The 216,309-nt window shown below is 37.5% G+C and overlaps 16 protein-coding genes, 3 long non-coding RNA genes and 1 other non-coding gene across 27 annotated transcripts; 9 read left to right on the top strand and 11 right to left on the bottom strand.

The window, feature by feature from the left end:
* Window positions 1–1,291: 1,291 nt before the first annotated feature.
* Window positions 1,292–16,682, bottom strand: LOC115632542 (centrosomal protein of 135 kDa). 3 transcript variants are annotated; one of them, XM_030529754.1, is made up of 13 exons: window positions 16,423–16,682; window positions 16,153–16,279; window positions 15,950–16,096; window positions 14,459–15,887; window positions 14,175–14,385; window positions 13,996–14,111; window positions 5,671–5,796; window positions 3,497–3,650; window positions 3,302–3,426; window positions 3,141–3,231; window positions 2,886–3,062; window positions 2,484–2,669; window positions 1,292–1,644 (listed from the first exon to the last, which is right to left on the bottom strand). In XM_030529754.1, exons 1-13 carry the CDS (start codon window positions 16,594–16,596, stop codon window positions 1,483–1,485), a joined length of 3,225 nt encoding a protein of 1,074 aa, XP_030385614.1. In that variant the 5' UTR covers window positions 16,597–16,682; the 3' UTR covers window positions 1,292–1,482. The 3 variants fall into 3 exon arrangements, with proteins under 3 accessions (XP_030385614.1, XP_030385616.1, XP_030385617.1); XM_030529756.1 differs by having other exon boundaries at window positions 3,302–3,408; XM_030529757.1 differs by lacking the exon at window positions 1,292–1,644 and having other exon boundaries at window positions 2,598–2,805.
* Window positions 10,583–13,625, top strand: LOC115632544. Its single transcript, XM_030529759.1, is given in 5 exon segments — window positions 10,583–11,013; window positions 11,850–12,181; window positions 12,576–12,647; window positions 12,687–13,317; window positions 13,601–13,625. Coding segments are annotated over 5 exon segments (1,491 nt in total).
* Window positions 16,683–16,815: 133 nt separating the features above from the next.
* Window positions 16,816–19,824, bottom strand: LOC115632543. The gene is made up of 7 exons (XM_030529758.1): window positions 19,411–19,824; window positions 19,177–19,337; window positions 18,977–19,121; window positions 17,700–18,107; window positions 17,361–17,637; window positions 17,194–17,300; window positions 16,816–17,131 (listed from the first exon to the last, which is right to left on the bottom strand). The coding sequence occupies exons 1-7, from the start codon at window positions 19,781–19,783 to the stop codon at window positions 16,836–16,838; spliced, it is 1,767 nt and encodes a 588-aa protein (XP_030385618.1). The 5' UTR covers window positions 19,784–19,824; the 3' UTR covers window positions 16,816–16,835.
* A 2,386-nt stretch (window positions 19,825–22,210) lies between these two features.
* Window positions 22,211–41,586, bottom strand: LOC115632585 (CTP synthase). 4 transcript variants are annotated; one of them, XM_030529805.1, is made up of 4 exons: window positions 41,205–41,586; window positions 25,116–25,286; window positions 24,000–24,501; window positions 22,211–23,527 (listed from the first exon to the last, which is right to left on the bottom strand). In XM_030529805.1, exons 1-4 carry the CDS (start codon window positions 41,419–41,421, stop codon window positions 22,471–22,473), a joined length of 1,947 nt encoding a protein of 648 aa, XP_030385665.1. In that variant the 5' UTR covers window positions 41,422–41,586; the 3' UTR covers window positions 22,211–22,470. The 4 variants fall into 4 exon arrangements, with proteins under 4 accessions (XP_030385665.1, XP_030385669.1, XP_030385666.1 ...); XM_030529809.1 differs by lacking the exon at window positions 41,205–41,586 and adding an exon at window positions 27,452–27,634; XM_030529806.1 differs by lacking the exons at window positions 22,211–23,527; window positions 24,000–24,501; window positions 25,116–25,286; window positions 41,205–41,586 and adding exons at window positions 25,433–26,697; window positions 27,210–27,359; window positions 27,452–27,672.
* An 802-nt stretch (window positions 41,587–42,388) lies between these two features.
* On the bottom strand, window positions 42,389–44,980 carry LOC115632176 (glycine--tRNA ligase). The gene is made up of 2 exons (XM_030529208.1): window positions 44,883–44,980; window positions 42,389–44,787 (listed from the first exon to the last, which is right to left on the bottom strand). Exon 2 carries the CDS (start codon window positions 44,596–44,598, stop codon window positions 42,559–42,561), a length of 2,040 nt encoding a protein of 679 aa, XP_030385068.1. The 5' UTR covers window positions 44,599–44,787; window positions 44,883–44,980; the 3' UTR covers window positions 42,389–42,558.
* Window positions 44,981–45,059: 79 nt separating this feature from the next.
* On the top strand, window positions 45,060–48,939 carry LOC115632902 (integrator complex subunit 3 homolog). 2 transcript variants are annotated; one of them, XM_030530192.1, is made up of 2 exons: window positions 45,060–45,539; window positions 46,344–48,939. In XM_030530192.1, exon 2 carries the CDS (start codon window positions 46,475–46,477, stop codon window positions 48,524–48,526), a length of 2,052 nt encoding a protein of 683 aa, XP_030386052.1. In that variant the 5' UTR covers window positions 45,060–45,539; window positions 46,344–46,474; the 3' UTR covers window positions 48,527–48,939. The 2 variants fall into 2 exon arrangements, with proteins under 2 accessions (XP_030386052.1, XP_030386053.1); XM_030530193.1 differs by lacking the exon at window positions 45,060–45,539 and adding an exon at window positions 45,957–46,095.
* A 2,219-nt stretch (window positions 48,940–51,158) lies between these two features.
* On the top strand, window positions 51,159–96,348 carry LOC115632904 (pericentrin). Its single transcript, XM_030530196.1, has 13 exons — window positions 51,159–51,249; window positions 65,157–67,322; window positions 67,390–68,349; window positions 68,411–68,551; window positions 69,771–70,085; window positions 79,202–79,327; window positions 79,404–80,573; window positions 80,766–80,933; window positions 83,911–84,606; window positions 87,789–88,496; window positions 89,325–91,669; window positions 93,224–93,334; window positions 95,213–96,348. The coding sequence occupies exons 1-13, from the start codon at window positions 51,223–51,225 to the stop codon at window positions 95,631–95,633; spliced, it is 9,354 nt and encodes a 3,117-aa protein (XP_030386056.1). The 5' UTR covers window positions 51,159–51,222; the 3' UTR covers window positions 95,634–96,348.
* On the bottom strand, window positions 58,897–59,202 carry LOC115632906. The gene is made up of 2 exons (XR_003996307.1): window positions 59,099–59,202; window positions 58,897–59,044 (listed from the first exon to the last, which is right to left on the bottom strand). It is a non-coding gene; the product is annotated as an uncharacterized LOC115632906 (long non-coding RNA).
* Window positions 61,929–62,471, bottom strand: LOC115632903 (turripeptide Gsg9.2-like). Its single transcript, XM_030530194.1, has 3 exons — window positions 62,410–62,471; window positions 62,193–62,351; window positions 61,929–62,138 (listed from the first exon to the last, which is right to left on the bottom strand). Exons 1-3 carry the CDS (start codon window positions 62,435–62,437, stop codon window positions 62,065–62,067), a joined length of 261 nt encoding a protein of 86 aa, XP_030386054.1. The 5' UTR covers window positions 62,438–62,471; the 3' UTR covers window positions 61,929–62,064.
* On the bottom strand, window positions 63,079–63,655 carry LOC115632905. The gene is made up of 3 exons (XR_003996306.1): window positions 63,622–63,655; window positions 63,409–63,567; window positions 63,079–63,351 (listed from the first exon to the last, which is right to left on the bottom strand). It is a non-coding gene; the product is annotated as an uncharacterized LOC115632905 (long non-coding RNA).
* On the top strand, window positions 64,787–64,868 carry Trnas-cga. Its single transcript has one exon. It is a non-coding gene; the product is annotated as a tRNA-Ser (tRNA).
* LOC115632597 (putative odorant receptor 71a) lies at window positions 74,653–76,047 on the top strand. Its single transcript, XM_030529822.1, has 4 exons — window positions 74,653–75,377; window positions 75,494–75,593; window positions 75,647–75,913; window positions 75,991–76,047. The coding sequence occupies exons 1-4, from the start codon at window positions 74,653–74,655 to the stop codon at window positions 76,045–76,047; spliced, it is 1,149 nt and encodes a 382-aa protein (XP_030385682.1).
* Window positions 96,349–107,921: 11,573 nt separating the features above from the next.
* LOC115632794 (eggshell protein 1-like) lies at window positions 107,922–111,904 on the bottom strand. The gene is made up of 2 exons (XM_030530046.1): window positions 111,601–111,904; window positions 107,922–108,028 (listed from the first exon to the last, which is right to left on the bottom strand). The coding sequence occupies exons 1-2, from the start codon at window positions 111,902–111,904 to the stop codon at window positions 107,922–107,924; spliced, it is 411 nt and encodes a 136-aa protein (XP_030385906.1).
* Window positions 111,905–123,151: 11,247 nt separating this feature from the next.
* Window positions 123,152–123,589, top strand: LOC115632793 (myosin heavy chain IB-like). Its single transcript, XM_030530045.1, has one exon. The coding sequence runs from the start codon at window positions 123,152–123,154 to the stop codon at window positions 123,587–123,589; it is 438 nt and encodes a 145-aa protein (XP_030385905.1).
* A 16,633-nt stretch (window positions 123,590–140,222) lies between these two features.
* Window positions 140,223–206,866, top strand: LOC115632145 (synaptotagmin-5). Of its 2 annotated transcripts, none has more exons than XM_030529164.1 (7): window positions 140,223–140,396; window positions 202,420–202,671; window positions 202,759–203,263; window positions 204,784–205,064; window positions 205,126–205,275; window positions 205,343–205,483; window positions 206,514–206,866. In XM_030529164.1, exons 1-7 carry the CDS (start codon window positions 140,223–140,225, stop codon window positions 206,658–206,660), a joined length of 1,650 nt encoding a protein of 549 aa, XP_030385024.1. In that variant the 3' UTR covers window positions 206,661–206,866. The 2 variants fall into 2 exon arrangements, with proteins under 2 accessions (XP_030385024.1, XP_030385023.1); XM_030529163.1 differs by lacking the exon at window positions 140,223–140,396 and adding an exon at window positions 201,879–202,337.
* Window positions 149,313–149,861, bottom strand: LOC115632148 (turripeptide Pal9.2-like). The gene is made up of 3 exons (XM_030529167.1): window positions 149,831–149,861; window positions 149,614–149,772; window positions 149,313–149,559 (listed from the first exon to the last, which is right to left on the bottom strand). Exons 1-3 carry the CDS (start codon window positions 149,856–149,858, stop codon window positions 149,486–149,488), a joined length of 261 nt encoding a protein of 86 aa, XP_030385027.1. The 5' UTR covers window positions 149,859–149,861; the 3' UTR covers window positions 149,313–149,485.
* LOC115632149 lies at window positions 151,022–151,603 on the bottom strand. The gene is made up of 4 exons (XR_003996271.1): window positions 151,569–151,603; window positions 151,347–151,505; window positions 151,205–151,287; window positions 151,022–151,141 (listed from the first exon to the last, which is right to left on the bottom strand). It is a non-coding gene; the product is annotated as an uncharacterized LOC115632149 (long non-coding RNA).
* LOC115632596 (GS homeobox 1) lies at window positions 153,000–153,959 on the top strand. Its single transcript, XM_030529821.1, has one exon. The coding sequence runs from the start codon at window positions 153,000–153,002 to the stop codon at window positions 153,957–153,959; it is 960 nt and encodes a 319-aa protein (XP_030385681.1).
* Window positions 155,608–156,517, top strand: LOC115632146 (26S proteasome non-ATPase regulatory subunit 8). The gene has a single exon (XM_030529165.1). The coding sequence runs from the start codon at window positions 155,670–155,672 to the stop codon at window positions 156,456–156,458; it is 789 nt and encodes a 262-aa protein (XP_030385025.1). The 5' UTR covers window positions 155,608–155,669; the 3' UTR covers window positions 156,459–156,517.
* Window positions 183,026–183,583, bottom strand: LOC115632147 (turripeptide Pal9.2-like). The gene is made up of 3 exons (XM_030529166.1): window positions 183,556–183,583; window positions 183,339–183,497; window positions 183,026–183,284 (listed from the first exon to the last, which is right to left on the bottom strand). Exons 1-3 carry the CDS (start codon window positions 183,581–183,583, stop codon window positions 183,211–183,213), a joined length of 261 nt encoding a protein of 86 aa, XP_030385026.1. The 3' UTR covers window positions 183,026–183,210.
* Window positions 206,867–216,309: the final 9,443 nt, after the last annotated feature.

Genomic DNA, 216,309 nt, shown 5'->3' with positions numbered 1-216,309 from the left:
ATGCTCTCACGGCCTGTCCAAAATTCCTGTGTTGGTGTCTGGGAACGGGAATGCGAGTTTATATTTATCGGCCTCCGCCCCCTTTTTCCCGCAGTCTAACAATGATATATAGAATCAGATAAAGCGTGAAGCCATCATATACATACATACGATTATGTACATATTTATGTTGTAACTGTGCTTTGGAATGGAATAACATGATTTGTAAATCGCATTTTCGCTTGTGTAGGCTAATTTATTCTCTGATTCCTAATCCAGAATAGTTGAGTTGGTGAGCTTGTGCTTTTATATTAGTTTATTGTTGTTGTATTTGACAAATAAGACTGTCGATTTATTGAAAAACATTTTTGAAAAGCGAGTTTAAAGTGAACATTAAATTAAATCATATTTGGATTAAAAACCAGCACACACCTGATATCTGATTAAGAATTCTATTAAGGACAATTAAAATAAGCTGGACATAAAGATCAAAAAACGCGGAAGGATATTTTGTTGACTGATTGGGTCATAATCGCTGAAAAGCGCTTGACGCTGCCTTAAACAAAGTATTAAGTTTGTGGATTTTTGTTGGGCAAACTTTTTGGGATTAAAAGCTGTGCCTATTTATCTTTTTTAAATCCTATATGCACTTTAGTTTTCCTTTCGATATGTAGGTGGATATACTTACATAGTATTAGGTCCTTAAACATATATTCAACCAATCAATTTGGTCTGATTTCATATTCAAAATTTTATTCGAGTTAGCCCGACAGTGAAAAAACTGTTTCGGATAAAATAGAGAATGTGGAGAATTCTTTGTTAATTGCGTGTGCAACGTAAAGTTCATGTAGCTTTCAATTGTGGATGACATTTAAGTTGAGAGACTGAGTCGAACTGACACTTGTTTCTAAGATTTAAGCTCCCTGAGTTTACTTTATTTTCTTCAATTCGATAAACCAATGTATTTGAGTATCATTTGTTTGACAATTTTACAAACTATAAAAAGTTTGTATGTGTGTAAATACTAATTGGAATAATTAAGGCGAATGAAGCCTGTAAAAACGTTTAAATTAAAGAACCTTTGAACTAAAATATAAATGCCATTTCAGTTAATTTTTAACAAGTTTTTTAAAATGATTTCATTGCCTTAATCTTGCAATAATATAGTAGTGGCTTTATAGATAGATATAGTCCTGTTTAATTTATGAAGTTTTGCTCTTAAAAAGCATTCACATAAAATCGCTTAAATTTCTTGAAAACTTTAGTAGTAGTTTAAAATGTACATTTAATTATGGTGATATATTGTTTTGTACAAATTAAATAGTTCCTAGACTTACATAAAATTTGCAGTAATTTATAAGAATAATAAAAACATAACTAGGTACAAAAAATATGCCACACAAAAACACTAAATACAAATATCGACGGGCACTTAATAGGCAATATAAGTACAAGACATTAAACTTAACAACTATGAACAAGCATCGGGCTGGATCGACGACTTCAAAGGGTTGTGGATGGCACTGTGGGACTTATTTGACGTGTACGCGCTTCCCGAAATCGATCCTCGGTCAGATTCTGGCGCAATTCTCGTGCCTGCAACTGCCACTGATTGGCCAAATCTCCCTGTTGGCAGCAGCGTTTGCGCTCCTCTTCCAGCTCTTTCTGTGGGTGAAATAGTTTTCAATGAGTTAGGGTAAAATCTGGGAAAGTTAAAGCTTTTTTCCCCAAAAATATTATTTCATAATTAAATTAATTCTTACATAATACTGACTAAATATGTCAAAAGTAAAACGAAAAGACTTGCCAGTTCGCTTTCCTTTCCAATTTGAATACCTATTTTAGTTCCACGGGTATATGAGAATAATCTCGATAAATATAAAATAAACTTCATAAGATTTTAAATAGTAATGTTTAATTGAATGCGAATCGGTTCTACAGTTGTCATCCAATTTTGATTAATTAAACTCTAATTAGGTGCTAGCTATGAAAGGATTAAGCCCATTTCGTTAAGAGGGGATAGAGATTGCTTTGCGATTCATAAGACCCATGCCCACTGGTTAAAAGAGTCGCAGCTGAGTGGTTTAAACCAATTAAACCGGGGTAACTTGTAGTTCTATCTTGTCTTGCCATGTGAAGGGGCTATGGCCTGGCCGACAAACACTTTTAAAGATAGTTTTCTTGATAATAATCTCGGTAATAAAAATATATGTTTTTTTAAAAACGTTTTAATGCGATCACCAAACGAATCATTAAATAAATTTACAGAGAGTCTAATATTTTGTAATTTAACCCGGTTTGAAAATTTAAAATAGCATTATTTATTACATTATTCCATTTAGCACGATTTAAAATAACATATGATCAATGCAGTTTTTACACGACTTTTTCTGGAACCAATCTACCGTGTAAAAACAGAATTAGGTGTATTTTCATTGGAACGAACGGATGATTTTTTACTGCAAATATAATAGTTCCTCTTGAACTAGTGTCGTTACACTCACCAGAGTCTTCTCGCATTGGCGCTGCAAGCGCTCCAGTTCGTGGTGGGCCTTAACATCGGCATCGTAGTGCCGCTGCAGTTCGCTGTGCATGCGCGCGAGCATCTCCTCCGTGGTCTCGGTGGTTAGCTGTTTGATGGAAGCCGATTCCTTCGCCTCGCTGCGCAGTCTCTCGCACTCGGCGACCAGCTGCAAAGTTTTAGTAATTCAATTTCAGCGAGAGCGCGGCAGAAGCGAACTATTTAACTATTTAGTTGGTTTGGTTAGTTTGGGGGGTGGGGGAAGGACTTTGGCTCGGAAAGTGTTAGTAATCGAAGCCCCAAGCCTACACCGAAAAGTGTGTTAGTAGACATATAGTAGTATAGAGAGTTGTAGAAGTTGAAGGAGCCCTCGACATGCGCTCACCTTCTCGCGTATCGTGTTGACTTCACCGAGCTCTGCATTAAGTTTATCCTTTTGCACATCGAGCTTATCACAGAGCTCTTTGCGCGCCTCTAGATCGATTTTTAGGAGGCGCAGCTCATCGTGCGAGTCCTCCAGCTGCCGTTCCAAGCAACGTATATTCGAGCGCGCTGCGCTTAACTACAATTATCAATTATTCAGAGAGAAAGAGAGAGACTATATAGACTATATTAAAGTTGAGAGTGCGAGCGGACTTGCCTTATCCTCCAGCTCCTCCACTGCACACTGTCTACAGCGCAGCTTCTCCTTATACGAGCGTATTTCGCATTCCATCTCATAGATTTGCCGCCTAAGAACAAGCACATTTTTAGCATCGATTGCAGGTTAAAGGACATATATTTATATATATATAAACTCACTTTGATTCGGCTGCTTCGATTTCAAGCGTTTGATTGTTTCCTTCTAGCAGTACCTGATCCTCAGTCAGATTGCGATAATGATCCAGCAGCTCCTCGCGCTCCTTATCCTTTAAGACAAAGTATACCTATCGGCATTAGAATTTCGTACGCCTTAGGTTGACTTCAACGTACGTCTGGTCAGTTTTAATTACATACCTTCTCCATTAGCAAATCCTCCGCCTTCTTCACCTCCTGCACATATTGCTGCAATTGTTGCTTCATGTTCGCCACCTTCTGCTCCGAGTCCTTCAAGCTCTTCTGCAGCGTCCTAACTTCCACTTGTGCATCGCTCAGTTTGTCCGCAAGTTTTCTGTGAATAAAACATGGCACATCTTGAGCAAAAACTTCCCATAATCAACACTAGATATACAAGTATAAAAACGTAGCGCTTATGTAATCGCCGCTACCTTCGCTGCTGCTGCTGCAGCTAATGATCAACGAGTCGCACTTTTTTCTTTTTTGCAGCATCACAACCTGCACGGAAGTTGTTCTACACATGATGTGTGAATGTGTTTCATCAACAGTCCATATTGCTTAAATGAACATTTTTTCAAAATATCGATTAAATTTGCAAAATATGTACTAATTGTTATATTATCTTATCTATTCTCCAATCATCTATGATCTCTTACTCTTCTCTAAAATTAAGTATAGACATTTAATTTCATTCTGCAAAAGAGACGTTGGCTAAAAAAACTGTTAACTGCTGTTTCTCCCATTTATTTTATTTTCTGCATGGTCTGTCTTTAATTTCTAAATGATCAATTCGGCCCCTTCCAGTGGTTTTCTAGTGTTAAGCCATTATTGAATTTGGCCCTTTAAATACTAAAGTTTCATCTTAAACGGTAAACTTTATTACTGTCGTAGGGTACTAACCAGCAGGCTGGCATGACTTTAACGTTCTACTGTTTAATTAAATTACATATTTGGGAACAAACTAGACGGATTGAAAAATTGATCAACAATTATTATTGTGATATCAGTATGATTGAAATAGCTTTTCTATATAGATACTATAATTATAACACAATTTCGTCAATTGATTAAGTAAGAAGTCGTTTAGGTTTTGCTTAAAAAATCGCCTCAGTTAAAGAACGTCTTTATTTTCCCATTTTTCAATTTGATTTATTTTAACTCAGAAATTTATGGCGTCTAATAAAATGATATGATTTGACAGCGAAAATTGCGGCATACAAAAAAAAAAAAGATTGCAACGTTCTCAGTTTTATTTATCAATGCCTGATATAATTTCGATTTTACATAAAAACGTTAAATATTTGTAGCTAACTCATATGTAAGTCTCTCAAAGGTTTTCGTATTACTGCATTTGGGATATATAATCTATTTCTCTGATTAAGGGTATGTTAAGAACAAAATACTTTAACATAAAGGATTGAACCGTAGGAAAATGGACATTTCTCTTAAACATAAAACTTAAATTTAATGTTAGCTTTTTCTCTACGTTCCTAATGCCACTTCTTTGTGGTTTTGTAAGGGTTATCTACTTAGATTAGAGGACTACAAGTATATACATCATATAGGTGCCGTCCGTGGTTGTATTATTTCTACTACAATATAATAGAGCATCTCCCCATGACGTTTAATATGTACGTAAATATATGCAGCACTTGGCGTAGATTTTAATGTTTCTATTAGACCTGGAATAAATTTCTCTATTTCCACACATATCATAAGCATATAGAAATAATCCTCAGTAGAAGCTGTCTTTTCTTCAACTAACATTTTAATTTTAATTTCTCTATTTCCTCTTTTATCATAAGCATATAGAAATAATCCTCAGTAGAAGCTGTCATTTCTTCAACTAACATTTTAATTTAATTTTTTAATTTTAAATTTCTCTATTTCCACACATATAAGCATATAGAAGTAGTCCTCAGTAGAAGCTGTCATTTCTTCAACTAGCATTTTAATTTTAATTTAAATTGCTCTATTTCCACACATATCATAAGCATATAGAAGTAGTCCTCAGTAAAATCTGTTATTTCTTCATCTAACATTTTAATTTAATTTTTTAATTTTAATTTTCTCTATTTCCACACATATCATAAGCACATAGAAATAATCCTCAGTAGAAGCTGTCATTTCTTCAACTAACAATTTAAAGCCGGTACAATCCTTTTTTAAAAAACTATATCACAAACCTATAGAAACCATTCATAGTGGTAAAAGGAGCTTGGCATGAAAAGTGTTTTCTATAACTTTGCATTAAATCTGAGGCCCTTCTCTGCGCTTCTCATACCATTCACTTCAGTTAACGTTCGTTGTTGCCCTTTCCTTTTAGACAATACTTACTGTACAAAGGTACCTACCCATTCTCTGAAATGGCCTCATCGCGGCTCGCTTTGAGTGCCATAACTTGCTGGCGCAATGTTTTGCTTTCGGTTGAGGTTTCATTCAGTTCTTTATCTCGTTGACGTGTCCTGGTCGTTAGTTTGCTGCAAGAAACAGGTAAAATTTGATTATAGTCTTGACACAAAACAAATGACTGAGGCAGCAAACTTGCTGGCAGCAATTCTGGCTAACCAATAAGAGAGTGTACGACGACGAATGCGGGTACCCTAGGCATTTCAAGGGCGCTGCGATGGCCGCTCTTCGATTGCCAGCCAAGCGAAGAGCGCCTCATTCTAAGCACAACAAAGAACTTGAACATGCGTCGCACGTCCACTAACCACATCCATATCCGCGATTTGACTTGAAGCTCAAGAACAATGCCAGCTCATGCCCGTACATACAAACAAATAGTTGGAAGTACGTAGTATGTGGAGACGTGCAGGCAGCTCCGTTGATATGAGAAGCTAACTGTGTGACAGCGCCATGGCCAGTCAGAGCCCCAAGCCCGACGCTTCGACAGTCAGTCAGTGAGTCAATCATTAATGCCAAGCAAGTGTCACGCTCGTGAGCACAAAGCAAAGTTCAAATACCCACCATTGTAGCTGCACTTGGAAAAGCGGAATTAAATGTTGCCCCCATATTGAGATATACTCTGTAAAAATGGGGTCAAGGTTGTCGACAGACAGAACTTCAGATTTTTCTAAAATTAAAGCCAATGTTTTACCTAAATTTGACCAAAATCTGTTATTATGTAAAGTTAGTGGTGGAACTAATCGTACTTTGTAAATGGAATGAATGCTTGATTTTGGTTTAATTGACGAACAGTTCTGATATGTGTGTGAGATTATTTAGGAACCCGACTCTTCTAAGTAATAAATAAAATAAAATTGTGATAATCGATAATGGTTCCACACTAGATGTTCTTTTAAATCGAAATGAATAAATGATTCCCAATCCGGAAAAAAGATTTATTTAAATGTACAAAGCACCTGATTTGTTCGAACTTTTATGAAATTGAGATTATGTGCTGAATAAATTTGGAATGGCTATCATAATTAGCATATCTTTCTGATATATTCTCCCCTTTCGACTCAAATCTTTTGCCAAACAGTCACTTGGCAATGTTTAGGAACAGAAAAGACTAGCTCGATGCGGTTACAAATTGAAGAGTAGATGCTTTTTCAAAAAAGAAGGAGGTTATCAATTCGTCTAGTTTTTTTTTTATATATATAAAAAAACTGTACTACCTATATTTGTTTGAGGCATAGTACTCTCTCTCTCCAGCTCACCAGCTACCTGTACTGCCTTTGCCTTCTTCAGAACCGGATCTAGAAATCAAAAATATTAATTAATTTTTGTTCATCGATTCATCAACCAATAATTTGTACAGTTCTAGACTGAAATGGAAGTGCCAAACGGCGACTCTAGAAGCGATGCAGATGGGCCATGAACTTAATATAACTTGGCATTTACCTCGACGGTGTCTTCCCTTTCAATTAAAGGTGTTTTGCCTAAAGTTGGTTGCCTTAAACGATTATGAAATTGAAAGCTCGCTGTGAATAACGAAATAATTTTGGCAGCAGTTTAATGAAAGATCGAATTCTTCGATTTTAAGAACTAATTGAACATCAATGTCACTTTAACGATTTCGCCGGTAAGTAATGCGTCTAATGTTATGGAAAACAATATGAGAATTGTGATATTTTTGTCAGTGTGCTGACAATCAGACAGAGAGACAGAAAGACGAGTGCAGAACCCCAAATGGCTGAATCGGCACAATGACTGACTGACATTTGGCTGCTGCTGTTGTTGATTGCTTCGCTGCTTCTTGCTTCTTTTGGCCATGCGGGCAACCAAATTTAAAAATAGCAGGCGGCTCCAGTTTGCGTATTCGCTTGAATCGAACTGAAGAGCGTCTCCGAGTCGCTTGCCAAGAGAGCGCGCCTAACCGCAGAGAGCGGACCCTAGCCACGATCCAGCGACCAACGTCGTCTCAGACGTCTGTTACCTGCGCAAGAAAACGGTCATTGCAGTTGGTTAATCGCACGCGTTGGCTTCAATTCGTTTTGAATCGAATCGGATCGGTTCGGATTGGTTATTTTATTTGATTTCCCGTCTTTTCCGTTCTGCTGCATTTTTGTTTCCAATTCGTTAAGTTATATCGTAAATACATATAGTATTTATATCGGGTTTTTAACAACTAATCGTGCACTTGGATTTACCCGCAGAGCATTTAAAGGTGTTTCTCACAGCCTTCAAATCTTGCCAAACCAGACACATTAAACAGCCAAGGACCAACATACAAATTATGGCTACTTATGAGCTGGCTTTTTAATTCATTTGGCAAAGCTAATGATTTGTAGTATATAGTATTTGAAACGGGTGTGTTTTTTCTGTTTTAATTTCATGCAAAAAATCGAATTACTTATGGATGTTCATACATCTTTAAACTTTAATACTCGTATATTGGAATATAATACTTCCTAAATAGTGTTATCTTGGGTTTACGACTAATTGTTTGAATAATCTCTAAATATTTATTAGATTTCTAAGGTAATAGGCTTTATGAGTGTATCAGTATTATTGCTGAATAAATAAAACTTGTAGTTTTTAGACAGATCGGCTGTATGCTGAGTCGATTTAATAAAGTCTGTTGGCACGGTCCTGCGCTGTAACGCCTTCCTTTAGGAGACCTTAAGAGCATGCAGTTGTTATTTATTTATTTAAATATTCGGTGCACTAAGTAGGGATTTATTCTAAAACAGACTTGTAAGTCAAATCCGAACCTTATTTGTCTAGTGCGGAAGTTTTATTTTACGCTTGAAGTGTACGAAGCTAGACCTCTGCGAGTTCACTATCCGCTCTGAATGCCAATTACTATATATGCTTAAACTATATTTGCTTGAAAGTATCAATGAAACTGTTTGAATATTCATTTATTGCGATAAAAAAGTGCCACTTTAGTTGATGTGTGACATACAGTTGAAAGCGTTTAAAGGGAATTTGGATGTTGTAGAAACTTAAAATCAGTTTTCTATAATTCTATATGTTTAGTGCAGTGAATAAAAAGTAATTTACTTTTAATAGAACAACTCTTATTTATGATTATATTTACTGTGACTATTTGATCTTGAATATTAATTTGTTTTAATCTGTTTGTTACTAAAGCAAATTATTTTAGTTCAATAGAAAAGGCTGAGCAATTCTTTCAAAAATAACAGACAGCACAAATTATTCCAAGAGCTTATATGAATGATCTCATTTGACTGAGAGAAACAAATGTGTGGGAATTTGTGGCTTAAAGAAATAAATGAATAAAACTTAAGTGAAATGTGTTATTAAAACTAATTTACAATAAACATTCCCCCTTTTTTTTAAAAAAAAACTGAAAAGCAAGTAAAAAATTAATCTGTCTTCAGTGACTTCTTGCGGCGATTGTTTCTAAAATATAACCAACGATTTCCGGTGTTTTGTGTATTGAAATAAAAGAGTTCATTAATCGCAGCATATGCTTAGAATACAGATAATAATAAAAAAAACAGCAGACGTAATAAAACTTGGCCTAGGGCGGTAAAGAGAGCAACAGAGTCGAGTGATATGAAACCTGTTGCTATTACAGCAACACAGCGGCGGGTGTCCATCAACAGCAACTACAACAACAGCAGCAGCAGCAGCAACATCAGCAACTACAACAACAACAATAACCAAAACAAACGAAGGCAGTCAGACTGCGGTTGGGTTAATGTATTATTTATGGTAAAGCTCAGTCGTTGCCGCCGATGTTGGCGATGCCGCTTTAGTAGCAACAACAGCTGTTGCTGTTAATGTTGCTGCTGTTTGGCGCTGTTGTTGTTGTTGTTGCTAGTGTCGGAAAAGTGGGCAACTGGTGCAAAGTGCTGGCGCGCTTTTCCAGCGATGCGGCAGCGTCAGCGTTTGCTTGACTGCCTCCACTACATACTTGTACATATATACACACGTACATACATATATAGTCGTATGTACATGTTTCGTCAGAGAGCGTCGATTACATAAACTGCCACTTCGATTAACTCGAATTATGAGCGAATTATGAGGTCTGATTCAGTTATCAACAGAAGATTTCTGATGCAGTGGCAGGGCTGGGGTGGGGGTGGGGGTGGGGGAGGGGTCTAGATGCCAGGCAGGGGGCAAAGGAGCAGGCGCTTGCAGAAGTCAAGATAAATGGGTATTTGGGTCATGGTTAACAGCACACAAATCGCTTACTGGTTTCGTTTTTTCTCTCTTTTTTTTTTTTTGCTTGTGATTGCTACTGATGTTATTGTTATTGTTGTTGGTATTACCGCAGAAATGAAAAATAAAGGCAACAACCGAAAAACCATAGCAGAAACAAAAACAATAACAACCATAACTAAAACAGACGATGACCGACGCAGCGCACGCGATTCCCACACGTTGCCCAATTTAAATTGTATTTCGGACTCGGACGCGCTTCATATTCAAATGGCTTTAAAGCATACAACAACAATAAATTAGACATAGGCATGCATTAAGCACTCAGTCGGTTCAGAGCGCACCGAATCGCTGCTTAGTGGAGTTCAGCAAATTGAATCATGAATGGCATCAAAACGATCGATCGATCGATCAGGTTTCCTTCAATTCGGCCACACAATAGAAAAATCATCAATCATGCAACATAATGAGCTACCACCGTCGATGGTTTAATGAGGCGCTAACGTTCAAATGGCCAATTCGGCGCCATTCAGTGAAAGCCATCGAAAATTGCTAGTCGCTTGTACAAAACAAATCAAAAATCAACAACTGTTGCCCAAAACGATTTAATTTAGTGCATCATAACCCTAACCCTCTGGCCTTCTCATTGCAGACGCTGAGTCTGCGCGCGCGCGAGGCTGAATGAGGCGCCGAAAGCTGCTCATCTGCTGGGCCGCTCTGCAGGCGGGCAGCGGCATCTTAACATGCCTGCTGCTGCTCTTGAGCCAGCATCCGGCTGCTGCCGGCATTGTGCCGCCACCCTGGAGCGATCCCGCCAAGAATCCATGCGCCAGCATGGCCGGAGGCTGGCAATTGCTTTACTGGACGCCGCTGAACAAATGCTTCAAGATCTTCACACTCGGCTTTCCCTGTCCGGAGACCATGGAACTGAGTCCCACAGCGGTTAGTGCCAAGCGCAAGGATGTGCCAGCGGCCGAGTGTCGTTGCCCACCGGGAACGGCACTCAGTGCCATCGACAATGTATGCCATAAGATCTACGAACGTGGACCCTGCCAGTTTGGAGAATACTTTCAGCCCGTAACGGAGCAGGCAAAGGCTAGGTAAGTTAAAGGGTGTTTTATCGGTTTAGAAGGAAAGAGCATAGAAAGAAGTTTGATTACAAGGGTTTTTGTTTATCAAAGGTGGTAACATGACCTCACATTTTAACCTTTTATTGGGTCGAATTTTTCAATATTCAATCTTTGTGTGTCAAAAGGCAATTAGGTGGCCTTATGGTTTGGGCCTTGGTGAATCAATAAAGGGGAGAAAAAAGGGTACTTACTATCGGGGTGTCTAACTTGTATATATGTGTTGAATAATGCTATCAAGAATTATTGGACTAAAGTGGAAATGTAGTATTTAAACATGAGGAGAAAAGCATACACTCGATAAAATGGAATGATACTAGCTTTTTGAACTAAAAGAATGCTGTTAAAAGATAAAATATTCATTCGGTTTTTGCTATTTTCTTAATATTTTAAGGCAGGAAACCCTAGCTAGTTAGCGGTTTAATGTATCGTTGTATTGAAGAATTAGTAAGAGGGATCTCTTTGTATAGATTTAGTTTGATTCCGTTTTTGTTAACATTAGAAACCCTTTCTAAGTAGTAAGTATTTCGGCATATATTACAATTAGATGCCAATTGTGATGTTCTAAAAGAAATATTTCTGTCGGCTCTCAGGCAGTTCTAAGAAATAGTTGTTCTAGTGTTCTACTAACGCAGTAAAATTAAATTTATAAATTCTGCATAATCAACACAGCCCAGTCATGAATCAAGCGGAAGAGTAGAGATCATATATATTCTCCACCTCACATTTTAGAAAATATGATCTCTTCTTAAAAGATCCTATCCACTGTCTTAATGGTTCTGTTTTCATACTTTCAGATCTGGAAACGGCAACGGTAACAGCAATCGTTGGGGCAGCTGTCGGCGCCCATTGCAGTGTTCGCCGGGCATGATCTTCTGGCCGCGCGACAATAAGTGCTACACGCAGCATTCAAAGGGACCCTGTCATAAAGGAAAACTTCTCGTGCGGAATAACGACGGTCTGGCCGAGTGTCAGTGTGAGGATGTGGGGGAGCTGAGTGCCTATTACTATCCGGCCGAGGAGTCCTGCTACGAGCATTATACCAAAGGACCCTGCTCTACGCCGGGTCACATTTTTTTGCCTGGCGGTCGTTGCGACTGCCAGCGACATTTGCCACATTATTATGCGCCACAGCAAATGTGCTTCGAGTTAGGTGGGATTTGTAAGGTTAAGTAGTGGAGTTGTGCGGCACCCAAAGGGATACTAGGGTATACTTTTGGTGAGAATCACCAAACTTGCTATTCACATGCCCCTGAATAAGATACAGTTTACAAATTGTTTAAAATAGCCATGTCTGCCTGTCCGTCTGTATGAACTAAAGAATCTCGGAAATTGTAAGAGCTAGAATCACCAAACTTGCTATTCAGATACAGTTTACAAATTGTTTAAAACATCCTATATACTTCACCCCTGCTATAAAAACCACTGACTAATGCTTAAGCCGCACAGCTCTACTACATTACTTGCCTAAACTTTTCTTCAGACTATATAATAATTCAAATTTGAATATTGTCAATAGTTCAGCTACACAGTTTAGTCTTTTATAGACACACCGGGACCCTGCCCTCCTGGTCATATATATCGCATACCCGACGATGATGGCGACGGCGAAGATAATGGTACAGCGGATGGGAAAGATGACAGTCAAAAGCCTCTAGAACTGCGTCTGCTGCCTCGTGCCAAGTGCATTTGCAAGGATGGCTATGTTCCTTGGAGCGATGGCATCTGTTATAGACTTTATACGAGGGGTCCTTGCGCCGCCAATGAGTTCCTGATCAATGCTACCACATGTGTGCCGAACTTTTGCGGCAAGAATCGCCTTTACTTCCCCGCTGAGGATTCCTGCTATCGCATTGGCTCGCAAGGACCCTGCGCTATACACCAGGTGGTAGTCTTTGATTTCACAGCACGACCCTCGCTTGATGGCATCTCGTATAATGGCATGTGTGGGTGTGCGGGCGTAATCACCAATCTAGACCAGCAGTGCTCTGGAACTAGAGATCACGAGCAGAATATCTGCGAAGCTACGCCGGGCATGGTGGAGCTGAATGGTCAATGCTACAAACTGTACACGCGTGGTCCCTGTGGGGCTGGCCAGTGGTTGGAGCCCTTGAAGGGGCAAACACTGGAGACGCAGACAAATGGCACCAGATTGTTTGCCCATGGCAACAAGGCCAAGTGTGTGTGCAGGCCGGGCTACACACCTTCCGAGGCGGGACAGAGCAGCAGCCCAGGCAGCAGCGGCACAGGCATGCATAATTGCAGTGCGCCGAGCGTCAGTCTGGCTAGGTATTTAACCAACGAGCGACATAATTCCAAGTTCCTCAATCTCAATGAACTGCAATACGGTTCCCTGTGACGGGTGATATTTCCAAGCTATCGCTATCTATGTTACTAAACTAGTTATCTTGCCACCTCGGCGCATGCCTCCTCGTTTCCCACTTCCACGCTATACATATAAAGAGATCTATAAATGGCAACCTATGGCCATCCAATATGCATGCCTCACGTAATTTTCGAGTGCAACTCGCTGATCTTCAAAATTAATTCAATTTCGTTTCTTTCGTTTTAGGTGGTTTTTAGAAATTTTTGGCTAACAGTCACGCGGCCTCTCTTTCTATTTAAGTTCATAAATATATACACAGACATATACATATATATTGGAAGCGGGGGAACGCGGGGTTTAGAGATTGTGCCATTAATGTATTACAACAAATAATAAAAAGAATTGTTAATAGTATTAACTGGTCGAGCATATTTTGAACAACAATCTATACTCGTTTGGAGCTGCTTATATTTAAAGATAGAATCATTATTTGTCTTTTCTCTTCTCGAATTTTTCACAATTCTTTAAATACTTTTCGTTCTATTTTAAAATAATGTTTCATTCTCTATTATTATACCCTCATTCCTCACATCTATCAAATCATTGTATATCTTTTAAAAAGGAAATACTTAGTTACTTACTGAATCTGCTCCTCCAGTTCTCTAGCTTTGAGTTCCAAATCATTGCGTTTTTCCTTGCAATCTTTAAGCTCGTACTCTAATTTGCAGGCACGCTCTGTTTTGTTATCCAATTGATTCTGCCAAAGAAATTGTTGTTCATCATTATTTGAGTAAAGCATTACATAAAACTAATTGTTTACCAGCAGCAAATCCTTTTCATGCTCCAGACTCATGTAAGTTTTCCTGAGGGCAGCCACTTCGCTGCGAAGCTGCGTCACTTCACTGCGACTGGTTTCCCGATTGGAGTCCAAAGTGTTGACACGCACATCGGCTTTGTGCAGCTTACTCTCGGCTACGATTAGCCTGCTCTGATAATCAGCTATGATGCGTTCGTTTTTGTCATTAAGCATGCTGCAAGAAGAGCAGGTATTGTGGTTTTTAAATGATAAATTTATATATTTGATATAATTGATTAGTCACTTACGTTATTTGAGAGTTTTCTGTATTCAGCTTCTCAACTTCTTTCTGTGCCGCTGCCAATCGCTGTTTTAATTGATCCACATCCTCCCTTAGCCGTTTCACGTTTATCTCTGCGGGCACTTTAGCCGTGTTGAGGTCCTGATTTTCGCGTTCAATAGAACGCAGACGATCCTGTAAACTTTCATTACGCATTCGGAGTGCCTGCAACTCCTCGGCATGCATTTGAATGGCGCACAGATGCTTCTCGCGCAGCGTATCCCGTTCACAACGGAAGCGTTCTAGTTCAGCACGCGCACAGTCTCGTTCCCTCTCCACTCGCGCAATGGCTGCTTGCACACAATCGCTGCGATTACTATTGTTGACGGTGGCAGTGCAAGTCAATGTTTCGTAAAGTGCGCTCTTAACTGGCGACACATGCCCCTTGCTAGCGCTCGTCATGCAGAGCTCCGTACGCAGCGTGCGTAACTCATCATCTTTAGACTTGATTTGCGCTTGAAGGAACTCGATTTCGCCCTCCGAGCCGGCTTTGCTCATCATTCGCAGATATTCCTTCTGGAAGAAGTCACGCTCCGAACGCAGACGTATTTTCTCCTCGTCCAGAGTCACAGTGTGTCGTTCCATTTGCTCGCGCAACTCTTTCTGCAGGGCAGTCATCTTATCGTGCATTTTGTGGAGCTTTTTCTTTTGCTTTTCATTGCACGTCTGCAGCTCCTCTTCACGTCGTGTCAACACATTAAGTCGCTCGTTCAGACTTCGCTTGTCATTGTGCATAGCTGCCGAGGTACCTGCGGTAAGACGTTGTGCCGTCATACGCTCCTTAGTTCGTTGCTCGTTTTGCAGATGCAATTTCTTCAGTTCGTCCTGTAGTTGACGCAGTTCGTGCTCGCGCGCATCTATTTCAGAGTTAGCCTGCTGCTCCACCTGCAGTGCTGCTTGCTTCAGCTCGTCTAGATGCGTTTGCAAAGAACGCTTATCTTCCTCGGTCCGTAAGGCGCGCTGCATGGCATCATGCATTTTATCTTGATACTCACGAACCTGCGACATCAGTTCGGTTTTTTCACGCTGCAGCAAATCGATGTCCTGCGACAAGGCGCCCACCTCTTTGTAACAGCAGTCCTTGGCCAACGCCACCGGTGGTCGACCACCGGTTAGCATATCGTTTAGCCGCCGAATTTCGCGATTACGCGACTCCACTTTGCGTTTGTAGAACTCTAGTTGGTCGTTTGCACTGCTTAAATCATTCTGTAACTTATCGAGCTCTTCCTGTCCACTGGTGTTGGTGATTGTTATGCCGTCCTTGGTTTTTGTTGTGGTCTTCTGATAAATGCCGGCATTGCATTTTGTGCATTTGAAGGCGGAGGTGCCTGCTAAGCCGCCGAGCACAGGGGGCAGTGACTGGCCAGCGCGAACTGTGCTTATAAAGGGCTTTTTTACTGCAGAAACAGCAGGAATTCAATCAATTTTTAGTGTTTTTTTCAATACCTATTCAACATACCTTGCCTGGGAGGAACAGCTTGCGTGCGTTTAGTCGCAGTGTTTATTTGTTTGGTTAGCACAGCGTCTAGCTGATGCTGTAATTGCTGATTGTGGCATTGCAAGTGCTCCTTGTCTGTTTGTAGGTTGCGTACCTCACGCTGCAACTCTGAAAAACAGCCACAGGTTCATTCAATCTGCTTCAGTGTTATTCTCTCGACTTACCGCAGAGTTGTAGCTCATAGTCCTCGCGCTCCTTCAGGAACTGTAGGTGCAGCTCATTGCATTCAGCCAGTAGGCGTGAGTTGTCACACTTGTACGGCTCCACTCCTAATTCCCAACAAGCTTTTTCCTACAAGATCGAACACAGGCACACAAAATTAAAATTCCATTATGAGCACTCCTATGACCAAAACAATAGGGCGCCTAGCAACGCTTGACCCATTTATCAGAATAGGGAGTACGTAAGCCCATATATAATTCTGTAAACCTTACCTCTAGCAGGTCCGCCACTTGCTTTTTGGTATCACGCAAACATTCCGTTGTTTTGATCAAGTCCCCGAAAATGGCGCTAACCAAGGGTATCGCCAGCACAGGCATTGTCTGATTGAAACCCATGACGTCGAGCTTCTTACGCAGATCCTTGAAGTCGCCATCGTTAATATTCATTGGCAGTGGGCTGAATGTGGCACGTCAGTGTAAAAATAAAACCTAAACAAAATACAACAAATTGAAACACAAGCAACTGTGACGCGCCGCAGCAATGTGTGTTGGAAAACGTTGAAGTCTGTGGGAAGGCAGCACGCTTTTCACCACTGCGCCAATATTCGATAAATTGAATAACAGAAGTCGGTACTGAGTGCGCGCCACGAAGCAAACGAAATGAAATTTGAATTGAGGCATTGAATTTATTCAACAACAAAGCAATTGAAGTTCTTAAACATAAATGGTGTGTCTTCGTCCGATATGAAATTACGTTCGGGTTTTTCAGATGCAAATGGGTTTGTGGTGGGTGGCAGCACAATATTGAAATGGCGATTTGATTCATTCACAAAACGACTCATGTCCAGAGGAGCTTCATAGTTTGTATAGGAAGTTACCACAATGGGGCATTTAAGGTCCAAGGCCGCACGTATTGTGTCAGGCCAAGTATCTTCAAGAGCGTAGCCAGTAGCGCGGTGAAGACCCGAGTTGAAAAAGCAAACTTTATAACAAGAGAACAATAAATACAAATATAATGGAAACTAAACTAATAGTCTGTCATACCTATATCAGGTTTTAGAAAATCCGGCTGTGCACAATAGTCGTGAAATAAGTGATTTTCAAAATGATATTGCACCGTTCGTTGTGCTTTGCGGCATAAGCGACAGCATCTGCAAATATAAAATGATTTTTTGAATACTGCATTTCTACTGATAACTAAATATACACACTTCATCTTTTTGAGTTGCTCAAAGGATATATTTCGCGGATTTAGCTCGGGTCCTACAAAGACCACATTCAAAGTCTTCACAGCTGGTGTTAAGTGCAACAAAAAGAGCTCCCACTTCTGCAGAACATCAACTTCAAACTCGATTTCTGCTCCTATCAGATGCACGGTTAACTGCTCGTAGTTACGTAAACGTTCGCAGAGCTTCAGGGCGTACCAAGCCGTCAAAGGTCCGGTCGACACTTGAGTCAGTGCAGCGTACTCGCACTGATCGGTAACATCTGAAAAATATTCTCTCTATATTGAGTACTTTATCTTTTTGTCTACTGAGACGTGCTCTTACTGAAATTTAATTTTTTCATCATTTGTCTGGTATTACAACAAGCCATGGGTAGATCCTTCAGCACTCTATTGGGCAACGATGGCTCCAGGCGTCCAAACTTATCTTGGAACACAACAAATGCCTTGAAGAGTTGATAAGCGGCACACCACAGGGCATGGTTCGAGCTTAGATGATTTGGTTTATCCTTGCAGAATGATACTTCGCCACAATTCCGGCACACATCGAGACGCTTAAAGCGATGCTCGCGGCATTTAATATCATTACAGATCCGAGGAAAGAGCAGCACTTCCTGCTCGGTAGCTGTGAGAGGCCGATTCATATTCTTTTCTAATTGCCGTATACAGACAATGCGGTATGAACGAAACTGTTCGTTGTTAAAGTCGCCACATTTGTAGAAGATGTCATGGCCTGGAAATGGATAATAGGATTTTCAATCGGAAAACAAACAAATTGCAGCCCTTTTTAAATGTGCATAGAAGACAAGCAACAGGTAATTTTTTAAACTTTTATACATACAATTTTAAGAAAAAATGAAATCGTTATTAAAGCGTTTTTCCGAAGTGTTGTTTTTCAGCTTATATGTATGTTACATTTTGCATAGGAAGTGTTAAGAGAAAAATTGATCCAAATTGCCAAAATTTCAAATAATTTTAAGCGTTGCACATTATTTGTGCTTGTTTTGTGCAATAATAAATGCAAATAAGTTGACCGATTTCTTGGATGAATCAAGCTTTGCTTATTATTCAAAATTGGAGGCTAGAGCAGTATTGAACGGATGGAAAAAAACTTCCAAAATATTGCTAAAAGGCGTCAAAAAACATCTAATGCACAATATAATGAATTAATGAGAAATAATAGATATGTTGTTAATATTTGAATTGTTTGTTAGTTTTCCAGTTTAAAACTTCCTCCGTAAATGCAGTTGATGAATTTCTGAACAAGAGAAGTATGTTCTTAACAAAATTAAAAATTTACATATGTAACTGTCGTTAAGAAAGACTAATTCATAGAAGATCTGATCTATACTCAGAGATGACAATTCGTGTCTGGAAATATAAAAAAGTCCTAATGTTCTGACTATTCCTTAAACAATCCTCTTTTTTCATCACCCCCGTGCACGGGCCTGTCTATACCACAATATTACTAAAAGTTATCAAATACCACTTAATGTATTTCTAAAAAACTCATTACTCATTCCTGCTCTTGCATTAACTGTCAATCTTTGGCTAAAACACATTCAAATTTTGCAATAAATGTCTAATTCCCGATCCACCTACCATTATGTTCCACCAATTGCCGCAGGCCGTAGCATAGTTGACGATGGGACTGATCATTCTGCATGTGGGCGGCACTGCAGTAATAACTGAGACCACAACGAGTGCAGGGGAGTGGCTGCAGTCCTCGAAGATCAGCTTTGCATAACTAAAAATTCGCATTATTTGCAGAAAGTCAATAACCTAATGGTGCGCCGACTTACATTGCACAGAGATACCATGAAATAGGATCTTGGTCTGTAGATGTATTCCACATACTCGGCTTCATCGTCTGAGGATTCAATATCGCTTACTGGCTCCTGGTTAAATAATCTGCCCAGATTGCTAAACAGCGTGGCAGTCGCTGTGGACGTGTCGACGGCTCCTGCTTGGAAAACTTCTTTAAGTATCACACTCCGGGATACATAGTAGTATATGGACAGAAAATAGGAACCTACCTTTCTGTAGCTTGCCGCCAATGCATTTTAAAAGCTCACTCATTTCATCGGTTTTCTTCACGGGCATGGCTGGTGGAGGGACCTCAACTGGTACGGAGGGCGATCTTCTACTATTTTTACCTGCTTCCTTGCTCTTGGCTAGCAATTTATTGCGCAGCAACTGCTGAATTAATCTAATTGCATCATTAGTTTTCCCAGTGGGAGCGGATGGCTCCTTCTCCACATTGCTGGAGCTGGAAATAGCAGCATCACTTTGATTGGGCGAGTCACCATTATCCTTCGTTTCATCAACGCGATTACATTTGTTTCTAGGACGATTGCGGACCCGTGATTTTTTCTTATTGGCCGCATGCATAACATCAAGTCTATTCATCTTAGTACGTTCTCGTATGTGTGGTTATATGATTTTAATTAGCCCGCTGTACGACGTCTGTACAAGCCGATCGTACACGACATAGTGCGCGCAAATACAAAAGTATGCAGAACAAGGCGCATTGTTCTTGGCCCTGCCTTCTCTCTCATGAACGACCAGACACAGCTCATAGCCAGCCGGTTATTTCGTAGGCTATTTGTAGACATAGCTGGCAACGACAGCGACAGCCGGCACGGGACCATACAGCATTATCAAGAGCGTGTTTGATTTGTTTTCTGCTATAATGACGACAATAAGAACAAAAAGCCAACAACAATTGAAAAACCAGCTTGTTTGATGAGTGGGTCAGGGTGTCGTCCATTGCAGAATATACTACATTTGCAGTAGCTTTAGAATTTGACAGCTAATTTGTCTTTTAGTATAAGTATTTGGTGTGCTTCCTTTGCCAACAAAAATATTCATTACGTATTGTACACGCTTAACGGCCAAATTTCCATCCATTCACAATGCTTTCGATTATACAACCAGTTCACAATTGGCAGCAAACCTGCAGAGCGGCCATACAGTAATAAATTCAAAAAACTTCCGTTATATCGTGAATATATTTCCTTTAACTAAATCAAAATTGAAATGCAAGCTACCTTAGCTTGTTGATTAATAATTTTTGTATTTATTATTTAAATTCAACACAAAAACTCAAACTTACTGGCAAACCTTCTTTATACATACATAAAATATATTTTGGAATAGACAACTTTCCTTAGTTGTTTTCAAAAATTGCTGACTTTTTATGGGGGAGCTGTGAACTGTTGATCGACAAAATCAAATTTCAAATAGAACTCAGGAAGATGAATAGGGAATGTAAATTGTAAGTAAATGAATTGGAATATGGAAAGCAGTTCAATATAATTAAAAGATATTCATAGATAAGGTATTGTGAAATTGCTGATACATTAAATGCAAATATTGTGTGCGCCCACTGCGATACTCATACCAAGCACCTAAGTGCTGGCAAATCGAGAACTAAATTGTGAAATTTCATAAAACTTAAATAATAATAAGGTGGATTTAAATTGTGAAATTTCTGATAAATTAAATTAAAATATTGTGGGCGCTCTCCTCTGCGATTCTCATACCAAGTACCTAAGCGCTGGCAAATCGAGAATTAAATTGTGGAATTTTTAATAAAAAAAAATAAATTAAATAATAAATTTGTGAATTTAAATTGTAAAATTTCTAATAAATTAAATGAAAATATTGTAAGCGCCCTCCTCTGCGGTTCTCATACCAAGTACCTAAGCGCTTGCAAATCGAGAATTAAATTGTGAATTTTCTGAAAACATGAATAATAATAATGTGGATTTAAATTGTGAAATTTCTGATCAAATTAAATGCAAATATTGTGGGCGCCCTCCTCTGCGATTCTTATACCAAGTACCTAAGCGCTGGTAAATCGAGAATTAGATTGTGAAATTTCAAAAAAATTTAATCAAAATATTGTGGAAATAAATTCTGAAATTTCTGAAAAATTAAATGAAAATATTGTATTGTGAAATTTCTAAAAAAAAATTAAATAAAAATATTGTGGAAATAAATTCTGAAATTTCTGATAAATTAAATGAAAATACTGTGTGCGCCCTCCTCTGCGATTCTCACACCAAGCACCTAAGCACTGGCAAATCGAGAATTAGATTGTAGAATTTTTAATAAAAAAAAATTAAATAATAAATTTGTGAATTTAAATTGTACAATTTCTAATAAATTAAATGAAACTACTGTGTGCGCCCTCCTCTGCGATTCTCAGACCAAGTACCTAAGCGTTGGCAAATCCAGAATTAAATTGTGGAATTTTTTATAAAAAAAAATTAAATAATAAATTTGTGGATTTAAATTGTAAAATGTCTGATAAATTAAATGAAAATATTGTGGGCGCTCTCCTTTGCGATTCTCATGCCAAGTACCTAAGCGCTGGCAAATCCAGAATTAAATTGTGAAATTTCTAAATACTTAAATACTTGTAATAATATTGTGGATTTAAATTGTGCAATTTCTGATAAATTAAATAAAAATATTGTGGGCGCCTTCCTCTGCGATTCTCATACTAAGTACCTAAGTGATGGCAAATCGAGATTTAAATAGTGAAATTTCTGATAAATTAAATCAAAATATTGTGGAAAATAATTCTGAAATTTCTGTTAAAATAAATAACAAAATAGAACGCTACCCTTTTGGGTACAGGGTATAAAAATGTACTTATTGTGCTCCTTCAAATTCAACACCCATCATTTTATCATTATATAAATGGGCTTATTTCTATATATATTTTGTTTCAATCTTTGTGTCAAAGTAGGTAGAAATGTTAGGGTCTAAGTGAAATACTTATTTTTCGGTATGCCTCTTCACAAATAAATGAAAGTACTTACTATATTTCAAATTTTTTTCTAAAAATATTTATATTGATACTTTAATAGATTCAAGACTTTATAACTTAACTACCCGTACGTAAATTTACATATGTATGTTTGAAGATTGAATAATAGATCCGAATTACATACACAAGATTATAAGAGTTAAACTTTTTTTTCCGAAGACACGCGAGGTTGGGGCCAACTTCTAACGATTTTGGCTAATAACAGTATTTAGGATACATAGGGGACTTCAAAAAATTTCGAGGAAATATATCAGAATTAATCTGCACCACAGGCAACCTCATTATCCGACGCACTGGTGCTGCCGCCATTCGCAGTACCATTCTTATGTCCGTTGATGGGCAATAACTGCTGGCTGCCCGAGCTACTGCTGTTCGATGAGGAGCATATTTTTTGTGCTCGAAATGAACGCGTCAAGCCGGCAACGTTGTCCTCTTCTTCGGACGATGCGTCCGATAATTGGCGCGGGGACAGACGACATCCACGCATAATGTATTGATCTAGTCGACACACCGAGGCGAGAATTAAGCCCAAAAATGGGGGTGACGGTTTCAATGGCCGCGATAAGTACTCGGGATGGTATTGTGTGGCGACAAAGTAGGGATGGCCACTCAACTCAATGATCTCCATGCGGTTCATCTCGACGTCCGTGCCAACAAACTTCAAACCATGCTCCTCTAATTGTGGCACATATTTTGGATTTACCTCGTAGCGATGGCGATGGCGCTCCTCCACTGATTTGGGATTTCCATATAACTGTCTTATGATGCTCGGCTTATCGCTAAAGATAGTGGTGCGCTTTCCTAATCGCATTGTCCCACCCATCTGACCCGTATGATGTTCGGGCATATCAATGACCAACGGATTGGCTGTCTGGGGCTCAATTTCTGTTGTGTTGGCATCCTTAAGGCCTAGTACGTTGCGCGCAAATTCTATCACGGCTGCCTGGAGTCCCAGACAAATGCCTAGCAATGGTTTACGATTCTCTCGCGCCCACTGACAGGCGCGTATCTTGCCCTCCATGCCGCGCGACCCAAACCCGCCGGGCACCAAAATGCCATCACTCTCGCACAACTTCTGCCACTCCTTGTGGTAATTGGAGGGCTCGCGTTGTAACGTCTCCTGCTCCAACAGGCACGACTCGATGAAAGTCATTACCAGCTTGCGATTAGCAGCGAGTGCCGCATGTTGCAGGGCCTTCATCAAAGACGCGTATGCATCCGTTAGTTTCGTATATTTGCCAACAATGGCGATGTTCACCTCTCGTCGCACGGTTTCGGTGCGTCTCGCCAAATCACGCCAATGTTGCAGACATCTGCAAAAGGAAAACAGAGACTAATCAGATCCAGCATATTATTCAAACAAATTTTGTTTGTCCTTAGCTAAACTGTCGTCTGTATCTAAAAATTAAAATAAAATTTTAACTAACAAATTTTTCATCCTAGCATTTCGCTTGACAGTTTCCACTAGAAACAAAAAAAGAACGCATGTAAAACAGACGTGAAAATTAGCTATAAGCTCCATCCAAAACAAATATGTTAAGTTTCAAGAACATATCTATAATAAATTTTAATGTATTGCTTACAAAAAGAGTTTCTCAGTTTTAGGTTTAAATTTCCTGGTTTCTAATTCAACTTGAACTTTTTACATTTTAAAATTCACAAAAATCACAGAACGGTTTAAGGCTATGCTAAACATATGTATCTTTTCTAAAGCATTCTTCCATTCGAGTAATAGACTTTGCCCCGGTCAGCCCATTCTAAATAATTAGCTCCTTAAACACTTACTTGGCTCGCAGACTTAAATCAATATTAAGCTGCAGTCGCTCGTTCAGATATTCGATGACACCATTCTGTTCCATCAGCAGCGGCACATGATATATGGAATTTAGATCGTGTATGCATATAACCTGATCGGGTCCGACATGACAGAAATTGCTAATCTTCTCTTTAACCTCCACGCCTATAGGTTTCTCAGAGCGACACACAATTAGGTCGGGACTCAAGCCAGCGCCGCGTAGCTCGCGAACTGAACTCTGTGTGGGTTTCGTTTTCGGTTCACCCGTTGCCTTCGGCAGCGGCACCAGCGACACGTGGGCGACGCAGAAATTCTCGCGTTTCACCCGAAATTGAAACTGACGAAAAGCCTCGACAAAGGGCATGCCCTCGATGTCGCCAATGGTGCCACCCAACTCAACGATGCACACCTGCGGCATCGAGGAGCCCTGCACCGGAGTCTGGGCAACGCGTTCCACCCATTCCTGTATAGCATCCGTAATATGTGGCACAACTGTAAATAGAGAATGGGAAATTAGGTAAACTCGAACTAAAAACTAAGATCTTGTGGTAAAATTAATTGCAAAAATTCGGTATGTATTCTACAGAAGAATAATAAATATTTACAATTCATAGTTTAGAACTTCTATCTTGGACTGTAGAGGAGTGTTATATTCGAGTTTTACATTCTTTATAACTAATAATAGCTCAAACATAATTATATAGCTTTATAGAGTTATACACAGGCCTATTTTCTTTCCGAATTGGATGAAATTGTTAAATTTGCGGTTTTCACAAAATGAGACAAATAATTTCACAAATTTAATTCACGCTTTTTTTGCGTGCAAAAAGGCAGATCTTTACCGACTTTATAATAAATATATCAGCATATATTTAAGGAAGCTTAATATACATATCTATATGTTCAAAATAAAATGTTTATCATTTAAAAATTGACGAAATTACATTGAATATTGTAAGAATTGATACAAATATTTAGAAAGTCTTAAATTATTTTATAAATCGTATTGGTGTTGGTTTTACTTTTTACTTTTTTGTACTTTTAAAATCCATCTTTATATGTCTTTTGCAAATAATTTTAGTTTTGTTCCATTATGTCATACGTACCCTGCACAGTCTTTCCCAGATATTCTCCAGTGCGCTCCTTCTCGATGACCAGCTTATAGATTTTCCCGGTGGTTATGTTGTTATCGCGATGCAGTGTGATATCCAAGAAGCGTTCATAATTGCCCAAATCTAGATCCACCTCTGCACCATCGTCCAGCACATAAACTTCACCTTTAAATAATAAAATGGTAAAATATATCGTTAGGTAATCTCAAGTACAAGCAACGTACTGTATACCCACAAAGTCAATAAAGTGCTGAAAGCGTCTAAGTATTATTTAATAATTGTTCTTTTATTGTTCATCTATCTGTCTTTGAGCTTAGGCATTAAACGGCGAGCGCCTAAGAGGCGGCAACGCTCAACTAGAAATCAATTAATCAATGACGTCGCATGGCAAATACAACTAAATATATATCTATATATATATATTGTACATATACGTATATGTACCTATACCTAAAATACAGTGTGCGCTTATGTACAGTCTTCAGCTTAACGCTACAAATTGCGGTGAGGTGCAACTACTTGGATTCCTCCAAGTCCTCCTTGTAGAGCTCCTTGAATATGAGTTTTTGTATTTTGGTGCGTATGCGCAGCTTTTGGGCCGCCGTCAATTGCTTCATGTATGGATGCAGGCTGAGCAAGTAATGGTAGTCATCGTCCTCCGGCACCAGCGGCACATCCATCGTGGAGGAACCATTAAAATTGCTATCCTCGGAGAGGCGAGGTCGCTTCAGTTTCAGCGCTGGTATCAAACCATTCGCATAGGAGTGTTGTGTGAAGTTCAAGTGTTCGCTGCCTGGGCCGCCACCAGCTGCTGCCGCCGCCGCTGCCGCCGAATACTCTTCGCCACGCTCTTTAGCGGCATGCAGACCGGCCGAGCCGTGCGTCGCCAGCGGATGATGTGCCTTATTGTAGAGCGGTGGTGGGGAGACGGAACGTTTGGCCACACCCAGCGTTGTTGTTGTTGTCGCTTGGCTCGAGGTGCAGGATGACGCAGAGGTTGTGGTACTGGCCGGTGCCAGCACCGTGCCAGGCAATAGCAGTTGTCCTTGCATGGTTGAGGCTGCCAGTGATGTTGTTGTTGTGGTCACCATCGGCGGCGGCGAACTGTGTGCCGGCGGTGTCTCCAGCGCTTGTCTGGCTGTCGCTGCATTAATGCACTGCGTGGATTTCTTGCTAAGATCCTGCGCCTCCCTCTCCAGCTCGAGCAGCTGTGCGCGCAACAGGCCTGCTTTGAGCAACGCCTGCTGGTGCGATGCAAATGCCTCCTCCTCTGCTTTGAGTGCCCCTGTGGCCAGGGGTGTGGTGCTCACTTGAGTCTGCTGATGCGCCGCCGGCGGCGTCGGTAGTCCGTCGCGGCTGCCATCAGTTCCATCGCCTCCATAGGCCTCGCCATCACCATCCGCCGCTGCGTCTGTATCATCCTCGTCGTAGTCCTCATCGCTGTCCTGCATGCGTCGTATGAGTCCATTCGTTAGATCCGGTTCTACCACAGTCTTTTCACAGTCCTCGCTCTGCTGATTGAAGTAGAACGACTGATCCTGTTCGTTTTTAGGCAGACGATGGCGCATATGATCGGCTGCAATAAAATATAATGAGATTAATAGGATTGTTTTAAAAGTCCATTTTAAAAACCATTCCTATATCGCCAATCGTTGTAGAGACTTGATATTTGAATTCTTTATTTAGTCAGTGGTTAGGTTCCAAGGATTTCAAATCATAAATCATATCGTGATTTTTTAGTGATATATACTGGATGTGCATATTCTTAGTTGGGTTTTCAAACTTACTTTTAAATACACTTTTCCAAAAACAATTTCACTTTAAATCGTAGGATATACGAGTTAATGAAGTACTTTATAATAGTGGCTAAGATGTTTTTCGACTCTAAAGTCGCTAAGTTAACTTTCTCAAACTAGTATGTACTTGTTTAAAAACTCCCCTTGACTCTTCCCTGCCTTAATTAATTCACTTCTCAGCTCAAAACCTATGAGATTTTTCAAAAACGAATAACTTTGTCCACCTAGATTGGCAATACAAATGTACATATGTACATACATATGTATATGTACGTGACCTGGCGGTACTTACTCAGAAACAATAGAGCGTAGTAGTGCAGCCATTTGGACTCAAATGTTGCCGGATCGAGCAGAAAGTCGCCGTTGTCGGCGCGTGGTATGCGTTTGTATTCCACACGAAAATTGTCGCGCAGTCCCTTCCACTTGGCCTTCAGCACGATTTCTGCATTCATGAATAACAACAACAACAACAATAAAAAAAAAAACAACTTTTATATTAATTGCACCATCCACCCTTACCACTTCCTCACTTACTTGGCAACTTGTGTGCGCTGCTCAACTCATCCCACATCTGCTCCAGAAACGCTTTGTTGCAATGGAAATTGCGATTCCATATCGCCGGTCGCTCCTCGATGTCGTGTATAAATTGTTCGACATTAAGCACAATTGTTGATTTCTTTGGCGCCATTTTAACGGCGTTCGCTTTCGTTTTTTAAATTTTTTATAATCCGTTTTTGTTTTCTCACTTCTCACGCCCGCGCCTGCTAACGGCGAATGAACAGAGTTTTAGTTAAGAACGCGACACGCGACATTCGACAGCCTGCATGCCAGCCTGCCTGCCTGCCTGCTCAATCGTAGCCGGCGAGGTAAAGAAACGAAGAAGGAAAGACGGCAAAGATAACGACAACGCTGAGCTTCACAAGCGTTCGCCCCCCAGTGTTGCCCATTTAGCTCTTTTCCCACCAGTTCAGTTAAAATGTCGGATTTGTAGCATTTTTACAAAATTGGAATACATACAACTCTAAATGGTTACTGATAAAGTTATGTGCGCAAATATGTATTATTAACTTGAATTTGACTCAAATGAATTAGCTGTAGTAAGTATCTGTCTTTCGTCTTGTCATTTAAGTTTGTTGGTAAATTTGGAAAAAGAATTTGCCATTATTCAGGGAAGAAAGTGTGTTAGAGCCCAACCGGATCGAGCCAAAATATAATATAGCAGTCATTGTCTTGTTTTGTATTTACGAAAATTTCTAGTTCTACGCTTCATCTTCATTAAAATTCTGCAATGATCATTGAATAAATGTGTTATAATTAGGTTCTTCAAGAATAAAAGCAAAAACATTAAGGAAAGGAAAAGTTCGCGAATTAGTTTATGGCAATAATTCCAATCTAGCTTTTTTTGACACTCAACAATTGGCAGCACTGTTCCGCTCTTTGTTTTCGCTCTCTTTCTGCATTGCTCCCGCAAATATAAACTTAAACAAAGTGACTGCATTTCAGATCAAAGCAAAGTTCGTGATGCGTGCTCCATCTCTGAAGCGATCTCTGGGCTTTTGCTGACGCGTAGGTGTGAGCGCACAGTGGCGCTAAAACTGCTGTGGGTGCGAGCGAATACTTCAGCATTATATTCTTCATTTTCAAAGCTCACGAAGATGGTCATTTGGAGTGATGAATAACATTTGAACAGAATTTGGTCAGCAAATAAAAATTTAGCGATTGATTCGAGCAAAACCTGAATATTGCAGTCGAGTTTTCGAAGATTAGGTGAAATGTATTAATTAATACATTTAATTAGATGTATTAATCTAAATGACAGATTTGGATTTTAACAAATAGCTGTTCGGCTGGTTGACGACACAGCCTTGAAAAAATATGATTACACAATTTATGAGAAAGGAATATAACTACTGGACTGATTATTTCCTCTCCTTTGTAGAAAAATGTCTTTGCTGTGATTACATTCGGGTATATTTGAATAAAAGTAATCTCAAGGGTATATAATTGAACACTTTCACTTTTTTTGTCAATTTATTAAAATGGATTTTGATCAACTAAACAAATTATACCGACATTGATTTCAAACATTCCGTAGCATATTTTAAAAGTATATAAAATGTCTTAGCATTGCTGTCGAGAATAAATATGTAATGGCCCTGGGTAGAAATTCAGAATCGGTATGAAGTATGTATAAGAATATATTTAAATAAAATTAAATATTAAAATTAGGTTAACTCGAGCCAGAGTAGTCGCCCCCACATAATGCAAATCGATGTTGAAACTTGAACATCAATAATCAAGCAGGAAAATCGAAATAGAAAACAATTTTTAATATGTTTTTAAACACTCACTGATGCTACGAATATTCAAGAAACTTTCTAACGATATTGAAACTCCAAAGAAGGTCAAAAATGTTAACCCGTAAAAGTTAAAGCAGCAAACAGAGATTTTAGAGTTCGCAGAATTGGCAAAACGATATAATTGCAAATTATTAAGAAGATGGTTTGAAAAAAGGCTCCATAAACTTGATTTGCAAATGAATTTGAAGAATCTACACTGCTAGTTCGATAACGTAAGCTCAAATGCATTTTGAAGTATCGGCGTTCATACAGACAAGCCGAACTAATGGACAAAGCGAGTCACTTGCCAGCTTTGGTCAACTGACTTAACTAAGTTGCAAGTGCAGCTACAGCCACTGCTATTTAAATGCCACAGCAGCAGCAGTAAAAGCAACAACAACAACAACAACTAGCCAAATGGGCAGACCAGTGCAATACAATAACTTCATTAAGATTCCGTGGCTTGCGACTATGGCGACGACGATGAGGACTACGATGGCGGCAATGGCAGTTGTTATACTGTTGCTGTTGCTGTGTTGTTGTTGCTGCTGTTGCTGTTGTTGTTGCAGTAGGCCTAGCCAATGCCAACAGCAGTCAGCCAAACGAGCCACAAGCGTGGAACGTTTTAGCGACAGGAAATGCTGCAGCACTGTCGGCAACTGCGTCGACAGCGACAGTGACGGCGACGGCGACGGCGACGGTAACGGCAACGACTGCGAAGCGTACGAAAGAAAGAAGCAAAATCAAATTATAAACACGCCAGGCCAGGCCAGAGAGGAGGCAGTCAGTCAGCCAAGCAGGCAGCAGGCAACAGCAGCAGCAGCAGTCCTCCCCGCCACCCCCCTCTCACACTTCTACCGTAACTCAAATTGCGCCCCCACACGAGCCTCTCGGTGAGTAGCAAGCGATTGCGATGGCGTCGTCGCCGTCTGGCGGCGGCTAGGCAGGCACATAATATGTGAGCATGTGCGTGTGCATGTGTGTCTGTATGTTGTTGTTGTTGTAGTATGTTGCTGTTGTAGGGTGTGAGTGACTCAGCCGGTGCATACCCTGCAGTTCAAATGATTAACTACTATTATGGCGCCTGTACGCGAGGTGGTATGGAGTGTCAGGTGAACTACTTATATTGGCAGAATCTAAGTATAATCTGGTTAATATGAAAATTAAACTCTTAAATAGAGGCATCTCTATCGCTTCAGGATAGACGAAAAGCACAAGCTAACGAATCTGTCACCTTCCGATTACAACATGAAAAATTAACGTAAAAGAGAAGAAAATATAATATACGAAGACGTCTGTCTTCTCCATATTATGTTATTAATAAAACACCGGTTCTGTTCTTTCACAAAATATTTTGTTATGCAATATACTAGGACGCGATTTAGAGACTTGGGAACTTCGTGCTAATTAGCTTAACTAAGACTATAATTGAATTAATTTGAAGATTGTAAAGTGCTTTCAGCATACTTAGTATAAATATCCCTTTATATCATAATGTTTTCTCTGTCTTCAGAGGTTGCATTATTATCATATTGGCGATTTTTCGCACCCGTTCTAGACAGGACAGTAAAGGATGTTTCCCCTATGTTTCCTCACAAAGCGTCTTCTGGATACTTTTTTTTCCCGCATTGTAAAGAACATTTTCTTGCATCTTCGAGGAAATATGCTAAGTGTCACTAAATTTTTGCTACATGAAAAATTGTGGGACCTCTCTTTTTAGCACACTAGCGATTCTGCTTGCTTTATTTAATAGTTTCCGACACAAAAATACGTTTAATTGATTCCTGGATGTGGTTTAAAATACATGTTGATTCAGATAAATGTACCGATGAAGTGGTTCTTGTTTTATCTCCTAGGAGTCTTTAATGTGGAATGGCTTAGATTTGAGAGCATGCACATGCTAGCCATTATATTAACAAGCCCTGGTCCAATCACTACCCCACCCCCAAATCCTCTTACAACGTTTTAAAGATGCTTGAAAAGTGGCGAGTTAGTCCCAACCACCAACGGGCATCGGAGATGTGATAGATTTGGGATTAGTGCACCAAACTGCAGGGTAACGACACAGTCTGACGTTTGGTTGCTCCGTCTGCCATTTAGCCAGCCATTCAGCCAGCCAGTCATGCAAAAATGTTTGCAGCCGCCGCCGCCGCCGCTGCCGCGTGCACAGAGTGCGAAATAATAAAACGGCAGCAGCGGCAAGCAACGGCGCTCGCTTGCAAAATGATGATGACGACTAGGTGGGGTAAGGAAGAGTAAAAGAGAGAGGGGGGAGGAGGGGACGGTAGAGGATGGGTGCAAAAGTTCCAGCAAAAGCAATTTCTGGCGGCAAGCTTGCTACAGGCAGGCAGGCAAGCAGGCAGGCAAGCAAGCCAAAGCAGTGTGGCGGACAAACGACCAAACGAACGACCGATGAAGCGACTGACGAACGGACAGAAGGACGGACCGACGGACAGACAGAGCGACCAGAGCTCGCAACCAGGCCGGCTGAAAACGGCGAGCAGACAAATAATGCGTCACGTTGCGCAGTCGTTAAATTTTCGTCGTTGTTGCCGACAATTTCATGTGCAGACTGCGAGTGACAGCGTGCCGTGTTGTTGTTGTTGTTGTTGTTGCTGCTGCTGCTGTTACTGGGGTGCTGCTGGCCAGACGCGGCGGGGTAGCCAACGGCAACGTCAACAACAACAACATCAACAAGAATAGCAATGGCAATGGCGGGAGCGTGTGCTGTGCCGTGCTAATGTCTTGGCAAGCCGAGCTAAGCTGAAACGAGCACTGAACTACTACTGAGGAGAGCCTTGAGTTGTGGCTGCGAATGCGAATACATGAGACTTAGTAGTAGCCAGGGAAGAATTTCGCAAGTTGGTGTTTGGCAAGCCGGCGAGCAACTTCTGCACCGACCAGAAGAACCCCAAACTTATCCGTTTGCCACATGGCAAATGTCATCTTTTCGAAGCGTTTTTGGTGCTTACTATTTTTTTAAAGGTTCGCAAATCTGTATCCGGAAAAAGCCGCAAAAGCCACACTTTAATATGAAATCAGGGTAGTCAGTTGTTGGTGTTTTCAACGATGGATCAGCAGTAAGGAATTCTTAACAAAGGGAAGTAACTTTATGAATTGGAAATAAGTAAAAATAAAATAAACCTCATTTCTAGCATTAAGCTGGTGAAGTATTTAAAAATTGTTTAAGCACAACTATTTTTGAAAATTCTACGTTTGTTACTAAAAGAAAATATAAAAATTAAGTGATACATTAATGTTATTATAAAAAAAAGTTATATTTATATATATATTTGTGAAGTTTTGGGTATTGGCTGAAAACTAGCTGCCCAGATTATCGTACTCTTTTCTTAAATGGAATTTGTTAAAAACAGTCGAAAAATTTGATCAAATTTATATAAAATCTTCGGTTTACTTCTCGAGATTGCTTTATCCTTGATCGGATGGACCCTCTGTCCAGTGCAAGCCATTAATTTCATTCAATAAATTCTTTGTATTGCTCAAGTGAAGAGGTTTTCAGAGAGATCAGTCCTTTTAGAAGCGCTCTGATATTTCCTTTCATAAAATCAGTTTAAAAAGCTGAACTCCTAAAATAATTTTGAAAAACACGCTGCCTTTACCATAATCACAAATTATTTGATTTGTTCCATTACCGTATAATGTTGTTCGTTTTGAATCGAATTTAGTTTTTGAAAGCTTTTTAGAAAAGAAACCGGAACCTACACAAATATTTAAGTACAACAAATCATATTCATTCAATAAGACAAAAGACATCATAAATATGGGTCATTAGGTCTTAATGACGGATTAATGACAGGCTTTGCCATTTCTGATAAGACTTTGTGTTGCTGATAGGAATGGCGCGCCGTTTACCACGCCAATTGGATTTCCACAATTGTGTGTATGGGTCAATGTATTATGAGTGTACATCATATTCATATTTTGTTTATGGTTGTGAATAGGGGGCCTTGAGATACCGACTTATTTAAACAAACTTGGACAACCTGGCCGTTTCTTATATGTATGTATATTTATTTTTATTTATCGCGAAGCAAACATTACATTCCCCTGAACTACTATTAAAAAGATCAATAAAGCTAGTGCTTGTGTTGATATGGTGGTAGTTTTCTAGAACTCAATATATAGCTTAACAGCAGTTAAAAGTCGATTCATAAAAGATAACATTAAAGATATGGTCCGATAAAACAGGCAAATTAAAGAGTTTGTTAAAGGTTTGCAGGAATATAATTGAAAGGTTGGAAGGTTCAATTAAAGCTAATACGATAGATTTGATAGTGCAACAAATTTGTTACGCATTTACTGTTCAAGGTCAACTTATAAAAAATCAAACTTTTATACATATATGTATGTATATTCAAATTTTTTGAAAATCTGACCGTAGCGTTAGGGAGACAAATATAAATTGGGATAAGTTAAAAATATGATCGTAAGGAAACAAACAATACAATACAGCAGGTCTTCTAGAAAATAAAGCAAAGGCTGCAGCTTTCCGAATTACATTTAGGGACAGTTCGAGTTTAGCAACAATTATCTATTTAGTAGCACTCGAACAAGGCTAACTCGTTAGGCAAAACTATGAACAGCTTCAATCAGTTATTTAACAAACTAATTAAGTCAAAAATCTCTTTAAAAATGAAAGAAGTACAGTCCCTCTTTATTACTCAAAGTCAAGAGCAGTCCTAAATATAACCAATATGATTTTGAAATACTTTAAATAGATTTTCTTGGAAACTGTTAAAAGCTTTTTAACAACATGAAAAATATTGTCAAGAAGAATCCTTGTTTTATTTTTCTGCAAGTTTTTTGCATACACATTTTTTAAGTAGGTTGTCCAAATTAAATCCCAAATCGATAGAAGTAGGAAATGTTATTTACATAAACCATTGATATTAGAGTTTGACTTGAATAACATAAGCTTGACGATATTTTGTAAAAATTAGACTGTTTTGGAGGGAAATATTTGCACTAAAACAAACGCTTTTTAAACACACAAATTTCTGTTTTTTTTTTTTTTTTGATGCAAATAAACATGAGTTTTCTGTAATTTGTGGGCTCAGAATCGGAAGATATACAATGTAACCGTTTACGAATTCAAAAACAACTCGAAAACTACTGGAATTTTTAACCATTTTGAAATTTGATTATTGGATATGGGAACATTTATTATCATTGATTCCACACAATTTAGCCGTAACAAGTTGTGATACAATTGCGTGATATGATATTGATTCTAATAAGAAATTGCCCATAAAAGCTATCCTATAGTCGGTAGTTAGTCGATTCTAGCATCAATCAGGAAACAAACAAGAAATTCTAAATTAATGAATTCTTGTTACAATAATTAAGTATGGTCTTGGGGGTCAAATCGTTCTATTTAAGGACTACACTTTGCTAGTTTAGAAGAAAGAATGCCATTGATGTGGCCACAAACCTAGCCACTTATCTAAGTGTGTACATGTGTTGTATATGTATGTATGTGTGTTGATACAGTTAGGCACATTCGAAAACAGCAGCAGCAGGACTGAAGAACACAGCGGGCAGGCACAGGCACAGAGCCATGGACAACAACAAAACTACACATTAGCGTTGGTTAGAGCGGGGCGGGGGGAGGGACAGCTGCCAACTAAAGCTTGAAAAGTTGCCATTGCCTATACACATTGTGTTTGTTGTTGTTCCTCCACAAAATCAATAAAACACGCACACTATGCACACATAAACACACACACACACACACATGCAAAAACGCTAACGACAAAAACGCGCGCGCGTCCTATGCAAAAAGCTAGGGGGCAGGCGGCAGTATGTGATGAATCGGGTGGCGCGCGGGAGGGGAGTTGGTGGAGTAGGCTTTAAATTGGTGTGCGGCTGGCTACTAGGCAGGTAAAGTTTTTAATATTTAGTACAAACAACAACTACAGCAGCAGCAACAACAACAATGGTGGCAACAGAAATAACAGTTTTATGCGAGGCAGGCAGGCGAGCGGGCGCACGTTGACAGGCCGCCGAATGTCCAACAGCGTGCAACAAAAATAAGAACAACAACGCACGACAAACAAACGAATGAACGAACGAAACCAACTTCGAACTGGAACTCGAAAACGCGCGACCACTGCTGATTGCAGTCAGCTTACAACTGAAATTGAAAATTCAGCAGAGCAAAGTGCGAAGCGGCGCCGCCGCCGCCGCCACTGCTGTTGCTGCCACGCCACCGTTGATGCGAGCGTGTCGGCTGCGGCAGGCGCGACAGGCTGCAGCCAAACAGCCAACCAGCCAGCCAGCCAGCCAGGCCCAAAAGCCATAGCTGCTGCTGCTTGCTATAGCCCAGTCAGCCAGTCAGCCAGCCAGCCAACAAAACGTGCCAACAAGCAGCTGAAAAGCGGCAGCGACGACGGTGGCGGCGGCGGCGGCAAAAAACAGAAACGCAAAAAACGCCAGCCAGGCACACAGCCGGGGGGAAACGTAGCGCGCAGCAGGAGGAAGAGGAGGTGGATGGATGGAGGTGAAGAGGCAGTAGCAGGCTGCCAGCCCCAGCAGAGTCAGAGCCAAAGCCAAAGCCACGCCACAAGCTTTTGCACATTACATACAAACATACATACATACATACTAACGCGTGCATGTGGTGTTGTATGTATGTATGTAAGTGTGTATATGTGTGTGTGTGCTGTTTTGGGGGGCGCGCACAAACGCTAAAAACTGCTCACCCCTCTGCCCAACAACAACAAAAACGATGATGGCGACGAGTGTCAGGCTGGCTGGCTGGTTGCCTGCTTTTGGGCATATTATTGCGAGCGCGGCGGCATTTTCGCATTTGCCGGCTATCCATGAGTGTGTGTATGGGTGTGTGTGTGTGTGTTGGTGTGTATATGTGTGTGTATGTGTGAGCAGCGGGTGTGAGGTTGCCATTGCCTGTGCTGCATGCAACAACAACAACGACGACGACAATCATGAGCGCGGAAGCGAGCAAACGAGCGAGCGAAAAGCATAAACCATAGCCTTGGCTACGGCTGGCAAGCAGGCAGGCAGGCAGGCAGGCCGGCGCGTTTTGGACAGAAGACGAATGGATGGATGGAACATTGGATGGATGGATGGATGGATGGATGTATAGATGGTTGGATGGCTGGATGGATGGTTGGATGGGAGGCTCGTTAAAATCACGCGACAGAAGGCAATGGCAGAGGCAGCGGCAGTGGCGAGCCGAAGCGAGTGCCAGACCAGACATTGGCAGCATGAGGTGTAATATTTTTTTTGGTGTTGCCAATTTTAGGGGCGTGGGTTGGGTGAAAACTTGCAGCCGCGTGGCGTTAATTGCAATGGCGATTTGTGGGGGCTCAAACAATAACAACAAAACCAGAGTGGGGGCTGAGGCGATATTTTGGCGCGTTAGCGTTGCCAGGCGTGAGCAAAACGGCCGCACCACACATAATACACATGCATACATAAATATAAAGACATAATTGAGCGAGCAAACACACACACATACACGTAGCTGGACCCTAAAAACGCCAACAGTCATCAGCAGCAGCGGGCAGCAACAATGTTGATAAGCAACAGCCAGGATGACAGGATGGGGGAAACAGCGGGTGAGCAGTGGAGAGTGGCGCAGCATTCGTAACATCCTGCTGATGCTGCTGCTTTCGACGACAACAACAACCACAGCAGCATGCCATTTTTCATTAAATTTTTTACACACAGACACGCATAAAGTCGGCAGGCAAGCAGCATTATTGTCGCAGTTGGCGTCGCAGTCAACGTTTCGCATACATAAACGTGAGCGTAACAAATGCGCGAGCAGCAAATAAATGCAGGCCCAAAAGCAGCAGCAGGAGCAGTGCCAACATTCTGCGAGAGAGGAGAGAACGGGCGCCTAGACGGAGTCCAGAAACAACAGCAAACATACATACATACAGCCACACACACACACACACATGGACGCACGCAACACGCAAAGAGCAACAGCTGCTAACGATGTTGACGCGTTGATGTTGCTGCTTTTGTTGTTGTTATTGCTGTGTTGATGGTGGCGGCCAAGTTGAAGTGGCAGCAACAACAACAACCGAGACTACAACGGCTTTGCCTCGCTTTTCTGGCTAAAAACGCTAATGTGGCCAAAGAGACGGCGCCGTTAACACACGTCGAGCACCAGCCGTCGCAGCGGCAGAAGTACAAAAGCGAAAACGCGCAAAATACACAGCCAAAAGCAAGGAGACAACAACTACAATAGTAGAAGCAAAAGTGGCATGTAAGAGAAGAAAAGACACGGGTAGAAGCAGCAGAGAAGATAACAGACGACATTGACAACAGTCACCAAAAGCTATAAGAACGGGTGGTGAAGGTAGGTGATACAGACATACATATATACAAACCTACTTACATATATACATATGTAGAGGCTCGACTGTTTGCTCGAACGCACGCTTCAATGAATGAAAATAAGAGAAAAGCGCAAATCAGCGTTGCCCAAAATGGCGACGCGTCCACCACACTTCTCCCTTCAAACCACCGACCTGCCCACATGTACACCAATTAACGCAAAACAAATGAAGCGAGCGCACACACGCATGTGCGTATCAGTCAGCTTCGACGTCGACGTCAACGCTGGCGTCGACTGCACTCTCGCAGCCAGAGGTAGCGGAGGCGATGTAAATGAGCAACAAAGCGTCAGAAAATGCAATGCGACCCCCAAAAACGAATTGCCGTGTCCGAACGAAAAATGCAAATGACAGCCAGACAGGCGACCAGCAAATCCGTTAGCTGCATGAATGTTGATTGTGTGTGTGTGCTAGTGTGGGTGGGTAATGTTGCGGGGCAACATGTGGCGTGCACACACACACACACACACAATGTTGAATAAGGTTGGTTGCTAATGAAAGAGATTGCATACGTAAGTGAAGCGAAGAATGTTTAGCAAACTACTTTAATATGCATTGGGATATGCGCTCAAATTATCTAATTGAGGTTACCTCTTCATAACCAAATTTAGGATTCCAGAGCAGTATATCCCATATAGAAGAGGCTAAATAATTCACATATGGTTAAACAAATATAATCATCAAATATATGATAGAAATGTGAGCAATTGATATTTTTCCTTAGAGGTAATAACAAAGAAAACTTTAGCTTAACATTTTTTTGGCTTTGTTACATTATGACTGAGCTAACAATTAATTATACATAAGTACATTTTTTAATATTTGCGGTGAATAATTTAATATTTGATAGGCGAATCTTAAGTCATACAGAAGGGCACTTTAGCTTTGGCTATAATATAACACACATTTTGAAATATTTATCAAAGAGCTTCTTATATGGATTTATTCTGTAAACCCGTATTTATACTCTTAAATTGGTTGTCTTTTACATCCAAAATCAAAAAGAAGCCTTTTACAATTAAAAATAAATAAATTTAAAAAACTGTAAATTATATTTGTGTTCTGGGGAAATTGTTAATTAACACGTTTGTGATTTATCATCAAATGCTAACCTTTTGGTGGAATGATAACTAAAATTTCATACAATATGCTAAATTTTAAGGCAGGTTACTGATAATAGCAGTGCAAACACCTCTTAATTATTGGTTGGGTCAGAACCTTACACATACACACACCCACATTAATACTTTTATGCAAATTCAATGCAGCCATACTGTCATCCGTACACACTAACATACTCGTCTGTATCTACGTATGTATTTGTGAGACTTTACAATAATTGCATTGCCACTGCATTGCATAAACAAATGTACATACATATGCGTCGCTCTGTTGCTGTATATGCATGTTGTTGTTGTTGTGCCCAGCAGCGTGGGTAGTTGGTCCGTGTACAGGAGAGCAGCAGAGATGAGTTTGTAGCGTCGGTAATGCAGCTCTTTCCCATATTATGCATTAATGGGTGTATGGAGTGTGTTCAGCGAGCGCATGAAATTCGAGATAGTGCTACAATAATTTTGTTTATAGGAGGTATTTAAACAATATGTTTAGAAATGGCTTAAAAAGGAATGCATCCGAACTATTTGCCCCGAAACATTATAAGAAACTGTAGGTGGAACTTATTGTTATTGCAAAACATTGTGCAAATAATATATTAACATACGTGTTTACATATGTGTATTTACAGTTGCGGTAAAAAAAATAGTGCTATAATAATAGATTTTTGATGAAGTTTTAATTTTCCAAATTCTTAACGCATAATTTGTTGTTTTGTTGAAGTTTTAATTTTCCAAATTCTTAACGCATAATTTGTTGTTTTGTTGAAGTTTTAATTTTCCAAATTCTTACCGCATCATTAAATGAGATTTTTTTATGTTTACTTAAACAAAAAGTTACCAAAAAGGGATTTTAACTGAATATACAAAGCCCGCGCATATTTTTTTGTGGACTCCTTATCTACAGCCCAAAGCCCATAGTAGTTCCTTGACTTTCGTAGAAAAACAGTGATTTTTTCGGTCATTAACCAACAGCAACGGTATTTCTTTTTCCACATAATGTTGGTTAATTATTTATTGAAAACAAACTCGGATGAAAAGGGTCAAAAATTATAAGAGAAGAATAAACATTTCAATGCTGTTAAACTTGACAGAATTCAAATACAAAGCTTTGCCGACCAACTCTCTCCCACAACATGCACATACGAGTATACACATACATATACATACATACATATAGTATGTACGTACATAAAAGGCAACATGAAAAGGGAAATCCACACACAAAAACCGGCAGTTGAAGAGAAGATGTGGCACCCACAAGGCAAAGCGCATAAGAAAAACGAGACTTTCGCTTTCAATGTCAAGCGAAAAAACCGGCGTTTTATTTGAGAGCACAATTCTGATGGAAGAATACAAAGCAATGGAGGATGAAGTAATTAGGTAAGAAAACCCTATTGCTCCTACTTGTCGACATTGCTATTCCACCTCAATAAATTGCTATTACATACACTTAAGTTTAAGTTTTAAATAAGGCCATTGATTTCCCCATAACATCATAAACACATACATTATTTAAATATTTTCTATAAATACGCGCGGAAAATAAATGATTCATTTACTATTACTTAATAGAATATAATCTCTTGTTTGCACGGAAACACAAATATTTTTCAACATCACACAAATACATAAATGCATTCCCGCCAATTTCAACAACAACAATATCAGCTGTTCATATAGGAGGCTTTAAATGGCTAAGAGTAGCAAATACATACCCAAACGCCACCCTCCCTAGCACATAAACAAACCTCTGATGAGTAATTGTTGTGCGCTTTCTAATTTAATTAATTTAGAACCAGACATAATAGTTGTGTAAACAACAGACAATATTAATTTTTAATCAATTACTTAGTTCTATTTTCAGTCGATAGAAAAAAATGTGGAATTTTATTTACCGTCTAATAATATTTTAATTAAAAAAGTAATAAGTTGCACTTTGTAGCTGAGTTGTTGTTATTGTTTATTATTGATTTGCCCCTTCCCATAACATTTCTTCCTCCCACGTGCTAGATTCACGAATGCGGAACAACAGCTGATAAGCATATGTATATGTATATACATGTGTATATATAGTTGTCCTGCTCAGGCACGCGAGGTTGCAACAAGCTGCAGCGACCTTTTCGAAACAAATCCCCGGCAGCAATTTCTTGTTTTTTCTCTGTGGCGGGCACAGACGGATAAATTGATTCTTTCGGCAAATAGCAACACCAGCACGGGCAAAGCGTATTGAACAAATGCCAAAAACAATATATGTATAGGTGTAGATATATTAAATACACAAGAAATGACGTCTTAGAATATTTTCGCGCTTTTAAAACATTTCTGTTGTTTTATAACATTTTAGGTACAGCCCAAAACGCAATATATATACATACATTTCAAATGTATGTATGTGCATTGTATAAATACATATAACCTTCAACTTGAATTTGAATGCACTTACCATGCTCGTAGGGTGAAAAGGTGCCAGCATCAATGTTGATGTAGGGGTCAATCTTAATGGAGGTGACATCCAGACCAGAGGCTTTAAGCAATGTGCCAAAAGAGGATGCAATGACGCCCTTGCCGACGCCACTTATAACGCCACCCGTTACCAAAATGTATTTCATGTTATTACCACGTGAACGATTGTCCATTAAATAGCATGTGTGTTTGTGCATAAATTATTTGCAAACCACGCGGCACTTTCGCTAATTCGATTTGCCGTTAAAATCACACTTCGGAGTTATCGGAGCGATAAAAGGTCTGGACAATAGCAACAGTGTATTGCAAGTTGCACCGCACTTAACTAATAACATACTTTGAACAAGGCATTATAACGTTTGCATTACATTACGACTAGTCAGTCAAATGTGTAGCGACTAAGAGAAGCAAAGAGTGACCATTTGGCGAAACAGAAATAGCGCAGGAAATGCGTCACATATTAGTGCTGAAAAACGCCACTAGGAATTTGAATTCAATGTGGCAGAATAAGCTAACGAATAATAACTAACTTTTTTATAGTTGCTAACAAAAGTTGCATTTAAAACGCCAATCATAATCTAAGACAACAATTGGTTTACAATATCTTTATAACCAAAAAGCTTACGTGTTAAAACAATTTTAAAATTCTTTCATTGCTGGTTTCGGATTTTGCGTTTCGATTATGATTATTATTACTTAGTCTGAACAGAACTCTCTCCGTACCGAAAAAAAAAATTCTTCAAAACCGCTTGACGAGTAAAGAAACTTTATTAATGGCTAAAGTAAGGCAGCAAAATTTCTGTTCCGAATTTGTGTCGAAAGATAAACAACACCGTATTTTTGATGAGTTACGTTTTTGCTTTTACATTGAATCCGTACGCCCAACAAATAATATGGAGATCAACAATTAGACCACAATTTAATATAGTCGCAATAAATAAACTATATGTCAAAAACTTGTTTATTTATAAAAATATTGGAAGCAAACTCCACATGAAAATTATACTATAGTCCTGAAAACACGGATGTCTAGAGCTGGTATTTAAATATTCGAACGATTTGAACTAGGATGTGCCAATAATGAATCAGTTGGATGATTTTGAAGTATGAATTGATAGAAGTGTCAATAAAAATGTTAATTGCAATTTTTCACAAAGTAATGGAGTTGAGACTTTCTTTACTTAAGCTTTTTTTTGAACTGATAATCATATAGTATATAAATAACGTTTTAAATGCGTCGCGAGGAGTAAAGCATAACAGGCAGATAGCGTAAAAAATGTATTAAAGTTTTCAATTCGTATAAAATATCTTCAATCTTTACGTGTAAGCGGGGCTCACTTCGTGGCCTCCTGTTGTTCAAAGACCGGGTATTTCTCAAGCACTTGCGTCCAGGTGACACGGCCAGTTGCCAAGACCTTGACCACGTCTACAACTTCCTCTAGATCCACACGCACTTGTTTCATGCTATTGCGTTCACGCAACGTCACGGTGTGTGGCGTTTTCAGAGTATCGAAGTCGACGGTAATGCCATAGGGTATGGCAATCTCATCTGTGCGCGCATAGCGTCGTCCGATCGAGCCGCTGGAGTCGTCCACCTTGTGCGACAGCTCCGCCTTGGTCAGAGCCGAGGACAGTTTCTGTGTGTACGGCTGAAACTCTGGATTGTTCGAGAGCGGCAGAATAGAGCATTTGAGTGGGGCTACCAGTGGGGGCAGCGTAAAGTAGCAGCGCTGTTCATCACCTTCGCGGCACTGGAAACTGTGCTCCAGTAGGGCGTACATGATGCGGCCAATGCCAAAGGATGGTTCCACAACACTCGGAATGAACTCCTCCACATGCACCGTTTTGCTGCCGTGCTTTACACCAATGGTGTCGGAGCTGAGCTCGTGGGTGGCACCATCGGGCAGCGTCAGTTTGTAGCTGGCACCAGCCGCCAACTGGGTCTCCACCTGCTTGATGTCGTCCAGCGAGAGCTTGGCCAATGCCTCAGTAATAGCCTTGGCATCCTTCTTAAACGTTTTTCCAATGGTTTGCTTGTTCGGTACCACTTCACTGACCTCCACCGTTTTGGGTGCAGGCAAACGTTTCTCGGCTACCAAACGCACGCCAGTGGCTGCCGTGTGCTGGCTCAGATCGTAGGCGGAACGATCCGCACAGCCGACACATTCCACCCAACCATACGAGGTGAGAATTTCAGCATCCCAGCAATCGCAGGCATAATGCGCCATCTCGTTGCTCATGTGCTGCCGAAAGCGCAGACACTCCGGCTTAATGCCGATGGCGAGCAGAAATTGCTGAATACGCGCCATGTAATAGCCAAGAGTTTCATTCGCAACTAGCTTGGCAGCCACAGCTTCACCAATTGTCGATTGTTGGGCTGATTTGCCGTCCATTTGATTGCACGCTGAATAGAGGGTTAGCTTTTCGTTCGCCACCTTGCTGAATTTCGGATGATCCTTTTGCGTGGGATCGCAAAAATGTTCGATCTCCGCCATGGTAAATTCACGTACGCGTATCAGGCCAGAACGAGGAGAGATTTCGTTGCGGAATGAGTTACCAATTTGGGCCACGGCAAAGGGCAACTTGCCCTGATTGAATTCCAATAAACGCTTAAAGTTCACAAAAATGCCCTGCGCCGTCTCGGGACGCAGATAGCCCTTCACCAGGCCAGTGGGCCCGATTTGGGTGGCAAACATTAAATTGAACTCAATGGGCTCTGTAAGCTCATTGCCAGTCAATGGCGACTTGATGTTGTATTTGGCTAGCACGTCGGCCAACTCCTGCTTGTTCAGACCATCAAGTTTTATGATGATGTCCTCGCACTCTGCCTGCAGCGCTGGCGTCGCATCCTTGGCTTTGCACAGCTTCTCCAGCGCCTGCTTGATCAGATGGTCCAGCCGAAAGCATTCACCAGTCTTCACATCCTTCACCATAAGATCTGCAAAACGTTCTACATGGCCTGATGCTTTCAGCACAGGCTCTGGCGTCAGCATGGAGCAATCCACCTCGAGCATTTGCTCCTCCAGACTGAAGTACTGACGCCATAGGGCTAGAATATTGGATTTCAGGGCACAGCCCATGGGTCCGAAATCATACTGTCCGGTTATACCACCATAAATGGCAAAACTTTGGTCATAGAAGAAGCGACGCTTTAGCAAATCTTCCATCTTGGCCCGATCGAAGCTCACTACACTAGGGGTGAGCGCCAACTCCTTCTCCTCCAGCACTTTTTTGCGCAACTTTAACTCGGCCACAGCCTTCTTTACATCCAACTCGGCTGCTCCCTGCGCCTTCAGCTCACGCACCAGATTGCCCTGCTCCTGCACACGAATGCGCAACGGGGCCAACTGCTCCTCGATTTCTGGATTCGTCATTATATAGTCGGCTGCGGCTCTCAATTTGACACTGCGTTTCGACTTCTTGCTGCCCCAAGTCTGTGAGACTGCTGTTTGTGTATTTGTGCAAAACGCTTTGTTGGCAACGTGTTCGCTCCAATTGTAAGATTTGTGTCGTTTAAATAGTATGCCACTGGCGCTTCGTAGGTTTGTGAATACTTTAATCAACTGCAATGACATAAATACGGTGGCTTTTAATACAACTATTACGCAAATTTATGTAATTTTCACGTTTAATTATATCGTACTGTCCGCTGCAATACCTTTACTTGGCCTGCAATTCTGATGGATGATTCACAATGGTGCTCTAACCGGCCGATTTCAGCATTGTGAATTGGAACAGCTGTTCAAGTAGGTTGACTGGCAACCTCTCTAATCTCTGTCGTTGATCAACACTGACACTGGCTTTGCGTGTGTGTTGTTTGTCGCTTGCATTATGTAGGCGCATCGTGCATTTAACTCTTAAATTGTTTCACATTTCATTTGCTCAGTTTTTTATTTATTTAAACAAGTGCTGTACATAACTTAAGTGTCGTATAACGTGTGTGTGCATAGATAAAGCATCGTTCGGCTGTTTAATTAACAACATAGTAACAACAACGACGCTGCGGCCAGTGACGCTTTTTTTTTGTGTTTGAGAGCCTCTCGAGTGTACAGTGACGACCGCATTTCAGAGCAGCGCCGCAGCGGCAGAGGCAGCGACAGCAGCAGAAGCAGCGGCAGTTAAAAACAAGACACAAGGTGTGTTTTGGCCGCTTTGCTAAGCATTTCTTATTGCTTTTCAAGCACGAGCAGTGCGTCATTTGGCAATTGTTTGGTAAACATTACGGAAATACCAGCCAAAGTGGCAGAGAGCAGAAGCAGCAGCGGCAGCCCTAGAATCAGCGGCTGTGTTGTCTCATCATCATTGAGAATTGTTGGTGAGTTTCCGCTATTGTATTTGTATTTCTTGTTGTGGGCATCAAAAACTGATCAATAATTTTAAATTATGCATTTTTTTTCTCACATTTGTTTGTTTTTTGGTTGTAAGCTTAAGCTATGGTCCGATGGGCAAATAATTTGTACACAAACTTTTCGATTTTCACAAATATGTCATGAAAACAAAGTTTTTTCAATTAAATTCAATAAGAAATTAACAATTGAATGAAGTTCTCTACAACAAACATATTTGGGAATTAGTTTACAAGCTTGTGTGCAAATTATTTGCATGTCTGACCATTAATTTAGAGCGTTTGTAGAGTGGTTCTTGTTTCGATCGTACATTCTGTGTCTGTTTCTATTTGGTATATCTCTTGTACTATCAAAAAAAAAAAAATGAAAATATCTTAGCAGGCCATGCTGTGGAATCTCTCTGTGGGGTGGTGTTGGTTGCCGGGCCTTTTTAGCCCTAATCTAAGCTGGGCATTACTTCTTGGTCGCATTGCTATTGGCCACTCTCATTCGTGCAACGTCGCATTAATTCTTTTGGTGGTTGTGGTGCGTGATAAAACAGTAAAGAACAAAAAAAGTAACTGTACATACACATATACAAATTTATTGAAAGAAACAACAACAGCAAAGTCTAATACAAATAGTGCACGTCTCATTAAAAACCAAATTACAAAATAAACCATCTAACTCTCAACTAAAACCAAAACAAAACACAAAACAATTGCATAAGTGAATGAATGAATGAATGAGAAAAGGCGGCGAGACTGATCAAAGACTGCCTTATGTCTTTTTAGGATCGAAACACACAAACATTAAAAAGCCAGAGTGCTAGAGACACTGAGACAGAGTGCGAGAGACAGATGTAAAGAGCGCACTCCTACGCCCACTCCTACCAACACCCACCAATCCAACCCCGGAGCTTGCCATGCAATTGAAAGCGCCCAGAAGCAGAAACATGGCCAGTCTTAAAGATGAGGAACAGCAACATCAACAGCAGGCGCAGCAGCAGCAACAATCAAGCAACCGACTGAATAACAATCCCAGCCATTCAAGCAGCAACAGTATTGCAACCATAAACAACAACCATAACAACAACAACAACAACAACAGCAGCAGCAATGAGGATGAATTGAAGGCGAAACGGGATTCCTTGGAGGCACGCAAGCTGGCGCTGGAGCAGCGTTTGAGTGAAAAGAGTTGGTTGTTGCAGCAAATCCAAAAACAGGAGACCTCCATAATGCAAGGCAACTACGAGCACATGACCATCAATGAGTTCTTCGCCCAGTTGGCCCAGCAGTACAAGCACGAGCAGCAGTTGCAGGCGCTGGCCAAGGAAAGTGGCGGCATATTGCGACGCAAACAGAGCACCACAAGTCGTGACAGTCAGCCGCTGAGCATTACCGGCAGCACCACATCCAATAGCAATAACAACAACAACAACAACAATCGTTACTCGGAAACCCATTCGAATCGCAGCTCCGAATACGACAACTATCAGCCAGCAGCGGGCGATATGCTGGTCATAGGCGTGGCCCAACAGCAGTCCCAGCAGCAGCCGCACGTGAAGAGCGCGCTGAAGAAACGACCCGCCCAAATGCAGTACATGCTGCAGCGGCAACAGCAGCAGTTGTCGGCAATGCCTCATCAAGGAGCGGAGCTGTATATGCCTCAGCTAGGGCCCAGCGGTTTTGCGCCACAGCCACAACAACAGCAACACCAGCAGCAGCAATCGTCGCCCGTGCAATCGAATCGTAAGCATCCGGATATAATCTCTCTAATATCGGCCAATTCGGCGAATGTGGCAACATTGCGACAGCAGCACGTGGCGCCGCAACAACAGCCGATTATTGTGCAGTGCGACAAGTATTATCTGTCGCCCACACATCAGAGCTACAGCGAGGGCGGCTTCATCAAGTCGAGTCAGAATATCAAGAAGTATGTCTCCCCACTGGGCTCCCCCAGCGCCATCAGCTATGAGCTGCAGCCCTCGTTGCAGCATCAACAGCATCAGCGTCAATTGGATGCGATCTCGTTGGCACCCAGCTACATGTCCATGGATGCGGACCAACAACAATTTCGTTGGCGTTCCCAATCGCATATACCACCGCTAACGCCCCCACAGCCAAATCTGTCGGGTCTGGGTGATACGAAGTCGCATTCCAGCGACATGCTGGCACCGCCACTGCCTCGTTATCCCAGCAAGGCCAAGCCATTGGACGAGATCTCGCTCTCCTCGCTCAATACGGCGCCCTCGACAAGCCTCAGCAGCATGGCCAACACCATAGAAAAGAAACCCAAGCCGAAGCAATGGCTAGAGTCCTCACTTGATGGACCCGTCGTCATACGCCAAATGGAGGCGACCACCAACAGCAATGTGGGGGGCGCCCCCGGCAGCAGTAAGCCGCGCGCTAAATTATCCTCGCAATCGATGTCCGTCTCAGGCCGCCATTATTCCATGTCGGCGCAACGCAGCACACACCAATATCCCCCCAGTACAGGCTATGCGGCCGTGAGCAGCTCCAAAACTCTACAGCACTCGGACGAGCGTTACGCAAAGCTCAGTCAGTCCACATCCTATTTGAATGCCATGGAGCAAACGGTGGGCATTTCGGCTTCGTATGCCCTGGAACCACTAGATATACCGCTTTTTCGAGTTCTGCCACCCAAACCAAATCAAACACAGCAGCCAACACCGCCGCCCAGACCACCCCCAGCCCAGCACCACAACAACAACAGCAATAACAACAATAGTAACAGTGCCTTACAAACCGCTCTGGTGTCGCCACCCTTGGTTGTTGCCAGTGCGAGCCTATCGCCCGATATACGCATCGAGTCCCCCAAAAATATGACCGTTGTCCAACAGGCCACATTTCAGCCCTACAAAGAGATTACCAAGCCCTTCGAAATGTCCGATTTCTACAAATACTCCACCAAGTTCAAGCAGAAGGAGGGCGGGGGCTCAAGTCGTGCTGACTAACACATTTCTATCAACGAGCATATAGTATATGAAATGTCCTTACTACACATCGATTTAAATCGCTAACCAATTGACTTTATGTTTGAAAACGAAACAAAATTCTCGAATGACCAGCGATATTCAATTTACCTTTTAAAAAAATGGTATTGTTTGTCGTGGGAATTATTATTTGTGATTAATACTTTTGTAGAAAATTACAAAACGAAAAACGCACAAATTATTGATCCGACTGCATTTTGAAACGAATCGGTTGTAAGCTAAAGACGATATTAGATCTGAATTGCCAAATTTACACATCGAGATGACAATACAAATGTTTCGAAAGAATTTTACAATGCATGTAAATAAAAAATTATACATATATATTTTTAGACATATTTTTGGACGAATCCCAATTTATTAAAAACCATAAACGAAACTAAAACTTATAGCAATTGTTAATTGTGTATAAATTGATATTTACACGAATATTATTACATTTTATACCGATTTGTTAGAAATTAAATGGCCACTAATAAATAAATATTTTACAGCTAATTTTTTACTAAAATTAAAAAACTGCTGCTTATTTGAAGTATACCCAAAGGTTGCTTTAGTAAAAAAATATTTCTGGCGCAGATTTTTAAAAATACATTTTCTAAGAAGTCCGCTACTTGGAGTTTTCAATTAAACTAGGAAGTCGAACGTTTCGTATATATCAACGTTTTCATTAGATCTTGACTTTGGTGATTAAAGTTCTACATTCAAAGACATCGCTTCATAATAGCAGCGTAGCTGCCTGATTTAATAACTAATTCAATTCAGAACCCAATTCCAAATAAATACATACTTGTAGGAAAAAATTAAAAAAAAAAAAATTACCAAAAAAAGTTCTTTAAGGTTATGTCAGGTTAGCTTTTGAAGACCCTGTACCTACCCTTTTCCCCGATACAGTCATTCCACTAAAACTTGTATAACCTTTTATCCTTTGGGTACAGGGAATAATAAACTTTGTATAATTATAGCTATAGAAGCTAGACATGTTCCTTGACAAATCGAAACTATTTTATTTGATAATACAATTCCGAGGCTACGTATTTGAAACTTTGTAAACTTCATTCAAAAGTAATTCCTAATTCTTTCGATGCAATTCTCTTCCTTTTTTTTTATCCGTTTCATGCAAATTAGTTAATCCTAACAAAAGTTATTAGAGAAACAATTTTACTTCAGTATTAGCATGTGCTTTTAAGTAGAGGGTATTTATCTATCGGACATGCTCGGTTGCAACATTCTCTGTTGTTTATGAATAGTTTAGTTATTTAATATACATATGTATAGGAAGCTAATTCGCGTATGCATCAAAGAAATTTCTATGGGAATACATATATCTTGTAAGGCATAATTATTGCTGACTGCAGGCAAGTTTATGCCACTTGTAAAAATATTTGTCATTTGCTTTCATGCTGTTGGGCAACGTCATATTATGATGATGATTTAGAAATAAAGTGTATCTAAAATATATGTTCCCGAACTGCATAACAAACATTTGTAGGTCTTGACACAACAATTTTTCCCAGACTTTTCAGAAAAGGTTGTAGATGAGATCGAGAATCATACCGGAGCACAACGACTTATTTATGTGAGCACGATGTGAAAATTACCGGAAATTTCTTTCGCTTTGCTCGGCCTATGTGTGTTTTCTTTTGGGGGCGACTCCCCCTCCAAAACTAAATACTAACCCACAGTTTTGTTTACGATTGTGTATTTTTAAAACATGTCGCCTTTTGTATATTTTGTTTGTTTGTTGTTGCTGCTCCAAAGAGTGCATGGTTTTACGGTTCTTTTCCCTCTCTCTCTCTCGCCCTCTCTTTGTCTTTTCTACTCTCTTCGGAAGCCAAAAATAAAGACTATAGGCGCTCTCTGTCGTGCCGTTGCTCGCCGGCCGATCTATTCAGTTGCATTAAGCGCGCCGTTACGTGCAACTGCTTTTGTTTAAAATTTGTGGTTGCAGTGCACTTTTGTGCACACAATTTAACTGAACTATTTATTTTGTTAAAGCGGCGCGAGGATAGAAACAAAATGGCTGCCTAACTGCAGGACTTGCAATTGTTGTTCCCTCGTGTGTGTCTCTAGTTAGTTTATACATAGTTTAGAAAAGTGCATTCGAAAGTTATCCCCCAAGAAGGAAATTTATTGTATTTTTTTTTTCAACTTTACGTAAACTTGCCGCGTCTACATAACCTGCAAAATTTGTTAGTGTATACTTTCTGTATGTGTATGCGTGTGTGTGTGTATAGCAAAGAAAATCGCATTCAAAACAAGCTGACTCGGGCGTTTCTTACAAAAAACAAAACGAAATCAAAATAATAAATAAAATTGACAGCAGCAAGTGTTGCCTTCAAATCGGGTCGGACGACTCTTCGTTCTAAATATCTACATACTATATGTATTAGCTGGTCAATGGTGAAGGTTTTCAGAACATGAAACAAATGCGGCCAAGTTTCTGCCAGCGAATGCAAATAGTGGAAGGAAATAAAGCTCCCTTCCAACAAATCCTTTAAAAACGCAACTCGACAAGTTTCTTAACAAGTTCTGCTGGAAAGTTCAAGTGACTTCGAGTACTTTTCAAATGCGATGCTGACTTCAAGTGCGTTTCAAAATAAAACACATATCGTTTCTATTGATGGCATATATCATAGGAGAAAGCTATAGGCGCCATGAATCTCTATACATTATATGATTGGGTATGTACATACTATAAACTAAATGAGGTTTTTTGTTTATGCTAGAAAAGCTAAAGCAACAGACAGATAGGCAAACAACTTCAATGCCAGTCGACATACCATCAGATCAAACTTGCTCCGGCCTGGTTAAAAAAACACTATTTTTATTAAAAATCTTTATTGTTGCCAGCGAATTTTATAAACAACTGTCATGAGCGTCGACCGGGTTGGCATTATTTCATTCAGCAAATGACCTTTTATAGCCTCAATCGACTCCTGTCAATATATAAGTTTTAAGTTAAGTTGTTATAGTCATAAACAGAGGTGGATGGGTGACTTGTGTTCTCGATAAAGTAGCCCTAAAAATTCTCAAAACATTTCTGCAACATTAGAAACACAAAATTTGGAAATTTGTGGAAACTGGTTGAATTTTTTTTTTCTCCGAAGTTAAGATTGCCAGACAAACTTTTCGGATTTTCTCTATTTTCTAATTGGGGTTTACCAAATATTCCTGGTCAAATTGATCAGAAATTATATTTTATTACAATTAATACTTTTGAGACTAGCTTTAAATGTTGCTTGTCTAAAGATATTATTATATAAAATAAGTTAGTTTCAATCTTCAAATGTTTATATTTTGGAGCTACTTTATAACTGGAGCTACTTGAGGAAGAACTAAAAAAAAGACACTTGTATTTGCAAATATGTCATGGCTGCATGAAATTATTTTATGAGTCGAACATCTTTAAAGACTTCAAATAATCATTCTTCAGCTCAGTTCTAAGACTGTTTTCTAATTGTAATTTGAAATTGTGGCTAAATTTGGTTACTTATATTAACACGTTGGCTTCTGCTATTTTGATTAACTAGTATTTGTATTCAGTAACATAACTTTTCAATAAAAACAGATGAATACAACTTTTCCCATACCCTTTGATGTAATAAAGAAGACTTCAAACAAGTCAATTATAGATCAAGTAAAAAGTAGACAAAAAATATTTGGCAATAGCTCTAAAGATTGATTCAAACATTTTTTGATAACGAAATAGATCGACATTCGCATTTTAGCTATCATCCATCAGTAGTATTCGGAGCAGATTTGACGTATTTAATGTAATGTATACTATACCAAAAAGAAAACACAATAGAAAATGTTTGCAGGGCACAAAATGAAAATTGAGTGCGCCTTTGAACTTTAACTTCCCCTTCATGCAGTCAAGCACATAAATTGTTGAAAGCATTTCGAGTTCTCTAGGGCTTATCAACATCGACATCGACGTCGGCAACATTGCAGTCCACAACATGTTGCCCACCCATGTGGCGCACTTGGGTTCCACACTTGGTTTGTTTATAAATAAAAAATGGGAGCGCGCATTTGGTGCACGGAACCGCTTGGAACCGTTGCAAATTTTCATTTACATGATACACGCTCTCTCGCTCTCTCATTTCTTTGATTTCTTTGGATGGACTGACTGACGGACTGCCTGCCTGCCTGCTTGCTTGCCTGGCTGTCTGACTGACTGATTTGAATCGAACGCCTCTGCCGGCTGTGTCGGCCGTGCAGCGCGGAATTTTTATTTATAACAGAACTTGCACTGAGCGCGTTCGGTCGACAGCCCGCCCAATCGAACAAAAAAGATAAAAAGTCGTGCGCTTTCCTTAGTGTTGTGTCCGTTGGTGTCTCTGTGTGTTTGTGAAGTTGTAAAAATGAATCGGAAAATTATTTGCATATATGTAAATAAATATTACGTATGTGAACTTCGATATTAAAATGGCATTGCTTATGTGAAAACAAATTGCATTTCATAGAGCGCCAAATGCAAATGGGAAGATAATTTTGCCAAATATCATACAAACAACATAATGAGTAAAATACATGTGAGTTATCGTACAGCATAAAATGCGTATTCAATAAAAAGGCAAAACATTCTGGATAATTTTTGTGAACGTTCCTCAATCAAAGAAAAAGTTCTTTGATGTTCTTAGGCTTATACCGCTCTTGCTCAATTTTTTTTATTTTTTTATTTGTAAATCTTTAAGATATTGCAGCTCATTGGAGCCTGAAACTTTATTTAGCTTGGAAATTAAGGTGTTCCTGTTCATGAATTAAATATTTTTGGCGAAAGAAAGTTTTCAAAAGTTTAGTTTAGTTTTTTAAACAGTTAATTTTTGCCTAAATATCAAATTTTAAAAAACTTTTGGTTCTATTTATTTCTTAGAACTTGCAATTTTCAAGGCGTCGAGAAATATATTTCAAAGGTGTTTTTTTTTTATTATTCTATTATTATTCTAAATGCTTTAAACAAGTGTTTCTATAAGTAAGGAAGCTAATTGTTAATTTAAAATTGTTTTTGATTGCTTTTTATGCCCTAGGTGTAGAGTCCAAACATCAAATGTTATATGTATATATACAAATATGACATGTTCAGAACATTACTCAGAACACGTTTATTTCAAACCATATATAGGCGTAAGTATCATAGGGGCGATCGGTGGAAAAATAACTTTTAAGTGAACACATTTCTAATCATATGCTGATGTTTCTATTTCATATACCTTTCATAGGAACGATAAACTCAGAAATCAGACGCAGTATAAACAATTCTCTTTATATATTGGTTTCCTTTATATTCTGACATCTTACTGGTTATTTCAAAATTAGTGAAATGTAGCCGACTTGGCAAATTCCACAGAGAATTCGAGATTAATAATCAGTGTATTGTTTTCCCATTCAGCAACATATATGGAAACGTATGTACATTTGTATAAAGATCAAGAAATGTATAAAAATTTGTGCTCTCTTTTTTGAATTGTTTTATTCGGAACAGCAGCCGTTTTATAGTTTTTAATGTTTACTTAAAAATGTTTGGAAAATGAAAAGAAATATATATATATATATATTGTATTTATGGAAATGTGGGAAAGACCATTCATGTTTTTTTTTGTTGGTTGTTTTTCTTTTGTTTTTGTCAGCTTATGGCAAATCAATAAAATTTAATTAAAACGTGCTGATAGAATGAATATTCATAAATCTTAAGACTAAGGGCGTAAGTTTATGACAAATAATGTTCATTGATATTCACAAATATATGGCCGTTATTTTAATCATTTCTATTTTCTTTTTTTGGCCAGTATGCGTGTCAAAGCACAGACTACTATTTTGGCAAACCAAGTAATAAGACAATAACAGCAGCAACAACAACATTCAGAACAATGACAAGTTTTGGGTGCGTGTGTGTGTGTTTGTTTGTTTGTGTCGTCGATTGGGCGCGGCGACGCGTTTTTGTTATTAGTTGCTCGAATGCAACCAGCAACAACAAAAACAACATCAGCGACAGTGTCTGCGCCTCAAAAGTGTGTCACAAACACACACACGCACACACATACACACCCAAATAACAACAACTTTACCAAGCGACCTGGCACAACAAAAACAACAACAACAACAACAAGTCTAGCAAAATTTTCTGTTCAATCCCAACATTTCTAGTCAAGAAAAAAATAATAATAGGAGAACTTTCGATTTCGCGCCCCAAACGCTTACCAACAATGCGAAAAATGTAACGGCACTCGTAACCATGGCGATGTAGTTAAGTTGTTATCCTTATGTTATCCCTAGGTGCGTGGGGAGAGACCTCCTGCCAAAAACGCTGCCTGACAAGTTCAAGGACGTTCAACAGGAAGCTAAGGACACCAAGTACTTGGGCGGTAGAAATGGAAATTAGAGATTTTGATTTATAAATTGTAAAAAGAATTTTAGTTTTACATTTTCGGGAGTGACAATTTAGGGTTTTGATTCATATTTGATAAAAAGAATTTTAAATTAGAAATGAGAGTTTTTGATTTATAAATTGTGAAAAGAATTTAAGTTTTACATTTTAGAGAGTGAAAATTTATGTTGTAATTCTAGCAGAGGTTTGATGTATTTTTGACGAAAAGAATATATTTTAAATTAGAGTTTTTGATTTAAAAATTGTGAAAAGAATTTAAGTTTTACATTATCGAGAGTGAAAATTTATGTTGTAATACTTGTAGTTGCTTTCAATTCCAGCAGGGGTTTGATTCATTTTTGATAAAAAGAATATATTTTAAAATATCATCTCATATGAATTATTGTTTAAAAGCCCGTCCCTACCATAAGCATCCCAAAGTAAACATAACTTTTCCAAACTGTTCCACATATCGAAGGTTAAAAAAATAGAAAATATTAAATTAAAATATTAAAACTCTGTAACATTTTGTGCAAAACTTTTCAAATGCCTGTTAGTTGGTTATCTCGTGATTTCAACATTTTATCGAATTTAAACCGAATTGAATTTTATTCATCAACCACTATTCATATTTGGCTTATTGGGTTCCGTATGTATTTGGCCATAAAAAGAAAGCACAATACGTTGAATGCATCTGCCAATATTCAGGGCAGTACAGTAACCTAACCTAATGGTTATTAATTTAGAATTTAATTTAAACTTAGACTTCAGAGAATCGTCTGTGCAATGTGTTGATATCATCATGATATTGAAACCTTTAAACGGACAGCCAGTCAAATAAATAGACACCAAAGATGATCCAACATTTAAAAAGTCGTTGAAAAGATAAAAATTTAAAATACATTTACAAATAATTAAAATTTTAAAATTTCATAAAATTATGGTGAAAAATGTTTGTACATTGTAGGCTGTTTTAGAAAAATTGCTAAAAGCTCTTCTTTTTGTTTCTCTTATGATTTGTAAATTTTAAATGAAATAGAATGGCTTTGCAAACTTCCATTCACTTGGATGCTTCCTTAAGAAATGGTTCAAAAGCATTGCTTCAAGTTTGTACAAATTGTTTTACAATTTTGTTGTATTTTTTTGGAATTCGTACAAGGGACATTTTATTTAAGATTAACTTAAAATTATAAAAGCTACTGAGGGAAGAGAAAATTGAGAAAATTTGCAAATTATGGTAATTGATTTGAAGGTCGAATTAATTGGGGATTAATTAAAAATTGTGCTTCTTTTCACAGTTCGTGTTTATGCATTACACAATTAGTATTTAATTGTTTTAACATCATCTCAAATTATTTTTTCATGCGCTTTATGACGACCTACATGGCGTATGAGTAATATAAAATTATGTTTGTCTTTCGCTTACACCTAAGTACATCTGCATATAAATATATATATATATATATATATATTTAGATGTATACGTATGTGCTCAGCCAACTGCAGCCGATTCGCAATGCTCTGTTTGTTCAGAACATTTTCATATACATTCCATATACTCGTATATTCTAATTAAGTCCTAAGTAGCTCGTATTGATGAGATGCTGCAATAAAATTGAAGATTATTTGATACTTAATGACAAATTCCACATAAATATTTCAATCACCTAACGCATAAATCACTCGGCTATATTGAAATTTTAATTAAAGCAAAATGTGTCCGAAACTCATGAATTCACAACCACATGCAACTTCAATTCTATTTTAGAATTTAAAAATATCTCCCATGTTTCTAATTTAGACATACGAGTACCAATACTGCTCGTGGAGGCAACTCGAGGCCCTGCCGTGTGCCACAGCTGCAATCCATCAAATGATTCTGAGTCAGACGTAATAGAAACAGCAGCAACAACAACAACAACAACAGCGCCTACGTGTGCCGCCGACTCTGTCAATGATCGCTGTGGCACGATCTGGTCTAGCTTTTGTTGTGCTGTTGTAATAATCACTTGAGATGCCGGGGCAGATGCGGGTCAATTGGTTGGCTGCAAATGCCATGTGGTTTTAGCATATATGTATAGATATTGGTCGTTGCACAATAATGATTGCACTGCTTTTGCTTATAACCTAAAACAGTCGCAACCGCTCGTAAATCCCCGTCCTTTTTCTGTGACAAGAACTTAACCCCAAAATGCCGACACACGATTGCGTCAAAAAATGCGACGTCTGACGTGCACACAACGAGGTGACATCATTAAAAAATTTGAACACGAATTTATGGCGACAAACAAAACAAACAAAAACAAAAAGGGCAACAAAAATAACCAAAAAATGCACAGGCACGCATTCAAAGCTAATGGGCCTGGTCAGTGCTGGTGAGCTAAGAAATCACGAGCAAGAAGAATATTTGACCACATATTCTCGGTGTTTATGATTTTGATTGTGAAAATAGCATGTTTATTATTTCAAATGTCTATATATATAAAAATGAAAGTATGTGTGTATGTATGTATCTATGTATATTCCCTATAGACTCCGAACCGGCTCAACCGATTTTGATCAAATTTTGTGGCAAATAAGTGCACCTGAGAAGTTTCGTGGCGATTCGTCAACGCGATCAACCATCGTTTTCTGTCTTATTTCATTTTCATTTGTTTGACAGTCACTGTTTAGTTTGTTCTGTCTGTCCGTCCGTATGATCCCCTAGATCACAGAGACTGTAAGAGCTAGATACACCAAATTTTGCACAAAGATGCCTTATGTGTGTACGCTGTACAAGTTTGTTTTATTTATTTTTTATTTTCCCCCACTTTTCCCTATGGGGAATTTTCGGAAATGCAGCTTGTATAATCGCCTATATCTCGGAAGCATATGAATACGCACAAAATTTGCATTTAAGGAGGATGGGAGTTCCTCCTTTCCCACACTATTAGTTGTTTTCGATAACTCCCGTAATTTAAGTTTAATTATGGTATGCCGATTTTCAAGGAAGTTATATCCATCTCTGTAACCTCTGCCCAAGCGCTACCTGCACCTATTGTTGTTGTTGCTGAAGAATGGAGGACGAGAGTGGGTAGTCAAATATAATCAAGGACCTAACCGAAGCCATAAAAAGGGCAGGACGAATTGGGAGCGTTTAAAAAGCACAACAATAATATCAGTAATATCAGCTCTATATCCCTAAATACTCGTATCTATGTTATTTATTAGCTGAAGGCCACACAGACCCAAGTTTATATGTAATTTTAATTTCTTTTAAGTAATTTTAAGTTCTTTATATGTTAAAGAAGATTAAAATTAAATTATGTTCTTATTATTCTTTATAACATTTTCTTAGAAAAGAAAACCAAACTGCATTCATTGGCATTTGAAAATTGGTTTTGGTCCAGATTTATTAGGGATTTAAGAGGACACTTAAGAGCTAGAAAGCTAAAATGTTGACTACAGTTTTCTTGAACAGTGTAAATGGGCACTGAAGAGGTTATGGAATAAATATTAACTCCAAGGATTGAAAAGGAAGGTTATGGATTTGCTGTTTTTGATTCTTTTCTTAGGGGTGGATTTATTGTGAATTTAAGAGGGGATTCAAAAGCTAGAAAGCTGACTTCTATTAATTGTAAATAGCTTTGAGTTAATTCATTTAAAATATTGCAATTTTTCCGATAACCGATAACTCAACCAATGCGACATTGAGCCACAAAAAGTGTACACAATGTCAAGAAATATGATGCTGCTCGCATGGCACAATTGCTTATGTCCCTTATATTGAAATATAGGTGAATTGCAATATAACACTTAATCTTATAATTACAGAACTTTAGAGATGATAGTGCGTCTAGTTTTTTGCATAGTTAAAAAAAACTAATGTGTATCAATCAACGTTCCAAATATTGTTAGACCCTGCCAAAACTTCTCTGTCTAAGTGTAAATCTTTCGTGTACTTTTAACATCTATACAATAACTTTTTTACATATGTATGTTTATTATTTATTATTAATAGCTGTTGAGCATCAGAGCTCAGTTACACATGCAAAATATTATTGGAATTCAGGTACAGGCTGGCTGTTGAGAAGGTTTACATGGCCCGCTTGAAATCAGCTTAAATCCTGTGAAAATACAAATGTTATAAACTTGGGTTGATTAAATTATTTACTACCCACTTGGCTTGTCGGATACCCTAAGATTACAGTTCATAAATTGTAATTTGCAAGCATTATCAAAGGTAGAATAACATGATTTGTTGAAACCACACGATGGATTGAGAAATAAAGGACAAACTCTTTTGCATTGAGCGTCAACAGTGAAGATAGCTGAAAAAACTGGAAGTATTTGAAACAGATTGACTAATAGAACACATTTAAATAATATTCATACAAACCCAAGAGCAATCCAAATAGCAATTTCGTCATTTTATCCAAGCAAGCTATTCGACTATAATACGCGTTTTACACAAGTTTCAAATGAAAAACTTTGAAATTGTAATTTTATGCTACATAACTTCTAACGATCCATTTAGATACGAGTACCTTTTCTAAATACTATTGTTGTTTAATACAAATATTACGGGACAGTTCCAATAACTAATTAATTTCCATTGCAGATTTTGTAATTCGCCAATATTTTCTTATATCTGAAATATTTATTTATCTACTTATTTCCAAAGAACATTCCGTTTTAGACTGTTTTATGTAATGATGGAATGTAGGAATATCTAACATATCCAACATAACGTCATTATTTTTAAAGGAACAGACATATGTTCTGTTGTTCTCTGGTTCTCTTCTCTAGGATTGATATTCTTAACCTACTTGTTGAAATATACCCCGATTTATTTACAAAATATTATATTATTATTATAATATTATATAGACGTCGACACTCAACTTTCTGATGACATAATCGACGGAGAAGACATTAAAGACAACAATCAAGAAGATGGGCTTAATAATTCTACAATCTGGGTCTATGTCTCCTTAATATACACATCTGTATTCCGTGTATCAATATAGTAAAAAGTTATGTAGAGAGCGGTAGAAGCTGAAATAGATATGTTGCAAGTATTTCTAGGCAGGGAATTACACATTCTTCATAAATGTATGCCACAGGATGTAAATTAAAACAATCTGTACAATGAACTACCCTGTACCCGAAAGTGTGCAAAGTTTGGTGTATACGAAGTATATATACTAGAATATATATACTTTTTATGGGCTGCCACGCCTCCTTCTGCCTGTTACATTTTTCACCTCGAGCAAGCCTAACATACTCTTGTACTTTTATTGCACAGAGTAAAATACAAGAAAGAAATCGGTTAAGCACCAAATATTACTTTAGACGTTCTCTTAAGGAACTCTATGAAACTCGACAAAACGGAAGGTCTAGGAGTCTAAATCTAGGGGTAACTATTATACCTTTGGGTACAGGCTATTAAAATCAAATCATTTAAACGATATAAATATTCATTTATTTATTAATGACCCCGAGGCCTTACCTATTCGATACGTATTTTAATGTTCTTAGAATAACGCTACGCTTCGGATACGGGAGGAGTTATAGCCATGTCCGTCTGCTTGTCCGTTTATCTGTCTGTATAACACCTAGGATCTCAGAAAGTAGTTAGAATAACTAAACGTGGTATCCACATTCTCTCATATCCCTTGAAGTGACGAGTTTATTTTTATACCCTGTACCCGTAGGGTAAACAGGGTATATTAGGTTTGTGCAAAGTATGTAACATACAGAAGGAAGCATCTCCGACCCCATAAAGTATATATATTCTTGATCAGCATGACGAGAGAAATCGATCTAGACATGTCCGTCCGTCCGTCCGTCCGTCCGTCCGTCCGTCCGTCCGTCTGTCCGTCCGTCTGGATGAACGCGAGGATCTCAGAAACTATAAAAGCTAGAATAACCAAAGTTGGCATCCAGATTCTCCTAGGTCCGAGTAAGGACGAGTTTATTTTTTTTTTTTTAATTTTCCCCCCCTTCCCCCGCTACAGAATTTCGTCAATAGCGTCCACATTTCAAATGCTACCTAAACCAAACTTTGCACACATAATTTATATATAATTGTCTACTGTTGTTCAAAATTTTATCCAATTCGGTCAATTCTAAGAAAAGTAATTAGCAAAACGAATTCTCGCCAGTACAACCCCCCAAACTGCAGCAACAAGTTCGCTCTTCTTCTTCCTCTTTTTGCTGCTTCTATGGGTGCATATAACTCAGTGACGGAAGTTTACCTGGGTACAGGGTATTACACTGTCGGGCTTGCTCGACTGTAGCGTTCTCTCTTGTTTATTTTATTTTTATTCAGAATATCAACAATAATACTGTCGATTATAATCTAAAACTTAATATAACAATTTAAACTAAACTTAAAAGATAAGAAAGCCTCACACAAAGCTGTACAATGACGTCTATTAATGCCTCCGACACGTTTTTCGTTTTTCACCTCACTACCTCGCTATTAGTGATTTCTATAATATAAATGTATTCTTTTGAAACTGTACGGCTCGGTGTACGTGTTACTTTCTTTTAAGTATATTAATTTGATTCAATTAATTTAGTTTTTAAAATTTTGGTCTGTTTTTGTACAGAGTATTTAAGAGCATTCCTTTCGTGTTTCAATTTATATAACTATTCTACACAACCGAAAAGCACAGCAACCTTGTTATCCATTATAGTTACTGATCCTCTGGTTAGGTTAGGTAGGCGCGGTAGCTAAGTATATATCTGCCCATGTCATCTCCTAAGAACCGATGTCTGATCCTAAAAGGGGCCGGGCAGTCGCAGAAGCGGTGGATCACTGTTTTCTTATCTTGCTCTTCACAACTCCGTCAGATCCTTAAAAAAGGAACCATATTCATAAAGGCTTCACGCTTCACAACTTTCAAAATATATTGAATATGCTTCATGCTGTAATAAAAAATAGCAAGTTCCTAAATCTTTAATCGAAATAATTATAAATATCACTGACTATCTCAGTAAATCTTTTTTGTTGAAAATGCTTTATTTATTATTCAAATTTTATTTAATGTTCTTGCTTTCCCAAGAAAGAAGTAAATCGGTTAAGCATCAAAGTAAATAAATGCAAATTTTACTTTGGACGTTCATTTAAGAAACGCAATCAACCAAAAATAGGCATTGTACAAACCGGGAGGTTTTGGGATCTACACTCTGATCTGTAGACAAGCTTGTATCCTTAAAAAAAATCATTTAAACTCTATAAATACAAATTATTTATTTTAGACCCACCTGGCCTTCCTGCTTCTATTTCCTTACAGGTCTTACTATCAAATAAGCACTCATTTCCGAAAGTTTTATAACATGACCCATTGAATCCACAAACTGGACGATAAATACGATGGCAAATTTCATTGCACTTGGCGGCAATCATCGAAATGGCATTAGAAGCTGAAATTTAAATCTTTTGATTAATAATGTTGTAGCATTTTAACAAAACTGCAAATACCCAAGAGCAGTGTTAGATAGAGTTTCATCTTCAAATCCAAAATACCAATAAAGAATTAAATATAACGAGATACGTATTTATTTGAAATAATATCGATAGTTGGCGAGACCGTTTCTATTCGATACGTACATTCAACATTTCCATCTGGAACTAATGTCCTAAGCATAACGCTGCTCTTGCAATAAAATGATTGACCGGAAACACTTTAACTCGTATTTAAATCTAATCGAACTACTATATGGAATGGTGAGATTGCAACGATGCTCTGTTCTAGGTATACTCGTCGGCCAGAGTGCTGCTATTTATACTCTGTACATGAAATGTTCAAGAGTATATTAGGTTTGCGGGAGCTGAAAAAGGAGGCTTAGCAGACTCCACAAAGTATATATATTCTTGATCAGCATGACTAGACGAGTCGATCTATGTCTGTCTATCTGTCTGAACATCTGGAGCTCAGAGATTATAAAAGATAGAGACACCAAATTTTGCACAAAGATGCCTTATGTGTGTATTCTATACGAGTTTGTTTTATTTTTTTGATTTTCCCCCCCACTTCCCCCTATGGGGATGTTCCCGATTTCCATTCGTATAATCACCTATATCTCGGAGACTATAAGACCTAGGGACACCAAATTTTAGTCCCAGATGCCTTATGTGAGGTCACAGAAATTTTTATAATTTAATTTTTATTGAAATGTCTCAAGTGGACTAAATCTTATAGCTGATATAGCAGAGATTGGTACAAAAATGTTTATGGATGGAGAAGGGTGGCAGCAGGAATCGGGCTGGCTGGACTTTGACGTTCTACACGTTGCTTGCTTTCCTTGCTTTCCCAATAAAATAGCAAGACAGTTAAGCTTCAATTACGGTTGGGAAGAATATGTCGACATAATGGTATTTCTACATATATGTCACAGTGTCCCATGTGGATAAGTTGGTATTCTAGAACGAAGCAAATCATAAGCTCTGTATACATTAATTAATTTATTTGTTACCCACGTGATTTGTTACTTTTTTTTAAAATGCAGTTAAAATATTTAAGTCTGCAGACATTGCCAAATACATAATAACATTTGCCATTGAATGCACATTCTGGATGATAGCCGCCATCACATTCATCTATACATCTTGCGGCAAACGTAGATATGGCAGTGGATGCTGAAATTGAAATGTATCTATTAATATGGTTTCATTATTTATTCAAATCCGCACTTTTGTTTAAATACCCAAAAGCAAAGCAAGGTATATTTGCATCTTCACATCAAAAATTCGAATGAATTAACTAATATAATAGTATAGGTATTTATTTAAAAAATGAAACAATTTATTATATAAGTAGTAGGCGAGACCGTTCCTATTTGATACGTTTATAAAACCTTTCTGGTCGAAGAATTCTTCTTGAAATAACCCTACGGTATAAATTTGTTAGGCGAGACAGTTATTATTTTATACTTACTATAATATTTATAAGATATTATACGATACTGATGTTTTTTTCTTCTTGTTTTTCCCAAATTTCCCAAGCATATAAATGCTTGGAAAAACGGGTTTTGAAGGAGTGTTTTAGGTAATCGGGTGGCTGGCATGTGCTATGTACAATGCTTAAATGGCTCTATAATTATTTATTATTTTTGATCTAAGTACTTTTTGAAATTTCAAAGTTTGTCATTTATCTGAACCTGCATATATATCTGAAAGATACTAGCTTGTGTGTTTTGTTGTTGTTACTAACTATTAATTAATTAATTAATTAAGTCTGATATGGTTTGGAAAATTGCATTATTTAAAATTTACAAACTCTACGACTTCATAGTAGTATTTGATGTTAGGATTTCCATATCAACAGTTCAATATAGTTAGTTAAATGCTCGTAAAATTAAATATCATACTAGATTAGCCTAGTTAAAACATAAAAAATAGATCAATACGATGTATTATTATTGTATTTACGCAAAGCTTGAATTTAAAATTCATTTAAATTTTAAAATTGTTATTAAGTTGAAGAAAAATAAGGAGGGTACGCTTTTCTTCTTTTGCCAACTTTATCAACAAAATGTTATTAATTTATTTGCAAATGTGAGGACATTAATATAATTCATGTCTGAATTGATTACAATTACAATTGATGTCTGTAAACAATATAATATAAGCTAATACTAATTTCGATAAATTGAATTAATTTTTTTTTTGTTATCCATAGAATTTGCAATTACAATATTTCATATACTATAATAGTCGATTTCTTTGTTTAATAGTTATATAGTACATTGAAATGTGAAAATATTGCGCACTTATTTTTACGCAGCAATTTCGAGCGCTTTATTGCTTTCTGCCACCCTTGCCGTTGAAATGGCAAAATCGCCTCGCTTCGCTTGTAGCAGTCGTGGCCGAGTGGTTAAGGCGTCTGACTCGAAATCAGATTCCCTCTGGGAGCGTAGGTTCGAATCCTACCGGCTGCGTGCGAGAACACATTTTTTTTAAAATTTTTTTTTGTATTTTATCTGTTGAATTTTAAATTTTATTTTTGTTTTTATAGTTTTTTATTTTCACTTTTTATTTATTTAAAGTTTTTGTTGTTTTTTAGTATGTTTTTTTTTAAATAATTCACATATTTTGTGTAAAAAATACGTTGATGTTTCTTTAAATTATTTAAATTGAAATTATATTTTTAAAACTGTGATACTATGCAGATAGTTACTCTATAATTTGTTCATTTAATATAATCAAATATGTAATTTTATTTCTAGATAACATCATTGCTACGCAATCGCGGTAGCAACGGCGTCAGCTACAAGGCAGTCGAAGCGGCACCATCGGAAGAGTTAGCAACATCGTCAGCAACACAGGGCAGAGGCACAACTGCTGTTGGCCAGCAACATTCACAGGCAACAACTGGTCGCAATTACATATTGCAACATGTGGAGGTTGAATTTATTCCGACGTTAAATTTCGTGCTCGAGACACCGTCAACAGTCGGGCAGCAACAAACAAGGCAAGAGCAACATGTTGCCACGACCTCTGTAGTAGCCAGCGATAATGTTGATAAGACAGAGGCTGACAGCGATAACGATTCAACACACACATACATAATCTCAAGGGACAGCCATTCAACTACAACTACAACAGCAACAACACCACCAACGACCTCCAGCAGCACGCCCTACGCAGTCACATCCACAGACACCGCCGAGCTACTTAGGCAACAAAATAATTTGAGTCTTACAGAGGACGAGAGAACGATATCGTCGTTTACTATCGATGAGCCCACAAGCTCCATCACCATTGAAATGGCAGATCAACGTACAACAACAACAACAACATCGAATACAACACCAAAAGCAACCTCCACAGCAACAAGTGCTGAGACAACGAGCAGCATAGAAGAGGAAATTGAGGAGGCCATAGAAATAAGTGAAGTAGAGGAGGATTTGTTATCAGGTGGAGCAACTTTTCCGCCCCCCAAGTCCATCACAGCTGGAGAAAGCAGTCTGAGTGAGCTCCAACAGCACCCAATCCAACCACAAAGTGCCAAAACCGGTAGCAGTGACGAAGCTGACGAATTTCGAATCGACGATTCTCAACTGTCCGGTGGACAACTGGCGCAACATTTTGTTGTAGAAGACGAGAGTGATTCACAGCCCACAGGCTCTAGCAAAGAGACAACGCTCAGTGCCAACGATGACGATGATGAAGACGATTTTGACATTAGTTTGCCATTGGAACGACGAGTGGTGCATTCGCGACATGATGACAATGATGAAGATGATATAGAAGGTCAAGCCGTTGACGAATCTCTGAGCAACCAAAGTACAACAGACGATGTTTCCGATCTCGCAGATGAGCCCAGGCAAGCGCCAGCTACCGAAGATGAACAGACCCAAGCGAGCAGTGCCCCGCAAACGACAGCCACCAGCTATGCAGACACCCAAGGTGCTACGCAAGTGAGCGCTGGTGAATCGAAAATGGAACCGAGTCAACTGGAAGTCAGTGCCAGTGAATCGAGATTAGAGCAGAGTCAATTGGCAGCCACCTCCGATGAGGCAAATAGCGAACAGGATCATTCGATAGAGGAGATTGTTGCCACAAACGAATCCGTTGAAATAACCTACGACGGCGAAGAGGCTGTGGTCAGCAGTTCCCAGCAGACGGTAACCCAGGATTTCGCGCGGGAAACACAGATGGTTACAGATTTGGATGCAGAAGAGCCGCCAACCGTAAATGCAGTACAAACACTCAAGCTGCCGCAACTCCAACAGCCCCAAGTAGTCGAGCACAAATCAGCCATAGCCTTAGAGACGCTGCCAATACAGTCTGAACCGCTTGAACTGACAATCTTGGAGTTGGATGCCTCCGAAGAGGATGATGAGGAGTGCTCCCTGCAGCTCATGAAGCTGCGATTACTGGCTATGCAGCAGCAAACGCTTAGCGAAAATGGTGCCAAAGTGTCGCCCGCGGAATCGCCGGTCCCACATGTGAGCAGCAGTAGTGGAACCGTTAGTGGTAACAGCATGATGGAGATTAAGCAAATGGAACGTGTGCCGTTAGCTGAATATAGCAAGGACGTGCTCGAGGATATCACTGAGGAAAGCGAACGTTTGCTTTCGCTAAGCACAACGGCGGAGGAAGAGGGGCAGTCCCTCTCGATGGAAGATTCCAAAACTCTGCTAGCCGGCAAGCATGCAGGCAGCAGCTCCAGCCTGATTAGCCTAAACATGCTTAGGCAGCTGGAGGCCAAGGTTCAGGAGCTGCACACTGAGTTGGAGAGTAAGGATCAAGGCTTGGCTTCACTAAATGCGCAGCTAGAAGCGGCGCGAAGGGAAGCGAGTGCTGGACCCGGATCGGCGCGTGATAGCAGCTCGCTGATGACCAACTCGACAGAGTATCGCACATTGCAGGAGGAATTTGGGGCGCCGGTAAGTCAGTCTGACGTCGCTAAATAAAGCTGATATTCTACACACTATCTTCTCTCTTTTCACTTAGACTCTGGACATATATGTGGAGCTCTCTCGACGCGATGAGATGATTGCCAAGCTAAGCGATTCACTGCAGCAATCCTTGAACATACGGGAACAGTTGCAAACGGATGCGGATCGTCTTAATGGCGAGGTGCAATCATTGCGGCGACAACTCAACGAGGCCATCGATTCAGTGAAGCGCTGGCCACGCACTCTGGCACCCGATCAGGAGAGCAACGCCGGACAGCGTCTATCGGAAATATCCATGGATCTAATAAGCGAGAGTGACGATGAACTGGAACGTCACTTCTTCGAAGACCACGACGAACGAGGTTCGCGCAGTTCCCGTGAGCGTCAGTTATCTGTGTCGTATCAGGGAGTACAGCCATCCATCGCCGCAACCATCGACGAGCCGGGCTTGGAGCCGCTGGCGCCCAATTGGACGCCGGCCTTTAGCAAACAGATTGAACAATTCCAGACCTATTTGCTGCCCAACGAGCAGCGTTTGTTTCTCATGGTGCAGCGCAAATTCGATGACTATTTGGCTCAGCAGCTGGAACAATGTCGCCAGCAGGCAGAGGACGAGCTGAAGATCGCTCGGGATCAATGGGAAACCGAGAAAGCGGCCCACAACAGCGCCATGGCTGAAATGCAGCAGCAACGCCAGACGCAGCAAGCGGCACACGCCAAACAAATGGAAGAGTTGCGCAAATACTTCGAGCACAAGTGCGCCGATCTGGAGAAACAATTCTCTGACGACGTATTCTCGCACAAGTCCCAAATTCTGGGTGGCGACAGCTCATCCGAATGCTCGGAGGCAGAGCAAATGCCCGAGGAAGTAGCCAGCATAGTACCAGTAAAGGAGACGTCGCCGCGCAAGCGCAAACGCGCCGAACTGCTGCTCAGTCCCAGTCACAGACAAATGACACCCTGCGGCCTGGACTCGCTGGGCGAGAAGGGTGCTGGTCGGGATGGTAACGCCAATGTAAGCTACTTGATATCATGTACCCACCATTCTCTCTAACATATTTCCCCCATACCTGTAGATATCGTTGGAAATAGCTGACTTAAAGACATTCTATCAGTCCCACATACAAGAACTGAAACGCGCTCATGAGGAAAAGGTGCGCCAGCTGAAGGAGCGTTTAAAGAGTTACGAGCACCCCCAGCTAGATGACGATTACTTGGTGAGTAGCTCCTCCTCTACTGACACTTAAATGAAACTAACGCTAGAAGTTTGCACTGCGCGCTGAAGGGTGAAGGTTTTCATTTCGTTCATTGAAAAGCATTTATCATGTCTGCGAATTGCCATATTCGTATAGATCAGTCTTTTTGCTTTACTTCTAAACATTCTAAACATTAAGCCAGGGATTGGATTTGATTTTGGTTATGGTGGAGATTGTTAGTATGATCAACGAGATTACTGGCTACTAGACCTCTAGAACTCTTTCATTTTGTGTATGCCTGCGCGTCGAATATTTAAATTAGGTCTGTAGTATATGTTATTACCCTTATTGAATTAAATAGGGATAGGGAATGAAGATCTATTATTCGTTAGGTCAATACTATAGAGCGCTCTTTAGTGGTATATAAGATTTAAGCTTGATAATTCGTTTTCTATATTGAAACAGAAATATCTAAAAAATAGCGATTTTTAAACCTTCATAAAAAAGTAAAATAGGGTCATTAGCTTTAACTCTTCGGTAGAAAGATAAACTGGATAAGAAAGATATAATCTAGTTTTTCTCTCATTAATTATAGAAATTATCCATCAGAAATATGTCACAGAAAAAAAAAAAAACAAAGTAGGCGTCTTTTTTAAAACATTTAACATTTCAAATTGCATGTTCCTAAAAAAACGTTGTTTAAATAAAAGAACTGAATTATATTACAAAAACTAAAACAGCTGTACGAATAAGAAATATTGACAAATAAAAAAAAAATTAAAAAATAAAGCAAAATAGTAGAAAATTTTGATAAAAAGCTAAAAATAGTAAATATACATTTTTAAAAAAGTTCTGACAGTCAGGATAGAAGCCTGTCCGTAAAGCTATCGGGTTGATTTTATGCTTTGAAAAGATTGTTCCTACGACAGCTTTAGAATATTAACCAAATATTATTTCCAAATATGTTCAGATGTCCTAAATAGTTTAGAAATAATATAAAATGCTAGTTAATATCGAAAATGAAAACCCGCCACCCACAAGCGATATTTTGCGAACATTAGAGATCGTTCGTTACCATATTTTTTTTTTTTGTATATTTCTAATAGCTTTGTTTTGTGCTAACTGCATGTTCTTTCTTGTTCAATTCTCTCTTAATTTTTATAACCCAATAAACTACCAAAACACGCACAAATTGCAACCCGCATACCTGCAATATCGGCAATAAAACTAACCCGCACAGCCGACAAACAAATTAATGCATACCTGCCGCCAAACGATCGAAACACAAACTGAAACCGCGAAGCCAAATAACGAATCGCATCTCACCAAAGATGGTACCGATGATATAGAGGGCTTGGCCGATAGTGTTCAGGCCGTTCGTAATGCCTCGTTAATCATCATCGATGAGGATGAATTGAATTTCGCGAACGATAAAGACAATGACAATGAGTCTCAGGTGATCAGACGCATTATCGAAGAGTACGAGCGACGATTGCAGGAGCAATTGGCATTGGCCCGTCAGGACATTGCCGCCGAGCTGGAGCAACATATACAGGTGAGGTGTTTCGGATCGAAGCGTCTATATGCATATAAACTATATATATATAGTATTTATCTATGTTTTAACTTATTTGTACTAAAAATTATTCGCTAACCAGTTGCGTTTTTTGCATGTTTTCTGTGATTCACTGATACGCCTTTAGGCAGATCCACATATATGTAAATATATGTGCATATATCTCTATATACATACCTATAGTTCTAAGTCTTGCATTTTATTTATACAAACAGACAACAAAGCACGTCGTCGTGTGGCGTTTCGTTCGCCACAAAAAACGTGCAAAATGTTTGTCAAGTTGCCAAAAATCGAATGAAAACTGAAAAGTGGAAATCATGCTGCCAAGATATTTTGAGTACGTGTGGCTTCTTGTGTATATATATCCGCTGTTGTGCAGTGTTAGATATAGAGGCGCACATACATATTAGATTGAAACAGCACGCGCGCACTTTGGACGATACGCAATTACATTTCGCTCTTAAATAAAACCTATGCTTCGAAATGAACTGAGAAGAGCAGGCTCTGATTTCTGCTCCCTGTTTCCCGAGCTATTTTTAAGGCCGCAGTCAATGATCGCCAGGCATTGACATCTGTCAGTCCCTGCTTTATCTCTCAACGCTTCCAGTCCGAATGTCTCCGCAGTGTGTGGCCGCATGATATGGCAAGATATCCACACTATATATACGTACGATGTATATGAATATATTCGTATATGTATTTATTTGGAAGCACATACATTATTTCGTATTTCATAAATACTTAATGGGTGGGATTCAGGCTGAGAGATATATAGTATATATCTTTATAATGGTCATTAGGCAAGTTTACTAAAAAAAACGAAGGTCAGAATGCTTTTTTTGTAGAATGGGAAAGTATATATTATATGGAAAAAATATGCCAGAAATATAGTCAAATAATTTAAGCATTTCAAAAGAATTTCAAGTGTTGCAATACAATGGTTTTGTAATTTCGTTGACCTTTCAAAAATGTATCAATATTGTTAGAGGAAATGGGCGGTATATACTAAATACAATCTTAAAGATTTTAATAATTTTATAATAAAGAATGAAAGCAAATTGTAAGACCTACATTTTTTCTATAAATACGAAGAAATTTCTAAATACATTACCTTATTTTATTTTCAAATATTTTATGTTATTTATCACAACCATATTAAATATTATTTACAAGTTAAATAATTGAAGCAACGATTTACGCTTCATATAATGCCATGTCCCACTTATCTTGTCAAAAAATAGACTTGCACTTCTGCCATATCATTCTGTGTGTCGCCAACATAATTTTGCAGACAATTTGTAGACGTTTTGCAGTCTTTATTTCAAAGCTTTTTGGCAGTCAGAACAGTTTACGTGTTCTTTTTGCCGGGACGATGTCCCCCACTAACAAATGCCCCATGTTCGACAAGACAAACAAAAACAAACGTGATAGAGCGTTATACTCAATCTTGGCTAGGGGGTACTCTTTAGACGTATATATTTATTTTATTTTAACTGTAAATTATCTGAATTTAAGTATGATGTAGCAAGCTTAACTTTAACTATGTAGACTATTTCTGGCTCGATTGCTTCTACAGTATTGCATACTCCAAAGTTTAAAAATAGAAACTTAGGATACCTTATGAAATTAATCCGCTTTGCAAAGATTCATCATTTTCATGGAATCTACATAATTTGGAAAATAGTTATATATCGATAGTACAAAAGTATAGTTCAGAGTTAGTTGCTTCTAAAGCTTATCGTTTGCGAGGGGTAGGCGTTCATACCTACAAACATTCAACTGCCAAATCAATCCACATTCAGTAAAATGGGTCATTAAATCACCCTTTTCGACGCCACACAAATTGTCAAAAGAGAAAGATACCCCTTTGCTATCTTTAGATATCACAAAAATTACAATCGCGCCCCCATTCTACATTCCTATGTACTTCACACACACAGACACACACCCGCACTGATCAAATAAACTCCACACACATTGAAATTTTAACGGCGTTTTCGCGTTCATTATTAAAGCTCCACCGGAAGTGCTGCCTCGCTTAGAATTAATCAACTTTGCTGCAGTTGGTAAATTAAGAAGTGCAGACAAACAAGTTTAACTCACACTTTCCGTACAATAATAACAATGATGCTAAGTACATATATACATGGATATGTAATGGCTGTTGGGTCATAACTGCTTGAAATTAACGTACATAAATTTGAATTAATTTTAACACGCTCACCACAAAGGCGCAGTTGGCGGGACACTGCACTATCGACCATGTGCTCAGAGAATGCCGGCAACTGCCCTGCCCGCTCTCTTTCCATTTCATTGCTGCTCTGCCTCTCACACGCAGACGCCTTTGATGGTTGATCTTCATTAAATAGTCTGCTCGCATGCGACGCCTTCTCAGTCGTTACCGTTACTTCTAGGCGTGCGTGTGTCAGGCGCATGCTTTTTTTTTTCAATCGCGGCAACATCGCGAGAAGAAATTCATTTCAATTTTGTATATGTATGTGTGTATAAAAAGAGATAAAAGTGTCTCCAAGAGAAGCAATAACTTACGAGTACATACATACGTATATGCAAAAATCATTGCCAAAAAGGCGGCAATACACACAACAAACAAATAAATAAACTTGTGTCTATTAATTGAAGCTGCCGCAGTGCTGTCAAATTAAAAACACATGTACACACTTGCGCGTATGTGTTTGTGAATAGTAATAGTGTGTGCATGCTCTATTGCTAACGGAAATTCAAATTTGAGTGCAACGGTTTTTCAAAAACTATTCATGAACCGCAGATTAAACATTTGTTGCTCAAATGCCAAACAAACACAACAAAATCAAAAGTAAAGAAAACCAAATGAGATAACAAAAGTATTTTAAATATTTAATCAATGGCAACTAAGTGTGTGAATAATTAAACATAGCAAGACCTTCCATACAATAATATTACAGATGAAAGGCATATTTGGATACGAGAAAATTGAGAGAAAAGTAAGCAAATACAAACCGTACCAAACGCACATCCCTATATATTTGTGTATATATGTACATACATATGTTTATATGTATGTATGTAAGTGGGTGCTTGTGTTAATGAAGATTATAAAACTTAAGGTCAACATCTGCGTGGCTAGTTTCCTTGTATATAAGTATCTGTGAATTTTTCAAAAAGTTTATTTTTTTAAGCCTTTGCGACATAAGAATTCAGGTTACTTCTCTTATTTGTTTCGTTCTGTATTATTAAATTATATATAATTTAAACAGCAATAAATTAAAATTATTGATGAAGTTCCTTCTATTCCTGCCCAAGCACCTAAAATAAATTTTAAAATCCAATATCTTTATGGTGTGCTCAAAAATATTTATTGAGATTAAACGGCTGCATCTTAGGCGTTCGATTTTAAATCTATTTATGGGAATTATTTCTTTCTTATCAAAAATTTAATATCCATAAATATTTAAAAGTTTACTAAAGATATCTCTAGCTATAATTCGAAGGGAATTAGTTTATTAAAGATCTCCATGAAACTACACCTCTTATGTACCTACATCCACATGTGAACAAGAAATTTGATTAAAACTCATAGATTCTGCCAGAATTTGGTTACCTAATTATATATCCAAATAAATATATTATTTTTTTTTAATTATTTTAACGAATTAAATCTAGTATTAATATTAAATTAACTAGTGCTAGAACTCAAAGCCTTAACTATTTAATGTCTGGAACACAGTCCGATAGACACACACTTTTATCTAGAAAAACTCTTTTATGACCCCTTTTTGAAGTGCCTTGCACAAGCCAAAGCTATACAGAATTTAATAATTGGTAATTAAAACCTTTATTTTGATTAAAGGGGTGTCTAATGCGTTATTCACGTTAATTCACTTTCACATTTCATGTCCACACCAACATCTCAGAGCCATTGCATGTTCGACTGTCACCCCTCAATCCGCAAGTTCCAAATATGGACTCGGTGTAAACAAACAAATGGCATGGTTCACAAGATGCACTTAGCCCTAAAAAAGAACAGAAACCCTCACACTTCTCGAAAGCAAGCGACAGCATCCATCGCCTAATTTTGAAGTCGTTGCCCTTTTCTGAAACGATAAACAGAGAGTTTCTTGTGTTTTGGTGACCGCCCCTAACTTTTCCCGATCTGTGTTTATTTTCGTCGTCCAAGGCGCAAAATTTTGGTATTTGTTTGCCGTTGCTTCCTTTTCGGGTGATGCATATTTTGGAGAATGTACGTATTGTGTGGATGTGTCTATATATAGTTTGTGTCGCGGAGTTGTGCTTGCTTGTAGAGGTGTTCCTCTTCTTAGCATTTGTGAATGAACGGAATTCAATTAGCTGGGCTCGCTGCTATGCAAATTACTTTATTGATTTGTAATTTTCGAGAAAATTTCACATGGCATTGCTAATTGAAATTTAATTGAAAAGCCGCTACGCCCATTAAATTGAGTAATTGAGGCATCCTTCATCCAGTAAATAGCTTTAAAAGCCACTTGCTTCGATCCTAAGCCAATCAGTTGATCCTAGAGCTCTTTTCGCTATGAGTTTCGATAATATCCAAGCCTCTCGCATTCTTCTGCGTATACTCAGCGCCTGCGGCTTGTGGCCCGAGGACACCATCTCCAGGCGGTGGTTCTCTGAATATTCACACTGCTATCGCTATGTTTTGCATTTTCTGCTGACTTTCGTATACACTTCTTTGATGTGGGTCGAGGTGCTGCTGAGCACGGACTTCGCCCACACCATTGACGTCTTGTTCATCACTCTGACGGAGACGGCACTCTGTGTAAAGATCTACAACAATTGGCGATATGCCCACAAAGTTCAGGAACTGCTCACGGAGTGGAGCAGCAGCCAACAGTTTGAATTGAGGTCGAGTGATGAGTGCAAGATGTGGCAACGGGAGCAGCGCAAATTCGGACTTATTATCAAGGGATATATTGGCTGTAGTGAGGGCGTGGTGCCGTGCCTCTTTTTATCGGTGCTCGTCAATTTTCCCAATGAGTTGCCCGTATGGATATGGACGCCGTTTGATTGGCACCAACCACGAATGTTCTGGCTAGTCTATGCCTACACGCTTCTGAGTCTGTCGTTCACCTGCATTTCGAATATTTCCCTGGATATGCTAAACTGTTATATGATGCTGCATTTGTCGCTATGCCTTCGGTTGTTGGGTCTACGTTTGGAAAAACTTCAGCCCGCCGATGAGCTCCATTTGAGGGAGCAGTTTGTCGAGAATGTGTCGCTGCATAGGCGCATTAAGAGGTAAATCGATAAGGAAGCTAGTGTTGCCTAAAACGATATATCGATCATGCTACTTCTTTTAATTTCAGTCTGAAAGAACATCTTTTGTAAAATATTGTAATTTATATTCTTTCTAGCCAAGCCCAACTGGTAGAAAATTATATCTCGAATACTACCACTATTCAAATACTGCTGAGCTCTATTATTCTCTGTCTAAGCATCTATCGCATGCAGCTTGTAAGTTATTCTGGTCAACCTTTTTATCCATCTATAAGTCATCTTTCGATTAGCTCAACATTCTAGAATATCCTGGAATTGTTGCTGCCATGCTTCAATATTGTGTTTCAATGACTCTGCAAATTTATGTGCCCAGTTTTTATGGCAATGAGATCACCTACTATTCGAACCAGCTAACCAAAGCTGCGTACTTTTCTCAATGGCCACCTATGTCCTCAAAAATGCGACATTTGATTTGCGTTTTTATGACCTATTTGAATCGTCCTTTGAAACTGCGAGCTGGCGGTTTCTTTGACATCGGCTTGCCGCTCTTTACCAAGGTATTGTGGATTTTTAGATCTAATTGGAGTTGCTATATTGTTGGTATGATTAATCGTATACACATATTTGTTTGCAGACAATGAATCAGGCGTACAGCCTGCTGGCCTTGCTGCTCAATTTGAATAACAACTAAAACTGTTTGAAGTTCTCTATTGAACATAATTAGAATGTAGTTTGAAATTTTTCTCACTTGTATTTGTAAACTTAATAAAAGTCGTAGATGTTTTCGCTGTTCGTTATTATTTCAATGTCTTCAATGCCAATGGAGAAGGACTTAGATTCGCATAGAAGTGACGGATAAAGCATTTCCACTTAATTTCCATATCGTCCAGAACTGAAGCTAAATGCTGAAAAACAAAATTTTGCTACAAAATTTTTTGGGAATTTTTTCTCCGCTACTTTGTATATTTATTTTTTTATTTTAGTGAAATATTATTGGGGATTTTTCAAACTTAAGATTAAAATACCAAAAGAATATAAAGCAATCGTTAATATTAAAATTAATTTTGGGAAACGAAATAATGTCTTCTTTTCTTATTTCATTGTTCGGAATAATAATTTTTTGCTTAAGCTTTTAAAATTGGTAAATGATTAATTATATGATATGTTCATGGTATACATGTATTTTTCTAAATGATAATAATAATATGGGAATTTCGATCGAGAGTAAAAGTGTATGTGCAGATCATAACTCGACTCTAGCAAATCAGCAAATCTTTAGGCTTCAGTTTGTTTTCGTTATAAGTTTAAAAGCATATTTTAGTTGTATACGATTATGTTAACGAAAATTTGTACGCAATATCCTTTTCATAATGAGTTTAACAATTTGCGATAGTAAAGAATTTCTTAGTGGTGATATACGTATACGTTCGGAAGAAAGAAAGCAAAACAAAACATTACTTTCTTTCAGATTTTATTGGCATAACTATACATATACGTACTTGTATAGTACTATCTTAGATTAGATTGTTTTTATTTTTCTTCTTAGACTGGCTTGAGCTCCAAAACAATTGTGATTTGCTTTTTTACTTGCTTGATCAACTCATTATTCGTGGTGCTACACCATTTTTCTTCTGAAGATTTGCTTTTGGAAATTGCAGGGATTGATTTTTTGGTCGGAATTTTTCCTCATGTTTTGTAGAACGTAGAACGAGCAACATAGCTAGTCTTTATTCCATAAACATTTCTATTATTATTGAGAGAATTTTTGTTATAAATGCAAATGTTGTTATCAGACACGGAATTGCGCGCCTCGTTATGCAAAATTCTAAAAATACTTCAATGCTGAAAATATGAAATCGAAAAAAGTAAATCATATGCAAGAGCGTGTGAAATGCAAGTGACAAAAATAATACGAGAATTAGTCGCAGGGGAACAAATATAGGAGTGGAAATGACAAATAGCTGTGAGTTTTTAGAACACCATCTCAGGGAAATAGAGAATGTATGGACGAGAGAGAGAGAGGAGAGAGAGAGAGAGAAGAGAGAGAGAGAGAGAGAGAGAGAGAGATATGATAGCGAGCGAGAGAATGCTAGCGAGATTCTAGCTTGAGTCTACTCTCTCTCTATCTCTCGCTCTCTCGCATCTCTATCTCTCTCTCTCTCTCTCTCTATCTCTCTCGCTCTCTCTCTCTCTCTCCTCGTCTCGTCTCTCGCAGAGAGAGAGAGAGAGCTATGGCAGCCTGAACTCGCGCACGTAGTATTCGCAGTTCAAAATAAATGTTGTTTTCCCAAATAAGCAAATAAAATGCTTACATTATGTACTGATTGTGAATTTTTGAGACTGCAGCTGTGTTAGCAAATAATGCACAGCCTTATTATTGTATTCTAGTATATAGCGAGGCATCAACAAAGACTATCAGGGAGAATTGTAATCTTCCGAGATCGCGACCCCCCAACACAGCCGATAAGTCAACACCAGCCCATCAGCAGTTGATGAGTACTTTTTAAAATCAATTTTAATTACGGTCTTTCAATTTTGATGTGCATTTTCATTTAATTTTATTTAGATTATGGCAATTGCATGACAGTTGCGCTTCTCCAGGGGGAGTAGCTTTTAATTGAACTGAACGATTGCGGGGTAACTTTTTTCCTTTTTTTGTTGATAAATAAAGAAAGACAAGAAACACTTACAAGCAGACAAGAAGGAAAACACGAAACTGCAATTTGCAGCCGATTCTGGAAGAACTCTTCACCCACTCCTCCTCAAAAGCACTCTTTCTGGCCCTATTGCTTGTGCTTGGTGGCACATTTATTAAGATTTATGCGTTGCATGCGCTGCAGTCTTCCATTGGTGTCTTGGGTTGTGCTCTTATAAACAAATAAAGACGTTTCTGCAGACATTTGTTTGATTCTACCGAAGCCACAACGATCGTCTTGTCAGATTGTCAGGAAAATAAAGCGGAAAGGCGAAACACAAACGCAAAAGTCTACAACTGTTTCCACGTAATTTTTTGATCCATGTAAATATTTTGCTTAAATGCTGCTATAAACAATAAATATTTGTGTTCCGTTGGGCAGTGTTGAAAGGCATCTTGTAGATGGAAAGGGCATCTGTTGATGGAAACAGCTCCATTGAAAGGTGAAAGCGCATGCTAAGAAGTTTTTAATGCCGAAGGAGGCGGTAGCTGACAAATCGGACTGTCTGAGCATCGAGATCTTTTGAATGATAATAAAGCTAAGAATATGAAACTGGAAATGTAGCCTAGTCCTATTATAAATCATATATAGACTCATTATTTTATATACATACTTGGCTTCCCTAGAACAACTTTTATGAGAACAACTTTTGTGTGAGTTAGGTTATAAGTTTCATTAAAATATGGTCGCTACAACAGATATATGATACTGTTATAGCCTCGAACGGTGAGGAAATCTCTTGTTTACCTAGAAAACTTATATATTATTCCGATATTATAATAATAATAATAATAACTCACTTATTTAAGTTTCAATAAAGCGAAGCAAAACAATCAAAAAGCAGCGGAATAATTGGTGCGGCATTCAATCTTAGTTCCAAACAACTTCTTTGTTTATTTGATGCCTGATTTTGTTCTGCAGCTTCAATAAAATCTGTGCTATTTATATTTCATGCCATATATTTCCCATAAAAACGATCGATGCAATTTAAAGGGTATAGAAGAGGCGGACGCTTTTGTGTTTTAATAGCTCTACAACGCTGGCTATTCAACTTTCTCATCGACAACGTTTCAGCCGTTTTTCTTTTCTTTTTTGACGAAAATCAAGCCAACCATTTTTTTAACACGCCATTTCTCCATGTATTTACAGAATTTACTGTCCGAGAATACGGTCGATGATCAGCACTGGCCGAAGGAGCTGATCTTGCTGCGTGAGAAATTTACGGCCAAAAGTCAATTGGAAATAACGCAGCTGAATATTAAGCATGCCGATGAGGTGAGTTTCCAAAAGATCTATAAATACCATCGCCTTGACTATAACTTATACTAATATACTCGTACTCCCCCCACAGATGTCGCGCATGAAACTCGAATATGAGAAACAACTGAATCGGAAGAACAAACGCCATCTGACCTTTGACTCGGCGCGAGACTTGGAGCACATCATCAGTGAACGGGATGGCCTGCGCGAGCTCTCGAAGAGTTTCCGTAGTGTGCTCAGCCAGCTGGCCAAGTGTGTGGCGAACTGCGAAGACGATCTGAATGCCACGCTATCCGAGGAGGTGCAACGCTTGCTCGCCCACAGTCGCAGTCAGGAAGGTGGCGAGGATCAGGACCAAACACTGAGCAGCTCCCTCCTGCACACATCGCTTAACACGAGCAAGCAGGTGCGCTTTGTGCCCGATGTGCACAGCCTGCTGGAGGTGGTTGAGGATCCCAGCCTCTTGCAGTTCATTGACAGCAAAAGTGTGGAGGAGCAGAGCGAGGACTTTGACTTGAATGATTGTCTGGAGCGTTTGAAGGCGGAGGCGGCGTATTTGTTGCGTCTCTCGGCAGATCTGCATCATCAACGCGCCAATGCCTCGTCCGAGCATTTGGAGGAGACAGAGAAGCAGGAGCACGAGCTGTGCTGTGAGGCCGAGGATGGCCTGAAGGTAACAGCGCAGCAGCAGCAGTGGAATAAGTTTCTGCGCACGAACTCCCTCAACGATCAGCAGTTGGGCGTGGCAAGTCAGCGCAAGAGCAGCGATGCGGGCCAAGGCAAGACGCACAGCTCCTTGCCGCCCGATTTGCAGAAGCATGCGGGCAATGCCTCTGAGCTAAGTTTCCAGCTGATCGAGCTGAAGAATCGTCTGATCAAATCGGAGACGGATCGACAGAACCTGCAGCAGCAGCTGACACACACCATCGATCGGAATGCGGAGCTCGGTCAGGAACTGCAGCAGCTACGCGATCAGCTATCACAGCTCAGCTCGCTCAATCACACGGACTACGCGGAGGGCTATGGCTTGGGCGCCATCAAGAGCCCACAATCGCTTTCTGTGGCAGACAAGTCGTCGGCTAGCTTTGCACAGCTGCAGGAGAAGGCGCGAAACCTGCTCTCATCGCCCACACAACAGAAGCCGCGGGAGCAGAGCCAGAACGGCACGGTGCTTTTACTCCAAATGATCGAGGACTTTTGTCGTGAGGGCGACAAGGTGGTGGAGTGCGGCAAAAGAGATCGCGAGGATCTGCAAGCACAGGTGAGTCATCATTTAAAGTTTATCCTTCGATCTTCTCGCGTCCTCTCTGATCGTCGCGATCAAGTTCCCCCCTCATATTGTGTGTGAGTGCTAAACGCATGATCAGTTAATTGCCCGAAACTACCTGCCAGTTCGTAGTTTTAAACCTTATTACGATCCTCCCCACACATATATACATATATACCGTCACAGATCGACACCGCTGACAAACAGCTAAAGGCCACGCGTCTCTTTCTGGAAGAACAGGCGGCCGAGCGCGAACAGGAACGCGATGAGTTTGTGCGCGAAATCGAGCGCCTTAAGGCACAGTTGCGTGACAAAGAGAAGGAGAGCAGCTCCTTTGCCAATGCCTCCGAGGAGGTGAGTCCAACTCCACGTCAATTGCAATGCCTCATAAGTTCGTGGTTTGGGATTGGTTTTGGTTTTGATTTTAACTCTGTTGCCATGATTGTTAGTCATAAGCCTTGGTTCAATTTCATTTCTGTTTGGTTATTGGTTTAAGTTCGGAAGCTTTACAGCGTTACTTACTCACGTACTCGTAGTATAAGGCGGTCTACTAAAATGCAACAAAATTGCTAAGAAGTCTAGGCAAATAATTTCCACAAATTAAAGTATAAATTAACAGGGTTTTTCTGGTTTCCCGAAATGTAAACATTTGCGATTTTGAAGAGTTCTAGCGATCGTTAATAGAAAAAGATTTCAATGGAAAAGTTAGTATCATATAAAATTTTTTTTATATATATAAATATTTTTAATTTTTTTTATTTGACAATTTTTTTTTTATTTTTGGTTTATTTCTTTGGTTTTTTAAGTGAAACTGAATTGTGCTTTTAAAGTGTATGTTTGTAACAGCTAGAATAAAGAATGCTACATCAACAATCAGTACGATCTGAGGCATCAAGCAGTTATATGTCTATACCAACTTTATCAAACCACTATATTGTATAAAAGACTTGCTTCTACAGAAACAAATTAGTTCCCGAACAATACGGTTTATTTAGAGGTTCTTTCTTTTCTTGCTTTTTAATCATTATTCGGCACCAAATTAAAAATTTTCCGGAACTCAAATTTGCTATTAGATTGTCAGAAATACTAAAACACATTTTTATATTGAAAGCAGGGCTCCTCGGGTGTTTTCATCGCAAATAGTATGTTTATAGAAAAAAATGAAGAAAAATGGAAATGGATCTTCAGTCTTTAAAAAAAAAAAAATTATAAAATAATCGAATCTGGCCAATAAATGATGCCCAATGCATTAAAAGCAGTAATGATTTTACACTAAAAGATAGGTTTTCAAACATTTTTACAGTTTTGTGCTTATCTTCTAAAATAGATTGAATTTGTGTGAAAATTATTTGCCTGTCTGAACATATCTTTAATGACAAAGCATTAGCCAAAGAATCAGATGTGTACATCTAAGTTGGAAAGCACTTACGAGTAAATGTGAAATTTTCATATAATTTAGCTTTTTAATTTCGTTTAATTTCGTTTTTCTAAATATGAGCACAACAATGAATGTACTTTTCTTTTTAAATTTAAGTATATTGGAATTTATTGAGTTATTCTCGATCGCACGTACAATATAACGTCTTTTACTGCACGTCCTATTTTACACGTAATTTTATGAGTTGTTTACAAATATAAGCCATACACCCGAACACTTCTACATTCATGGAGCCCCATTGTAGAACTCGTGAAAATTTCGCCCAATTCGCCACAGTTCATAAAATAGTATACGGGAGCATCAAAATCATTTGACGCCCTGAAAACAAAATGTAAAGCACCTGTTGGGCACGATTCAAGATCTTTTGATACACATAGCGCCCAGAAAGCGGCGCCATCAGCGCTGCTTAATATAATGAATTGCTTTGAATAAATGGAGTCAAGGGCGTCATTAATGGCAGCCATGTGGAGATTCATGGAAAAATGGGCATATAGGAATATACATATGTGCTTATGTATAATTCCCCTATTTGATTGTTTGTACACAGCAGGAATGTTTGAACACATATTTTGGTGCACTACTTATATATTCGTACTTATTTCGATCGAAACTGATATTCGAGTATAGTCTGGTAAGATCAGTTTATGGATCTTCCTCCATTCAATGGAAAGCTGTAGTTTAAGAGTCGGAAAACTAAATTAATATTTTTATTTTTTTTGTTTGTTTTGATATCGTTGTGTTCTTTCGTTCAAAACATACGTTCAATTATAAATATAAATTATAGTATATTTGATTATATTTTAATCAATTAATGTTATAAGCTTAAATGCCCGAAGGTACAAAATATAGTAAAAAGTGAAAAGTTAAAGAAAGTACAAAGTATAGAAAAAAAAATTAATGTCAGAAATGCAAAGTGAATGCAAGATGTAAGAAGAAAATGTGAAAGAGGAATGATATACATAAGTGTGAAGGAAGTATTAAAGACGTATGAATGAAGTCTGGAAGAGGTATGTAGAAGTATGAAATGAGAAGTGTGGAAGAAAATGTGAAAGAGGAATGATATAAGTGTGAAGGAAGTATTAAAGACGTATGAATGAAGTCTGGAAGAGGTATGATAGAAGTATGAAAGGAGAAGTGTGGAAGAGAGAGAATATGAAAGAAGTATGAAAAATGTAAGAAACAAGTTTACAAAATGTATAAAAGAAACTCTTAATCAAATAATTCATTAATTCAAATTGAGTTAAATGCTTAATGATTATTTTTTGGGACCGGCAAAGGTGGTTTACAGCACTGATCTAATTCACCTTTGACCCATTCAAAAATAATAATTTGTATTACAATTTGAAATTAATTTCCTTTCAACAAAAATGTGAATGTAATTTTGTGCTATATTTATAGAGTGGTTAACTTTTTGTTTCGAATGTTAATTGTATTGGCATTATGACACTACACTAAAAAAAATAAGTTAAAATAAAACTTACAGTCCAACAGAAAATATAATTTGTATGGCGAGACTAGCGGCTTATTAATTATTATTATTAATGTGCGACCTTTTTCACGTGGTACAAGTATATATAGTTTAAGTTTTTCCATTTGTAATATTTATAAGAATTTTCGGTTATATTTGTGACAAGTCGATCTTCGTCTCTAGTCGTACTAATTGAAAATCTATCCTTTTTGCATGCACGCTAACACAATTTTTAATAAATCTCTTCAAACTGATCTTGAAAACTAATGCACCCTAAATTGAATGCACCGCACACTACTTAAAAAGTTCTTCATAGCGCAAAAGAAGCATGTAAGTTTGTGCCGCAACGAATCACCCTTACACCACTTCTAGCCCAGCCGATCTGATTGGAAAGGACTAATATATATGCTTTCTATGATCCACAGTACGCACAACTGGAGGCACAGCTGCGCGATGCGAACAAACAGTTGGATGAAGCGAACTCCAAACGGGACAAGTTCGAGGTGGAACTGAAGGCCTCCATAGACAAGATCTTTGTACTGCGCGAGATTATTTCCGAGCTGGAGACGCAGGTCCAGACCAAGGCGCTAAACGAACAGGTGCTGGACGAGAAGGCCAGGCAGCTGGAGGATTATGTCAACCTGCAAATGCGAGCCAACGATGCACTGCAGCAGGAGGTGCACAGCCTTAAGACGGACATAGGTGAGGGATATCTGAATCGCATACGTCTGCTGGAGGAGAAGCTGCAACATGGACGTCCGTCGGCCGAGCAGAGCCTGGTGCTGGAGCAGGTGGCCGATCAATTGCGCGACATAGAGACGACCCTGGAGCAAAAGACCAAGACCCTAGAGTCCCTGCACAACTCCAACACGGCCTCCAACTCGGGCAGCCTCAGCGTCACCGAAGATGTGTCCGTACACGGTGGCAGCAAGCCTGCAACGGCGGCTCAAACGGTGCAGGGCTCGCCCACCCACCCATCACCATGTCAGCGGTCCCTGACGGTCGAGGGAGTGCAGCGCGTGGCGGAGCGGCTCGACAAGCACACACGCATCGAGGAGGCAACCCTGAAGCGCATGCGCGATCTTGAAATGCAAGTCAGCCAGCTGCGCAGCAACTGTGTGGTGAGTATAAGCCATGAGCTTCTGGGGTGGGTAAACGGATTCTGGTTGTTGTCTGTGCTAGACCAGCACCTTAATCAACTTTTTACACATTGGAAGAGCAGCGCCTGCAGAGAAAGATAGATAGATAGAGAGAGAGAGGGAGAGAGAGATGCTGAGTAACAGCGCAAAAAATGCTTCCCTCAGTCTCGCAGGCACAGTCCGCAGGCAATGTGTGTGCGCGCTCTACTCTTTGGGGGTTTTATGTGCGGAATATAATGCATAAAAAATATAAATAAATAATTCAATTAAATTTGTTGTGCGTATTTAATAAACAAATCGCGTCACTGCTACGCAAAGTGCTTCAAATATGTTGATGTGCACGAAAAACACACAAAAATACACAATGAGTCCAATTAGCGTGAGTTTTCAAGGATTACCAGAATCGAACATTTTAAAGATTCTGGCTTTCCGTTACAAATTGTGCAGAAAAATATATTAGTTGATTTGAGAAATCTAATTTACTTTTTGCAGCACTAACAATTTTTTTATTTATGTCAACAAACATTGAATGTCAAGGACAATATATAAAAATTATAAAAAGCATCTTATAAGCTAGAAAAGCCTAAGAAGCAGAAATCGAATCCGAATCGTCCGACCCGCTGGGGAAATATTATTTATTATTTATTCGGCTAGCTGCAACTAAACTAAAGCTTTCAATTTATAATGATATTAAAAATATATCAATTGCCTGACAATTCAATTCAAGAACCTTGACAATTTCTAATATGTATCTGTATTTCATGCACCTCTAACAAAAGTTGATTGGTTCAGTCAACGTCTCAAGACAAATCAAACACTATATACATGTATATAATATACTCGCAGCTAGTATATATCATTCATTTCATTCATTTGTTGTGGCACACACAATCATCATCGACAACAGCCCACAGACTCAAAACTGTCACAATATTTCTGCTGTTTGCCTAAATTATTTATTACCTTCAAGTTTCATTTGTAGTTGTATGCTCTTTATTGTTTGTCACAATGACCCACAATTCCATTGAAATTTGTTTTTATTTTTTTTGCATACTTCTCAATTATGTTGTACACTTTTATGCTGCCATAATATTTGACAGATTTATGTGCAGTATGTTTGCTTTTTTACTTGCAACTACAAACCACAAAATCTCACACAGCAGCCCGTTGCATAAAATTCTTTTGGCACATTATGCAGCAATTCGAGGCTCGTAATTTTAGCAAAAATGGAACGGGCTATTTTAAAAATAGAAGCTGCCATCCATTCTCATCATAGCTTGCTCCATGCATGGGGTACCCGGTTTGTGCTAAATTTGCCAGAAACGAAAAAATGCAGTTGATTTCAATTTGAATTTAACTGGATTTTTGTGTACTAAGGCAAAGGAGGAAACTAGTCTGAATTACCCAATTACTTATCATGATTTGATTAAAATTTGACAGAATAATAGAAAGACATTAAAATTTTGATTGAGATCAGCCATTACTTTATAAGTCTGTTCGTTAGTTACTAGCATTGCTTTACAAAACTGCTTAAGAGACATATTATCAGATAATACACCAAATTTACTTAAACTAACTTAGCAGTACATACTGTCTCCATGTCTGAATTTAAAGAAACTATAATTTTAATTTAAGGTAATGCTAAAGTTTTTTATTTCGAAACACTTTGAACCAAATTAGAAGCAGGAACAGTTCTGCATATTTTTTAGGATATGTTTTCAATATAAAAAATAAAACCTTATCCAAAAAAAAAAAAAGTTACTTCATTTTTGTCTTGAGTTTAAGCGATAGGGGCTGACTGTAGAAATAGACACTATAGGTAGAAACAAGTTAAACAATTTTTGTATTTAATGCGTACTACAATTTAAATAAGACACCAAAAATATGACTTTTTATAAACACCTCTTTCTGGTGGCAGTTTATTTATTTATTTTTTTTTTATATAATAAATCAACAAGTAGTGCTGTCGATACATTCTATGACAATTATTACAATATATATTACCATCTTATATATATTAAAATATTAAAAATGAAAATAAAGATGTGTTTTAATACAAGATTATTATTTAAGCTTGAAAGATAAGAAAGCCTAAGAAAAACTACAATAACGTCTATTAATGCCTCCACCAGTTGTGGGAAATTTTATGCCCTCGATTCACGGCCATATGTGCTCAGAGACATTATAGACCTAAGAAACTAAACAAATAGTGAGTAGAGGAGGAAAATTAATTCTACCAGAGCTAATTTCAAAAAGTAAGGAGTAGAAAGAGAAAGAGGGACAGAGAAAGACGAACAGAGAAGGAGGGAAATGTCCAATCCGCTAAATAAAATTATAAATATAATTCAAAAAGTGAATATGATTGGTTAAAATCTATATAACAAAAACCCGTAAATATTATGTTTAATTATAGCCTCAAGACCGATGTTGTCCTTAGTTTCTTTAGTCTAACAATAAAATAAGCCTATCTTTGCTCTTTAAAGACATTGTATTTAGAAATGAGTTTAGAGTTCTATATCTGAAGTGTTGAACTGTTTGGCAGAGATTTCCAATTACCTGAAAGTAAATAGACAAATTTAGAAATATAAATATCCTGCATTGTCGTTGACTTAAGAGCGTTGTCTTTCAATAGCTGTCAGGAAATAGAGACGCATAGCTCGGAGCATAAGACAACCTGTCCCAACTCAATCAGCAATGTGTAAAGTGGGGGACTTCTAAGCATAATAAGTGTGTAAACAAGTATGTACGAGTATGTTTGTCTCGTGGCTGTTTACAAGCGAGATCGCAGGCAATTGAAAGACTAATATGATATGTTCATGGTACGACGCGGTGGAAGTTGGAGCGGTGAAGGGACCGGGGCCGGGGGCAACATTAATGCCCGCATCAAATGAACGGCACAAATTGTGTAAACAACTGAGGCAAAAGATACAGATACTGCGAGTTTGTGGGTGTGTGTGTTTGTTGCATTCAGAGAGATGCGCTCGATTTCAATTGAAGTTGGTCGGAGGCCCAGTAAGGGGTTAAGTAAGGCGAGAACTCGGAGTGAGTGAGTGGGGGCAGGCTGGAGATCAGCAGATCAGACGGGCGGCGGCCAATTGCGTTTATTTTCACAGCTGCCGCGGTCATTGACGCTTGCAAATAATGATGCATAATTCTCTTTGCAGGAACTGCAACATGAACGCGACTCGCTGCAGGGCCACATGGATGAGCAGACGCGTCGCATATCGACGCTGCAGTCGCGCCTGGAGGAGCAGCGCGAACGTGCCGAGGAACTGCATCGCGTGGGCACCTCCGATCTCAGTGCTCGCGTCCACGAGCTCCAGAGCGAGGTGCAGAATCTTAAGGAGCAGCTGACGGCGCGGGACAAACAAATGGCCACCATGCGACAGCAGATGGAACGCAGTAAGGCGGAGATCACGCGTTTGGAATCCGAGTTGGCATCGCGCCTGCAACCGGATCGCAATCTGATCGAGCGTTTGGAATCAGATATACAGCAGAAGAGTCAGGAAATCCACAAACTCAAGGAGAAGATACGCAACGAGATGATCAATCGCCTCGCACTGCCCGATCTCATGGAAACCATGCTGGTGGACAAGAACGACGAGATCGATCATTTGCGTGAACAATTGCAGGCCAAGGAGCGTGAGTTGCAGGCCGCATTGCAGGACAGCCACGCTTCGTCCTCGCCCCAGGTGGGTGGCAAGCAGGAAACAAGTGCCAAGCTAAGTGCACGCACGCTCAGCGACATCGGATCGATTACAGAGTTCGCCGAGCCGGATGTGGAACGACGTGCCGCAATGCGTAGTCTTAATGTCCTACCCTCGCCGGGACTGTTGAATGAGAATACGGGCGGCTTCATGCACAAAACTATGGTGAGTTGAATATTTAAATATATTGCCAAGATCTAGGGACAATAGTATTCTCTTATAATAGAAGATGACGAGTAGAGGTCGGTATGTGTTCCTGATTAGATTTTAAAATGTAAACATCAATATGATTATAATATGCCAGACAAATATTTGTCTGTCTTCATGGATTTGTAATTATAAAGTTTCCATAATTGTGATTTTTAGGACAGGTAGGAGTGTGTTATTAAAAGAAAGCGAATTATTCTTGTCCTTACGCGAGCGCGGGGGAAAGTAAAAAAAATGTTTACCAACTAGTATTGGTATTTAAAAAGTTTCTTTAAATAAAATTATGACTTATGAGACGAAATTGTTTTAAAAGGAAAACGAATCTTTTTAACCTGTAGCCGAAGGGATAACTTATGTGCTTGCTAAGAAACGTACCTCTGTTTGTCTGTATGACCGTCCAGATCTTTTGTACCACAACAGCTAGGGGCGTGAAACTTGGCATATAGTCTCGTCATTTCAATATAGAGACCAAGCTTACAAAAAATCATATCTAGCTTCATTATTTTATATAGCTGTCATAGGAACGATGGTAGAACAACTTTTTTGTATAAGTATAAAGGTATTTTAAACAAAATGTTGTACTTATAAGATTGGAATAGTATCTTAACATGTTCAAAAGGTGGTTTAAAATCGATTTACTTTATAATATAGTTGTGAAAGGAATCAAGGAAAGTAAAGTATAGTTGGGTGGGTATTAAAGAATCGTGTTGCTGCGACCTTAATGTTCTTCTCGTTTAAATATTTGTTGTAAGCTGCTGCACATCTAATACTATTTTACAATTGCAGGACACGTCCAAGGAAGCTGTTGCCAATCTCACGCAGCAACGTACCGACGAACTGAGCGTCTTTGCTCAGCCCTATCCGACCAACACATTCGAGCATCCGCACTACTTTCAAGATCCCACAGCGCTGGCCACAACGGTCCACAATAGCAGTTCAATGACGCCTGGCATAGTGCCGCGGCAAATCAACTTCTCGAATCTGACCGAGGACTCCAAGCTGAAGACGCCAAGTATTTTGCAGCAAACGCCCGATCTGTCGAATGTGATTGCCGTGACCCCTTCGAATCAGGCTGTGCAGCAGCTAACAAAGGAGATGGAGGGATTGCGTCAAAAGCTGGCCAACGTGGAGGAGGAGAAGGCCAAACAGCTGGACGCACTGGAGCGCGAGGCGAACGCGCATCAGCAGCAAATCGGAGAATATGCAAAGCAACAGAGCGACTTGGAGTACAAATTGGCGCATCTGGAAGAGCAGTTGACGCGAGAACGCCAGCTGCTGGCCAAGGAGCAGGCCAAGCAGCGCAGCTACGTGCAGAGCGAACAGCAATATCAACGCCGCATAGATGGTTTGGAGGCGAAGGTATTGGAAACGGCGGCCAAGGAGGCCAGCGAACGGGAGTCGCTGCGCAAAGAGCTTACCTGCGTGACGGCCGCGCATGTTCAGTGCCAGCAGCGGCAGCAGGACGTGCTGGCGGCCCACAAGCGCCAGTTGGAGCAGCTAAACAGCGAGGTGAAGGCGAAAGAGGAACGTAGCCTGCAGCTTGCTTCGCAACTACAAAAGGCACAGGAACGCATTGCCGAGCTGGAGCTACAAAAGCAGACGTTGGAGCGGGAGCTGGAGAGACTGCGACAGAACGAGCACAGTTCCAAGCAATATTCGGTGGACGAGATTGCGCAGCAGGTGGAGAAGGAACTGAACTACTCGGCACAGCTGGACTCGAACATATTGCGGGCCATCGAGAGCGAGGAGGAGAACAATCTGGACTCGAAGCTCAAGAACAAACAGTTGCAAGTGGAAGCAGCAGCGGACCAAGCCAAACCAGACTCAACAAAAATCCCGCAACGTTCTTCGGAGTCTTCGCCCGGCACCGACGACGAAAACTTCAGCGGTGAGCGCGAGCTGCTCAATCAGATTGAGGCTCTCAGACTACAGCTGAACGTAGAGCGGGAGCAGTGCGAGATGTTGAGCAAGGAGCTGTATGGCGAGAAGCAGCACTCGCAGGAGATCCAGGAACAGGACGTCGTCATCATTGAGGCTATGCGCAAGCGTCTCGAGAACGCGTTAAGCGCTGAGGACGAGCTGCACAAGCAACTGGATATGGAACGCGAGCACGCGGAGCGCTTACAAGCCCAACTAACTGCCCACCAAAGGGCCGAGAGTCGACGCAACAGCTCCATGTTGCTGAAGTCTCCAACCGAATCGCCGCGTAAATCACCGCGCGCCGATTTCGAATCGGAGCTGGGCGAGCGCCTGCGCAGCGAGATCAAAATGCTGACGGCGCAGAATGAGCGCGAACGCGAACGTTCCGCGGATATACAACGAAGTGCGGAACGCGAACGTCAGCGCCACGATAAGGAGCTGCAGGAACGTGTCGCCTACTGTGAGCGGCTGAAGCGCGAAATGGAGAAATTGACGCGCGACAAGGACAGCGCCGAGCAGGAGTTGGAGCACTACAACGAACGTCTTACCCTACAGGCCGGCGAAATCGAGAGCTTGGAGTCGCGTCTGGCCACCTTGCAGGAGGCAGAAACACGACGCTCCAACAATCGAGCTCGACAGCATCAGGAACATGCCCAGCTGCAGGCCGAGGTGCATGAGCTGAAGAGCAAGCTGCTGGCAGCCGAAGCGGCACGCGACTGTCTCGAGCAAAAGGTCACACAATTGCGTTTCGATGTCGAGCGTTCGGCACAGCGCGAAGCCAAATTGGCCGAGGCCTTGGCCCAGGCCAACGATCGATTGTCGCACAGCACCGATGACACAGTGCCTCAGCAATTTCTGCAGAAGATGAAGGAAATAAATACGCTGCTGGCGGAGAATACGCAGGAGAATCGACAGATGGCCGAGACCGTTCAAATGCTGGCCAGTGAACGGCTCGCCTTGCAAAAGAAGTGCGAGGAATTGGAGCAGGGCGGTGGTCAGGCCAATGTCAGTGAGCTGGAGGAGCGTTGCAGGCAACTGCTCGGCCGCTATCTCCGCGTCGAGTCACACCGCAAGGCACTCGTCTATCAGAAGCGTTATCTCAAGCTCACGCTCGAGGGCTATCAGGCCAGTGAGCAGATGGCCTTGCAGGCTCGCGCAGCCACGACAGGAATAGAGCCACCACAGCGCCGCAATAAGAAGCGACTGTTCAAGTGAGTATATGGAAATAAATTAATGCTATGATATCTTTTACATAGGAACTAAATAATTATAATATTAGAACAGCCTAATTTTAGTTGTTGCTTTGTTTAAGAGCTGTCCTAAAAGGACAATCATTGTCAGTTCATGTGGCATCGTAAAAAAGACGAGATTAAATAACTTTTATGTTATATGGAGCTCCAAAATTCTAAATTTAGCCATATATAAGATTTCATTATTCGTTTATACTTTGCATTCAATGTGAAGTATTAAAAGGTATACCAGAACATTAACAGCCTCTTGGCGAGGGCAGAATAACTGGGGAAGAAGGAAAGACTGCAACTAGCCAAGTATTTGATATTAGATTTCAGTTTGATTTCGCCAGCCAATGGCTTACAATACTTTAAATATACTTGTATATAAAAAAACGCATGACACTTGTTTAAATATCAAGTCCATTACAAGAGTCTTCTTGTAGGGTTTAAATACTTGATTCAAATTTTTGTGATTAATGCGATCCATGGATTAAGTGTTAAACATTTTTATGCAGACAATCGGAAGATGAAAATCGAACGGAGCAATGCAACAGAAACGTTTCTTATATTAGTTTTATGTTTTACGCGAATTATAGAAAGTAGGATAGAGAAATCTCTTATCATGAGATATCGTTTACCCCACCTTATATTCTACCGTATGAAATGTTTTGCAGTTTTGCGATTCAAATTGCAAAAAGAGTTTTACATGTTTACCTATTAAATTTTGAAAATGTTGCATTTTAAAAAGGGGGTTCCTAAAAGGTGTTGTTAAAGAGTTTCCTAAAAAAGAGTTCCTGAATTCACACAAAATATGCCGCAAAAGCTGCCAACGTGTTGCTAAAGAAATAATAAGGAAAGCTACAAAGGTTGGCATGTCTGTTTTATTTCCTATTTGAATGGAAGAAAACATTTTGTAAAAACTTGCTGTTCATATCTTATACACAAAAGCTAAATGGGTTGGCGAATATATAGAACACACACAAGTCCGTCCGTCTGTCTGTCCGTATTAACGCAAAGATCTCGGAAAGTATAAGAGGCAGAATATCCAAACGTGTTACTCAGATTTTCCCAAGTCAGAGAAAGGACAAAATTGTGTGTCTTTTTAACACGCTTTTTATACCCTGTACCATACAGAAGGAGGCGTGACAGACCCCTAAAAGTATATATATTATTGATCAGTAATACGAGTCGATATAGCCATGCCCGTCTGTCTGTCTGTCTGTATGAACGCAAGGATCTCAGCAAGTACAAGAGCTAGAATAACCAAACTTGGTATTCAGGTCCTGACCCCTAAGCAGATCAAGTTTGTTTGTTTTTTCTAATACATCCCCCCACATCCCCCGCTATTAGTGATTTTCCATAACTCCCGTATTTCTTGGCATTTTCGGAATTCGGAATTTTTACATTACATTTTCTTAATTTTTTTAATTTCGATAATTATTCAACATATATGTACAAAGTATTTCAAGTAGCTTATCCACTTGTTTATTCATATTCTTTTATACATGTTTCGACTTTTTCCATATCTTACAGAACTGTCGCTCTGGCCATTATTGCGATACAGCGCATCAAATACATTGGACGCATTTGGCATACCGGCAAACGTATTGTGAGCAAATCCGTCTTCACCATAACGCAGCAGAGGTAAGTGTGTTTCAATACCATAGTCAAATAATTATAGGCCTGCCCGATGTACATCTGTAAATATGTCATGCTTAACTGCTTTTATTGTTTCCCCCAACGCTCCCTCCATCCCCCCAAAACAGCTCAAAGCTGCCTTTAGTGACAGTCAATATGAAAGTTAAACTGAGCAGGGGCGAGTGTAAGAGCGCGAAAACGTAGTCGCTCAGTCAAGTAAATGGGTCTGAACTCAGTAAGGATATATACTCGTACTTTTGCTAGCACTGATCACACCTAACACAGCATACTATTGATATTCGAAAATTTAAAGCAAGACAAATCCTCACCTGCAAACCAATTGAGCGTAGATTAGTGCGGATTGTAACTGAAAAGTATCGTAGAAACCACTTCAAAACTTATGCACCCTTTTTACAGTGGCGAGCTGGTGTAGTGAAAAGTTAGTTTCTTAATTAATCACAGATCTGAGTTCACAGATCATACAAATAAGGTTAAATATTGAAATTGTTGTTTTTTTCAAACCTATTTAACTTCGAATATTTTCAAAAGAGTTTGGTTGAAATAATATCAAGTAATTACACAATTTAAGTTAGTTTGTTAAGATCGGAGACTTAATTTCTCTTCGAAATCAGTAATAATCCAATGCTTATCGGATAGATTATTTTTTTAAATAAAATATGAGCTGTTTTATATAATTTTTTTTAAATATAATATCGCTTTTAAATGGGACGTACTATATGTATATAACATAAATTTGTACGAATAGTTACTACATAGCAGCAAGAGAGAATGTTTAATTCGAGCAAGCCTGATAGAATGTGTTATATCCCGGCTACAACTTTAGCCGGTGTAGAGTAGAGTTAGCGTTTAGTGTTACTGTTCAACATATAACATCACAATGGCCCTTTTCTCAACATAACCTAAACTAAATTTTTTTTTTAATTGACCAATTTGAATGAAATTTGTAATAGACTTTACAATTTACTTTATTTTTGTTTGAGTAGGCTCAAAATAGTGAATAGTTTTAACGCAATTTTGTTGCTCTCACTCGACACTAACATTCTGTCAGGGTAAAAAAGCAAGTTTTTAAAAGATATTTTATATTTGTTAGGTCTCTTAATGGTTAATAATGTTTATTAGTCCCCTTATTGGGGTAGTTATATGTTTTACTCATATATTTTTGGGAAGTTCTGAAAGTTCGAATAGAAATATAATTTTAAAATAAAAAGCATAACTTGATAGTTTTATTTCGGAGTGACAAGAACTTGGTAAATAATTCTTGAAAGGGTATATATGTCAAATATAAGCAATAACGGCTAGTACTTGTATGTTATTTTGAAGTTGTAGTTGAAGGTTCGCAAGGCCCTTTATCTATGGCCTTACAATTCAATCAGAATAGAGACAATTTAGACATAAAGATATTTTTATGTTTGCAGCATAGGGTCAACAAAGTAAGTTCTTTCAATAATCATGAATAGTTTGAAAACTCGAAAGCTACTCTTTCGTATTTATATACACTTAATTCTGTTTTTACACGGTTTTTTTTTATTTCTGTAAAACTTTAATTATACTGTTATTATTTACAATAACTTCAATTATTGCATACATTAAATTAATATACTTGTATGATCATGCAAAAATAGGTGATTGGTTCATTATCTCTAAAAAAATAGTGTAAAAATAGAATTAGGTGTAATTTCAAAAACAGACTTTAAGGAAGTAATTTCTATGTTAGAAATGGGAACCCATTCAGAGCAAATAGCTGTGTAGCTTGCCACTGTAAAAACTTTGTCAGTTTCCTCGTAACTCCATTTAAAAACTTCATAAAATTGAGCTTAAGCCCGTTTATAAACATTCTGGATTTCCTTCTCTTTTGTGGTGCAGAAGACCTGGTCTCAATGTGCCACCAACACTTCCAACCACAACTCTCCAGGCAGCCCAATTGCCCCTCAATAGCCGCAGCAGTAACTGCAATTTGCCCACCAACAACAACAACAACAGCAACAACAACATGAGTGCCATGACAGCGGGACGTTTGAGTTATGCGCCCGTCTCGCCGCCTCTAATGCCGGTTGTGAATTTTAGTTCATTGCAGCCCATGATGATGCCCCATGATTATACGCTGCAGGCGCCAGCTGGTGTATTGCACCCCCACAACAACAACAACAACAGCAACAATAATAATAATAATAACAACAACCACATCAGCCACAACCACGGCAATGAGAACGCTCTGCCATCGCTGGCCAAACTGGATTGGCCAACAATACAGAAAAATAAACGCGCGCATGCGCGACAGCATTAGTCACAAATAAAAAACCACAAATTGAACCTGCAGAATGCTCAAAGTGTACACAACAAGGATTAATTATTATTATTTTTTTAAATTAAATACAAGTCGCCCCATCATAGCATAGTGTATATGAATGTTTAAATCTACGCCTAATGTAAAGGAGAGTTAATATTAATGTTTTAAGATGTTCGTTAGTCTCTAATTTCCTAGCATAAGTCCCATGTACACCCAATCCAGCACATTCTTAGCATGTTAATGTTATGACACCGCTAACACTTATTCGTACTTATAAGTATGCTTACATATACTCGTACACCTATTGTTAAGTTGAATTCGTTTGTATCCCAGTATCCATTTGTTTCTAAGCCTGATTTGACTGATTAATTTTCGTTCGGTTATTAAAAGTTTGTGCTATGTTTAAGTTTAACAAAGTTTCTTCTACTATATTTTATATAAATATGTCTGATTCTATTCTAAGTTATTTGCAAATTACTGAACAATAAATGTTTCTTATCATTTTTCAATCGTCCCTTTTAATTTGCTGTTCTCTGTCATTAAAATAAATAACTTGTGCCTTACATACACACATTTGTGCGACAAATTCAAAAGTTTTAACGGAGCCGAAACATATATACACACATAATTGAATTGAAAATTCATCTAGCAAGTTAGTTGCAGAATAAGAACAGAAATAAAATATAAGAAGTTGAATAAAAGTTCACAAGTACTCGTACTTGAATTTATATTTATGGGAACTCGTGGAATTTTGAAGGCAACATAGCAGCATGATTTAATGTGTCTGCCAGACCGTCAAGTTGTCAGTTTGTAATTTGAACTTGCTGGAGCCGCTGGTGCTGCTGTCCTGCTGCTTCTGTTAATTGTCCTGTCGCGGCGACGAGGCTGCTTGGACGGCAAATATTGACGACGCCTCGTCTGTTCTTCAATGGCGTGCAACCGGGCGTATGATTGATATCAGTGCAATACAAACATTTGCTTAGCATTGGCGCCTTCTTTTGAGTGCATCTAATGGCCTTTAAATTGTGACAAATGTGCTGCCATTTGTATCAGGCTCTGAGAGCTGCTTGATTTAATTTCAGAATTAAAAAGAAGTGTATTTATCCTTTAAATTGTCACCATAAGGCAAATATTTTATGCAGTTTTTTTAATTTCAAATAAAATAACTTAAAATATAGCAACGTTTTTCCTTTTTATTGATTTGCTGCAGGGAGCAGGATCTGATCTTATCCTTCAAATTCAGGCAAACATAATTCAGCAGCAAGTCTTAAAAAGTCTCCTTTTTTATTTCCATTCATTCATACAGGAGCAGAATTAAATTTTTAATTTACCAAATTGTTTTGATGACCGCCTGCGGAAATGGTGTGAGGCCTGGCTTATAATTATCTAGTCAAATTGGTTTAAGCCCCAGCTGCTAAAAGGTGTGAAGATCGGCTAACATTACGAAAAGTGCAGCATCTTTTAGGCGGCCGAATTTAATTTTAAATTTTTAGAAAAAATGCATCTTGCTGCTGGCTTATGTTCGCCTGGTACTTCAGATTTTGGCTTTTAGCATTTGCAGGCGATTTTATAAATTTTAAGAAAGCCGCAGCTGCTCTCGGTCTTAGTTTGCAAACTGGCTTCTTTGCTACGTACTAGGCGAACATAAACCAGCAGGAAGATGATTTTCCGAAAATTAAAAACAAATGTAAGCCAGGCTTCAAACCATTTAACAACCGAACTTCAAACCAATTTGCCACATTGGTTTGAGCCCCAGCTACTAAAAGGTGTGAAGACCGGCTAACTTACGAAAAGTGCAGCATCTTTTAGGCGGCTGAATTTAATTTTAAATTTTTAGAAAAAATGCATCTTGCTGCTGGCTTATGTTCGCCTGGTACTTCAGATTTTGGCTTTTATCATTTGCAGGCGATTTTATAAATTTTAAGAAAGCCGCAGCTGCTCTCGGTCTTAGTTTGCAAACTGGCTTCTTTGCTACGTACTAGGCGAACATAAACCAGCAGGAAGATGATTTTCCGAAAATTAAAAACAAATGTAAGCCAGGCTTCAAACCATTTAACAGCCGAACTTCAAACCAATTTGCCACATTGGTTTGAGCCCCAGCTGCTAAAAGGTGTGAAGACTGGCTAACATTAAAAAAAGTGTAGCATCTTTTAGGCGGCCGAATTTAATTTTAAATTTTCCAAAAATATGGATCTTGCTGCTGGTTTATGTTCGCCTGGTACTTCAGATTTTGGCTTTTAGCAATTCCAAGCGTTTTGGCCAAGCTGCATTTTTTTTTATTTATAAGTCAGCTATATGGGAGCTTCCTTCTTCACCACCCTTACCCATCAAACAAATAAAAGCTCCATTTAAATATATTTGAAGTAATTTTTATTTTCTTTTATTTACAAATGTAATAAATTAATAATTATATAATTATTATTTATGTAAATTAGATACATACATAGAAGAAATTACGGATAGGAAATGAAATATATACGAAAAAGGACATCTATCATTATCATTATTATAAATATAAAACAAATATTGTATTATTTAAAAACTAATTTAAAAAATTAATTTTTTTTTTTATATAATACAGAAATAAATCAAATAAGTCACATCAGAAAAAATTAACAAACATGATCTGGTGAATCTGGATACCAAGTTTGGTTATTCTAGCTCTTGTACCTTCCGAGATCCTTGCGTTCATCATCGGACAGACAGACGGACATAGCTATATCGACTCGTTTTTCATTCTCGGAAGACTCAGAAGACCATATTTAGTGGTCTATTAGCATTTACCATAATATTTTAAACTTATTAGTAGGGCTGCTCCTTGTTTTTAGCATTAATATTTAACATTAGTTGAAATGAAAATAGTTATTGTTTTAAGGAAGCAAACCCCATTCGTAAACTGATTCATTATGAATCATTTTTAAAACAATACAATACAGTTCATTTTGAAATTTGTGAACTTTTCGAAGATTATTTGACTAGATTACGGATCGGAACACTTTGAATAAAACCATCGGTCAACAATTTGGATATCAATGCTCCAAAGGGTTGATGTAAGTATGTATAGTTTTCAAATCCTCCATCTTTCCATCAATAATGAAAACCAATTTTGGATTTAACATTCGTATTATATATATAAATCTTTCAATTCTTATGACACAATTAAATAAGTCACGATCTAAAATAACAATACCATAACTTCAGAGATATACATTTAAGAAATAATGATGTAAATGGAATCAAAGTTGCAGTACCAGGACGAAAATGGGAATGACATGGGTGAAGAAAATGTGAACGAGAAGAGGAATTTGAATCAAAATGTAATGTAATCGGGATGGGAATCAAAACAGAAACCAGAATGGGCATCAAAATGTAAACGAAAATGGGAATCAGAAAGGGGCCAACAATGTGAATTTGAATAAAAAAAAAATGGTAATCGGGACAGAAATCAACATGAAAACCAGAATGCGAATCATAATGGAAACCGAAACCAAAATGATATTCATTTCGATTTTCTGGTCGTTTAGAAGAAAGAAGAATATTCATTGCTTTTTTATGCAAATAAACTTAATTCAATGAAAAATGTAATCTTAACATTTTCAACAATTGATATTTCCCATCAATATGCAGCAAATTGATTTTCTATTAACATTTCAAGAAAATAAGTTTACTTTTTCGTATGTTAGCTTAAAGTTGTACATAAATGCCTGATAATTTAATTTTTGGATGGATTGGCTATTAAAATATAATTTACATTTACATTTAAAATCATGAGCTCCCTTTGAATGGTTTCGATGATTTTAAAGCGAGAAGCCCATGAACTGAATAACACTTCATGGTGTCAACAATATAAGCCTTCCTTTCATACCACCACTAGGAGGTACATATGTACATACATAGACTTGTATGTATATAAAATATAGTATATAAAATCAAGCTGTCAATTGTATGTGGAATTTCAAGTCCACAAGACAAACGGACAAACAGGACAACAACTCGCCGGCTCAACAGGTTGTTGTGTTGGTGGTGAAAGAAGCAGCTGCTGCTGATATAAAAATGTCAGAGGCCACAAGGACATTTAAGTCGGACTAAGGCAAAGTGCTGCGCCTTGAGGCACTATGTTAAATAAATACCAAAAGTAAAAGTTGCAGGACAGCACAGCACGTACCATTAGCTGACCATCGCGAAAGCATTGACGCCAGCATTTTGTACTCGACACCAAACCCGTTTATACCCCAGTCCCCCAGTCCCCACTTCGACCAATCAGCCCACGACCTCAGGCTGCCACAGCAATGCCCTATGGAGACAAATTGCTGGACAGCCAGCGCCATCTCGTTATCAACAAAATGCACACGAACGCCGGCCGCCCGCTGATAACAATCGAGAGCTTTTTCCCGAGCCACACACGAAGGCCAGTCGTTGCCCAAAGGAGCTTTTCCCGCACCACCAACCAGCACGAACCAACACGAGCAGAAGCACGGCAAATAAAAATTGCTAACATATGGTAGCATTATGCGTCTATGTCGGCGCATCGTCGTCCGACATTTGTTATCCTGTCGTCGAGGCAAACAGTTGCGACTTGGCCATCAAGAGCGCCAAACGGTCTCGTTCAAGTTCCATAATTCTCCACTGCAAAATAACTGTAAACTTAAAGGAAAACTCAAAGTAATCCTCTATCACGCGACGGGCTACTTTCAAAATATTCGAGAGTGTGTGTTTCTGTGTGCGGAATTGATTTCAAGAACTTTGAGACTGGCAGAAATATAAAAATATTATTAAAATATTGATTCACATACGGGCATAATGTTTTCTTAGTTTTCCAAACTACTCTTCAAAATAATGAGCTTAATTTAGTTTCTCCTATACTTGCTTTATTGAACGCCTATTTCTAAAAAGCAAACTCCAATTTGGAGGGATATTCCAGGCGCATATCAAATGACGCATATCCCAGCTATATAATTAGAACGCGCACTCACCGATTAGAAGTTGGGGGATATGGGGCGCCGCTTTTAAGTGGATTTGATTAGCGTTTTGTGAAAAGCAATTACGTTTATGAATAATGCTAATTCTGTTCGACATTCCTGGCCAATTGAAATGATATTAAATTTTTAAAAATAATCCTATTGAAGAAAAGGAAATGCTACATCGTGGAATGATTATGCTTGTTTTTGAAGTTCAGCAAAAAATAAACACAACTTGGTTCACTTCTTAGTTTGAAAGCAACCTGTTAGTGTTATTAGTAAAGTTAGTTTGAAATTGTTGTTACTACCTTGAAACTATAAATACTTGGTAAAGAAACTTTTCAATTGTAGTTCCTACCTTGAAATTGTAAGTACTTAGCTCCAAAGATCTCGATAAACGAAATGACGGTAATGTGTTATAAGAAAGAAACCCAATAGAAGTGATTCTTCTACTTCTTTCTTGAATTAAAAATTAAATCTCCTGCTTATTCCAAACAATAAGCCAAGCTAAGTATTTACATATTTTCATCAATGAAGAATAGCATTTATTCGCTGATTTCATTAAACGATCTCGAAAACTCTTAAGCACCTCCTACCATTTATAGAACAGATTTTATAGTCTGTTTCTCTAACATTTATCGAGCTCTAAATTTTGTAATTTGTATAATAACTATTTATCATACTCCCTTTCTTACAATAAAGTTCTTTGGTCTTTAAAAAAGAAGAAGAAGAAATATGATATTGCCCTTAAAGTAGAGCAGCTGTAACACTTTTGCTAAAGCAGCACATTAAAGCTTAATTTGGCGGAATTGAAATCGTCCAGTCTTCAGTTCTAATGGTTTTAAAATTATATAGATTTTGACAATAAAACAAAAGAAGAAAATTTGTGATTTGGCAAATAATGTTTCCGGAATTCTAAGAGAAAGGCTCCTATTGCATTTACTTTGCCGCTTCATTTAATAAAGACCCCAATCGCATATAATCGAGTGAGTCTCCAAAGTCGCTTCCGCTTTTCTTAGAAATTATTGAGAATAATGCAAGTCGCAGCCAATCAGAAATAAGCATAAAGAGCCTTAGAAATTGGCAGACAATTTTGTGTTGACGGTTTTGTTGTGCTTGGAAAATCAGCATTAATTTATTCACGGCGAACCATTTAACCTAATGCCATACAAATTTGCCCTTTTTTATTTTGTTTTCGAACAACACTTTGTACTCTGGAGGGTTGGTGAAGGCATGTCAAGACGTGTAACAATCGAGTCCCGAGACATTTTACAATAGAGTTCAAAATCATTTGGTAATGAGCTTAAGTTGTGATGTGAAGGCAATGCCTGAGTGAACCTTTCCACGCATCCATTCCAAATCTGGACAATATACAGGTAAGTCAGACATATACACAACCATGTATGGATGTTAAATAATTTGATATCGAATGCCAACTGCACAATATGTTGAATAAAGTTTATATATATCTACCTATAAAAGAGAGATAGAGAGAGAGAGAGAGAGAGAGAGAGAGGGGGGAGGAGGGAGTGCGGTCTGCTGTCTGGCATAGACAAATGGACTAGCAGTTGTTTGTATAGATATAGCCCATTATCTGGTAGTGGGTTGCTTATTAGCGGCAACAACAAAAATAATACGTCAAAGCTGTCGAGACAGCGGGGTGGTTGGGCCAGACGGGTGTTTTTGTTTTATCGCTTTGTGTGTCCAATAACTAATCGCAATTTCAACGCAGCTTTAGTTTTGTTTGCCAACCAATAAACTGGTTTATGGCAGCGGCATATGCTAATGTGCAAGTCTACATACACTCGCAAAAAATCCAATTGTTTTCATTCTGAAACCAAGTACAACGGTCTCATTAGTTGGGTAAGTGGGAAAATATTTGTGTCAAGTTCAGAATTTTAAATTTAAATACGTTTAGTATCCCATGGCTGAAGGATCAAACATGCAAACTACTTATGTGTGTATCAGGCAGAAGAAGGTGTGGCACACTTTATGTTATAGGCAAAGATGTATTATATATGATAATCGAAACAAAATAAATCTATATATATATGTCCGTTCGTATGAGCACCGATAACTTTTGAACCATAACAGCTAGAGACACCAATATTGGGTGGGTGGACTTGTGATATCATCTAAAGTATCCTTCCAATCGACTCAATATATTATATAGCTGTAGTAGGAATGATCATCTCAAAAATCACTCTTAGTACATCAAAAATATCTGTTTATTAGAATATCTTAAGCAAATGAGATATTTATGAGTTTTTTATAGTGCCTCACCATAAACTAAAGTTATATGAAAATCGGTAAGCTATATCATATTGCTATCATCAAAATGATTGCAACAATAAAGTGTTGTTTTAGGTGAACATACACTTTTTGTTAACGCTGATTCATCAAGCAGAACCTGATAATGGCCCACTATATATTTGTTAATCTTAAGTATCTTGGGATCGTCATTCTTCCGTCTTAGGTGAAATGTTTCGTTGTTTAAAGTAACTAGCCGAATTAATAAGAAGAGTTAACAGTTTGCGACAGAACGATGAACTCGGCTCTTTTAAAGTAAAGATTTTGAAGAATATCGGATACGAGATATAATCGCAATGCAATCAGAGATGACATGAGCTGCTCCTCCATGCTCAATACAAGAGATGATGGCCTCACAAATTGGCGAACATTTAGTCGCTAAGAGTCAAGTCAAGTCTTTTGAGAATTCATGCTTTAATGTTCCACTCCACACTCCACTCCCTTTGTCTATATTCTATCAAAATACTATATAAAGTAAAAACAACTAATGACAGTTTCATTCACACTCAAGGATTTTAGCTTTAAGGTACAAATATTTGACCATTTTCCAGACTTCAGGAAGATATTTAAGACAAGGTTAGATTTAAGTTTGAAAATAACTTCAAAATATGAAGCACAAAATCGGCTAGAAATCCAGCCAGATATTTCTTGAACTATTCGTTCTATATTTCGCCCAGTGTAGTTACTGTTTATAGACAGTTGTAGACTGTGCCAGCTGTTGGGAAAAATAATTATTTGGAACTTAAAGCGATTTGCTGTACAAGTAAAGGCACGATTTGTCTGTCAATGACATGCAGATAAAGCTCTCAAGCTAAAGTATATATCTCTTAAGCCAATTGTGCTGAAAACAGAGCCATCAGTTAAGGCGGGGAAGTGGACATTGAAATAAAAAGAATCCAATAAGCAGTCAACAGGAGGCCCAAAGCTGCATGTCCAACTGTTCGCGCCATTTTGACGTCCTTATGCATGACTGTAAACCAAATCAGAAAGCAAACAACAGCAGCAAGGACATTTAATGGTGCCTGTTGAATTCCTGGAATGTGTGAGATGCGTGAGATGTGTGTACGCCGTAGGGGTTATAAAAGCTCGGATTGTTTGTCTAGCAGGCAACACAGATAACAAAACACACAGACAAACATATATACATATACTAGTATATGGAATCACAGGACATGGATAACTATAACAACAACAACACAGCTGGCAATGGGTTTCAAAGTTTTATTACCTCGCTAGGAGCCGGTCCTCTTGGCCAGTAGGTATCAAGATTTTATGGCATCGTTTACAAACGTGGGTGGATTGTCCCTATGTGCGGGTGTGTGTGTGTGTGTGTGTGTTTGTACTTATATCGCCATTTCCTTGACTGTTCAGGTGAATTTTGACCACATCGTTGCGACAAAAATAGCTAAGTATGAGTATGTGTGTGTGTGTGTGTGAGATATAAAGATTAGATAAGAAGCATTGGCGGGTCTAGTTTCATTTGTTATATGTACAATTTTTTGGCATATTCGTTACGCCTCTGCAGCGTTTGTGGGCGTCCCATTAATTTATGTATTTATATCTATGCTCTCTCCAATAAACGGCTAATCGGGCATATTAGTTTTCCAATTTAATTTGGCAACTCTCAAAATCAATTTTGAAATAAATGTGTCTCTAAACAAATTTCACCAATTCTACCGATTGATACTTGGTCTATTTTTTGATTCCGCACTCAAAGAGTATATTAGTATGTGGTGCGAATGTATGTTACATACAAAAGAAGATATATTTTAGAAATACAATATTATTAAACAATTTATTTAACAATCTTTGAGAGAAGTCTGAAGAAGTGTCGTCCAATATATATAATATTATAAAACATATTTCATATTTAATCTAAAATATTGTAAATATTGTAAATATACATATACATACATACATTGTGTATATACTTGTACATAGATGTAAGAGCGTCCTATAGATGCATACTATGGACAACTCTTGTATTCCCCATTAATTTTCAACTAGCAGATTACTAGTTTAATAAATTGTATACACATTGAAAAAAAATTGTTGAAGACTTTGTATTAAAATGGAAATAATAACTGTTTGTCAATTTAAAAAAACTATGCAAATAGAATTTACTTCTATAAAAAAATTACTTCCATTATTCTTAAGATTTTCCAACCCCGCTTGGGATGTTTATGGAAATAAATTTTTTTTGTCAATTTAAAAAACTGTGCAAATAGAATTTGCTTCTATAAAAAAATTAATTCCATTATTCTTAATACTCTTAAGACCCCTCTTGGGATATTTTCAAACCCGTCCTCGCAACAAGTGGTTGTATTGTAAAGGAATCAGGAATCAAAGGAAAAGGTCGCGTAGGTATAGACGCCTAGCAAGCTCACCGATATTAGCAACTTCAGTTCAGAGTCTGGAAATCCAATAAATTGTGGACAAAGAGTTTAAAGAAATGAAAGATGAAAGCATCCGGGAATATTGCTCTATTAGTCAGCTAGTGAACAATTGCGACTCAGTAGCTCCGGAAAGAACTAAACTTGTAATCAATAATCGAAGCAAATAGTTTTAATCATAGAAATTAAGAAATGCCAAGTAGTTCTGCTTTGAGGGATCAAATTTTTAATTTATTATATGTTTACTATCGAAAAAAGGAGACACTATAAAAGTTAGGAAAAAGCCTTATAAGCTAAAAAGGTCTAAATAGGAGAAATGTAATCAAATTACAATAAAATCTAATAAACGCCTTCGAATCGGTGGAGCAACATTATTTGCCATTAGGCTAGCTATGCTCCAACTCAGAGCCAAGTGTGGTCAGAGGCGTCAATAGATCTACCAAATTAAAAGGAAAAACTTAACAAAGAAAGGAAACTTCAAATTAGTTGAAAGTTATTTTGGAAAAAGAAAATATGTATAATAAAAGAGGAAAGAAAAAAACGGAATCTCGAACCGGGTGGGGAAAGATTTATTGGCCAGTCCAGCAAGCGTTGCCTCGTTTTAAAGCTGGTCGTTCCTGGTCAGACATTACGGAGATGGGTGAAAGAAGAGGCTTTCATCAAGGGAAGAGACAGTTCGATTGAGAGCAGATATACACCAGTAGTCAAGTTTAACTTTAAGTTATATTTGTTATTTAAGAAAAGTCACTGTTTTTAACAAGCACTGAATAAAGGAAACATAAATAATGAAGATGGAAAGATCGAATAGTGTTCTGCTTTGAGGGATCTATTTTGCCTCAGTAGTCTAGTTCAACTTTTAATTATCTTACCAACTAAGGAAAAGCTATTTTTTAAACAGCAAATCAATAAAAAAGAATAAAAACAATGTTAAAGGTCTAGAATAACAAAAACTAATTGAGAGACTGCTTCCAAATAGTTTTTGGGGTATTTTCAGCTTCGTTAGCAGCTAAATTGAATTTGTGGCCATGGCTTTAGTTGTGAAAAACAACAATGTATTATATAGTAGAGTAGAGTCCAGTAAAGAACAAAGTAGGCAAAGTTCTTTTCTTCTTCTTTCGGCCACAACTTACAAAAGCAACAAATTAGGGAAAGTTGTTGCAACTCTTGGCAAGTTGGTGGAAGGAAAACTTGCATTTAATCATTTATAACTTATCTATTTGGTATGAGTCCTATATAGTATGTATGTCAGCCAGCAGATTCGCCCAGCAGGACACGCCAACTGGTAGGGGCACGTAACTAAGTTATTTGAGGAGTCTGCCCGTCTGTGCTGCTTCAGGGTTTCGTTGCCGACAGTCCATCAGATGGAGGCACATAGACTGACTGTCAGACGGCTTGTATTTCATTTTTAATTTACTGGCTCAGGCTGGAATTTACACGATTTTCAGCTTTGTTGCTGTAACCGCTGCTGCTCCGCTCTCCCACATTCCCGCTCAATGTTAATTAAAGTTCTTAAGCCGTTTGTAATCCGTTGTGTATCTTTAAAGTTTGCCAGACGTGCCGCATGCGTGAGGACACCTACAAGTATATATGTATAGGAGGAGTATAAAATATATAAACCACCTCTGACTATGGAAAGTTCGTTTTCTGCTTCAGCGCTGCACTTCCTTTCCGCAGCTCTTGTCATTCCTTTAATTACAGTTATCTCGAGATGAAAATGTTCGCTCCGCTCCTGTCCATTACACCTTCATTTCAAAGTCATTACCACCTTGTTGCAGGTGGCACTTGGACGGACTCTGGTTTTAGCGCTGCGGCTTAAAGCGTTCGTTGCTATCCACACTGGCCAATCGCCTTAATTGAAGTGCCTCTTTCAATCTGCAGAGGAAATTCTCATTCCGCGAATATATGTCCAATTAAAATGCATTTTAAGCTTTCACGCTTTTTTATTCAATTATGTGATGCTCTTAAATGCAAAGATGATGAGTGCCTATTAAGCTTGTGGCACACTGCTATCAAAGCAATGAATTTCTTTTTCTAATAGTCTTGTATAACATCTTTATACGTATCATCTTTATTTCGAATACCCTTTGCAGAAGATCTCAAGTGATCCTTTGATGATTCCTTTCTTGATGATTTTTCACAGATTTTTAGCAGATTTGTCAGATTGTGGGCTTCAGTGATTCACGGCTTTGTATATTTGCGAACATCGTCATCATCTTTGATGGCCAGCTTCTTCTCATCCAGTTCTCGATAGGATTTGACAGATTTTGCGAGCGAAATCTTTAGCAGCTGGGTTCATCATCTTCTTCTCTGCGGCTGCCAGATAAGATAAGATAATAATAGTTTTATAGATTTTATGATGTTTGCCAAATTTTGTTAGTTAGCCTTTGGTCGCCATTAGTGCTAAATAAACGGTTTTAAATTGAGAAGTTAACTTAAATTGGAACGATTTTGTAGCTTAAATGTACATTAAGTGAAGAAAATATGAAATTATGAACATTTACCAGAGGCATGATAGCGAATATTATATACAAATATTATGCAGTATCGCTCTATCGATTCCTTAAAGACACATTACAATTATTATTAACAAAATATTTTATTGGTCTAAACATCACTTATAAGAACTAGTAGTAGGACAACGAGTCATCGCAGTAGAACTCTGTGCTGCTTTTACGCTCTTCCTTTTCAAATTCAATCGACTTAGCTGCTGTCCTTCCACTATTAAATGTGGCTATAAAGCATAGCAGTGCGAAAACCGTCAACAATAATAAGCAGTTCATGTTGGCTCTTAGTTCTCCCTCGTCTGAACCTATATTAACTGGCTTTAATAGGAATAGTTGGTTCTTATAAAGAGAGCAACGTTTTCCACTAAACCGTTAAATAAATGCGTAACACAATCTGTCAATAATCCATAAAGCTATTCGGATTCACGATCTTAATGAGCCATATCAGTCGGCTTGTCTGCCTTTGCTTCACGCTGTTAAGTGTACACTAAGAAAACAAGTAAAAAAGCTAAAGTCGGGTGTCCCGACTTTGAAATACTCTGTACATATGTTTACAATAATTATAGAAAATAAAAAAAATTAAGAAAATAAAAAAAAAAATTTGATCGATTTTACCTCTCTCGGTATTCGAACTCACGTAAAGGGTGTATAATTGCACATTTACATAGCAATTGCGTCTGTGTGAGTGTATGTATGCCTATGCGCATCAATTCGTGTCTGTGTAAGCATTTTCGCAGTCAACCAAACAGCAACATCAACAACAGCCGCGGGCAGCGCTTGAGCAGCGCTGCAGCAGCGCTGCATCAGCAAATATATTTATGGCTATAACTTCTTGTTAAATCGGTCTATCATAATGAAATTTGGCATACGGACACATAATAACTAACTGGGGGTATTTCCAAAGTTTTAGTTCGAAATTCCAAGAATTACGGGAGTTACGATTTGCGGGGTAGAGGGGGGAGGGAGGGGAATTCCAAAATATACATTTTCTGCGTATTCACATAAGGCATCTGGGACTAAAATTTGGTGTTCCTAGGTCTTATAGTCTCCGAGATATAGGCGATTATACGAATGGAAAATCGGGAAAACCCCCATAGGGGGGAAGTGGGGGGGAAAATCAAAAAAATAAAACAAACTCGTATAGAATACACACATAACGCATCTTCGTGCAAAATTTGGTGTCTCTATCTCTTATAGTCTCTGAGATCCAGGTGTTCATACGGACGGACAGACGGACAGACGGACAGACAGACAGACAGGGCTAGATCGACTCGTCTCGTCATGCTGATCAAGAATATATATACTTTGTGGGGTCTGCCACGCCTCCTTCTGCCTGTTACATTTTTCAGCTCCCGCAAACCTAATATACTCTTGTACATTTCATGTACAGAGTATAAAAACATATTAATTTTTAGTTTCTACTATTGAAGTTAAGTACCAAGCTAAAATTGTATATTCTATGATTAGGATTTTTAGGATTTTGGCAATACTATTTATGTTTTAGGAGGGCTTCAATAAAGTTTTATTCATATTTGGAAATTTCAAATATGTTGTAGAACAAAATGAAATTTAACTAAAACTCAATTGTTTATAGTTACATTTTCAATTAGAAATAAAGTCAAAACTGTCGTTGTTCCACTTAGTTTTAGAAATGTTTTAAAAATCCGAGACACGAGACTGCATTAATTTGGGGGATAAATATTCTAAAACTGCTTATTGTAACGGCTCAATTAGTAAAGGTACCTTAACGATGCATGCAGAAATAAATATCTTATTTAAATTAAAATATATCAGACTCAAAGAAAGTCAAAAAATAGTTTGAATTATTAAGCTGATATTTAACTTTTGTTTATCACTACAGTTGAGCTATTGTCAAGACAGTAAGTTATCCTTTTTCTATATACAAAAAAAAAAAAAAAAATCAGTAAATTAACAATTGGAGAGACATCGATTTTTGTATCTTTTTAAGTGAAGTTAGTCTCATGGGCAAAGAAGAGAATGTTGTTTTGAAGAATTATTTTTGCAAATAAATACAATAAGTACAGTCAACACAAGATAGTAGTTTCTCATAGTGGTGACCAGGATTCGCTAAAAGTGCTCGTTGATCAGCTCTTTGGGAATGTTCATACCATTTCACATAGTTTTTTCACATTCATTTATTGATATAAGGTGGGCGAAATAATTAACTAGGACACTACGTTTCATAGTATAGCAACTGAACCGTTCAATATATTTTCAAAAAACAAATTATTGCTTAAACTTAATAATATTATCAATGGACTTCAAGTTAAATAAAGCAAATACCGCCATTTCACGATTGGCTGTATTAGCCACTCAGGTGTCAGTAGAGAGAAGCTAAATTCAAATATATTACGCGTATTCACGGAGCCTAAGTGAACATTCTTTAGAATAATTAGAATAAATAAATACTGATTTTTTTCCACATAGCAAAAAATCTGCATTTATGCAAATCGAGGTACAAACTGAAAAGTAATAGTAACATTTCAACAATTGCCCCACGGGTATAAACAACTTAATTCAACCTATGCAATGATATATTTATATATTTTTTTATATGGTATATACTTCTTGTACAAGTATGTATTCTTTGAAGACTTTCTTTGAATATCGAAAGTATACAACTGAATATAGAACAAGCGTTTTCGATTCCGCTAGATTGATCTTTAATTTAAGACATGGTTTTACGACGTGTTCTTTAAATATTTGTGGTAAAAATTACAATTACCTTTCACAGACTATAGAACAATTTATTTCACAGAATGAATTTTTCACCCACTTCAGTTACCCTTACGAGACGTCTCTACTAGAAAAACTGTCTGATTAAAGAGCAAAAATGAATTTAAAAGAAATCTTAAGGGGAGAGAACTGGTTGAACTGGAAAAAGACTTATGCACGAAATGTATTTATTATTTAAATTAATAAAATTCAGAATTTAAATATACAAATAAGAAATATGTGTTTTGAATTGACAATATGGGTTATAACCTTAAATTCCCCTCACTTATTCGGTTATTTGTGCCTCTGAATCGAAAGAAGTGTGTTTTTTGTTTGTTTTCACTGTAATTCTACAATTAAATATTGTATTAAGGTGTAAATACAACTGACATGGCCAAGGTGTGTGTTGGGTGTAAATATTTAGCGTATGCAGACACAGTTAAGAGTATTTATTTAGACCATTAAGCCACACGTATTTAAGCTTCTTCGTCAGATGGACTTTAGTTGCATTAAAAAGTCTGATAAAGTATGAATATGCGGGATATTGTTTTTATGTGCATTGCCATTCTGCTCCTGTTTTCCACATTAACAGAAGGCAACAGGAGATGCAACACCCGAGGACCAGGACGACCGCAACAACGACCACGTCCACAGCGATTTCCAGGACGTCCTTTGCCACCCCGAAGGCCTGGACCTGTGCGGGCTTAAAAGCATATATGTAACTAAATGCTTCTGCTTCCATTTAAGGAATAATGAACTCACAATATGGCTTCCTTAATAATCCAGAGATTTTTATTTAAATACATATTTAAAGTGTTTCCTTTTTAATTGCGAATAAATATAATGCGTGTGCACTGGACGATTTATAGCAAACATATACACCAGCATGTGGTCTAATAATAGGATGAGTCGCAAGACGCACTGTAGTAGAAGAAATCGCTAGATGACGATTCGCAGGAGCTAATTTCGATTCCGCCACCGCCAGTGCCGCCAGCGATGACCCACTCGCTATCAGAGTCGTCATAGCTATCGTAGTCATAGCTATAGTAGTCATAGTCGTAGCCATAGTCGTCATAGCCATAGCCGCCTCCATAGTCGCCAATACCCCCTCCATAGTAGTCACCAATACCCCCTCCATAGTAGTCACCGATACCCCCTCCATAGTCGTCAATACCACCTCCATAGTCGTCAATGCCCCCTCCACAGATATCAGAGTCATCTCCACATCCATAGTCGTCGTAGCTACCTCCAGAGTCATCGGAGCCACTTCCTGAGTCGTCGTCGGAATAATACGAAGGCACAGGTCCACCTGCTGTTGGGGATAAGTAGAAAACCCCAACTATCAGCACAAACAAATCAAAACGCATCTTTCTTTCTTTCTTCTCGGCCACTTTTCCAAGTAATTAAAGCACCGACTAATGTTCAATACTCGTATGATCTGCCTTTTATACTTTTTAAAATTCAACCCTATATGCAATGTTATAAAATAATCTGATTTTTAAAATCTGGGTATCGAATGCGTCTTCACGCTCGTGTTTTTTCTGTAATACTCTTGAATTATTCAGTCTCATTCCCGGATTCTTAAGGCAATTAATTCTAACTAGCTGAAGCAGTTTTGTTTTAACCTTAAATGCTTATCGGGGTATCCGAACATTGAGGAAAGGACAGAATCAATATGGCGAGCTCTGGATATCAGGAGAGCACTCCTTAAACTGAAGTGGCTCGAAATTTCCAAAGTTCTCACTTTCAATTTCTACAAACTCTGTACCTCAGATCGTTTTCAGATACAAAAATATCAGTCATTTTTTTAAACTATAGTAAAAGCTATTTATTTGAAATTTCAATAAAAAAATTACGAAAACTAAAAAAAAAAACAAAAAAAAAAAAAAACGGCGAATGCAGTTTATTTTGTGGTCCTTTTATCAGAATTCTGTTTAATAATAAGAATCTACGCTGGTGTAGTCAGAAGGGTAGCTGGAATCGACATTAGTTGTATTCGGAATCGGATTGGTAGTAGCAGTAGTTATTATAAGTGGCGGAATTGCCGGAATATTCGTTATAACCCACAGTCAATGGAACACATGTGGTTGGGGATAGTATAAAGTTAACCCGACAATCACCAAAAACTATGCAAAATTCATTTTTCGTGATCTTCTCAACCAGTTTTCAAAATCTGGGCATTCAATGCAGTTTTACGCTGGTGCTATGTTCTTGTAATCGTCATCAATTATTTGGAGAAAACAGACGGATCTAAATTCATATTCAATTCATTCAATCATTAGAATGATCATTTATTCCCAATTATGCTTGGGCATGATCAATGCATAAATACAAGCATCTGTTAAGCTCTAAGTTTTATTTATTGGAGTTGAAAATTTCCAAAACATTATGAAACTTTTACCATAGGTATGATGGCGAATATTACTTTATATAAACATATTATAAACAACGTGCTCTATCAAATGCTTTAGGACAAACTACAATTATAAGATCAAAATCTTTTATTGGTCTAAACATCACTTATAAGAACTAGTAGTAGGACAACGAGTCATCGCAGTAGAACTCTGTGCTGCTTTTACGCTCTTCCTTTTCAAATACAATCGACTTAGCTGCTGTCTTTCCACTATTAAATGTGGCTATAAAGCATAGCAGTGCGAAAACCGTCAACAATAATAAGCAGTTCATGTTGGCCCTTAGTTCTCCCTAGTCTGAACCTATATTAACTGGCTTTAATAGGAACAGATTTGTAAGTTGACTGCATAGTGGTGTTGTAGTGGGAGCAACGTTTTCCACGAAACCGTTATATAAATGCGTAATACAATCTGTCAATAATCCATAAAGCTATTCGGATTCACGATCTTTAAGAAGCATATCGATCGAGTCATATCAGAAGGCTTGTCTGCCTTTGCTTTACGATGTAAGTATTCACTAAGAAAGGAAGGCAATATTGCAATATTTTATTGTATTTATATTTTTCAAATTGTTGTTGGTAATTTATTGAACTTTTTTTTTAAGGAGGTGCATAAAATGAATGGGCTGATTAAAAACGCATAAGCAATATTTAAGCATATGGCGTACTAAAGGGTCAATAAATTCCTTGCACAAACGATGAATAAGTACACTTTTAATATAATAATATAATAATATTGTAGTAATAATGAAGAGTATATATGTGTGATTCAATGATTTTAGAGATATGAAAGTTTAAATAAATAGTATACAATTCAAGTTGATCTTTGAAATAGTAAAGGGATAAGATGACCTTAGAGCACACAGGATGTTACTGAAATGCGTTTCAAAATATTCGACCTAAGCAAAATCCGATTCTTTTTAGAAATAGGCTGAAATCTTTAAAAACCTTATAAAGTCAAATAAAACGATGTTTTTTTTAAAGCCATTAAGTCTCAATTGAAATATTCCTTTTATAAAACTCCGTAATGCCAAAGCCGAGGGAAATTTTTTTATAGCGATTCTGATTCCAATTGGTACGACTATAGTGATTTTGATTACAGTGGCTCAAGCGACTCCATTCATTTGGTATGCAAATAAAAAGCTTACTTCGTATTTTTGTTAATTAACCAATTCTGAATATAACATTATGTGTGTTTATATTTAATCACCTCGTTAGTCAAAAGCTGCACTTGGTTCGTTAAGCGCGCTAAACACATGTACAAGTACTGTGTATGTATGTGGCCAACCAACGACTGGCATTTCCGCCAGATGCCTTTATATACTATACGGTTATATACATACGTTTGCAGATTATATAATTGACATATTTACACTTATGTACCCTTTGTAGCTACGTAAAATTGTGGCAACTCTAAGTAAAAACAAGATAGAACGCTACAGTCGAGCAAGCCCGACAGTAAAATAGCCTGTACTCTCCACAAAAAGGAAAAATTAAAAAAAAAAAAATTAAATTATTAAAAAAAAATGAATGAATGAATTAATTAAAATAATTAATTTAATTAAATTAGAATACATGTTTATGTTCAGTTTAAACAGCATACATTTACATCACGTACCTATGCGTGTTTATATGCGTGTATGTATGCAGCACAAAGTTGAACAAAAGCAGCAACAACAACAACAGCTGCGGGCAGCGCTGCCGACAGAGCTGCAGGCAGCGCATGAGCAGCGATTTTACTTATGGCTATAACTTTCTTCAGAATTGACCTATCATGATGAAATTTGGCACACGGACACATTAGTACTAACTGGATGTACCTACCAAAATTGATTTTTAAATTCCGAGAATTGCGGAAGTTATAAGAAAAAATACGAATTGCGGGGGAGTGGGGGGGTGTATCAGAAAAAATAAACAAACTCGTTCTGCCTAGGGCTTATAGGAACCTTGATACCAATTTTGGTTATCCTAGCTCTTGTACTTACTGAGATCCTTGCGCTCATACAGACAGACGGACAGACGGACAGACGGTCAGACGGACAGACGGACAGACGGACATGGCTATATCGACTCGTCTTCTCATCCTGATCAAGAATATATATACTTTGTGGGGTCTGCCACGCCTCCTTCTGTGTGTTACATACATGCGCACAAAACTAGTATAGCCTTTCACCCTTTGGGTACAGGCTATAAATAATTGCTTTAAAAAATTAAGAGCGTTCCAACACCACATACATTTGGCTCTGCGTCTATTCACTGTACAGATGAAAGCACTTATAAAACTAAACTATAAACTTTATTGGGAATTGTATATGGTAGTATATAGCTTCGTTTCTTGAATAGAGTTGTTTTAGAGAAAATGTACCCGGCAAACCAGCCACAAAAATCGGTGCAATGTTCTAAAGAGGTATACCATTATACACATAGTTTAAATTGACTTTATTTTATACAAACATACTATACTTGTATGTTGTTCTCTTGCTTGACAACAGACAGAACCTTAGAACCCATTTGATCAGCTTCCTTTTTCGTAGTCTTTAAATAGTTGATAAACAAATTTAAACTTGACATTACGATATTTATCTGTCTAGGTTTAATACAAAAATGTAGTATTTGCCCAACTCAGGACAGATTTTAATTAAAGAACAACACAAACCAAAAGGTCTTTAGATACAAACAAACATACATATGTAAAAGGCTTACAAACGCTGATGACTAATATACCTAATGAAAGTTTTTGTATATATGTACTTCTATATCTCTTATATATTTCCCAAAACCTAATCATAAGGTGTAGAAGGCTTACGTAAATATTTAACGACCAATTAACGGGTCCATATGCTTGTGCCTCTCTAAGATCGACTATATAAAGAAAAGAGATCTGAGCTTTCAAATTCAGTTGCAGTTAAAGTCTCCGACGTGTGCATTCGATATAGATTTCGAAAATGTTATTTTTTTTGGGCACCTTCATATACGGTCTATTACTTTTTGCGGCGGCTAAGGACCTAATGGCACCAGAATGGGTGGCACCAGATAACCCCTTGGAATGGATGTATGGTGAACCGTCAAATGAGGCGGAATCATTACCGGAAAGTGAATATTTTTAAGAACAGAAGCAGTTTCCCAACTAAGATGTGTTAATATTGTGATATACTGCTAAAAAGGATCAAAGAATGAAGTGTTAAATAACTTTAAAATTCAATTTCTCTCAATGCAGAGAATTTTTTTTGAAAAACTGAAAGAGTAACATCATGTTTTTGTACCAAACACTTGCTACAACTGGCTTGTGATTGTATTATAGAAATATATAAACATATAGAGCAGATATAGTTAATACTATCATGAATATAAATCGTCTAGCACATATGGGAGATATATTGGAAAATCACTTTTGTATCAAATATAAATTTTAAGATTTCTTATTAAAAATGTAGAACTTATACAAAATATTTTCAATGCATCTAAGCATCTAAAAAATATATTTTTTAATAGAGCTAATATGGAGCTTGTGTTTTATAAAAAAACGGGCTGTTGTTTTATCTCATTTGGAGGATTACATATAAGGGAAAAATGCAGTGTTTTTCTTTATTTTCCACTGAGCAATGAATGCGATTTCAATTTGAAACGAAGACAGCATATGCGTGGCTTTTCTCAAGGACATTTTTATCGCAATACAATATTGATATATCTTATTCATTAATGGACTTATTAATAATGTAATCTGCCTCACTGTCGTAATTGCAAGCAGCAATGTAATATATACTTGTACTTAAGTATATTGCTGTTGAAACCCACTGGATGTTCGCGTTTGCTGTTTTTCTTGGTTCTCAGCTTTTAATTTATGACACTTTTTTTCGTGTTCGCTATTCTTTTATGTGACGTCACGAACTGTATTGAAACGTCTTGGCATTCTGATAACATAATATTTATGTTGAAGGAGTTCAATGGAAATTAAAATTTGTATTCTGCAATTTTCTTTATGTTTGCGTGTAAATTAAAACGAAAATCGTAAAAAAGTACACTTCACTCACTTCTTTCAAACTACAATTTTAATTGCAGCATTGGTAATTGTTTTTTGTAACTATATTTTTAAACTAAATTCAGCTTAACACGCGTATTAGACTGATCACAATTAGTCGCATTAGTTAGAAGAATAAAAAATACTTTGAGTTTCATGAATTGATTCCATTTATTGGACAGCAAACAGACTTCAAATAAACACACATTTTTACTTTAAAATGTGCATACTACTTATGTATATAAAAGATTTAATGCAATACAAAAAAGTCGAGAAAAGAGCATCATCTCTGATATTCTAATTGAAACATTTCTCTAGAAACGTTTGAAAGATAAGCATTCCGTTAGATAAAGAAGAACAATGTTTAATATCGTTTCTTCTGAGATAAATTTCTTCATATAATATCTTTAATGAATATCTTGAAGCTCAATATTCGTTTTTTGCTTGATTTCCTGTAATTTTTTAATCAATATATTTCCAAACATCTTAAGTAAAATCTTTTACTAGACATGTGTTTATGTTTTGTGAACAACTTTGGCATCAAAAACAAATATGGTTATAAATAACATATTTGGTTTTACCCTCTGCGTCATGTATTATGTGGAGTTTATTTCTAGACATTGGTATTTGCAGAAAATGGGGGAAATACTCTAGTCTGTCTGGTCAAGACAATGGCTGACAGAAGCCAATAATTTGGTGGAGGGCTATATAAGCGGTCGGTGCGGCAATTAGAAAACAGTAGCTAGTTGCTAATACAAACTCATACAAGCTCATACAAGCTAATACAAGCTAATACAAACTAATTGAAGCCAGCAAGGATGCGTTTGTCAATTCTCATTTTGTTGTTCTGCCTCGTCGCCGTAGCAATGGCACAGCGTGGTGGAGGCGGTGGACGTGGAAGAGGCAGAGGCAGAAGTGGTCTTAGCGGAAGTGGGGGCCTCGGTGGTCGGGGAGGAAATGGCGGAGGACGTGGCGGCTGGCGCTCACCTAGGAACGCAACAACGACAACAACAACAACCGTTGCATCAGATGTAACTGAAGAAACTACAGTTGCTTCTGACGAGGCAGCCGCCGACTCTGAAGAATAGAGACTACAAAATATTTTGGCAAATAAAAAACTGTGTATCGAAATGTAAAACAAGCTTGTGTTATTTTGTAGATGCAAAATAGATTTTGTATTACTTTTATAGAAATCGGAGCAAAATCTCTCTCTCTCTTCAAGAAGTGATATGCAATGTAACCTACCGAGTATATATGCTATCATATATATATATCAATTCAGCTGAATCGAACATAAGTCGTTAAAAAAATATATTTTAACAGATTCTCTGAGAACCAATTTTGGAGCTCAAAAGTACTTCAAAGTTCAACAAAACATTTTTAAAATGTTTGTTGTTAAATTTTTAATATTTTAAGGCTAGAATTCTTTATTGAGAAAGCTCGAGTGTGTTTTCGTTACACACTCTGAGCAATGTAGACCTAGTTTTAAAAAACCTTTTTTGTATTCTTCAAAGCAAGTGTTCTTCTTTGAACAACATATGATTCTAAAAATACTGGCATCTTAAGTCAAGTACGTAGTATTTACCATTTACGTCATTCAATATTTGAGTAATAATTCAAAGTGTCGAAATTTGAAAAAGTGCTTTGTATGCCTCGGCAAATGGTCTGATATCGTACGTCAATAAGTATGACGTCAGCAAATATAATTTTATGGAAAGCTATATAAGCGGTCAATGTACTTTTTAGAAACTAGCAAAGATGCGTTTCTCCATTCTTTTTGTGTAGTACAGTCTTCTTGCTATCGTAAGGGCCGGACCTTTTGCGGTCCCAAATACCCAGGTTGTGATACTTATGTATACTACTGGCATAGGAACTGGAACAGCACCACAAACTGGCAGATCGGGAGATTTAGAAATAAAATAAAAACTAAACTGAATATAAAATCGAGCTATTTACATAAATGTCTGAAGTAATGGACACATCCTGAGAATGCTTTTCGCAAGCATTGACTATTTTAAAGGGATATTTTTTTTTGGAACTCAATTTTTTTTGAGACGAGCATTAAAACTGGAACATTAGATTTAGATATATATATTTTTAAGACAAGATTTTGAGTTATTTGTTGAATTGTTTAAATATGAAGTTTAGTTTGCATTTGATGGAAAATTATTTAATTTATTAAAAGTTGATAAGTAGATAAGTTGTCTTGTGAGATTTGAGCGAAGGGCGATAGAAAGAAAACGACAGGAAGAATTTATGATGAATATAGGGAGAGGGAAAAGAGGGAGGAACGGGTCTAGCGTACGGTTGCTTGAGTTTTGGTTTCGTTTCAAACCTGTATAAGGTGTCTGGAGAGTTCAATATTGGAAATAATAAGACTTTCTTTATCAAACCCCTTCAGTATAATATAATTTGGTTTAATCCACAAAAGAATAAAATTATAATTATATATACAGAGCTAGACAGTTATAGCTAAAAATTGTATACTATTGAATAAAACAAAGGACATAATTTATCGAGATAATAAAATAGTGGATTAAAAATATATTAAACGTTATTTTAAAATCTATATTTTAGTAACTTATTTCTATTCTATTCAAAGAAAGTTTCAGTTGAAATATTGTATTGTTATACGCACTTGTAAGTATATACCAGCTAATTATGATATTTCCGAGCTGATTATTTAGATGATGTAGCAGTATGTATTCACAATTAAGTGTTAATCCCATTTGTATTTGTGGCCCGTGTCGAATTCAAAACATTTGCAAATACTCTAATGAGAGTTATTCAACATCTTCAATTGCTTTCTTCAAGCTAATTAAACAAAGACAATTCGTACAATACCATATTTCTGGCTTGTCTCGCCGTTCAAAATCTGAATAAACAATCTGGTGCGCAAAACAAAATGCATAGACGACTATCAAGGTCTGCCTAGAAAGGCCCAAGAACTTTTGACTGCTTGAAAATGTAGCTAAAAAAATAAACAAAAGATTGACTTTGGCTATAAAAGACATCGTGGCTGAAAATGATAATCATTAAGTAGTTGTGATCGGAACCAGAATGCGTCTGTTTATATTTTTGGCAATTGTCAGCGTGGCTTACGGCATTGAATACAGCGAGCCGTTGGTGAGACTCGCAGTTCAGCCAATTGAGGGTATCGATGAACCTTTGAATATTGAACCACAAACTAAAGATATTAAACTCGCAGTTGAGCCCCTAGTGGAGCCTGTGGAAGTGTTGCCCGAGCCTGCCGTAAATATCGCCATTGCGCCTTTGATTGATGCTGATGATCAAGAAGTAGACGCTGCTGCCGTACCTGAGCCAGATGAGGAATCCGTTGTGGATTCTTCGGACAATGAAGTCGATGTCGGAGCGGAGAATAGACGACCAAGGCGCCGATTTGGACGTGGCAGGCGCAACCCTCGTTTCAATTCACGCAGACGTTTAGCCCGATCGGGCTACTATTACGACTGGAATCAGGCACCCAACTATTGGCCCAGCTGGGGATATCCTCAGTCATATGGCTGGAATGGTGCCTACAACCCTTGGGGATCAGTGGGCTTGCCTAGACCTGTAGTTCCACAAGTTCTGCCTGTCTTGCCGTCTCGCCGTGGACTTAGACGTGCACAAGCAGCCGTAATTCCAGCAGCTGAGGATATTGCACCCGAAATTGTTACTGAGGTTGCCTAATTTTGCAAATGTTGATTTGAGTTCGTTTTGGCTAATTGCATAATAAAAGAGTGTACAAGCAAATGGTTTCGAGTTTTGTCTAACATTTAGGAAGGGTACAAATATGGTTTGCAAAAATAAATACGCGTATATATTCTATTATTTTTTCATAAATATTTTTATACAGCCAAACAGTATTACATTAGTCAATTGATTTTTAATTCAAATTATTTTAATGAACAAAAATATAAAACTGAATCCAAAATTGTATTAGAAATGGTTAATACAAAATTTCCCCATTTTCAATTTCATACAAAAAAAATAGTCTCAAATTTTTCAATTGATGCCTAAAATTAGAAATTTTTTAGGTTGTACTAAAAAGATTGTTGAAAGCCAGCAGACTAAGACGTTTGTTTAACTATCTCGTCAGCTAAAAGAAGTAAAGTTGTATATTTTGAATTTTGTTTTTGGTAAACTCTTCTCATTTTTGGGCTCCAATGTGTGTTTCTATATCAAACTTTATTTAGTATAAGTCTAGAGTCTATGCTCTGCAAATCCAGCGAAACAGTTCTCCTTGCATTCATTGTAAGAAGCAATGTGAAGATTTTCTCGTACATATATTGACATGTTTATAAACCCACTTCGTCTCTTTTAACGCTCTATTCTGAGCGCGATTGTCCGACCTTTCAATCACATTGAAAAGCTGCCATAGAAATGTTTGGTTACAAAATTTGTCCTCTCTTGGTTAAAGACTTATATCCTGCTTCCCAATGGAAAATGCCCTTTTGAAATTGTTCAGTTTTTGCTTTTCTTATTGAATTCATTGATCAGTTATGTATGTACTATATCTGCTAGATGCTAGATGGCAAATCACGTTAAAAGATGACGTGTTGGCGTTACTAAATATTTTATCTATTTGTTAGAACATAGTTTATGATTATCGAACTTAAGTTCATAATATAGTGTAGCTTTTGTTCCTATGTCGACTGCATCAATAAAATTTAGTAGAAATAGGAAAATAAATTTACATACAGAAGAAACTTGATTGACTTATGATGGCTTTGTTGATTTTGTTGGGCGTTTAATTCATTATGTTTTCAATTATTAACTTTTTTTCTAGCCATTTTAATGTTGGAGTCACGTTTTCTTATCATCCTGAATGTCTTATGTACATTAAAATGCACTAACAGACCTTCTATGTCTACAATTTTTTTCAACGATCGATCAATTTTTGTCTGCATGACAACAGACAAGGATTATTAATGAAAAGCAGCTTCGTTGAATGTTCTTTCAGAATAAAACTCTTTTAACGGGTCGAAGCTTCTAAGAGACTTTAATTTTTTCCTTGTTACAAATGGCATCATATGATTGCCAGATGAAAAACTCAACGATTGGATAGTACAAAGATTCCAATCTTGAAGCCAATCGTTTTATGTACTTTATGAAAAAATGAAATATGAAACGAGTGACGGTTTGTGGGCGTAGTACCGGAGAGAATTTGTTTCGCTAATAACTATTCTTAGAATTGACCGAATTGAATAAAATTTTAAACAACAGTAGATAATTATATATAAATTATGTGTGCAAAGTTTGGTTTAGGTAGCTTTTTGAAATGTGGACGCTATTGACGAAATTCGGCAGAGGGGGAAGGGGGAAAAAAAATAAACTCGTCCTTTCTCGGACGTAGAAGAATCTGGATACCAACTTTGGTTGTTCTAGCTTGTATAGTTCCTGGGATCCTTGCGTTCATCCAGATGGACGGACGGACGGACGGACGGACGGACGGACGAACATGTCTAGATTGATTTCTTTCGTCATGCTGATTCAGAATATACTTGTATATACTTTATGGGGTCGGAGATGCTTCTTTCTGCATGTTACATACTGTGCACAAACCTAATATACCCTTTTTACCCTTCGGGTACAGGGTATAAACAGTTGAGCAAAGTTTAGTTTATGTAGCTTGGAGTTGTAAACAGTAATGACCAAATTCTGTTGGATAGGATTAGGAGGATTGGATCGATTTGTCTTAATTCAGCCTTTAACATCTTTTGAGCATATCTATTTATAGCCTTCAAGCTTATAAAACCAATAGCGTGCTATAATTAGCTAGACAGGTGGTTTTGCTGGGAATTTTCTGGCATTTAGAATTTAAAATTAAAATATACATACTAAGTGTTATATAAGTAACTAAATGTGTAGGATTATAACAATAACAATACAAGAAATATTGACAATGTGCTAGACCAATTTGGAAAATTTTGGCACTTCAAGCTGAACAGATATCAAAATACGAGTGGTATTATGCACGTCATTCAATATTTGCGTTCTAAAACTATACTCCACGGTTGAAGCTTTTTCTTGTGCGGAATAATAATGGTCGAAAACATATGTTTGGCTGGCCAAGACAATGAGAGTCGTCGGCAATACAATATTCGCGCCCACTTGGGGTGGAAGTATATAAGAGCAGTCAATACTTGAATTAGAGCGCAGAAGTAAGCGAATAATTTGGAAAACATGCGTATCTCCATTCTGATATTGTTATTGGGCCTCATCGTCATTGCCATGGCAGAGCCACGACGTGGACGTGGCGGTTCTGGCAGAGGCAGAGGTGGTGATGGTTTTAGAGGACGTTCATCCTCTGGCGGTCGGCAAGATGGTCCACCTGGTAGGGGAGGTCCACCTGGTAGGGGTGGTCCACCTGGTAGGGGTGGTCCACCTGGTAGGGGTGGTGGTCGTCGTGATCCACCCCGTGTTCCTGGTTGGGGATGGGCCGGACCTTGGGGACCAAGGCCAACCCTTACAACTGTGGCAAACGCCACAGCTTCCACCGCTGCCGTCGAAACGACCACCGCCGCGACAACCACACTTGCTCCAACATCCACTTCAGATACAACTGAAGCAGCTACGGAAGCAACTGAAACGACAGAGGAGTCTGCTACTACTACTGGTTAAGGAATGGATATTGAATCTGATGATTCTTTCATCGTTTCACCATATACCTGCAATAAATATTTAATGTTTACAATTGAAGTGTGTTTTTGGGAAAACGTTTCTTTCAGCGTTTCTTAAGCGATTTATCTAATCAGCAGCTATCTGCATGTTGAGGCAAGACGTAAAAAGCCAATGGCAACTAATGCCGCAGTCAGCCAGACTTCAAAGGTGGTTGCCGGCGGCATCGAAACGAGAAGCGAGCAATCAACTAACCTGCCATATGGCACAATATTGAAAAATCCAATCAAAATGTTAATTCCATGGTATGAAAAACCATAAAACCAAAGTGCGCATTATGTTGTTGGCTAGTCCGAGAAATTCATTGTAAAAACCATCGTGGAAAAAAAAACAATGTGAAAACAACAAGCGCGTACAAAAATAAAAGCAAGCCACCGCCTCTTCAGGAATCTAGATTTAAGTGCACAATTTAGAGGCGCTGAAACATTTTCCACCAACATACTCGTACATAGCAAAAAAAAATTAAATGAATTTTATGCAAATGCCGGCTGTGCAAACCCTTTGGTCGGCCGGTCTGGCGGACAGCTCTATTGGCGTCCCATCAGGCGCCACTACTTGTTGATTCAACGGAAAACACGACCTATGCCATCCGCCAGCCTCAGAGCATAAAAGGCTTCGTTCTATGTTGCCACCAACACCAACGTTGTTGTGACGCATGCCCCCTCCACCCCATGTTTATTTTTATGCTCAGCACTTTGGCTGGGGCTTATAATTTGGCGCCAGCAACCTCTCAAAGGAGTGATGGGAGTGGGAGGAATGGGGCGAGTTAGGGGAGGGGCCATGCCCCGAGTGATGAAGAGCCAAAGCAGAGTTTCCTTTTTCTCTAGTACGCGACGAAGTGAGCTGGAAAAGTAAAAAGCAAACAAATCCAAATTGCAAGTAAAGACTTCCTGCAATTTTTTTTAAAGCGTGTTGGTATTATTGCCAGGTTTTTGCAGAATTTTCTCTAATATTGGGTTTTGGTGTGAGACAAAAATAGCTGAACGTTTCTTTTAAATTGTCATTATTATTATTCATGTTATACAATACTTTTCCAACGAATTTATGGTACTATATATAAACACATATTTTGTGTTTAAAAATAATTCTTAATATTGGCGAAGATCAGATTGAAGAGCATTTTATTGATTCGATAACATCCTACTGTGTTTCGAGAACTCCAACATTTCTATTTGGGGCCTGGACAGGGACTAAGAGATGTTCCAGTATTTGATTCGGGAGCTTCCCAGTCTAGGCTTATTTCTCTTCACCTGCCTGAGGCATAATGGAATTTGTCCAGCAATAAAATAAATGATAAATACTTTAGCTAAACATTACATAGACTACTAATCTTCTTTGGAAAACATTTATTCAAAATTTTTTTCGTAATATTGCCGGATGATGAAGATCAGATTGGAGAGCGTTCTATTGATTCGTTAGCATCCTACTGTGTTTCGAGAACTCCTTATTTTTATTTGGGGCCTGGACAGTATTTGTTTCGGGAGCTTCCCCGCCTTAGTTCACCTGCCTTAGTTCACCTGCCTTAGTTCACTTTTTGGCAGCTTAGAATGCCATTTGTGGAGTAGCTCTACTTTTTCCTTCTATGTATATTCCCTATATATCTTTCTTCAACTTGCATAAACAGTTAATTGACGATTTATCGATAAGTGCCACTTTTGTTGTACTGCCTGAGGTATAATGGAATCAGTTTAAAAATAAAATAAATAATTTATTCATTTATTTATTTATTTCATCGACAAACAATGCAGTCGACGTAAAAGAAAAAAAATATATATACATATACAAGTATACATAAAAAAAATCATTACAATAGAGAACTTAAACTAAATAAAACCAAAGATAAATACTAATAAATAATAAATATTTAAGCTAAAATTGCAAATAAAAATAAACATTTATGCATCAATTGAATTGCTGGTTATTTTCTTAGCATATTCAGCATTTTGTGAACGCCCAAATGTATGCTATGAAATTTGAATTTATTGTGATTTTAAATTATGTTATGAAGTTATTCAAGGGCGTAGGCAGCTTTTTACCAAAGTGGGGGGCCAAAAAATAAAAATGTTGATTAAATAATGCACGATGCATTTAAAAAATAACTTATGCATATGATCAATGAGAAAACTTCAACAAATCCAACTCAGATCCATTTTTTTTTGTAAGAAGGAGGCTGAAGAGATCACACCCTGCTGATCTTCCCAATAGATTTATTTAATCTAAGTATAAATAATTAATAATTAAATGAAATAAATAATTAAATAAGACTAAACTCCTAGTTTAAGCTGTAATTGTATATTTCTATAAGTTTAATTTAAGTTGTTGTAAATAATAACAGTAAAATTAAAGTTTTATACAAATTAAAAAAAGATCCATTTGAAGTCGAAATAATGCGTCATAAAAAGAACGTGTGGTCGACTTTATATTTTTTCTAGGGGGGGCAACGGCCCCCCCCCCTGCTCCGCCTGCCTACGCCCTTGAAGTTATTGGAGCAATTTTTACGCTTTTCGACTCGTTTGCTGCATATTTCTAGCTGATTTACATAATAAAGATATGCTAAGAAAAAGTTAGTGAATGTGGAACTGGTGATGAAAAATAATGCTGTGATATACTACTTATATAAGTACATTCGAGTATAACTGATTAACATAATTTGGAAATTAATTGACTCACAAAAAGAAACTAATGAATGTTTCAAACGTTGATTGTTATTGGATTTTATAGTCATCTAGTCAGTTCAGTGTTTAAAATTATTCGAATACTTTTCAAAAAATATCGATAAATGTTGAAAAACTCAAGCTTTCTTCTTTATTTAAAAGAGAAATGCTCACTCATATGAGTAATGCAAAGCATATATAAACAATTGAGTTAAAACATGTAACTACACTACATATTTGAACTCAATTGTTTCATACTTGTATTGTTGGCAATAAACAGATAAAGTATAAATGTAACAGTAGAATTTAATTGAAAATGTATTTAACATACATACTCGTATTCAAAGCTATGCCTTTAAATGAATAATAAAGATTTAGAAAAAAAGCTATGCTTAACACAAGTACATAACAACATACGAGTAAGTGTATTAAATCATAGAGATAATTGTATAAGTGATACAAAAACAAAAACAAATTGTCATTCTTGTTGCTTTTTGCTTTTCAGTTCCAATTAATGTGCCAAACCATGAAAAACAACTTGACACAAAATTGCACAGAATGTGTCCGACGTTTGTGAAAATGTCCTGCTGATTACAGTGAGGCGAACAAGTGTCTCCCCTTCCCCTTCCCCGCTTTCTAGCGTTCGCTCTTCGTCGTCTGTTTGTCCGAAATTTCGCTTTCAATGTACACTAATTTGCATACAAAGAAGAAAAACAAAAAAAAAATTACATACGGCGACCATTTTTAGGATCCCAATGGGGTCTCGCCATGGGGGGTCCAAGAACCCCACCGTGACGCTAACGTCAGGATAGCCGCATGTGTTTTATTTTTATGCTCTAAACACAAGTACTTCGTTGATTTTGTTATTTGTTTTTATTTGCGTGTCTCGCTTTGCCGTTTTTTCCATTCATTTCAGTTTTTTCAGTTTACGTGCGTTCGTCTAAAAATCGTTTATATACTTAGTACAGTCGGTGCACGGTTTCCTTTCGACATTTGTATTCGTTTGTCTATGTTAGCTATTGTTGTTGTTGTTGCTCTTCGGGTTGGGGTTGGGGCAAAGCAAATGTTATAAATAAACACAAAGGAAAGCGAAACAGAGACAGAGACAGAGGACGGTGAGAGCGGTGAGGAAACGGAAGTGGTTAAGCTGTTATGTCAATGATGGCTGACGCTCATCAAGCCATCAGCATGCCCAAGCGTCAAACTTTTACACACACACATACTCATTCACAAAGTCAAACACACACACACACACACGCATACAAATGCACATAAAGTGAATTGTCGAAGGCGTCAACAAGTAGAAATCGCTAACAAAGTTATTAAGTGCCTCGTGCCTTTGCCTTTGTCGCTGACTGCGTGTGCGTGTTCGCCATCTGATGTTTATTCCTTATTTTCGGTTTATTAAGCACTATATTGTGAAAATGGAACAACAACCATAATAACGATGATGATAATGTCGTCGCATCAGCAGCAGCTCAACATCACAACATGCGCCGACCAAATGGATTACTTATGAGTAGGTTAGGTCAGGTCAGGTCAAGTGTTAAATTAAGGCTAGCTGGAGACCCTTTGGATGCGTTACATACTCGTATGTGTGTATGTGTGTGTGTGTGTATGTCTGTGTTTTGTACATGCTTCGCATAGTTGATTGATGTAATTTAACAAATGTCCTGACATACAAGCAACACGGCATTATGTTGTAGATATTATTAGCCGGGCCAGAAGACAAAGAGATTTGCCTTCATTTATGATGTAATACATTTTAGATATCAGTCCATCTAAGAAATTACTTTTAAGAAACGCAAAATATGTCAGAAATGGGTTGGAAAGGCGCTACGCGAAGAAAATAGATAAACAATAGTTGTATTTGATTTGTATATTTAATAAAATATATTCTTTTGATACAATTAAATTCTCATTTAGTTTTTTTTGAAATTCATCTTCATCTTAGAAGCATCTTTTTGGTTGTTAAGTACTTTTATTTGGGCATGCAATTATTTGTAAAACGATCGATAAAATATATCTCTGTTCAGAAGCCTAAAATTGCTGCAGTTAATCATTAATTTATTTATATAACGACAAATAAAATACTTATATGCTCACCCACCCCACACTTCTATCGGATGATGTAGAGATGTTAAGCAGTCGATGGAACATATTTCTCATCAGAAGCTTAACATTCCTGTAGATAATTCTAAACTTAATCGGATATCTGAGAAAAATATTAAACTTATGACTAAAAAAATGGGAATTGCTTTAAAATCTACATCGGATGATGTAGAGTCGCTTGACAAATCCAACCCAATTCTTTTTGAAAAAATAACGCACGTAAAATTAAACGTAACGTCTACAAACGTAAAATTGGTTTTGTTTAACTTTCCTGATTGACTGACACATCCGCATAAATACCTGCTTAAATCACCACTGTTGGTCTGATTCAAAAGGCGTTTAAATTACAAGACTGATTGTTTCAAGTTTCGATCACAAATAAATGGAAAATCCAAAAATTATTATTGCTCAGCAAACTATTTGGCGCATATTTATATAATTTACTCGATGAGCGAGAAAAATTAGTGTGCACGTTCTTTTACAAAATTTTTCATTTCTGGCGGTGGCAGAATATGTTTAAAATGTATATATGTACTGTCAGTAAAGAAAAATTGACTGATCTGGTTTGGTTCATAATATAGTTTTTTTTAATTTAAATTTTGAAAATTTCCTTTTCTTCTATCAATAATAAGACGCTCTCAAAATGGTTTACATGGGCAGACCAATAGACCATCAATTAAAGTATAAACAGGCATATCTAGTCGTAAATTAAATAAAACTCAACTTAATATAACTTAATAACCGATATGCCCAAGATATGTTTAGGAACCTAAGATGTGCTTAAGCTAAAAGAATAACTAAAAAACTTGTATTTGTAAAATTTTCAGCTATTTAAGCTTCGCATTTGCAATCGCATCCATTAATTGCGATTTTTGCAGCATCGGCAATATTTTGATCATAATTAATTATTTGTTTACTCAGTATAAATGTGATAAGTTATATGTATTGCTGATATGTCCACATAATGAAGCTTTAAGGTTTGCATTAAAAATTGCAATGAAATAAAAAATTCGCAATAATACTAAATTTTGAAAATTGTGTAATTGAAAAGCCCCACTTTTATGCTATTGCTGTCAAGTGAGTGCAAATACTTTAAAAGTTTAAAGCTGCTTTTGCTTTATTTGTATCTGCTCCTCTATCTCTCACACTCAAGTGAGTTTTTAAGGAAATGAGTGCCGACAAATCTTGTCAGACTGCGGCTAAATTTAATTCCCTGGAGTTATCGAAAGCTGACTTCTTGCCCCGACCTTCGAGTTATCATTAGCACAGCTAACAATGCGGCAGTGGGTCAGTTGGTGCTCGTCTGGGTTGGAGACGTTAACTGGAAAATCGATTGCAATCACAGCAACTGCCAACGAAGCGATGTCGTCCCCTTTGGTTGACCTAGCAATTTTCTTTGAACTTTTGCCCCAAACTTTTGGCCAGTTAGTGCAGGCATGTGTATGCATGTGTATGTCTTTCAGAGACGCCCACAAGTAGTACACGATTCGTAGTCGTTTGTGGTCTGGAGTTAAGTGTAATGGACTTTAACTTATTACCACTAAAGTTGTCTGTGGCCAGCAGCAAACGTGTTTCGTGTCGGCACTATTGACCAGAAAATGGCTTGCGGTTTTAGTAAACTCAATGCAATTTACACTGATAAAATGGAGAGTTTCAAAATCAAGTTGGAACTAATGCCAATTTATTTCACAACGAAATATCGAACTGTTTTGCCTTCAACAAAATTAATTTTTGAATATTTCAAAAGCACGTGAAGTGCTGCTTGAACGTTATTCTTGTCAACAGTATTAAGCAAGAAGCAACAGATATATCACAATAAATATGAATTGGTTGACGCCTTCTAATATGTGTTCGTTTATACTTATACAAAATCACACACTTCCACATGAGCTTGTTTTGATAAATTGGTTGCCAACTCAAAATGTACAGATTTTTGCAAATTCTTCCAATTTAGGCGCAATCTATTTATATAAAATTATTTTTTTTGACTAAAGGACTGTTGATGAACGCTCAAGTTGAAGGCAGGACAGAAAAGAAAATGCGGCCCACTTTTCTATGAAAAACCTTAATTTTTCAATCGATTGACCTCAAACTTGATAATAAGTATTTATTTGGATTTAATGTATTTTATAAACAAAGCGTTACTTCCGGTTCAAATTGTTTAGAAAAGGGGAACGGCTGTTTTATTATTTTTAAGGAAAAATTTAAACGCACGTGTATTGTTTCTGTCTGTCTGTTTGTTTCCATTTATACTTCTCCTACAATTTAGGAGCTAGAGCTTCTCCTGAAATGACTCACCATGTCAGAGCACTTTATTATATAATATATGTACTTATAATTTATAATCTAATATATAATAATATGACACATACAAATAATAGACTTGAAAACTGTTTTATGGTTTCCAAAGATATGGGATGCAAATGGCGAATTGAGAATGTTGTAATCATATCTGATAGTTTTACATTGCTCGAGGGCTCCGAATGATGACCATAGATAGCTGAATAAAAAATAAGTAGAAAATAAAATAGTTGAGTATATAATTTGTGGGCCATAAGCTTTGATTAAATTTACGCTGCAAGACATAGTGAAGGGATAACCTTATAATTTACAATAAATATTATGATTTATTTATCAATATATTGAATTTTAAGGTTCTGCAAATCAAATTATTCAGAAATATTCTATTACGCTATTGTCTATTATTTAAATAATTTAGATCTTGTCAAAATGCAATAGATTTCAAAGCAATGTAGCGAGCTTTATTCAACTCTAAAAAATTACTAATCATTGCGAGTCAAATATGAAGTGCTTGTCCCTGTTGATTCAAAAAAAGATTCAAACTTAAGAATTTTGAAAATAACAAATAAATGATTTTGGCATTTGAAATTTCAAACTACTTTCAATTGTAAAAATAAACAACAGGAATACAGGAATGGATATGAACACTTGTAATTCTTAAGTTATATGAATGAAAATTAATTGATACTTACAATTTATTTCTCTCCGTGTACAGCTAATACATATGCATATGTTAGTAGACACTTGTAACTATAATTTGGAGTAAAGCAACTGTTTGCTCTTGCTTAGTTAGTAAACACATCAAGTCGAAGGCTGGCAAAATGAATGGCTTGGAGCTGCAGGACACGCACATGACTATTGGCCGTGAGTGCTTCTTCAAATGAATTCCAGACAAATCTAGCCTTTGCTTAAGTGTCTTTGCTTAATATACGCGTATGCTTCCCCCATTTGGATTAGAACTTTACTTAATTTCTAATAGAATACGCTCGTTTGTATCGTCTCCAGCAAAAAGATTTCATTTTCAATTAAGTAAGCAAAGGCATTTTCTCAATTACTATGTATTGGAAAAGGCACAAGAGAAATACAGCATGCAGCTATTATCCTTTTTGCATTTGAAGCAAACAGTTTAGCATTTTCCATTCGATAAAGTGGTAGAAGCAGGTGCCTTTTTGCTCGCTCGCTGCTTTGTCAACTGTCCAAGGATGTGGAGGAAGCCCCTTGCATCCTGGCAGTGTGCAGCTTGCCTTTTTGTATCGAAATTGAATTGATTTTGTCATTGCAGTTTCATTTCATTACGTTCAAATACAAACTAAATCAGACTTCAGCTCTTTCAATCGCATTGCAGCGCATCGTACAATAAATATGAGAGGACAAGTCAATAAGTTGTGGAAGCATACATATATTATATTCTTTCGATATACTCGTCGCTGTGTTGCAGCTAAAAATGTAATCTGCTAACCAATTACAGTAACAGATGCTGCTATAAAATGAGAACGTAATCTTTTATGAATTTCTTTGAATGTTTGCCATCGTGGAGGATGTTGGCAACTAACTTCCGCGAAATGTGGGGACTTTTGCAGTGTCTGGAGGCGTAGTTGTGATAGTTTCTTGTTTAAGTCAAGTTATATTCCAAGAAATGCTATTGGTATAATTACTATTTATTATAATTAAACAGCAGAAGAACTTGTACGCCATTCAATTACAAATAAGGGACTCTTGTTGTCAAGCAATTAATCCACAACTCATGGCAAACTGCTGCTGAGGTTTTTTAATAACCTTCTAATGAGCCGGAAAAGTCCTATTATTAGCACTTGAGCTTATTAATTAAAAAATTGTGATGTGCTCTAAATAGATAATGGCGCGATAGGCTCGTTTTAGGTTTCCACGGCGGGCGCAAGCTAATTGCGTGCTTTTTTAATTTAAGCCAAAAATTAAATGCGTATATGCACCAAAATTGAAAAATGTCAATTAGGAAATTAAGCTCGGAGCTATTCGTAGGCTTTAGGCTTAAGATTCTGTAGCTACGGCGCTGAAATGTATGCTACAATATTTGTGGCACGGCAAAAGTTGACTCTAATGACATCAAAAATGGCGCCGTCTTTTAACGTACAAGCAAATCGAATTAAATTGTTACATACGCCAGTTATCGGGGTATGATTAAGTGTGCGTGTGCAGGCCTGCTTGGGTGTATTCGAATGACATTGATTGGCAGTGAGCGGCGCAGGCAAATGAGTCCAACTATGGGAGCTGCCTTGCTGGGAAACTGTGCTGACAAGCTGCCTGCTGCCCGCAATTGAGTTAAGTGCGTGTAAGCCGTTCAGACTGATGTTGAAGTTACCAGCCAGCCTGCCAGCCGGCCTGCCACCCAACTAACCATTCAATGTCGATGTTGTCGCACTGCCGCCTGCTAATTTTATTGTCGACATTAAAATTACCAACACGTGCTGGCAAAGTCAGAGCAAAACGATCATACAATTTCGTTTTTCACACAATCTTCTTCTCTGGCCGACTGCTGCCCTGTCGACCTGCTAATGGCTGGCCTGTCAATCACAGAGTTCAGCGCGACATGCCCAATACACGCGCCACGTTTACGTGTCCACGAGTTGTTTACACAACAATTTTCAATGCCAAGACCAGTTTGCGTTTTAAAAGAGCACACTATCTTTATGTAAATGCGGAATAAGCGGACTGGACCATCTCTAATCTATGAAATGCTTGATTTATAAAGTTGGCAAAGATAATTAACTTAGAGCTCAGAAGGTCCACGTGGATTGCATTCATGGGAATAATAGTCATTATGCAAATATGTTGTTTACACAACTACTGAGGATTCGAACTAAAAGGTTTAATAGCTATAAGCTGTAAACAAATTATATTGCAATTCCAAGAAAATTAATTTCTTGTTTATTGCTAAGAATTTTCATTTTCATTCAATGTCCCAATGAAAATTTGAATCTTCTTTTTAAATGTATAAGTATTAGGCAAATATGTTGTTTACACAACTACTGAGGATTGGAACTAAAAGGTTTAATAGCTATAAGCTGTAAACAAATTATATTGCAATTCCAAGAAAATTAATTTCTTGTTTATTGCTAAGAATTTTCATTTTCATTCAATGTCCCAATGAAAATTTTAATCTTCTTCTTAAATGTGTAAGTATTAGGCAAATATGTTGTTTACACAACTATTGAGGATTGGAACTACAAGGTTTTACAGCAACTACTATTCAAGCTGTAAACAGTTTATATTGAAAATCCAAGAAAATGAATTTCTTGTTTATTGCTACGAATTTTCATTTTCCCTTAAACTTCTCTTTGAATGTAGAAGTATCTCAGCTACAAAATAAATATTCCATATGTGTGTACAGAATATTGTAATTATTATTTGCAATTTATTTATGTAACACGCTTAAGTAGTGCTTTTAGCGCCGATATATTCTTGCGTTTGATGGCCTCGTCGATCTCCTTATCCAATTCATCAGCTTTGTACTCATCATACTCATCCAACATGATGGGCTCTACTTCTTCGCCATCGGAATTCTCCAAATCCAATTTATCTAGCATATCCTCAATTGTGCGCCACTCTGCTTGATTATCGCTAAGCAGATCCGCCACAATCTCGCTACTTCCTACAGTCGTTTCGCTCGGACTTCCATTGCCGGCGAGCAATTGCTGTAAGATCTGAAATATAGTGGCATTAAACTGATTCGTTTCTGGGCCAATAGGTTGCCGTACAGGTGCGGAGTGCGCAGCCACACAGAGTGTCGTCAGAACTAGAATATTGAATGTGTTTGTGTACATGGCTACTGAAACTTTGGAATTTAACTTTAAAAACCGCTTTTATATACGTTTCGTACGGGTATCTAGCTGCATTTGTAACTGAGCTGAGCCGGAAACGAAATCTTAACAGTTACAAGGTGTACAGATTTAGTTTCTGTTAAATCTCATTGGCTGTGAATGAAAGGTCTCTTCTGTTACTTAAGAACAAATATTTTCGTCTACCCACGCGTTATTCTTTACGTTCTTGTAGCAAACAACAGCCCTGACACTCGCACTTGTTCAAACAAAATTCAGTACAGACAACCAAATGACTTCATGGCTTAAACAAAATTGTCAACAAAATTGTTTCTGAGTCATCTTTAGATAGATAAGTAGGAATATACATAGATGCTTGATTAAATGCACTTTCTCGGAAGTATTCTTTACTTTTTCCTCACAGCTGCCGCAATACAAACATAAGTGTTTTGTTTATATACATTTTTGAATCTCAGATCAGCGGAAAATTCTTAATCATTTCCCTTTACATTTTTGTGTAATCGCCTTAATATAATAGAATGAAATAGAATATAATATAATAGAATTAAGTTTTTAACAGTAGTGATGAAATTAAATTTATTGAGTTTTTCTTTATCAACCTTTTATTCCGGTTGTGCAAATATACTTTCACTATTTTTTTTATTTCTTATGCATATAACACGTGCATAAAAAATCGCTGTTGGCTTTTTAAAAAATTTGAAAAATATAGTAAGCTGTATATTTATAAGCACTTGTTTAAATACAAAATTTCAATGTGGTCTCAATGTCTGTTTCCAAGGCATTTACATTACAATTACATTTGGGAGCAAAAGAAGGTGTTTACTTTTTAGACATCGGCTTACGTCACGGTCAGACAGGCAAATAATTTGCACGCAAATTTATCTAATTGACCAAAGGTAGAAAACTATAATTTAGTATTAAGTTCTTAACTGAATTAATTGAAATTAATGTGAAATTATGTGCCTGACTGAGGGAAATCCCGACCGAACGTATGGTTTGGGAATATTGTCTGAAAAATAATTATGGTTCAGTTCTTCATTTTAAAGGTCTCACTGAGTTCAACTAATATCAAAACTTTGCTAGTTTTTTTATCTGCATTTTCGTTTACAATAGTCAAATGGTGGCAGAGTTTAAACGAGGTTATTTTTGTATTTTATTTAATATTTTTGGGTCTCTTTCTTGTTATTATTGTATAAAAATAAAAAACAACGCAGATATTTTAAAATGTAGCGAATATTTGAGCAAATAATTTGCTTGTGTGGCCAAATGTTTAAATATGTTACGGGTATAGGGCAAGATTTTATCCAATTTTGTGTGTGCTTTTAAAATTTTATTTTAAAAAAAATGAATGCCTAAATAATAAACTCTATAATGAAATGAAATTAATATTAATATTTTATTTTCATATTATTATTAGTATTTTGAACGAATTTTAATTCGTTAAAAATACTAATTGGAAATATTCGCCTTAGACCGTTTTATTAATTAATAATAGCTGAAAATATTTACGAATGCCTCCACAAAAGCTTCATAAATAACAAAAAAATATAGTCTTGTGGAAGATTTTCAATTCTTAACTAGAGAGACTTAAGAATCTAACTTAGTTGGACTATTGAGCCGAAATTCCAAAATTAGCTTGTTTGTGCACCTTATCCAACGATGTTGAGGCCGAAAAACATAGCAATTGTGCAAATACAAGGTTTTTTTCGTTTTAAAAAGCAAACACAGTTCTACCGCAGCAACTATAAAAGTGTCTCGCATTGAAGTTAGAAGCCAGTTATCGTTTGCATATCTAATCCGAAATCAACAATATGCGTGCTCTGATTATCTTCGCTTTGGTGGCCTTCCTAGCTGTGACTTACGTCTCAGCCAATGAGAGTGAATCGGTGGAGGACAACGCCTCTGATGTTCAATCCGATGAGGACCTCGAGGACCTCAGTGAGGACGAGCTTCTGCAACTGCTTGCTGAGAATGGAGCCACCTTGAATGAGGATGGCGAAGATGTCGACGATGCACAGGATGGCGATGACATCGTGGAAGATGTCAACGACGACGAGGATGATGAAAACTAATCTGGACCCATCACTCACCACATAGCCCGACTACATTTTGTTAAGAAACTGTCAAATAAATAAAGCACTTTTAATAGATATTTAACTTCCAATTCTTGCGGTTAAGTTTTAGCCTTGAGTAGAAAATTGTATAAAATCTACGAAGCCTAAGAAGCAGAAGCAGTTTAGTATTGAGGCTCCACAATGCGGGTTCCGCTTCTTTTTGGCTTTATCTGCTGCTTTGCTATAATTTTAGTCAAAGCTGAAGAATTTGAGGGAGACAAAGTTTTAGATGAAACTCAGGATAATTCGGAATCTGAAGAAGCTGATGGTTCTGCTGAGAACAAATGCAATGACCAAGAAGACTGCGACGATGGGGACAACGACAATGATGATGGTGATCATGAAGATGATGATCATGAAGATGATGAAAAGGTCGATGAAGATGATGAAGCAAACGCTAATGAAAACGATGATGAATACGAAGATGTACCAGAGGTGCATAATTTTCTAAGATATCCGCCACAGAAGCACGACTCTCAGCCATTTCCACGCTTTGCAATTCTAAAGAGTGCACACATTTATGAGGAGGACTTTTAAGGCGCACATAGACTAATATTATATAAGAAATAAAGAAATTTGATCCAATAAACTCGAAATTTGTCTAAGACCTAACAGTTGACAATATTCCAGAACTTTTTAACAATCGGAATAACCCAAGTCTACGGAAACTTTGCACAAGTGTTGCTGTGTAAATACAAACAAATGAATAGCAAAAAAAAAAAAAAAAAAAAAAATACTGTGTAAAGTGTCTGCGCATTAGCCTAACAGCATGAACAATAGGAACAAACTAGTAATAATATAAGCAACTAGCATTTTAGAATTTATATACATTGAAGTTGCTATAAAACTGGGCAGCAATCGAGTTTTCAAACATAGTCTAAAACGACAAGCTTTTCAATCAAAATGCGCCCTACCTTTTGTTTAGTCTTGGTGGTCTTGATGGCCGTTGTGGTGCTGAGCGAGGCTCAGGGTTCCGGAGGTGCTAGATCGCGCAATCGAGAGGACCAATTCGATAGGCGGAACAGCGACGACAGCGGAGAGAGTAATGAGAGTGATGAGAGCAATGAGAGTGATGAGAGCAATGAGAGTGGTGAGAGCAACGAGAGAGATGATGGGCAATCTACAGGCAGTCGCCGCAGAAGTCTACGCTTTGCCGTTTAAAAAACTGTACGAATAAATTTGTGAAAAGCACAAAAATTGTGTCATCTGCGTTTTATTAGTAAGCGCGTCACACATGGCGTATGCGTAACAATAACTTGATTAGATTGTGTGGCGCAACGTGTGTTTCCTAGCAACAGGAAAGGTTAGGTAAACATTTAGATTCATTCAGCATCAGCTGTTGCTGCTTCCGCTATTCCTTTTTTGCCCCAAACACATTTTAAATTGAATTGTTCCCTTTCATTTGTGAATTGTTCCCCTTCATTCCTTCAACCAGCTGTGCTTTGTTGCAGTCGGGCCCAACTCTTGGTAGTGCTACATGGTGTTCAGAAAATATACAAGCATACTTGTAGTTATTGCATTAACTTAAAACACTGTTTATTCTTGATTAAAACCCAGTCATGCTAATTACATTTAAATGCACAGGCTGCCAAACATTTGAAGGTATAAGATTAGACCACAAATTATAATTTTATTGTAGCTAAAAATAATCATAAGATATAAAACCTTCCTCTCATACTCCAGAGCTAAGTTTTTATTATAATTTTCGGGTTTTCTAAGCTAATCCGATTAGTTGTTTAATGGTTTTAATCTGGCTGCATATTGAGAGCAGAGCTGCTTTTACCAAAGCCAATTTTCGGTGTGGTGCTCAAAAATATTTTTTGTGAATATCTTGAAATAATTGTCGACTATGATGCTAATATAAACGCATACATATGTAGTATATGTATAGCTTGTCACGTAAGAGGAGGGATTTGGCACTTGATATATTCATCGACTCTCTCCACCAAAAAGCAACACAGCATGACTGTCTTTGTGTTTCTGTGTATCACCATTGGGGGCCAATAAAGTTGTGTTCAAATGTCAAAGTTTCGAATAACATTGCGCTTCAGAAAAAGCGAACAAAGCTGCGGGGCTTAAAGGGGACACGTGTGCGTTCGATTTCCACTATTATTGTAAAGATAGAGATGTGTGGGCCTGCAGTGGAAATGCCATAAATATTTAAAATTATTCTTACACTTGGGCTGTTGAATTGCTTCAATATCTTATTAGAATGTTCACTGGGCGAGTAATTGGTTCTAGGCCACATATACGCGTACTTCTCCAAACTAGAAACTCTAGATATACATTTCATTTGGCATCGAATATTAAAGTAAAATTTCTAAGTTTTTACTTTATAATTAGTTAGAAACAGTTATTTAATTACAAATTTTAAGGGACTTTGTAAGTTAAGACTCATTTAATTCTACATGATTGGCATCTTCAAGCTCCACAGCAATTTCTGGAGTAATTTTAAAATGGCTGCACAGAGATCTTCGGACTGAATACATATTATCGTGCTTATTAGTCTCTGTTTTCAAATATTTCGTCCAATCATTACACTTGCTATATATTTCTCAGATGTAGAAACAATTGTCATGTGTTGGTTTTCATAAAAATGATAACAATTTTTATAAGAATAAATTATAACAATTTTTATAAGAATAGCACTCATATCAATTTTTTGTTTCATTAAAAAAAAGACTTGTCTCAACAATCCTGACCCAATAAATGCAATATTTGTGCTAGACTGCGAATAAACAAAAACCAAACTAAAGAACAAAAGAATCGTTACAAAGGGATTCTTTGCAAAAAACACAGGAATTATTGAAATATTCTGACTAGGGTTATTGAAATTCTCTTCCAAGGCAAACAAAATTTCACATTAGTACTAAACACTATTTGTTAAAAGAGGCATTTAAACAATAACTACAGGCAGCATAAATGGGAATTAATATTAAATGCATAAAATTTAAAGAGCAGCTGTTCTTATCATCAGAGCTTTTCAGTGGTGGAGTGCGTCCCCCCAGGTGGTTTCAAGGCATACAGATGAATAGACAAATAGCAGGACTAACTGGGAGACAGATGAAAGGAAGGACGAATAAAAAATATGGTCAAGAATGTATTCACTTTGTGACGTCTGTTATGCATTCGAGTGGGTGCTACAAATACGATTTAATTTTTATTTTTAGCAGGATTTGCATTTAGAGAGGACGAGTAGGAATGTATATTCTAAAGGCGAACAAAGCAGCGTAGAAAATTTGTCTCTTGCTTGCCCTTACCCTTTCTTTACCTTTAAAATATAAATAAAGTTTAATAAACAAACCCAAAAAACTTAAAGGTAATAGCTTCGAAATGAAGGAGTTTTAGGGTGAGGCATAAAGCAGACTATTAATTAAGCAGAATATAATACTTTTCTGTAATTCCAACTATAATTAATAATAATTATGACAATTTATTCAACTTTTCAATTCAATTTTTCCATTTCCAGCTAAACAGCCACGAGTGCGAGAAGCAGCAAAGAACAGAAGTTTGAACGCATGTGGAAAACGCCGCAGTCATATAAATAATTAAACTAAACTGAGAAAGCTATTCTTTTGAAATGGTGATGGTTAGCTCGGCGGTGTTGGGCGCCGCAGCTGGCACGGGGCTGGCGCTCCTGCTGGCTGTGACCATCGTCATGTACCGCTACTATCTGTTGCGTAAACGTGGCAAGGAGTGGGACGAGCTGGATCGCTGGGAGGAGACACGCATAATGCGTAAGCTGCAGATGAAGGTGAGTGGCTGTGACAAGTGCAGGGCAGGCTCTGCCTAAAGTAAATCTAGTGGAAAATACCGCGAAACAGACACTGTCAGTCCAAAAACAGAAAACAGAATTGATTGTCGCTGACAGTTTGTGTCTGTGTCAGTGAACCTTTTTCCCTACAGAAATGGTGACAAAGGCGGCTGTGGCTGGCGCTGACAGTTTTTCACATTTATGATGTTTTATTTGAATTCAAATGCATTTCATCTACAACAGTGGAAAGAGAAAATTAAAATATTTACCTAACACTGCGAATCTGACTGGAAATCATGGCCAACAGTTTTAGAAGTACTGCTCAACAGTTTGGGAGTAACAGTGTTTGCCACTGATGTGGTTGTGTGTCTTGGCTAAAATCTATGCAAGGAATTTCCCGCACTAGGGAAATTTTCAAAATGTTTTAGGGTTGCGGGACAGAAACTGCTTCTTTGTTCGCGACCATAGGATTGTAAATAATCTTTCTACAAATAATTTTGATTCGCAGTGATGTTTAATAAAATGATTAAGCTTTTGTACGCTACTGTATTTTATAAAGGCTCATGGAGACGAGAAAATTACTCTTTGAAGCTAGTATTAGCCTATGTTCATTATTATGAAGAGTAATGCTTTCGAATATTACTGCACGATCTATATATAAGCAACTCTTCTTTAGACTCTGTCTTCAGTTTATGGAAATAACTTCATTTTAAATTTGTGACAAAACTTCAATAGGTTGGGTAATATGATTTGAAACCAGAAACTCCAAAAACATAAATCGATAATAATTTGCCTGTCTAAAGGGTATGCATTTTATTTCGAATGTTTCAGTTTATCGTTCTACATTTTATATGGCATTTTATATTTGTTTAATCCGTAATTAAAATATTTTTATATATTTTAATTTATTGATGAGGAGGTTAAATATTTATTAACATATGTATCTATATAGTATAAAGGTATGTTTGACTCCCAATCATGACCAAACTTAACTGCTTTTATTTCCATGTTAACAAAATGTTTTTTTTAAAGCATTATTTTCTGCAGTATTTCACTGAGATTAGAGAATACCATTGAGAAGAGCAGTTTTAAATAGTTGGTTGAATATCTATCGAAAGCTATTTTCACATTTTGAAAGGTAATCGAGGAGTGAATTTTTAACCTGATCTATCCATTTTTTTATTAGGTTTTTTCAAAACATTTAGATAAGCATAAGCCACCACTAACTTCTTAATCCTCGCGCGGAAGTGCTCGAGGTTGGACTATTTTATATTTGTAAAAATGTATTGTTAAGGTGGAAGAAACAAAACATTATCTATTTTCAAATGAATTAAGTTTTAACTTCCAGTTCACTAAGTCGAAGAATATACTCGTACGTGTACATCCGACTTCTCAAATCGAATGGGCCTAAAGTCCTCCTTAAAGTCCTTGAAGATACTTTCCTGGCACTGGAAGCAATATTTAACCAAATATTTCGACTGATTGGTTAAAAATTATATCATTTTGTTGTTTGTTGTTTCCAACAGTCTGATAATATCTACTAAATTTTTTCCATGTCTTCCTCTGGATTTTAATCCCTTCTTCTTCCTTATTTGTTTTTTTTTTTTCTCATTTCATTTCTCAGATATACTACTCCTGCAACTTTTCAAGTCCCATTTGTTTATGGTTCCATGACCATACAGACTTTTCCAATCACTCGCATACTTTTTGTTAATTACATTTCTTTTATCATACTCGCAATCATCAATTAATTGTTTAAATGCTCAAAAGATGTAAACAATTCGGCGCATGCCAGAAACAGCAGCCATATTTAATCGAACTGAGGGCCAACGAGACGTACCCGCAGAGATACAAGATTATACACACATACATATGTAGATACAAATGTAACTTCTGGGCAGTGACGGCTGCAAGAAATTGAAAAGAGTGCCGTCTATCTGTCTGCCTGTCTGTCTGTCGGTCGGTCCAACGATTTCATATTCAAAGCGCAGCCGTATCAAAATTATGTGTGCGTTTCTTTAATTCGATCCCCGGGGTTGTTTCAATTGTGCCGCTCAGCCCGTGCTGCAGTCGAGAGCTGTGGCTGCGCAGAGTTCCCGGCTTCGTCACTTCTGGGTGCAGGACAGTGTGGCTCTGTGCCACAAGGATACGAACGCGCGCCACCGGATCGTGCATCGTTCATCGAGTTAACGGCCAGCCAATCGTTTTATTATTGTAAATGCCGTTTTCATGAACTCGATGGCCGTTGACGGCCGGATAAGTGGCGGAGCGGTGGTGCTGGTGGTGGTGGGTAAGCGTTTTTGTTGTTTATTTGCTGTTTCCATAATATGATTTGTCGTTAATTGTGTAAGTGTTGCCACATTATACTCGTACATTATTTATGTGGTATTGATGTGGGTTGATGAGCTTTTGAGCCCTTCAACAAAGTATTTGTGGGACGGTCCACGAGTTAAGAAAATAAGCGTGACATTTAATTGAAAAAGTCCATTGATATGGCAGAAAAAATTAGCAAGATATAATGAAAGCAGAGAGTAAACGATCATCTTAAATACACTTATTTATACCCCTTCTCTATTCAAAGTTCTTGCAGAGGAGAAATAATATAAATTTCTTAAAATATTATGCGTAGCTCTGGCTCTTGATTCCTGGATTTAAAAGAGTGTTGCATTTGAGGCATTTAAAGTACATATTTACAAATATTCCGAAGACTGGTAAAAAATTTGTCTCTTTCCTTAAATTATTCTGTAAATGTTTCAAACTTAGTTCAGTACAAAAGTTTTTATTCTAGAATAAATAAATTTGTTGAGAATATGAATGAATAAATGAATTTAAATTTTATTTTGTATTTGATTTACAAATTTAAGTTATGCTTTGGCCATCAGCATCCATAATCGTCCATATTCAAAATCAAAAGGCTGGTTTATTGAAATTTAGAACGATAAGGATCCGGAGTGTGTCCGTTCAAGTCCTTTCAATTGCTTTCTCATGTACATTATGCGATGAAGATCGCCTTGGAATATCCACATTCTTTAATTTTGGCTTCCCCAATCTGTGTTACACGATAGCGGCGTATAAGGACCTTCTCGAAATAAACAATACGCCCCACAGGAAGGCAGAAATATATCTCTAAATGTGAATTGCAAATTGCGTCTTAGTTCGGGGCTAGTCGCCAGCATTTCATTGTTCTACAAATAAGAGTTTGTTATGAAGAACTCTTCACTTTGAATTGTTTAACAAACGTTAATTAATCAATTCAATTCATCGATTAACTATCGACGAAGTTTCCTCATTCAACTATCTAGGCTATCTAGGGAATTTGAAGGGTATTGCTTGCAAATTAAATAAGGCAAGAATTCGGGCACTTGAGAAAATTCTGGAGAATCTACACAACATGTATAAAAACGATCTGAACAAACTCCAGATACTAAATAACAAGTGTTTGAGAAACAATTGCAAATTCTTTCCGCTCAACACGTTAAGCAACACGTCGCTATGGCAATTGATAAATCAGGAGCAAGTGGAGTGAATAATGGAATTGAGAAAAAATTAATCAAATAACATATTCACTACAACGGTCTTCCAGTTTTTTCCCAAGCCATTCAATATCCTTTTTCAGATACAAATTGTGTATATTTGTTTGTACAATTGTGTATATTTGTTGTCCTTTCGATTTCCATTCAACCATTCCATCGGCCTCCAAGATAAACCACAATATTGACCGCTGCTGATGAATCCAAGTGATAGAAAACATTGCCACAAAACAAGCGTGATTAATTATATTGGCCAACAACTGGGCCCTGGTCAAAAATATTTCTAGTGGACTTATTCCAATGTTAACAATTGAAAGGCCGTTTAAAAAAACTCTATAAATACAAGTATGTGGTCGCAGTTTCCATTTTAAACAAAAAACGAAATAAAGAAGAGAAATCTTGAAAATGTGCACGCGTAGATTTTGTTTGTTTGTCGTTTGTCTTTGTTGTTGTCGGCTGCGTGTGTCGCAAGGATCTGTGCGTCGAGGTCGTCCTTGAAGCACAAAGGACGCGCATCTTATGAATGGCCAGCACAAATGATTTGAACAAAAAGGAAAAAAAAAAAAACTGCAGATCACTGCAAGTGCGCGTCGCATTGTGCTGTTGCCTGATCCTCGGCTGGGACCATTGTCCTGCCCTGACTTTCATTCATGGGCGATTCAAAAACTTGCCATTGCAATTGTTGGCTATTTAGAGTTTTGTATCCTTGCCATTGAGTGGGACGTGGCGGTAAACCGCTTTGAAATGTTTCTTATGTTTTAGCTGATTTGGTGCAGCGGGAATAAATTATGTTTTATTGCAAGTATTACTTGTGTCTTAATGATTATTTAAACAACAGCATTGTGCAGCCACATCCCCATTTAATGGGACCGCACACACTCGACCCTGGCCCGGGGCCAATTGACTGACAAACACGCAAAAGCGGAAAGAAACCCTGATCGCTAAATGGTGCAAAGCTTCCTGTTAATTTATTCATATGCACACAATAGTACGTGAAACTACTTCAGCAATAATGAAGTCATATTTGTTAAATAAACAACAAAACCAAAGTACACACGAAAAACAAACCCTCAAAAGTGCGCTCAGCTTTTTTCAAAGGATAAAGAGAAAGAGAGAGAGAGAGAAAGAGACTGAATCGGACAGCAAAGTCGCAACAATGGCAACAACAAATCAGTCAAATGCATATGTCACAACCAATTAATGTCAATAAACGATGCTGATTCCCGAGTGCCGATTCCAACTCGAGTCTCATAAAAGGCAAACAAACGGAGCGCTCTTCAACTTCCTCCAGGGGTGGTTCCACAATTCAGCTCAACTCAGCTCAGCTCCCATGGCTGCCATATTCCCGCTGCTTATGCACACCCCTTTCTTTCCAGAATCCGGTTTGATGTATATCATTTGGATTATATATGTGTAAGTGTGTGTGTGTGTGTGTGTCTGCTAGTTGGATATGCTCTGAGCTATAAAGTGTATTTCGTTATGCTTTCATTTGTTCAGCGTTTATGCGAGTTTTGTTCACAATTAAAATGAAATTGCTCGCTTGAGTGCCTCAGCAGTGATGCACGCACATGAGGGTTCAGATACAAATGTATCGCTTTTTATTCAGAAGCAGTATCTTTGGAAACAGACAACAGCTTTTTAAATGAAGCCAACAAGAGCTGGCGCTGCATAGTCAAGGAATTAATTAATTGTTTCGAGATCTTAAGGTTCATATATACACACATATATACATTTGTAATTGGTCGCAGCAATTAATAACACCTAAATAAACTGTTCTAAAAAAGAATTCCTGCGAATTTAAAAACACATTTTTTTCTTGTCATGCTGGACTTAATGTTCAGACTCAATTGCTTAAGCTTGCGGTTAAGAGTGATTTATATAAATACTGGAGATACTGATTATGCCCCTTACCCAAATGGCAACAAATGTATATAAGCATCTATGACTCCAAAAAGTAAATATATTATTAATTAGCACAATGAGACAAGTTGATCTAACATATACATATCCGTTCAACTATCCATCCTTTTGCCTCGTTTTGAAAAACGGCTGAGACTGAACTTGCTTTGTAGACTCTCCTATACCATATCCCCTCCCCCGATACAGCATTTCGTCAATAATGTTCATGTTTCCCAAGCTGCATAACCGGAACGTCCAAAGACAACGTGGTAGTTATAGCATATATTACAATTCAGAGATCGTGCTTAATAGCCAAATCTATGTATCGTTTGCCACCCTAGTCAAGCAGATTTATGCTCATTACTTTTCCGAAGAAGACGTTTATTAGATATTATCCAAGCTTCTTTATAAATAATATAATATAGTCTGCAGATGCTTCAAAGAATAAACTTGTTTTATTAGATATTATTCTAATTTAATTCGATTTTTCCATTCAAGATTAATTAGCTTATACAACTGAAATTATAAGATTCATAAATATATAATATAATATAGTCTGCAGATGCTTCAAAGAATAAACATGTTCTTCAACTTCATCATGTTTAATTAAACATTTTTCATTTCATTATAATAAGAAGCAAATATTTGCATATGAAATAAGCTACAGCTTCAAACAAGAAACCCACGTGGGTGAATCGAGAGCTCTTCGGCTGCTCATACCTTCATTCAGAAGTAAACAAAAGGGCAGAATCAATAGCACGATCTGTTTCAGATCCCTGCCCGATTACAAACTTATGTTCAATCGAGCGTGAAGACTACAATTCATTAAATGCTCAACTAAATGCCAGAGCCAAAAAACAACGGAAGTGGTCAAAGGAGAGCTGGCACTACAAACTCAAGTGGCCGGCAAGAAAAAAACAAAAGGCGGGTCGCACAAATGGTCGAGGCACGAATTAATCCGAGCACGAGACCGGCGTAAGGTCCGCCAAAAAAAAAGGAAATTCCAAAAAATTGGTGCAAAAATCACCAAGCAGCTGGCAGTAGCAGCAAAAATTGATAATGCCCAAAAAAAAAAGGACAACGATCGAGCAAGGAGCATGCCAATTAAGCAGAAGCCAATGTGGCAACAAAGCCTCCTTGCACGTCTCCTCTGCGTAAAAAGTAGGCGAAAAATCGCCCTACAGGCCATACAATATGTCTAGGAATGCTTGGAGTGCGGAATAACAATTAACTCTGGTAATTGTGCACAATTTTATAGCCACTTAACATATGATAAAATATCATTGAAGTGACAGAGAAATGGTTCGACACCTTCGCATTACGCACCCAGACAACGGCCAGACACAAACAACACAGAAGAGACAACTGCCAAATGCAGAGTAACAATGCACTCAAAAGGACAATTACAGCAAATCCTTAAAGCGGAGTTAACAAATGATAAAACTGCCGCCATTATTCTATGTAATGTAACCCAAAAACAAAATTGTCCCTCGCCAGCCATTCGGCGACACAACGTCTGCTCCTTACCGAGGTCCCGCAGCAAATCACGACACAAAGGCGCAACGTGTGTCGCTTACACACACACACACATACACACATACACACATACACACACGAAATGAATGAAGGACTGAATGAGTGAAGGAATAAATGCATGAATGGGCCAAGTTTGATGCATGTCTTGCGCATTGTTAGCCGACTTTTGGATAGAAACACACACGAAGAGAATACATCAATAAAAACATGTTAAGGCGACAATGCGCTGAGCGGGCCACTTGGCCAGGCCAATAAGTTGGTATGAAATTAGGATTAAACGGTTGCGGGCTGTGCATTTTCTAAGGAATTCATAGAATAGGGTTTCGTCCAGCTATATTCGGGCGAGTTTTAATGCCACTCTACTTATTGTGTAATGTTGCCCAATTTTTAGCCAAACACATTCTTCGGAATTTGCCAAATTTTGCAGAGCACACGATTATTTTTGTAAGTTAAATTGTGATTTGCGATGCGAAAAATGTTTACTTATTCAAAGGAGATCATTAAGTTAAAATAATAACAAAAAAAGAATTCAATTAATAAGTAATTCTTGAGAAGAAAAGCTCCCCCATAGCCTTATACATACGTGTACATGAGTTGTCCAAGTTTTCATTCGCTTCAACTCTCTATTGAGAAACAACAAGTTTTTCCAAGACTACACTCAACCTCCTCCTTATGAATTTTATTTAAAACTGCTTTTCGTTCACAACATTCTGAATACAAGTATCGGAAAAAGTTCCTAAAATGCGGCATTGAATCATCCTAAGCACAACAAAGTAAAGCTTGCTATCCTTAGAAAGAGTTTTAAATTATAAACTGTTTTTAGGCATCCTTCATTCCCCACAAAACCTTCAATCGAAATAATCATAAATATCACTGATTATTTCCGTACACCTTTTTTGTTGATAATGCTTTATTTATTATTATTTATTTATTTTTCATTAAAATTTTATTTAATGTTCTTGCTTTCCGAAGAAAGAAGTAAATTGGTTAGGCATCAAAGTAAATAAATTCAAATAATACTTTGGACGTTCTTCTAGGGCACGCCATTAACCAAAAACATACTTTGGACAAGCCGGAAGGTCTTGGGGTTTACAATTTCCGTGGTAGACAAGCATGAAATATTATAAATACATAAATATAATTTAAGACTCACCCGATCTTCATTCTTTTTTTTTCGTGACAGCTCAAAGCTCTATAGCTCTATAGGCGCAGATTTCCGAAAGTCTTAAGATATGACTTACCGAATCCACAAACTGGCATTGACTCCAGGTAGAAGGTGTTCAGGTATTGCAATCATTGCCGGCAATCATTGAAAGGGAATCGGAAGCTGAAATTTAAATCTTTTGATTAATAATGTTGTAGCATTTTTATAAAAATACAAATTCTCAAAAACAATGTTAGATAGAATTTCATCTTCAACATCTGAAACAAATGTTCTTAGAAAAACTCTACGCTCCGTCTGTCTCCTCGTCTGTCTGTCTGTCTGTGTGCATAACACCTATAATCTCAGAAAGTATGGAGTTTGATTACCCAAACCTGGTATCCTCATTCTCCTATTCCCTAGAAGTGACGAGTTTGAGTTTTTCCCCTTTTGATTCAATTAATTTAATTTTAAACATTTTTGGTTTGTTTTTGTGGGATGGGTACAGAGTATTTAAGAGTTGAGCCCGCTCGTCTATAGCATTCCTTTCGTGTTTCAATCTATATAACTATTCTACATTGCCTAAAAGAACAGCAATCTTGGTTCCATTAAATGATCCCTTGATTAAGTTATATTTACACACTCTTCATAAATGTATCTCGTACGCTCTAATTGAAAACCTTTCAAATATGAATTCGACGCTCCACAATTTTAAAAATCTTTTTAATATGCTTCATGCAGTAATAAAAAAAAGCAAGTTGCCAAATCTTCAATCGAAATAATTATAAATATCGCTGACTATCACAGTAATTCTTTCTTCTTGAATATGCTTTATTTATTATTCAAATTTTATTTAATGTTCTTGCTTTCCCAAGAAAGAAGTAAATAAGTGATGCTTGCTTCCCCAAGAAAGAAGTAAATAAGTGAAGCATCAAAGTAAATAAATGCAAATTTTACTTTGGACGTTCATTTAAGAAACGCAATTAACCAAAAATAGGCCTTGGACAAGCCGGGAGGTTGTTGGGTCTACACTCTGATTTGTAGACAAGCTTGTATCCTTAAAAAAAATCATTTAAACTCTATAAATACAATTTATTTATTTTAGACCCACCTTGCCTTCCTGCTTCTATTTCCTTACAGCTCACACTATCAAATATGCACTCATTTCCGAAAGTTTTATAACATGACCCATTGAATCCACAAACTGGACGATAAATAAGATGGCAAATTTCATTGCACTTGGCGGCAATCATCGAAATGGCATTAGAAGCTGAAATTTAAATCTTTTGATTAATAATGTTGTAGCATTTTAACAAAACTGCAAATACCCAAGAGCAGTGTTAGATAGAGTTTCATCTTCAAATCCAAAATACCAATGAAGAATTAAATATAACGAGATACGTATTTATTTGAAATAATATCAATAGTTGGCGAGACCGTTCGTATTCGATACGTATATTAACCTTAATATCTGAAGCAAATGTTCTTAAAAAACACAACGCTCCCTCTGTCTGTCTGCATAACACCTAGAATTTCAGAAAGTATAGAGCTAGATTAACCAAACCTCGTATCCACATTCTCCTATGTCCCTAGAAGTGACGAGTTTGAGTTTTTCCTGTTTCCCCTCACTCCCTTGCTATTATTTATTTCTATAATATACATTTATTCTTTTGAAACTGTAGTACTCTATGTACATGTTACTTACTTTTAAATGTTTAAATATGATTCAATTAATTTAATTTTAAACATTTTTGGTTTGTTTTTGTGGGATGGGTACAGAGTATTTACGAGTTGAGCCCGCTCGTCTATAGAATTCCTCTCGTGTTTCATCCTATATAACTATTCTACATTACCGAAAAGAACAGCAATCTTGGTTCCATTAAATGATTCTTAGATTAAGTTATATTTACACACTCTTCATAAATGTATGTGGCACGCTCTAAATGAAAACCTTTCAAATTTGAATTTGACGCTCCACAAGTTTAAAAATCTATTTAATATGCTTCATGCTGTAATAAAAAAAAGCAAGTTGCCGAATCTTTAATCGAAATAATTATAAATATCACTGACTTTTTTTTTGGTTGAATATGCTTTATTTATTATTCAAATTTTATTTAATGTTCTTGCTTCCCCAAGAAAGAAGTAAATCGGTAAAGCATCAAAATAAATAAATGCAAATATTACTTTGGACGTTCTTTTAAGGAACGCAATCAACCAAAAATAGGCCTTGTACAAGCCGGGAGGTCGTAGGATCTTCACTCTGATCTGTAGACAAGCATGTAACCTTAAAAAAACATTTTAACATTTAAGTCAGAGCACCCGACTGTAGCTTTTCCATTTCGGCGGTGGATCACTTGATTTGTTTCCTTATGTTCCTCATCTCGACAGCTTCAGCAGATTCTTCATAAATTTATGCTACCGGCCTAAATAATTACCGTTTAATTCGACACTCCACAACTTTAAAAATATATTTAATATGCTTCATGCTCGATAAACAAAAAAACAATTTAGCAAACCTTAAATTTATAAATATTTATAAATATTACTAACTGTCCCAATAAACCTAAACAACTGTTTTTAGAATAAAATGTGAAAATTTTCACGTACTATACCAACCGTATCCTAGGAATAGTCAGATCCTGAGAAAGGAAGAAATTGCAATTTCAAAAGTGCAATAAGTGTAATCAATAAAAAAATATTACTTTGGACGCCCACTAGTTTTTTTTTTTTTGACAGTTTGGACTGTCCTTAGATTTACAGAATCCCTCGTGGGAAATTTTGTATTCTTGAAAAAAGAAAATCAAATAAACTCTGTACACTTTAATGAATTTATTGGTTGCCCACCTGGCTTTCCTGATTCTTTTAGCTTGCTGTTGTCCTTTCGAAGGCTGCACTTATTACCAAATGACATAAAACATATGCCATTGTGTCCACAAACGGGATTTCGAATATAGCTGCAAATATCATGGTGATCTGCGGAAATCGAAGAGATGGCAGTGGAAGCTAAATTGCAAATGTATTATTAAATCATTTCATTTTAACAAAACTGCAATTTTATTGAAATACTCAAGAGCAAAAGGAGGTACAGTGCCATCTTCAAATCGAAAATACCAAATTAGAATGCAATGCCACGAGATGTGTATTTATTTAAATAAAATCAATGCAAATATCTTGTAATAGGCGAAACAGTTACTATTCGATACGTATATCGTATATTTATTCTGGAACAATTGCTTTTAAAACGACCTTTGGATACACTAATGGGCTGATATTTGTTTTCTATGGTATTTGAACTAAATGGAACCACGATATCCTATAGCCATGATATCATGACAGAAGCATAATTGAAAAAATGTCATGGATATCATAAAATTTTATAATTGTTTTTTTTTTTTTTTTAATATCTATATGTTTTTGTTTGCATTTTAAAACCAAGGAATTCACTTTTTTAGTACTTTTATATTTTTGAAGATTCAAAAATGAGGTTTCGCTTGGCTTTTTGCAGATATCACGAATTCTTCAATTTGTGGTAAATGATTTAAAACGTAGGTTTTTTATTGTTCTTTAACCGAATTGTGTTTGAGTATATTCCGAAATTATTTGAAACAAAAGAACTGCTTTCCACTCAGAAACCGAAAAACTGTTTTGTGTTAGGAATGCAGAGTAAGAACAGGTCAGCAATTTTCAAGTTTCAATTTCAACAACTAAGCCTAATTTATATCATAAATATGTTTTTAACTTCATGTAAAATAATCAGTGTATTCTATTATACAAATACTTCCTAATTGATGATAAATTTCCTAAATTAGAAGAGAACATAATTGGATGTTTTACTAAATATGTGTGTTTTTTAATAGACTTGGACTTGTGTTTGATAATTAAATAAAAATGCTTATCCTGTGATGAATGGAAATGGAATGAAAAACCGGCATCTATATTTCATATTTCTTCACTCCTAGCACTCTTCATTTAAATTCAAAAACTGCGACTCAAGTTCTATTAAGTTCGAATTCATAAGCCTTTAGAGAATGTGGAAGTTTTACGCTGCCATGCAGGAACGCATTTGGAATCGCAGCTCGCGCCATTATGTTGGCAGGCCACCTTTTGAAAAACTAGTCGTATGCCCATGGACACAAACACACGCTTACCTGCCATTGTGAAGGATCTTTGAGGCAAGGGCGGAGCGTGAATGGCAACAGTTGCTGTCATTAGAAGGACTCGGCCTGTGAATGGTGACTTAATGGCTAAGGAAAAACAAGCAAACAACCCTCAAATTAGATGAGGTTGCGGTAGGAGAGGCAACTGCACCGCTCACACTCGCACCACCACAGCTAGAACCGTTGTCCAGGGGTGGTGAGCGAACAACCCCTGCCAGAGCTCCGTCTATATAAAGAGAAGGGCGCAGCTTGTCTGTCAAACAGTTCAACTCTGACAGCGATCGTGTTCAGTGCTCGCCCAACTCAACTAACTTCCAGTACATATTTTGCGATTTGAAAAATGTCGCGCTCCTTTCTCATGGACTCTCTGCTCAGCGATATGCCGCCGCATAGCAAAAAGGAGCCTCTACGTTCGCCCACGGCTGCGAGCGCAGCTGCCGCCGCCGTTGCTGCCGCAGCCATGTTGCCGAATATCCCGATGCTGCCATATCCAGCCAGCTATGTGGGCAGCTACCTCTTCTCCCTGGGCATACAACAACAACAGCAGCAACAACAACAGGCAGCCGCCGCTGCAGCCGCAGCCCTGCAGCAGCCCCAAGCATCCTTATATCATCCGTACGCCCAGCTATTTGCGCCCAAACGCAAGTCGAGCAGCTTCGGCAGCTTCGACAACTGTTATCCTTCGCCACCACTCTCCGCAAACGCCACCAGCGCTGCCCCTCAGCTCCCACTGCCGGTGATGCCACCCACCAGCATGTACAGTGGGGCGCACAACCTGCCTCTGCCCGAGCCCGGCAGCTTCTGCACCTCGCCTTCAGCCTCCTCGTGTGCCTCGTTGGACTTCAACAATCACGACGAGCCGCAACTGAAACGCTTCAAGCACGAGTCCTCCTGCTCCCCCGCCAGCTCACCCATCAAGACGCAGAACACAGCCAACCAGCCAGCTGTGGACATCACGCCCCTTATCAGCGACTATGCGGACTCGAGCAAACGCATTCGGACGGCCTTCACCAGCACGCAGCTGCTCGAGCTGGAGCGCGAGTTCTCTCAGAACGCTTATCTGTCGCGCCTGCGCAGAATCGAGATTGCCAACCGACTGCGTCTATCAGAGAAGCAGGTGAAGATTTGGTTCCAGAATCGTCGCGTCAAGCAGAAGAAGGGCGGCTCAGAGAGTCCAACTCTATTCAATATGTCTGCGAACTCCAGCAGTCCGCTCGCCTCACCAAACTGTGCCTGCAAGCCCGATCAGCAGCAGCAGCATCAGGATAACAAATGCTGTGAGGTGAAAGCTAGTGCCTAGAGTTACTCAGCTCTCTCCCAATCGAAATTGTATGATAGCTGTACAGCCAATTAGTCTTAAGTGTTGAGCAATTATACCTAGCCTTAAAGCATCAAATAAACTTTAGTTGAATTAAACAAAGCGCTGATCTTATTATTCAAAACGCTTTTTAGAGTTTTTGATTTACCACTCAAGAACTTGATGTGTCAATGGTAAAGGAACCTGTTTGCACTGTTTAGGTGTCCTTTTCAAGGAATTGTTGTTCTGTGGTGCTAGTATCTTTTTCTCAACTGGTTAATAGTTTGCACGACCCATCGAGAATACTCATGATTAGCTCTGGAACACCACACAAATAATTGGCCAACTCATCAGCGGCTCGAGCAAGTTGTCTTAGATTTTCTTTGACGAATATTTGTAAATCTTTACCAATTCTAAGATCTTTCAATATTTTAACTAGATTATAATTATAACTAAATTATAATTCCGATCCTTATGGGATAAACATTTTTTCATAATCCGAATCATCTCATGGATTCGATCAACGATATGCCCATATATGTACTTTATGGAATGGAAACTTTATAAACATGATACAAAACATATATTTAGTTTTATATTTTGGCTACCGAGTATACTTATATTTTGTTTCTACACCTGAAAGGTATGTAAAATTGTAGCAAAGCCAGCTTAATAAGATTTCATTATTGATGTCCGTTCGTCCATTTGGCCGTCAGTCCAATTGTAATATCATTTGCACGAAATCGAATATTTATTGGATTTCCGTAATGCCTTGCTATATGGTAAAGTCTCATCAAAATCAACTCAAAGTATTATATAGTTGATAACTATTAACGATCGCCGCACACATAACACTGAGTTAAAACATTAAGACATTGTCAAATAAACTCTCCTTAATAAAAGAATAAAACTAGACAGGATTTGTATGATTGACTGTTGGCTGCATTCTCTTGTGAAGTTTACGAGTATGCGCTTAATTTCAGAAAAAAGTTGTACTACAATTTCCTGTTCCACATTTATTATTTTAGTGCAATATTTAAAAAAGTTGACTGTAAATTAATAGGAAACAGCTGTATAGACATAAATCGATAAATCGATTACGATGCAAGCATGATGGATATTAATCGGAATAGAAGTAACAAAAAATGACTAAATCACCTGTCAGCTTTTGTCTTCCTCCTCCTTCCCACAAACAAAGAAACGCCGGCAAATTTACGCGATAGTTCCTGAGCAGAATCCCTCGTGTTAGTGGGACGCGTGCAACCTACTTTGATTTATAATTTTGCGAGCAAAATATCCGTTCAAATTCTGCAGACTGACGAATACGGTCACACAAATTTCTATGAGTAATCCCACCCGCAGGTTAGAGTGGTAGTTTTATCTGCAGAATTAAGTTTGATGTCAAAATATTCTACAGTGTATTGGAGTTTCAAAAATGCATTTTAATTGTCGACTTTTTAAAATGTTTGGTCCGTCTACGGATTTCCAATTGAGGAACATTTAGTGCGTAATACAAACCCTAAGCAGTTGCCGGAATACCCCAATTATTAAAAGCCCAATAAATACTCGTTACCAAGTGACAGGAGCCTGTTCTATTTGTCAAATGGACTCGTTTCGTACAAAATTGTCAATTGCAAGCGACAATATATCGACTGCGCTGGTGAACAAATTTCCAAACACAATTATTCATAAATTTTTCGTTTCTCTTCTGCCATGTCGCATTACTACAAGGAGCTAAAGAGCGAGTGGGAGAAGCGTGCCCCGAATCTGGCTCGGTGCGGTCAGCTGCTGGACGTGTTGAAGCTGGAGCTGGTGCGGGTGGGTTTCGCCAGTCCCCAGGAGGCCCTGCAGCCCAAGTCGCAGCAGCAGATGGTCATGTCCCGCGACATGCTGGAGATTGCTGTCGAACACAGCATCACCGTCAAGGACTATGCTGCCTTTGAGCGCTATATGGCCCAATTGAACATGTACTACTACGACTATGACAAGTATCTGCAGGCCTCGTCACAGATGTACAAGTTTCTGGGCCTGAACCTGCTCTATATGCTGGCCCACAATCGTATCGCCGACTTTCACATTGAGCTGGAGCGTCTGCCGTCGGCTCTTCTGCTGGAGAATCCGTTCATACAGCCCGTGCTGGCCTTGGAGAACTATTACATGGAGGGCCGCTACAACAAGATATTGCAGGCCAAGCGATCCATGCCCTCGGCCATCTATGCCAGCTTCATGGACATGCTGGTGAACACGGCTCGCGACGAGATCGCATCCTGCATGGAGAAGTCGTACGATAAGATGTCGCCAAAGCAGGCGGCCCTGCGTCTCGGCCTAAAGCCCGGTGGTGCTGACGTGGCTGCCATAGCCAACAAACGCAGCTGGCCACTCGACGATCAGGGAAACTATAACTTTATTGGATTGCACACCAAGCCCAAGGAGATGGTCTCGGCCAAGGAAATTGCCGGGAATACCTTAACCTATGCCCATGAGTTGGAGAAAATTGTTTGAATTGTTTCAGAGCGAAATAAAACTAATGTCTTTTCTATTCGCATCAGGCAGAAAATGTAGCCTCGTTATCTGTGCACATTTTTTGATGCGTTGAACCGGAAATTTGTCAGATTTAATTTTCACACATTTCACTGCAAAATTCGTTCGCATAAAATCCGCAAAAATTGAGTTCGCCAGGCAACTAAGTCGACAGGCGTGCCAAATTCCAAGTGAAGGCAGCAGCGTACGGACCAAAGGATCAAAGGCAATGAGACAGCCATAGAATTGCTATTCGTAGGCTTTTAGGCTGCAATTTGAAAGTACGTTTGCATGTCCAAAAATATGTTGCTTCCAAAAATATTTATTTAATGCGCACTGTTGCGGAGATATTCATGGCAAGATATTTGAAAAATAGTTTAGAAAAAAGTTGTTTAACAACGTATCTTTTATTCAACGTATGGCTATACTTTAAACCCATCAATGGATGCGACTGCCGATGGACAGTCGTTTGTAACTGATTTGCAAAATAGTATAGTGTATGAAATAACTAATAAATAAATAAATAATAAATATGGTGTATGAACCTAAAATAAAGCAAATGTGAAATAAGAAGCAAGAATAGCACGCTAGACACAGCAAGATATGCTGCAGGCTTTCAGTTTAAATAGACATAAATCGAATCTTCATACACAACTTATATACAAGTAATATAATTGTTATATGAACAATATAACATAGTGCCCCATGGGGCCCGAACTAACAAAGAATACGTTAACTTAAAGAAAAAATAGCTTACGAGTATATTTCTCTGTATAGCAGTTATCCTTGTAGATTAGTACCCATTCTTTATATTTTTTATCAGGAGATTCGGAAACATTGAGATTCCAAAAATAGCCTAAACCGCATACTCTAGCTATTCAACTTCTACTGCGGCACAGTTTTTTAAAGCCTGGAAGTAATTTGAACTGTTTCTCAAAAATCTTGTCCAAAGCAATAACAATTATTATTTATAATAAAAATATAATAAACGCATTTGTCACAAAATCTGTTTATTTAATCAGTGGAATGCTGAAAAATTAGTTCCGTTTGATTGGCCTATTTGATGCTTTTAAAGGAATCGCGTCATTCGTTTTGGGCATTGCTTCTCCTGTCATACTTGATATTCGTAATTTATTTTTATAATGCCAGTCATGACTGTTATTTTTCCTTATTATATTCCCCGTTCAGCCGATTTTAAAAATAGAGAATAATGTTAAACGTTTTAGGAAATCGACACAAATTCAATTCGGCCTGCGTATTATAAATTCGTCATCAAGAGCAACTAACTTCCCGCTGGCCGAAGACTTCCAGTCAGTCTAGTAACACGTATAAGTTTGAAATTCCAAAAGCCAGAATCATACCTCATATACTTGTAGTATTATGAGAAGATAATGCCATATCATAAGAGTTAGGCTGTCGCCACACACTCAAGATAGAGACGTCGAAACTGATGACACTCCTCATGAAAAGCCGCCTTAGAAAAGCTATTGAAATAATCCTGTCCGGCAATGCGGTGGTTAACTCATTAGTTGCAGTTTCCATTACAGGCTTAAATCGGCTCATTGTCGATTGAAGCATGAGGCTAATTACATAAGCCATTCAGATAGACATTTTTCAGTCGAGAATATGATTCTAAACGCCTGTGAAAGGTCAGTTTATTTTTTTAGTTTGAACTTGAAATAGTGAGTAAAAAATATATTACTTCAAATTAAAAAGCAAACAGTCATGTCCTTCAAGCTGCATGTCCTTTGACATACATATCGAATTGTGTGGTCTGTCTGCTCAACCGCAAAGTTGTCAGGGGCGAGGCATAAATTTGTTGAATCACGGCCATTTGCGAAACATTATTAATCATTTCTGGATCGGCGATTCATTCACCTTTTCCCACGACACTTAAAACTGTCAAACTAACGAGCAAATTGAGCGAAAATCCCCGACCTTTGAAGGAATTGCACAAGTGATATTGCAAAAATCGTGCCTGGATCATAAAAAGCCGCCAATTCCGATGCTTATCATTAGCTTGCACAAATTAACAACGAGTTGTGGGCATATATGTATCTGTACGGGTCGATCAGTGTATTCAGTTGCAGTTGGGACCAACCCAAAACGAATCAAGCGCAACAAACCTGCCCGACAAACTCATCCACGCACTCATTCAACAGAGGGCATTACGAGAAAGAAAAAACTCAAAAACAATTGACAACGATTCTTCAATGAATGGCACGGCCTTTGTGGACATTTGAAAGCGATGTGCGATGTGCCCGATGCCAGGGGTGCGGTGCTAATAAACGCAATTGCACCTACGCCCCTCTGTGTCTCTGTGTCTCTGTGTCTCTGTCTCCGACTCCGTCACCATGTCTCTATGGCCCAGTCGGCGGTTTTAAACGGAATTCCTATGGACTGTTCTGCAACTAATTTTGTTTTTGCTCAGGTAGTCCGAAACAATCTCCCGATGTCGATCGTTATCCACCTATGCAGTCTTGGTGTTTCAAGTGTGCGCCCACTTGAGCTGAAGAGCTCGACTCTTGAGTCTCAAGTGCTGCTGCAGGTAGGAGGCAAGTACACCTACATGGGTATCTTGTCCTTCTGCAATGTCCTGTCTGAGTTGTGCAAACTCATGGCAAAATCTATCAGACGACACACTACTGTGTGACAGATTTTGCTGGCAATTGAAACTACTTTGAAACTCTTTTTACCGCTGGTACTAACTATATGAATTCATATTCATATTTTAGACAACAGAAATGCTTTAAAAATGATGATCAAATAAATTTCATTTCCAAAATCGTTTTGCAAATGAATGCTAATGCGGTAATCACGCCTGTCCGATTCTGAAATTCCAAAAAATAAAAGAAACTCTTCCTTTCTCGGACCTAGGAGAATCTGGATGCTTGCGTTCATCCAGACAGATGGACAGACGGACGGACGGACGGACGGACGGACATGTCTAGATCGATTCGTCTAGTCTCTCTTAAGATTATATATACTGTATGGGGTCGGAGGTGCTTCTGCCTTTTTTACCCTACGGGTATAGGGTATAAACAGTAATTACTTTTATTTTAAAGAAGGCATTTACAACTTTAATAATTGTTTTGACCATCGACATCCTTTCCACGTTAAACATATTTTATTCATGGATTTGATGAGTGCTATAAGTTTAGATGCTGTAGTCGATTCCATTCTTTCAAAAAAAACACTATTTTTAAGACCAACAATACTAATCTAACACCTACATACAAAAGCTTGTTTTAACGGATTCAAGATCCGGGGAGCATGTGGCTGAGTGCATTACTTTAACGGATCAATTCTGAAAAACTCCCATATCTTAATTAGCTCCCATATTTTTACTTAGCAAAAATGCAACGTTTGTGTTCAAGCAAAATTAAGTGATGGTAATACTGTCAAAAATCACGTAATTTTAAATGTAAATTGCTTATAATGCTTTATAAAACACATTTCCCAAATGTTTCCAAAACAAAAGTTTTTGGTATAACGAAGAAACTTAACCTTCATCTATCTACCATTTGCTGGAAAAATCGTGAGATTGTGAACAAAATTTCAACCCGTTTGATATTAAATGCATATTAAATTTTAATGTATATTTAAGGGAACAAACTTGTTTAAATAAATAAATATTTTGTAGTCATAATATTTGCATAGATTTGTACACAAAGATTCATTTCATTCAATAATGAACGGAAAATTTGATAAGTATTTGAGGCTTTTTGGGGAACCAATTATTTCAAACACAAAGGTTCTTTTTGAATATATGTGGTATTAAAATTTTTTTGATAAAACCTTTTGCCAAGATAAGACATTTCTTTAAAGATTTTTATGTCTGTAGTATCCGTCATTATCAACTGAATGGCTTAATGTGCCAATTAGGTGACATCTGTTGAATTTTACACTTTTATTTTTTATAATTTTACGTAACATTAAGTCCGGTTTCTCAATGTCTGTTCAGAGTTTCTTTATAAGATTTGGACGCTTTCCAGATAATTACGTAGTTCATTTTGCAATAAAAATCCACCAGTACTATCACATTAGTTAATTTCCTGTTGTCGAGCCGATTTTTGCAAACTCTCGCTATGCTGCCCGACTTGAATCTCTTCGACCAGATGTCCCATCATTTTTGTCTACTTCAGCACCCGTAGAGCAGTGCACAGGTTGGAAGACTCCCGCGTAGAGAGTCTGTTGACCAGAAAGCACAAACACTTCATGAATGAATGCCAACTCAAGTGCAGGACCTCTTCACTTTCAAGTGCATTCACGCGCTCTCTCCGGAAAATCGATGCCTTCAGGTTGCACGAAGAGTCGCATGCGGGGTTTCTTCTTTTCTAATTTCTCATGCTCCTTATGAATGAAACTGCACCACCAAGTTGTCCGAGCGGACCTTAAATTGTACATTGTTTGGTGCCGGGTGGGAAATTCCCTCGCCTTGTTAAAAGATCATTAGCCGAGGCGTTGCTGCAGTCAGTCAGTTTGTAATTCCGCTGAAAATGCCCTAAAAAGGCGAGAGGCTCTACCTGAGCCGGGGTTTCGTGTCAGGTGTGCAGTCTGCGATCGTCCAGACAGTCTGTCGCCGCTCAGTTCCCTGTTCTCTGCGATGGATTCGAGCCCGCCCGTCGTTCAACGAGCTGTGGTCTCAAGTGTTTAATTTGAATTTGTGCCTTTTGCGTGCACAGGCAAATTTTTTGGAATTACTCTCGTGGGAATCATAGGTTTGGCATTTAATTCGTATTGTTACTTTTAGGCCACTTGGATGGGGACTTGGCTAACAGCAGTTGAACACCTTAACCTTTTCGAAGAGCTTTTAAGCTGCAGAGTCCTGTACGTACTTTCGTCCTTATTAGGATGTGGCATGTGAAGCTTTTGTCGGAACTTGTTCGGGAAACTTTTGTGCTTGTCAAAGCTTTTTCTTGGCCACTTTTTTCACAATTTGCGCACATTTTGAAATTTCACGGCGAAGCCATTGTAGGGTTAGTTGAGGTAAAAAGGATACACATTTACCTGCTACCCTACAAAAAAGCTTCTTAATAATGCAGCTATAAGCTTGCTATTTGATATGCTTTTGCTGTTTGTAGCAAAGATATTCAATTATTTCGAAGAAAAGCTGAAAGTATTCATTGCTATGCAGAAGACTTAGCCCCACAGGCTGCGCAGATTTCAGGGAATGTGTGCCTTTTGATCTGTTTGTGCATCTGATATCATTCCACGGAACCTTGATACAATTAAATACGAGTATTTTATATAAAGATGTTGAAGTTGAGTGAGACAAGGAAGTAGTTAATTGTCAAATGACTTATGGAACTAGTTATAAAATATCCAACAATGGAGTGTTTTTGGGAGACACTTAGAAACTGCAATTTACAATTTATTTGTTGGTCTCAAAACTTTCTAACGCTCTTGTTAGTAAATATTTTCAGTGTCAGATTGTACGATCTTAGAGTGTCGATAAAACACAGAAAATCTAAATATTTGTATATTATTGATTACATCTTTAAGACTTGAATTGTTGATTTCAAACAATTTATTATTTTCTTCTTATTTTATAAAATCATAAGCGATACCTACAACTAAAAATTTGCCAAAAAAAAAAACAGATAAAAAAAACAGATAAATCGTTTACCCAATTTCTTCGATTTCTTGAAATAAATGAGTCTCATGAATGCCAACATTTCAAATGCCTTAACTTTTAATTCGAACAACAGAATAAATATTATTTTAAAATATATATGGATTTGATTATGTGTTGAAGTTTTTGGCGGACTTTATAAATCACATTCTGTGCTTGTCGAATTGATGCTGAAACTTAATATATTTTAAGAATTTGTATTCTAATTTATAAATAGTAATTCAAACTTGTGTATATTTAAAATATTAAGTAAATGAAATTAATCTCTACAAAAAAAGAGACATTTTGCCGAACATTAGAAACAGAATTAATTTCAAATAGAACCCTGTAGAATCATTCAAAACAAACACCCTTTATATCCCTAAAATGCGATATACGAGTAATTCAAAATAAATGTCCATTATTAGCATTGTCCTTGTTCGAGAACATACGAGTACATGAGCGTAGAGAGTAGGGGCGTGATTGGCAAAACAAGTAGAGTCGCCTAATTATAATGCATGCTTCAGGGCATTTTAAAATGCAATTACGAGCTGCTTGAACCTGAATTAAAAGCAGATAAAGCATCTCAGAGCTGTAGTATAATCTGTTCCAGTGTGTGTGTGTGTGTGTTTGTGGGAAAACAGAATCGCTGAATTATAATTCCAAGTAACAAGTAGTAGAATATGTAAAGGCTTGAAACCAGAACCTTAACAACTACGTGTGTGTTTTACCATCTCTCTCTCTATCTATCTATGTATGTATGTATGTATATGTGTGCGAGTGTGTGTGTTTCTGTGTTGGTCAGCAGCGCTAAGGAAAATGAATTTCCGAGGCATACTTTGTGGTGCTAATGTGCGGCTTTTGTTTGGTCGTTGTTGTTGCTGTTGTTGTTGTGTTCTGCTTTCCTTTGGACGGAGCAAACGGTATATTAATGAGTTTTTATATATAATTAACTTGGGTGGCCATATTTGCATATCATGTGATGGGATTATATGATGAAATATATAAATACTGTTACATACATATAAATACTATACACTTGTGTGGCAACATTTCCGAGGAAACTCGCGTTCATGAATTATGTTTAACTTACAAAGAATTACAACGAAATGGCACGGTAGGGTAACTGCCAGTGGAACAAAAGTGAAAAAGTGAATAATTATTACAATATTCCGGAGCTGACTGTCGTGCCAACTCGCCACATATGTACGAGGTCTGTTCGAAAGAAAAGGAGAATTTTGAATTTTTTTTTTTTTAAGATTTTATTTATAAATAAATATAAATTACCTGTTAATGCCAGTACCAACATAACAAAAAGGAGAAAGGAACGCTAGACTTGAGCGGCCTTTTTTCGGAGTTTTCCTGTAAAAAAAATGTTGGCGCACAAAGAAAACCGCGTGAACAGCCCACAGTCCAAACAGCAAGAGCTAGGAAGTTGGATAATTCGAGCTCTAAAGGGGGGAAACGAGCTCCAAAGTTTGTTTAAAAATTCAGAATTTTTTCACCGATCACCTTTAAATTTGGTTATTATAATCTATAAAAAAAATACAAGAAAAATTGCATACTCGATTTTTTGTAATTACCTTATAACTTTCTTCATAATTGACCTATCATGATGAAATTTGGCATACGGACACATAATCAATAACGAGATTTAGTTACCAAATTTTTCAAAATTCAAAGAATTACGGGAGTTATGGAAAAAACATGAATTGCGAGAAAAAATAAACAAACGTGATCTGCTTACCAAGTTTGGTTATTCTAGCTGTTGTACTTGCTGAGATTTTTGGACATGGCTATATTTACTCGTCTTCTCATACTGATCAATAATATATGTATACACTTTGTGGGGTCTACAACGCCTCCTTCAGGGTGTTACATACATTAGCATAAAACTAAACGAAATAGTGCGTTATAATAATGAACGTGTGGTCGACTTTGTATGGAACAATTTTGCCCTCCCCTGCCTACGCTCTTGGCCTTTTACCTTTTGGGTACAGGCTGTAAAAATATCGATAATCGAATGTACACATCTCGCGAAAATTCAAAATTCAGCATTCACCTATTCCGTTGAACAGACCTCGTATGTATGTGCGTGTGCGAGACCGAATGTTACGCCTGAAGGCAGTTGTGTATGTAACACACATTGACTTCAGCCATTTGTGGCGCACATTATTTTCATATTTTTGGCCGTAATCACGCCGAGCAATCTCGGTATGGTCCCCAGTTGCGAATGCGTTCTCATATGACCACATGTCACGCAAGTTCGGGAGTTTCCTCTGGGGTCAGGCAGGTGTGGAGCTGGCGTTCGCAATATGTGTGTACTTGCAGATTGAAGGCAACCTTGCTTTTCGCATTTCCCAGCGATGCAATCTCTCTTTAATTACCCCATAAAAATCAACTTTATTAAGTTTTTAAAGCTTACACTGAGGCCGCCCCCACCCCACCCCAAACTCGTGGATTTCTTCTATATAGTATACGTATGTACGTACTCGTAGTTGTGTGTGTGTGTGCGGTTGATAAGCATCCTTGCTGTTATTACTGTTCGTGGTCGTCCTTTACTTATTGGAGTTTGATTACCACGCTTTGTTTTACTGCCTTTTACAGCAAATTAAATTTTAGTAACATTTTCATTTAATACAGTCGCCGATAGCACCAACAACAACAAGAAGAAGGCAACCAAAGCCACTGTTCGGTTCTTGGGTCCCTTGATTATCGTCTGCTTCGCTTTTTTTTTTGTTTTTGTTGGCATTTCCAATGATTTTCATTAATTTTGCGCTGTAAAATGCTGGGAGGAGAGCAAACACAAAAGCCCCTTCTGTGAGCGTTAAATGAACTTGCTACAGAGTTCATTACAAAGCTTGACGATTTCAGTAGAACTCGTCTATAAACTTCAACAGACTTGACTCGAGAGCATCTTGACCAGTGGAAATCCAAAGTTTCAATACAGACTCGGCAAAAAATTAAAAAAGCCACTGCTACATAACTTAATTTATTTGACTTGTCAGGAAACAGAAGGTAAGTTAAGCAATGCGAGGAAAACGCAGTAATCGTTGGATAAGTTTCTCCAAGAAGTGCTTTTTAAAATGGTTGAGGGTTGTGTTGAAAATATGCTTGAAAAATTATTTGGGAACAAGTAGCAATACACATCATATAAATGTGAAGAGCTCTTAAGTATTTGTGACATCAATTTCGAAGCCTTTGTTCATAATATTTTATATTTAAAGCTGTGCAAGCTTGAACTGAATTATGAACCAAAACCAAAATCATTAATTTATGTAATTCGTTATGATCTGCTTAAATAATAGAATTATATATTAAAATATCAATCAAATATACCTTATTGCTATTTCAAAAAAGGTTACTTTTATCTAATGATTGCTTTTTTGTTGGTTTATAAATATTAGTGTTATACTTGTAATATAAAATATTCTAAACTCATGTTTAGGCGAGCTCAGATCAATTCAGCGTGTCGGTTCTAAGACGACTTTTTATATATTTTATATATTATTTTGAAACTTTTAATATTTGAATGCAAAATTATTGTACCATTTTTTTTATTTATTTATTGATTTATTTCCATCGACAAACAGTGCAGTCGATGTACAATACAATAAAGAACTTAAAATAGGCAAAACTAAAGAAATCAAAAAGCCTATAAAAATGACGAAAATATCTAATAACGAATCCGACACGGTGGGGGAATTTTATTTGCCAAACGGCCAGCTATGCCCCGATTCACAGCAGAGAGTAGTCAGATACGTTAGTAGACCTATCAAAACAGAAGTGTAGATGAAAAAATATAGCAATAAAAGATAGAATTAAAATACTTAAATAATAAAATAACATCCAAGGGCGTACACAGGGGGGCAGGGGCAGGGGTGGGCCCTTGCGTTGGAATTGAGTTGGATTTGTTGGAGTTTTTTCATTGCTCATATGCATAAGTTATTTTTTAAATGCATCGTGAATTATTTAATCAACATTTTAATTGCATGATGAAAGCAATTAACTAATTAGCTTACCTGTGTAATTGCTAATCATTGTTATGTAGTTGTTGTTAGGAGCTTGTTGTTCAAACAAAGCAACAAATTGCATGCTAATTTGAGATCTTTAAAAGATTTTTCTTGCTGTACACCACTGTTATTGTTTTTTGACTGAAATCCAATAAACTAAACACATATATATACAGAGTGTTTTTAAAGCTGACGTTACCGAGAAACGCACTTTAAGTCGTCAGGGCTTGCGTCTGACCATAGCCTAAAGCTTTCGTTCGTTACGCCATAATGTCGGAACAGAAATTAAAAAGGGGGCTTCAGCAATGCCATATTGTCGAGCAATGTGTAGCTACAGGGAAAGTACTTGTGTAGTTCGTTCTTCGATTAAGCAGCAAGATGGACCACTGTTCTGGCTCGTAACGAGGAGCCGTAGTGTGGCGTAACACTGAACGCAGCGACGGAGCCTCGTTAATGGTGCAGGAGCACAGACTAATCTTGTTGGCGCCAGTCGACGAGTGGCGCCTGTTTCTTCCGCCCCGATTCCCAATGACTTTTGTCGTTACGTTATGCAGCAATTTGCGCCACTGGAGTCGCAGTTAAAGGCGACAGCTGGTCCAACCAACTAGCCAACCAACAATTGTAGCATAGACCGCCCTACGTACATGTACATATGGAGGAGGATAGCTCCTCATGTGTCTGTGTGTGAGTAATTGTAATTATTTTGCTGCATATGCCGCAGCATATGTTTTGGGGCCAAAAACCTAGGGGCGCGTGCTTGAGTGCGTAGCATTCCTCAACTAAGTGCTTGGAGTCCTGAAAAATGTGAAGAATTTTGCACTCAGGTACTTGGAATAAAAATCTTGTTTTAGGTCCAATTTTAAATTGCAATCATAGGCGTTTTGGTTCGATTGCATTTCATTTTGATTTATCTATATTCTATTTTTTAGATCTATATACACGAAATTTCTTGTAAATTATAAAATCATAAAAAAACACAAAGTCAATCATTGAAGTTCACAAATACAGGGATAGGTTTTTGCTTTCTAGTATACTTCATTAAATATCAAAACTCCAATACAAGTATTAACTCATTGTGCTTGGTTTGATTACAAATCAATTGAATGATATTTGTATTACCCCTAATTCTGTTTTTACACGGTCATTTTTATACACGGTTTTAAAATTACAAATTTTATATATGGTTACACGACATTATTCCATTTAGCACGTTTTAAAATAACATATGATCAATGTCTTTTTTTACACAGTTTTATTTTTACACGACTTTTTCTAGAACCAATCTACCGTAAAAATATGTATATAGTACGTGTAATGCTTAAGATATGCCATTAGCAAAAACATTACATTTAACTTTTTAACCGTCTTGTTTGCCTTGACGTGCTCTTTGTTTTAAAGTTTGTTTTAGCTGGCCTACATACATATTTTACTTCTTGTACTTCCTACAACCATTGAATTTGAAACACGTGTCTTCCACTCGACTCGAAATATTCAAATATTTACATGCGTACGCATCCAGGTTGCCATAAAGCATTGACAACACAGGAATCAAAAATAAATAAATTACAACTTGAACTGAATTTACAGCATACCCGATAGCCCCATTGAGTGGCACGTGTTTTGATTTCAATTATATAAAGAGCTTAAAACAACACAAAACTGTTGCCAACACACATACACACACACACACACACACACGTATATAGATATTCCCATATAGAGAGGCCTACATTACACACTTGTCTGTATTCATGTAGGTGCGGGTGTGTGCTTTGTATAAAGCATTTTAAGCATTCGTGAATTTAGAATGTCAACTTTTAGGAGAAAAAGTATAAAATATATAATAAAGAAAATTAAAGAAGCAAACAAATTATTAACATTTTATAAAGTTTGCATTGTGTTTTTATTTTATTTTATTTACTTTACCGACAAACAAAGCTGTCGATGAAAAAAAATCAAATCAATAGAGAATTAAATAGAATAGAGGACAATCGAGAATGCAAAATAAAACTAAACCATTAAAAAGCCTATAGAAATTACAAAAATATCGAATAATGAATTGGAATCGGTGGGGGAATTTTATGATGCCTCGATTCACAGCAGAGAATAGTCAGTACGTTATCAGACCTAACAAAAAAGAACTGGGATATGAAGAAAAAGCAATCAAAAATCAAAAACCAGTATAATAAAATTTAAATAATAATAAATTAAAATGAAAATACTTAAATAATAATAGTTAAATATAATTAAAAGCTCATTAGTGTAGAATCACTGACGCGGTGGGGGAAGGTTTATAAGGCAAGCTGTGCCCCTAGCTCAAAATATACGATTATAGTGAGGGGAGAGAGAGCTCACTTGAGAGTAAAAAGTATAAAGATTATAATCAGGGCATAATACTCGAAATACTCATTTCTATTTCTGTTAAATAGAAGTATTTTAATTTAATTGAAATTTATTTTTATTAGCTTATAGATTGAATATCTTCTAAAACTTATTAGGCAACTTCCTCGAGTTGAAATGCAAATGTTCAACTCATATATTTAAATCATAACAAAAATGAAGTAAATGCTTCAACTAATACTCTGACAATGGAAAACCGACGAACAGCCAAGCTCAGCATATGTATGTATTGCTAAAAAAAAAAAAAAACAAATAACATGAAAGCGACAATAGGAAATATAAATGTGAATCTAAATAAAACTCGACAAAAGAGATAAATGTGTAAAAACGCAACAACAAGACAAACAAAGAAGAAAGCATTTGCAAATGGATAAGAAAATATGCCATCGTACTCCCACTGTACTCGCCATCGACACATCTCTTCCCCTCGGGGGGCTTAGTTATGTTTTTAGATTCTCTGGTGCTTGGCTAACATTAGCAACTTGTTGCTTAAAAAAGAAAAAAGATGAAAGGGTGATGAAAACAAAGTTAGATATGTACGTATATGTGAGTGCCTTCGTGCCTCAATCCCCTACGGGGTACAGAGGTAAGACCCCATATGCAATGAGCAACAAGCTGTCAATGCTGAAGTGCTGCATACCTAAGGGCGCGCAAGCAAACCAACTATACTAAATATATAGAATATATATTTATTCACATGTCTGAGCTGATACTGAAGTTGTCTGCGCATTACTTTGCACTTTGTACATACATACATATACATGAATACTTATTGTCTACATATATACATGTTATGTACATTATGTGGATGGTTTTATGTACTGGCCTCAGCGCAGGGCGGCAGGCATAAAAAACTTATACAGCCGCTTGCTCAATGTCAGCTTTTCCGACCGACCAGCCCGCAACAACAACAACTACAGCTACAGCTACAGCTAAACAGGTAAACAAAGGAGCCAAGGTGTATGCAATAACGATGAAAACTGTAGCATTTGCGTGCGCAACTAGCGTCAATTAAGGTCATTTTGGGGAATTTGAGCAGTTGCGGGGATCATTAGGAACAGTATACAGTACACAGAACACAGTATACAGAAAGACATGGCCAGAGAGAATGCGGCAGAAATTTAATAAAAATCAAGCACACTGCCAGGTAATGTCTGCTGTGATGTAAAATACATTTGTATGAGTGTGTGTGTGTGTGTGTATATATTAAGAGATATGGTCACAGACAGCTCATACACACCCTAACCTTACACTTACGTGTACATACAGTTACAGTAACACAGTTACAGTTGATTGTGTGTGTTTTCAAGGTGAAGTCACGCACACTCAGGTTTCATTCTAAGCAAAAACGAACAGCAAAAAAAAAAGCAAAGCTTCCCAAAGCATTCATCTAACTCGCTGGAGCTTTTTCGAACGTACATATTTGCAGACTGACTTGAGTCGGAGTGGGTTTATGTGTTTGGCAAAGTCCTGTCAATTTGCTGCTCCTCTTTGTTGCGCAGGGTTCAATGGTCTAGAAAATTAAATATTGTCGAAAATGGTTCGTTTGCTTGTCCCTCAAACACAGCTCAAAGGTTGCCGAAATCAAACAAAAAATCCATTGACTGTGACTGCGACTGTGACAGAAGAAGGTCAAATAAAAGCGAGTTAATCGATAAGATGGTACTTAAGAGATATGTATTGGGTTATTATCTAAGGGATATCTTACACATTGTGCACACACAAGCATGTTGCCAGCAACACGTCCCAGTCATGTACTATAAGCAACAAAATGAACTCTACTACGACGACTTCTTCATTATAATTTATGGGCATACACATCATCAAAGGCAGCGCACACATACACTATATATATTGTATAGAGGAAGAATGCTTTGAGACTAGCAGCGCCCAGAAGTATGCAACAGCTGTTTTTTTGTCGCCTCCAACACGCAAGGCAACAAGTTGCGAAAAAGCTTTCGAAATTCTTACACACACACACACGCATACGCGCACACACTTAGCAACACACACAAACACAAGCACAGCTGGCGGAAAATTCAATGCCACAAAGCTCTCGGCCAACAATTTCGGGCAGTGGAGCAGCAAACATTCGGCAATATTCAGCTCATCCTTATGCTCATGCTCATCATCATCATCATCATCATCATCGTCGTCGTCGTCGTGCTCGTCCTCGTGCTCGTCGTCGTCGTCGCTGTTGCTGTCGTTGTCGGCAAGGACAAATGTACGAATTATCCAGGGGGAGACCTGGGACGGGCAAACTCGAATTTTGCAACTTGTTGTGCGTGGCGACAAGCCACCAAATTCAAAATCAGTTGCACGCGCGCCGTCCTAATGTGAAGAACGTAATGTGTCGGAAACACAATTCCTACAAAATGGCCACACAAATCGCCAAGTGAATTCAAAGAGGGAGAAACAAAAAGAAAGAAAAAAAAAAAAATACAAAAAACAACAACATACACAAATTAATGAAAATTCCAAGAAAACGTTGAAGCGTATGTAGCGCGTAGCCGAGTGTTGTGGCGTGTAAAAAAATTAAAGAAAAATTAAATTAAATTGAACTTCAAATGCAATTCGAGAAAGAGACGAACATTTCCGCATGCATTTAAGCAGACGGTTTTTGTTATAGATTTTCCTTTTCCTTTCGTGGTGGTCGCTGTGTTGAAACTGTTGCTTCGTCGCCTCGTCGCAATTGTCTCTTTCAGCTCAGCCGCAATATCAGATTCTATGTGCAACACCTCTTTTATATACATACTAATGTACATATGTATATATGCTCGTACATATTTTGTTATTCACAGGTTGGCTTCAGAGTAAATGCTGCTGTCGAAGCAGCAGCGACTGCTTAAGTGTTAGCTTCTACGAGTACATATACCTATATAGTTATATACGAGCATGTCTGTTGGGTATATGTGTGTGTGTGTGTGTGGAAAGTGTATTCGGGAGCGAGAAGTCATTGGCAGTGTCAGTGTCGTTGGCAAAATATGCAAAAGAGTTTTGCAAAGCGCGTCAGTCTTTCGCTTAAATTAGAAACCGAGAGAAGAAGGAAGGCTGGACCGAGGGTCTGACACGCGTACTCTGTGTATTTGTACTTATAGGGGCTTGTTTGTTTCAAGTTAATTGGCAAGCAAATTGAACAAATTGAATGGGGGTGCGGTAATGTCGAGTTAATTATGCATTAATTAATGTGGTTTCTCGCCGTTCTCGCTGTTGTTGTCGTTGTTGTTGTTGTTGTCACAAATGTGAATGAGAATGTGTGGTGGGGCCTGCTTGGCGCAGGCGGAAGCCATCTATCCATTGATGTATTTCTCCGATTGCAATTCTGATCATTTTCTTTCTGGAATTTCAATTAAATTCCTTATCGAGGGCGTCGATTTCAATCTGTCATGGCCCCTGTCCTATTCTTGTTAGCAATGAATGGGAATGAGCTTTTAATTTGAATTCGAGTCGATTGCTTGGCCTTTTCATTTACTTCTGCTTCATCGCACAATCGCACAATCGCACAATTCGCCTATACTTTCGCTTGCACAACATTGTACAATATTGCACAACATTGTACAACAATGCCAGTTTGCACAAATGTCAGCAGCGAGCAGAGGGCGCATAAAAACTGCTAAAGTTGTTTTTATTTTTCATTTTTTATTTTCTAGTCGCTTGGATTGCAGCACTTATGCCACAGTCCCAGCAGCAGGTAGGCAGGCTTTCAGCTAAATTGAAACCGTAATCGTAGTCCTGAATACGCCAAAGGTCGCCAGGTCGTCAGGACGCCAGTCAGCCAGTCAGCCAGTGAACCAACCAGTCAGGCTGTGTTCAATTTGCATGTGGGCCTCTCATGGACCAGTCTGTCCTTAAATTGTCAACGGCCTGGAAACGGGCACAAGCTGTTAGGGTTAATTGGCCAGGGTTTTGATGTTTCCCTGAAAGCCTCATTTCAATGCAGTAACATTTTTTCTCCCTTTCTGTCGCAAGAACTGGACAAAATACTTGAATCCATATTTCATTATTTGGACCCCATTTTGTATGTTGCGTTACTTTATTTGCTTTTTTTTTCTATATGTAATATTAAACTTTCTTTCGACTAAATCATGAGCTTTGGTTGATGAATTATTGATTTCATGTTATTTTTTAATTTTATTTTATTCTGCTAAAAGTTATTATTTGTGGCTAAATACCATCTACGAACATGTTTGTTTTAAGCCAGAAATTAACTATTTATGAGTTGGTTGATTATTCAATTTCTAATACCGCTTTATATAACAAACGAGCAACAACTTTAAAATAAAATACTGCTCTACGAAATGCACGTTTGAACAATAATTATAATAGAAAGGAAAAGAATTGTTTTAATTTATAATAGAACATAATAATACGTTCGCTTCTATTTGTTTAAAAATTCTACTGAGCACTTTATTTTTGAAATGCCAATGTTTTCTTAAAATTCTTTGTAGAAAAAATATTCATTCTTATGCGGAATAAATAAATTTAAATAGTTTAAGCTTTTCAAATAGTTAAGAAATATATAAATGCAACACCTGGTGAGGCGACGGCTAACAGAGAAAAATAATTAATGAGACAATTTTATTTTAGACAAGAAGCAATAATAATGCTATGCAAGAGGAAAACCTGTCATCACAGATTAGGCGAGTTTGTGGGCCAAGATTTGTGTTATTTAACAAGTAAGCATTCGAAAAGAATGGGAAAGGTATATTTTAGTAATAAATCAATCATCTGCGTGTCTGACCACACCTCTAGTCCAATTGTTTTTCTACTTCTTTTCCTAAGAACTTATAGTATGAGAAAAGTAGCTACATTATTTAGATTAATTTCCAAAAATGCATATATTTTTATTAAACAATTCAAAATCTCATCAGAATAGATTGAACCTTACATACAGCTACACGTATGTATAATATTTGTAGTAGCTCAGAAAATGTAGAGCTTATGCTTTTGGTGGGTCCTTGAGTTTTGGTTTTGTGAGTGTAACTCAATACTTGTATCTACAAAACTGAAGTGAGGCGGTTTTGTGAGAGCAACTCAATACTTGTATTTACGAAATTGTTCCCTTTAGAAGCGAAGAGTTTTTTGTGAGCCCACGCAACAGCGATGGCAGCAAAAAACAGAGTTAATATAATTATATATAGATAACGAATCAAGCGTGTGCTCACACACAACGACTCTAGGCTCCACCATATTGATGTTGACGCTGACGCGGAGGCTGACAAGGTCGGTCGCCCGACGGCGTTTGCTGTTTTCCTTGAAACAGGAACGATGCGCAGACATTTTGCTTTTTGACGCCATCAGAAGTGCTTGCCCCACTGCCGTGCCGTGCCGTGCCGTGTCGTCAACATGTCTGTTTGGGGCTATCTGTTCATTGTTGTTGCTATTGCTGTTGCTGTTTAGGCCATAGCTTTAAGTTAGGCAATCGCATTTATGACATTAAAGACCCTCATGACAGCCTTCATAATGGCCAGAGAGCACTGCCTGGGCAAAGTGTATAAATTACTCATATTTTACCGACTCGATGACAGCGGGCCAAACAGTGTGTAATAGAAAAATATGTCAGCATTTGTGGATAACAACACACACACTGTTGTCGAAGAGAGCGAGAAGCAGTGAGCTGAGGAGTTTGGCACACACGCGCCATTCCAGGCTGCCACAATTTGTCACAATTAGAGATACAAGTAAGCATGAGCAACAACAATCGGTGGCAGGAGCTGGCGATCCTCGTGAGTCGATTGTGAGTCGGATGAGCAGCTGCAACTGTTGTTGTTCCCCAGACTGTGTTTTCTTTCTGGAATTGTGAAATCTGCTGGATAGTCGGCTTCTTTACACATTGAAGAGGCACTCGTAAATTTCAATTTGCCATCAAATTGCATAGAAATGCAATGACAAACATGGCCAAATGCTTTCACTGCTGCTGGCTATCTACAGGCAAGCTGTCCTATGATGAATGTCATTCATTCAAGTAGCTCGAGTGAGAGAACGAAGTTTTTTGTTACAAGTATTTTGAATTTTAGCTACTATTTGGCATATTTAGAAATATGCCAATAAAAGGCGAGGTGACAAAATAGTTCTATCCCATCGGAAATTTCAAATATGAGGTATTACACATGCAATTCTGAATCTGTCTTAAACAAAAATCAATCTTATTACTGTTTACTCACAAAAGTGCATAGATAGATCATTTATTCAAAACTGTACGATATTTTGGTGTGTGTGAACACTCTTGGAAGTTTTATAAAACGATTTCATCTGCCTACCCCGACGTTTTCGATTATAAGTAAGTGATTGCTTGAATTACAAGTATTTAAAATCTTTTGTTGGATGCAAAAAGTGGAGCTAAATTAAAAGATTTTAGGAAATAATATATAAAGCATAATAATTAATATCTTTCATAAATTTACGTTTCCATTTTTTAAGCGGCAAACCCCAAGAAGGTGTTGAAAATTTTAATTTAACAAAAATCAAAGAATGTACTGCTTTAGCAGCTCATGTTTCTTTCTTTCTTTCTTATCTTTTAAGTTGACATTATAAAGTTGCATTATTAAATATCTTCATTTTATTCTATAATATTATATAATAATATAAATCATAGTTTTTGAATTTTGAATAAATAAAAATGTTTCATTTATATTAATATTTAAATCCTTAGAAAACCAGCTATTTCAAATTGGAAATTGATTTTGACTCGAATCTGGTTTTGCTAAAAATTATACATATTCGAGTCAAAATCAGTGCGCCTTTAATAATTACGATGTGACAAGATGTTGTTTTACTTAATAATCTAATAGAACATTGCATTTTGTTATTTTAAATGTTTATAAATATTTACAAAGCCGTTCAACATCTCTTACTCGCTAACATATAGATCATTTGCTATGAACATAAATAAATTAACATTTGCCAGAAATATTTCTCATATATTACAAGAAGAAGAAGAAGCCATTTAACTACAATATTTAAAACAAATATATGTATTGCATGTAAGCTGACATCTCTTTAAATACCAGGCCAGTATCAAAGTATTTGTGAACCTTTTGTAGCAAACATTCGAGTCTAATGCAAAAATACTTATACTTATTATTTAAATCAGTGTCGTCAGAAACTGTCTGATGACTCCAGTAAGTTTCTCTTGAAATTATTTTGCAACTATAAAACCTCAAGCAAGAGCACTGCAATTTGTGGACTCGTGAGATAATGTATGATTTTTCATGGAAATCACAAATACGCGTTGTATAATATTGGTAGTATATCTGATTTGTTTCCCTGAAACAAAGTTACTCAATAAAGGCGGTTTGTGATTTCCTGGAAATTCGCTTTTTAGTGGCTTTACAATCTGGTATGAATTTTGTCGGCATCGGTTTGCCACTTGGAGCTCTGCTCATATGGGCATGAGAATTGCATATGCCCTGATTGCATTAGCCTGGCTCTGATGCCGTCGCTTCCAATGCTACTGGCGTTGCCAGAATAGTCTGCCATCCCACTACCCTGCCATTCTGTGGTTGCTTGGCCACTGTATTTCCGCTCTATAGTACGCTCGCTGGTGCCAGTGCGGAGCAGCTTTTGTGTGCGTAAAAGTGTGTGCATGTGTGTGTGTGTGTATGGCATGATTTATTCAAATGATTGCTGTTAGTGTAGAGCTAAATTAGTTTACTTGATTTCCGGTGCACATTTTGCCTGGTTTGCTAAACTTGTTGGTTGCTCGATTTGATTAAGGAGCCCAGACTGAGGGCATATGTTGAGGCGGCCACAAGGCCACACAAGTACTATGTACGTGTCATTAGTATCATTAGTTAGGCGGTATTTTCAAATTTGCACATTTCTGGTCAGATAAACAGGCCGCAAATACTGCGGATAAAGGACGCATAAAGTGCAGTTAATTAAAAATGCAATAAATAAACAATAAACAAGGCACTCGCTCTTATGCACTCTGTTTACTGGGCCGTGCTTGTGGAGTCGGACTGGATCTGAATCTGAACGTGGCCACACTTAATGTGTTTATGGTCGTTGCAATATGCAAATGTAATTAAGATAGATTGGAGCACGAAACGAATCCCACCGTCCCTCCCACCCACATATGCAAATGAAAGGAATATTGCAATTCGAGAATGTCCATTCCATGCAGCACGAAAAATGCGTAACAATGAAGCGAGACAAAAAATAAATCAATAGTGGGAGTGACGTGAGATTCACAATTAAACGCATGAAGAAAATATTCCATAGAAGAGGTGCTAATGAGACAAAGCTGGAACAAAAGGTCAATGTAATTGATTCCATCAGGAATCAGAGTAATCCAATTTCATCGTTTTCTCTGGCATTAATTGTGCTCACAACGTTCAGTATTTATTCATTGTTTACTTAAATTGTTTATGAAGTTCAATTGAATGAGTCGAGAAATTTATTATCACTTTTCAGAATAATAATAATTTGTGGCAAACAGTAGCGTCCGTGAAATTCCCCTTGAATTACATATTTACATATTTTAAATGACTAAAATAGCCGAAAGAAAACTCAAATGAACTCGAACGTGGCTAAGTAAGAAAAAAGAGAAACGAACGGAACACAACTGTAACATCATTAGATTTTAGGTACTCGATCGACTAGATTTATTCTAATTATACGATCCTTAAAAATATTTTCTAATGTTTTCTTGTGTATGTTTTCAGTGTTTGATATTAAAATGAATAACAAATGTATATTTTGGCATTAAACTCCATTCATTAATTAAGCTGCCTTTGTTCAAAATGTAATTGCAAAACTAATTTATTCATAAATAACTTCATTGGGCAACCATTCCACGGATCTCAAACTTTTTGTATTCATTTTCCACTTAAAGGCTTCTCTAATGAATGCCGAAAATATCTCTAGAGCTTAACTAGCCTCGATGTGGTCAAGTGCCTGAAAAAAGAAAATAACAATTAGAAGCCTATGTAGGTTTCATCTTTAAAAGAGAAATTGAAGCAACATAATTATCTTCAGGCAGTCTACCATTAGGGTTTATTCACCTTTCAAAAAATTCTATTAAATGGATGGATTGTGCCCCTCAAAAAACATCGTTGCTTTGCAACAGTCTTACATTTAGATTTAATTACAAATACAAGAATAAATGGCGAGCTCAATGGCCATTTCAAAATGGGGTAGGAGCAAAAAGTTAAACAAAAAGTTCTATCAAAAGTCAAATAAAACGAGACCAGGGTTCAACACAAAACAGCAAAACTTCAAATAAAATGGAAGAGGAGAAATGCCGTGCCTTTTGTTTTTCGCATTTCTTTTATAACGTTATGCGTTTTCGGTCTTTCCTCTCCTTCATTTTATTATTTTCTTTTGGGCTCCAAGTGAAATATGAACGGAATTTCCATATATTTCTCGTGTGTTGCCACAAAGGCATATTTCTTTTTCACCATAGTCATCAGCTTGTGAAAATCACACAAAAATTTCAATACATTTTCGCACGTAATTTGCAGACAATTTGCCGTTGTTAGGAAGAGCGAAGAAGCCTGCCGGGCACGAGCTGAGGCCGAGGCAGAGACAGGGTCAGAGTCAGAGTCACAGGCAGAGGCTGAGCCTAAAAAGAAGACGAACACACCTACAGCCATTATCTGCATACGTAGAAGAAGCTTTAAATATTTTATAGGCCGTTGACAGCACCCAAAATCGGTCGAAGCAGATGCAAGATAGAAGGCAACGACATCGGCGACAACAACAAATGACTGACAATATTCCAGTCGACCTGACTGACTACCACCCTGGTAGGCATGGCTGCCAGCCTTCCTCCCCAGATAAGATGTTTATGCGTATAGAGACCCATCTCAACACTGGCTGGCAGCCTGATTTGTCACTGACTGATTTTTTGGGCCCAGGAAGTGTGTGGAAACCAAGGGCCGCTGCGGCCGTTGGTCAGCGGCCCGAGGCTAAGCTACTTAATTAGGCATTTGGTGATAAGAATTGAAACCAGGAGCGACCGGGCCTGCAAAATCTGTTTGGTAATTCCTGTGTTGTCTGACCGCATGTTTCCATGTCAACGAAGATATATGTTTGCATAAACATATATACATACTCTTACACATATAAAGTACGCCTTTCTTGTCCATTTTCATGATAATTTATGTGAATAAAATTCCACGAAAAGTACACTTTGATTCAAAAGGTGTTATTATTAATAGTAAAGAAATAAATGAAATGCATTCAGATGTTAATTTTATTCGAATTTGAAATTTCTTAAGAATTGGGAAACTATCTAGAGATTATGATGAAATTACTGATTCCTTTCTTTCATATCTCCCGAAACAAATGATTTATATTTCAATAGTTTCCAAATGACATCGCTAAGGAGACTCTCTTAAACTTTAGAACTGAAGCAGAGTCACAAAATATTTTTTACTTTAAGAATGTTTGTGTGGCCTGAAATAGAAGTAAATATTTCTTAAGAACTGCGAAGCTATCTAGATATTATGATAAAATTACTGATTCCTTTCTTTGCTTTATCCCGAAAGAAATGATTTATATTGCTATAGTTTCTAAATGACATTCCACAGGAGACTCACTTAATCTTTAGACCTGAAGCAGGGTCACATTATCCTCCAACATTCGTTTCGACGTTAAAAATTATTGTGTGGCCTGACCTGAACATCCAGAAATATTTATACGATCCAAACAGAATTTTATTTAAATTAATTTGTTAATAGGCATTATATTTTTTTGAGAATAATTTTTTAAAGAATTTTCTTTTTTTTCAATCCATTAAACGTCTTCCAGTTTAAATTTATATATTTCAGAAACTATCGTTTTTTAGTTAAATTGTGCATTCAAAAAACATGCACTAATTTATTGTTGATTACTTTTTTACTAACCAATTTTGTTGAACAAAAGTTTTGCTTTAGGCATGGACAAGCTTAATGGGGAATACTATTTTTTGGTAGTGAAACAAAGGAAATCTTTTTAGCGGTATGTCTTGGTGTTTTGCCACTGTGCCTTGGGTTAAGTGGTTCGCATTTGTTTTCTGCGTCACGCCAATGGAAATATGGCAAGATAGCAAAAGCACTCAGCATCACATGGCTAACAACTGTGCCGTACATGTATTCATTCCTGAATCGCCGAATTCATCAACGTCGTCATCATCGTCCTCGTCATCGTCATTGTGCTCCTGCTCGTACTCGTATTCGTACTCGTCCTTGTCAGAGCCATTGCTCCTCGGGCACTTTTGACAGGTTGTCGTAGAGTATCCTCTGCGTGTGCATGTTTTTAGTGGCTGACAGCACTCAGCGGCCACTTGGTAAGTGACGATGGCTTATGGGCAGGATCTGCGAGTTACAAGTAAGGTTAAGTCAGCAAGTATCTGGTAGAATAGCCCAACTGGCTTCATGTTAAATATGTTTAGCATTCCTCATCTCTGACTGCTGCAATTTTCATTTTTCTCCCTTTGCACGCGCCAATTTGATTTCTTATGCTTTTCAATATTAACAACTTTTTTATGGGCGAGTCATTAAAAACGAAAAAAGCGCTTTTCGTTATCGTTATGCTCGTTTTTCTTTTTTGTATTCGGGGCTGCTTCTGGCAAACAACAAATATGAGGCAGACTTCAAGTTTTTCGAACGCCTTTACTTTACGGCTGCTGTCTCTACACCCTGCAGTCTTAATCAATTGTCGGGCACGACCCGAAAAGGCAACCGGATAAGCAGTGGAAAAGTTTCAATGAAATTGCTAAGAAATTTAAATTAAGTCAACCCAACTTTCCTTAAGAATCTCTGCTGGCAAATTAAAGACTTCGCCATTGACGTCAGCAGCACCTTAAGAGCTGCTCCCAATGTCACATACAAGTATGTACGAGTATGTGGGCTTATAAATGTATGTATCAGCATACATATGTACATACTCACGAGTATATGTATAAATACACAATAAAACTGTGTGATTGTGTATATATCGATTAGGCGTTTATCTGACATTTATTTGTGTTGTTGTGTGGATACATTTCTCACAAAAAAATATGCACGAACAAACAAGACTGACAGGCAGTCAGCTATATTTTTGTATTTTTTATTTATTTTCACTTTGCAGGCCAATAATTTCTACACACATTCCTCAAATTTGGGGTAGGTAGTCATGAAAAGTAATTCTTTAATATATAAGCAGTAGTGAAGCCAATAAGTTATATACAAGGTTATAATTGTTATTTTTATCATGAACACCAGAAAGTTGTTAGAATAATTCAATTAATTTGTGCGCAAACTATTTTTCTGCCCAAAAGTCAACTTTCCAATTGGGAAATTCCCCAGATAGGCTTCTGATGATGTTTTGTTATTTTCGTTATCAGAGAGTAACAGAAGACTTTTTATACCCTGTAGTTTAAATATTGTCTGTTCAAAAACATCACATCTGGCAAATAATAGTGTTAGAATCACAAAACTTAGAGCGCAAGTTCTGCCAAATTTGAAAAATACGTGAGGCAAACATTAATGCAAGGATATTATCTGAGCTTCAGGTTGAAGGTTTTGGAATGGTAGAGAATTCCATTTGGTTTTATGCAAGCAATTTAGTTTAATTTAAGAAAAAATTATCATTTTTTGTTGATTTTTTTAAGAACAACAAAAATAAGTTAATACTGTTCGATAGTGATGTAACTATAGTTTCTAATTTCAATATGTATACGATTTTTATATTTTGGTCAAAAATATACACATCATTATACTCGTATAGATAAACCAATAATATTGGGAATTCAAAAATGATGTTGAAAAACAGTGTTGAGTTGCTGCTTTAAATAATGTTATCTTAAATCTTAAAGCACATCCTAATAAATGTTTGAGCTTTTAAACAGTTGCGATTGCGCTTGTGTAATAAGTATAGTTTGAATGTAAAGCCTTCGCCATAAACAACAACATGTAGCAACATCCTTGAAGTTGTTATCAGAATTTGCCATCGCCTGGATGATGGAAAATGCATTTGTGCAGATCTCTTTATTTATAACAAGATTTTCACGATGCACAGGACCTTTGAATGCCCGAAGGCACCTCCACAGAGACAGGCAGACATACACACTCATATGGCTCCTCAACAAAAGGACGACAAATCGGATCACGTCAATGCATCAGTGCAAAATTCTACAGCTCTCGATGTTGCCTCCCCAAACACAATGGTCTATTCGCAAAGGGTTAAATGGCCAAATTGTCGACTCTGACGTCGGCATTTGCAGTTTTTGCCTTTGATCGCTTTCGACAATGTTGTTGTTTTTGTTGCTGTTGCCGTTGCTGCTGTTGATTTTGATTGTGAATGCTGGTGAATGGAGGGGCAGAGGAACTATCGAGCATTGCATTTGGCATTTCGCACAGATATTCGCAACACATTTCGTTTTTGTTATTTTCCATATGCTTGTTTGTCTGTTTGATTGTTTGTCTGTTTGTTTGTTTGTTTGTGCATTGCAATTTGCAGTTTGATTTGTTCGCATTTGTTTCGATCCAAACCGCAAAGATACGAGGATACGCGTTTGTTCATACATATGTATCGTAATTGGCAAAACTTTTTATTTGTATCCATTGTTAATCTGTAGCCCCTGTCAGCGCAGCAAGGCTACTGTGCATCTGATATGGGTATAAGAAGAAGACCCTAGAGCACTACATCCATGCTATGTATGTTTTATTTTCATTTACTCTATAATTTGTCAATGATAAGAAAATTTGTCTTGCTATCCACAAGTTCTTCAAAGCTTAGAGCGCATATTACTTAATAAACCCAATCATAAAATTGCCCATCCAATTTTACATTTGATGCATTTAAATTTAAAATTTTATCAAATATTTTTATGTATGAGCTATCAAAGGGAAACTGCGAGTATATGGAAAAGTTGTTAGTAAAAAGGCGATTAACAATTTTGCATAAAAAAGAATGTTCTGAAATATTTCGAAATATGTAAGGACATACACTTTTAAGCACTAAAAAGGAGAACATAGAATTAAAAAATTTAAAATAAATAAGTCACGATTCGAGCAAAGTTCTTCTTATTTATCGCACTAGTTGAGTCATCTTCTAGGATATATATAAGTATATAATATAGAATTAAAATTAAAATAAATAATTCACGATTCGAGCAAAGTTCTTCTTATTTATCGCACTAGTTGAGTCATCTTCTAGGATATATATAAGTATATAATATATAATGATTGAAGGGAGGGTTTTGGGGGGCACTTAATCATTTCGTACATATTTTGATTTTGGCCAAGGAAATCATAGCTTGCCGGACCTCTTTTTTTTCGGCTCTCTCTTTCCACCTTTCTCCTTCCCTGTTTCTCTACCTCTCTTCCCTTCTTTCATTTTCTCTTTTCCTCTTTCTACTTCTTACTTTTTCTAATTTGTTCTTAAATAGAATTAATTTTCCTGCTATACTTACTTTTTGTATAGTTTTTAGGTCTATAATGTCTCTGACCACATATGGCTGGCCAATTGGCAAATAAAATTCCCCCAACGTGTCGGAGGCATTAATAGACGTTATTGTACAGCTTTGTGTTAGGCTTTCTTATCTTTTTAAGTTTAGTTTAAATTGTTATATTAAGTTATGTTATATAATCGACAGAATTATTGTTGATATTCTAAATAAAATAAAATAAAATAAAAATATTTAATGTTCTTGCTTTGCCAAGAAAGAAGTAAATCAGTTAAGCATCAAAGTAAATAAATGCAAATATTACTTTGGACGTTCATTTAAGAAACGCAATTAACCAAAAATAGGCCTTGGACAAGCCGGGAGGTCGTAGGCTCTACACTCTGATCCGTAGATAAGAATGTATCCTTAAAAAAAATCATTTTAACTCTATAAATACAAATTATTTATTTTAGACCCACCTGGCCTTCCTGCTTCTATTTCCTCACAGGTCTTACTAGCAAATACGCACTTATTTCCGAAAGTTTTATAACATGACCCATTGAATCCACAAACTGGACGATAATCAAGATGGCAAACTTCATTGCACTTGGCGGCAATCATCGAAATGGCATTAGAAGCTGAAATTTAAATCTTTTGATTAATAATGTTGTAGCATTTTAACAAAACTGCAAATACCCAAGAGCAGTGTTAGATAGAGTTTCATCTTCAAATCCAAAATACCAATAAAGAATTAAATATAACGAGATACGTATTTATTTGAAATAATATCAATAGTTGGCGAGACCGTTCGTATTCGATACGTATATTAACCTTAACATCTGAAGCAAATGTTCTTAAAACAAGTAAAAAAAGGTGCCCCGACTTTGAAGTTCTCTGTACATATGTTTAAAATAATTATAGAAAATAAAAAAAAATTTAGAAAATGAAAAAAAAAATTGTTGGTCGATTTTACCTCTCTCGGTATTCGAACTCACGTAAAGGGTGTATAATTGCACATATACAAAGCAATGAATGTCTATGCACGTCTATTCGTGTCTGTGTAAACATGTTAGCAGTCAACCAAACAGCAACATCAACAACATCTGCGGGCAGCGCTTGGACAGCAAATATAATTATGGATATAACTTCTTGTTAAATCGGTCTATAATAGTGATACGGACACATAATAACTAACTAGGTGTATTTGCAAAATTTTAAGTCGAAATTCCAAGAATTACGGGAGTTACGATTTACGGTGAAGAGGGGGGAGGGAGGAAAATTCCAAAATACACATTTTCTTCTGGGACTAAAATTTGGTGTTCCTAGGTCTTATAGTCTCCGAGATATAGGCGATTACACGAATGGAAAATCGGGAAAACCTCCATAGTGGGTAGTGGGGGGGGGGGGGGAATCAAAAAAATAAAACAAACTCGTATAGCGTACACATATAAGGCATCTTTGTGCAAAATTTGGTGCCTCTATCTCTTATAGTCTCTGAGATCCAGGTGTTCATACGGACGGACAGACGGACAGACAGACAGACAGGGCTAGATCGACTCGTCTTGTCACTCTGATCAAGAATATATATACTATGTGGGGTCTGCCACGCCTCCTTTTGCCTGTTACATTTTTCAGCTCCCGCAAACCTAATACTTGTATACTCTTGTACATTTCATGTACAGAGTATTCAAATAAAATAACTTTTATCTAAACTTTGTGAAGCTGCATATATTTAAAATGTGCAATTCTGGCTTTTATAAAAACTGTGTAGACAATGTAGATTCTAGTCGAGGTTATTAGCAGAACTTAGTACATATTAGTTATGTCTGTCTCTGAAAGGACATAAATAAAATATAAAATGTTTAGTGTTGGCTTATAATATTGCCGATAAACTAAAGCCCCATCAACCTATGTTGGACGATAGCGCTTATTTTTTTTGGCAATTCAGTTAAACAAATAAATATATATAATATAAAACCTATAAATACTATACTTGCATATTATTTATAAACAACTCCACAAAACTGCTGCAATGTGTTGAGATGCGAGCATTCTGCCAAACATTTCTGATTTTCTAGCTCGAAGGCTTAAATAGATTGTCTAGCATGGACAAGGATATTACTCTACCGTTTCCCATTATCGAGCTCACTAATTTGCTGGCGTCCTCGAAATAGAAAATACAAACAAAATACCCTTTTACTTAAAGCGCAAGGTATAAGAACTGCAAATAGCATTAGACACATTGCTTTGTGAACTCTTTGTGCCGCTCCCCCCGAATATTAGTGTGCGTGTGTGTGGCCCCAGGGCTGTTTACTAAATCGAATTGGAACTAGGAGCAACAACAACAACAATAAGCATATGTATGCGAGCATACTTATAGTATATATTGAATTAAAAGCTGGCTCTGCGTTGCACTCTACCGCGTCTGCGGCTTCTGGTGGCCGCCTTGCTATTGCCACTGCTGCACAATTCCCATTGTATTGGTGATTAATTTTTTGCCTCCGGGTGCGTCTAGCAGTAGTCGGGGTACGAGTAATAGAGCCGAGCTATCACTTAGGGCCGCTGCCAGAGCTCCGGGCTCGAATGCTTTGTAAACACGTTGACAGGCAGCGAGCGCGTTGAATTGACGTTTGATGAGCGGATTATGAATGATGCGTTGTCCGCAATCGCTCCGCAATTCCCAACAAGTGCTTGTTCTCGGTTCCCGGCACATTTCCTCGCCATTCCATTCCAGTCCGCTCGGTCTGGGAACATCTTAATGCGATAGTTGCGCAATGCACGCACATTTCTACAAGTAGGTATGTATCGACGAGTTTTTCTAAACCATGCCGGATTAAATGGCATTTGTTTTGCTGCTCGTCAACAAGTTACGGTTAAATTTGTTCTTCTTCTTCGTGAGTATGTGTGTGTGTGTGTGTGTGTGTGTGTGTAGGAAGTTGTTTATTATTTATTGCCGACGGCTCCTTGTTTCTACTGCGTCATATAATCGTAGTTTGGCTTGCTGCGCAATTCGCAAAAAGCTATGTCGGTTTATTTTTTGCTACAGGTATTTATGCAAACTTTTTTGACGTTCGGGTATTTGTTAAGCTTTTGTGGTCAAGTGGCTGGGGGGAAGAGTTTAAAGCGAAAACACTTTAACAGCAGCAAGCGTGAGTCACGCACAGCTAGGGGGCTTTTAGCTCAACACTGTCGAACCATATTCTATTCGCATTGGTTTGCCATTTTATGTTCAACTTTATTGCACTCGCAAGTGCAACATTGTGAGAACGGGGCACTAAGTCTTCTCGCATGTACCACGGAGCGGATGTGCAATGTGCGGAAAATGTATTGTTTTGCCAGCGCTATTTTAATGGCCAACGTGTTGAGCAGCCTGAAACGCTCTAAACGCCATTATGATGGAGATGCTCATAAATAAGCCTGAGTTACAACAGCAGTAACGGCAAGAGGAACAACAACACTAACAATTGATAGACCACAGCGACAGTCAAAGGCAATTGCCATGAAGAGCACGTACCAATATCCTTAAGCCGCAAGTACAAATCGCAATAAAAAAGTGTAAAGCAAATGTTGGCAAGCGCAAAAAAAAGAAGGGAAGTAAGCGGGCTTGACCTCAAGACGTGGACAATGGGGCATGTGAGATATTTTCAAAATTGCCGCAACTAGAAGCAAAGCATAGACGAAACGTCTTCTTGCTATAACGTAAGCAAATTGTTCGGAAAAACTTAGCTACAGAGTAGAAAAATTTCGGGTAAAGGATGGAAAAAGGCACTGCAGATTTCTTTTAAAAACTAGCGTAGATTTTGGCAATAAATGCCTTAAGTTATGGCGCGCAGATACAAGTTAAAAATTAATTTAAAATTAGGATTAGGTATAAAGCTGGTATAGGCATAACTTTCCAGTGAATAATGTGTTTGAAAACAAGCTTATTTAAGTGCTCTTCCAAAGAAACATTAAGTCTGAGAAGGATTTATGGAAATATATTTATTGACAATCGTTAACTTAAGTTGAATGAGAATTGATGAAATAAATTCGTTTCACGAAGTTAAACAAATATTTAATTTTTGGGATTTTTCGAAGCCAATTACAATAAGAAAAATATGCTATAAGATACTCGTATGTGTGATTCTTCAGTATGGTATTTTTAAAGCTGTTGATACGATTTAAATAATGGATTCTTTTAAATGCTGCCTACTAAACCAAATAGAAGATGATTTTTCAGCCAGATTTCAGGTTTTTGAAGCCAATTACAATCCGAAAAAGATGATATAAGATACTCGTATGTATGTGTAATTCTTCATATAATAATGAATTCTTTCAAATGGTGTCCACCAAACCAAATAGAAGACGATTTTTCAGGAAATAATTGTAATTTCTTTTAACTGAACCTCTAACAAATTCGAATATCACCCGATTATTCAATAATTATATAATGGGATTCAAGCAAACAGCATAACGTGTTTAAATATTTCGTAGTAGAATTATAATTGTAGATATACATAATAGAAAGTCACATGTGACGATAAATAATATACTTCGTCCACTGTGGATTTGTTGACATTTGTTTTCTGGCTATTTGCGTCTAAGTTCTGCAAATTCAACAAGCACTTCCACTTCCGCAAAGATGGCCCCCATTTAAGCTCAGTTCAGTTGCAGTCGACCCGATTTCCTTGTCCTGCTAAAATGTGAGTGCCTGAGCGAGCGTGTGTGAGTGTATATATATATATATATGTGTGTGTGTGTGTGTGTGGGTAAGCGTATAATGAGCTGCTGTTTTACATTTTAATTTCCGGCCGTCGACGTGGACTGCCTTGCAGGGACCGCTCGCTCAGTGCTCAGTGCTCACTACTCTTGGCTGCCCTGCACAGATTTACGGCTTTGGTTTTTGTGTGTTTTGCACAAAAATTTGTGCTGAACTGCCTTTGTTGTGCTGCAATTATTTAAATGAGATTACGACGACTTATGCAGCGGAAATGTCTGCGCAGTGTCTCTGTGGCTCACAGATACACGTTCTCGTACTCGCATATGGCCAGGCTAAGTCGGCGGGTCTGGAAGTGTTCGTATTTTTTTTTCACTTTTATTATTTTGACTGTTTTGTTCTCTTCTCAGCCAACAATCTGGTCCTGCCACAGCCTTCCTCCTTCTTGCTCATTTCGCTCGTGTGGCAGAAGTTAAGCTGTCTGTTGTTTTGGTTTCCATTCTCTGCTTTTGTTTCAGCGAAAACAAAATTTGCCAACTTAATTCGATTGTTAATTGTTTGTTTCTGGTGTGTGTAGGTGTGTGTGTGTATGAGAGTGTGTTTATTGCTTTCTTTCATTATTGTTGGCGGGATTTACCGAACAGCAGCGTAGGCTGATGGCCATACAATTGGTGAACGGAACTCATTGATGGGCGCATATGGCTCTAATTTCCTAACAGCGATGCGCATTTTTCTGCCCACATTAGTAATCCGAGTAGCCCTGAACTATGTCCTATTTCTTGTAATTTTACAATGCCCAAATTAATATTTATAATAAGTATAATAATATAAATGATAAGACTAAACATCCTTGAATATTATTAAAAGAAAGTCATTAAGAAAAGAAATTATGCTACTTACCTTTATAAAGAACATGTCCATACAATATTCAAAATAGAAGATATAGAGCGTCAATATATTAAAATGAAAAGAATTAGGAAGAAGTGGGGATACCTGAAAGAGATAAATGAAATTATTCCTTACATAATCAATCAATAATATTTCAAGAGTGCGTTGGTGGATATTTGCATCATAAGCGCGACACATTAAATATCGCAACATCTGTTTATATAGTTATATATATATATATATATATATATATAGATGCAAGTTACAGCTGCAAAAAGAAACACATGCACATATTTCGTACTATTAGGCATTACTTCCTGAAAATATTAATGAATTGGCTTAAAAGAGTACACATTTTATTTGTATAAGCCCGTCAACAGCTGGCACTTAATGTTGTTACTAAAATTGCTGACATAATTGGGATAATTAAGTATGAGGGGGTCCAGAAGGCTAGTTTCTTATCATTTCAACATAGGAATTAGCAGTTGTGTAAGGGAGTTCTAGTGTCGGCACAAAAGTCATTAAAGAGTGTTAAGTTGTATTCCAAAAATTAGACAATAACATTTATAAACTTTTATTTTCGATGCTCTAAGGTTCTGGTTATTGTTACTTCTTGATCGAATAAATTCTATAAGTATATAATAAATGTAATATATATTTGATCTAAACAAACTGAAAATATGCTTTTAATTTAATAGTTGTCATAAGTATAATTGCTTTTTTTGGGTTTTAAAACCCGAACCCAACAATTTATAATTGCGAACTGAATTCGGATTTCAGTTCTTAAAGAAGGTTTTCTCTTTTTATTTTCTGAAATCCATCAATTGTGCAACGATTTATCTTTAATCTGATTAATCCTATCTTGAAATTTGCTTTAATGCTAAATTAATGTTTCTTCTATTAAGACCAAAATAAATAAATGAAGATATCAGAATAATTTCAATATTATTTACAATTTCTTTTGTCTAGTACAAAATTGAAAATTTGTACAATATTATTGACGTATTTATTTGGCGAACAAGCATCAATCAATGGATTAAAAGTTCCATTACAGCCACTCTATTTTTGTCAATGCAATAATCAATGGCTTCCCTAGTTGGCATATGTCGAGGTACTGTAAGGGCTATACATAGCCTTGAATTTAAAGCAAAGAAAGCCCTAAAATGCACCTTTATATGGAACTGAAATTGAATAGAACTTGACTGAATAAGTTACTGAGTACCAAGTATTTAAAAATTATAAATATTTATCAATTCATCTTCTACAGAATGGTATCTAAGGTAAACGGTCTGTAGCATGGAATTGCAAATCGTCCTGCGAACAAGTGTCCTACTGCTAGTTGGCATTTAAATTGAAGGAGTACAATAACAAAAAATAAAAATTTATTGTCCTTCGAGGGCAACTTTGAAGTGCAGCCCCACTCAGGCGATGTGTTGAGAACGCCAAGCTCAAGGACAGCAGCGCCGCAAGGTAGAAGAGCGTAAGAGAGTGTGGGGGGGGGGGGGGAGGGGAACAAGCTGTAGATGAGAGAGAGAGAGAAAGAGAGGGAGAGTTCTGTGCAACAGCTGAGTGCGAGTGTGTGAGAGTCGACGGGCAGCACATGGTGCGGATTCTGCTGCTATCGTCCAACGGCCGAGCAATCTAGAAATATTTTTACTATATATATGAAAACAACAACAACAACAATAACAATGACAACTAATAGGATTAAAATTCATACACGACGCGCGCTCGGAATGGGACACCGGAATGCTAAGAGGGGCGAGAGCAGATCCGAGTTGGGACAGCGCTGCAAGTGACAGGCAGCGGCGCCTCTTGTCCCTGTGTGTGTGTGTGTGTGTGTGTGTGTGTGTGTGTGTGTGCCATTCTGTGAGTGTGAGTGTGTGTGTGTGTGTGTCAGGCATTTTTCGCTTGACAACTTCAGGTGTCGGGTCCTGTATGAGTTGGTATTAGCTACAGATAAAAATGTATATGCAAATGAATGTATATACTTATGTATATGTGTATCTATGTATGTACACACAATCTACACACACACACACACATACATATGCATATGCATAGAGACAGCCATGCAAAAGGATTTAGCCATATGAGCATATGTATCTACCATTTGGCTTAGTGTGTAATTTTGACTTTTAACATTTATTGTTAGACTCGCTACCGGAAATCGGCTTAGTTTTTTATTGTCAGAGCGGAAATGGTATTCTGCATAAGCGTTATGTTGGAACATTTGTAATCCTGTTGCCACATTTGATGGCGTCATTGCAGCTTAGTCGCCCTAATCGGACTTGCATTCCCATCTAGTTTGAAGTAAAATTACACATTTCTGTCAAAGCATTGTCCTACGGCTTGACTTTTTCTTATCACCACATCCCTTTCAATTATTCACAAAGCGACAGAACATGCAGCTTAAAGTCTGTCAATACGTTAGCAACAGCAAGGATGTGTTCCCAGGCGGCCTTCCACGCGAGCAATGCGTCTTAGAATCTCGCAAGCCGTGATTAAAATTTGAATAGACTGCTTAGGGTAAACTTAAAACGTCCATCATAGTTATTTTGCTTCTCTTTTTCTTTATAAAAAGCTTTATTTTATATGTTCTGCAGATTGACGATTCAATTGTGCAATAAAATGAAAAAAATCACTAACTAACCAACAGATCGGTTTAGTTTTCAGAATAGCTACTAAGTTTTCGTGATTATTGAGTTTGCTGAGCTTGGTAAGCGACTTATATCATGAATTTTAAGACAGGATCTTAGTGTCATTGGCTATAAATAATCGCTGAGCAAAAAGTCAGATTTAGTAATGTTTTCTAAAAGAAAGTTGAGATATAGTCGAACAACATTTATAATGCAGCTGCAGACATAATGATAATAATTAATAATAATGGTACAAAGTAAAAAGTAAAGAGATATAGGAAGTATTTATTGGATTGCTTTCTCACTATCTTTGAAATAAATAATGAATTAAAATATTTTACGTTAGGAAAAAGTCAAACAGGAACTGAATCTAATCGGTTTAAGTTGAATCAGAGTTCAATATTGAATCTATATCATTCTTATATTGCAGTGTCTGCCTTTTTGTATTAATATTCTAAAATTCTATTCGAACTACCTTCAATAATTTTTGCAAATCGCTCACTTTTATGTGATTATCTTTATTTTCATATTCTTGAGTCGCTGAAAGAATCAATAACATTTGCTTCTCGTAAGGAAGAGTACTTTTATTTGCAATAATACATTTAGTGGAGATATTGGTATCTGGTGAAATGATTGGAAGTTACTATTTTTCCTCAGTGTACTCTAGAAAAAATTTACAAACTCTAACAAAAGTGTTTTAGGTATTAAAGGCTTAAAATATTTTCAACTAATGCTATGCAAGGGCCTTGAACAGATCAAATGATTACTTTTGTTTCAACATTTAAAAAAAACATCTTTTAGTTAAGAATTAAGCTTTGCGATTAGCACAAAATTTCATTTTTTCTTAGAACAACAATACAATTTGTAAAGGCCCATTTATATTTATGTAACAAGTATATTTTAATTCATTGTTTAGTTTACAGTTTATCGAAAAGCCGATTGCATATTTATCCGCATAATTGTTTGGCAAATCATCGCAAATCATCACCCACGCTCAAAAAATGTAGGAATTTATTTCCAAAATTACTGTTCAATAGCAAATTTTAACAATTTCACAAATCGGTAAAGTCGAAATTATAATATTTTTTTATATAATATCTTTTTATTTGTTCAAAAATGCAATTAAAATAAAGGAAAAATTGGACACAGGATGATTATTTTTATAATAGGTTTTGGAAACAATAAAAAAATAATTTTTCAGAAGCTGACTCTCTATTTCTCATATCTCCTCATCTGTGTTTAAGAAATAATTGGAAGTGTTTCCAACAAACAATAAAAGAGAAGAGGAACATAATTTTTCAGAAGCTGACTCTCTATTTGTCATTTCTCCTCATCTGTGTTTAAGAAATAATTGGAAGTGTTTCCAACAAACTTATATACACTAGTTGTATACGAAGTATATTTTAAAATTGTTGCTAATGGCAAACTTCTTGCCAAAAATATGCTTTCCTTGAGACAAAAAGAACTCACAGCCTCATTAAGTATTGGGTAGTCTTGAGATTTTCTTCAACTGCTTGGGGATATGTACATACAAGTACATTTGGATGTTTACTTTGTTTTTGGAACAATTATTTTCAGCTACTGACGCAACTTGGCTGCAATAATGGGGGAGAATGGAAAGCTGTCCACTTCAAATAATACATTTCGTTAAAAGCGTTCTCGGAGCCAAAGCAAAAACTATAAAATGGCCAACGAGATGTGTCAGCCAGGCGCCAGCTTTCAAGTGAGTGGTGGTGGTCAATGGGAAGACCTCTCCTATTGATCCTAAGCCAAATGGACGTTGTGGTTGGCATGCATATTGATGATGTGGCTGGTGTGTGGGCTGCTGCAGGGCTTCTGGGTGTGTGGGTGGAACAATAACTGAAGCTGAAGCTGTAAATAAACAAGATTCTGCAATTCACACACTCTCCCCTGCCCTCGGCGCCGTTTTTGCAGTAGCTGCCACAGTTTGTTGGTCTTACCGATGCCTTTGTGTCCAGTCAACAAGCTGGTATTTAATGACTTTCGGAACTAATTATTGCAAGTTGTGCTTGCACAAGTTTTTAAAGGGCTGCAAGTTTCGTGCACACACACAGAAATGCATGCAGTTTAATCGAAAAAGTTTTGGGGCCGACCTCCTTTTTTTTATTTCCGGATATTTAAAACTTGTAGCGCTCAAATTTATAACACGCACAAACTTTGTGCAACTGAATAACTTAGGTGGCAATAAAATGTGCATCAATGCCATACGAGCAACTTTGTAGATATTACCCGTAAACATTTACAGCTTTGGCTCAACAATGGCGGAGATTTTTGACTGATGGCCAGCAAAAATATGCTCCCTAAGAGCTTTATCGTGTATTCATGTTTTCCACTTAGCTGCTTCGATCGCATTTGCACAAAAAACTGCCAAGACATTGTTTGGAAATTGTATTATGTATGAACTGTGAACTGTGATTGCCAGTTGAAAGTGTTCAAAGACCCGTGCTCAACGAGCCGTGACGCCAAATATACATACTATACATACATATTCGTACATATGCTCTTATATGTACATATATACGCATGAGTTGGAGGAAGCGCCTGAGCGGCAAAAAATACACTTGCCAACGGCACACGTTATATTTTAATTGACGTCACCGCAACGGATGCCTTGGAAAAGTGTGGAAAACTCACACCGAGAGCCGACAGAAAAACAAGCAGAAAACTGAAAAGAATCACACCCAGCCAGGAATAGGTAGCTTGGTATGAATAGCCACAAGTCAAATGTCAAAAACATTCATATATCCGCTATACTATACTATACACGCAAAAAGTGAACAGAAAAAATGTCAAGTTCGAGTGAAACCGAATAAGGAATGTCCTGCCTACTGATTTCACAGACATGTGAATTGAAAAAAATTGTACAATCCCTAACATTTGAAAGCCATTTCAACTGAAGTGGGCTCATTATCGAAAAAACGCTTCAGTCTTCTTCTTAACCGATCACAAAGGGATATCTATTGTTATTTGAAAGCAATATCCTGGCAACCGTGGCAACCAACTATAGATTGCCTTTAAGTTGGATGTATTGTTACACATTAGAAGTTACTTTAGAATCAATTGACAAAGCTCGGATAGCGGGATAGTTGCAAGTTAAATATTTACTTGAAAATATTATTAGATGTGTGTGGCCTACACAAATTTAAAAGTAAGTAAGAATTTACCAATTTATCGAAAATAAATCTCTTATGCCATTTCGGGCTCAATTTAAATGTAATTTCCATAAAACATCTAAAATGCCGACTCGACTGATATTTTCGTTAACTTAGAAATATATCAAGAATTTCAGTATTTGTTGAAATTAAAAAAACATGGTACATTTTAAATATTTTTACAGATAGAGTTCCTATGCAGATTTACAATTTTATAAAAAAAATTGGAGCCACCTTTATGGCTTCAAAAAAATAATTAGAATATTAGAGGAGTACAAAGTTAATTTAGGTAAATGCTTTTTGCAGATTACTTTGAAAAATAAGCAATTATTCACGCTACAAAACTATTACTCACTGTTTTCTCTACGGTATTACACTTCAATCAGTGTTAATTAAGTTAATAAGTACTATAATGAATTTGTTTTAATGTTGAGCTTTAATTTGTTGAACATTATCTAAAATCAATTTCCTCCAACTCAAAAATGAGTCAAGAAATAAGCTTTTGGTTCAACTCTTGGTAAGCCCTCTGCGATCTTTTCGGATTTGGGTTAAGCATCAAAACATCTAAACTTGTATATAGAGTACTATTTTCCAACTCTGCTATATGGCACATCATAGCTGTTAAACAGTTTCAAAAACACAATTTACTTTCCAATTTTCTTTTGAAATATTATTTAATATATTTTTTTCCATAATTATTTTAAAATTATTATAATTTAAAAAGCTGAAAATATTTAAATTGAGTGAACTGCAGGCCTACTATGGATTTACTCTTTTCTCACATGTACGTCGCAAATTTAAGAAATGGGAGCGATCCCACAGTTGCTTGATTTGACGGCTCTCGAGAAAAAAAAAAACAATCATTGACGTCACAAAAACTTTTACATACTGTTTTTTGTTTGTTTTGAGAACGACAAATATTGATATGAAATGAATAATTTTCATTACCCTTCCCATATTACTAATTCACTTAAAATTCTAAAGCATTGAATAAAACACAAGTTGGCTGTGGGAAAGTTTAAATTATGCAAAGGATACAGGATAAGGGAATCCACGAAGAGTTATTGCCTGCCATTGTATCGGATGCTGTACTTGACTTTGTCATTATCCAACAGCCCATTAACTGCAATAACATAAACATATGTATATCGCACAATAACAGCACAACGATGACAACAAATAGGTCGTATTTTTGTGTCATTTGAAGATTTTGCTGAAGTGCTAACCATGACAATCCCATTAATCAACGCTCAACAAATTAAACAAAGTGGAAAATTTCAATTTAATGTTACGTAACCCCCCAGAGATGTGCAACTTGGCCAACCGCCCTGTTATTGTGCTGCCGAGCCCCGAGCCCCGAGCCTAGGGTTGACATCGACATTCGACACTCATGTGCAGATGCTTTGTGGATATTTGCAACATGCCACACATTATCGAAACGCCTTTTGCATGCCGCAGTGAGCGGGGGGTGTGGAAAATTCAGCAACGTTGCATTTTCTGTTGTGCTTTGCTTTTATTTTATTTTTTGGGTGTTTTTCTGGCATAATTTGCAGAGAATTTCCCTCACTTTCTGTGCATGTGGCATATGCAATCATGTGAGAGTGTGTGTGTGTGTGTGTGTGTTTGGGTTTGGCTGGCGCATTGGCGTTGAAAAAATGGGCTTGCCTGTTGTCCCGTTTATTACAGTTTAGGTGTCAATTAGCGACGGTGCGGTCGGATGCATTTCAATGGATGGGCATCGTACCCAGACAGAGACAGAAGTGACGCTCAGTTGGTGATGATGTGTGTTAAAGGTGTTATTGGTAGGGGTTATTGGTTTTTCCTAGCAGTTGTGCGTGCTTTGTGCTCACACCAGCATAAACGAGTGCCATTTCACACATTTTCACTAAAAATTTGACTAGTTTTCAGCTTATTGCAGACCCTAACTACATTTGACAGAACTTTTTCTCCAACATTTTGAGTCAAGAGCGCACCAGGAAAGTACTAGTCTATGTCGAACTCAAAGGCAATAACTCCCTATCCTTTACCCAAGGCTAATAAAACAAAAAAGTAAATGGGGGCAAAGGTACGACTGCCATTCAGAATACATATTTCTAATATCAATTTGTGCCGAGAAATGAACAAAACCTGCTACTCAATCAAATTTCCAATATCAATTAAGTCGGTTTAATTCTTTTACCACGAATCTAGCTGGAAATTCGTTCATTACAACAATAATTTTTTTGAATAACGCCCTCCACCATACACGTTCGATGTTCAGATTGTGAACATTGAAAACGAATCTCTTAAAGGTTTTTTCAGAATTCTTGCTCGAATTTTAAGAAATCGATGGTCAACTTATTTGAAATCTTTAATATCTTTAACAAATCCAGCATATCTCGATTGAGCAGCTAAGCAAAAGCTTAAATTTAGCAGTTATTTGGAATGGAAGGCGAATCTATAAGATCTAATTTGGTTTTTGCATAGTTTTTGATTTCAATTTTAGTGCTGATTACTAACTAATTAGTGAACAGCAATATAGATTAATCAATGTCGAGTGCATAATAAATAATTTGTATTACTTACAAATTAGGATTAGAAGTTAGTGAATATTATCCAAACGTTTCAATTAAATAATTTCAATGATAGATTTAAATGTGAATATAAATTTGAGAGTGTAATAAGTAGTTGATAGCCAGAGAAATCCATTAAAGCACTAAGTAATCCACTTTGAGAGCAATTGCATTATATTTGTAAACCCGTTTAGTAGACATGTCCTGAAAACATTCAAATTGATTTTAAACCAGAAAATTCTTTATCGATTCGAACCTCATTTGATATTTTCACTTTAAAAATACTATCGCGTAGGATCTTGCTAAAATTGTTAAGTTTTATTAAAAATAGTACTTGTTTTATATAGAATTGTTAATATTTGATTGATTGGAAGTTTATTACTAATTATTTGTGTGGTTTTTTTTTTTTGACATTATTAGAGCGAAAGGTTGTAGGATATATTCAAATTCGTAAAGGACATAATAAAGTTGGTTTCCACACAGGTTTTTATTAAGTTCGAAGGAAAGAAGAAACGCCATCGCATTGCGGGTGCATTATAATTTATTCAAATATATATGGTACCAAAAATTATTATTACAATTTATCAAAAGTTCACTTTTCATATATTTTTTGCACAACTTTTATTCAATTCTGTCCAATACTTTGCAAAACTATTTAAGTACGAGTTTCATTCAAATATACTCAACGGAAAGCTCTTATCCTTAACAATATACAATTCCAGTCAAGATGTGTAATATAAAGCTGCTATATTGAACAAGATTTGGAATGTCGTTGCAAAAAAAAGCAAACAAGTATCGATTTTTATATTTTTACACAGTTACTCTAAGATTATATTATAATCTTACGGTCTGATATCTGAAGTGGATGTTTTCTCGTGCAACCTCTATAACACTCATTCAAATTAAGGATTTGCTATTTGACAGTAAATGCATGCAAAATGCAAAATACAGAGTCGTCTTCACAACAAGGATAACAAAAACAACAACTACAACAACAGGCTGATGAATGGCCAACGTAATCTAATCGAATCAATAAAAATCCTTTTAGCAGCAAATTGCAGAAGAAGGACACAAGGCCATGTCCAAGTGGCTTGCTGGCACACTATAAATATACAAATGCATGCATGTATGGGTGTGTGTGTGTGTGTGTGTATGCACAAATGTCCTGGCAGCCATACAAATGCCAATTAATTGTGTATCTTCCTGTGTGTGCGTGCGTGTGCATTTAGCAACAAAATGACAAAGAAACACCCCACAGCACAATTTTATTATCCCGAACTAATTTGAGGGTTGCTCCTCAACTTCCACACCAGTCGTCCTTTCTCTCTCTCTCTCTCTCTCTCTCCTTCTCTTTTTCTCTCTCTATTTTTGCTCGCTTGTATCCTTACACCCTCCAGCCCTGTTCGCCGATCCCTTGTTTTGATGTCATTCGTTACACGTGCTTAATTTCATTTAATTTATTTAATACTTGAAAAATACGTTTTTTGTTTACTTTTGTATTGAACTACACAGCAATCTCTCCCGCTCTTCCCTCCTCTCCTTCTGTCCCGCTCTTCAGACCTTAGTCCTGAGTGCGTACGAGTATGTGACTGGATGGGACTGCAAATGAATTTTGATTTGGCATTCGCCACGCGGCGTATCGAGTGTTTCATGAAGTACATATGTATGTACATATATATACTTGTACATATGTATGTATATGTATTCATCTATTTTCGACTGTTAAAAGGATTCAAGACAAATGTGTCAATTGGGAATTATCCACAGTGCTTGCTAGTTGGGCGTTTTTATAAAAGCTAGTCTATTGTCTACCACTTTTGCATTTAATTAGTTATTGATTTCTTCGCTTCGAAGCAATATGGGTTTACATACGATATTTATATCAGAAATTATGGCTTGTTTACAAAGCGAATATTCCAATTAAGTTCGGCGTTTACCAACACTTTAAAGCAAGCAAAACTATTCATATTTCGATTAGACTGACCAATTCAGACTAAAAAGATATTAATAAGGAATTTAGAATAATATAAATTCAAGTTACCAAATATCAGAGTTAAAGTTGTGTTGAGACTTAAGACTCAAGAAACATTGACTGTCGACATAGGAGGAAAATATATAAAAATTATAAAAAGCATCTTATAAGCTAGAAAAGCCTAGGAAGGAGAAATCTCATTAAATTACAATAATATCGAATTAACGCCTCCGACCCGGTGGGGGAATATTATTTACCCTTCAACTAGTCAACAAAAAGCGTTCGTAAACCCTTCGAGTTTATAGCTCGATAGCATTATTGTGATGATTGTGCTGCCCTGGTACTTGAAAATAGCCTGTGATTCTACCATTCTGGTTACATCTTCTTGAAAATGAGCTCCCAGGTATAGACTCGAGACATAGTATCTGGTTGGAAAGCCTCTTTAATATACCTATCGTATTGAGTTTGCATTCTATATCGATTGAGGTATTTTATTTGCTCTCAGAAAAAATGTAGTCGAGGTTAAAATGGCTATAATTTGTAGTTTAAAGTGATACTTAGATATCTTTATTCACTTTGTGTTCCCGAAAAATATAAAATATACTATATAAGTCCGCACATTTGTGTGTGTGCTTTAATAGATCATTCTTCAAAGGAAATATGTATCGTTATGTGGAAAGCGATTTTTTTAAAGTTCCACAATTAAAATAACGGGTTAATGAAAAAGAAAATGCTTAAATAGAAAAAGTAGTGCTTTTGACACAACATCGATCTCAAAAATGTTGTGAATATTTTGGAGCAAATCTCATTACCAAATTTATGAGTAACGGACTAACTCTCGCCTCTAAGTTTCTTAACTTTTCAAGATATTTTTTGTTATGATTAAAAATAAGTTAAATTTTGTATAGTTCGTATAGTATGTACTGGCATAAATAGTTTCCACTGAGCGTGACTGCTCTGGATGTGATCGATTCTTTGGCTTCGCACAATTCGGTTTCTTTTTTTTTTTTTAATTTTATTTATTTATTTATTTATAAGCCTTATCCTAGGGTTACAAGTATTGGATTATTTTTAAATGATTACGCTAGTCATTACACATTCAGTGTCATTTTGGATAGAAGCCTGCTGTACACAGGTTTTGAGGGTGGGAAATTTTTAATTTTTAAATTAGAGAAATAAAATAAATTTAAAAAATGTATTTCCACTAAATATTTTGAACAATTTTGATGAGCTTTTGCCTTGCTAAGAACAGTTTACGATACCTTCTCCCTATCTAGCGCGTTTAATCTATTCAAAATCCCAGTGCAAGTCGCAATTAAGTTATCATACAAGTATATATACAAGGATGCATGTACATACGTTGTAGAAGGACCATCTTAGGGCTCTGCGGGTCATTATCCATGTGGCATTCGATACACACGCACATCCTGAAATCATCGACTTAGGTATAATTATTGCCGACTAAAATTAGTCTGTGTTTGTCCATAAATAAATTACGCAAATTAAGCTCACATGCCCCATGAATGATGACCAGTTGGCCGACAGGATAATCGTTGTCAAGGCAAGCTGCGCCCACTTCCGAGTGCGAGTCGGAGCCAAATTTCAAAATCGAATGCTCCGATTTGCGGTTGTCATCGGCAACAATCGATGGGTGGTGGCCTGCATTGGCATAATTAATGCCATTCCTGGTCACAAAATCCAACCGCACGTGTCTGCCAGGACATCGTTCGTCAACTGAGTGTGTTCGGTGTGCGGAATGTCGAGTTCACATGTTGTGTAAATGTCTTAACCTGAGGGCTCGATGCGACTAGCAATTGAAATTATTTGTTGTTCTGTTCATTTTCGCATGACTGGCATTCTCATGCAAGTATTTCAAATAGTAGAGACGAGCATTAACTGATCGTATAGTGAGGGGTTGGAAATATTAATGCTTTCAAATTTGTACAACATTGATTTATTAATACTTTTTTGGCAAACAAATAATTGCTTTCAGTTTATAATTCTAACTCATTATGTGGAATTTGACGAGCTTGCAAGCCACAATCTGCAAAATAAAGCTTCTTAAAAATGTATAACTTCGAAATATATCATATGGAGGCGATTCATAATAATTCGTTTAAAAGTTCGCTTAAAACTGCTTGCCTGGTTTTGATGGAACGGAACTCTTTGCCTAAAATAAAAAAATATCAACTTTTTACATGCTTAGTACAGTTTCTTGACAAAGCAATGAAATTCTATTGAAATTGGAAGCATAGATGAAATTTAAAAGCACATTCTAGGCATAGCTAAAAGATTTAATAATTATACAAAGACCAATAACATTTCTGTGGATAACCAAAATGAAACCAAAATCTTCAAGGTTCTAGAAAATCGCTTGGAATCTAAAAGTAAATTTAGTATTTTTTGGATATATTGATATTCGATTTTTTTTAAATTGTAAAATTCTGAATCTGTTCTAAATTCTTTTCCACTTGCGGCCTGAAGGATAAACCACAAGTTTCAACACAGTTGCATTCTTCTAAATTCCAAATCTTAAACCAGAAACTTTGTTCAATAGGTGAAGCAATATAGCTGATTGAACACTGCAAAGACCAAATAGATTTCTGCGGTCACCCAAAATGACAACAAATTATTCATAGTTCCAGAAAATCGCTTATGATTTAAAAGTAAATTTAATATTCCTTGGATAATTTCATAGTTCGGGTAACCATAATGGAATTCTTTTTTTTTTAATTTTAAAATGAATCTGAATCTGTTGTAAAATCCTTTCCACTTGCGGCTTGAAGGCTAAAGCAAAAGTTTCAACACAGTTGCGACCTTCCAAATTCCAAATCTTAACCAAGAAACATTTGCTCAATAGGTGAAGTAGTATAGCTGATTAAATCAAATCACAACAAATTATTCATAGTTCCAGAAAATCGCTTGGAATCTAGAAGTATATTTTATATTCCTTGGATAATTTCATAGTTCGGGCAACCATAATGGAATTACAATTTTTCATAATTTAACAATTCTGAATCTGTTGTAAAATCCTTTCCACTTGCGGCCTGAAGGCTAAACCAAAAGTTTCAACACAGTTGCGACCTTCCAAATTCCAAACCCTAAACCAGAAACATTTGCTCAATAGGTTAAGCAGTATAGCTGATTAATCTCCTCAGCCCAAAAATAAAAAAATAAAAAAAAATAGATTCTTGAAATCGGAGCTGTGCGTCCTCCAGTAGAATGAGCGGTCTGGGCCCAGCAGCCTGTTGGTTGGCGCACAAGCGCATCGAGTCCTGGTCTCGCATGGCCAAGGAGCGGGTCGGTGCCGTGCGGCGCGTAACTCTCGACCGCAACTCTGCCGACGAGAGTAGCGGTAGTGGCAGCGGCAGCAGCGGCGCCAACAACGGTGCAACTCCTATTGTTGCCATTGGCGAGGTCACGGCGGACACTACATTGCTGCCACAGCCAATGACCCCGCCGCCGTCGGCCTCGTCCGTCACGTCGACTACCAGCGGCATTGGCAGCGTATCGGCAGGCAGTGTCAGCGATAGCTGCGATCTGCCCACGGACTCTGAGGTGGTTAGCGCATTGGACATCATCTGGTACTCCTTGACTTTACTAATCTATATGTCTATCTTGCTTTCTCTGTAATTCGCAGGAGGTTAACTTTGCCAAGGAACCGCAGCCTATACAGCCGGCCCAGCAGCCGCATGGACTTGCCAGCTTGGGCAGCTCCAGCAGCGGAGGATCCACACACGGCATCAATGCCGAGGTTATGCGTGGACCTGCCGAGGTCTTTCACAGTCCTTTGCACTTGCATCACCAGAGTCGCTCGTTTCCGCCGCGTCTGCAACGCACGCCTTCGATTTCTAGTCAGAGCAGCGTGGACAGCGCTCCGTCCAGGCATTCGGTAAGTTGAGAGCCCTCCCCCCTCCCAGTACCCCCTCAGTGTTGTGACCCAGCACGATTCTGTGCTTATCCAAAGTTCAAAACGCAGGGTCATCGCGGCTCCTCACCACAAATACGCACCTTCGGCCCCGACGGACGCAGCTCTCTACCCAGCGAGCCAGCCTTTCCACATCACCTCGCTCGTTCGCCCAGTCCCATGCGCACCATTTCGTTGGATGCCCGCTGTGGCAGCCCGGCCTCGACCGATGTCAGCGATTTGCGCACCCCGAGTCCCTCGCAGAGCAGCCTCGCCTCCCTGGCCGGCGGCTCGGCCTCCAGCATGAGCATGGTCGGGGGTGGAGTCGGTCCTTGCAAGGTTGTGGCCGGCGGTCGTTGCCTCTCACCTCTGCTAATACCGCCGCGTCCACAGCCAGGCGTTGATCCCACCATGGGCCCAGCCTCGCCTCTGGGCGCTCTACAACCGGATCTGTATCGCATGCCGGACGGGCCCGTCTATTTGACAGCTCCCCAGTCTAGTCATTCGGTGGGACGCCTGCACTTGCGAGTGAAGTACGACTACCATCTGTTCGACTTGACGGTTCACTTGATTGAAGGTAAGTCTAGATCGCTATTTGCAGAGCAACTCCCCATAGCCGGACACCCAATGTCGCAGGGTTTGTCTTCACTTAAGGGGGATATTCGCTTACGAATTGTCCAAATCGATTATATATACTCGTAGTATGTACATACAAGGAATAAGGGAGTTTAGGTGTGTAGTGCTTTCAAGAAAACATTTAACGATGTGTGGCCTTTTGGAAAGAAAAATAAGTTCTACAACTAATTTGGCGCGTTCACACAAGTCTTAACCATTTGTGATTTGTGATTTTTGATTATCGATTGTTGATTTGCCTCTGCCGATGACTGTTTTAATAAAACATTCCGATTTTAGCATTTTTGGTCAAAAACTCACAGTTGGCTGGGGTGCATTTTGCCAAAGGTCTCGACAAAATTCTGACTATGTCGCAAAATCGAAAAATCTAAATCATGTAAACATAATATTTTTCCGATTTTTGTTTTGTTATTTCGATTGATTTTTTTACTTATCCGAATCATAAATCACAGCGGTCAGCAGCTGAAATCAATAATGATCGATCACAAATCGCAAATCTGCTAAACGCGCCATTGATTAGGATTTGTTTGAATACATATTTAAGAACATAAAACATTAGTATTTGCGTTTCTGAGTAAATGACGGCAAGCAAAAGAATAGGAAGGAAAAAAGTTGTACTCTCAACAAAAATCAATGTTATTAAAATTTATATTTTCTTGGGCGTCCTTTTGCAGCAAAATCTGAGAGAAGACAATGCAGAAAGGTACAAAAAAGCAAAACTTGCGTATTCTTTTCCTCACTTAGTCTTTAAATTTGCCTAAAGAGAACCCTTTGAGGTTATTTGTAGCTCTCGAATAGTTCTGTTGATTGTGGGAAAGCCATAGATCAGTCACTCTTTATCCAAATAATATATGTTCTTCGGCACATTATCCTTTGAAAGCTGGACTGCACTCTGTTTAAGTTCTGTTTTAAATCAGCCTCAAAAATTCAGAAGAATCTATTACTAGACCCGGATCGTAGCGTGTATCTGCAAACTATATATTAGTAATGTGTTCTACAAGGAAGAATGTTGCAACTAAAGGCATGACATTTTAATTTGTAGTGAGTTGAACAAAATAAGTTAAGTACTTTATGACGAAATATAAGGAAAAGTAATCTCTGTCTCCAAAGGGACAACTTAAAACTTTAATTCCATGCAGTTTACAGAATTTTTTCTGGTGTCATCTTAAGAACCAGAGATAGTTAAAAGAATTACAAAAGCAACTAAAATACGCCGAACTCTTTCAACAAAACCAAATTCGTAAAAAGGCGAATTGTTTAATTGATTGCCCTTTATATTCATTCTGCATAATTTGTAGAGATATTTTATTAAAATAAGCAACCTAACAAGTTATTGGAGCATGTTGAATAAAGCTATTATCCGACTAAGAAAGCTGTCCGGCTTTGGGGCCAGTCTATGGATTCTCACTGTATACAAGTATATTTATACATTATAATATATATCTATTATAATTTTGATCGCAGCGCACAATCTGAGTCCCATTGAAGAGGGCGGCTTTCGAGATCCCTATGTACGCCTGATGCTGTTGCCGGAGGTGGACAATCGCAAACGGCAGACTCACATACATCGTGGCGAATCGAATCCCTACTTTGATCAGCACTTCAAGTTTCCGGTTTCGCGCGATCAGCTGCAAGGCAAGGAGCTGGTTCTCCAGGTACTCGACTACGATCGCTATTCCCACAACGACATTATTGGCGAGGTGCGCATTTCCGTGGACGGCCTCGACCTGTCGAAGTCGGTGGAGGTATGCTGAGCCCGAAAAGGCTATGGCATTCCGTAGATGTCTAACATTTCGGTTCTTCCAGATTTGGGGCGATCTGCTGCGCACCAAGAAGCCCAAGGAGGATCGACCGGAGCTCTTGTGCTCACTAAACTATTTACCACAGGCTGAACGCTTGACCGTCGTCATCATGAAGGCTAGAAACTTGGAAACCATACAAGAGCCCTACGTTAAGGTACACCTATTCGCTTATACCCTATAGAGCTTAAGACTTAACTAATCCACTCTCATGCCCCCCATAGATATATCTTATTCAAAATGGCAAGCGCGTCAAAAAGAAGAAGACGAGCATTACTAAATCAGATGATCCCACCAATCCCATTTGGAACGAGGCATTCACATTTAATTTGCAATCGAATTATCTTCACAATGCGGCCATTGAGGTGAGCTCGAACCTAAGACTAACTAGAAGATGCGCTAAAAGAAGGGTTTAGTCTGTAATTTTAATATAGAAGTAAAAGTTTGTGACGCATCAATATTCGAGATGTGCCGCCTCTATAGTCATAAAGGGATCTGTATAATATGGAATCTATGAGAAGATCAATGCACAGTAAAGGGACTGATGTAATACAAATATTCTTTAAATGGAAGTACCTGTGAAAACTAACAATTCGGACTTATTCGAACGACTGCTTAGAAGCTTCCAAAAGCCTAGAAGAAAACATGTATAGAATGCGAAATATTGGTTTAAAAATATTCTCAAGCTGAGAATGTTAGAAACAAGCAGGCCCTGCGACCAAATAAACCTCCGCCGCTCTGTTATATACCAGAAGCAAAAAGAAGAAGAGGATTATTGGAAGATAATTGTTTCACTAATACCTTTTATTAGAATTTCTAAATCTTAATTAAAATGCGAGCAGAGATAGAGAAGTATATACAGTAAATATAAAAAAAATAACTAATTAGTTTATGCAGCTTCGAAATATAGTCAGGATTGAAGAAATTCTCTAGTCTCCCCAGGGTGTCAAGTTTATAGAAATAAAATAAACTTGTGATGCCTAAAGATGAGGAGAGTCTACTTTCCAAGTTTGGTTAATGTGGCCTCAGCAGTTTCCGAAATACAGGCGGTCATACAGACGGACAGACATATCTAGTTGGTTTAAAATACAGTAAAAACTCCCTTAACGAACACCTCTTTTATCTGGACACTCTCTTCGCCGGACACTTTTTCTAAAACCTTTGAGCGGTGTATAAAGTATTTAAGTATCCCCTTAAGCGGACACTCCCAAGAGAGTTTTCTCTGTACTTGTATAAACTTTATGGGGTCGAGGGATGCTTTCTTCTGTCTGTTCAATACACCCTTTTTAATCCTTAAGTGCACGAAAATAAGTTCTTGAATAGATATGAACTAAAAAACATTTGAATCTCATCAAAAACAATTGTCTAATTGCAATTTTTTGTTCTACATTTTAGATCTATGTGGTCGGGGCGGGGAGCGAGGCGGCGGAGATCGGATGCTGCGGCCTCGGACCTCAGGAGAGTGGAACCGGCTGCCAGCATTGGCACGATATGATAAATAATGCACGCAAGCCGACGGCCATGTGGCATTATATTCGCTAAGCAACGCCACGCCCACCTTTGGGCGTAGGATAAGTGCGCTAAGTGTACAAAAGCATAATTCCAAGTATTTATGTATGTAATCAAAAGGTTTATCAAATTACTAATGGGTTTTAATGTAAATGGAAATGTGTGCGCTAAACTACAGAAATATATACTTGTATACATACATATATGTATAATGATTATAATATAAATAACTTGCATATACAAACATATTCGAGCAAGAAGTACTTACTTAGTTTAATTGTATCTACAAGTAAATCAAAATATTTAGTATGTACTTTACAAACCACACATAGGACACACGGTCTCCGAAATAAAGCTTAAGAGGTTGTGGCACAGGCAAAATATTTGCTAGAAAGGTTCTTCACGATTCTCTCCATCTTTTTGATCTATTGAGCTGAATACAGAAAATTGTTGCCCGCCGACTAACTAGCTGATAATATATACAATCCTATACTTGTATATATATAGTATATTATACACATTCTACTCTTTTCAAGGCCTATATGAAGCAACCAAGCTGGCTGTTGCTTTTTTATGAACATTTCTAATTACTTGGTGGCTTCATATAGGCCTTAAAAATAAACAATTAAATACTTGTATTTATAGAAGTTTTTGTGTAAATAATTTGCCTGTGTGAACACAACTTGACAAATTTAATCAAAACATAAGCATATGTATATTTGTAAACGTACTTGATTATTAAAGTAAACGTCCTTCTACATACATATATATATATATAAATATATATAAACCAGTTAAATATTTTTAACAAACTATTGTATATCCATAAGTATTCATAAACGAAAATCGGTATTCTTGACTGGAACACAAGTTCCTAAAAACATTTCCAAGAAGAATGAAAGAAAGAGAAACGTCAACCCCACTTATCGCGACATTACAACATAATTGTGTATGAATAGCCGACCTTATAGCTAATACTACACATGTATATGAACAATTTATTTGGCACTTCAGTGGCAAGCAAAAAACTGCGCAACTGCCAAGATTTGTGACATTTCCAAGTGGCAGTCGCCGCTAGTGCCAAGGATTGTTGACATTTCAAAAACACGGCAAAGATCCGACACTTGATCTGCCGCCGTCCAAGGCACTGGAAATTAGTCGAGTGTGCATTTCTACTAAATAATTATGAATTTGCACAAAACATTCCAACAATACGTGCATTATGAGTCCCCAGATGAGGAACGGGCTCGTCAATCATGCAGTCACAAGAACAAGACGAACACCAACCCTCGCCTCTCCGACTACTCCGACGATATTCCGACGATGTCCTCAGACGTATTCGCTTTGTGCCCCCGACAGTTGACAAATTGGTGCCCCTGGTGCTGTTCTTTTGAGCGCAGAAACTTATGAACCCTGGCCTGACAGACAGCTAGCCCTAAGAAAAAAACTAAACAAAAAACAACAGCAGTCGGCATAAATGCAAAAAAAAATCCTTGAAGCTGTAAAGCAGGGGTTAAACCTCTTGCGGGGAAGTTAGGGGAGCTACTGTCTCTCTCTCAATTATCTAATTTATAATTAGCATGCAACCGAAATTTATGATCATTGAACAATTTGTAGAGTCTAGCAGCAATGCAGGAAATGTGTCCTCAAAGCTTTGTCCTTTTAATGAAGACTATTCGGACGACTTCTGGGAATCGAAAAGGCAATTAGGCGTTCCTTAAACGAGGGCTACATAGCTGTGCAGACTAATAATTTTAAACTGTCGATGGAAATGAGGAAATAACTATTAAACAAAAATATGTATATCCATCAGCCATCAGTTTTTACAAAGCAAGCATTCAAAATACTTGTTTCTCTAGCTGGATGTTTGCTAGAAATTGTCTAAAAATTAAAAAAAGAAACTGCAGTGCAATCGGATTTGTTCGGATACTTTATAGTTGGGACAAGACATCCATTTTCGCATTCCAAAATTTTTTGTCATCTCAGAAATCCGCAACAATTTATTTTCTTTCACTTGAGGAATTTTTTCTTTTTGAACAATTTTTTAATCTTGAAAATATTTTCGCGTTAAAAAAATATGTATTTTAATAATGAAAATTATAAAATTTCAATTCTTATTAGTACTAAACATTTTTGGCTGAAGAAGGAAGAGAAAACGAAACAAAACTTAGATAAATTAAGATCACAAATTTCTTTAAATAGCCTTTTGTTACCGAAAGAAGTTTTTAAAAAATTTAGAGCCTACTTTCAATTTAGGCTATAACTAATAAGTCCCTACATCCGTTTTCGTTTAGAATTCATGAATAAAAATAAGTTGCAATTGTTCTGAATAGGGTTTTTGAAATTTTAAACTAAATTTTAGCCACTTCTTGGCATTTGTCCGAAGTCCAAATCTGTACTGTAAATGTAGCTGGTTTTTTTTTTCTATTCATAATATCTTGAATTGCTTTTAAAATTGTATGAAGCTGTTGGATTTGTTTTGTCGAGAAAAGCACACAAACAAAGGGTGGCTCTACTTTAAATTCAGGCTACAGCTAATAAGCCCATTCATCTCTTTTCGTTTAGAATTCATCAATAAAGATCAGTTGCAATTGTTCTGAATAGAGTTTTTGCTTTACATTTTAAATTAAATTTTAGCCATTTCTTGACATTTGTCTGAAGTCCAAGTCTGTACTGTAATTGTAACTTTTAATTTCTTTTAAAATTGTATGAAGCTGACAAACAAAGAGTGACTCTTTCTATTAAGAGTATACTTTCAATTCAGGCTACAACTAATAAGTCCATTCGCCTCCTTTCGTTACGAATTTTTTATAAACTTTTCTAACAATGGATCTGGTTTGGCTGAGAGTAGAACTTGACATTTGTGCTAGATCATCGACGCTTTCTTAAAGTGAATTTCGCAATTTTTTAAAAACTAGTCTCTCAGTTATTCACACTTGCAGCATTTGTTGAAATATTTGAGTTTTTAAATTCACAATCGCTTCGAAATGCAATCTACACAACGATAATTGGTTCATAATCTATTTGTTTGTGAATTTGTGCGAATAGAAGAGCTACATATAGACATTTTTCTGATCCGCTATGAGTGTATTTTCGATGTTGTGCCGTGAAATATTGTTGGTAACCCACTGACCTGCTTGTAGCCAGCGAAACCAACCAACCAATTGTGTATATATGTATAACTATGAACGAAATGTGTGTGCGTGTGTGTGTAACTATGTATTCCTTAGATATGCACTCAATTGAATTATACATATGTATTTGCATAAGTTAAAAAAGCATTGCTTAAAGTATGTATTTTGCTCAAATCGTTCCGAAACAGGCATGCATTCAAAGAAGCCCGTAATATTTGAAAGCAACTCTTTAAACACTACTAAGTATAGAAATATGATATAAATGTTTACTTTAAACAAAAAATATTGTAAATATAAAAGACTTGATCGGTTCACGTGTTAACTAAGCAACAAAGCATCGTACAGGCGATTGATTTTGAGAATATGGCAAAAGTGCCAGCCAAGTATCTGAACAAACGAAGAAATCCATATTTCTAAAGTTTCTCAGATGAAGTGTTTTTGGAGCACGAACTCTTAAACTATATCACTGGTTTATTTAATTCCATTTAAAATTAAATTAAGCTTATAACAAAAATCCAATCTATTGCCGCATTCGGGAGAAACACGGAATGTCATCTCATTGCTGAGATCGTTTAATAAGTTCTTGATTACAATTCTTGGGAAGTAGTCCCCCAAAAAATGAAAGGGACATGTTATCTCTGGATTCGTGAAGAGGCAAACATTTCGTCCAACATCAGCAGCCCACAGCTCGACTTTCTGCAGTCCATTCTTATAAACGTATTCCGTTCCAATAATTCCGTGTATAATCCCCAAATTTTGCGACGCTTATAATACTAAGTATAAGCTTGTAAACCAACAGAAAAGTACAGGGAGAAAGTGAAAATTTATCGTTTGAATAATACGAATCTTTTCATCTATGTATATAGTATGTATTGGCAGATGGAATATTTCTGGGGCTACGCACGTTGCATTTCTAATCAAATTGGATTCATTTTTAATTCATCTTACACTTTTTCAAATAATAATAATTCATTCCTATTTGTTATTTCCTTTTTCTCTATATATTGTATACTGCATATCCAGCGAGAATATTAATATAAATATTTATTATCTCACTAAATGAAATCGCGAAAGTGTATAGTTTTTTGGAAGGTAGAAACTCCGAAGAAATAAAAATGCTGAAATACCTCCGATTTACACAGAGCTCTGTTACTAGAAACATGAAATGCCAAGCGCCAAGCAAGACAAATATGTACAAAATAAAGAGAAACAAAAGTCAAGCATGCACCTATCAATATACATATATACATACCACATACATATATATAAATAGAGGCACAAAAACCAACGTTAAACTATGTTGGCTATGAATATACGAATAGTAACGAATAAACCTTAAGTCGATGGCAGTCGATAATTGGAACCTTTAAAAGAAATAACACCAGCAAATTATACAAATATGCGGATATACATACATACATACATGCATGCATACATATGCATTCTATATTCATGTAATGAATCAACATAATGTACTTACATCCTAATGGGTATACAAATAATAATAATAATAATTATAATAATAACAAATGTGTGTATTATGTGAAACCAAATAATTCAGTGAGCAAATAAATACATAGCTAAAAACAAAACATCGCTTTGACTTTTTGTGTAAAATATGGGATGTTTATAAAGCTAGATTTGATGGTAAAAGATTTCATTTTTGTTAAAAAACTATTCCCATACAGGTGCATACATTTTTTTAGTATGAGAAGAAGCTGGTTTTATTAATCCGATGGTAGGGAAATATTAAAATTTTTCAAAATTAAAGACGTGCTGTAATAATTTTCTTAACTATCTCTTAACTTTGTTAAAAAAAACCCCCGATAATTTATGTGAAACCAAATAATTCAGTGAGCAAATAAATACATAGCTAAAAACAAAACATCGCTTTGACTTTTTGTGTAAAATATGGGATGTTTATAAAGCTAGATTTGATGGTAAAAGATTTCATTTTTGTTGAAAAACTATTCCCATACAGGTGCATAAATTTTTTTAGTATGAGAAGCTGGTTTTATTAAACCGATGGTAGGGAAATATTAAAATTTTTCAAAATTAAAGACGTGCTGTAATAATTTTCTTAACTATCTCTTAACTTTGTTAAAAAAAACCCCGATAATTTAAAATATCGGGGTTTTTTTTAACAAAGTTAAGAGATACTTAAGAAAATTATTATTATTTAAAAATTTTTACTACAACTCAGTGGAATTTCAGGAATACCTTCCTCATTGTTGTTGGCGCCACTAGCGGTTATTATTTGTACTAATTAATGCAATGTAATTATATGCTGCATTTAAACAAAATTGATTGTGTTTATCAATATAGTATGGTTTAAAGACAATACATATTTGACATTAATGTGCTATTTCTTTTATTATTATTTCAAGTTAGATGTTCATTACATTATTGTTAGTTGTTAGTTAGTGCAATGCAAAGTACATATGTGAATATTTATGTCCATAGTATGTATGTGAATTGTGTTTGTTTTCAAATGCGCTCCCATCGGCTATTTTTAGAACTTCACATAGATTGCTAAAGTAAACAGTGCTGCCAAGTAAATAATTTTAGTGCATACCTAAACCTTATTGAAATGTTCATCTTCACCATAGATGATGGGAAACCACAGATGGCGTATTTTTGAATTTGTAATTTTTAATTTTCATTAATTCAAATAATTTAAATACACATCTATGATATAAGAATTACAACAAAAATACAAAAAAAATTTAATTTGTGGCTAAGCCCAAAGAAATTAATAAAATAATATATGAAGAATGCAAGCAAACAAGAGCAGATAACCCAATTGCATTCTAACAATAAAAATGTCCAATTGGAAATGTTCACATCTCGTTTCAAATTCTAGTTTGGCAGCTTTACAGTTTTTTACAGTTACTAGGATTATACTGAGAGTATTTTGGAAGAGGGAAACAAAAAACGAATCTATTTATAATAGAATAGAAAATTGTAAGCTTTGATTCACTTTCAAAATTTGATAACTTTTGTAATTTTTGAAAAACAAATAAAACATTTCTTGAGAAAAACGAAAGCATTGATTGAACTAAGTCTATAGAGAATTATTATTTATATCAATTTATGTTACTATTCGCAAAATAAAAATAAATAATTGGTTTGCTGTAATTAAAAATTCTAGTGCTAGTAAAAATGTGAACTTAATGCATTTTGAAACCCTTTAATAATAATTATAAACGCGGACATCTAGTCAATATGGCCAATAGGAAAGAATAGAAAAAAAAAAAAAATTTTAAATAAATTATTTTATGAAATGGTTTTGTTCTAGACAAGCCACTTCTGTATTTTCATAGCTTTGTATAATTAGAGCTTGTAGACATAAAACTTAAGTAGTTTTAGTAGGGTATAGAAAATTCCAGGTAACAAACTGTGTGTCCCTTAAGGCAACTAAATGGCCCTCATTGTAACCAATTTCATTTTTGTACTGTCTTAACTTATCTTTCTTTTATTGTTTGTTTCTTAGCGTCTCATCTCATTTCGTACATTAAAAACAGCTATTTATAAAGTAAGGATATATGTTATAATTTAATTAATTTAATTTAAAAATAATACCAACAATAATTTCCCTTTAGAAACACACTTCTTTTTGCTTAATAACCTTCAATTAACTTCATTTATAATATCTATTCTTACCTTAAAACTGTTAGACTGTTTTCTAACAAACAAATTATTTCTCTGGCAAAATGTAATTATTTAACGTGTAGATTAATTAATTATACAGGTGCTTATAAACATTATATTATTATTATTTCTTGTTAGTATTGAATATTACTTGAAAGCATCATGCAGTTCATTATTTTGTTTACGTCACGTCTAGCTGGCTGGCTGTTAGCGCGCTGTTACTGCACTGTTAGCGCGCTGTTAAGTGGTGTTAGCAGCCAGAGTATCTTTCAGTTAAATTTACGCTTTCAGTATCTGAAGAGTTGTCGCCGCGTGCGGTTAGGTTTCTTTGCGCAGCGCTAGCCGCTTTACCGCATTCAGTTTTTAGATTTGAACACGCGATTGAAAGTAAACGAAATGAAGTGAAATTTAACAAAGAATGTTAATTGCTATTAATAAACAACAATTACAGTGGATGCATAAAATTGAAATTGTGTGAAAATATGTAAGAAATGCAAAAACAAAATTAATAGAAACTAAACACATGTTATGTTTGGAAATGTGCAAAAAATAAAAAAAGGAATAAGTTCGGATAAATGTTTCGCGGCGCCCCAACTTGTGCTCCACTAATTTTTTGTGTCATTTACATTTGCATTGCATTATAAAAATAAAAGTTGCTGTCACCGCCCGTGTGTGTGTGTGTGTGTGTGTGTGTGTGAGTGCGCATTAGTTTGGATGCTTTTGAAAAAAGGCGCCATTTTGTCTCTCTGCTTTTGAGTGCATTGTTTCGCACACACTCGTAGCTGTAATCAAGCCGGAAGTGTAAGCCGCACAAAGGCACTGCAAACATGACAAGCGTACCGCCTCTCGCAACTCCTCCCCCCGCCCCCCAGCACCCACATCACCCATTTCACCCACATGCGACACAACAACAACATATGCAAGTTAATATTTGTCTAGTTTTTGAACGTTTAACTTTTGTCTTTTGACGTTGGCAGCACTTTGTCGGCAACTCATCGCCATCTTGTTGCTGCTTTTGTCTGAAAGCTTGAAGCAAATAGCTCTACTTACACACACACACACACACTTGTGCATGTGAAGGATAACTGCACGTGACAGATATGCATGTGCGAGTGCGCCAGTGTGCGTGTGTGCGTGCGTTTGTGGCTCCTTTGCGCCGTAAAATATGCAATTAGAATGACATCAAAGCGCTGCACCGCTCTGCTGTGCCAGGCCCGCCCCCTCCAACAGCCCGCCGCTGCTCAACTATGCGCTTTGATACACTGAATAACACACTGAACCACTCTCAAGTACCCGGTCATTAGTGTATGCGCTCCTCCGGCCACTCCCCCCTTCCCCCTTCCCAACATCCCTCCTCCTGCTCATCCTCCCATCGACTACTTCGCGTTTGTGTCACTTTTCAGTCGCTTTTCTGGCGGCAAAGTTGTCGGCGCTCACATACCTACGAGCACATACATATGTATGTACATTTGTATATACAAGCATTATTTATTTATATTTTTTCACTTTTAATAAAATGTCGCCGCTCTGTCGCTTTGGCTATGGCTTTGGCTTCAGCTTTATGCTTTTCGCTCTTTCTCTCCGCGCGCCACACTTGCCGGCGGCCGGGCGAGGTCAATTGGCTTAATTAGTGTGTGACAGCATTGAGGGGCGGCCACAGCTTCTTTTCGCCGCTCTCTGCCAGCTCCTCTGCCAGTTTTGAAGGCTTTGCACAAACAGTCGTAGATTTGGTTCAATAATGCAAATTATTCCAAAAGTTTTTCTACTCATTTGGGCCCCTCCCCATTTTTAACTTGCGGCCTCGTTAATTTTAATCGCATAATTTTCTACTATCTGGCGTCAGCATCATCTTCAGCTAACAGTGCAGAAAGGGGGGGAGTACGGGCTCGCACTGAGCACTTTTTATGCCCTTCATTAACAATCCGAGGAGTACATTATTTGTACGATAATGCTTGCAACAAACAGAAACACATGTGTAGACATCTACATATGTATGTATGTCTATCGTTTGACTTAAAGATCCGTTATGCCATAACTTTTCTCAGAAATCAATAAAAATATAAATTTATAAAACTGTTGCCGATTGGCATTTTAGTTGCCTGTAGTCTCTCTTTCTTCAATCTTGGTTTAGAAACGAAATTTATTGTACTGCGAACTGGTCGAACTTCACAAATATACTTATCATGATCTTAACAATTAATTACAATTACCCTTGGTGTGTACTAAGTCATCAAATTTGATCGTAATCGAATTACATTTGGATGTAATTTATTTGTTGGTCCGATCGTCTGATCTAAGCAAATAAAGCTGATCTTTAAAATGTCATCATTGAAACAGAAATAGCTCAAAAATATTAGCTGACATAGGAATGGTGGACTGGAATTTAAAAATTTCACTAACTTTAATTTAAAATAGTGGTTGCTTATGTCACGCATCCCAGATATGGTATTGGTGCTCCAGATGGAACCCTAGAAGTTGACGAAATGATAGAAGCGGGTCATTCCGGTGCATATATTTCGGATTTAAATTGGGAGTTTAAAGCTGCCCATTACGGTGGATGATAGTATTAAATTTACCAACATTTTAAAGAATTAATGATAATTTCTGGAATTTTATATTTGCAAATTTAATCTTTTTTTGCCATATTTTTGAGTAATTAAATAAGTGGACAGGCATAGCGTATTTGAAAGTCAAAACCACTCACCTGTGCTTTTTTTTTATATCGCGTTTGTAGTTTTTGTAAACAAACAATATATAGTATGTACATATGTGGATTAAAACAGCAGCAGATCTGAAATCCAGTACATACAGTATTTGTTCAATATTGTGAAATGAGAATGAAGGGAGCTTTTAATGTGCGCCTACTTAGTAGATTGCAAATAATAGGCGGACTATGA

This window comes from Scaptodrosophila lebanonensis, unplaced genomic scaffold (genome assembly GCF_003285725.1).
Source record: "Scaptodrosophila lebanonensis strain 11010-0011.00,11010-0021.00 unplaced genomic scaffold, SlebRS2 tig00001415-arrow-pilon, whole genome shotgun sequence".
NCBI lineage: Eukaryota > Metazoa > Arthropoda > Insecta > Diptera > Drosophilidae > Scaptodrosophila > Scaptodrosophila lebanonensis.
Note: the sequence above shows the minus strand (reverse complement) of the source record. Positions and strands in the feature narration are given on the sequence as shown.

Bases quoted from the DNA above. Each gene is read 5' to 3' on its own strand.
- LOC115632542 (XM_030529754.1), bottom strand. From the start codon at position 16,596: ATGAATATTAACGATGGCGACTTCAAGGATCTGCGTAAGAAGCTCGAC. The intron at 14,386-14,458 runs GTAAGTGACTAA...CTCTTCTTGCAG, and splicing joins ACAGAAAACTCTCAAATAAC to CATGCTTAATGACAAAAACG. The intron at 14,112-14,174 runs GTAAACAATTAG...TTTCTTTGGCAG, and splicing joins ATGAAAAGGATTTGCTGCTG to AATCAATTGGATAACAAAAC.
- LOC115632543 (XM_030529758.1), bottom strand. From the start codon at position 19,783: ATGAATAGACTTGATGTTATGCATGCGGCCAATAAGAAAAAATCACGG. The intron at 19,338-19,410 runs GTAGGTTCCTAT...TTTTCCAAGCAG, and splicing joins TGGCGGCAAGCTACAGAAAG to GAGCCGTCGACACGTCCACA. The intron at 18,108-18,976 runs GTAGGTGGATCG...ATCCATTTCCAG, and splicing joins GCAATTGGTGGAACATAATG to GCCATGACATCTTCTACAAA.
- LOC115632585 (XM_030529805.1), bottom strand. From the start codon at position 41,421: ATGCACAAACACACATGCTATTTAATGGACAATCGTTCACGTGGTAAT. The intron at 25,287-41,204 runs GTAAGTGCATTC...TATTATTTAAAG, and splicing joins CTTTTCACCCTACGAGCATG to GTGAAGTTTATGTGCTGGAC. The intron at 24,502-25,115 runs GTACGTATGACA...CTCTATTTACAG, and splicing joins TCTGGGAAAGACTGTGCAGG to TTGTGCCACATATTACGGAT.
- LOC115632176 (XM_030529208.1), bottom strand. From the start codon at position 44,598: ATGACGAATCCAGAAATCGAGGAGCAGTTGGCCCCGTTGCGCATTCGT.
- LOC115632902 (XM_030530192.1), top strand. From the start codon at position 46,475: ATGCAATTGAAAGCGCCCAGAAGCAGAAACATGGCCAGTCTTAAAGAT.
- LOC115632904 (XM_030530196.1), top strand. From the start codon at position 51,223: ATGAATCTCTATACATTATATGATTGG. The intron at 70,086-79,201 runs GTGAGGTGTTTC...ATGTATTTACAG, and splicing joins AGCTGGAGCAACATATACAG to AATTTACTGTCCGAGAATAC. The intron at 91,670-93,223 runs GTGAGTATATGG...CATATCTTACAG, and splicing joins AATAAGAAGCGACTGTTCAA to AACTGTCGCTCTGGCCATTA.
- LOC115632903 (XM_030530194.1), bottom strand. From the start codon at position 62,437: ATGAAACTCTATCTAACACTGCTCTTGG. The intron at 62,352-62,409 runs GTATTTGCAGTT...TTTAAATTTCAG, and splicing joins CTATCTAACACTGCTCTTGG to CTTCTAATGCCATTTCGATG. The intron at 62,139-62,192 runs GTGGGTCTAAAA...ATTTTTTTTAAG, and splicing joins AATAGAAGCAGGAAGGCCAG to GATACAAGCTTGTCTACAGA.
- LOC115632597 (XM_030529822.1), top strand. From the start codon at position 74,653: ATGAGTTTCGATAATATCCAAGCCTCTCGCATTCTTCTGCGTATACTC. The intron at 75,378-75,493 runs GTAAATCGATAA...TATTCTTTCTAG, and splicing joins CTGCATAGGCGCATTAAGAG to CCAAGCCCAACTGGTAGAAA. The intron at 75,914-75,990 runs GTATTGTGGATT...ATTTGTTTGCAG, and splicing joins GCTTGCCGCTCTTTACCAAG to ACAATGAATCAGGCGTACAG.
- LOC115632794 (XM_030530046.1), bottom strand. From the start codon at position 111,904: ATGCGTTTTGATTTGTTTGTGCTGATAGTTGGGGTTTTCTACTTATCC. The intron at 108,029-111,600 runs GCTACGACTATG...TATGCTTTATAG, and splicing joins CTATGGCTATGACGACTATG to CCACATTTAATAGTGGAAGG.
- LOC115632793 (XM_030530045.1), top strand. From the start codon at position 123,152: ATGCGTATCTCCATTCTGATATTGTTATTGGGCCTCATCGTCATTGCC.
- LOC115632148 (XM_030529167.1), bottom strand. From the start codon at position 149,858: ATGAAACTCTATCTAACACTGCTCTTGG. The intron at 149,773-149,830 runs GTATTTGCAGTT...TTTAAATTTCAG, and splicing joins CTATCTAACACTGCTCTTGG to CTTCTAATGCCATTTCGATG. The intron at 149,560-149,613 runs GTGGGTCTAAAA...ATTTTTTTTAAG, and splicing joins AATAGAAGCAGGAAGGCAAG to GATACAAGCTTGTCTACAAA.
- LOC115632596 (XM_030529821.1), top strand. From the start codon at position 153,000: ATGTCGCGCTCCTTTCTCATGGACTCTCTGCTCAGCGATATGCCGCCG.
- LOC115632146 (XM_030529165.1), top strand. From the start codon at position 155,670: ATGTCGCATTACTACAAGGAGCTAAAGAGCGAGTGGGAGAAGCGTGCC.
- LOC115632147 (XM_030529166.1), bottom strand. From the start codon at position 183,583: ATGAAACTCTATCTAACACTGCTCTTGG. The intron at 183,498-183,555 runs GTATTTGCAGTT...TTTAAATTTCAG, and splicing joins CTATCTAACACTGCTCTTGG to CTTCTAATGCCATTTCGATG. The intron at 183,285-183,338 runs GTGGGTCTAAAA...ATTTTTTTTAAG, and splicing joins AATAGAAGCAGGAAGGCCAG to GATACATTCTTATCTACGGA.
- LOC115632145 (XM_030529163.1), top strand. From the start codon at position 202,002: ATGAGCGGTCTGGGCCCAGCAGCCTGTTGGTTGGCGCACAAGCGCATC. The intron at 202,672-202,758 runs GTAAGTTGAGAG...TTCAAAACGCAG, and splicing joins GCGCTCCGTCCAGGCATTCG to GGTCATCGCGGCTCCTCACC. The intron at 203,264-204,783 runs GTAAGTCTAGAT...TTTTGATCGCAG, and splicing joins GACGGTTCACTTGATTGAAG to CGCACAATCTGAGTCCCATT.